Raw genomic sequence first — 288,358 nt, 5'->3', positions numbered from 1 at the left:
GTGTTGGTCGAGATTCTGAGGGTGTTGTAGTGTAGTTCCTATATCCCTAATAGGCTCTGCGCATTGGAATAATATACACTATACACTATAGTTTTGACATAGGACTGAGGTCAGTATGTCTCTATCGAGTACATTAAACGTAATTACTTGTGTGTGCCAGCTAACTCAGAGGTCACTAGAAACTTTCTCAAATGAACAAGAAGGGATTCGTTTCTGACAACCGCATAAACATGACAACTTTGTTTCCCTTAGAATCGGAACAATATCTTTAGAGTCGTGAAAACAATAGATAACCGTTTCACTCTGTCAGTTGTGCATGCTTCGTTTCTACAGAGTTGCACAGAAATATAGAGACGGGCCTTTGAATAAAAAGGGTTTATTGAACAGTCTTATTTCTCATGCAAGAGATATGAACTGCTACAATCGTAAGACAGAATGCGAAGTATAAAATGTACAGCGTTAGCAGTAAGATAAAATAATACTGTAAAAGCATGTCTTTTAGCTATGACATATATTCATTAAAATACATACATAAATAAAACAGGCCAAAATACTCAACTGGTGCTTCTAAAATAATCCTACCCCAGTATACCTAACCTAAGTGTAGTACGAGGGAAGAAGTAGGTGCTGTCTTAGGCTGGTTTAGTTATGCCAAGCTTTGCTAAAAGTTTCTCTAGGTTCCAATCAACTCCATACCTTAGAATGAGAGAGGTTGGTATCTCTTTCGTGGGACTCGATCTCTAACACCCCGCAAGTGGAGTCAGAAGCACTGGAGCTGGATTCTCTGTGAGGAAGATGGCAGCCACTGGTCAGTGTATCAGTTGGGGACTTGACTTACTTCGGGACTTGCTGTGGTGAGCCGCGTCGTGCAAGTAGGTAGTCAGACTGCACCGTGCCTTGCCATAGCAAGTGAAGGCATATTTATACCTTGAAGGTGTTTAGGAATGCCAGTATTGACTTAAAAGTCGTGCATCAGAACATCATGAATGAACCCCTAAAGAATAGATGTTCATGCATAATAAATGAGTTATTGGAGAAATCAATATCCAAGCAAGGGGAAGTCCTAAAGGCTTAAGAGTCTGGTTTTCCAAGAACTTTTTGTGACGAAGAGGATCGGATGTAGTTGACCATGCCTGTATTTGGTTAGCATGAGCAATGCCAAATAAGGGCTGGCTTTCTATGCCTAAATAAAGGCAATGTGAATCATACCAATATAAGGGCATGAATCAGGAAATCTAGATACGATATTTAAATCGACACACAACAGTATTTCTGTGGACAATGGCGATTCCTCCTCCTATGCTGTTGGTGCGGTCCCTGCGGGTGATCTTGTAGCCGTCAGGGTTGGCTATGGCAATGTCGGGTGCCAAGGAGGTGTTCATCCAGGTCTCCGTCAGGAAGGCGACGTCTGGGGAGGTGGAGTTGAGTAGGTGCCAGAGTTCGATTGCTTGTTTGCAGGCGGAGCGGGTGTTGAGAAGAAGGCATCGGAGTCTGTTGCCACCTACCCCGGTGGGCGTGGTGGTGGTTTGGAGGCTGGTGTAACAGCAGTTCCAGTAGGAAAAGGGTCCTTGGGTGAGCTTTGGGGTGGCCCGGACGGAGGTGTGGGATCGGCCAGCATTGAGTGCATGGAGGGTGCAGGTGTCATGGCGGTGTCGGTCGTCGTGACGTTCACGGGGCCAGGGGGTCTGGTGCTGGGTGCGGTCCAGGCGCAGACATGCGCAGATTGGCTTGCCTATGGCGCGGCCGCCATAAGAAAGGAAGGTGGGAGGGAGGAGCAGTTGGGAGGCGGGAGCGGAACAAATGGGCGAACGGGGGTGGGCAGTAGGGGAATGCAGCAGCAGGAAAGGAAGGCGGGACGGCAGGAACATAATACAAGGGTACAAGGCACAAAACGGGTGGGGATACAGAATGCAGAAAAGGGCACAGAGTACAGTACAGAAGACAAAACGGTACACAAGGAATAAAACGGCTGACAGAAGTAAAAAACAGGCAGATGGCAAAGGGACAGAGCAAGCAGACAGATACTCATGGATCACCACTGGGCTGCCAGGGATGAGGCGCAGGTGGCAGCCTGCGAGTGGAGGAGGGCCTCAACTTGCGGCAGCAGCGATTCGGCAGTAGTGACAAGGACACACCGGTGGTGCTGTGCGGCGTGGTTAGCGACCTGCCTGGGACAGGATCAAGGGCCGCTGTCAGTGATAGTTATGCTTCTTTCTCTACATTGTTTTATCTGTCTAAGTGTGCTGCATTACCCAGCACACTTACAAAGAGGTAACATATTACACCAACTAAAGAATGTTCTCCATGTTCTGCCTCCCCTACCAAGCTGTAGCATTTTGAGGAAATACCAAATTTAAGAATGTTGCTAAATTTGGAAATGCACCTAAAACCATGGGTATACGAGTATGGGCACACAGGCTGCACTCATGCAATGTCTTTGCTGTACACAGTTACTTTCACTGCCGCCTGATATTGTGATACTCAAGATGTACCATGTCACACAAGGCCGAACCACGTGATCTTGCGAGGCGTATCATATCAGACTTAATGATGATATTGTAATTCCATCGCCTAGTATGATGGAAGGAAAACCCAATCCCCACATAACTCTATCACATTGTTTTGTATATGTTGTAGTACCAGAGACATATTGACTAGAGACGGCGTTCAACAGCCATGTCTTGCCTTATTTTTATGATGGGCCACATTATTAGTATGTCCTTGTAAGTGGCATGTAAAGTGTCATACAACATGTAATATCTTTATTTGATAACTTATTTCCTTGACATATTCTCAAACATTAGGGTTCTTATCTTGAGTTCAATGTGAAGATCGGGTATTTATCTTCTGGAGAAGTTGTCTGAAATATATAATTTTTACATCTTTGAAGTAAACATCTCTTTGTGTATCATTATAACACATATAGTTTTCTTTTACCTCTATGTAGCAAAATAAAATGCAGAAGAAAAAAAACACATCTCTGCTGCGAGGTAGACTCTGTTTCAGAAAATTTCAAACTTCGCTAAAGGGTTTGGCCACAAGGACGAGCAGCAGATGGCGGCAGGAACATGGGCCCAGTTTGGCAATCAACAGCAGCTGGGGACGTCAACGGGAGATCCATCCCTCATGGCAGCTCGAAGAAGAGCAAGAAAAAAAGGACTTCAGCATCCAGGACAAGGATACTGGCACCAATGCAACACAAGAAGAATCTCAACCTTAGCATGTATATGCTGATCACGAAGCAGCCACGCTCCATGGAACTGTTGTGCAAAAAAGTGGACAGGAGCAATAGATTCCAAATGCAAACAATTAAGTTCCTACACGGGTGTCAGGAGGCACTTTATAAAATAACACAACATATCTGGTGCTATATATTGACTCTCCCTCCCCCTTTCCTCTTACTTGTATCCTGGTGTGTGTGTGTGCAAAAACACAAATTTCAAGAAATCTTTTAAAAATGTTACAAAAAATATATATTTGTTTAATCAATTATATGTGCAGTTAATCTACGTTTAGGAGAGAGTTTGTTTAGGTCTTGTGTCTATTCATGTGTAAAAAGGGGACTTGGGGTTAATGTTTATTTGATATTTGATATTTGAGGGGGTATTTCTAAAGCGCAGCGTTCGCTCCGGAGGGAGCATCATGGCGCTCAGAAACCTAAAGTTCCAGTATTGAAGTCTGACGGAGGCTAGATGGCACTTTTGGTCCAGTCATCGGGGAGGTTAAAAATCCAAGTTTTAAGGAGCTTTCTGAAGGGTTTCTCGTGGGTCTGTTGTCTCAGGTATTTGGGCATATTATTCCAGGCTTTAATGGCCAAGAAGCTTAAAGTTTTTCCACCTTTCGTCTTCAAGTTGTACCTGGCGGGGGACATGAGGTTGTCTTGAGCAGAACGGAGGGAGCGAGTGGGGATGTAGTGGGGGAAACGTCTGGTTAAATATTTGGGACCGATAGCAGTGAACGCCCGAAAGGCGATGATGAGTATTTTGAAAAGTATTCTTTTATGAAGCGGGAGCCAATGCAGGGATCTAAGGGCTGCGGAGGCAGATGATTTACGGGGTAGTTTTAGAACCAGACGGGCAGCAGTGTGAAGAACGCTTTGAAGTTTGGTCAGAGTAGACTTATTTGTCCCTGCTAGGAGGCCGTTACAATAATCTAGGCGTGAGATTATGAGGGCTACTGTTACTGTTTTTCTGGCGTCAAGTGGAAGGAAGTCGAAAAACTTTCTTAGAGATTTTATTATACCGAAGCATCTGCCGGCAACGTTCCTGGCGTGCTGGTCGAATGATAGGTCTGAATCGAATAGTACGCCAAGGTTTCTAGCTGTTGTTACGGTCTGGGGAGGGGCAACAGAGTTATCTGGCCACCAGAGGGCTGGGCAGAAGGAGGTGTTCTTTCCGATGGGGAGGATCTCTGTTTTGCTAGAGTTACATCTAAGATGGTTGGTGTCCATCCAATGGAAGACCGCTGTTAGACAGTTTTTAAGATTGAGCTCAGTTTTGGTTGAGTTGTCCTCTAGGGGGACAATCAGCTGCGTATCAACGGCATACGAGGTTACCGGTATGCCGAATGATTCAATCAGGGATAGGAGAGGGATGAGGTAAATATTAAAGAGAAGGGGACTCAGGATGGAGCCTTGGGTCACTCCAGAGGGGACCTTTTTCTCTTTGGATTGAAAGGGGCCGAGAGCGACAGTTTGGAACCTGTCGGTGAGGAATGACTTAATCCATGAAAGGGCAGTATCTGAGATCCCTATGTCCTTCAATCTATTGATCAAGATTGCGTGGGATATGGTATCGAACGCTGCTGTGAGGTCGAGAAGGATAAGAATGGCCTTCTTCCTCTGATCTTGCAGCATTTTTATTGTGTCTGATAATTCAATCAGGGCAGTTTCGGTTGAGTGTTTGGGACGAAAACCTGATTGTTGCGGGTGAAGTATATTGTGAGCTTCCAGGTAGATTTTGAGTTCTTTGTAGACCAACTGTTCGGTTATTTTTCCCAAAGCCGGGAGAAGAGTGATAGGGCGGAGATTGGTCAGGTCTACCGGGGATTTATTAGCCTTCTTCATGAGAGGTTTGACTACGCCCATTTTCCATAGTTGGGGGACCAATCCGGAACTAAGTGACGAATTGACTATGTCATTGATGATAGGGTTCACCACGTCAATAAGATGTTGGAGGATCTTGGGAGGGCAGGGGTCAGAGGGGGAACCTGACTTACATAAAAGGATAGCTTCTCTAGTTTGAGCTGGAGTGACAGGGGTGAAGTTTTTGAGTCCACCAGCTGAGGACACTGGTTGGTCCTGAAAGGAAGGCCTTAGAGAAATATGTGGAGGGGGGAAGTTCTTTTGGATGGAGGCGATTTTTTCGTCAAAGTAGTCTGATATTTTGTCGCAAAAGTCTTGTGATGGGGGATTTCCGGTTGAAGTGCTTTGGGCTGGGTAAATGATTTAACTATTGAGAACAGTGTTTTTTGTTTCTGACTAGCTTTATTGATGGCATTGACGTAAAAGATCTTCTTAGCCGATTTAATGTTGGAAAGATAGTTTTTCCTTTGTTGGATAAAGGAGAGGCGGTCGTCATTTTCGTATGTTCTGCGCCATTTACGCTCAGCTTTCCTGCAAAGTAGGTGAGCGGTGGCGAGGGCAGGGGTAAACCAAGGGGCGTTGGATTTTGTTGTTTTTTGAGTTCTACAGGGGCGATTTGTTGGGTTCCGGTTTTTGATTTCCTGCGAGATCCGATTCTGGAAGAGGTTTGCGTCTAGTTCGATGTTACCGGATAAAACGGGGGACTCGGATCGCAGAATGGGGTTAAGGGTAAGGTTTTCTTGGACTGTTTTCCAGTTGACGGAATTGACTCTATGAGGATGAGTTCTATTGATGGTTTGAGGGTGTGCATTGGTAATATGGAATGGGATCAGACTGTGATCTGTCCATATCTGGGGGAGAGGGGGTGAGGTGATGAGTGAAGGGAAGTTGGAGCAAATACCGTCGAGGGTATGTCCTAGTAGATGAGTCGGTAAAGTGACACTTTGTTGAAGATTGAAGATTTCAAGGGTCTGTAAGAAGCTATTAGTTTGTGGGTCAGATGAGGACTCAAGGTGTAAATTGAAGTCCCCAAGAAGAGTAAAATGTGGGTAACGGAGTAAAAAGTGTCCCAGAGAGTCGGTCAGGGAGTCTAGGAATTTAGAGGCGTTTCCAGGGGGCCGGTAGATCAAATCACCTGAGAAAGAGGAGGATTGGCTGAGTTTGATAGAGAAACCCAAGCCTTCTGTGTTAGTTAAGGGGTCTAAATTGAACGTGTGACAGGTGAAGGTCTTTTTCAGTATAATTGCGACACCACCCCCTCTTCCTTTCAGTCTATTTTGTCTAAAAAAGGAGTAACCCTGGGGTAGGGTATTGGCTATGTCTGGATTGCTGTCTTCCGTTAGCCAGGTTTCAGTGATTAGAAGACAGTCAAGATCAGAGTCTAGGATGAGGTCGTGGATGTCTTGGCTATGCTTGCACATAGACCGGGCGTTAATCAAACCTCCTTTAAAGGGCGGCAAGGGATCTTTGGGAAGGGATAGGGGGGTGGGGGAGTGGACTGGGTTAAAAGTGAAGGACCAACGGCAGTTCTTGCAGCTAACCGAGCCGGAGACATTGGGCAAGTCAAATTTGCACGAGCAGTAGTTGTTACCCCGCAGTGTGTGGAGGGTGCTAGGCAGGTACCTGATGTGCGTGGAGGAATGGACAGAGTTTCCTGCACCTGTCGCCTGTTTATGATGACATGTGTCATTGATAGGCAAAATAGGTTAAGTTTTAGATTAGGTATGGTTGTTTTTATTATAGGTAGTTTAGATTAGATAATGGTAGTAAGGTATTTTGTGTAAGAATATTGTATTTGTAAGAAAGTTTTCATATTCATGTTATTTATGTTTTTTTATGCCTTTCAATTTGAATATGAATGTTTTACAAGTAACTTTAAGTGCTTGCGATAAGAAAGTTATTGCTATGAAATGTTGCTGTGTCACAAATGACTTCACTAATGCACATCATCTGTAGTTTGGTTTTAAATGTTAACACATATTCAGACATACAACACGTGTAGTTTTGGGATATCATGTAGCAACACAGCCTGATTCATCTTGTTATTCTTGACGTGTGTGTGACCAATTGAGAAAATTACTTATGTTTTCATTATGAGGTAAGTACTTAACAACATAGGTATGGCACCGCTGCACTGTGTGTAGGATAAACATACCTCACACATTAGTATTTGAGCTGTTGATCAGTTTTGCAGTTTGGAACAACTATCTACATGTCAATCTAAATTAAGTAAATTATTGATTTATTCTGAAGTGCTTTAGGGCTCAAATGTGTATTATGTGCGTTCCACTAAATTGTATCCATGTATACAGAAACATAAATTCTAGTTATGTGTATCCTTTTATCAACAATGTTCTCACCAGTGAGAACTTAATGACACATTGTGCTATCTAAATTTCTCCACTATAGATCAAGTCCCATATTTTTACGTTCTTTACACAACACAATGCAGCAGGATTGTTCCTGTGCAGCAAGGGACACACCTTCCTACCCAAAATCATTCCTTAAAGGCATTCTCCTCTTTCTAAGAGTGGCGCAGTATGCTGCATACTTAGAAAGAGGAAACGACAAGGAGAAATATATATGTTTATCCTCGTTGGACATCTGATGGGGGGAGAATAGATTTGTGATCCATTCCCAGGTCTAACAGTGTTTGTAAATATGGAAATCACTCTGAATAAATGGATGGATGGCCAGGAATCCCCACGCTCCACAAATGTAATGCCACCGACATGCAGAGTAAGGCAAGGCAGCTACTTGCTTTGTGTTGCATTGCATTTCTGTAGATTTCGAAGCCGCATAGGGTGGTTATGCTTGTCTTGGTAAATTTCATCCTAGTTTTTGAGTTGCCATGTGCTCCTTTGCGTGGTGCACTGGCAAAGTGTTTTATTCAGCGATTTAGGCTGCTCACATATGTTAGGACTATGATTAAGACATGTGTGTCCAGGAGTAGAAGATGCAGAGTGTGTTATGCAGCTTACACAAAGTTATGGCTGTTGGCCATCATAGTAGCACATGAGCATCACCACAGATTGTTATAGACATTTGGCATGTGTGTAAATATTCAACAGTATCTTAAGGTTGAGCTGAAAAAATATAGTAGGTCACATTGATATGACATATGTTTTTCATTGACTATTGATTCTCTGACATAGAAGAAGTTAACCCTAGACATGAAATATTACTAAAATCTAGTGTGTTCTTTGGGAGTCATGGGTATATTTACAGACAGATGCCTGTAAGCTTTAGTGAGGCATTAATACTTCTTATGAGGGACAGATATTTTACACATTTTAGTCCTAACAACATACATGCACACTTTAGTGATCTTTGAAACATATATTATTTTATTCAAAACACAAATACATTCTTTATGTCGGTTCCATTACACACTGTACATCAGTACCTTTATTAGAACTGGGTTCAAAGGAATATTGATAGAGTATTTACATAATACAAGGAAAAATGCTCAGACATACAGCTCAGCCTATGACAAGTGTTTTCCAAAATTGCCATTGGGAACAAAGGTTGGTTTTGGCAAAAAGCACAGATGACGATGATCAACTACATGTCACTAATAAAGCACTGACGTTAATTGCAATGAACATGCCATGATGTAAAACACAGGAAATTTCACGTGTTCACATAAAAATTACAACTTATTACCTGCTAAAACGTTATTGGTGTGTGTTTTTTTAATTGTTTTTAATGTTAGCATTTTAATCGTATCTATGCACTTTAAATTGGTGGACGATGAGGGGCTATAATTATTACTTAAAAGGCTCAGAAACAGGTTTTGGCCATGTTCAGTGGCAAATCTGCTATATAAAGTTAAGGGTGCCATCTTGGTCAGTGCTCTAGTGTTTCATCCGGCCCGGCTATTTAATGTGCACCAGGACGAGGACGCACTGCTAGCACACTGCTGGCGACCAAAGGCAAACCCGTCTGAGCCAACCGCGCACGGCCAGAACCAAGGGCCAGGACCTTTGCTCATGCCAATAGAGAGAGGGAAAAACTACACAGCAGATGAACTTCACTCTCTAAATAATGCAATACACAAGGTCTGCCTGCACACAATTGAGCCAAGCAATGCCCACCAGAACTGTGGGGAATGTAAATTCATTGTGAAGAAATCAAAATCATGTAATATTAAGCGTAAGACAGAGGAAATCTAAACAACCAAAAGTGCCAAATGTACCTACTCAATTGTAGGTCACTATCTAAACATTGCCTTGAGCTGTTTTCCTTCCTATAGGAGAAGGAACCAGTGGCCATGTTCCTCACAGAAACCTGGCTTGGAATGGATTCCATGTGTGAAATTGCTGTGAACCTCCCGCAGGTGTGACCGTGAAGGAAAAATAGTAGGGGGTGTGGGTAGCGATCATTTACAAATAAGAACTAAAAGGGAAATTTGATATTCTTTCTAACCCTGGATGTGAATGTTTGCAGTTCTCAATAGAACAATCTTCAACCTTCACACTTTCTGGTTTATTAATATCCCACCCAACTGGCTCGGCCACCCAATTCATGCAAGCCTTCCCTGATATGGTGGCAGAACACAGTCTTCCTAAAGCTAATTTTACAGTATTAAGAGACTTAAATTTACATCTAAACAATCAAAACGGTGTAACTGCGAACAACCTTTTACTAGACCTTGTGGCAATACAATTGATACGAGTCACAGTCCCCACCCATGAGTTAGATCACCTATTATACCTTATATTTACAAATATACAGGGAATGACTACAGATTACCCTATATATATTTACTGGCCTGAGCATAGGATTATGCTTTTTCAACTCTGTACAATAGAGAGTAAAGTCACCACACCTCACCAAACCAGACTGAGACGGTGCTAGTCAAAGTTGGGCACAGCAGCTTAGGAAAGCATACTTATCAACCCCATGCCCAAAACGGCAGGGATATTGCTGATAGGTACGCTAGAGTTGAGGCGTGGATGCAAAACACCCTGGACTATCTAGTCCCTTTGACACAGCAGAAGGCCAGGCATTCTGGAGTTCAAGCCCAATAGTTCTCAACAGAACACGTAAAAAAAGAATCACAAAAAATGGACAGCGTATGGATAAAAAAAATAGTATGAAACATGTAAAAATGTCATTACGCAGTCAGGAAAGCCAGAGTTAGAAATGTCTCCACCAAGATTGATAGTGTCTCAAATGTATCTAAAGAAGTTTTCAATCCGGTAAACAGCCTGATGAAATTGGCCAAAAACAATCTGGTCCAGAGGTTCCATACAACATGCTTTATGACTTTTTCCTTGAAAAGGTTAACAACATCCTCCTCATGCTAGTAGAGGGTTGTAGTAATTCAGCCTTTACAGATGCTGCATGAAAGCAAAGCAGGGAAGGAAAATCTAACAGCCTTTCCGGTTAGTAATCTCCAGGGCACAGAAGAAATTTTAAAAACTGTTAAATCCGTCTCCCCAGAAGATCCAACCCCCGTGATATAATGCTAAAAGGGGTAAAGTAATGCTATCTGCTTGGACTGACATGTTCAACCACTCATTACAGTCTGGGTGGCCTCTCCTGCATGGAAACATTCAATTGTCAAGCCTTTGCTGAAAAAACCCTCTGCTGACCCACTAAAATGTAAAAATTACAGACCTATCTCCCTCTTGCCAGTACCTAGTAAACTCCTGGTGAAGTTTGTATATAAGAGTCTCTCCTCTTTACTTAATTCAATCACAGACTGGCAGTAGACCAGGAAGAATTACAGAATTGATCATATTGCAGCCACGGAAGAACTTAGAGCCGTCCTTGATCAAGGTGACTATACAGTTTTAATTCTACTAGATCTCAACGCTGCTTTTGATACAGATTCACATCCCTTTCTGTTTCAAAGCCTGGAAGAAGCAGGTATCCCTTGGATAGTGCTAAAATGGCTTGCCTCCTTTCTTGAAAATAGAACTTTTAAAGTGTGTGAAGATGCAGACCTGCCCATAACACACCCCCTTAAATGGGTGGTTCTCCCGGGCTTATCACTAAGTCATCACCATGTTCACTCAATTGCCTAGATTGTGAAGACTTGTGGCTTCTTAATCATATCTTATGCAGGTGACACTCAAATTGTCATCTCCCTGTCCCCACACACAAAAAGGATCTCCAATCAACTCAACAACTGCTTAAAGCTTGTAGTATACTGGATGTCCGCAAGCAGTCTGAAATTAAATGGAGACAAGTCGGAAGTCCTAGTGGTAGAGTTTATTTGCCCAGATTTTCTCAGCACCCTGCCCAACCTTGAACCTGAGGTCAAGCGTTTGGGCCTTTGGATCAACAGCAAGCTTTCTATAGAGGTACAGGCCAAGAAATTTGCATCAAATTGTTTTGGCCTACTTAGGGCACTGAGAAAACTCTTAAGATGGCTGCCTGAACCCTCACGTAGAGTAGTTGTACAAGGTCTAGTAATATCAAGACTGGATTATAGTACATCTCTCTACCCGGGGAAGTCTAAAATCTGTCATAAAAAGAATCCATGTGATCCAAAATGCTGCACCCCAGATTCTCCTAAAAATCCCTAAACATCAATCAGTCACAACAGCCTTGTCGACCTTGCACTGGCTTCCTGTGTTCAAAAGAATTCAGTTCAAGGCACTCTGGGGCATATTATCAAGGAACGGCGTTAAAATTATTGACGCTTTAGCGGCATGAAACTGCCGCTAAAGCAGCGATAATGGGCTTGATAATACGCATTTGAGAATTCCAGTAGAAGCCCATGTTCTATATGCCCCTTTGTTCTGTTCATCGAGCCATGTACACGAGGGGTCTTGGCTGATACAAAGACTGGTAGGACCCTTCAATCCTACAAGATCTCTTTGTTCTACAAACCAGCAATTGTTTGAAATCACCAAGAATAAAAAGTCTGGGGTGGGTGACTTTCCTTGCTACTAAACTCTAGAATGCTGTTCCACTGGGAATAAGAAACACCAAGTCTGAATTAAGATTTAGAAAAGTTTTGAAGACTGCCCTGTTTAGCTAAACTTTGCAAGACTGCTCTTTCAGTGAATATGTAAACTCAAGTGTATGTTACCAAATTAATGTCCCTGCGATGGGAGGCCCTTCTGGGTAGCCATACACTTTAGAAAGCTACACGAATAGACTAAAATAGAATAGAATAAATGACGTTTTCCTGCCCTTTCCCATTTACGCAGTGCATCATGTTGTATTGGCCATCAAAGGGGATGGAGGACAGGTTGCACAAAATTTTAAAAATGGATTGCTTGAAATAGGAGAATGGATGGCTACAAACTGCCTCAAGCTCAACTCAGAAAAAACTGAGGTAGTTATTTTTGGACCTCTTCTACCAGCTTGGCCATCAAGCTGGTGGCCAACAGCCTTCGGTATACCTCCCAGTCCAACAGCCAAAGTCAGGAACTTGGGAGTTATTTTCGACGATGGACTCAACTTCATGGACCATGCAAATAAAGTTGCAACCACGGCCCATTACAAACTCAGAATGATCAGAAAAATGTGCCCCTTTCTTCCGGAGGCAGCGACTAAAACACTGGTCAGCTCCCTAGTTTTGTCGTCCCTCGACTACTGTAACGGTCTGTTCCTAAATGCCCAGGTCAGGGTCACAAGGAAGTTACAGTCAATACAGAACGCTGCAGCACGTCTGCTCTCTGGGACGCCCAAATTTGAGGCCATATCCGAAATCATAAAGGACTGCCATTGGCTGACGATTCAAAATAGAATAAAGTTCAAATCCTTATGTATAGTCTATAAGGCACTCAACAATCAAGGACTTAACTTTCTCAAGGATCAATTGAAACCCTATACACCCTGTAGACAGCTTCATTCCTCTACCTCAAACCAACTAGTGATCCAAAACAGTGTCTTGGGGTGATCGCCGCTTTTTAGTGGCAGCACCCAAACTATGGAATACTCTCCCTCAAAACATCAGGACGAGCCTTTCACTTTTTCAGTTCCGCAAACTTTTAAAGACATGGCTGTTTGACCAATAAGACTATCTATTCTTTCACTAGTTTTTCACACTGACTTCAAGTATGCGAATTGCTAGCGCCGAGACGCCTGCGGGTATTCGTTGCGCTCTATAAATGTCAAAAATAAATAAATAAATAAATTGTCTTGCTGCATTGCATTGCATGAAAAAATGATAAACATGACCCTTAATATGGTAAGACTCACCCTGTATGTCTTGTTGAGCATCTAAGTCGGCACTGTCCTGGCCCTGGACTCCAGCAACCAACTCAAATGGAATGAATGATGCCACCTGCTCCTCCAATCGGTTCTACTCCTCCTGGACATCGGTCCTACTCTAGTCCTCATTGCAGCCTTTTGGTTTCTGGACAGTTTTTCATTTGTCCCACATATGGAGTTATGGCGATGCTTTTTGCACTCCACAACAGTCCTTCTGGTTTGTGTCACACAGCTGATCTTGTCCACTCCTGTTAGCGATTAACCATCCTTCTTTGCTAATGGCAAGTTTGAGCCGACAAATAATAAATGCTCATTGAGCCTTACCTCAACTATAAGTATTTCACTTTCTACCTCAGTGAAGTTTGACTTCCTCTTCCGTTTGCAAAATGAGACTGGGACTTCTTGGGAATTGGTAGACTTATGGCTTCCTGTGTGCCTTCCAGGGTGCAAAATGTTGTGAAGTGCTCCAGAGATGTGGGTCGCACAGTGTCACTTATAAAACCTTTCTGCGACTCTTTGCACTCCTGCATGACACAATGCTGACTTGTGGCACGTAAAGATGTCTTATGGCATACAATTCATCTTTGCCTCATGTAGGATGTAGTTGTGTTAAGACGCATTGTGCCAAAAACAACTTCTTTGCATCATGTATGGTAAATACGGTGCCTCCATGACGTAGGCACAAGGCATTCTCATACAACGATGTGCAATGCAGAATTACGTGAGACATTATAAAAAGATGAGGCCAGATTCAGAGAGATAAATGCAAGGTCCTACCAAATGCTTTAAGTGGGCCGGGTCTCACCGGCAGTTTTTTAAAGGGGGCCTCGATCGGGCTCTGTTTTGTGCCCTGACACAGGCGGCTCATTTTTTTCCGGACTGCAGTGACAGCAGGCACATCGATGTGCGCGTGCTCACACTGCTCACTTTTCACTACTGGAGACGTTATGGCATGACATATCATGCCAGGTGGGCGTCCTAAGGGAAGGGAAATCCTTTAAAGAGAGCCACTTTCTCTCTGGATTTCCCTTCTCTTTTTGAAACACAGGAGCAGCAACATTGTCCTGGTGTCACCAGGGATGTAAGTGGAAGCTTTTTCATTATTACATACAAGCCATAGTTGCTGCTTATTTATATTATGCAACTAACACCATTGAAATAGCCAATAGTCCTGCCTTGTTGTAGGTATGTTACTTGTTGTATCAAAGCTGGATGCAATGACAGAAACAGCAAAATACAAGTCCGGCAGCACACAGTATGCTAAACACGGGTTTTTAGCTTAGGTGTTTTAAACCACGCCCTTAACTACAGTGCCACGCCCCTTTGTGAGACTCCCCAGTTTTTTCATCCCACTTAAAGCCCTGGTCCTGCCTCTTCTGACATAAAGAATGAGCGTGGCTGTCTGCGCACTCTGGGGCTTATTTACAAGCTAACCGGCGGCGCAAGGGGCTTGTAATTAAGCCCCTCTGTGTCCCTTACAACTTCACAGGAAATTGGGTGTATTAGCACAGTCCTTCCTTGCTGGACAGACAAAATCAGCAACACACCGAGCAGAGATGCTGCTGGAAGCACTAGAATCGTTCTGCAGTATGCACTAGCTTTTATCATCAGATGCTTTTATGGCTACGATTTTCAGGTACCGCCCCAAAAATGATCAGGAATGAAAAGACAGTCAACTGCAGTATTTCTTCTCAAACACATACTTAATATGGTTTACAAGTAATTTATATACTGGCTTATATTCGAAGCCTTTGTTCTGCAGCCCTGTGGAAACCTATGTGAAAATGATCCCTTAGAAAGTCTTGGCATTTTAGCCAACAAATGTGTGGCCGATCACTTGTTCAATAGAAGTTTACAAATGCCTAGGGCTCTTGGCTAAAAGCCATTACTAGGATTAAGGTGAAAAACCTGCCATGTCCCATCTGTGAATTGTGGTTGTAGCAGTGGGGGCTGGGGGTACAGCCAGTAAAACAATGGGGCTTTATATTAAAAGGTGTAACATGATCCCAGCTGTCCATGAAAAGAATATTGGAAGTCATCTTACAGTTTCCATACCTCTTCAAGGCACTCAGCATGAACTTTGTCCTTTGCATGGCCTCAGAACTCCAGATTGACGTGAAATATTTTGCTGCGCAGTTATATTAGAGTAATGAACGGGACATACAATGAAGACAGTAGTGGGACCATGACAAGGCCATCAACGAATGAATGCCACTTTGTAAAACTTACTATGTTATGAGCTTTGGGGAGAAAAAACCTTCTCGCCATTGATATGACGTGTAGCAGTGGCTTATCAGTTACACACACCACAGAGCTGTCCATTAGGCCCAGCGAGGTTCTGTGCAAAACTATAATCTAGTTTCCATTTGCATGTGGAAGACGTTAGCCCTAAAAATGTTGAAGGCTTGTACAGCCCTTCACCAATGTAAATAGTGCGTTCTTTTTTGTATTAAGAGCTCAAAGAACACATGTGGTTTCAATTTTGAAATGCATTCCTGCTTAGGAAACGAGAACACACCCTGTAGTATTCAAGTCTTACAAAAATCCATGTATCTGATCTGTGTTACAGGGTCATATATCACTGTATCCAGTGCTTAGTTTGTAAAAGAATACGTGCTGGATCCCGAAGTTTTCCTCAGAAGGCCGTGGCTGGTGCGATGGAAGGTCGAGGTGCTGAATACTAAGCTGCATAGTTTTGATTCCACCTCATGTCTCTTTAATGCACCATCAGACACTCGCTGCCTCTTTATGTCGCTCTTGTATTTTTTTCATCCCTGACGTCTCCTATTGTCACTGTTGTTTCCTGTTTTGCTCTTCATACTTCAACCCTCCTTGTCTTTTTCTTTCTCTTACTGTGGTCAAAGTCTGTTGAGGAAACATAGGTGCCAGTCCCAAAATATGAGTGTCAGTGGGCCCCACCTGCAACCACCACTGGCTCAAATTAAGCACTGACTGTATCTTAGAAATAGCCATGATTTATTTTTACCCCTAGCTTCTATTTTGTTTTCATATCACCCTTGGGTAAAGTCCTACACTGCACAGACAAATGAAATATTTCTTATGATTGCTCACTTCATGAATGTCAACGCAATTGTAATTGCATTTAAATAGCACTGACTTCCCCTAAAGAGACGTTGCAGCGCTTTTTGGTGAGTAGCACTATTCTCTGGAACCAAAAGTGTATTAAAGGTGGGTTAGTATAGGGAAATATAAATTGTTATTTGGAGCAGTGAACATGCGAGTTTGTTAGTTGGATTGAATAGGATTGTCACGCTGTTGATGCTGTTCTAGAACCTCTGCTGCCTGCTAACAATTTTAGGAGCATTTTGCTCGTTTTTAAAATTTTGTTCGTTTTTAACATTAATTGTATTTTTGTGACATATTGTATGCTGGGATAACCTACAATTGTGCCCCACGCTCCCCCTATGTTTGTACTGCTCAGAAATTGATAAGACCCGACAGGACTCACCATTTAGAGTAAACTCGGCGCCGCCTCACTCCCGACCGCCATTTTGGGTGTGGGCTCAGAAGCGCTTCAGGGGCTAGCGCTCTAGTGTTTGCAAATACCTTTTTGCCACACACTATTAAAAGATCAGTATGCTAACGCGCAGCGCTCGTGCGCAGCGTCGCGCCGGAGGAGCGCCAGAGGAAAGCCCATCTGTGCCCGTCCGGGCCTCGGACGGGCTCAGGGCTAATACCGCTGCAGGTTGCATGTACTCCAAGGACGAGCTATTGGCCATAGGTAAGAGGATAGAGGGAACATCTCAAAATGCCCTACCACAGCCCCCTGTATTGTTGGATTGTGGGCTGATCAATAGCAGATCCCTGGTGAAACATCACCAGGAAGTATTTGAGCTACTAAATGATATGGACCTAGATGCCCTATTCATTACGGAGACGTGGACCAGTGTGGACACCTCTGTAGAGTTGGGTTTTTCGTGCCCGGAAGGGTATAAGCTATTCCATAAACCTAGGCCAGTAGGATGAGGTGGGGGGCTTGGAGTGATTCATAAAGACAAGTGGGACTTTTCCACCCTGAAGATCGATGAGGTGGCAGGGGTGGAACTACTGGGGTTCTCTTTGCAAGTACCTAAAGGTAGGATCATGACTGGATTGGTATGTTATAGACCACCCAGTGCGGATACACAATACCAGGCACTGTTTGACATCATTGCTGCTCTTGCCCTGACCCACTCCAGACTGCTGATTCTGGGAGATTTTAACCTATGGGACAATGGGTCCCTGGGAAGTCATCTGAGGGATCTGAAGGACATATGTGGAAACTGGGGTTTGGATCAGCTGGTACTGAAACCAACTCACTCAGGGGGACACATTCTTGATATGGTCTTCGCCAAAAAGACTGAGACTAAGATGATTGAAATCTTACCTCAGTGCTGGACCGACCACTCCTTAATCCACTTCCAGATCTCCTTACCCATGGAGGGCAATGGAAGTGAGTGCCCGGTGACTTATAGGAAGGGACGGACTTGGTCCAAATTACCAAAGGATAAAACAAAGCCTACTTTTACTGGCAACATTTCCTATGATCCGGTGGAATCGGTTGACGTGAACTATCACAAGTATTGTGATCACATCATAAATACCCTGGATAGATTTGCCCCTTTGACAAATATAAAGAATAAAAGGAAACCATCAGCCCCCTGGTTTAATGAGGAGCTGAAATCCCTACGTAATGCACGCCGGGAGGCAGAAAGGAAATGGCGTAGAGGCTATTTAGAGCCGGATAAAATATCACTTAAAGTGGAACAGGCAAAATATAAAGGAGCCATTGCCAAAGCTAAGGCACTCTTCTATGCCACTACTATTCTTCAGTCCCCTAACAGCACTAAAACCCTTTTTAATATCATAAGGGATCTCTCGCATCCCACCTGTATGGGTAATAAGGTGGTTGCAACTCAAGAACTATGCGATGAGATTGCGATCTATTTTGAGGAAAAGATTGCCAAAATTGTGGGGAGGCTGAAGGAGGAAAGGACCAGCTGTAAAGATGTAGTGGCGCAGACAGAAGAAGAGGAATCGCCACCAATATTGTCATCATTGGAAGACTTCACCCCTCTTACAGAGGAGCTCTTTTATAGTCTGGCCCACAATGTGGCATCAGGGTCGCCTCTAGACCCCCTCCCGCACAGGATCTGGAAGGAATATGGGCCAGAGTTGTTTCCTTGGATGCATCGGATTTGTCGCCAATCCCTCGAGGAAGGCATAGTGCCGGAAGCATGGAAGCAGGCAATGGTTACCCCCCTGCTTAAAAAGCCTTCGTTGGACCCTACTATTCCGGCGCACTTTAGGCCTATATCCCTCCTGCCCTACCCGATAAAAATAGTGGAAAAGGTGGTCAGTAAGTCCCTGTCAGGATATCTGGAAGACAATGGCTTATTGGACAGGGACCAATTCGGCTTCCGCCCAGGCCACGGAACAGAAACTGCATTGGCAACCATGCTGGATACCCTTCGAATGCGAGCCGACAATGGCAATTCCTCAGTCCTGGTGCTGTTGGATATGTCGGCCGCATTCGATACGGTTAGCCATGCGGTTCTGTTAAGTAGATTGGAAAAACTGGGCGTGAAGGGCAAGGCCCTGAGGTGGATACAATCTTACCTAACAGACAGACAACAGGTGGTGACCTTAGCACCCTTCTCATCTTCCAAGTCCAAGGTCTGTCATGGAGTTCCTCAGGGCTCCTCGATCAGCCCTATTCTTTTTAATCTTTATTTGCAGCCTCTGATCCCCATGATCAAATCCTATGGAATTGATTTAATAAACTATGCCGATGACACCCAATTGGTGTTCTCCCTAGAAGGAAAACAGGCAGTGACCATGGAGACCTTTCAGGACTGCATGAGTAGGGTCTCCAGGTGGCTGAAAATAAACTCCCTCCAATTTAACGAAGGGAAGACGGAGGTGGTTTATTGTTCGTCAGCCAAACTGAGTCACCAACCTTCTTGCGAGATCAGGCTTGCGCCGGGAGCTGATTCTTGCATCCCAGTGAAGACCGTGCGTAACTTAGGGGTACTGTTTGATGCGGATCTCCAAATGACCTCCCAGACCAATAAAACCATCAGTGTCTGTTTTGGATTGTTGAAAGCACTCAGACAGATTTTGCCCCTTTTGCCTGATGAGTCTAGACCGCTAGTGGTCAGGAGTGTGATCCTGGCCAGACTGGACTATTGTAACTCTCTATATCTAGGGGCCCCCTTATACATATTACAGGGGCTCCAGAGGGTCCAGTCTATAGCGGCTAAGCTGGCTCTCAATAGACCTTGTAGCTCTTCCACTACGTTGGCGCTTAGAGATTTACATTGGCTGCCAATCGGGAGCAGAATCGCTTTTAAGTCCCTATGTATTGTGTATAGAGCCCTGCACAACATGGGACCTATTCCCTTACAGGAAAGGCTCACCTGGTATAAGCCTACAAGGTCCCTGCGCTCCTCCAGCCTGGGTCTGGCAGCAACTACCAGGATTAGGAGATCAAGGATGGGAGGCAGAGCTTTCTGCACTTCTGCATCTAGGCTGTGGAATGAGCTCCCCCAGAATATCAGGCAAATGGACACCTTGCTGGGGTTCAGAAAGAGCCTGAAAACATGGCTGTTCGTCAAAGTTTGATTTTTACTTGAGTCCATCTAACAGTCCAGGCGGTTTGTCTTTGTATGACATGACAGCCAGTGTATTGTTTGTTTCCATCTGACTATTTCCTGTTGGCGCCAGGATACCCGTAGGGTGACAGTTGCGCGTTACAAATAATAAATACAATACAATACAATACAATAAAGGAGGGATAGAAGAGGATAGATTCTAGGAAGTGTTATTTGGGATATCATAGTAATAAAATGAGGTTTTGGATGAGTCAAAGGAGGGATGGAGGAGGGAAGAGTCTAGAAAGGGTTAATTTGGGAGGTCATAGTAGTACAATAAGGTTTGGGATGAGTCAGAGAGTGAAGGGAGAGGATATATAGAAAGAAGTATACGATGAAACTGAGTAGAGGATTGGAGAGAGTTGATGTTTTTAGCTTTCGCCTGCACAGAACTTGCGCCGTGCTTGTGAAATCTCTTGCATTTAATATATCTTAAAAGGGGGCTCTTATCTGTTCCCATGGCCAAATTAAAGTGTTCATTCGCGTTTGTGTGACTCTTTTTTTTAACTTCCCCTGGCTGCACACATTTATGATACTTCTACTTCTACACGTCTCGTTGGCGGCCATCTTTGCTTGGGGGGTAGCTTGCACGCTCTAGTCCTCTCTCTAGGAGGCGAGCAGTGCATAAATTATAGCCATGCTTACGCGCAGCGGTGACGCGCTGCGGGGACGCCGGATTGACGCCGGAGTTATGCCAGAGTTCAGCCCGTCTGCGCCCGTCCGCGCTGAGGACGGGCTGGACCTGGTTTCTGCACCCTTGCTATCTGGTAAGACAATTAGGCGCTATGCTCCATCTGCGCTTCTGGCTCTTAGACCTCCCGCATGCCCTTGTTTACATTGTTTCACACCGCTAGGGCTATTACAGTCTCACTGCTGTATGGCTTGTTTTTCCTCCTTCCACCCTTGTGTCTCCTGCCCTATTAGTCTCTGTCCTTCCTCCCCAATGCCCACCATCTCGTACAAAAATGGGTTTCTATTAAATGTGCGTTCGCTAATTAAACATAACCTAGCCTTCCATGACTTTGTTGATGAAAGACAGCCGGACTGGGTCTTCATTACAGAGACCTGGGCTACTGACTCCTCCGGTCATGACCTTCTTCTAGCCATCCCAGAGGGCTATTCTCTACATAGGCTCGATAGACCTAAACGTAGAGGAGGAGGTATTGCCATTCTTTTTAAATCCTCCTTTCAATGTACGGTTAACCCACTTTCCTCGCCTCAAGATCGTTTTGAAGCCTTATACTTTTGTATTACATGTGCTCCATCGGTCTCTTTTACGGGGATATTGATCTACAGGCCGCCTGGTCACAGAGCTAATTTTGCCTCGGACATACTGAGAATTCTCGAACCTTACTTTGGAAAGCCCTGTCTTACCATTTTGGGCGACCTCAATTTCCATCTTGATGAGGCCAATTCTAAGGACACTTTATCATTAGTCGAATCTCTCGGAGCATGTGATCTTGCTCAGCTTGTTACTAGTTCCACTCATACGGCAGGTCACATCCTCGACAGGGTATTTTCTAATGATCTGAGACTTTCCAGCGGATCACCTCTGCCGTTGGTCTGGACAGATCATCTTGCAGTTCCTCTTCATCCAGCCTTTTCCACTTCATATTCCACTAAGAAGGGGACTACCCCTTTCGTTTCTAGAAGAAATCTTAGAAACCTCACGGATGTGACCCTTGCCCCTTTTGTTCCTTCACCCGAGGCTCTCTTCCCAAAAGACGCGGACAAAGCAGCCCAAGATCTGAAGGATTCTATCACCAATGCAGTAGAAAAACTTGTCCCAGTATCCCTGCGATATGTAGCCTGACGCAAACCATCAGCACCATGGTTTTCGGACCATCTTAGATTATTAAGACAGGGTTGCAGAAGCAGTGAGAGGAGATGGAGGAAATCTTGGGATCCTATGGACCGGGAGGATCATAAGTCTGCTCTACGGGAGTATAAGCAGAAAGTGATAATGGAGAAGCAGGAATATTTTTCCAATCTTACTAGCTCACTCACTTCCTCTAGGGAGCTTTTTAAAATTGCGGACTCGCTATGCTCCCTTCAACTCCCAGATCCCGTAGTCAGATCTCAACGTCTCTGTGATGACATTGCAGACTTTTTTCACAATTTTATTTTTGATATTCATACTTCTTTAGAAGTACAACGTCTCTCCCTGGGCGAAAATATTCCTTCAGGCATAAGCTCTCTTGAGTAATTGGATATAGCCCCTTCTAGCCTTCTTTCGGATTTTCCATCTGATTTGAGCCATCTAACGCTACCCTGTTCTGAGGAAGACCATGGCCCTTTCCTCACTGTATTCCCTTCTATGGATCTTAGTACATCTTTGGAGCTTTTGTCCAGCCTGAAATCTGGTTCTCCATTAGATCCATGTCCGGCCAAATGCTTGGGGAAAGTGGCTTCCGCCATTAACATCCTGGTGAACCCCCTGCTGAATACATCTTTGTCGACAGGGGAGGTGCCTCAGGCTTGGAAGCGAGCCATGATCCTTCCGCTGCTCAAAAAACCCACCTTGGACCCCTTGATACATGCCAACTACAGGCCAATCTCCCTTCTCCCTGCTCTGGCTAAAGTGGCCGAGCGTTATGTGCACGGGATAATTTCCAGTTTCATCGAAGGAAACGACCTGTTGCACACTTCGCAGTCCGGCTTCCGTGCAAATTTTAGCACGGAGTCGGCTCTGCTGGAGGTCACTGATGCCATCAGGGAAGTACTCGATCTGGGGGGAAAGGCCGTGTTGGTCATGCTTGACCTGTCGGCGGCTTTCGACACCGTTCCTCATGATGCCCTCCTTGTAAGACTCTGGGAGTGTGGCCTGCGTGGAACGGTGTGGAACTGGCTAAAATCATTTCTGGCCGACCGCCGACAGACGATCTGGGCGCCTCCTTTTTCCGCTGACATGGCTCCGCTAGAGGTGGGAGTCCCGCAGGGTTCCATTCTCAGCCCTATGCTGTTTAACATCTTTATGGCCCCTCTGGCGGAAGTCGCGGAATCCTTTGGCGCCCAGATCGTGTCCTATGCCGATGACACCCAACTCCTGTTCACATGTGACAGGGGTGGGTCGTTTGATGGCACACAGATCAGGGACTGCCTGGGTGCGGTGTTTGAGTGGTTTAGAGGTCATGGCTTAAAATGCAACTCTGATAAGTCAGAGTTGCTCTTTTTCGGTTGCGCACCGGAACAAGACTGGAAATCCTGGTGGCCGCAGGATATGTTTCCTCCTGACAAGGTCGCTGTCCAGGCCAAGAATTTGGGAGTGATAGTAGATTGTGACCTATCCTTTGGACCCCACATCTCGTCCACTGTTGGGAAATGCTTCGGCATCTTACGGATGCTGAGGAAATTTCTTCCTCTACTATCACTCAACCACAGGAAGACAGTTGTTCAGGCACTAATCGGGTCGCGTTTGGACTACGCAAACGCGCTGTTTTTGGGTCTACCGAAATACCTTGTGACCCGTTTGCAAGTGGTCCAAAATTCGGCAGCCCGCGCCATCTTTGGACTCCCGAGGAGAGCTGGTGCCACTGCCTTATTGAACACCCTTCATTGGCTGCCTATCTCCAAGCGAGTCCTTTTTAAATGCCTGACGGTGGCCTTTAAGGCCCTACATGGTATTGGCCCCAAATACCTTGGGAAACGTTTTTCTCGGTATGTGCCAGGCAGGACTCTCAGGTCATCGGGTCTGTCTTTACTGACTGTCCCTGCAATCCGTCGTGTACGCTTGGGAGGTCGATCTTTTCGTTATTTGACTCCCAAGGCTTGGAATGAACTGCCACTGTCCCTGAGATCGGCCCCCTGTCTTCTTGCTTTTAGAAAGGACTTGAAGACATGGCTTTTTAGGAATTAGTCCTTTTATCTCTTTTTCTGTTGTGTGGTTGCTTTTCATGCTGTTCCTTTCTTTGCCAAAGCGCCGGGATGCTCCTCTGGAGTTGCCGTGCGCTATAAAAGAAATAAAGTAACATAACATAATATAACATCTCTGTCTCTGGAAGGATTGAATCTTCTTCTCGACAGGATGAAATCCTCCTCTCCATTGGACCCATTGCCTCTTAAAAAGCTAAAAGAGTGTAGGAGTAGTCTCCTTCCCTCCTTGCTTGAGGTGATGAATAAGGCGATTGCCCAAGGCTCTTTTCCATCGGTATGGAAGAAGGCCATCGTGAAACCGCTCCTTAAGAAGCCTTCACTTGACCCCGGCCTCCTGAAAAATTTTAGACCCATTTCCCTGCTCCCTGCACCTGCAAAAATTCTAGAAGCACATTTGAATCGCCATTTATCTTCTTTCCTTGAGGCCTCTGAGTATCTAGACATCACCCAACATGGATTTCGAAAACATCATAACACAGAATCTGCTCTCACCTTTGTAGTCGATAACATCCGACGCAAAGTTGATGCTGGACAAACTACTGTTCTAGTGTTATTGGACCTCACGGCCGCATTTGACACCTTGTCTCCTGCCATTTTAACATCTCGGCTTAGGGAGGCAGGTGTCACTGGTTCGGCCCTGAGCCTCCTCAACTCCTTTCTCCTTGATAGGGAACAGAGAGTGATGCTCGGCAACCACCTCTCCCCAGCGAAGTCTTTGCAATGTGGGGTGCCACAGGGGTCGGCATTAAGTCCGACCCTGTTTAACATCTACGTGGCCCCCCTTGCTAGGCTTGTAAGATCGCAGGGGATGGAGGTGGTATCATACGCCGATGACACCCAGATTATGGTGTCACTCACTCAGTCCTCTGTCATAACATCTGCCTCTAGCTTCAGGTCCTGTATGCTACATGTTGCAGACTGGATGGTTATCAACTCCCTGAAGCTAAATGGCGACAAGACTGAGGTCTTGGTCTTTGGGAAGGACCAAGATGTCTGATCGAGTGAGTGGTGGCCTTCCTCTCTCGGCATCTGCCCCACTCCCTCTCAATCTGCCAGAAATCTGGGTGTGGTGTTTGATACTTCACTCTCGATGTCTCTTCAGGTGAATCGGACTGTTGCAACCTGTTGGGGTGTGATCAGGACGCTCAATAGAATTCGCAGCTATTTGTCTCTTCAAGCACGTAAGCAGATTGCAGTCGCCCTTGTTGGTTCCAGGTTAGATTATTGCAACTCTCTCTACATGGAGTCCAACAAGGGCCTTATACATCGGCTGCAAATCGTGCAGAATGCTGCTGCACGTTTTGTCCTAGACCTTTCTAGGTCTTCTTCTGCTACTACCGCGAGGAGAGACCTCCACTGGCTGCCTATTCAGCACAGAATTTACTTTAAAATTCTGTGTTTGACCTACAGAGCTCTCGAGGATGGACCTAAAGGCGCTATCAGCTCCCTGCTTACCCGCTACCATCCTACAAGGTGTCTTCGCTCTTCGGGACTATTCCAGCTTGTTGTCCCTCGTTTCAAGCTCACCAGATGGGGAGCCAGGGCCTTCTCTGTCGTTGCCCCCCAGCTCTGGAACATCTTGCCTATGGAGATCAAGACCCTACCCTCTCTAGTGTTGTTTAAAAAGGCCTTAAAAACGTGGTGTTTTTCAAGAGCCTACACAGGCTGAACCGCAGGGTTTTTGCTATGAGCTGGTTCTGGAATTAGGCGCCTTGACGCCCATTGGGCTAAGTTTGCGCACGATAAGACCCCTTTATTATTATTATTATTATTACTAAAGCTGTTCACACTGTTTAAGCCCCATTGACTGTCAAGATAAGATCTCTTCCCATGTAAAAGGCAGACAGCTTCTAACAGTATGCTGGAATGCTTGCTTTGTGATACTTGGTGTGCAAAGCAGCTGCTTTAGCCTTAGAATATTTGTGGCATTTCCTATTCATGCCTCAGTACCTTTTTTTGACTTTGTAGACATTATCGGATTGATTTTTTCAACTTAATCTATTTGGTCATTACGTCCATATTCTAAATGTTGTAATAAACATTGCGCTTTAAAAATAAAGTTAATATACAAGAGCCATGCTATATTTGACTACTAAACAGGCAGCCACAAGTGCAGTTACCTTGCAGACAACAGGGTCATGATTTGATTGGTGCAGCAGGTGCAGTAACACGGGGCCCAAAAGTTGTCAGAACTCCTTTAAACATATAATATTACAAGATATATATATTTGTTTTTAAAGTTTATTTACCATTTTCATGAGTACCAAGCACAAAATACAATTTGCCTAGGGCGATATGTATACGGAACACCTTGATTCTAACATCATTCACATTGTGCAATTTACATATTTACTCCATCTAAATGTAGCATATATCAATACATTGTGTGGAAACTGTGGCTCAATTTACCCAGGTGGGAACAATCCCAGCAGGGAGCTGCAATGATGAGGCTGACTCATCCTCCGATAAATTGCTTTTTATAAGGTTCCATATGTCTTTGGGCCTTGACATCATTGGTAAGATGGTAGCAAACAGCTCACAATTTGTGTTGCAATAGATAAGGCTATTAAGCCAGGCTTTTGTTGAGGGGTGAATTTATTGCCCCAGTGTAGCGCTATCTCGTCTTTGGCTAGTAATAAGGCAATGGAAACAAATCTGCGCAACCGTTTAGGGAAGTTCTGCACGTATCCCAACAGAGCTACCTCAGGCATGGGGTTAATGTCAAGGTGTGTCATACGTGACAGGATTGTGTAGACAGCCCCTCCAAGACCCCCAATATTCACACAATTCCAGATCATGTGAGCGAAGTCTACCCATTATGCTCCACACTTAGGGCATGAGTGTGAGCCCAGGGATCTATGGAGTTGAGTTTTGCCGAGGACATGTATGCCCTCTATAGGGATTTAAAGTGAATTAGTTTATGTCTACTGTTCAAGGAGACTTCTTTGGTCTGGTTACAGCAAAAGGCCCAGTGGGCATCTTCTATAGGGTTCCCCAGGTCTCGTTCCAAGGTCTCACGTATCTTGGTGTCTCTGCTGTGGATTAATGTCATGGAGGATTTGTATAATTTAGAGATGAGGTGATCCCCCTTTTTGTTTGTGATCAGTAGGGTCAGTGGTCTGGGGGTAATCAGTGATCCGTGCTCTGAGTGCACTGCGGAGCCTGCTGAATATGCGATGGTGCATAAAGGATGCCTCACTAAACCTTCCTTCCTCAGAGCTGGAAAAAACATGTCCACCAGGAAATAAATCCCCAATTATGTCTAACGACTATGTACTGAGTGTACGCTGTACTAGCTTTTCTTCTGTAATGGGCAGCCATGGGTTATTGACTACCGATAAGGCTGAGGAGTATAATGTCTGATTTCCAGTCACTCGTGCTAGTTTCTTCCAGGCCCAGCTGGTAGTTGACACATTCTGTATATCACGGGGATCCCTGGGAAATCCCTTTGGTAATATCATTCTCAGTGGGGCAGGAAGCACTAGGTCAGCCTCAAGTTTGGAGTAAGGTATTCATGCGCCAGGGTGGTACCAGGAGTGCACAAAACTGCATTGCGCAACCAAATAGTAAATCTGGAAATTGGGGACCCCCAGCCCTCCCCTCTCATATGGCAGTGTCAACGTGTTCGAGATAACCGTAGCTCTGCCGCCAACCCAAGCCAATCTGATCAAATGGGATTGAAAATTAAAGAAACAGTTGGGCAGTGGAATGGGGATGTTTTGAAACAAGTATAAGAATTTGGGGAGCATAACCATTATTCTGCTTCGAGTAGCACGGCTGCTCCCGGAACCTCCGGGGCTATCCTATGAATGACAGCAAAAAGCGTACAGAGGTTCAGGGCCGTTGACCTGTGTAGGACTAAGCCCGACTGAGTGGGTGAAGTAATCCTATCCAGCAGCCGAGACAGTCTCAGCGCTATAACTTTGGCCAGAATCTTGTAGTCAAGATTTAACAGGGACAGTGGCCTTAACAACCCACAAAGGAGCGGGTCTTTTCTGGGCTTGGGGAGCAAGATGATCACAGCTTCCAGCAGCGTGGGAGGGAGTTCTCGCCATTCAAGAGCCTCATTTTACAACTCAAGAAGGCAGGGAGCTAATATTGTTTTGTAGGCCTTATAGAAATTCCCTGTGAAGCAGTCAAGACCTGGAGCAGTCAAGCCATTTATGGCATCAATGGCACTGATGATTTCCTCAGTGGAGAAAGGCTCTGCCAAAAACTGCTGCATTACTTTATCAAGCCATACATGTGCAATTTCTTCTAGGTATGTAGTGTGGTCTTCATCTCTATGCATCACCCGCGTCAAGTACAGATTAGAATAGTAATATTACTATATTTGTCTATCAAAAGACAGTAACAAATGCAGGTATCTTGCAGTTAAAAGGAACTTGATTTGAAGGGTGCGGAGGTACAGTGGCACCAGGGACAAAAGCTCTAGGGACCCAATCAAACCCAGATCATTGCAAAAATTAAAAACTAAACAGGCAGTCACAAGTGCAGTTACCTTGCAGAAAACAGGGTCATGATCTCAATGGTGCAGCAGGTGCAGTGGTATCGATTCATGACTAAAAACTGCAAGGACCCCACTAAACACCTAAAATTGCTATATTTTAATACTAAACAGGTGGCCAAAAGTGCAGTTACCTTGCAGACAACAGGGTCAATATTTGAATGGTAAAGCAGGGTAGTGGCTCTGGATACAAAAGTTGCAAGAACTCCTCTAAACATCTATTATTGCTGTACTTTACCACAATACAGGAATTTACATTGCAGTTAAAAGGGACTTGATGTAACTTGTGCATCAGTTACAGTGACACAGGGGCCTAAAGTTTTTTGTTTATTAGTTTCAGTCAAAGCAATGACATCAAAGATCCAAGTTCTATAACAATGGAACAACAGTAAACTAACCCTTCCCTAACCCCTCAACCCCCCCTCACCCCTTAGGCAGAAGAATCCGAGGTCAGGTGCATTGACAAATTACATGTGATTCAACAGCTACACATATGCAAAAATAATAACAATGACTGCATTATACAAATTCCCCCCAATAGGGTTACTATTATAAGCAACCGATGAAAACCCATGAGGCGGCAGCATTAATAGCCATGCACCCAGGATGGCAAGTAAGATCAAATCGGGAGCAGGTCTGTGAAAACATAGGGGTAGAACATTGCTTATATACTTACATACTTGTTGGCCTGGTCAACAAGTGTGCTGTGAGCGGGGCCCAGAAGTCTTTTGGGCAAGAAGTATCAGGTAACTCCTCCTCCTATGTCAATAATTGAGTTTTACAATACAACAACTCACGCAGCCATTTCTTTATTGTTGGAGTGTGTTTCGCACCCCAACATTGCGCCACAGCAACTCTGCGTCTGTTACAGGGCTTGAGCCGCTTTATATAGCCGATGATAGATAGGTATCATCGGTCAGGTGCTGGCAGCTCATTATAGCTTACTGCGCTGCGTGGTGAGCGTGCTTTGTTTTAAAGTTCCCGTTTTTCATCTTTGTTCGTTTTTTGTTTTCTTGCCCCTGATTTTAATTGGAGGTGTTTTCTGGGCTCTCCCCTTACCTGCACATTAATTGTGGAACACCGCTGCTCGAGCGGACCCGGTTCCGGGGTGGTCGGGGGTCTCCCGAGTCTGTCAAACGGGCGCCATCTTGGGAAGGGCATTGACGCTCTTGGAGCGCCATCTTGAGTGTCCTGGTGGTGCGCTTTGCCCCTCACCTGGAGGCACTACTTAAGGCGGTCCTCCTAGTGTTGTACCTTGATAGGTATCATCGGTCAGGTGCTGGCAGCTCATTATAGCTTACTGCGCTGCGTGGTGAGCGTGCTTTGTTTTAAAGTTCCCGTTTTTCATCTTTGTTCGTTTTTTGTTTTCTTGCCCCTGATTTTAATTGGAGGTGTTTTCTGGGCTCTCCCCTTACCTGCACATTAATTGTGGAACACCGCTGCTCGAGCGGACCCGGTTCCGGGGTGGTCGGGGGTCTCCCGAGTCTGTCAAACGGGCGCCATCTTGGGAAGGGCATTGACGCTCTTTGAGCGCCATCTTGAGTGTCCTGGTGGTGCGCTTTGCCCCTCACCTGGAGGCACTACTTAAACCAGTCCTCTGAGCGTAGCGGGATCGCGTAGCGGGTCGGCCTTCGCTTTGCCTGAGTCTTGCCAGAGTCCTGCCCGTCTGCGTCCGTCAGCGTCTCGGAGGCGGCGGAGCGGCGGAAGGGCCTGGTGGTATACTCTGTCCTTGGGTAAGATGATTTATTATTCTGCTAGGGAACTTTGCGTTTTGCAAAAATGTTCCTGTGCATGCCGATCTGTGTTCCCGGGCCGTTACAGGGGTAAACGGTTTTGCCCTGGTTGCGGCTGGGCGCCTAACTATGCCCCCGTCGCTTCACGAGGGTGAGGTGAGGATCGTGTGAGACATCTTTGTCTACTGCTCAATACTAGATTGGTAGGTAAGCATGCCCTGGAGATCTTTGATCTCCTTGTGAGAGAAAAACCACTTTGCCTTCTGCTGACCGAAACCTGGTTGGGGGAGTTGTCTAATCCGGATATTATGGCGGCGATTCCCCCGGATTATAATATCTTCCGGCAAGATAGAGCTAAAGGCAGGGGAGGTGGGGTGGCGGTGGTAGTGAATAAGTCAGCTTCTTGCTCTATTCTCCCTCTTAACGCCATTGCAGGATCTGAATCCCTTGCATTCACCATTAGATTGACCCCGCAACAAGCCTTGAAAGGGCTGTTGGTGTATAGACCCCCTGGCCCAGTGGGATCTTTTTTCGACGACCTCCAGGTTGCCACTGCTGGACTGGCCTTGAGTGCGCAGCACTGCCTTCTGGCTGGAGACTTTAATTTTCATATGGATGTCGCCGACGACTTGGACGCCAACAAACTGTTGGACATTACGGCTCCTCTGGGCCTTGTCCCTTTCCTCACAGGTCCCTCTTGTCGACATCGAGCTTCTTCCGGTGCTCTGGACTGACCATAGGCTGGCCAGATTTTCTGTTTTGGCCAGCGAGAAACTCCCTTGCAGTGTGCCCAGACAGCATGGCCCTGCTCGGAGGGCCCTGCACAGAGTCACGCCTGAGATGTTAGCCCAGGTTGCTGTGGACCATCCAAGCCCTCTTTTAGGCGATTTAGAGCAGGACGTTGAGTCCTTGCAGGGGTGGTTGACGGAGAGGCTGAATGATCTGGCCCCCGCAATGGCCCCGAGGGATACGGTTAAGAGGGTTTCGGCCCCGTGGTTCACTGAGGCATTGTGGACCACTCGCCGCCAGTGTAAGGTGGCGGAGAGGGCATGGCGCCTCCACTATGATCTGGAGGCCAGATTGGCTTATAGGTCTATGGTTAAAGCCTACCATTGTGATATTCTCCGTGAGAAAAAGGATTATTTGGCCAGGAGGATTGAGGCCGCCTCTAACTCATGTAAGGAGATCTTTACTGTAGTGAGGGAGTTCATGGCCCCCAGATCCAATTTGCCCCAAGGGGTTCCATCTGAGTTGTGGGTCTGTGATCTGGCCAGATTCTTCACGGATAAGATCAAGTCCATCCAGGACTCTCTCACAGTGGGCTCGGCCGAGGTGTGTGCTAGTTTGGTGGCGGGACCGGCGCGGTTGTCCACGCAGGCTGTGGTTCTCGCAGAGTTCCCGTCTATTTCCATCAATGCCTCCCTAGCGCTTCTGGCCAATCTTAAATCGGGTTCGCCTTTAGATTCCTGTCCGGCCAAATTTTTGGCTAAGATGGCGACCGTGGTCAACCCTTTGGTCAACCCACTTGTGAATTTGTCTTTGAGGGAGGGGAAGGTCCCGTCGCCCTGGAAAAGGGCTATGGTGATCCCCCTCCTCAAGAAGTCTGGGTTAGACCCAGAGGTTTTGGCCAACTACAGGCCGATTTCCCTCCTCCCGGCGTTGGCTAAGATCATGGAGAAGCATGTGCATGGCGTCCTTTCCAGCTTTCTTGAATCCAGTGATCTGCTTCACCCTTCACAGTCCGGCTTCCGCCCTAATTTAAGTACGGAGACAGCACTGATGGAGGTGTCAGAGATCATTAGGGAGACACTGGATTCTGGAGGCAGGGCCATGCTTGTCATGCTTGATTTGTCGGCGGCCTTTGACACCGTCCCCCATGAGGTGCTCCTCGCCAGACTTCACGACATCGGTCTGAGGGGGACGGTGTTCAACTGGTTTACATCTTTTCTTGAGGGCCGCCGACAAACGGTCTGGGCCTCTCCGAGCTCCGCCGAGATGCCGCCATTGGGAGTCGGTGTTCCGCAGGGCTCTGTGTTGAGCCCGACTCTCTTTAACATCTTTATGACACCTTTGGCGGCACTGGTGGAGTCTTCTGGGGCCCAGATCGTGTCCTACGCTGATGACACGCAGTTGCTCTTCACGTGTGGGAAAGATCAGGCCTTCGATGGTGAGAATATCCGGGGCTGCCTGGAGTTGGTCTTCAGCTGGTTTCAGCCGAACAGCCTCAAGGCCAATTCCAACAAATCGGAGGTGTTGTTCTTTGGCTGCTCCCTTGACCCCGATTGGCGGGCCTGGTGGCCCTCAGATATGTGTCCCCCTGCCCTGGCATCGTTGGTGGCAAAAAACCTGGGAGTAAAGATGGATAACAGCTTGACGCTGGTATCACATGTTCGTGGCCTGACGGGCACCTGCTTTGGGATACTCAAGATGCTCCGGAAGTTCTTGCCTTTGCTCACAGAAGAGCATAGAAAGATTACTGTGCAAGCCTTAGTTGGCTCCAGACTGGACTATGCGAACGTCCTGTATATTGGTCTTCCGGATTATCTAGTTCAGCGGCTGCAGGTTGTGCAAAATTCCGCGGCCCGCGCCATTTTTGGCCTTCATAGGCGAGTAAGAGCCTCCGGTTTGGTGCAGTCGCTTCATTGGCTGCCCATCCGGAAGCGGATCATGTTTAAAGTTCTGACCTTGGCGCATAAAGTGCTCTTTGGCGCGGGAGCAAAGTACCTACAACGCAGGCTTGCCTTCTGGAGTAGTGCGGCTCACTGGTTAGAGGCTGCAGGGCTGAGAGCAGAAGTCAGCCCGGGACCAGGGTTCAATTCCCGACGCGGCAGGGTTGTGGACCTTGGTCAGCGGACTCGATAATTCTCGCTTCGGTGCTTACTCTAATCAGGGGTTCCACTCGGCAACTCTGGGCATTAGCTTGCCTAATCTCCACAACGGCCCCACCAATTCCGGGGATGCCTGGCTCCACCTTGGGGACTCCCAGCAAGGGACCATCCCACAGGGAAAGCCAGGACGGGTTCCCCAGAGTTATACAGCGCCGGGACGCCCCGTTGCTGGGGCAGCTGTGCGCTTTACAAGTATACTACGTTTACATTTACATTCTACCGTCCGGCCAGATCTCTGCGATCAGAATCTTTGTTCTTGGCTGTGGTTCTTCGAATAAGGAAGCACGCACTGGGGGGCGCTCGCTTAGTTTGAGGGCCCCTCAGTTGTGGAACACCCTGCCTCTGGCCTTACGGTCCTCCTCTAATCTGCTCCGGTTTAGGAAGAGCCTGAAGACCTGGCTTTTTAACCTTTAGGATCTCTTTTTTCTTTTTCTTGTCTGTTGTTCGCTGTATGGTGTTATGTTTTTTATTTTGAGCTGCCTCGATAAAGCGCCGGGACACTCCTCTGGAGTAGCCGTGCGCTATAGAAATAAATATATAACATAACATAACATAACATAACATATAGCTCAACAGACAGATCTCGGGTACGCACTGCACGGGTTCCAATATTATATCAGTAAGTAGTTTAGTCAAGTCAGACCAAAAGGCAAATACACTGCCATGCCACATGCAAAAAATGTGCGTCTGTCATTCCACACCGCACACAGTTAGCAGTGTCACGCAAACCATATCTATGTAACTGTGCAGGGGTATAATATAGTTGGTGTAAAAATTTAAAATGAATTATTCCGAGGTTGCAATTAGCTGTGAGGCGACCTGTAAGGGTGCAACACGCCATCCATACCTCTGGAGTAAGGACGGCCCCCAGAGCTGGTTACCATAGGACACAGGAGGGATGGTCACTCAGTTCCCTTTCTCGCAAGGACGCATTATAGAGTTTAGTTATGAGTCTGTGACGCTCTTCTCCCGCTAGCATCACCTGCAATGCCCGTAGAGTAGTAGGTTCCGCAGGGTAGTCCAGATATACCTTCTTAACAGCTTGTCGCACTCGGACATAGGTAAAGCCAAACATAAAGCCACGATCTGTGCCCTTCTGTGCCTTTTGCAAGATTTTAAAATGACCACTTGTATACAGATCCCCCAGTCGCAAGATACCCACTTTGGCCAGTTCATTGCGAGCCTGCCTCTCACGTGCCGCAGAGATATCAGGATGCGATAACAATGGCAATGATGGAGCATATAGGTAGGGTAGCTGAGCTTGTTCCACCAGCATACGCCAGGCCCACCCTGTACATTGGACAGGGTTTATTTCAGTCCGCAGGCCACCAGTGCCCCGACAGAGTTGCCGCCTACAATGGCATCGGGAGGATCGCATCGGATTCTACCGCCACATGCGGCTGAAATCTCTGCGGAAATCGCCAATAATGTGCAAATTGCACCTGTGCACAGGGGTAATACAATCTGAAATCTGGGGCCTCAAACCCTCCCCGTTCAAATAGCTGCACCAAAAGATCCCACCTACACCTGGGCCTCTTACCGCCCCAAACAAATGTTAACAATGAGGATTGAAGAGTTTTGAATAGCGCTTTATTCAATTTAATAGGCATATTGACAAAGAAATAAAGCAGTTTAGGTAAGAAGGCCATCTTAACAACTGGTAATCTGTCCACCAAGGAGAGGGGCAGGCGTGCCCATCGCTCGGCCTGGTCAGTAATACACGTGACGGTGCAGCCATAGTTCTCCAAGATCACGATCTCTGGATCCCTGTGTATCCCTAAACCTAAATATTTCACGGGGTCTGACGTCCAGTTGAGCAGATATTCCAATTCAACCTCCTTAGTGTGCACTGTCAGCGGAAACACCACCGACTTCGACCAATTGATTCAGAGACCCGAAAACTGTTCGAATTTGATATATTCCCGGATCAGTTCCGGTAAATATACCTCCATCCATGTCATCCATGTCATCCGCATATAGAGAGACGATCAGCGATCTTTGTCGGAATCGCCGGGCAGCCGCCCCATGCAGTTGCCAAAATTTACAGGCTAGGGTTCAAGTGCGAGCGAAAAGAGCATAGGTGATAGCGGGTACCCCTGCTGTGTGCCGCTCTTAATGGGGATTGGAGACAACACCCAGCCATTCACTCGCACTCGGGCTTCTGGTTTTTCGTACAGCACCTTAACCCATTTAAAAAAAAATTGAGGGAAGCCCATCCTCGATAAAAGTGAACATGCATGGCCATTGCAAGGAATTAAAAGCTTTTGCTGTATGAAGCAGCACCACAACCGCTTGGATGTCGGGGTCAAAATAATGCAGAGTGGAAAAGATGGTGCGGAGATTGTGTGTCGTAGAACGCGTAGTAACAAACCCAGACTGGTCGGGCAACACCAAGAGGGGAACTAGTGGTTGCAGCCTAGTGGCGATCATTTTTGCAAGAATCTTTGCATTGATGTTAATAATCGAGAGAGGCCTATAGGAGTCACATTGAGTCGGAGATTAATCCGGCTTCAAGAGTGTCACCAGCAGAGCCTCCTTCAGAGACGGTGGCAGCTCCCCCATTTCATATGCTTCTGCATATACTTCTAGTAAGTGAGGAGCAAGTTCCGATGCGTATGCCTTATAGAATTCGCTAGGTAGGCCACCCATACCGGCTGCCTTACAAGTTGGTAGCGACATTTGGGCCATTTTAACATCCTCTTCGTCAAATGGTTGTACCACATATTCTCGGTGGGAGTTAGAGAGCCAACCTAATGCAACATCATCTAGATATTCACCAGGTGACAAAGCACTTTTTCTTCAGGCGACAAAGCACTTTTAGCTGCGTACAGTCTGGTGTAAAATTGCTCAATTGCAGCACTGATCTCTGGAGTGGAGTAATGAGCAACCCCATCTACGTCACGCATTTCCGTTATGTGTCCCTGAGTGCACGGTGCTGCCAGTTTTTGTGCTAGGGAGTGACTTGCATGGCCTCCCTCACCATAATAGCTGTCTGTCTTCTGGTGAGAGCAATGAAGCAGCTCCTGGTCAACTGTGTTCCGTTACAAGGGGAAGGATTGGTCTCCTACTCTCTTTCAAGTGCTGAAACATCAATGCCAACGTTTTAATGCGGCGCCGGATATCACGCAGCACTACCGACTGTGCCCCAATACAAGCCCCACTGATTGTGACTTTAAAAGCCTCCCAAAACACTCCCGCGCTGTCTACAAAGCCTTTATTCTCCCTAAAAAATTTCCTGATTACCTCAGCTATTGTCTGTTTAAATACTAGGTCTGGTAATTCAGTGGATCTGCATATCAAGAACTACCGGAGAGTGGTCCAACAGTGTACGCGCCTCGTGCTTAACCTCCCTGACCTACAGACAAACCTCCTCCAAAACCAGACAGAAATCTATACGGGACTACGAGCCATGAACCGATGAGACAAATGTGCTTTCCTGACCCGCAGGGTTTCGAAGTTGCCATATATCATGCAGATTTTCAGCATCACAAAGTCCCAGCAACACCTCCAAGACTTGTTTAGGTCTCACCTCGCTACTTCCAGTTCTATCCAGGGTTAAATGAAGGCAAATGTTAAAATCGCCACCCCAAATGAGCACGGTTGGGGGAAATGTAGAGATTCTGTGCCAAACATCTGAATAGAACGAGGGGTCATCTATGTTTGGAGCATACACATTCACCAACAATACAGCCAAGCCTCCCAAATGTCCCTACTCATCCCTTTCCATTTTAATAACAGAAAATGGGACACCCTTTTTTATAAGAATTAGCACCCCTCTAGAGTAGGAAGAGTAGGAGGACGCAACTTTGGTAGCCGCCTATCGCGCTCCCACCTTTTTGACCGACTCAGTGGTGAGATGAGTTTCTTGTAGTAAAGCCACATGCACTCCCATACGATCCAAATATGCACACACTGATTGTATCTTTTTCGGTGTGTTGAGACCCCGCACGTCCCAGGTGAGGAACCTAATATTATTATTCATGTTGACATGCCATCGTCAATAGTAAAGTATCGTCGATATCCTGGTGTTCGATTGATGAACCCAAGTATTTACGGACCACAGCGTACTTAAAAAGAGCACAATGCAATTCTGCCTCATCTTCCACCCAAAAAACCCCGCCCCTCCTCCCTCCAACCACTTCATCGTCCCCAACTCGCCAAAGCCATCCCATTACCCCAGAACCCAATCCCAACTCACAACAGAGAGTTAATATTGCAAACCGGGTACACCCATCAGGGGCTTCTGAGATTCAGGCCTCCTGACTAGAGGGAGGTGGCTGAGCAAATCAATCACTGTGCCTGAACACAAGTCAATACCCATCACAATATAGACATATAGAGGTAATTGTATATATAATGACTTGGACCAGCCACCTGAAATGAAAAAAGGAGGTTATGCATGGCAATAGCAAATACAGAATGATGACGATAAGGAATATTTCTTCCCATCTGGAAATAACATTCAGCAGTAGGCAAATAACCGTCCCCCTAGTCAACCCTGATCCTCAAACGCTGCTTGCGATTCTCGCCGTCATCTCTTTAGTTGTTTAGCATGCTCCATTGCTGTCTAAGTATTCGTGAAAATCTTGTAGTCGCTGTCAGAGCCAATCCTCAAGCAAGCAGGATAAAGCATGGTGTACGGGACTCTTTCAGTTTGTAAAAACTTCGTTACAGCTACGGACTCTCTGCGCGCCGCCTGTACCGCCTCAGTAAAGTCTGGAAAAAAAGGAGAGCGTGTTTCCTGATGCTCGATCGTCCCCTTAACTCTGGCCATGCGTAAAATGGCGTCCCGGTCCCTGTAATTAAGCACTCGAGCAATGATTGGTCAAGGCGGGGCGCCAGGGACCGGTCGAGCCGCAGGAGACCTGTGAGCACGCTCAATAATAAACATTGGTGACAATTGTTCAGTGCCAAATATATCTGTGGTCAATGTCTCAATAAACGTTTCCATTCTCCCCACATTTGTAGACTCCGGCAGCCCTGTGACTCGGATGTTGTTCCACCGAGAACGTGCCTCCAAATACTCATTTTTTGCCTGTATAAGAGAGAAGACTTTTTCCATGTTCAAAGTTTTCCCTGCAAAATCACTCAACTCATCTTCTGTGGCAGATACTCTTTGCTCAACTTCCCCCATATGAGCATTTTGTTTCTCAAGCTGGGACAACATATGGTCTAAACGTTGGTTAACAGCTGCCATCGTACCCTCTATAGATTGAAGACTGCGCTGCATGGCAAGAAGAGTGGTTTCCAATGTGGGTTTCCCTATCTTGTGGGCATAAGCTTACGAGTCCGATGCCGCCTTCTGTGAGGGCTTGGACGTTTTACATGCCTCAAACATGAGGCAAGGTTGCGACTTATCAGTCCGACCCATAATGGTAGCAGGAAGAAGCACTCCAACACACAGGGTGAGGACAAATGCCCCACAGGTAGGAGTCCGCAAGTATACTTTAGAAGGAGCCACATGTCGCCCGGTCAAATAATAACGGGCCCTCCACTTCGCTTAGAAACAGAGGTTAAAGAGTTATGAGCCACTCAGGACAGGAAGTTATTGCGCAAGCATACTCAGCAGCTAGAGCAATAGAATGCACCACATCACCCCAGAGCGCCCAGCCTCCAAGCCAGCGTCAAGAGCACGTGGGCCTGGAGCCCACAAGGCCTGGCAATGTCAAAAACGTGAGGGCAAAGGCACAAATCCCAGAAGTCTTGGCCTGAATCACCAGTTCAAGATCACATGGGAGTTTGTCATGCATCCAAAACAGTGCAACAGATTATGCCCAGATAGCGTGTCAGATTGTCATAGGGTAGGTAACAAAACTGTAGTTCCACTGTGCAACCGAGCCCCCCGCAGCTGAGGAAGTCGGGCAATGAGCACGATGCGCGTTTGCCAGCAATTACTAGTTCCCAGCCCGCGCATTAAGCAGACAAATGCTGCAGACCTCCATTGCGCGACAGTCAGCACCAAAGCAGCAGGTACGTCGCTCTCAAGAAACACCATATCCAGCCAGCGGTCCAACCTGCGCACCACAGTGCCCAGCAACAGCACCCAGGCCGCAGCCCACGTCTGGCCCACACCCGCCTCCGCAAGCACGGGACCAGCGCAGACCGCGTCACCACTCACCGCCACCCGCACTGGGGGCACAGGCACCATCCTCCGCTGCTTTTCTGCCTCATGGGCACTCGATGACAAAGGGCCTACAGCACACCCTCTGCTGCTGGAGCCCCGAACAATACAGCGCTCACTGCCAGCCCTGGGATCAGCGATCCGCTGCGCACACTCACAATGTCACTGGCAACGAACATGCCGTGGCTGACACAGGAGGAGTCCATGGGGGCCCCCGCACTCAGGTCCTCGCGAATGACGCTGAATGACGCCGAAGGGTGATTGCTGAGGTGGAGCAGGATTTCGCCGCAGCAGATTAAAAGTCCAAGTAGATTCCACCAATCAATGCAGGGAGGTCTAGGCTACTGAAATTACCTCTTCATGTCACCGGATGGCTGGTATTACAGGCAGATACTAGGAGGATTGTAGCTGAGCCAGGCAGAGTCTCACACTGGTGCAACCATCTTACCGTGCTCCCTCTAGCACCCCACTGGGGCTTAAAGTTGTCACAATTCCACTAAACACCAAATACTGCTATATTTTACTACTAAACAGGCAGTCACAAGTGCAGTTACCTTACATGCAATGATACATGATTTGAGTAAGTGGTGCAGCAGGTGCAGTGGCACCATAGCCAAAAGTTCTCATAACTCCAAATATTGCTATATTTTACTACTAAACAGGCACAAATGCAGCTATATTGCCGGGACTAGAAGCATGATTTGAACGGTGCAGCAATGCAGTGGCAACCGGCCCAACATTTGTAGGAACTCCTCAAAACACATAATATTGCTAATACATCAATTAATTCTATAATTTCCCTCTTTCATTTCATTTTTCTAAATGTTACTATTACTTACCCCGTTATACCACTAGTAACAGCATAATACATTGCCTTTTTGTACATAAACACGTCATAACACTTATACAGACTTTCTGAAACTTATATTGTACACAGAGTATTGAATCAGGGTATTGACCAAATCTTCTGCAATTCAGTGGCTACCTTCTTTCAAGACAAGGTTAAGTCTGTTTTTAACCTCTTTTCCTCTAACTCCCCTAACCCATTGATTGATCAAAATGGTCCTCAATCTAAAAGTAATGAATGCAAGGTACTTCTAACTGCTTTCTCTGAACATTCTCAGGTGCGAATCAAAACTATCCTTCTGCAAACAAAGTCAGGATCCCCATTGGATCTAAGCAAACCTAAAATCACTCATTTAGCAGCAGACAACATTTCAGGTCACCTAACGGAAATTTTTAATCTAATGATTAAGTCAGGAAAATTTCCCAGTGTCTGGAAGACAGCTTGCATCCTTCCTTTGCATAAACAGCTAACTTAGAACCCACAAATCCTGGTAATTTTCGTCCTATTTCCAGACTGCCCCTTCCTACCAAAATAATCGAAAAAGCCATCAACTCTCAGTTAACAGCTTTCATTGAGGACTAGAGCTACCTAGAACCCTGCCAATTTGGATTCAGGAATCATCACAGTTCGAATTGGCTTTGATAAGTGTCTCGGAACAGATCAAACTCACGCTGGACGAGGGCAGCAGTGCAGTGCTGGTCTTGTTAGACCAACCCAGCAACATTTGACACTGTAATCCATGGAATCCTTCTGAATAGGCTGAAGGACATTGGGATAAAAGACAAATCCCTTGCTTTTTAAAAATCATTTCTGACAGACATAATTCAGTTTGTCACAGCTGATGATTTTAAATACCTCTCCTTCTCTCTCCCTTGTGGTGTCCCCCAGGGCTCGTCTCTTAGCCCAACCCTTTTTAACATTTAGGTGGCCCTATTGGCCAAACTTATTAGATCTTTTGGGTTGTCCACAGTTACTTACACAGAAGGTTTCAGTATTCTCCAATCTTACAGAGCCAGCAAAGCTTTTTCACAGCTGTATGCAGGAGACTGGAAAATGGATGGCCCAACGTTGCTTAAAATTTAATTCAGGCAAGACTGAGGTATTGCTCTTTTGAAAGGATCCCTCTTTTTAGTTCCAAGATTGGTGGCCACCTGAACTTGGCCAACTTCCATTGCAAGTCACAAAAGTAAAAAACCTTGGAGTTATCTTTGATAATAAACTGACCTTCGAAGGGCACAAAAATTAAATCACACCTGCTTCCTTTTTTACCATGAAACTTCTAAGAAAAATCTTCCCCCTTATTCCGAAAGATCTGCAAAAAATGGTAATTTGGCTGCTGGTACTTTCAAAAATAGACTACGCAAATGCTCTTTTTGCAAATATTAGAAAGAAAAGTCCCAACAAGCAACAGATCCTACACAATTCAGCTGCTCACCTTCTACTTGGCATACCCAAAAGAGAATCAGTTTCAGCTGCCTATCTGCTTCTCCACTGGTTACCCATTGAGAAGTGTACACCGTTTAAGGCCCTGTGTATTGCGTTCAGGGCTCTTCATGGGGAATGACCTTCATTTTTTAAGCTTAGTTTTCGTTGGTACATCCCGCCAAGATCCCTCTGCTCAGAATCAGCATTTAATATCATTGTCCCTAGAGCAAAAAGAGCACAGTGGGGGAGGAGAGGCTTCATAGGCAGCACTTCCGGTCTCTGGAACATCATCCCCTTACTCTTAAAAAAGGAAACAGACCTCCTCTCTTTCAGGAAAAAACTGAAAACTAGACTATTTACACTAGAAGGAGTTTTCTTAGCCTAGGCCAGCCGCTTTGCCTCGGCCAGCCCTGTTTGCATGCGTGCGTGCCTAGACACCCTCGGGTAGTAGTGCGGATTTCTAATAAATTTCTATTTCATTTAATTTCATTTCACAACTACTCAGCAAGCTACAACTTACAACAGCTTATTATTAATCACCTAGGCGAAACCTAATGGATTTACCAAGCTTGTTTTTAATTTACAGTGGGAGGAAAAGTGTTATTCATGGTCGAATACTTAAAATCATTACATGTAAATCATCAATGCGGAGCAATTTCCTATGTACCATTTAAGAAAGAATTTATAATTGGAAATTGGAAAAATAGTGCAATTTGTAAAATAGCAGGTTAAAACCAAACAGCATTTAAAATTCCTTATGTTAAAAAACTTTGTAAAGTCCAACTCTTCAGTTCGTATGCCCTTGGTACTCTGGATGACCATCACAGAGCTATTTGTGTACAAAAAGTGCAAAGTGCTTATGACTAATGGCCAAACCGTTGTCTGCTTGCTGGTTTGTAAGCAACTTTTAAATTGCTACGGAAGGATGGACATGGGTATAACTCATCACAGACCTGCAACCGGCGGATTAATTAATGTCTGACAGATTCCCTAGCAAAAGTCTATGTTGAGTGGAGAGGTGCCTATCCAGTGCTTTTCTGTGCTCCTGTTCTTGCCCTGCTGATACATCGAGGAGAGGTAATCGAATAGCATCAGTGAACTTAGTGTACCCAGCATAGAGCGTGTTTGTGGTGAGTTAGTGGAGAAACACAGATCCAACACTTCTCTGCAATGTCTAATGCAACTGGCCCGACATAAAGAAGCTAAAAGGCGTTGTCGATCGCTGGCGAGTTTGGGATAGCAGCACAGCAGGTGGAACCAAGTTTCACTGCGATAGTTGCATAGTTGATAAGATGTTGCCTTGTTATGCCGCTCCCAAGCTGGGTTACAGTCAGCGATTGGCAGGGCAAGAAGTCTTATGTAAGTGATTATCCTTCATGTCGAAGCTAAGAGGGCTTGCTGAAGATACGATTGAGTCTTCCCCAAGATAAAGGAGGCATCCAGTGCTGCGAAGATAGTTCACTAGCGGAGTCTTTCAATGTCCAGTTTGAACGAGGTTTTCATAACCTGCCCCTTCACTGCTTTTTTTCCAAGCTAAAAATGCTATGACCTGATTGTGCAGGTTGGCTGTCTAGATGTACAGATTGTCATGTCCTTTAGGCTAGTCATGTCATGTATATCCCTATTACATACATTTGTCCCATCCACATATGAATAACGATTCTAAGCAGGTGACCTTTTTCCTAGTAGTCTCTTCAATACCAGGCTCTTAGAATTCTATTATAATCCTGTACCTGACATACATAAACATGTCCCCAGGCAAGGCAGAATTATTGTGTGTAAGTGTCACCACTTTGTTTATCCTTGGCCAACAGCCAGCTGTGCATAATCGCATTTGTTTAGAAAATCATTGGTGATTGTTTTCAAAATATTTATGATTGATTTCAAAACATGTATGATTGTTTTAAAAACCCATAGATTCTAAAAATCCCTGGTGTAACCACTTTAGTATAAAAGACCCTCACTCCCCCCTACAAATTAGAGGAGAATTCCTTCCAAGCTGAGACGGGGTCCTGAATGCTGCATCTTCGACACGCAGCGGTCTCACATCCCTTGTGGGCTGTCATCCTCAAAGCAGAGACGGGGTCCTTCATTCTTAACCATCAGGTGAGGGGGCTGGTTCTTCCCTAGGGGTTTCTTGGCTGCCCGTAAATACAGATACACATAGCTATATGCATACACACCTATACATCCAGGTTAGGCTAGGTACATTTAGGCAAAACTCTTAGGGCGCGCATTTTAGGAATATGCAAGTGCTACTATTTTTATTTGAACTGCTTATCAAGCACTTTGGTAGAATTGTATCTACTATATACTATATTGGTACTAGCAATCTCTTTCTTATGCTTCTGTCTCGTGATTGTCGCAGCACATATGTTTTACACTAGGCTGTTCCTGGACCAATAAATATTTATTGAAACGTCCTAATCGCCATCCTGTGTATTTTCTGAGAGAAAGCAAGCACAAGTGTCTGAACAAAACGTACTGTACTGTTTTTTCCACAATCCCTGAGTAATCAGAATTGTCATGTTCAGTGGTTGCCAGAGACTACCCACACCACTATAAGATACAGGGAGGTGGTAGTGGCACTGTGGAGTTAGCTGGTCTAATGGCTGACATATCCTGTGGGGGTGTCCGGAAGTTGTTGGGACTCCAAGCCCTCAGTTTGGGACATCCAAAACGCGCAGGCCCTGGGTGACTCCTGAGAACTACATGACAAGATAGCTAATTCCCACTATGAGTGCCATGGGGACACCTCCTCTTTAAAGGTTGTTTAAAGTTGCTCTTTGAGAGTCGACTCCAGGACCCACAGATGCACCTTGCCCAGCCTTGGAGTTATTACACTGGCACCTTCAATTGCTTTGCCCAGATAGGCCATGTAGATTGAAAACAAAAGGCACCAACACACAGCCTTACTTCAGACCGTTGTTATTTGGCACTTTGGTGGTTGCTATAGTTGAACTTGTTTTAATCTGGACCAAAGTCCCCTGGTAGAGAGATATTATGGCCTTGAGAAGCAACAGAACAGTGGAGGTTGCTTGCATCATGGGTCTCAGTGTGACAAGAATCCGGATTGAAAGAAAGAAAGAATTATGATGTCAGATGCCCAGGCTTCCAGCTCAGCCAATAAAATCTGAGCATAGGCTTTTGCTTCTAAATCTAATAAAGCTATGAGCCCTTAGTTTGCGGGGTTTGAGCGATCTCCCTTTTTACGGATTGGGAAGAGAATTGATCCTTTTCATGAAGACGGTATTTTTGTAGTGGCAAAGGTGTAATTAAACTGTGTAGTAAGGAGCCCAGCCCAGAAGACGCGTGCCGATTTGTATATTGTGGCCAGGATCCTATTTGGTCCCAGCGCCCCGTTGTTACTCATTTTGTTAATGGAGTATGTTACTTAAGTGACCCACACCCATTCCGCCACGCCATTCCACTTAGCCAGGGCAGAGTTGATATGCTTCCAGAGGTGTAAATGGCTCTTCTCTTTTAGGAGGGCAAAGATTTACAACCATTATGCTTTGTTTTTTATTGTTCTTAGGTGCTATACTGACCGTTTGTAGGCAGCTTTGAGTGCTGAAATCTTTTGGCCTTGGTGGTGTTTGCCCCCTCTACCCCTGGCCTTCACGCCCTTAGGAGACTGCACTTGCCGGCACGTAGCTCTTTGGATGTGGCGAGAGGGGGAGATGTTAAAGCGGGGGTGTACCTTCGCATAGAGATCCCAGGTCCTCCACCCAGTACCTGTTGAAGTTCTGCGACCAGATTCACACAGTGCCCTGCGGTAATGAGTGTCTCAAGTGATGAGAGTGCTAACTCTTTTTTTTCAATCCACACGGACAGGTTTCCACCAAGATTAGCGGACTATTTAATTCTGGAAAGGACCTTTCCCCGTTCTTCCCCGGTGGGTTCCCCAAGTGACAGTAATTGCAGTGAGGCTTTAGAGACTAATTGCAGGACTGCACGCAGGGGTCTATGATCACTCTCATCCCTGTTGTCTACTTCAACATTGCAAAACCTGGAGGACAGTGATATAGTCAATGGTGGATGTATTCCAAAAAGTTGGAAGCGGTAGCCATTGTGGGTTGTGGGCTTCTTTTAGGGATAGCTCAGTAACTAATCTGTGACTGTCAAGGAGACTCTGCAGTAATGCAGCCTCTGTGAGAGGCCTGGAGTGAATGTGTGTCGTGCCCAGGATCCTGATGTTAAAGTCCCCAATAATTATGATACAGTGAGAAATGAATTTGTTTAGTAGATCTTCAATTCAATTATAGATACGAGGGAATTTAGAGCCTGCTTTTTCATTTGCGGAGCGGTGTTGACATAGCAGTTGCATAACAGAAGTTGGAAGGGCTGGAATGTGCTTTTTAGCCCTTGATGAGGAGCGCTTAAAGGATGGGCAAGTTGGTGTGGATTTCAGTGGCCTCTATTATTCAAGCATGCTTGAATAGATGGAGAGACCTTAAGATAGCCGGCCGAAGATGTTGCACTTCATTGCTGGGTTGTGAAATTCATAGTTTCCTGTAAGCGGCACTGTTTCGGTAGCCAAAGTCTCCTGAAGGCATAAAATATCACTGTTATACAGATAATCAAGGGCTAAATCAGCCTTGGTGAGTTTCTTAAGGCCTGCCCCATTCCAGAAAATTATTGTTAAATGTAGGCTGAGGCCTGTCTCTCTGATCTGTTTACCTTATGTCCTAAAGTTGAAGATCATAGGGATGCTGTCGTGGGCGGCAACTCGCTGATGGATTCCAAAGTCTTAAAAGTGTCTACAATGTGGTCACAGGGAAACACAGCCTGTTGGTCATTTATACAAGTTATTCTAAAGGCATTAAAAGGCTTGAACTTGGCTGGGTTTCTACAATCATGGTTGTTCCTGGATGTTCCTTTTATAACAGAGTGAGCTCCCTTCCTCGATGAAGGGGCATTAAGTACACATGGATATTTCTCAGGTTAAGGGGATTTGACATCTATCCCCCATTCTGCCAACAGGTTTGCTACCTTTAGCATGTCAGCCTGAAGAGGTTGTTGGCACAGGTCTATCAGAATTGACTCGCCATGGGTGTCACCAGGTAGGCTCAAGAACCTACATCAATTGAGGTTGTCTGATCGAATGTTAGCCAGAGATGGTATGTGCTTGAGTAGATGGAGTATATTGCCCTTATTTAAAATGTTATGTTGCCCTTTGATGTGATATATAGGAGTTAGCACTATCTCCAGGGCACTTAACCCCGACTTTCTAATTGTTGATTCCATGGTGTGGGCTCTACTTGCCCAAAAGGTGCTCTGTGAGGCGGAGGTGACTAGGAGGGGAGAAGACCGTTACTTTGGCTCCAGGGACCGATGGTAAGCACTCAGGCTTTCCGTGTGTGTAGTAATACATTGATTCAAGGAGCCAGGTGACCTGGAAACTACGTATTTTAATTTTTTAATTTTTGTATTATCTTTTTCAAATCAAGAAGAAGGCATAGTCACATAAGTGCAATGTCAGTATCTCCTCAAGCACATTTAAATACATTACAGATCACAATCATATATACTTTTTACACATTCAGATATCAGTTCCATATCTCAATGGACAGAAATAAGAAAGTGTATATCTGTGTTACATATTCAGTTGTTATAGTCACTTGGGTGCAAGTGTTTCCCTCATGTTACCACATTATTTGAGCTCTATATCTCAAATGTGTAGAGAGATTGCAGTTTGTCTCTTGGTAGGACATTGTTGAACCAATGGCATGGACAGTTCATTCATTTCGTCCCTCCGGGTGTGTCACCTTGCCTACTGATTGTGTCTGGATGGGCAATCAGGTAAGCATGCACGGGGTCCCATATGTCTTTTAGCCTAGAGGATATGGGGAGTAACACCGCATAAATCAGTGTTTGTTCTTGCCAAAATAGGAGGTCTTGTAACCACTCTTTAAATTTAGGTGCCTGCTCTCTGCTCCATCTACAAGCCACTCTGTGTTTGGCCAACAGCAACCCCAATACCACGTGTCATCTGTATGCAGGAGGGACCTCCTCCATGTATCCTAAAATCTGTCATCTGCCCGAGGGCCTCGAATATCTGATTCCAGTAATTTGTGATAGGGGCACATTCCCAAACAACATATAGATAATCTGCCTTCTCTTACCCACACCAATCACAGGCGTCATTGTCCCACAATTGAAATTTATGCATTTTAACTGGTGTGTAGTATAGTCTATGAAGATACTTAAAATGTATAATGTGTAGCCGGCTGCTGCCCGAAACACAACCAATCTGCTGACAGCAATAGACCCATTATTTATTGCTAAGGGATACACACAGTTCGTTCTCCCAATGTAGCCGGGATCTCATCATGTCGCTGTGTATTGCTGCTTGCGTGTTGTAATAGATGAAGGATATCACATGTGTAGGGTTGGTGCTCTGTAGTAAGAGGTGTAACTGAAGCAGCATAGATGGTTCATTGGGAAAGTCAGAAGTGGCTGCCCTCGCACTTTGATGTCGTCTGACATACATAAAGATATCCATCGGTGTGGGGAAGATATTCTGGAAGAATTGTTTCTTCATGTGGAAGACCCCTTCTATATAGAGATCTTTCCATTTCCCCATTTTAACCCTGTTTAGTAATTGGCAACACCTTAGTTCCTGGGTCACCTCTAGATCGGGATGGTTAGCCAGTGGAAGTGACGGTGAATACAGTATTGATATGATTAATCTTTTCGCAATTTTCTGTCATGCTGTCATGGTGCATGCCACCATAGTAGGGTTAGGATCTCTCTCCCGGGTGTGCATTGCTATGAATCCCGACAATAGTGTCAGCTCCATATAGCATTGCTCTACTGCTAGATGTGGCATGTATGGGGGAGGTGTGAACCAGGATGTCGCAAAGTTTGCTTGCGCACAAAGGTAATATTGTTCTAAGTCAGGTGCCTTGAATATGCCCTGTGTGAAGGGTAATGTCAATGTCTTCGAATTCAATTGAGGTTGTTCCCCCCCCCCCTCCCCAAGGCCAGCCTTATCTATTGGTTATTTCAAAGTTTTAAAGACATTATGACCTGGGTTAACATAAATGTTAATAAATAAGCAGAGTAGTTTAGGAGGAATGACCATTTCTCTAGGGACAGGGGCAAGGCGATCCATCTGGTAATTACCTCCATCAAATGTTCAAGCGTTCGCCCGTAATTAGCCCGGAGCAGTTCCGCTTTATCTCTATAGATAGTTATACCTAAGTATTTTACCTCATCATGGCTCCATACAATGGGATAATCTAGTGTGTAAGGCTGGGCAGTGGAGGTAAACAGAAATAACTGGGATTTCTCCAAATTGATTTTGACTCTGACAGGTCCCCAAAAGCAATGAATTCTGGTAGTATGGGATTAAGGCTAATTTGTGGTTCCCGAACATGTAGTGTAACGTCATCTGCGTATAGTGATATCAAGATGTGCCTGGTAGGGTAGCGGAGAGCCCATTCATGATGGTGTTGACGGAGCTTGGCCATCAGCGGCTCGATGGCCAATGCATATAACAGGGGAGAAAGCAGGCACCTCTGTTATGTGCCTCTCGTAATAGGGAAGGAGGTTGAGCTCACACCATTTACCAATACTTTCACTTGTGGTTGTTGGTATAAGAATTGAATCCAAGACATATTTTTAATAATTCTGATAGGAGTGCGTCCAATTTTAATCCATCAATTCCAAATGACACCAACTGGCCTGTATTACCCCTGTTGATTGATATTGAGGAAGTCCATGAAGGTATAATAAATAGCAAGGGGGGCAAGGCCCCGGGCCCTGATGGGGTGCCATTGACCTATATAAGAATGAAATGGAGTTGTGGTCCCCAATTTTAACCAGAATTTTCAATGTAGCTGTTGATGATTCTTTTCCGATGTCTTGGGGTCACTCGATAATTATACCTATACATAAGAAAGGGTGCAAGTCTAAACCGAGGAACTATCGCCCTATATCCCTTTTGGACTCTTCCATTAAGATAATGAGTAGGATTTTGCTTAAACGACTTGAAAGTTGGGTCCTCTCAGAAGTCCAATATGGCTTTAGGAATGGCCAAGGCACTCTGGAACAATGAGTAAACCTAGACCTATTGATTAGTAAATATACCCTAGCGAAAGAAGACAACTTATACCTTTGTTTCACGGACCTCAGCAGCGCTTTTGACTTGGTCGACCATTCCATCTTGTGGCCACTTTTAATAGAAATGGGTGCACCTAAGGAGATTGTTTTCTTTTTAGCAAGATTATATGAGAAACTCTCCAGTAAAGTGTGGTACGGACTATCAGGAGAATGCACCCTACTTTTTAATGTCAAACGCGGCATCCGTCAGGGATGTGTGCTGCCCCCATTATTATTTTGCCTATTTATTAATAGCGTAGACTCAGCACTGAGGTTAATCCAGGCTGATGCCCCTATGATTTATGAGAAAACCGTACCAATTCTATTATACGCTGATGATGCGGTTTTACTCTCCCGTACTCCTATTGGTTTACAGCGCCTTATTAACAATTTTAAACTATTTATTGATAAAAGGAAGCTCCTTATAAATAAAACAAACACATTTATCATGGCATGTGGTAAGGACCCCAACCTGTCCAGGCCTTTTTACATTGATGATTCTAGGGTACAAGTGATCAACTCGTTCTGTTATTTGGGAGTGACTTTTTCAGGGAACGGAATTGGGTTCATGAACATGCCAATGTCAGGTCGAAAATGTCGAGAAATGCCAATGGCATATTTAGATTCGCAGCTAAATTAGGAACTCGTAGACCAAAGGATATGGTGGATATTTACAAGGCCAGGTGTGTGACAGCAGCCTTATATGGGGCAGGTCTCTGGGGCTATTATACAAAAAATTCCCTATTAACTGAAGAGAACTTGTACCTTAAACGTTTATTATGTGCCCCGTCCACTGCCTCAACAGAATTAATACACAACGAGGTGGGTCTAGAATATATCTCAGATTTAGCGGCTATGCGCCCCCTCCTCCTCTGGAAATCCATATGGAGTAAGGAAGAGACTGCGTTCACACAAACCTTAATTCGAGACTGCTTACGGTTAGATAGTTGCAACAAAATACCATGGATTAAGTATGTTTGTTACTGGTTTACCTGCTTATTTAATTTTGATATTTGTTTGGACCCATGCCTCACAGATTCTTTATAAAAATCAGAGATTAAAACAGCTTTTCTGGAGGCGAAAAAGGTATCTCGTTCCTGTGTAACTGAGAAACAACCAACAGTGATATTTTATCGGCAACTGTAACTTATAAAGGGTTTCCAACCGTTCCAACTTTTGTAACTATTGCTTCCCATAGATATGTATTGACACGCCTAAGACTAGGAATAGCCCATCATTTGGTAGCTTTTCCTAATATGAAACAGAGTACCACCACTCCTTGCCCATGTGATGGAGCTTCCCAGCAAAGTTGCTTCCATATCTTACTCTTTTGTAAATTCTATTTGAATTTTAGGATTTTTTATTTAAAACCCATCTTTTTAAAGTACAATTTTAGATCCGCGCAGGATGCCATGAACCTGCTCATTGGAATGGAGGACCCGGGACTGTGTTTCCACCTAGCATTTTTTTTATTAAAGGCCATCAATACTAGGAAATCAATTGTTATTAACTAGTGACTGTACTTTAAAGGGTATAATGGATTGTGTACTATTTTTGTATTTTGCACATTGCACTTTATGTCGATTCATGTTGGCTTTGCCACTGGAATTTCAGTTAAACTTATGAAGGGCTATCTTTTGCTCCAACTGTATAATGAATTCGTACCCATTGCATTTTTGTCTCCTGTATTTTGCACTTTATGATGTTTATAGCTGGATTTTGCTGCTGGAACATTTGTTAAACCCTTGAAAGGTTGCCTGTTTTTACTTATTGTATAATGAATTTGTGTAAGTTGTTTTTTATGGATGTTTTGTATGGAGGTAGTTACTGAAATTGTTGATATTTTCCTCCTTGTACCTTTTTAACTACTGTTATGCTGTATGACTGATATACTCAACCGAATAAAGCTTTTAAATGTGATGAATCCAAGACTGAAACCCTTCTGGTACTCCCATTCTCTGTAGTATCCCAAAGAAATAGTCCAACTCCACTGAATCGAATGCCCTGGACGCATCTAAAAACACTGCGACTGCCGCTAGCTCTGGATCAATATCTTGCATTATCATAAAAAAAGGGTTTGAATGTTATGCAAGGTGGCTTGGCCCGGCACAAATCCAGCTTGTTCTGGTAGTACTAGTGTACCCATGAGAAGGCTTAGCCAGTTGGATAGTATTTTGGCAAAAAAATTACGTTGCAATTGATCATGAAAGGGGGCTATAGAATGTCGATTCTCATAGATTTATTGCATAGGAAATCGTGATTTTATGGCAAGACAGGAGGCTAGCATTATGCATATTTCCTTTTATTCACCAATTCCGGAACACTTTAAAGAACTTTTGACTAGAACTTTAACACCAAATTATTAAATAGAACACTAATGTCCCTTAAGATCCTGACATCTGCTATCTTCTTCCTCTTTTCTTTGCTGCTTCTGGAGCAGATAAGTACTTTTTGTTTAATGGTAGGATTTATGGTTAATTAAGTATGAATGATTACATCATTTTGAATGATAATCCAATTTATGGACAAGATCTTTGATTGATGCGAGTGTTTAGTTATTCCGTTTTTAAATAGTTGTTCTTTACGTTTTACCTATGGTAAATAGTAGTTTAGGATTAAATATTCTAGCGTATAACTTTTTCAGCAGCTAAGAAAAGTTTTTTATTGGTTTTAATTGATTTTGAGTTAAAACGGGCTTTCTGTAGTTGAAAAATGAATTGGTTGTTTTTTTAAATAAGAAGTCGCCACTTACCGTTGTGAGCACGCGACTTGATTGAAGGCTCAAGAGTGAGATCCCCGTGCAGAGCATCACTCATCATTAGGTGGAAGTCAGACTCGCTATGGAGAGCCATCCCACTGCTCCCAGGATGAGGTGAGGCGGAGGGACAGCAGCGGTAGCTAGCGCACAGGTCCCTGGGTCATTTGCCCGAAACTTTAAGCGGACTGGAGGCCACAACTGCCTGTGTGCACGACATAAGAGGGGGAACCCTACATCCACAAACACCCCAAGAGGAGAGCAGGGCCGGCGCTCACCCCATGCCAGCTAGTCAACAAGGTAGGCCGTCCCAGCGCTGCCATAAGAAGGCGAAGGCACGGGCCCCCAAGCTGTGGGGCACTCAATCGAAAACCCGGCTGTGCCCCAAATCCTACATCAGCGCGTCTCACGAGGGGCCCCTACGTTCACAGCAACCAGACCACAGGCAGCTGCAGGCCCCAATTCAGGTGTGCAGTCAGCCACGTGAGAGTGGGGCAGCGGCAGAGGGCCACATACTGGTCCCTCTTCTGGGTAGCAGGAGCAGCGTAACATGACAAGTCTCCCAAGGACCTCTGTAGACGGCCACGAAGATTCGCTGCAGGCCACCGGATACCATTGCAGGGGGTGCTGTCAGAGGGGGCTGGAGAAGGTGGTGAGAATTCAGGGGGAACCAGTAGGTTCTTTAACGGAGGCGAGTGCATCAGGGACAAGGCCTCCTGGACTACAATATCACCGGCATCAACTGAGGAGGGGGGGACCACCAGTGGTGTGACCTCACGCGGTCTGAAATAGAACGGTGGGAAAGGACACTGGTAAATTGGGGGCTACTGCCACCCCCACCCCACAGGAGCCAGGAGACTACAGGGCACTACTAATAACCACGCCCCAGGCTTAAAGAGTTGCACACTCGCCCCCTCCGTTAAGGCCACGAGGAGAGGGCCCCTCCGGGGGCCTCAGCAATTAGCGGGAGTGAAGCCTGGCCGGGCGTTGCCACACCATGGCCGGCACGAGAAAGAAAGGGGAGCGCACTCTTACGGACATGCTCCTTAAGGGCCCCAACAAGGAAGACAGAGGACCTCCCTCTCCCAGCACGACAAAGCAGCAGCAGCCAGAACGTGAGGACGAGGGAGCGCCAATAACCCGGTCGTTCCGGGAAACCCTATTCAACTCTCTACGCGAGGACTCCCACACGCTAAAACAAGAGGTGGCGGGAGAAGTAAGAGAGATACGCCGCGATGTGGATGGGCTGGGTAAGCAGGTGGCATCTCTTGAGGATGCCGACCACCCCAGAAGTGAAGAAGTTAACCAGCTCCAACAAGAAATTATTTGCCTTATAGATCAGCAATTGGAATTACAAGCACAAGCTGAGGACTTAGAGAATAGGTCAAGACACAACAACATTCGGGTCCGAGGTGTTCCATTGAAAGCAGAGGGAGCAGACGTCACCCAGTATTTGCAGGGCCTGTTTCGGGAAATACTCAGTGAACTCTCTGACTTTGAAATTCGTATCGAGCGCGCACATAGAGTAGGCTTGCTGCGGCACGCTCCGGCTCCCCCCGGACATCCTGGCCTTCCTGACGGACTTTCCACTAAAGGAGAGGATACTCCAAGAAGCACGATTGAAGCAACCTCTTCAATAACAGTGGTGTTATTCCAGGACTTGTCGGCATTCACACTTCAAAGACGGAATCGTCACTGCGTTTCTGAAGGACAAGGGGATACCCTGCTCTTGGGGGCACCCCTTCCGCCTGATTTTCAAATGGAATGGTGTGCTGCAACAGTTGCGATCTCTTCAAGAGACCTGTGCCCTGTTGGGTTTCCTATTTCTCAAGAAAACAGAATGCCAGTACTGCTCTCTGATTATACACATTCAAATGCACAATGACTAAAACAATTGTAGCATTACCACACAATAAGTTGCGACTGTGTTAATCTTTTTATGTTCGACAATTTTCAATTATTCCAAAACAGTATTTTTTCAAAAGAATTTTTCAAATTACGTAAAGGAGAGGGAATATTTAAAATCTATGGACCATTTGGACGTGCAAAAGAATTTTATTTTTAAAGAGAAGTGTCTTTAGAAGTGTTGGGACTGCAAACAAACCTCACATTCATCATCAGTCATTGAATCCTTACAACTAGCCTATACAATCATCTCTTACTGAGGGGAAGTGTGATTTAAGAAATAAAGGAAAAGAAAAACGTGAATGACCTCACCAGGGTTCAGACAAACCACTTATTAATCAATGCGGTGGGGTACTATTTTAATTTTTAACTTTGTTTAATTGTAATGTAAACATCAAATCTCAGGCCATCAACCCTTTCTATAATCTCAATCTTTTACAATACTATTGTCACAAGATTGACCTGGAACGAGGAAAGAAGGTCGACGCGTTTCGAAGCCCCTGAATAATGGGGGTTCTCTTCAGGACCTTGAGGGATCAGTCCTTATCTTCTTAACAATCCTGCATCACTCTGGGTTCAAAATGCACTGTGCTAGTTGTCCAGACGCGTTTCGAAGCCCCTGAATAATGGGGGTTCTCTTCAGGACCTTGAGGGATCAGCTCTGCAAAAGAATAAAATGACAATTCTTACCAACCTAACTCCTGAGTGCAACCTTCAAATCTAAAACAAAATCAGTTTCCTCAGCACAATGACCTTATCTTCTTAACAATCCTGCATCACTCTGGGTTCAAAATGCACTGTGCTAGTTGTCCAGTCAATGTGTATAATCAGAGAGCAGTACTGGCATTCTGTTTTGTTGAGAATTATTATCCGGCGCGGCCTTACTGTGCTTTAGCCAAACCCTTATTGTTTCCTGTTGGGTTTCCAGCACGACGAGATGGACACTTCTCCAAGCAGCTCCCAAAAGCCATCGAGAGACGGGGCAACGCGTCGGTCACAGGCGTCCACTTCTCACAGCATTGAAGCCAGGTGAAGACACTATGTCACAGGAAAGGGCCTCGGCAAGACAAGAGACACCTCTCCTACGGTATAATTTGATAACGCGAGGGGGGCGCTTCTGCTCTCATCTACAGCTGTCTGGGGAGGGGGGAACGGGGAGCCAGGAGTGCAGGGCTGCACGCTCAACCAGGTAAATTCACCCCAGGCATGCGAGATGAATGCACAGGCTTGGGAGTATGGTAACTTGTTGGGGCACTTCAGGTGGGGTTAGGGTGGGGGGAGGCAGGGCATGGATTGGGAGTCTGGTAAATGTCGGGGTTAGGGAGGGGGTGGATGCAGGGGAGTTGGGGGGTCAGGGAGGGGTGGGGGGGAGGAAACCGATGTGCCTAGGGGAGCCGTAGGCTTTGATATAACATCACACAAGGGTCACCCCTTGTGGAACATGCTAACCTCAGGTGTGCGAATAAAATGAACGGGACCACTCTGAAGGTTATAACCCTAAACATAAAGGGGCTCAATTGCCCTATCAAAAGGCGTGCCGTTCTCTCATACTTGGAGAACTCAGACACCTCTTTCTGTCTATTACAGGCAACACACCTTCTCTCCAAAGATTGGCACCAGATGACATCCAGAGCATTCCCTCAGCAATTATATTCCTCTACCACAGATTGGAAAGCGGGGGTCACCATACTCTTTGCAAAACACTTTCAAGGCCTGGTGGGAGACATGGGGGGTGTGGGGGAAATCAAGGGAAGGCTGCTAGCACATAATATTCAAGTGGGTGGTATCTCCATGATTATTGGGTCCTTTTATGTCCCCAATTCAGGTCAGGAGGATTCATGACAACCCTAATATAGTCTGCATCTCCTTCGGGGGAGAACCTCACCCAATCAGCTTACACACAGACAACATTCTGGCAGCTCTGGACAAACCCGAACAATCAGTGCCGGCCTTCTTAATGGAAATGGCAGCTTTTGGGAGGGTGTTGGGATTCAAAATAAATGAGGGTAAGTCCATGCTCTTTCCTCTGGGCCGCAACGCTCAGGCTACACATGATGTACTTCCGGCCTATGGGGGCCTGGAAATACGGGACTCGATCTCATATTTGGGGATCGTCCTAACCTCCTCCACAGAGCAGACAGTTGCCCTAAACTACTCGAATATCGCCTCCCAGATACAGGGGGACTTGCGGAAATCGCAGAAACAGCCCCTCTCCCTCCTCAGGCGCATTGCGGCCGCAAAGGTGTCTGTCATACCCAAAATTCTTAACATATTTCAAACTATCCTGATTTTCCCACCTCAAGACTCCATTAAAAGACTCCAGGAGGCGGTGTACCACTTTATCTGGGATGGGAAATTACGTAGAATGCGCAGAGACGTCTCTCATCGACCCCCAGACGAGGGCGGCTTGGGGATCCCAAACCTGCAGCAATACTTCCTGGCTGCGCAACTGAGATACTTGGTGGAGTGGACCCGGCCTGAGTCGGCGAAACGATGGCTCTTTCAAGACAGGGTAATGGCACAAACATCGCTCTGGAAAATACCCTTCCTGAAGCGCACAGACAGGCCAGCCTACCTCCAGAAATCTCCTCTTACTGTACTGCGGGTGTGGGATGCAGTAGCAATTAAGCGGGGGCTTACCACTTTCCCCTTGCCGCTCACACCTTTGTTGGATAATCCCGAATTCGCTCCAGGGCTAGAACAGGGAGCATTCCCACAGTGGCGGAGCTTGAACTGCAGATCCTCGGGTCACCTGTTCGATCTCAACGGGTTTCTCCCACTATCCGATCTAGCGCTGTTATACAACATTAAGGCCCCTCAGCGGTACCAATATTTTCAACTCCAACACTGGCTGACTCAGCCGGAGATAGGCCCCCTGGTCGGTAGGAAACTGACAGCTTTTGAAAAGTGGCTAATTACCAAAGAATCGGACTGAAAGCTTATCACAGAGTTATAAAGGATGATTGCCCAGCCCTCCGATTAGCGTCGCTTGGCTGGTCGGAAGCCGTGGGAGGGTGAGTTGGGGAGGTCCCTCACAGACAAAGAGTGGAAGGCTATATACTATAGGGCCAACCACACAGCCAGGAACAACGCCGGCAGGGAATCAGCAGTAAAAGTCGCGACGTACTGGTACCTGACTCCAGTAAGGTGAAACAAGGGCAACCCGAATCGAAGTCCAACATGCTGGAGGGGATGTGATGCAGAGGGCTCACTGACTCACATATTGTGGGAGTGTAGGTAGGTGAACGAGTAGTAGACAACAATTCTTAATAATATTGACAAGCATTTTGACACCGTAATCCCCCGTTTCCTACCTACACACTTTTAGGACTGCCCAATGCAATTACATTTCCACTGAAATCAATCAGAGGGAGACAAATGGGCTTGGCAATGAATGCTGCAGTTCAACACATTTTTTCACTCTGGCGCACACAAACCCGACTAACCCACATGGGCTGGCTGCACAAACTTTGGTACACACTGGGGATGGAACACATTCAAGCCACTTTAACACAGACCAAGACATCCTTCAACACTGTCTGGCAACCTATTTCATCGCTTTTATCCACGGAATTTAACAAAATCACCTGTCCAAAGTATCATCGCCTCCTGCGCCTAACTGATGCATCGTCCCCACCAGTGGCTTCGGACACTTAGACACCACTTGGTTCCTACCCTCGATGACCAGTGAAGGCATGTTATGGCAAAACGGTTGGGGAGGGGGGAGTCCAGGGGGTAGGGGTTATTTTTGGTTCTTTATTGGGCATTGTGGGGATGAGTGGCGTTCACGGGACTGGCCCTCCGGCCTTGATAGCATACGCGGACACTCGGCTATCCGAAGGACCTTTGCTGCATTGCGATGCCTGCAGGGAGTTGGATTGGAATCAGGGCTTATTTTCCTATGTATTGACAGGAGGGCAATCGTGAATTGTATTGTATCTAGGCCTTGGCAGTAAATTCCGTTCCGTTCGCGGAATTTGCGTAATTTGTGTTATTTCGCGTTCCTCAGAGAATGCGAAATTGCTCAAAATTCTAAGTTCCGCAGCTTTGGGAAATTTTTTGCTTGTTCGCATTTTCAAAGTGTGTGTTCGCGAGATATTTCCCCCCGAGCACGCAAACAGTGATTGCGAACAGGAAAAAAGCATTGCAAACAAGCAATTCCGCGTGTTCGCGGAATTTCTGCGTGTTCGCGGAGATTTTGTACCGTTTCGCGGAGATTTGCGTAACGCAATTCCGCAAATTCTGCCCACCCCTAAGCATCTGCTCCACTACCACAAAACAATGAAACAGAATTAAACAAAAAAAAGAATGAATGTTCGTGTCAACGTTAAGGATGGGCAGGCATTCCCTGCATATTTTTAAGACATAGATGAATATTCTCTTAGACTTGGAAAATTTTATGTCACAATTGATTATGGAAAGCCGGCTATAGAACTCACATTTATTAGCTGGCTTTCCCGGTTTGAGCAATGAGATTATGGCAGCTTGCCGCATAGTAGCGAGAGGGTGCCTGTCTCCTTGGCCTCCTCATACACTTTAAAAAAAATTAAACTAAGGGGTCTATTAGGATGGTGGGCAGATCACCACCATCCGTGTGTTGGTGGCGATCCGCCCGCCATTCTAGTCCGCCCGCCTAACATTTACCCCTGCCATATTACAATGGCGGTGGGGACCCAGGCAGACGGAATGACCGTCCACCAGTTTCCTGCTGTTAGACAATCCGCCCGATTATCTACCGGGCGGAAAAGGCACGCAATATGGTGGCGGTGCCTTGCAGGCACCACCATCCATATTATGATGATGCCGGACTCATACCTTTCCATGGCGGAGACTCTGCCATGGAAAGGTAATCGGTCTTTTCTTTAGGGGCTTGTTGTGGGACCCCAGAGGCTTAGGTGATGGGTGGTTGCACTTGGGGGGTACCCTTGGTACCCCTCGACATTTGCATGCACAAGTTAGCAGGCCTCGCACGGTGCCTTTCACGTTGTGCATGCAAACGCACAACATGCCTGTTTAACATTGTGGCGGGTACTGAATACAGCACCCGCCCCCACAATGTTAAATATACAGGATGCGACCGCCATGGAGGCAGTCGCATCCTAATAGGCACAGCGGGACTGCTGCACCTCTTGCGGTTGGTCCCGTTGACCGTTACTGTCCGCCATCGTAATAGACACCTAAGTGTCCCACATACGTCTTATTAAAGTCAACCGTAGGCAATTGCATGATCACTGTCCGTATCTCATCTTCTACAATCTCAGTTGAGAGGAAGTCTCTCTGTGCTTCCTCCAGCCAGCCCAAAGCAACCTGTTCTAGATATGACGACAATGTGATTGGGTGCTGTCTCTTTGTGGTGTAAAGTGAGGAGTAATAAGTCATAAATGTTTGGAGAATATCACACGTATTCTAAGTGTCGCTCCCCCTGGTGTCTGGATTTCCATTATGTAATTAGAAACGCGAGGTGTGCAGATTTGGTCCGCTAGCGCCTTACCCGGCCTTTCCCTCTCCCCATATCTGTGGGCTTTGAGATATTTGCACCAAAATAAACATTCCCAGTCTGCTGTGTCTCGGTATTCAGATACTTAATCTCTGAGTGCAATCTGTTCCTCTGTGGTCTGGGAGCGGCTGAGTTCCTGCTCCATTTGTTTAATTTCCACTTCTAAGTGATTAAGAATTGACCGTAGATCTCTCAACATTCCGCCACCCTTAGCAATACAAATCCCTCTTATGGTGACTTTAAAAGCCTTCCATACCGTTGCTATATGGTCCACTGTACCAATATTGCGTTGAAAGTATTTGTGTGCTTCTTGACCTATTTCTGCTTGGGACACAGCATTTAATAACACTGTTGGGTTTAAGCACAGAGCGTATGGGGGACGCATGCCACCGACGGCGTGAATCTCATCTCATCTCCACTGGGAATGATCTGAGTAGGTGCATGCAAGATGTTCGACCAGTGTAAGCCATGGGCCCATCCCCTTGGAAACCACTCAGTAATCTTGGCGTGACCATGTAGCATGGCATAGTGCGTTCCCTCCTTCCATCCTGGGTGCAGATGTCTCCAGGTGTCTAAGGTGCAATTCTCTGTAAAAATGTCTCAAACTTGCTGTTGGGTATTGGTGTATTGATATGGCTGGGGATGTGATCCATCCAGTGCCGGCTCGAGTACCGTGTTAAAGCCAGCGGGTCTTGCAGTGGTCCCATAGATCTGTATGGTGTATTCTTTTTTAACAGGAATGCTGTGCCTCTAGAATATGTGGAATATTATGCAAAACCTCTATGTTCCGCCCACCAAGCAGCAAACCTCTGAGGCCCTTTGGGATTGAGGTGGGTTTCCTGTAGCATTGCTATGTGGGTATCATGACTGTCTAGGTAGGCCAGGATTTGTCTGCATTTACGTGGATTTCCCAGTCCCCGCACGTGCCAGGTCATAAAGACTATCTCAAATTCTTTTGGTTCTGTCATCAGAGCGATAAGGGTAAGCAAACTATTGGGTTGTGGAGGTAGCCAGCCGCCTTCCGGCATGCATGTCCTAGTGATTGCAATGTGTTTCTGTCTCCATTGTGCGCTATGTACTAGATCAAACCTAATCTCTTGCCCCCCTTCCCACAACGACAACCCAAATTTGATGAGGTCATTATACCCACCCTCTTGAACCTGAATATTAATTAACAACTGCCCAGACAGAAAATTGTGTACGCTTGTCTTCGTCATGAATAATCAGCACAGTTCCTTCAAGCAGTAAACAGGTAGAAAGAGAAACAAAAAGGAGGTGAAGAAGAAAGAGAAGATGTTAAGTGGTTACCTCCCAAAAGGGATATAAATAGAGTGACGAGGGATCACGTTTAGGCTCAACACCAGAGGGCACACCAACCCATTTTCTCCTCACCCAGAGATTAGGATAGAGAGAGAGGGGTGTCCGGGAAAATTAAAATAATGAGCTCAATAGGCTGCAAGGGCATTTACAGGGCAAGCAATAGTCAAATCTTACATAACTTCAACAGTGTTATCATCAAGTAAAATGCTAGTCCTGGTGCCTCAGGTACATCGCTGATTGCTCGGCTCTCCATTATGCTCATGACCAGTTCAACAGGAGGCTAGTTGTTCGTTCTCTGACAGTGTGGATGGTGAGCAGTCATCTCAGCCATCTCTCTCTCGATTGGCTTGGTTCCTCTTATTCGTTTGAGGAAGTACTCCATTTGTTGCGGGTTAGTGAATAATTGCTACTTCCCCTGATGGGTGTCCCGGATGCGTGCCGGGTACATCATTGTATAGCCTGTTGTAGTTTCTTTCTAACTGGTACAAACTTCCTCCTGGCTTCTTGAACTGTAAGTGTGAAATCGGGGTAAAGTGCAATAGTATGCCCATCAAATGCGCACTGCTGCCAGGCTCTAGCTAATTGAAGGGCAGTATTTCGGTCTCTGTAATGGAGCAACATGGCAATGATGGGCCTGGATTGAGCTCCCAGGGGCGATATGCCCTCACCACTACCAACTGTGCGGAGAAAGCTTCAGCTCCAAAGGTGGTGCATAACATGCGCTCAACAAAGTCTTCCACTCTGATAGTGTTGACGCTTTCTGGCACACATTAAATGTGTATGTTGTTTCGCTTCGAGCTCCTCATACTTAGCAGCAATGATTTTTAACAGATGATCAATTTGTGTCAATTGTGTGTTCCTGGCCTCTGAAGTATCTTCCAGGTCAGAAATTCTCTGTTCCACTTCCCCAATACGGGTGTCATGCTTCTCAAGTTTTTCGGTCATAAAGTCTATTCAATTACACATTCAGTCCATCTTGGCTTCTATTGAGGTGAGGCTGTGCGTCATGGTGGTAGTAAGTGATTTGAGGTAATCAGCTGCTGTTGGACTTTGCCCTTTTTGCAGGGTCATCCCTGAACTTTTTGCCTTCCTCCTATATTTTTTCTGACCTGCTGTTGGCTATTTTATGACCCTGGGCACTTTACCACTGCTGATAAGTGCTAAAGTGCATATGCTCTCCTTACTGTAAATGAATGTATTAATTGGTGATTCCAAGATTGACTATTTGGTTTACTTGTCAGACCCTAGTACAGTTCACTGAGTGTGCCCAGGGCATGTAAATCCAAATGCTGCTGGTGGGCTTGCAGCACTGGTTGTGCCACCCACAGAAGCGGCCTGGTAAAATGTGTCTAAGGTCTGCCATTGCAGAGCCTGCGTGCAGTCTGGTACTGTCATGCTGACTGGGCAAGTGCACCCACTTGCCAGTCACTAAACCTTCCCTTTTCTTCATATTAGTCACTCCTATGGTAGGCCCATGGGCACGGTGCATTGTAATTATAAGGTAGGACAAGACCTGATGTGTGTGGCATGTCCTAATAGTGAATTACAGACATTTTCGTTTTTCACTATTGCAAAGCTACCTGTTCTCCATAGGCCAGAACGGGCTGCTAGGTTATTACATGTTTATAATCCTAGCAGACTCAGAGAACATGGTAGAAATTTGAGTTTAGTATGCCTGGATATTTTAGTAAAGTTTATTTTAATATTCTGTGTTTGCAAATACCACTTTTAGAAAATAGGTATTTGCTTGCCTAACCATTTGAGCCTGCCTCTGCGAGGTTGTGTGTTCCTTTGTCTGGAGTTTGAGTGACAGGGCAGGGGGATTCCAGGAGACCGAATGAGTCAGCCCAGTGGTGAACAGAGAGATCTGCATCTAGATGGGAGGGAGGAGTTGCACATGGGACCTGAATAGGACTGTGCCCGCCCCCACAGTGCTGGCTTCACCCCCTGTGGTGCGCCTGATGTCTCTACCCTGCACACTGAAGAAAGAGAAGGAAGACTGTCAACAAAGTGCTCCAGGGCTGTACTTGCCTTCCACAATGCTGGCTCCACCTCCTGTGGGGTGTCTGATGTTCCTGCCCCGCACTGTGAAAGGAAAGGAGAAGTCTGGTAAACAGAGAGCTTCAGAACTGGTTTAGACTGAGCACAGGCCCCTCTCCCCTCAGAGAACAAAGGATTTTGGGGTATAAATATTGGGACCCTGATCCTAAGAAATTAGGTCACTTCTGGACTTACAAGACGAAACCTCTGCTGAGGAGATGAACCTGAAGAAACTGAGGAGAGACTATTCCCATGCTGAAGGGCTGCTTGGGGAATTGGCCTGCAGTGGTTGCCTGACTGTCAAAGAGAGGAGAAAGAATTTTGTGGACTTTACTTTCAACTTGTGCGAAGATCTCCAAGGACTTGGAAGAGAGCATGCCCCCTGACCGAAGTCCCAGGACCAGTGGACTTCACCAACCGTTGTGAATTGCTGCTGGAATCGCTGTTTCAGTGGCTACAGAGGCAGGGAGCTGTGACTGACTCTCACGACCCGCCCGGTGTCCTGTAGGCACCGCATCAAGCAATGTCCGCCTCGAACAACGCAAGCTCTGCGCTCACCGACTCCGTCCTGACGCTGTCACTGAGCTGTAGCCTGCACCGTGACCGACTCGTACTGGTCTGACCGAAAAGGTCCCTGCTGCTGACTCTGAGTCCTGTGACCGCACCCGAGTTGGGCACCGCCTCGCAAGCTTCGCGATACACCACCCGACTCGCACCTGTGTCCCGACTGATCGATGCCAGCTCCCGAATTCCGGCTCTGTCACCACACCGCAAGCTGCAAGCACCGCATTGAAGCACCGTCTTGCCCTGCAACGCAAGCCTTGGATTCACCAACTCTGTCAACAGGCTGCTGCCTACACCACATCGAGGGACAACGCATCCTGCAACGCTTCCTTTCTGCACCACGATAATCACCGGAACCGGCTCGCACATCCGTGCCGGCTGCCCCAAGTAATAGGTACTGTGACTGAGTCTGTCGACATTCGAGTGGGCCCGTACCGACGCGGTCCTCTGGATTTACTAGACTCTGTGTTATTTTCAACAACGCTGTAGCCCGTCCGGGCTACCGACTCGCACAGAACCTTGATTTAAGCCTTTTTACAAGAACTCTTGAAATCTAATAGTACGGTGGATTCTTTTTATCGTTTATTGGTCTTGTGGTAACTCTATATAAAATATATTTACTTTTGCTATAAAACCTTGTGTGGTGTCCATTTGTAGTGTTGTCACTGGGTTACTCTATGTGGCCACAAATGCTAAACTTACAACGCCTCTGAAATTAAGCCTTGCTGCTCATGCCAATCTACCAAGGGGTTGAGCAGGGGTTATTTTAGGAGTGTAATCCCCTTATCCTGACTAGTGGAGAGAGTCCCTATTTGTCACAAGTACCTACCTGTGACATTCGAGTGGGCCCGTACCGACGCGGTCCTCTGGATGTACTAGACTCTGTGTTATTTTCAACAACGCTGTAGCCCGTCCGGGCTACCGACTCGCACAGAACCTTGATTTAAGCCTTTTTACAAGAACTCTTGAAATCTAATAGTACGGTGGATTCTTTTTATCGTTTATTGGTCTTGTGGTAACTCTATATAAAATATATTTACTTTTGCTATAAAACCTTGTGTGGTGTCCATTTGTAGTGTTGTCACTGGGTTACTCTATGTGGCCACAAATGCTAAACTTACAACGCCTCTGAAATTAAGCCTTGCTGCTCATGCCAATCTACCAAGGGGTTGAGCAGGGGTTATTTTAGGAGTGTAATCCCCTTATCCTGACTAGTGGAGAGAGTCCCTATTTGTCACAAGTACCTACCTGTGCCAACTCGAGACCCCCAATTCTAACAGCTACAGATTGCGAGGTCTCAGTGGTTTGGTCGGCCGCCTGTTGTTCACTGTCTCCTTGAGTCTGGTGCATTTTCCGGGGCTCAAACTGCAGTTTGGCTTGTTTTTTCTCCGTTCTGTCCATCTTTTTCCAGCTGTTGTTTCTATGTGCACTTTTGCCACTATACTTGGTGACAGCCCGTAGGCTACTTGCACTGCTGTGTCTTATCTGATTGTGCCTATTGTCTCAGTGGCTGGGATTTGGTATCAGTATCAGAGGCATAGCATGTCAGCTGCTTTGCCGACCTTCAGTGTGGGATCAGGGTATGAGCCTCCCTCATGGCTGCAGTTTGCGGAGCATGTTTGTGTCTCCATCCACATTGGCTGACCAATATCAATCAATCAATCATTTGTAGAGCGTACTACTCACCCGTGAGGGTCACAATACACTGTGGGTTTGGGGGGGAGGCAGCTACTGGTCGAACAGCCAGGACTTGAGATATCTTCTGAAGGTCAGCAGTTCCTGGATCTGACGCAGGTGGGCAGGGAGGGTGTTCCATGTCTTTGCTGCAAGGTGGGGGAATGATCTGCTGCCAGTGGTCATTCGTCAGATGCGTGGGACGGTGGCGAGGGCGAGGGAGGCAGAGCGAAGCTGGCAGTTCGGGGTGTAGAAGGACAGTCGTTTGTTGAGGTATGCAGGTCCGATGTTGTGGAGTGCTTTGTGAGCGTGGGTAAGGAGTTTGAAGGTGATCCTCTTGTTGACCGGGAGCCAGTGCAGATCTCTTATGTGGGTGGTGATGTGGCTGTAGTGAGGGAGTTTGAGGATGAGGTGTGTGGAGGCATTCTGTATGCGTTGGAGTCTCTTCTGGAGCGTGGTTGTGGTTCCTGCATAAAGGGCTTTGCCGTAGTCCAGGTTGCTGCTGACAAGTGCTTGGGTGACCGTTCTTCTGGTTTCAGTGGGGATCCATCTGTAGATCTTGCAGAGCATTCGAAGGGTGTTGAAGCAGGAGGAGGAAACAGTGTTGACTTGCTGGGTCATAGAGAGAGTTGAGTCTAGGATGAAACACAGATTGCGTGCGTGGTTTGTGGGTGTCGGGCGCTCCCAGCTTGATCGGCCACCAGGAGTCATCCCATGCTGAGGGGTTGGCACTGAGGATGAGGACCTCCATTTTTTCTGAGTTCAGTTTCAGTCGGCTGGTCTTTATACAAACTCCCATGGCTTCCATTCCCTCCTGGAAGTGGAATTTGGCAATGTCCAGGTCTTCGGTGAGGGAGAGGATCAGTTATGTGTCATCGGCGTATGAGATGATGTTGAGGTGGTGCGCCTGGACGATGTTGGCGAGCTGTGCCATGTAGATGTTGAATAGGGTCGGGCTGAAGGATGATCCTTGGGGTGCGCCGCAGGTGGTCGTGGTGGCTTCGGATCAGAATGGGGGAGGCAGACTCTCTGGGTTCTGCCGGTGAGGAAGGAGGTGATTCAGACCAGGGTTTTGCCTTGGATCTCTGCGTCATGGAGGCATGTGCGCAGGGTGTGGTGGCAGACGGTGCCGAAGGCGGCCGAGAGGTCTAGGAGGATGAAGGCCGCGGTTTCGCCCTTGTCCAGTATGGTCCTAATGTCGTCAGTGGCGGCGATGAGGATGGTCTCGGTGCTGTGGTTTCTGCGGAAGCCGGATTGGGAGGAGTCCAGGACATTGTTCTCCTCCAGGAAGTGGGTCAGTTGTCTGTTGGCGGTCTTCTCAATGATTTTTGCCTGGAACGGGAACAGGGAGATGGGTCAGAAGTTCTTGAGGTCCTTTGGGTCCACCTTAGGTTTCTTGAGGAGAGCGTTCATCTTAGCGTGTTTCCAGCTTTCTGGGAAGGTGGCGGTCTCAAAGGAGCTGTTGATGATCTTTCGGGGATGGGGTGCGATGATGGAGCTGGCCTTGTTGAAGATGTGGTGGGGGCAGGGGTTAGAAGGTGAGCCAGAGTGGATGGTGTTCATGATTTTGATGGTGTCTTCGTCATTGATGTTGTTCCAGGAGAGCAGGAGGTCGGTGCATTTGGTGAGTGTTGGGTTGGGGTGTTGGCGTCTGTTGGCGTCTGTCGTCGGCGCCTGAGTGTCAAAGCTGTTGTGGTCCAATTGATATTTTTTGTTAATTTCATGCTTTTTTTTAATGTATTTTTTATTTATATTTATTTATTTTTATTTTATATTTTCCTCCAATGTTTCAATAGTGAAGCACTTATACAATTGTTCTGATCATATTATGCATTATGATACATAAAATAAAATAAAATAAAACAGAGACCCATAAGCATATAATCACATAACGTAGAGGTAGACCTGTATACATGTTGAGTATGAATAATATATATGTATACATTTTAACAATAAATAATATCTACATTTTTTTGGCAAACATATAGGAATATCTATATAATTTCTAACATAATGATTATATATCTGTACAAAAAAATACACACATCTAATTTCATTCATATAATTAGATTATATATGTTTATTCACACAAGCATCTGCTGTACATCTGTGCTTTGAGTTTCGTGGTCATGTAGGAAAGTGCCAAGTCTTGAGTAGTATTCTGAAGATAAGATAGTTATCCGTAAACCTTTTGTTTGCGGTAATAAATTCCAAAGTTTGGCTGCCTGTACTGAGAAAAATGTACAACCCGTGTTTTTTTCTTGCATGCTGGGGCTTTGAGGTGGGGTGCCAATCTGGAGTAAAGGTTCCTTTGTGTATGTATTTGGTGATTGTATTCCTGATGAAAAGTGGTCCTGTTCTTTGTATTGCTTTGTGGGTGGATAAACACAGCTTGAAGGTGGATCTTCTGGCAACTGGTAACCAATGTATGGCCTTCAAGGCAGGGGAGATGTGGGCTTGTGACTTTACATGTAGAAGAAGTCTGGCAGCACAGTTTTGAATTCATTGTAGCTTTTTCAAAGTTGATAAAGGTGATCTGTGGTAGAGGCCATTGGTGTAATCAACTTTAAAATAGAGTTAGTGGCATATTAACTTGGGCATTCATTGATAGATTGGAGTCCATAGAAATTCCAAGGTTTCTTACTGCTTTAGGAGGTGGTCCCATATTGTCAGACCAGGTGCAGAGCGGGTCATAATTTTTCAAATTGCCACTTGTGAGTATTTCAGTTTTGGATGCATTCAATTTGACATGGCTCTATTTCATACACTGTTTAACGGTTCTGAGTCAGCTAAAGACCTTTGAGGATCTCATCTCTTTGGGGGTGGCCAGTTTAAGAAGTATTTGTGTGTCAGCTGTGTAGCTATAGCATGTGAGCTGAAATTCATTGATCATTGCTAGTAATGACTTTATGTAGATGTTGAAACACACAGGTGAGATGATAGACCATTGAGGGACCCCTGCTTTTGTGAAGTACTGTTTGATACGAAAGGGAAAGTATGGATGATGTTGCTTCCATTTTGAAGATATGATGTGATCCATTTGAGAGCAGTTGTCTCTATGACAGCTTTATGAAGTCTTTGGATTAGAGTGTCTTGATGAACTGTGTCAAAGGCAGCTAAACGGTCGAAGAAAAATAGTGCAGCAACCCTGTTCTGGCCTTCTGTGTTGCTGCTGTCATCCCAGATGGCGATGAGAACAGTTTTTGTGCCTCTTCCTGGACGGAATCCTATTTGGAATTCAGAATGTATGGAGTTTGGTTGAAATCAAAGTGAAAGCAGGTGGAGACAGCTATCTACGATAAACCGTTAGACGCATAGAGGTGGAGTTACTCTGTGTTTTCCAGTAATGGCTCTCAATGTGGGAGGAGGTGGCTAGGAGGTCACAGCCATGTTGGCTGCTTTGAATTCTCTGTTTTCACAACTTGAGCTACTACTTTGCTGTTTGGGCAAAGCATTTTTTGTGCATTGGTAAAACACTGTTCATTAACACCGTGCAATTTTGACTGTTCCATAAAGAATGTTCAAAAAATGTATGGCGTCTTCACAGGTAATGTCGGCTCACCTACTGGGGCGTAGCCAGGAGTAAAGCAAACAGGGGATGGGCTGTCGAGCACAGGGCCATAAGATTTTTGATGTAATTTCTGATAATGCTATAATTTGGGTGCCTAACGTAACTTCTTTGTTGTAAATGAACAAGATACTGTCAGTTAGTGAGCCCATATTGACAGGGATAAAGAGATTTAGTGGATGGTGGTTTTCATTCATTATTTCCCCAATGACGATATAAAATGTCAAACAAACCCAGTCTCGTCGCCTGCTACTTATTTAACAATTCGATCACATGACCGAAGTTAAATTTGTAATTTTCTTATTTCGTTCTCCTTCTCTGTTCTTAAAGCAATTACTTTATTGTCATTTACTTTAATGTCTGCCTTCTTTTTTCCCAACATTCAATGACTCTATATAATGAAAATAAAAAACAATGCAAGTTAATAATAAACAATATTATAAAAAGTATTTGTAGGAAGGTCGCTACCATAAATAAATCACGGAGCCGCAGGTAAGTTGTAACTCTGGGTTTATTACTCGGAGCGCGGGGCAGCGCGCTTTCACTAGGTCCGGCTCGGCGCCTATCGAAATGGCCGCCTTCCGGTTCCTGTTTGTCCCCTTCCGGTTCCGGCCCTCGCGGTAGAAAGGCTAGACCGTCACTACATATCTCCCTCCTTTAAAACATCAAACAATTCAATATAAATGGCACATATAGTCTTACTGGATATTCATGGCAAAGTTCTCAAACTTCTTGGGTATTCTCACTATGCGTCCTGCTCGCGTTCTCACGCCTTCTGCTTCCTTGCCGCCTCTCGGGGACCTCGGGACAGTGTGTTGCTCACGCCTGTCGCTCATCTCACACCCTGTTCATCCTGTCTCTCTTTGTTCCTTTCCTCCTCTTGTCCTTTCACTGTCAAATCGCCTCCAGTTGTTCCTTCCTCTCCGGCTTCACAATCTCCGCTCTCTGTATCCTTGACTTGCTCTTCCTTCCTTCCAACTTGCTCTTGTACCCTTCTACTGACTTCACTTCTCTGTGCTCTCTCTTCAAGTCCAGTCTCACCTTCTGTTTCCCATTTTAGGATTTTGTTGCACTTCGCCATTCTGTCTTGCGACCACACTTTGCCATCGCTCAACAACGCAGACCTGGTATACGGTTCCAGGACTTGAAGGGGTGGTGTGAATTTGCTTTCTCCCTTCCTCTTTAATGTGGCTACTTTCACCCTCACCCAGTCTCCATTTTCCAGAGACACTGCGTGCACATTACGTCTCTTGCTGTAATGCTCTGTATATGTCTCTTGTGCTCTCTCTAGATTTCTCTTCACAATCGCAGGGGACCATTTGCTCTGCACTACCATCTGTCTCCACGCAATGTTGTCCTTTGTAAACGGCTCTCTTCCCCTCAAAATCTTGAACGGACTGTAGCCTGTACTTCCCGGTGTGATGCGGTATGCCCACAGCATCTTGGGTAGTTCCTTCTCCCAATCCTGCCCATCACTTATGGCCGCTTGGATTGTCCCCATTATGACACGGTTGAACCGTTCGGCCAGTCCATTTCCTGCTGGATGGTACATGGGAGTGTGTTTAACCTCAATCCCATCCTCGTCGCCATTGTAGGAAGGTCACTACCATAAATAAATCACGGAGCCGCAGGTAAGTTGTAACTCTGGGTTTATTACTCGGAGCGCCGGGGCAGCGCGCTTGCACTAGGTCCAGCTCGGCGCCTATCAAAATGGCCGCCTTCCAGTTCCTGTTTGTCCCCTTCCGGTTCCGGCCCTCGCGGTAGAAAGGCTAGACCGTCACTACAGTATTACGACTACGAATTTCTGGTCATCAATAAGAACTTGCTTGCCAAGATTGCATATGATTAATACAAGCCTGTTTGACCAAGCATAGGGACTCCTCAAATCAGTTACATAACTGCAAAGCTGAATATTTGATTAATTACATTGAATGTTGTACTTGACTTCCTCAACAAAGAGGCGTGTTCATTAGAAATCAATCACCTTACAAAAGTCCTTTTCAATCGGTATCAATTTTTAAGCGCATTGACTTCATTCTGCATTGCCAGCTGGCAAAAGAAGAAAGATAAACGACATATACACTGCGCTGTGTGGATGATACATTTCAGCCCTGATTAGGCTTGTTGAAAACGGTAATCAATAATGTTGTATCGAAATGACAGACTCATTAATTGCAGTTAAAAGTCAGAGTTCACATGTGCTTCGTGAGTATGGCTTTTATATGCCTTGTTGCAATAGGAAAAGTGCATTCTGCTTTTCATCCCATCCCATTAAAGAAAGAGATCGTCTGAAATGCAAACTAAGCGAGAAAGGCTGGCAGGCTGAATGCAAACCGAAGTTAATATTTCACTGCTAAGAGTCTCCAGCTAATTCCCACAGCATCTGCATTTCATTGTGTCTGCAGCATAAGAGTTTACAGCCAGAATGACACCGAGCCACAGATACACACACATATCATCAGGCGCTCGTTTTTTCCTCCAACATTAGGATTAATGTTATTCGCCTGTAAGGTACAAACAAAAATTAAGTCCTCCGATTGCCTTAGGCATGGCAAGTCGATCTTCAGCCAAAATCCCGATGCCCGCTTGTATTCATGAGCCGATATGTTAAATAATGCGCCCGAAATGAGTTGGTGGGATCAATCCATTTGCCAAGGGATAATTGCACACTCCTTAAAACCTTTAGTGGCAGATTTGCGAAGTTTTGACGCAACGCAGCACAGCAACTGCTGCGTTGCTTCAAACAGTGAGAGAAAGGCTGCCCTGTATCTACTAAGATATGGCGCTGTTAAGTTATGGCACTGTTTTTCTCTCGCCAGCGCTGCACACGCTTGGCTGCCATTCACCAATGCACACACTCTTTCACCATGGTGCAAATGTGTGTGCATTATGTCAATTTTGGGGTTTGTACAAAAACTGTGCTTTAACTCTGTACCCACTATGTATGTGTGTTCTACAAGGCAACACACATGCAAAGCTGGCAAAAATGTGGATATGGGTAAAAACCCATTGGTGGAATGCCCATTTACCACCCATGGTACAAGTAGTGACAAATCAAGCATAAAGCTACCTGGCGTAACTCTAGACTTCTTTCTTACACAAATCATGATTTACCCCAGTGCAAAGTGTTAGTAAATTTAGGCCTGATATGCAATTCTTGTTGCTAATCACAACATGTGGCTCATGGATTGAATGTGCTGTCCTATCAAAAGAACAAAAAATATGACAAACTCCCTCCCTCCTTCCTTCGGTGGCCAGACACACACAAGTGTTTTGGCCATCCAGTTCTTACAATCTCAGCCACAGGCGGAGGGTGGTGGAGCAGTGGCAATGAGACCTGCCTGCTCTGGGTCTGTCATAAACCCCTGTTTACGCCATCCATGTCATCGGGGAGACACGTAAGTGCATCTCAGAGCTTGCCACGTAGGTGGAGGTCCCTAGTAAGCCTGGCCCTAAAGCCCAAGGCATAGTAGGACAACAGTCCCCACATGTCTCCACCCAGGGGCCATGGGTGCCTCCTTGAATTACCATAACCTGGGCGTGCAGGGTAATTTGAATTCACTCTGGCCTACCCCTTAAGAAGGGCGCCTGCCACTAGGCCCACCAGTTAATCACAGGGTGTCTCTGGTCAGCAGCAGCGGTGGTAGCTCTACATCTATGCTAGTGTCAGTCATAGCCCTCTCAGGGCCTGCATAACTCCTACAGAATTAGCAAATCCGTCTATTTTGTATTCCACAATTTAGTTTTGCAGTTTTTATACAGTGTGAACTTGGCCCGAGGGCAAAAGAGCGCTTTACATGACCACCAGATTATATTAGATAATGTCAGATTCTTTTTGTTTTGTTTTTAGGCACAGGAAAATTAAGTGATTGCCCTAAATTACAGGATGCTGAGTTGTTGCCGGGACTCACACCTCATTCCCCAGTTCCAAAGATAGCCACTCTGGCATTTAGGACACATGTTCTCCAATGGACCATGGCTCAGAGGTGACAGGACAAAGACGTGGCTTCTGTGCCAGTCTAAATGCACCTCAGTGTGCACTACAGATGAACTCAGGCACAAGGAAACAGCTGAGGTGCCTGTTCCACATGTTAAAAAATCCCCCTTTACTCAGATTGTGGCAATAAATAACTTGTAAGGAAGGGGAATTGACACAAACCTCTCCTACTGGCACAGGAGAATGTCAGATAATACCACTGCCCTGGGGAGAGTCAGAGGTTCTCATGCTATGAGTATGTTTGTGGGTTTTAAATAAAAATACCCCACCGCACAATAACCTTTAAAATAAAAATATTAATAGGAACTAGAGACTAGTACAGGCCATATTTTGTGCCATGTTAATTGGATCTTGACATAGAGTAGCGACTCGACCCTGAATGGACATCTCAGCGTTCTGATAGGCAGGCAACGATAGAGGCAACTAGTTAGAACAGCCACATTTTAAGATGTTTTTTTAAAACCATAAACACTGTGACATGTACGAATAAACAGAGGGGGCTTATTCCAGTGGGGCAGGACGGGGTAGGAAAATGCACGTCCACCATATTTTGATGTACAAATGCGCTGAAGAAGTAGCAGAAGTTGAATTTTAGATCTTAGGTTCCTATCAGAAAGGTATAGAATATGTCTTTCCTGAAGATATTTTGGACCTCAGCCTGACGGAGATTTGTAGATCAGGCAAAGGAGTTTAAACAATGCTTTCTTTATAATGGGGAGCCAATAGAGGGCTCTAAGCATGGAGCTGATGGTGCCGGTGGAGGCAAGTTGTTGACCATGCAGGCGGCACAGTTGTGAACTATCTGCATTTTTAGCTACAAGGGATTAACTTGAAGCGAGTAACAGGGCATTGCCATAATCCAACCGGCTGATAATTAATGCTTGGATAAGTGTCTTTTAAGGACTCAAAGGAAGGCACTGAAAGATTTTCCTAAGAAATCATATGGTGCCAAAGCAAGTGCCGCAGGTGGAAGTGATCTGGTCTTTCATAGAGAGAGTGTCGTCCAGAAGTGTACCCAGATTCCTGGCTGTCCTACTGGGCACAGGGGCAGGGCCAAGTTCAGCCAGCCACCAGTCATTCGAGCAAAAGAGCTAGACTTTACAAAAACAGAAGAATCTCTGTTTTGCCCCATTCAATTGAAGACAATTGTGGGACATCCAGAGGGCAATTTTCCTCATGCATGCAACAAATCGCTGTTTGATGTTCTCAATGTCATGCCCAAAAGAGATAAAAAATTGGTTGTCGTGTGAATAGGAAAGTATTTTAAACCCCCAGGACTTAACCAACTGAGATAGGGGGGCCACATAGATGTTAAAAAGCGTGGGCCTCAAGGAGGAGCAGTGAGGGACCCCTTCGTCCAAAAGATGGTTTTAGAGTGATGAGTCCAATAGAGACAGTCTGAAACCTGTCTTTAAAAATGTTTCTAAACCAGTCAAGGGCAAGGCCCTGGATACCTATCTGATGGAGAAGTTGTATCAGAATGGAATGAGAGACGGTATCAAACGTGGCTGACAGGTCAAGCAGAACCCACATGGTGTGATTTCCAGTGTCAAAGGACAGCCTCATAGTATCTGCTACTGCAAGAAGGGCAGTCTCCATACTGCAGGAAGGTCTGAAGCCTGTTTGAGAGGCATCCAACAAACTACATGTTTCCAGATAAGAGGCATCCTGTTTGTTGATGTAGGTTTCTAGAACTTTGCCTAACAGAAGGAGGAGAGATATCGGGCGATAGTTAGCTGGATTGCTCAGCTCTGCATTAGTTTTTTTAAAGATTGGTTTAACACGTGCTGCCTCCCAAAGCCGTGGGATAGCAACTAGGGTCAGAGACTGGTTGCACAAGGATGTGATAACTGGTGCAGGAAGGGAGGAGAGAGTGGCAATGATATGAAGGAGGCAAAAATCAGATAGCGTTCCAGAGTTTGCTCTAGCCAGCAAGTCAAGCGTCTGAGATTGAGAGATAGGCTAAAATCTTTCCAATAATACTGGAACAATATTTTGAGGCAATTCAATGGTGTGTAGGTGAGCTAAAGAATGGGGGTGAGTTTCTGAAAAGTTTCAGTGCTCCGTCCATCATCTCAGTGTGTGTTTGCTTTGTTCGCCCTAAGTTGGCAGGGTATGCCCAGACTTGGGTCCTTTGCTCACTTTGCCACTGGATTCACGCTAGCCTGGCTGATGAGGACTGTTAGCCCAAAAACCGGTCACAGGATGCATGTTTCTAGTCCAGGGAAGACATTGCTTGGCAGTTCAGGCTGGACTGTTCCCATAAGGCACAGGGTCAAGACTGATTTGCATATAGCTGTGTCTGAACAGGGGTGGCGAAGTGAGCTAAAGAACGATGATGGATTCAAACCAGATCTGTGACTGGGGGTAAGTGTCTGAAAAGTTTCAGCGGTCCGTACATCATCTCCGTGTCTTTGATTTGTTCACCCTAAGTTGGCAGCGTATGTCCAGATGTGGGTCCCTTGCTCACTTTGCTACTGGGTTCAAGCTAGACTGGCTGATGAGGGCTGTTAGCCTGAAACTGGTCCCAAGAAGATTGTTTCCGGTCTAGGGAAGACATGGATTGGCAGTAGGGCTGGACTGTTCCCATGAGGCACAGGGTCAAGACTGATTTGCACAGCTGTCTGAACTGGGGTGGCAAAGTGAGCTAAAGAATGATGATGGGTTCAAACCACATCTGTGACTGGGGGTGAGTGTCTGAAAAGTTTCAGCGCTCCTTCCATCATCTCGGTGTGTTTGCTTTGTTCGCCCTAAGTTGGGCAGGGTATGCCCAGACGTGGGTCCCTTGCTCACTTTGCCACTGGATTCAAGGTAGCCTGTCTGATGAGGGCTGTTAGCCTGTAATTGGTCCCAGGATGCTTCTTTCCAGTCCAGGGAAGACATGGCTTGGCAGTTCAGGCTGGACTGTTCCCATGAGTCACAGGGTCAAGACTGATTTGCATATAGCCGTGTCTGAACTGGGGTGGTGAAGTGAGCTAAAGAACGATGGCAAATTCAACCCAGATCTGTGACTGGGGGTGAGTGTCTGAAAAGTGTCAGCACTCCGTCCATCATCTCTATGTGTGTGTTAGGGTTTGTGCACAGCAGAGAGCATGTCCCCTCTCATTGCACTAGTGGTTTCTGTAATAGCTCTCTTTAAACATACTATTGAAAGCCTTTCTTGTTATCGCAGCCCCTCCTTAAGACTTATGTGTATGTTGCTCAATGTATTCACAAGTTTGGACATTGCTGTCTTGTTTGTACATTGGACCTTGCTTTTACCAAGGCTTATTTAGAACACTCCTCCCTAGGCCATGTGCTACTTCAACTCATTAGCATAGTAACTGAAGCTCTGCACACCTGCTCGTGAGAACCACACCCAGTTCTTCGAACCACACCCAGCTCTTCGAACCACACCCAGCCCTGTCTATAAAAGGCAGCCCCTGAGCCTCACCCAGTGCTTGTGCTCATCTACCTCCCACTTACCTGAGAACAGATCCTTCGGCGCTGGCACTCCTGCTCTCTCCAGACCTTCATTGGCATCAACGGGTGCAGCTGCTGGCTCTTCCTTCTTCCGGTTTCCAGCTCCTTCTTGCCTCAGCCCCTCTTCTGTCCACTGCAATCGACCTGCAAAGAGAAAGAGGACAAGGTTAGACTGATCAGTATCCCTTTTCAGTAACAAGTAAGTGCAAAACTTTTTATTACCTGAAAGAACTTTGTCAGCGATTTCTGGATTCATGTAAAGACAATTTGTAACAAGATATCTCCCATGAACTTTGTTGTTCAAACCCCTTTGTTACAAGACTACTTTGTGGAACTTTGTGAAATAAACATTGTTTTACATGGAACTTTTTTAAGAATCGAACATAAGAAACCATTGACAGCAAGGCAAACAGCAAATTAAGGACTTGCACAAATTACCTGCTGTATTTTGATGTAAAAGTACAGTATTTGTTTTGTAAGAAGTCTGGAAATGTGTGAAAAGTGAGTTTGCTATTAAGAATTTAGGCTTTAGTTATATTAAGGTGAATGTTAGATGTTGGTAATTCTGATAATGATATTCGTTTGATTTTACAGAAGTTTTACAGTAATAGAAAACACATCCCAGAACAGTAACACATTCCAAACCTGGAAGCTAAAGACCAGGATCCAAGAGGTACTTTTAGAAGAGAATTTCTAAATAGATTAAGGGTTAGTCAGGAACTCTTTTAGGGATAGGTTGCACTTATCTTTTCTTTGTTCATGTTTCATTAGGCACCAGGTTCTACAAGAAGTCAGAGAGGGCCGCAGATTTTAGCAGCACTTCTACAGTGGAAACGCAAGAATGGTGTTGTCTCTCTTTTTTTATTTTATCCACTTCCCCCCTTCCCTTGAGCTTCTGGTTCTTAGTGCACAGTTTAAAACTAGTATGCTGGAACAAGCAGTTTCAGGGTGGGGTCGGACTGTCTTCAACCTCCATCAGAACTGAACAGAAACTCATGTGAGCTGGGCTTTGACAGTGTGAGCTAAGGAATCAGTCATAGAATAAAAACTTTAGTAGATGTCTATTTTGGTTTGAAAGTGGGTAGCAAAAGTGTCACAAAGTAATTGTAAGGCAGGAATGACCAAGGAGGAGGCTTGGGGTTTGGCAAAGTCATTTAGGATTTAAAAAAATTCCTTTGAGGATTTACCTGCTTGCTCCAGCTTGTCAACAATAAAATGCATATGTGCTGATCTTATTTTATAGTGGTAAGTATGTAGTGGTGATTTGTATATTTGTTTATCCGTGTTTGTTTTTTAGTCCTCCGTTTGTGTTCTAATCATTTATAACTTGCTTTGCCGATTTTCAATTCGGCGGTGTACCATGCAGCATTAGGTCTACATAATTTGACGTGAAGTTGCATATGAAGGGCAACAATGTCAAGGGCATGTGCGAAAGTGTCATGATGAAACTGAGTTAGAGCCGAGTTCATGTCCTATGAGTTATCTAAAATAGGGGCAAGGAAATCGGAGTGAAATGATTCCAAAGTAATTGATTTCCTTGGTCTTGATGTAAAGAGATTCTCAACTGTAGGTTTAGCAGTAGTAGTCAGAGTGAGAATCTGATAACGTACCAAAGAATGATAAGTTCAGGTTAAAGGTAGTTGGGTGTCAACTTGAAGAGACCTGAAGGTGGCAAACATGAGGTCTAATGTGTGCCCAGCTAAATGAGTAGGACTGAGCTCAGTCAGGTGGAAGCCTAGCATGTCAAGATTGGACACCAAAGTAAGTATGTCAGGGCCAGTGGCTATGTCAGCGTGCTAGTTAAAGTCTCCGATTAAAAGAAGATTATGTGTAGATAGTACATAAGGTGCTTGTCGTTCTGCAAATTTTTGAATAAACTCTTTTTTAGGGCCAGAAGGACTGCAGACTAGGGCACCTTTACAGATCTCTCTTTGAGGAGTTTCTGTTTTGAAAATGACTATTTCTGCCCAGTCTGTAAGTAGGGAATCAAGGATGTGTACCTTAAGAGAATCCCGGAAGACACGCTACACCTCTTCCTGGTTTGGATTACCTATGCAGCCTTATCAGTTTATAATTATTAGGATATGCAATTGGAATACAAAGTACTGCTGAAGAATGTAGCCAGGCCTCTGTGATAAAACACAGATCTGGCTGTGCAGATGTAAGTAAATCCCACATTTCAATGGTATGCTTGGGAATATATCTAGCATTGAAGTAGAGGCCTTTAAGTGTGGGAGAAATGGACCGTAGCTTGGTTCGTGAATCGGGTCAATTGAGGTAGAAGCTGTGAAAGCAATGGGCTGAATGTTGCCTGACAGAGAGCTTTCCTCATTTCCATTTCTTTGAAAAATGGGACAGGAGAACCTAAATACATAGCAGGGAACACCATTTTGGCCAGGAGGCCTGAGTTTTGTTTTTAGACCATTACTATTGTAATGTTTAAAAGATGAAAAAGCCACCATTGGCAATGCAGATTGTGAGTTCCTGGTGGCTGGTGACGTTTGGGTGCGACTGGCGCACATTAGCTCACCTTTGGTGCACCTTTAGTGTGCTGGCGGCTCACCCGCTGTGCATCGGTGCCAGGATTATGCTTTATGTCGATGGTGAGATGAGCAACTAGACTGCTGCTGTCCAGAAAATGATGGCTGTTGTGGTGAAGGCACATCAAAACAATTCTCAAAACCTACTTTGAGCTCCCTCCTCTCAATTGACAAAGCCGCTTTCGACCGGGGAGCTCAGTAAAAAATGCAAAGTGCGGGAGGTGAGTAAGGGGAATCGTGGTATGCAGCAGCTCAAGGCAAGGGTGCCATAGAGATTAATTATGGTGAACAGCCTTTACGACGCGGCTGTTACACCGCCGTGCCGTTACAACGCGGTCTTTTCAACGCAAGTCGTTACCACGACTTGCGCTGGAGGGCGCTGCAGGACAAGGAATTTTTTAATTTACTATCCAACACCTTCCCTACTGTACGTAGGCTGGTGTTGGAATAGTAAATTAAAAAATTCCTAAGTCCGCACCCCCTCCAACGCAAGTCGTGGTAACGACCTGCGTTGAAAAAACCGCGGTGTAACGGCACGCGTTGTAACAGTACGCGTCGTAATGCCGTACATCCATTAATTATACCAGTGAGCCATTTCTCATGATGAGTGTAATGTTCTTGAATCATCAAGAAGAATTGCAGGCATATCCCGGCGGGCTCCAGTTCAAGTGATCTTCCTGCACACAGTAATAAAAATAAAATCCATATAGATTTAAACAAATAAACACACGTTGTATTTCTGGGTGAAGAAGAATAAATACTCATGCATATATACTTTGAGGCTTATTTATGAGCGTTTGCGTCACTTTTGCCCTGCACTTTTGTGACACACCAGCAGCGTAAAAAATGCCCCATATTGCGTCATATTTACAAAGTGATGCATCTAGGTAGACGAGTCACTTTGTAAACCCCTGCGCCACATTATACCTGTGCCAGGTATAATGTATGCAGGGTGGGCGTTTTGACACAAGTAAGCCTCCTAGAAGTGACGCAGTGAAATCTATGAGATTTCACTACCCCACTTCTAGTACACAAAGGTGTCAATATCTGACGCCTGCCTCACAGCAGGTATAAGACTGACGCAGGCACATTTGAAATGGAACTTGCCTATGAGTAATGACCCATTGCTAGAGTTGAGTCACTTTTGTGACACACTCCAGCAATGCATCATTTTTGCTCCTACAGATACGTCAGATATACTGGTATATCTGTAACTCCTTGCGACGTGATGCGTCATACTCTAAATATGATGCATCATTGGTGTCGCAAGGAGGGCGCAATGAAAAGTGACACATCGCTGTTTTCACGCAGCGATGCGTCACTTTTCATAAATGAGGCCCTTAGTACATTGCATGTTTTGGCTAACGGTATCTAATGTACTTATCTTTTACATTTTTCCAAGGGGTTTGCAACAATTAATGCTACACAACAACATAATCCATGCACGTCTCCTTAAATAGAGACATTTATTTACTTTCTAAATGGTCATATTGAGATCTGTGTGCCTGCATAAAGAGTATCCATGAGGACAGACAACATATTGCTTTCTTCCAATGCAGTAACCTCTGAAATAAATTGAATATGATTGGCTGTTGCCTTCTTCACAAATCACCCTTAAACTTCCAATTGGACTTTCATTAAACATTGATCTGGAGGTGCCAGAATTGTGGCTTGGTGCACTAATCTGTGTACTGCAGGTTGAGCAGCGTTCCTTCTGTACTACTGACTGGATGTATATTAAGGCACAGCAGGGCATTTTATTATTGAGTAGAACAGCATATGGTGTAAATCTCCAAGATCACATGAAGAGCTTTCTGAGTTTTTCTTGCAGTAGACATATTGACATGCAAACAGTTACAATTAAAAGCTAGGTTGACTGCACATTTCATGTACTAAACCTAACCCAATGAGCAGACGATAACTGCAAGATTTATAATGTACCCCTGCCTGTTTAGGCCAGTTCTGTACCCTAGCCTTCTTTGAGCTCTCTCCGTTTTCTGTTGCCCAGTCTGAATATTGCATGCGTTGTAAGTGCACAACTCGCGTGTCCAAACCCACAGTATTAGATGGGAGACAAAGTGCTTGACAGTGAAGGTAATCTTGTACTTCTTGTTAAGAATCTCAAAACCTGGTATGACTTATTGCTGTAGGTGTGACTCACAAGAGGCCACCCGGTATACGTTTGTACATTGCATTGCACTTTAATGTATTGGAACCAGCATCAAACCCTAATTAGCAAACCTAGGGGTCGATTAGGATGGCGGACGGACAAAGCCTATCCGCCATCCTGTTGTGGCAAGGGACCGTCCGCCATAATGGCGGAGGTCCCGTGCATCGAATTAGGATGCACCCGCCACAGTGGCGGGTGCATCCTGCATTTTTAACATTGCGGCAGGCGGTGGTGAAAGCACCGCCCGCCGCAATGCTAAAAACGCATGTTGTGTGTTTCAAAGCACAACATGACAGGCACCGCGCGGTGCCTGCCATGTTGTACTTTGAAACACAGTGGGGTATCATAGGTACCCCCATGTGCACCCCCCACCTTCACCGTGGGGGTCCGCAGCAGGCCCCCAAAGCAAAGACCGTATGCCTTTTCCGTGGCGATTCCCCAAAGCCCATCCTAATATGGCTGGCGGTGTCTGATAGACACCGCCACCATATTAGACCTTCCCAGCCATCCTAATGTGGCGGGGGGTCATTTGCGTGAGGATGGCGGACGGATTGCCTCCGACGGGCAGGTGGTGGCTACTGCCAGCCCGGCGGGGGCAATCCGTCCGCCATCCTAATCGACCCCATAGTTTGTTTCTTTGAGGATATTATGTTTCATTAAAATATCTCAGATTATTAATTGTTATTGTACTGCAATTTCACAAATTAACCATAATGTTACTTTTTCATCTCAAATAGATGCACTTTATGATACCGAAGCAAGCCCACCAAAGAGTAATTCACTAGTAATGGAGAGTGTAGAAAGGTTTGATAGGTAGGCAGGGACTCCAAATCTGGCTCCCTTCTCATTAAAGGCCAGCAAGAAATCGAAAATAATGGCTGATTCTATGTTTTTTGGGGCACTAGGAACATCTGACTTTTTTATGAGGCCTTCACTAGAGGCAAGAGGAATATGTAGAAAGATATACTAAAATTTGCAGTAAAGCTTTTGAAATTCATAATTTATATAGGTGAAAATGTAAACAAATATGGGGCAAAATGTAAATTCCATGTTTTCACTTGTGACTTTCCTCCTCGGAATAGGCTGTTATGCTTCGAAACGCGTCAGGAATGGTGAATTTTACTCTGGACTGTGTAAGCTGTGTTAATAAACTTGTCGCAAAAGCCACCCTGCAGCAGGCTTGTTCTCGCCTCAGGACAACTTTGTTTTTGGATGGAGATATATATATATATATATATTACCTACTGGCGATAGCCAGTAGGTATATGTAGTTAGGATTGTTTTCCATCGGGAAATCGCAATATTCTATTGGGAATAACTTTTGCGCCGGTTGAGGAATCTTCCTGAAATTTTCCTTAACTTTGCCTCGCGGCGCTCCGCTCCTTCCCTGAAAGATTGGGGGGGAATCGTCAAGCGGGGGCCGAGATTAAAGGGGGGTCCCAAAACGTGTTTTCCCCATGTTAATTTCCATAGGGCGGTTGGACTCACTTTTAGCCCGAACGGCTGAATGGTTTTCCACCAAACTTGGCAAAATTGTAGGGACTGGTAGCCGGATGTGCCTTTGCTATGTCTCAAGATATGTGCTCCAGTGGTTTTTACGAAAATTAACTTTTATATTGGGCTACATTGGGCTATATATATGTTAGAGCCCAAATGTAGCCCAATGTAGCCCAATGTAGCCCAATGTAGCCCAAAGATGGCCACCAGAAACAAAAACAAACAAATGTAGCCCAAATATCAGCCAGATGTAGCCCAACTATAGCCCAATGACAGAATGTCCCAGAGTGTTCTAAAGAACAACTAGAGCGCTAACAGTCTTACTTATGACAAAAGTATGGCACACCTGAAGTCATCTTGATTGGAATAAAGTGTTAACACTTAAAACATTTAATTTGCAAAGGAACAAAATGAGGGGGTTCATTTTGCCATAGAAATTATGATTAGTGCTGAAGAAAGAAAAATTAGGGCGCATTTTGAGTGACTTCTCAAATCCTCTTATATTTCATTAAAAAAATTCTGAAAAGCAGTCTCCCAAGATGGTCACCAGAGACAAAAGAGCCCAAATGTAGCCCAAATATCAGCCAGATGTAGCCCAACTATAGCCCAATGACAGAATGTCCCAGAGTGTTCTAAAGAACAACTAGAACGCTAACAGTCTTACTTATGACAAAAGTATGGCAGACCTGAAGTCATCTTGATTGGAATAAAGTGGTAACACTTAATACATTTAATTTGAAAAGGAACAAAATGAGGGGTTTCATTTTGCCATAGAAATTTTATATATATATATATATTCACTGAAAAAACCATAGGTTACACACCAGTTATAGTTAGGAATTAGCATTTAAAAAACCTTTGAAATTCACTGAAAAAAACATAGGTTTCACACCAGTTATAGTTAGCTGGAAATTTTACTCGCATAAAACCATTGAAATTCCCATGTTATAGTTAGTTGGACTCACTATAACTTGCACGTCTGCAATGCACTGCTGATGACGTCACATATTACATCACTCATGCATATATTTAAATATTTAAACATTACTCGCTAATATATGTATTCACTAAGATACACTTAATAAGCCAGTTAACCAATCAATTTTTTTTTTTTTAAAACACTGAAAAAACCATAGGTTTCAGGCCTTATATAGTTAGGAATTAGCATTTAAAAAACCTTTGAAATTCACTGAAAAAACCATAGGTTTCAGGCCTTATTTAGTTAGGAATCAGCAATTAAAAAACCTTTGAAATTCACTGAAAAAACAATAGGTTTCAGGCCTTATATAGTTAGGAATTAGCATTTAAAAAAACCTGTGAAATTCACTCAAAAAACTATAAGTTTTAGTGGTGTTGTAGTTAGCTGGACATTTTACTCATACAAAACCAATGAAATTGCTCCTATATAGTTAGTTGTACTAACTATATTTCGCGCACCCGCAATCCACTGCTGATGATGTCACATATTAGATCATTCATGACATGGTCAGTGACATCACTGATGACATCTCAAATGACATCACTGATGACATCACTGATGACATCATCCACGTGACAATCACATACACCTTTTCATACACTATTACAATTTTTCATCACTGTTTGTAAAATACAGAGTATCATATTTAAATCCATTGTCACAGCAATACAAGTATCTAAAAATCCACTCAGTGATTCATAGATGTATACACACATCTAATCACTTACCTATGGATTCACTCATACATGCTGTCAATGAACAATAGAACACTATCAAAAATACTTATACATCTATATCGACATTAAACAACAGCACGCATCCTATTCACATATGAAGTCATCCTACTCACTTATGCAAACAATGGATCATACTTACATATTTACTTTGCAAAACACTTATACAAACACCACTTCTTCTATTCATTTAGATAGTAAGTCATACTTAGTGAATTATAAAATCATTATTACAAGTATACAGTTATCCATACAGTCACTCACACAATCATTGTGTATTATGTATACTTATTTATATACAAATACTGACACATACACTGCCTTTTATTTTTCTAGTTTGTTGGACCTGTACCTTTGAGAAATATATTTGCTCATCACCACACCCATAAAGAGATTCCGTCACCCAAACTGTTAGAACATGTAGTTTTAACTTCATATATCTACTGAATCAACTATTCACACATCTTTGGACAGTCACACACCCCCCACCGAACCACACACACTTTCACACTCCCATACAAATACTCAGTTAACTAATCAATAACTAATATAGACTTTCACATAGCTAGTAACCAACTGTAGAATCAGTTTACACAACAACTGACAAAGTGATACAGATATTCACACAGTTAAGTCACTATCCACTATATTTAGTGAGACATTATAAATTGGTCAAGTAAACAGTCAATTACACTGCTACTAAATCCTCCATCCAAATATTTATTTATATATATCCACTCATTCTTCAATGTAAATTGCTATATATATAATGCATATTTAAATAACGAAGCAAACCACATTCACTGGATGATGTCATCAGTGATGTCATCAGTGATGTCATTTGAGATGTCATCAGTGATGTCACTGACCATGTCATGAGTGATCTAATATGTGACATCATCATCAGTGGATTGCGGGTGCGCGAAATATAGTTAGTACAACTAACTATATAGGAGCAATTTCATTGGTTTTGTATGAGTAAAATGTCCAGCTAACTACAACACCACTAAAACTTATAGTTTTTTGAGTGAATTTCACAGGTTTTTTTAAATGCTAATTCCTAACTATATAAGGCCTGAAACCTATGGTTTTTTCAGTGAATATATATATATATATATATATATATATATATATATATATATATGTTACATCAATGCGCTCCAGCGCTTCAGAAAAGGCTTACCACCACATTCTCCAGCCGAATGGCTGATACTTGGCTCCCGAGCAGTTGTGCAGCCTTCCCCAGCATAAACAACTTGAGTCCGACGCGTTTCGGGGCCAAAACCGCCCCTTCATCATGGACATTGCATAGAGGCACACCACTCTTCTCCGCCGGCAGAGACTGGGGAGAGATGACGTCGTTTTTCCCAACAGCGCGACATTCTCAGAAAATATGCAACCGTGCAGCTTATCTTTCACTTCCTACTATAGGATTGTAATGAAGGATTAATTGTATGCATGGAGGCACACAACCTACTTAAGGCTTTTCATGTTTAACTCACCTGCAAAACTACAGTAACCAGCAAGCCTGGGGACGAATTGTTGTACACCACGCCCACTAAGGGAGGACTTTTTCAAATAAACCGCATTTGGAACAACAGGTGAGAGTGGTGTGCCTCTATGTAATGTCCATGATGAAGGGGTGGTTTTGGCCCCGAAAAGCGTCGGACTCAAGTTGTTTATGCTGGGGAAGGCTGCACAACTGCTCGGGAGCCAAGTATCAGCCATTCGGCTGGAGAATGTGGTGGTGAGCCATTTCTGAAGCGCTGGAGCGCATTGGTGTAACATGTGACAGACGGTCGGCTCGGATTGTGGAAAAGAGCTCCACTTTGAAAAGGCGTGCAGTGATGCCACGCCGGCAGAGACTGGGGAGAGATGACGTCATTTTTCCCAACAGCGCGACATTCTCAGAAAATATGCAACCGTGCAGCTTATCTTCCACTTCCTACTATAGGATTGTAATGAAGGATTAATTGTATACATGAAGGCACACAACCTACTTAAGGCTTTTCATGTTTAACTCACCTGCAAAACTACAGTAACCAGCAAGCCTGGGGACGAATTGTTGTAAACCACGCCCACTAAGGGAGGACTTTTTAAAAAAAAAAAACGCATTTGGAACAACAGGTGAGAGTGGTGTGCCTCTATGTGATGTCCATGATGAAGGGGCGGTTTTGGCCCCGAAACGTGTCGGACTCAAGTTGTTTATGCTGGGGAAGGCTGCACAACTGCTCGGGAGTCAAGTATCAGCCATTCGGCTGGAGAATGTGGTGGTGAGCCTTTTCTGAAGCGCTGGAGAGCATTGGTGTAACATGTGACAGACGGTCGGCTCGGATCGTGGAAAAGAGCTCCACTTTGAAAAGGCGTGCAGTGATGCCACGCCGGCAGAGACTGGGGAGAGATGACATTGTTTTTCCCAACAGAGCGACATTCTCAGAAAATATGCAACCGTGCAGCTTATCTTTCACTTCCTACTATAGGATTGTAATGAAGGATTAATTGTATACATGGAGGCACACAACCTACTTAAGGCTTTTCATGTTTAACTCACCTGCAAAACTACAGTAACCAGCAAGCCTGGGGAAGAATTGTTGTAAACCACGCCCACTAAGGGAGGACTTTTTCAAATAAACCGCATTTGGAACAACAGGTGAGAGTGGTGTGCCTCTATGTAATGTCCATGATGAAGGGGCGGTTTTGGCCCCGAAACGCATCGGACTCAAGTTGTTTATGCTGGGGAAGGCTGCACAACTGCTCGGGAGCCAAGTATCAGCCAATCGGCTGGAGAATGTGGTGGTGAGCCTTTTCTGAAGCGCTGGAGCGCATTTGTGTAACATGTGACAGACGGTCTGCTCGGATCGTGGAAAAGAGCTCGACTTTGAAAAGGCGTGCAGTGATGCCACGCCGGCAGAGACTGGGGAGAGATGACGTCGTTTTTCCCAACAGCGCGACATTCTCAGAAAATATGCAACCGTGCAGCTTATCTTCCACTTCCTACTATAAGATTGTAATGAAGGATTAATTGTATACATGGAGGCACACAACCTACTTAAGGCTTTTCATGTTTAACTCACCTGCAAAACTACAGTAACCAGCAAGCCTGGGGACGAATTGTTGTAAACCACGCCCACTAAGGGAGGACTTTTTCAAATAAACCGCATTTGGAACAACAGGTGAGAGTGGTGTGCCTCTATGTAATATCCATGATGAAGGGGCGGTTTTGGCCCCGAAACGCGTCGGACTCAAGTTGTTTATGCTGGGGAAGGCTGCACAACTGCTCGGGAGCCAAGTATCAGCCATTCGGCTGGAGAATGTGGTGGTGAGCCTTTTCTGAAGCGCTGGAGCGCATTGGTGTAACATGTGACAGACGGTCGGCTCGGATCGTGGAAAAGAGCTCCACTTTGAAAAGGCGTGCAGTGATGCCACGCCGGCAGAGACTGGGGAGAGATGACGTCGTTTTTCCCAACAGCGCGACATTCTCAGAAAATATGCAACCGTGCAGCTTATCTTCCACTTCCTACTATAGGATTGTAATGAAGGATTAATTGTATACATGGAGGCACACAACCTACTTAAGACTTTTCATGTTTAACTCACCTGCAAAACTACAGTAACCAGCAAGCCTGGGGACGAATTGTTGTAAACCACGCCCACTAAGGGATGACTTTTTCAAATAAACCGCATTTGGAACAACAGGTGAGAGTGGTGTGCAGCCATGTAATGTCCATGATGAAGGGGCGGTTGTGGCCCCGAAATGCGTCGGATTCAAGTTGTTTATGCTGGGGAAGGCTGCACAACTGCTCGGGAGCCAAGTATCATCCATTTGGCTGGAGAATGTGGTGGTGAGTCTTTTCTGAAGCGCTGGAGCGCATTGGTGTAACATGTGATAGACGGTCGGCTCGGATCGTGGAAAAGAGCTCCACTTTGAAAAGGTGTGCAGTGATGCCACGCCGGTAGAGACTGGGGAGAGATGACGTCGTTTTTCCCAACAGCGCGACATTCTCAGAAAATAGGCAACCGTGCAGCTTATCTTCCACTTCCTACTATAGGATTGTAATGAAGGATTAATTGTATACATGGAGGCACACAACCTACTTAAGGCTTTTCATGTTTAACTCACCTACAAAACTACAGTAACCAGCAAGCCTGGGGAAGAATTGTTGTAAACCACGCCCACTAAGGGAGGACTTTTTCAAATAAACCGCATTTGGAACAACAGGTGAGAGTGGTGTGCCTCTATGTAATGTCCATGATGAAGGGGCGGTTTTGGCCCCGAAACGCATCGGACTCAAGTTGTTTATGCTGGGGAAGGCTGCACAACTGCTCGGGAGCCAAGTATCAGCCAATCGGCTGGAGAATGTGGTGGTGAGCCTTTTCTGAAGCGCTGGAGCGCATTTGTGTAACATGTGACAGACGGTCTGCTCGGATCGTGGAAAAGAGCTCGACTTTGAAAAGGCGTGCAGTGATGCCACGCCGGCAGAGACTGGGGAGAGATGACGTCGTTTTTCCCAACAGCGCGACATTCTCAGAAAATATGCAACCGTGCAGCTTATCTTCCACTTCCTACTATAAGATTGTAATGAAGGATTAATTGTATACATGGAGGCACACAACCTACTTAAGGCTTTTCATGTTTAACTCACCTGCAAAACTACAGTAACCAGCAAGCCTGGGGACGAATTGTTGTAAACCACGCCCACTAAGGGAGGACTTTTTCAAATAAACCGCATTTGGAACAACAGGTGAGAGTGGTGTGCCTCTATGTAATATCCATGATGAAGGGGCGGTTTTGGCCCCGAAACGCGTCGGACTCAAGTTGTTTATGCTGGGGAAGGCTGCACAACTGCTCGGGAGCCAAGTATCAGCCATTCGGCTGGAGAATGTGGTGGTGAGCCTTTTCTGAAGCGCTGGAGCGCATTGGTGTAACATGTGACAGACGGTCGGCTCGGATCGTGGAAAAGAGCTCCACTTTGAAAAGGCGTGCAGTGATGCCACGCCGGCAGAGACTGGGGAGAGATGACGTCGTTTTTCCCAACAGCGCGACATTCTCAGAAAATATGCAACCGTGCAGCTTATCTTCCACTTCCTACTATAGAATTGTAATGAAGGATTAATTGTATACATGGAGGCGCACAACCTACTTAAGACTTTTCATGTTTAACTCACCTGCAAAACTACAGTAACCAGCAAGCCTGGGGACGAATTGTTGTAAACCACGCCCACTAAGGGATGACTTTTTCAAATAAACCGCATTTGGAACAACAGGTGAGAGTGGTGTGCCGCCATGTAATGTCCATGATGAAGGGGCGGTTGTGGCCCCGAAACGCGTCGGATTCAAGTTGTTTATGCTGGGGAAGGCTGCACAACTGCTCGGGAGCCAAGTATCATCCATTTGGCTGGAGAATGTGGTGGTGAGTCTTTTCTGAAGCGCTGGAGCGCATTGGTGTAACATGTGATAGACGGTCGGCTCGGATCGTGGAAAAGAGCTCCACTTTGAAAAGGTGTGCAGTGATGCCACGCCGGTAGAGACTGGGGAGAGATGACGTCGTTTTTCCCAACAGCGCGACATTCTCAGAAAATAGGCAACCGTGCAGCTTATCTTCCACTTCCTACTATAGGATTGTAATGAAGGATTAATTGTATACATGGAGGCACACAACCTACTTAAGGCTTTTCATGTTTAACTCACCTACAAAACTACAGTAACCAGCAAGCCTGGGGACGAATTGTTGTAAACCACGCCCACTAAGGGAAGACTTTTTCAAATAAACCGCTTTTGGAACAACAGGTGAGAGTGGTGTGCCTCTATGTAATGTCCATGATGAAGGGGCGGTTTTGGCCCCGAAACGCATCGGACTCAAGTTGTTTATGCTGGGGAAGGCTGCACAACTGCTCGGGAGCCAAGTATCAGCCATTCGGCTGGAGAATGTGGTGGTGAGCCTTTTCTGAAGCGTTGGAGCGCATTGGTGTAACATGTGACAGACGGTCTGCTCGGATCGTAGAAAAGAGCTCCACTTTGAAAAGGCGTGCAGTGATGCCACGCCGGCAGAGACTGGGGAGAGATGACGTCGTTTTTCCCAACAGCGCGACATTCTCAGAAAATATGCAACCGTGCAGCTTATCTTCCACTTCCGACTAAAAGATTGTAATGAAGGATTAATTGTATACATGGAGGCACACAACCTACTTAAGGCTTTTCATGTTTAACTCACCTGCAAAACTACACTAACCAGCAAGCCTGGGGATGAATTGTTGTAAACCACGCCCACTAAGGGAGGACTTTTTCAATTAAACCGCATTTGGAACAACAGGTGAGAGTGGTGTGCCTCTATGTAATATCCTTGATGAAGGGGCGGTTTTGGCCCCGAAACGCGTCGGACTCAAGTTGTTTATGCTGGGGAAGGCTGCACAACTGCTCGGGAGCCAAGTATCAGCCATTTGGCTGGAGAATGTGGTGGTGAGCCTTTTCTGAAGCGCTGGAGCGCATTGGTGTAACATGTGACAGACGGTCGGCTCGGATCGTGGAAAAGAGCTCCACTTTGAAAAGGCGTGCAGTGATGCCACGCCGGCAGAGACTGGGGAGAGATGACGTTGTTTTTCCCAACAGCGCGACATTCTCAGAAAATATGCAACCGTGCAGCTTATCTTCCACTTCCTACTATAGGATTGTAATGAAGGATTAATTGTATCCATGGAGGCACACAACCGCCTTAAGACTTTTCATGTTTAACTCACCTGCAAAACTACAGTAACCAGCAAGCCTGGGAAGGAATTGTTGTAAACCACGCCCACTAAGGGATGACTTTTTCAAATAAACCGCATTTGGAACAACAGGTGAGAGTGGTGTGCCGCCATGTAATGTCCATGATGAAGGGGCGGTTGTGGCCCCGAAACGCGTCGGACTCAAGTTGTTTATGCTGGGGAAGGCTGCACAACTGCTCGGGAGCCAAGTATCATCCATTTGGCTGGAGAATGTGGTGGTGAGCCTTTTCTGAAGCGCTGGATCGCATTGGTGTAACATGTGATAGACGGTCGGCTCGGATCGTGGAAAAGAGCTCCACTTTGAAAAGGTGTGCAGTGATGCCACGCCGGCAGAGACTGGGGAGAGATGACGTTGTTTTTCCCAACAGCGCGACATTCTCAGAAAATAGGCAACCGTGCAGCTTATCTTCCACTTCCTACTATAGGATTGTAATGAAGGATTATTTGTATACATGGAGGCACACAACCTACTTAAGGCTTTTCATGTTTAACTCACCTGCAAAACTACAGTAACCAGCAAGCCTGGGGAAGAATTGTTGTAAACCACGCCCACTAAGGGAGGACTTTTTCAAATAAACCGCATTTGGAACAACAGGTGAGAGTGGTGTGCCTCTATGTAATGTCCATGATGAAGGGGTGGTTTTGGCCCCGAAACGCTTCGGACTCAAGTTGTTTATGCTGGGGAAGGCTGCACAACTGCTCAGGAGCAAAGTATCAGCCATACGGCTGGAGAATGTGGTGGTGAGCCTTTTCTGAAGCCCTGGAGCGCATTGGTGTAATATATATATATATATTCACTGAAAAAACCATAGGTTAGAGACCATATATAGTTAGCTGGACATTTTATTGACATAAAACCAATGAAATTCCTTATATAGTTAGTTGCACTAACTATATATCGCGCACCCGCAATCCACTGCTGATGATGTCACATATTACATAATTCATGACATGGTCAGTGACATCACTGATGACATCACTGATGACATCTCAAATGACATCACTGATGACATCACTGATGACATCTCAAATGACATCACTGATGACATCATCTAGTGTCTGTGTGTTTTTGTAAAGTTTAAATATGTTTTACATATTGAAGAATGAGTGGATGTATGGAAGACTGAGTGTGTGTGTGGCTGGCTGGGAGGTGTGTGACTCTGTGCATATCAATGTGTACTTGTATCAGTGATTGTATAAGAGAGTAAGTATGTGTTAGTATATGTGTGAAAAGTATGGTGTTCTGTGTTTAACTGTATAGATGAGGAAATCGAAGTGTGATTGATTCTTCACAGGACTCACTAGGTGTATGAGTGCATATGATAGTGTTGTAATAATGAGTGACTGTATGTATGAGTGATTGTATGGGTGAATGAGTGAATGTGTGTGTAGACATAGGAATCAGTGAGTGCGTATGTAGTAACTGGTATTGGTGTGTCATGATGTCATCAGTGATGTCATTTGAGATGTCATCAGTGATGTCATTTGAGATGTCATCAGTGATGTCATCAGTGATGTCACTGAAGTATGGTGTTCTGTGTTTAACTGTATAGATGAGGAAATGGAAGTGTGATTGATTCTTTACAGGACTGACTAGGTGTGTGAGTAACTCCATGGATGAGTGGCAGTGTGTGAGTGTCTGCATAGGTGTATGAGTGCATATGATAGTGTTGTAATAATGAGTGACTATATGTATGAGTGATTGTATGGGTGAATGAGTGAATGTGTGTGTAGACGTAGGAATCAGTGAGTGCGTATGTAGTAACTGGTATTGGTGTGTCATGATGTCATCAGTGATGTCATTTGAGATGTCATCAGTGATGTCATCAGGGATGTCATTTGAGATGTCATCAGTGATGTCATCAGTGATGTCACTGACCATGTCATGAATGATGTAATATGTGACATCATCAGCAGTGGATTGCGGGTGCGCGATATATAGTTAGTGCAACTAACTATATATGGAATTTCATTGGTTTTATGTCAATAAAATGTCCAGCTAACTATATATGGTCTCTAACCTATGGTTTTTTCAGTGAGTTTTCAAGGTTTTGTAAATGCAAATTCCTAACTATATATGGTCTATAACCTATGGTTTTTTCAGTGAATTTCATTGGTTTTTTAAAAGCTAATATCTATAGCTGTAAAATATATTCTTTATTACGTGACGTATCACGTAGCCACGTGAGACGCCTCATGATGCGTCGCATAACCGTGACGTATCGGCTCTGCAGCGCAAACAAAACCCGTAACGTAAGCGTGCCAGAGCACGCTTACAGATATATATATATTTTTTTAACCTTAATTAGACAAAATCCACACGTGCACATATCTTGAGGCCTTGCAAAGGCACATCAAACAAACAGTCCCTACAATTTTGCCAAAATTTTGCTGGAAATCTATTCCCTTAATTTTTTTTTTACTGTTTCTCTTGGTTTTCCCCTTGTTACGCTTACCGGGACGCTACCCGGTACGCGAACCGGACGCTCCAAAAACACAAGATGGCGGACTCCCGTTAAGCTGCCGGTTAGCTGCCCGGTTCGCGTACCGGGAAGCGCCTCTACCGCGAAAAATCGCGGGGGACTTTAATATCCCCCTCATCAATCCTAGGGGGTCAGGAGGGGTTTACCTTGCCCCCTTTCCTTCATTTCCCCCTTCTTTTTTCACCACATCTTGTCTCTCGAACCTACCGAGAGACAAGATGGCGGCCGCTCCGGACTGTTTACAATGTTGACAGCTACGCTGCCGGTTAGCTGCCCGGTTAGCTGCCCGGTGAGCTGCCCGGTGAGCTGCCCGGTTCGCGTACCGGGACGCGCCGCTACGGCGTAAAATCGCAAAAAAAAAATTTTTTTTACTTTTTTGCCCCGCGGGGCACTTTAATATCCCCCTCATCAATCCTAGGGGGTCAGGAGTGGTCTACCTTGCCCCCTTTCCTTCATTTCCCCCTTCGTTTTTCACCACATCTTGTCTCTCGATCGTACCGAGAGACAAGATGGCGGCCGCTCCGGACTGTTTAGAATGTTGACAGACACCGGAGAGCCAATCAGCTTCGCTTCGCGAAGTTCCGTTACGCGTCAGGTACGCGAACCGGGGCGCTAACCGGAGCGCTGTCACAGATATATATATTTTTTTAAACGTTAATTTCTCAAAATCCACTGGAGCACATATATTGAGACATAGCAAAGGCACGTCGGGCAAACCATATCTACAATTTTGCCAAGTTTCATGTAAATCTATTCAGCCGTTCGAGCTAAAAGTGAATCCAACCGCCCTATGGAAAAATTAATGGGAAAAACGCGTTTTGGGACCCCCCTTTTTTCTCGGCCCCCCCTTGACGAAACCCCCCCCAAATTTTCAGGGGCTGCTCAGAAACAAAATGTGCCATTAGACATAGAATGTTCAGAAATCCCATAGAGAAAAAATCCTAACTATATATACCCACTGGCTATCCCCAGTAGGTAATATACTCATATAAACATATATAATCTGCATATCTATATAAATATAAATGCATGCATACATATACATATATGCATACATATGCATGTTATTTACATGAAAGTTTTAAAAACACTAATAAAAGCAAAGCTAAAAAGCCAGCTCATTACAAACAGAATGGCTTTAACTTAAACGAGGGCGAGATCTATTGCATTTTCAATGCTTGTTTACTTTGGTTCTATCAAGAAGGCATTCAGATGTGTCACACATTTGCCATAAATTCTGAATGTTAGCACTCTAGTTGCTCATTAGATCACTGTAGTAAAGCTAGTGCTCACCAGGGAAGTCTGCTGCTAATCATGGTTTGCAGCCATTTTCCCGCATTTTTTATCCCGCAGACTTTCAGTCCGCATACCATTATCCCGCAAGGTCATTGACCTCGCATACCATTATCCCGCATTTTTTCAAAACGCATGTGCATTTATCGTGCATGCCTTTACAAAGAATTACGTTTTAAAGGCATGTATGGTAAATGCATTTGCGTTGTGAAAACCACGATGACGAGAGAGGTAAGTGGGTTTGTGTTAATTTTTTCGTGGGTTAGTGATTGTGTAGTGTAGTGTAGTGTTGTGTAGTGTAGTGTTGTGTTAGTGTAGTGTAGAGTTGTGGTGGTTGTTTAGTGTAGGGTCATGCTGGGGGTAGTGTTTTAGGGTTTAGGGTTGTGTTGTAGTGTTTGCGTAGTGTAGGGTCATGCTGGGGGTAGTGTTTTAGGGTTTAGGGTAGTGTTGTAGTGTTTGCGTAGTGTAGGGTCATGCTGGGGGTAGTGTTTTAGGGTTTAGGGTTGTGTTGTAGTGTTTGCGTAGTGTAGGATCATGCTGGGGCTAGTGTTTTAGGGTTTAGGGTTGTGTTGTAGTGTTTGCGTAGTGTAGGGTCATGCTGGGCGTAGTGTTTTAGGGTTTAGGATAGTGTTGTAGTGTTTGCGTAGTGTAGGGTCATGCTGGGGGTAGTGTTTTAGGGTTTTGGGTAGTGTTGTAGTGTTTGCGTAGTGTAGGGTCATGCTGGGGTGTAGTATTTTAGGGTTTAGGGTAGTGTTGTAGTGTTTGCGTAGTGTAGGGTCATGCTGGGGTAGTGTTTTGGGGTTTTGGGTAGTGTTGTAGTGTTTGCGTAGTGTAGGGTCATGCTGGGGGTAGTGTTTTAGGGTTTTGGGTAGTGTTGTAGTGTTTGCGTAGTGTAGGGTCATGCTGGGGTGTAGTGTTTTAGGGTTTTGGGTAGTGTTGTAGTGTTTGCGTAGTGTAGGGTCATGCTGGGGTGTAGTGTTTTAGGGTTTTGGGTAGTGTTGTAGTGTTTGCGTAGTGTAGGGTCATGCTGGGGGTAGTGTTTTAGGGTTTTGGGTAGTGTTGTAGTGTTTGCGTAGTGTAGGGTCATGCTGGGGGTAGTGTTTTAGGGTTTTGGGTAGTGTTGTAGTGTTTGCGTAGTGTAGGGTCATGCTGGGGGGTAGTGTTTTAGGGTTTTGGGTAGTGTTGTAGTGTTTGCGTAGTGTAGGGTCATGCTGGGGGTAGTGTTTTAGGGTTTTGGGTAGTGTTGTAGTGTTTGCGTAGTGTAGGGTCATGCTGGGGGTAGTGTTTTAGGGTTTAGGGTAGTGTTGTAGTGTTTACGTAGTGTAGGGTCATGCTGGGGGTAGTGTTTTAGGGTTTAGGGTAGTGTTGTAGTGTTTGCGTAGTGTAGGGTCATGCTGGGGGTAGTGTTTTAGGGTTTAGGGTAGTGTTGTAGTGTTTGCGTAGTGTAGGGTCATGCTGGGGGTAGTGTTTTAGGGTTTAGGGTAGTGTTGTAGTGTTTGCGTAGTGTAGGGTCATGCTGGGGGTAGTGTTTTAGGGTTTAGGGTAGTGTTGTAGTGTTTGCGTAGTGTAGGGTCATGCTGGGGTGTAGTGTTTTAGGGTTTTGGGTAGTGTTGTAGTGTTTGCGTAGTGTAGGGTCATGCTGGGGGTAGTGTTTTAGGGTTTAGGGTAGTGTTGTAGTGTTTGCGTAGTGTAGGGTCATGCTGGGGGTAGTGTTTTAGGGTTTAGGGTTGTGTTGTAGTGTTTGCGTAGTGTAGGGTCATGCTGGGGGTAGTGTTTTAGGGTTTAGGGTTGTGTTGTAGTGTTTGTGTAGTGTAGGGTCATGCTGGGGGTAGTGTTTTAGGGTTTAGGGTAGTGTTGTAGTGTTTGCGTAGTGTAGGGTCATGCTGGGGTGTAGTGTTTTAGGGTTTTGGGTAGTGTTGTAGTGTTTGCATAGTGTAGGGTCATGCTGGGGGTAGTGTTTTAGGGTTAAGGGTAGTGTTGTAGTGTTTGTGTAGTCTAGGGTCATGCTGGGGGTAGTGTTTTAGGGTTTAGGGTAGTGTTGTACTGTTTGTGTAGTGTAGGGTCATGCTGGGGGTAGTGTTTTAGGGTTTAGGGTAGTTTAGTTGTTTAGTGTATGCTAAAGGCATATTCGTTCTAAAAGTTTTCGTTATTTTAATTTGCGGCCTAATAGTACATGCGGGATTTTTTTTGCGGACTGATCGTATGCGGGATTTCGTCATATATTCGCTAATCATACTTTCTATGGCAAAATGAACCCCCTCATTTTGTTCCTTTTTAAATTAAATGTTTTAAGAGTTACCACTTTATTCCAATCAAGATGGCTTCAGGTGTGCCATACCTTTGTAATAAGTAGGACTGTTAGCACTCTAGTTGTTCTTTAGAACACTCGTGGACATTCTGTCAGTTGGGCTACATCTGGCTGATATTTGGGCTCCATTTGTTTTTTTTTGTCTCTGGTGGCCATCTTTGGGCTACATTGGGCTACATTGGGCTACATTGGGCTACATTTGGGCTCCAACATATATATAGCCCAATGTAGCCCAATATATATTTTTCAAAGTAAATTTTCGTAAAAACCACTGGAGCCTATATCTTGAGACATAGCAAAGGCACATCGGGCTACCAGTCCCTACAATTTTGCCAAGTTTGGTGTAAATCCATTCAGCCGTTCAGGCTAAAAGTGAGGCCAACCGCCCTATGGAAAATTGCATGGGAAAAACACGTTTTGGGACCCCCCTTTTTTCTCGGCCCCCCCTTGACGAAACCCCCCCAAATTTTCAGGGGCTGCTCAGAAACACAATGTTCCATTTTCCTGAAAATTTCAGCCAATTCTGTCCTCAAACGCCAAAGTTATTCGACATAGAATTTTCAAAAATCCCATAGGAAAAAAATCCTAACTATATATACCTACTGGCTATCGCCAGTAGGTAATATATATATATATATATATATATATATATATATATATATTCACTGAAAAAACCATAGGTTATAGACCATATATAGTTAGGAATTAGCATTTACAAAACCTTGAAAATTCACTGAAAAAACCATAGGTTATAGACCATATATAGTTAGGAATTAGCATTTAAAAAACCTTATTTTACTCACACAAAACCATTGAAATTCCATATATAGTTAGTTGCACTAACTATATATCGCGCACCTGCAATCCACTGCTGATCATGTCACGTATTACATCATTCATGACATGGTCAGTGACATCACTGATGACATCACTGATGACATCTCAAATGACATCACTGATGACATCACTGATGACAACATCCAGTGACTGTATGTTTCTGTAAAGTTAAAATATGTCTTACATATTGAAGAATGAGTGGATGTATAAGTGTCTGGATGAAGGATTTAGTAGGTGCGTGACTGACTGTATGAGTGAGTGATTAAATGTGTCTCACTGAATGCATGGGTTAGTGACTAAACTGTCTTAATTTGTGCATCATTATGTCTGTTGTTCTGTAAACTGCTGCATGTGTTGATCATTAGCTATACGAGAGGCTATATGTGTTATTAATTGGTTGCCCAAGTATTTCTATGGGAGATTGAGTTTGTGTGGGGGTGGCTGGAAGGTGTGTGACTCTATGCATAGATGTGTGAACAGTTTATTCACTAGGTGTATGAGTTCAAGAGTGCATGTGGAAACAGCTACATGGGCAGTTGACTGTGTGCATGAGTGTATTGATGAGTGAATGGATATCTCAATGCTACATGTCATAGTAAGTACATATGTAAAACACAGTACATGTGAGAGTTGGCATATATAAATAACTGTGCATGAGAGCCACCGAATGAGTGAGTGGTTGTATCGATCATTGTGAACTTGTATCAGGGATTGTATAAGAGAGTAAATATGTGTTAGTATATGTTTCAATAAGTAAGGTGTGTTTAACTGTATAGTTGAAGAAATGGAGATGAGATTGTTTCTTTGCATGACTGACTGGGTGTGTGAGTAACTCCATGGATGAGTGGCAGTGTGTGAGTGTCTGTATACACTGAGTGTATCTAAGGTTATATTAGAGTCTGAAGAGGTTTATCGTATTAGCACAAGAATGATGTCAAATGAGATGTCATCAGTGATGTCATCAGTGATGTCATTTGAGATGTCATCAGTGATGTCATCAGTGATGTCACTGACCATGTCATGAATGATGTAATATGTGACATGATCAGCAGTGGATTGCAGGTGCGCGATATATAGTTAGTGCAACTAACTATATATGGAATTTCAATGGTTTTGTGTGAGTAAAATAAGGTTTTTTAAATGCTAATTCCTAACTATATATGGTCTATAACCTATGGTTTTTTCAGTGAATTTTCAAGGTTTTGTAAATGCTAATTCCTAACTATATATGGTCTATAACCTATGGTTTTTTCAGTGAATTTCAATGGTTTTTTAATAGCAAATATCATAAGCTGTCGAATGTCAAGTACGTGGTAAGTGAAAACATTTTCGTGTTTATGCACACTGATCTGCTTTGAATGGTGCCCCCCCCCCTCATTTCTATTAGGAGTACTCTCTCTTTGCAGATAGTGAAAGGTAGTTAACGCAGGTCTTTGCCCCCATTGTAATCCGTCGTGCCTGCTTCTCTCTCCATTTGATTGATTGTTATCCAAGTATTTACTGTTTTAGAATTAGTTCTCTTTGGTTCATTCTCTATTTACAAACAAACACAGAGTCGCAATACTCTGTTTAGTCTTTGCAGATAACGAAAAATCGTGTAAAAAAAAAAGAAAAGGAATCGAGCAAAATCAGTAGGCCACTAATGGGATCTCTTTTTGACCTCGCTAAAATAGAAACATTAGGAACAACCCCTCATGACAAATACAAAACTAGTGAGATGAACTGAACTCCACACAATGATGGCTGCAAAACAGCTCGGCTCCGCCACCCACCCCGCCCAAAATAACGATAAAGAACGGCTGCCATGATTGGTTGCGGAATGACCACGACGGAGCTACGAAATGGTGCTGCTCTCATGCTAACCCCAGCTTCAGTCTGAAACATCCAGAAACACTGTAGACTACCAATTCGATCAGTTCCGGTAGCGCCCCAATGTAACCCGGTAGAGAAGAACTAGCTCTCCCCTCTTTGACTGATGGTTCTTGTTGCCTGTCCCTTCTGTTGTCATTTAACAGAACTATTTAGCCTGCTGAAAGGGGTTGTGTTCCGACCGCTGGTTGGTGGAGACATTTTGACTATATTCTGTACCTGCGTTGTCGCGTAATGCGTCATATGACGCGCCACGTTAGCGCATCCGGAAGTCATCCGGGGCGCGCAGCGCGTAACGTAAGCATAACAAGTCATGTGACTTGTTAATAAAACTTTTCATTGGTTCATTTTACTTTTCTTATTGTAATGATGAAAGGCTTGGTCATATGACCTAAAAATTACGCTTTTCATTACTTCCGAACATTATTTTTTCTTAAATATATGTTATAATGTTCCAGGCTAATGTACTTTCCCGGAAATTTTACAACTGTCCTGCAAGTAAAATATATTCTTTTTTCGAGAAAAAGAGCGTTTCTTCGTCCCATGACGGAGCCGTTGAGCAAAAGAGGGTCGACCTGCTGTCTTAGTCGCCGATACGCCTGAATATGAGATTCTTATCGATCACTTTATGTTGCAGGAATAGAAAACACAACAGCCCTTGACCATTTATCTTTACTGCGTTCCTTCGTATTATACCTTTTACCCTTCATGTAATTGGTCTGCTTTATTTCACTTGCCTTTTAATGATTCTAAAACAGTCACTATTATTAAAAACTTTACCAATGTATATACTACTACCATGTTTTCTTTTAAAAACCTTTATTGTGAAAATTTCATTATACAAATACGAGCCTATAACCACGTGGGCCTGCCACAGAGCAAACTGTAATCGTATATGATGAATAGACATTTACACTGTAGAGGAACGTAACGGGCGGGCCATTAGGTTGCAAGAACTAAGGTGTCTAACAGTTACGGAATCGGTGGACGTACATTTTATAATTAAAATACGACAGGGCCAGTTACAATAAAATTATCTAGATATACATTTGCGGGCAAGTACCATGGGTGACGTTAATTCGAACTTTCAACAGTACAGTAATCAATAACACATCAGAACTTAATATCAATAGGGATGTCGAAATATTCAATCAATTCTCGTCCCCGCCCGCCATGTGCTTCAAAACTGCATACGTATCTCGTGATTTCAAGGTTCTGCAACCAGTACACAACAAGGAGTTACGAGTCCCATTTATTCCGGCGCCATTTTGGGCGAGGACGGGCAGGTCCAGGATATAGTCAAAATGTCTCTACCAACCATCGACTATGATGATGTTCATATGCTGTATTTATTAGAGTAACACTCATCTGTCCACATGAAATTAATTTGCCACAATCTAAACATGTCATTTTAATCTTTCCAAAGTTCTTCTAAATATTTGGGACCGTTTCCCTTGCCTCTGAAGCTCTCAGTGCCACTTCTTTGATGAATGTACTAGCAGGTCAGGAGTTCTCCTCCAAATCTCTCTTTTATGCAGCACTATAATTAATTGGTGCCACCTCTCCATATGACGATGCATGGTATAGTTACCACAACTATATTTTTTTTCGGTTCCTCTGGAGAGTTCATCGTGGCAGATGAAGCGTGTAACGTACCGGGCATTTACCTTTTTTTGCATGTACAGGAAAGGAAAAAAAAATCGAGCGTCCGAGTTCTAAGGTGTCCCAGGGCCATTTTGGTGGACCAGGCCCAAATCCAAAGAACAGCCATCTCACAGGCTAATGGGGCGACCCACGCCGAGTTTCAGCATTGTAGGATGACCACACAAGTACAGCAACTTGCTAGACATCACCTCGGTGCCATCCGGATCTCGGCGCCCCACTGCAGATGAAGTGCCTCTCAACTATGAAACCACCACGGTGACATCCGGATCTTGGCGCGTTGTGCTGCCTTCGGCCTATTCGCACATCGGTCCGCTACTGACGCCATCTCACAGGCTAATGGGGCGACCCACACCGAGTTTCAGCATTGTAGGATGACCACACCAGTACAGCAACTTGCTAGACATCACCTCGGTGCCATCCGGATCTCGGCGCCCCACTGCAGATGAAGTGCCTCTCAACTATGAAACCACCACGGTGACATCCGGATCTTGGCGCGTTGTGCTGCCTTCGGCCTATTCGCACATCGGTCCGCTACTGACGCCATCTCACAGGCTAATGGGGCGACCCACGCCGAGTTTCAGCATTGTAGGATGACCACACCAACTTGCTAGACATCACCTCAGTGCCATCCGAATCTTGGCATCTCAACGCCTAGTGGTATCTTCCATACAAAAAATATTGTTACGCTGCCTTTGGCCCCATTCGCACATCAGTCCGCAACTTAGACATCACCTCGGTGCCATCCGGATCTTGGCATCTCAGCGCCTTGTGGTGTCAGTCAGAAAATATTGTTGCGCTGCCTTTGGCCCCATTCGCACATCGGTCCGCTACTGACGCCATCTCACAGGCCAACGGGGCGCCCCACGCCGACTTTCAACATTGTAGGATGGCCACAGAAGTGCGACAACTTACTAGACACCACCTCGGTGCCATCCGGATCTTGGCGCGTTGTGCTGCCTTCGGCCTATTCGCACATCGGTCCGCTACTGACGCAAACTCACAGGCCAACGGGGCGCCCCACGCCGACTTTCAGCATTGTAGGATGGCCACACCAGTGCTGCAACTTGCTGGACACCACCTCGGTGCCATCCGGATCTTGGCGCGTTGTATTGCCTTCGGCCTATTCGCACATCGGTCCGCTACTGACGCCGCCTCACGTGCCAACGTATTTTCTCCGCATTTTATACCCTATGCTGCATAACAGGTCATGTGACTTGTTTATAAAACTTTTCATTGGTTCATTTTACTTTTGGTTTCCGAATGATGGAAGGCTTGATCATATGACCTAAAAACAACACTTTTCATTGGATGAAAACTTTTTTTTTCCCCCAAACGATGAAAGCCCCACCTTGTTTCTGGATGTTTCAGACTAAACTGGCGTCAGCATGAGAGCACCACCATCTCGTAGCTCCGTCGTGGTCATTCCGCGAGCAATCATGGCAGCCGCTCCCCACCAGAAGCCTGCAGGAGTCGGGGCCCCCAAAACTTTTGATGAATTCTCAAGGCGGAGGGGACGCTTTCGAGAATGGGGTCCAAGACCTAGCAGACAAGCGTCCGATTTCCAAGGTGTCCCAGGGGCATTTCAGTGGACCACGCCCAAAAAGGAAAGAGCCTGCCGCCATTTTGAGAGTCCTGTGGCAGCCGCCTATCGCTGCACCGCAAGAGTGGGCGCAACTCAGCTGAATGGCGGATTTTGACACAGTGGACCAAAAGCGGACGGAATGGCAACTGAAACGGTAAAGGGGCGCCCCACTAAAACAGATGAGACTCCACCTGGAGAGGCCCGTTCACGCCGCCTCCCCCGGGGCGCTCCACGCCGTTATTCGGAGCAGCATTGTAGGATACCAAAACCAGTGCGGCAACTTACTGGACATCACCTTGGTGCCATCGTTCTGCTGCCTTGGAACTATTCGCACAACAGTTTGCTACTGATGACCCACCCCCCGCGACGCCCCACGCCGTTATTTGCTGGGTGGCAACTTACTAGACATCACTTTCGTGTCATCTAGATTTCGGCACGTTCTGCTGCCTTGGAACTATTCGCACAACAGTTTGCTACTGATGACCCACCCCCCGCGACGCCCCACGCCGGAAATCTGGACGTTGTGCTGCGTTGGGACTATTCGCACAGCCGACCGCTACTTCGTTGTTTTTCCCTAAAAATGTTTATATGTTATTACTATTTTTGTTTTCTTGTATATATTTATAAATTATTAAAGTTTTATAATCTTACTACTTTGTCGGAGTGCTATATATTTTTAATGTGACACATAATTGTAAAAACTTTGATGTACAAAGAGTCATCCCTGGAATCTTCCGCTTCACGCTCGGTCCCCTCCCCAATCACAATACAGGATGGTTTTCAGATAATAGCAACGCTTCTGCTGTGACGGATCTCATCGAGTGTGGGCCTTGATCTACTATAACTCCTTTGAAGAGGGGTGATTCTTTACAGCTGTGGCCATAAACTACATCTGCAGGGCTAGCTGATAGCCTAGGACCGGCCTGGACAATCGGACACAGAGGAAAAGGAGTGTCAGAGGGTGCGGTAGTGAATAGGGCGAAAGGGAGGGGTCGGGCGGGCACAGGGTGTGATTCTCAGGGAAGAGCAGCGCAGATGGGGGGAGGTTTATTACCCATGCATAAGACAGAGAGCGGGGGTGACCACTGCCTGGGTGAGATGCTTGCGAGGGTGGGGAGCCATGCTAAGGATCGACAGCGTGCACAGAGTGGGTCTGGTCAAGGCATCTAAAATGGCTGCCGTGCACGACAAAAGTGTGGCATTTGAAAAAAGACAAGATGGCGCACACAATGTTTTTCAACAATTCCTGATTTCCTTCGAATCGAACGTTAACAGACGTTGGGGCATATTACCAAAGTTAAGCGATATTTATCCCTAACGATGCATTGCAAAGATTTTTTTACCGTCAGAAATTATCGCAGATAAACCTTGCTATTATCAAGGTTTATCGCAAATACGATAAAAAACGAGCGCAATGCATTAATATCGCTGAAAACTCCGCGATATTCATGCATTACCGAGCTAATGCTCTTAGCCATGTTATCCACCTCCCATTGGATAACATGGCTAAGAACTGCTCAGGGCAGCTGTTACTTTTTGGAGATATTCGCGCTTATCTCGAATATTTCCAAAAGTTGATAATAGGAGATAGCGATGTTAGCGACTGTTTCCAGTCGCTAACATCTTGGCATGCCCACTTTGCATGTCATTAGTGATAAATATCACTCACATGCAAAGTGGGACCCAAGATGGTCGCTATCTCCTACTAGCCGTCGCTAACTGGTGTTAGCAACAGCTAGGTAATACACATATAATTTTATCTCCGCGAAGCGGAGCGCTGTTACAGATATATATCTTGTTTTTGAACGTTAATTTCTCAAAATGCACTGAAGCACATATATTGAGACATAGCAAAGGCACATCGGGCTACCAGTCCCTAATATTTTACCAAGTTTCGTGCAAATCCATTCAGCCGTTCGATTATTATTATTATTTTTTTTTTTTGCCCCGCGGGGCCCTTTTAAAACCTCCACATCAAACCTAGGGGGTCAGCGAGGATCTACTATGCCCCCTTATGGTCATTTGCCCCTTCGCTTTGGCCTCCTCTTGTCTCTCGATCCTACCGAGAGACAAGATGGCGGCCGCTACGTACTGTTTGGAATGTTTACAGACACCGGAGAGCCAATCAGCTTCGCTTCGCAAAGCTCCGTAACGCGAAAAGTACGCGAAGCGGTGCGCTGGTACAGATATATATCTTTTTTTGAACGTTAATTTCTCAAAATCCACTGAAGCACATATATTGAGACCTAGCAAAGGCACATCGGGCTACCAGTCCCTACAATTTTGCCAAGTTTCGTGCAAATCCATTCAGCCGTTCGATTATTATTATTATTTTTTTTTTTTGCCCCGCGGGGCCCTTTTAAAACCTCCACATCAAACCTAGGGGGTCAGCGAGGATCTACTATGCCCCCTTATAGTTATTTCCCCCTTTGTTTTGACCTCCTCTTGTCTCTCGATCCTACCGAGAGACAAGATGGCGGCCGCTACGGACTGTTTGGAATGTTGACAGACGCCGGAGAACCAATCAGCTTCGCTTCACAAAGCTCCGTTGCGCGAAAAGTCCGCGAACCAGAGCGCTGCCCGGTCCGCTGTTACAGATATATATCTTTTTTAAACGTTAATTTCTCAAAATCCACTGGAGCACATATATTGAGACCTACAAAAGGCACATCGGGCTACCAGTCCCTACAATTTTGCCAAGTTTCGTGCAAATCCATTCAGCCGTTCGGGCTAAAAGTGAGGCCAACCGCCCTATGGAAAACTCAATGTTAAAAACACGTTTTGGGACCCCCCTTTTTTCTCGGCCCCCACTGGACGAACCCCCCCCAAATTTTCAAGGGCTGCTCAGAAACAAAATGTGCCATTTTCCTGAAAATTTCAGCCAATTCTGTCCTCAAACGCCAAAGTTATTAGACATAGAATTTTCAAAAAACCCATAGAGAAAAAATCCTAACTATATATACCTACTGGCGACCGCCAGTAGGTAATATATATCCAAACAAAACAGCTTTTCTTTCCCAGCCCACGCGGCACTCTTCTCCGGTGTGTAACTCCTGCGGTCAAAAGCCAAGACCTCTCACAATTTTGCAGTACTCCCCGGTCTCCCAGGAAAATGGGCCGCACTCGATTCAGGTTGAAAAATGATTATTTTTTATTCTTTTCCTTTCAGGAGCATCATTTTGCACATATAGACCCAGACGCACGATATCCTACGCGTTTCGGCATTACAAATGCCTTGTTCAAAGTAATGCGCTGTGGTTTGAATGTTTGTATTTAACCTTTACAACCACATGATTTAAATGACATCATTTCCTCTACCTGCCCACTGCCGCTGGGCTTTCTGCTATGTGTCGTTCCATGATTAGAAAGTGTTCACATTTGTTTAAACAGAAAAAATTCGACATGAAAATATATTTCAAAACTTGGGAGTGTTTAACAAAAACAGTTTTGCTATACATATCTTTATGTTAGTGTCTTTGAATCTCCAAATGACATGGTAACTTATTTCTTGCATTAAATTCAACATTTTGACACGGACAGTTCTACACGAATATTTCATTGTGGTGCAAAATTGCCATTTTTGAAGGCACAAGTCAGATCTATTTTATATACAAACCCTTTTCCCAATTTTTAGTATCCTAAATTTGAATTCCTGCCTCCATTTGTCTTTTCCGGCATATTTAAAGGGGTATGTTTGTCTGCTACAATTCCTAGAATGTTCCTGATTTGACTTGAAACAACCTAGCTTCCTGACAATCCGTGCTTGCGTCAATAGGAGACCATTATGCTGCTTTACTTTTTCATATTGCAATCCGCTTGCCACTGTTGATTTTCTTTGCCTTGAGATTATTGATTTTTTGTGTGTGTATTTAATTTTGCATGTTGAAAAAACGTTATTGTTCAAAGATGGATGTATAATTCCTCTGATTGATTCAAGCCGAAAGGGGTCATGCTTCTTTCATTGATGATATGTCACGATTCCTTTTAGTAGAGAATGTTCTCCCTGTCTCCCCCTCTCACATTCTGGTGGATCATTTCCACTCCATAGAATTTGAGGGTTGTCCAGTCACTTTGATGTGCCACTTCCATGTGCTTAGCGATGGCATTGCTTTTGTCCTTGTTCTTAGTTGCACGCACATGTTCAAGGATCCTTTTCTTGAGTTCACATGTGGTGCTCCCGACATATCTTAATGTGCATGGGCACTCAATAAAGTAGACCACATATTTGCTTTTGCAAGTGATAAGCTCACGGATTATCCAGGGTTTTCTATTTGCCATTTGAACTTCTTGAGTTGGTTTGGCTATTTGACACACCTTGCAATTAAAACACTTCACAAAGCCTTTCTTTTGAAGCCACCCCTCCTTGGGATTGGTTGTGCCAAAGTGGCTATGAATTAATTGATCCTTCAAATTGCGAGCTCTGCGGTAAGTTACCGTTGGATTGTGTCCCACAATTTTTGACAATGTGTTGTCCAATTTTAGAATTTTCCAGTTTTTTCGCAGTATAGACATTATGGTCTTTGACTCTAGTGTATAGTCCATAATTAGTCTGATTTCTCCCTCAGATTTTGGGTCTTCAGTTGTTTTTGGTGTTTCATTTACATTCAAACACTCTTCTTGTGTTTTTTCATTGGCCCGGGTCCAACCTTTCATGATGATATTTTTGTTGTAATTTCTCTTTTGGAATCTCTTTTTGGCATTCTTGCTATGTTTTTCCCATTCCGTTTGTTCACTGCAGATTCTTCGAATTTGAAGAAACTCTCCGTATGGTATGCTGGTTTTGAGGGATGTTTGGTGGAAACTTGAGGCCTGTAATGTTGCGTTTGTTGCCGTGCTTTTTCTGTGAAGGGTAGTTTGTAGCTTGTTGTCACTTATGTAAATCTCAATGTCCAGGAATGTTATCCTTTGGTTGCTCATTTCAAATGTGAATTTCAGATTTCTCAAGCTCACATTGAGAATTTCAAAATATTCCTGGAATTCTTCCCTGGTCCCATTCCTTATGATTAGCAAATCATCAATGAATCTGGTCCAGCTTATCATCTTCTTCACAAATTTTAGATGTTTTTTGTCCCAGGCCACTTCATGTTCCCACCATCCCATAGTAGGCACGCGTAGTTTGGACTAAGGGAAAAGCCCATTCCAGTGCCGCTTTTTTGCCTAAAGATTTCTTCTCCAAAGAGGAATATGTTCTCTGTCAAACAGATTCTCATCATGTCATCAAGCATTTGATTGTGTTCTTTCAAATGATTAATGCGTTCACGCAGGAAGTAATTATTGTTTTTCAGCCCTGCATCATTTTCAATTGTCGTATAGAGTGAGATCAAACTGCCAAAAATGTTTTTGGGAGCAAACGTCTATCTACTTCTGTTTACTTTCTTCTACCCCATGTTCAGGCAACACCCTCATCTAGCAAAAATACTGAAGGCGCCGATTAACTAATGGCTTGCATTGTCCTCGCATCACACAAAGTAAGGCAAGACCTTAACTGGGATTAACAAAGCCATGCAAAGCTACTTTGAATGGCTCTGCAACATTTTGTAAATCCAAAGCATGTAGGGCAGTGCATTTTTCTGCCTTGCATTACCTTGCAGTAGAGAGGTGTTCCATTGGTGGAGTATGGGAGGTCCCACGCATCCACACATGGTGTTTGACACAATCCCATATTTACAAAGGTCTGTAAACATTGAATTGCACCAAAATGATGTGCCTTCCAGACCTTGGAATAAAGAGGGGAAATATCTTTATTTCTGCGTGTTACTTCCAATTTGTATGCATGCTGCATTCAGCAGCACACATAAAAAGAAGAAAATATGTTTCAGGATTGTTTTTGTGCAGGAAGCTGAAATACTTTGCAATAGACTGGGTACTTAGTAATATCAGAGATGGGAATAGAACATTTGCTCTTTGACACCTTACGTCCAGATACACCTATGGATACCTGTGAGCCTGGAAGGCTGTATAAGAATGAGGGCTTCTCAGTGTTGCTCGATGATAATGGTAAGAACCAAAATCGAATTTTAATGATAAAATCTGAATGTGTAAAAATCTGACTGAAAGAGAAAATTCTTACAGATGACCAAATTCAATGTGGTTACATTATTTTATATATGCATATACTTATTTATACAGATTTGCATTATGGTACTACCCTTGACATGTTGTGATCTTGGTTATTCATGCTTTGAATAATTGTCCTCAGTGGTACGGATATGCAGTAAGATTAGCAGAGGATACATTTTAAACAGTCAATTCTGACCTTAGTTGACTACCGATCAAGAGCTGTAAGACAGTATGACAATTTAAGCCATGTGGGCATGGTAGAAAAGTCTATAGGACAAGGGGAGGCATTTTGATATTGTATAGTTTGTTGGAAGAGATGAACTAATATGATTTAATTGAACATGCTTTCTTTATATGCCACATTTTATGTGTCCATACGGAAGTGTAATATTCAACACAGTTAATATGCCCACCTGGGTATGAGTGTTGAATAACTGAATATATGTGGACATTTCACTATGTGAATTTCAGGCGGTGGCATTAAACAATGTGACTTGACATATAATATTGCAATCTGTATAAACTCAAATAACTGTGCCAGCCGGATGACTGATATTTGGGTAATTTATTTTACTGTGTTAATGTGTGTTAATATGAATTCTAATGCAATAATTGAAAGTGGTTAACAAGATTAAATAAACTGTTTTTTAATAATGGGGGTAATTTACATATGATCACTTATTTTGTCTGGAGATATTTAGCATTTTCTCACTGTTTATGGTTTGATGGGGTGATTATCCTCATTCTGCCCTCCCCCTCAAGGGTGAGGGTGCAGTAAGCTTTTGGGCCCTTTCCTTTTGCTGGCGCTAGGGTCAACCACACAAGTGGGGTAGGGTTTTTATCAGGAAAGGTTTGGGAACACTAAGCAGAAGCTCCCACAGGGATCTTGTTTTCAGTAACATGGAAACATTTGGACTGTTGTGTTGTGTTTTGGGCCCTTTCCTGTTGCATGTGATATGTCCACCCACGCAAGTGGGGTAGTGTTTTTATTGGGAATGCTGAGTGGAAGAACATTTTTAGATCCCGGCAGACCCGTATATTTCCCTCACAGAGCTGTGCAGAATATGTATGTTTTTTGCAAAAGTTTGAGGTTTGGAAGGATGTCATGGAACAAAAACATGACATCTATACAAGGGACAACACTGTGGATCTTGGACAACCTCAGTGTCTAATTTTCAGAAACCTCTGGGTTTGGTAGGTTTCTCTTGGTGGCTGTTGAACCCAGGCCAAAAACCACAGGTACCCAAATTGCAAAAAAAAGGGTCAGATTTGAGGTCAAAATCTGACCTGTCCATGTTGCATTTTGAGGCCTTTCCTCTAGCTGATGCCATGCCCACCCACAAAAGTGGGGTAGTGTTTTTATCAGTTGACATGTGAGAATGCTGGTTGGTATGAAATGTGTGGATCCGCATAAATACTGTTACTTTCCCTCAGAGAAATGTGTGTTTTAGTCAAAGTTTGGGGTTTGCAAGGGCTCCTGGGTAAAAACACCTTGTATGCTCCATGCCAGTCTCACCACTCTGGACCCCGAGGTGCCTAGTTATCAGAAATGGCTGGGTTTGGTAGGTTTCCCTGCTTACCAGTTGACCTTATGAATGTCCAGCTATATTGTAATTGTAAATGTATAGCACTACTAACCCTGACAAGGCATCTAAGTGCTTTTTGGCAAGTAGCACGCAACTCTGGAAACCAAAAAGGATTAGTGGTGTATTAGTATAGGGAAATATATGTTATTTTGAGGGGCGGACATGTGCGTCTGGTGGTTGTATTCAATAGGATAATGGAGGGATAGAAGAGGGAAAAGTCTAGAAAGTGTTATTTGGATATCACAGTAGTAAAATGAGGCTTGGGATGAGTGAAAGGAGAGATGGAGGATGGAAGAGTCTCCAGAAAGGGATGAGGGAAATCACAATGGCAAAATGACGTTTGGGATACATGAGGGAAGAATTTAGAAAGGGTTGCTTGGGAGACCATAGTAGTAAAATTAGGTTTCGGGTGAGCCATGGAAGGATAGTGGGGGAAGAGTCTATAAAGATTTATTTTGGAGATCATAGTGTTGCTGTACTTGAAGATAATGTATTCTTCTAATATATTTATGTAATTTTTTATGTTATCTTTTCCTCAATATTTCAATAGAGACACATTTGGAGATAAATAGTTATGATATTATTTGCATATTGTGATTGATGAATAAAATAGGGCCCTATAGACATCTAATCAAATAACTTATATATGAAATTATGCGATGACCCAAAAACATGTTAACCATAGAATATTATATATGTGTATTTATCTATCTAGCTATCTATATATATATATACATATATATTATATACATGACTCTGAGCGCGTTATGTGAACAAGCTCCCTAGTGTCATTTTTTCATTTATTAAATCGCCATTCTGCAACTCACTTGAGGCTTGATTGATTTCTGGGCCGGATTGTCGCTGCACTTTGTGGGGCTATTTGAGGTCTGAAACCTTGTGTACTCCGCCGACCATTGACGGAGCAGGGGCTGTTTTCTTCATATATATATATATATATATATATATATATATATATATATATATATATATATATATATATATATATATATATATATATATATATATATATATATATATATATATATATATATATATTTTACTAAAATGCAATAGATACATTTCTTAAACAGACTTCAGGAATACCTATATATTTTGAAACCACAGTTATTATACATTTTTGTATAAAGAACTACATATATATAGATACACACATATAATCACATTATAAATGTTTACAAACACAGGGACATGCTGTACATTAAGTTTCAGTATACTGGGTATGTAGGAAAAAAGGTAACTCTTGAGTCTAGTCTTCGGAAGGTAAGATAGTTATTTGTGGATCTTGTGTTTGGGGCTAATGAATTCCATCATTTGGCTGCTTGCACGGAGAAATATGTACCATCAATGTTATTTTTCTTGTATGGTGAGGTTTTGAAGCGAGGTGCCAATTTACTGCGGAGGTTCCTTTGTTAACTGTATTTGGTGATTTTATTATTAATAAAAAGCTGTCCTGTTCCATGTATTGCTTTGTGGGTGATACATAGTAACTTGAATGTGGATCTTCTGACAACCGGAAGACAAGGTAAGGCCATCAATGCAGGGGAGATGTGGACTTGTGGCTTCATATGTAGGAGTAGTCTGGCAGCAGAATTTGAAATCCATTGTAGTTGTTTTCATAGCTGATAAAGATGAACCATGGTAGAGGCCAGTGGCTTAATCAAGTTTGGACAGTACAAAAGAAATAGTAACATGGACCTTGTGTGGAAATCCCATCTCGGGGAAGATGCATCATCTAGTTTTCATGGCAATGAAGCTTGATCCTGCTAATTTGTCCACTTGGGCATTCATTGATGACTTGGAGTCCATGATATATCCAAGGTTTCTTACTTTCTTAGATACTTTAGGAGTTGTTTCCAGATTGTCAGGTCAGGTGCAGAGTGGGTCATACTTTTTTCAGTCCCTATATGTGAGTATTTCAGTTTTGGAAGCATTCAGTTTGGGATGGTTCCATGTCATTCACTCATCAACAGCTAAGAGGGAACTGATGATTTGTGAGTTTTCAATGTCTTTGAGGGTTTCCAGTTTAAGGAGTATTTGTGTGTCACCTGCATAGTTATAACATGTGAGCTGAAATGAATTGATCATTGCTGGCAAAGACTTCATGTAGATGATGAAAAGCATGGTTGAAATGATAGAGTCTTGACGGGCCCCTGATTTAGCGTAGTATGGTTTGGATGAGAATGGGGGAAAATGGATGCCATTTGTCCAGTTTCAAAGGTAGGATGTGATCCAGTTGAGAGCAGTCTCTTGCTTTTTAAATCAAATTAATAGCTGTTTGTGAAGTATTTACTATCGGTCTGAAAAAAAGGTTTATTGCGTCAATCAAGTGAACTCAGACTAGCTTCTGAATAATCTTCTACAATACAGATTTGACTCCAAATAGCCCAATGACCAAAGACGATTTCCATTGACATGAAATTGTTAATCACTGATCCACTCCTGCCACTATCTAAGGTAGGATTAGACACTAGGCCAATCATCATTTTTCAAAGAAGGGACCTTCAGTTTTTCATAGGAAGACAGTACTATGTTGCCAGAAACCACCACCAAAACACCCCATGCCACTAAATTTCTGCCGGCACCACAAATGTTCTTGCCCTTGAAAGTGGGGGGTCATGGTTAGCAATGTTTGAATCGTGATTCGAGAGTGTAGTAAAACAAGCTCCCACCAAATCCTAGGTTTGCCGACCCAGGATATAACAGAGGATTGTATAAAATAACACAGGTGCTATTGTATGTGTACTTTCCATTGACTTGATTTGTTTTAGACAGGTCAGAAAGGGTCACTTACCATTTCTCTTTGAAAGTGAAAGACAGAGTGCACTTCATTGTACCCAGTCTCAAATAGAACCTGGAATAACAATGCAGCAACACATATATTTCAAATTCAAGGGGCTCATATGCATAAGTAAACACCAACACAATTAAAGCTCTGGCTCTAAGCAAGGCATTTTAATAAATCAGCAGCTGAGAAGAACTGTCATTTTTAAGGTGGTAGAAGGCCTGGCAGAAATAACTACTATACAGGATTCCCTTTCAGATACGCTGATGGTACTTGACGTGTGCGGAATTTTAACCATACAGGTATATGTAAACATTTTATACAGGTTAGGTCCCATGGTTGCCAGGAATAATGTTGTTCAGTGATGAGGCTTTCTGATTCGCCAGATATGAATCAATGGAAAATGGGGGTGGAAGAGACTGTGTACACAACTACATGATAAGGGTCAATTGCCATCAACAAAATGCTCCTGACGTGTTACTGGTTTACTGCATCGCAAGGATGGGCTGTGCATTCTTGTTTGTTGGAAATCTTCAATAAAAAGAGATATAAAAAAGATTGAATTTATTGGTTGACAGGAATTAAATATTTCCCAATACATGGCCTTCAACTTTGAACAATTAATTAAAACAGCAGCACTTTGGTATATCTAGTTTTGGAAAGATATGCTCCAAACAGTGCAAGTGGTATATCTGGAGAAAACACATCATGAACTCAAAGACTCTTTTCAGAGCCACCTTTACTTTATAAATGAATATTTTGCAAAGTTTTGGAACATTGGATCGTCTACTGTTCCAAGCTGAAACCTCAGTTTACTGCATGGTTTTCCTGTTGCTCCACTTATGGATTCATGAACAACTTGTGGATTTTACAAATGCAACAAAAGTAGTGGGTTTGCCACTAGTCCTATTAGCAGCAGTAATTAGGCACACAGCCTGTTCTCCAGCCAGGCCCTGCCCCCTACATTCTGTGGGTACGACTCCCCCCATGTACATGATCTTCGGCACACCCTCTCCCCAAATCCCATGTGGGGGGGGGGGGGCAAAGAGAGCACACAAGTTTACATTTGTTTGCCATTTTAATTTTTCCTGCAGGATTTGCAAATCCAACTGCTGGATCCACAGATCCCAGCATGGAGCTTCTGTGAGTATTTGTGGATGGAGAAATAAATGTAAAATAAAGAAAGAGGGTCTGGCCTTAGACTGGACCCTGTTGCCAACATGTGTTGCTCGGGATTTGCACAGATGGGGTGTGTTTGTTCCTGGAGGTTTGGGGACCGATTCTGCAGGCAACCCTCAATATCCACAGCTTTGTACAAGACCAGTAGATTTTGCTCACTAATGGGTGCTGGGAGTCAGGTGCTGCGCCTAACTCAACTGCACACAGCTAAAGGCCTTTGTAGTGGGGGCTGGATGCCTGCAAATAGTTGGGCTCAGGTCCTTGCAGAGGCCAGGTTGTGGGACCATCTCCCACAGTGCAAAGTAAAGTTATGGTTGTCTTTGTTATAACACCTTGATATATGTTGCAAAAGTACGAATTATGATTTGAATGGCTGTTGTGCAATTTACGGATTCTGATCCTAACCATAACTTGTGAATACATTGTATCCATAACTGCACCTTAACTGTAGTTTTTTAATTGGGTTTTTGAGGCTAGGGTGTTATAACAAAGACAACCACAACACCACATTGACCCTTTTTCCAGGGATTAGGTTTTCCCAGTCCTGAGTGGGGGAACACTGTAAGTACCCCCCTCCCAAGAATACAAGTTTTTAATCACAAAAATGCTTTTTTATGGATTCATTAACCCTGATAGATGCAGGTCACCTGCCTTTGTGATCCACTGTCCACAGTCTTTGTGAAGGGATGGGAAAGGGACCCAATATGTGCCCACAAATGTCATAGGCCTCATTTCTGCTCCCAGGCCCGGGACTATTGGTCCCATTTTATATTTGTTGAAGCTGCAGCCTCAATAACTCAAATGTGGACTTTGAAACTCATGGATCATGTTGAGTCCCTTTCAGTAATCTGTATTTCCGATACTAAGACTTAGAAGAGTGAGCATCATTCAGGAGTTCCAATTTTGCCATCTTAGAAAATAGTCTGTGGACTTCCAACGGGGACCTTTTTATATTAGAAAACTAAAATTTGAATTCATAAAAATAAAACCTATGTGTGAACTGCCATGACCCCCACTAAATTGCCTTCTCTGCAAGGCGTGAGCCGCCACTTTCACACCACATCCACCTGAGCAGCAAGATCACTGAAGGTTCTGTAGAAGATGGTGCAGGAGTGGCAGTCACAATATGTCTCAGGAGGCACTGTGGCCTGAAACATTTCTATGCTTCATATAGGAGAGTCAAGTCTTGTCACACACTTTGTCCGCTTTCTTCTGCCTTCTTGTAGCCATGCACAGTCTCGCTAGATCAGGTGACGCTTTGGAGACATCGGGTAGTAGGGGCCATCTTGGCTGTGGCTTCTCTATAAAAGGGTGCCTCACCCGTTTCTTGCTGACACTTATTGAAGATTCCTGCCTGCAGTAGGATGTTTTCATGTGGCCTTGTAATTTCTTGCTGTGACCTGTGGATCAAGTGTCTTAACCGGTGCACGCACAGCTCAGGTTTGAGTGGTAAGAGGAGAATCTTCATTTGTTCTGAACATTCGGTCCTTCTCTGGGACTGGAGAAAGAGAGGCAGAACTCCTATTTCTGGAAACCAACCTTTGTACTACACAGTGAGCTAAAGACATCGCTTTAGAGAGAGGAGAGAGACTAATTTTGAAATCTTGGGGACTAACCTTTGCATTAACAGTGAATTAAAGTCGGTCACAGCACTACAGCACGCGAGCCTACCTGCACGCCGGACCATCCACCAGCCTGCCTGTTAGCGTCCAGGGACCCAGGTGACTCCTCTGCCTCACAGAACGGGGACCCAGTGCCTCCTCCACCGCGCCTGCTGCCTGCTGTCTCCTCCCCCCGCTGCAGCCCTCCACCACCGGGCCTGCAGCCGAGCAGGGGGAGTAGAGACTTCAACTCCCAGCAGCCTCCGCGACGCGAGCGGAAGTCGCGTAGAGGCTTGGCGCCCGGAGGCGCTGCTTAAGGGGCCGGCTTTCCCGCGTCGCGGGACCGCGCGCGGGGCCGTGCCCGGGGCTAAGCCCGGGCAAAGGGCGGGCCCTCTGCGGCCCTCAGAGGCCTGAGGAGACTGGGCTGGGCACTACCCCCTGGCCAATTTCGCAGTGACCACCAAGGTAATACGTTGTGTGATTTAATACATATTGCAAATGGCTCCAACTGCTTCTAAACCCACCACTAAGAACATGGTTAAAAAAACGCCTATTAATACACGTTCGGTTGCAAGGACCACCGCTCAAACTAAAACACCGTTACCAACGCTAACTGCTATTGATCGCATGCTTCAACAGACAATCGTAGTGGTAGCAAATGCCATCGAAAACACTGAGAGACGACTGTCTCTACCACCTAGCGCATGTCTAATTCACCGCACACCACAACCTGTTGACAGCACTGTATATAACATTAACATGACAGCATTATCAAACGACTCCATTCTGATGCAATCTTACACAGGCCTTCCAGGAACTGTGCCCCCACCCACAGAAGACATTCCCACACCCCCCACAATATCCCAAGATAGGGACAGTCGTCTGTCCCTAACCCCTAATCTACAGATCAATGTTACATCACCCGAGGAACTGGGCCCTAGTATTGCGCCTAGCGCATCATTACTTAACTGCGATAACGCAGACACTATGCATACAATAGATCTAGTCAATAATAGCAGCGATAATAGTACAACCAACCGGGGCACTGCCCATTGTAGAACCAGACGCACTCATATTAGGAAACTACAGGTCCCCTTTAGGGGATGTATGAAACATAAGGGCAAAAGAAAGAAGATCATTTTACCAACACCCCCCACAGAACAATCTAATGGAAGTGTACAGCCGGTGCCAAATCCAGGACCTGCAGTTAATATGGAGCCCATATTGGTCCAAATTATGGATGCTATGAAGCTCCTCATTGCTCCCCTAAACGACAAACTCGAGCAAATAGGTAAAAAGGTGGAAAATCTGGAAAAACTGGGCCTAGCTAAATTAGATATCCTTGAACACCTAGGCCCACAAATTACACAAACTACCCAACCCATCCCAAATGTACCGACCGTGAATAAGGCCAATACGACTGGCCATATTGTATTTAAACCACAGGCTCCACCTGTGAGAAATACGAATCCCCCAGCACCTACCGGTAAAACCACAAATTTACAAAGTGGCGTCACCAACGGCCCATCTTCATCCACCTCTCACAGAGTAAATGGGGAGGTGCCCAAGGACTATACCCCAGTAAGCAGGAACCCACCGGCGCGTAGCTACTATAATAATATTATCCCCGCCGTGATCAATCTCCCACCAGAAAGCAGGCCTTTGGTAGCAATTCTTGCCAATGTACCAAAACTCAAACCCTCCCAATTCGAAAACAGCGAAACCCTCAAAAACAAAATTTTACACTGGCTTGTCCATAATTGTGGTTTCCCCTTAAGTGGTGCAGGCCAGATTATTTCAACTCAAAGGGTAGGGTGGGTGGGCCCTAGTAAAAAGGAAATAAACGGGGATTGTGTAATTATAAATTACAAAACCACTGAATGGGCACGAGACTCCATCTTGAACGCGCCCATCCCTTCTGACAATGACTACAACACAACCCTGTTTCCTTTGGATTACTTTTATAGAAATCTGGTGGGGTTTAAGACTCCGGTGCAGAATTTTAAACATCCTAGAGCAACTAATACACCTTACCCACCTGCACAGCAGGCACCTGTACAATTAGCTGGGTATCCTTCGTACCCTTCGACCCCTCATGTTTTTAGCAATCAGCATGTTCCACAACCACCTATGGAATTGTACAGAATGCCTAACCCCAACTACCTCAATTACCACAATACAATCGGGTCTGGAAATAACATCTTTGGTCAATTCGCTGTTCCAACATCAAACAGATTCCAGGTGTTCAACTCCCTCGATGAAAACGACTGACTCCCGGATACACTTGTTGGAGAAAGCGAAAGTGAATCTCATATAGACACTTCTGCCCTAAGTTCAAACAATCTAACCATGACAGTCAACACCACTTGCACCTGCCCGGTTGAAATCCCTCCTGCAAATGAACCTCCCATAGAGAACCCTATAATCAGCCCTAATGAACTGTCTATGATAGTTAACAGCACCTGTACTGTTGTAAACCACCTAGGCGACCAAATACCACCGCCAGCCACAACAGAAATTATTCCACCTCATGTATCCAGGGAAAGTTCATTGAGGGTTATCACGTGGAACATAGCGGGCCTAGCTTCCAAGGTAAATACACCCGCATGGGATGACTTCCTTAAACAAGGCTATGACATCATATGCCTACAAGAAACCTGGGACAGAGCTGAAGTATATGTCGAGGGATATACCTCCTTCAACGTGCTGGCTGTGGCTTCGCAGGCTGGCCGAGCCAAGGGGGGGTTAGTGACCCTGCTATCCACAACATTGACCGAGTTCTGGGTCAGTAACCATGCAGTTTTGGGAGACTATGCTTCTGTTTTGCGTGTGGCCCATAATGGACATAAAGACTTAATAATAGTGAACTTTTACAACAACATCGCCGGCCACAGACAGGGGTTGTTTATCTCTGATATCGAGCAGGCCATCGATGCAATGTTATTAAGCTCCTCTAAACCAGCTGTAATCCTATGGGCCGGAGATTTTAACATCAAAACGTGCACTTACGCACTTAAAGGGGCTTGTGGTCATAGGGAGGAATATTCAGGAAGGGAAACTACATGTGTTTTCAATCATTTTCCGCACAACATCCTAGGTAGTGCCTTGAATAACCTACTGGCTAAATATGATCTGGAACTTCTTGAATGTAATATGAATGCAAACAATGTCAGATGTCCAACATTCCATGGAAGGAATAGCCAATCCTTTATAGACCACATCATCGTATCCGGCTCTGCAACATACATAAATGTTTGGGTAATTGAACAAACGGTCAGTTACCACAACAGTGTATCTGTCGAATTATTGGGCTGGGGGTCAAAAAGGAACTCCTATGGTCAACCTATTCAGAACATCTCCGTAGGAAGGCCAAATGGGATGAGGGTGAAATGGACAAAAGTTGACCCTGCCAAAATTGTCACCAATGTAATTACTAACTGCTATGGAGAAGTGGAGTACTGTCTATCCCCAACACCATGCCCAGAAACTTTGCTGTCTAAATTTCTAATCATTACACAAACCGTCGAGAAATCATTGACACGCAAATCACGGGAGCCAAGAAAAGTTAAGACAGTGTGGTTTGATGATAATTGTGCCCAGTCACTAAAAAGGCTAAAAATTTCGCTAGATGCCAAACCGAGAGACCCCTGTAAGATAAGGGAAGAGCGTTACAATTACAAAATCGCACTAGCCACTCGGAAGAGAGAACTACAGGACGAGGCATGGGCTAAATTAGATCAGGCTGCGGAAACAAAAGACCACAAACTCTTCTGGGACACTGTAAACAGCCCGTTCTTAAAGAACGACAACATTCCCGAACTTACTTCGCATGTCAGCTGTCAAGACTGGATTATACACTTCACTGGGATTTTTAACTCTGATTGTTCCTTTGATTGTACTTTGGCCTCAGATCCTAATGTTCTAACTGTAATGCCAATCAATTTTAAATGGGAGAAATTATTGTTTTCAGTATCTTTAAATGAGGTGCGGGATGCGATAGAGAAAAGCAAGGGGGGGAAAGCCCCGGGCCCAGATGGGGTCCCTGTGGACTTTTTTAAATCCAAGATTGATTTATGGGCCCCTATTTTAACACGCTATTTCAATGCTGCTATTGAGGACGAACTACCTACCTCATGGGGTCAATCTACATTGGTGCCACTTTTCAAAAAAGGTTCAAGGGCCGAAGCACGTAATTACCGCCCAATTTCCCTTTTGGACTCGTCACTAAAAATACTGAGTCGCGTGCTTCTGGGAAGATTAGAGTCCTGGGTCGAGGACAATAATGTCCTGTCACCAATTCAGTACGGGTTCCGTAGGGGCATAGGAACCATGGAGCAGTGTGTGAACCTTGAGCTTATCATCGGCAAGTACACAAAAGCAAAGGAAGGGAATTTGTTCATGTGCTTTGCCGATCTAAGCTCAGCATTCGATCTAGTGGAACACACACTGCTCTGGTCAACATTACTTGCTATGGGCGCACCCCCCGAAATCATTCATTTGCTGGCCAGAATGTATAGCAGCTTATCAAGTAAAGTTAGATTCGGACCAAACGGAGAATGCACCCCCTTTTTTAAAATAGGTAGAGGGATTAGGCAAGGGTGTGTTCTCGCACCCTTGCTGTTCTCCCTTTTTATAAACCAGGTCGATCAGTCCCTACAAGAGTCTTTTGCTGATGCCCCTATGATAAATGGTAAACAAATACCCGTCCTCTTATACGCGGACGACGCGGTCCTGATTTCCAGGACCGCGAACGGTCTCCAAAAGCTAATCGACAAATTTAATGTTTTTATTAAGGGCAGAAAACTTAAAATTAATAAGGGCAAGACTATGACTATGACCTGTGGGAAGAAATTAAAGAAAAGTAAGCCATTCTTCCTTGATGGGGATAAACTTGAGTCTGTGCAACATTTCTGTTACTTAGGCATTACTTTCTCAGGGGATGGGAGATGGGTAAACGAGCAATCCTGTATAGGCATGAAGATGATTAGAAATACAAACTGCATCTTCAGATTCGCTTCCAAACTAGGGGGGCGTAGAATAAGGGAGATGATTTCTATTTATAACTCCAGGTGCATGTCCTCTGCTCTATACGGAGCAGGGATATGGGGATATAACTCGCAGATCGCCCTCTCCATTCAGCAGGAAGAAAACAAGTACCTTAAACGCTTATTATGTCTTCCTGCTTCAGCCTCCAACGAAATCATTCATAGGGAGCTGGGCATACACCAAGCCACAGACTTGATTGCACTACGCCCCCTCTCCCTCTGGCGATCCATTTGGGCCAAAGATGAAACCAAGTTTACCCAGGAAATAATTTTAGACTGCATTAAATTGGACCAGCACTTAAAAATCCCTTGGCTAAAACACATTTTTCACTGGTATAATTCCCTTTTTGGTCAAGATATTTTTAAAGACACCCCAACAGAATCAGTTTTAACGAAGCGTGACCTTAAATCCATCTACATGGATCATGCAAAAGGGATTAGAATGAAGGGGTACGCTACACAAAGTACTTTTAAATTGTACCTGGAATATAATTTAAGCACAGGATTCCCATCATACCTTACATTTGTCAGTATTAACTCCCATCGCTTCGTTCTGGCACGCCTGAGGCTGGGTATAGTCCACCATCTGGTGGCCTTCCCTACTGTAAAGAAGCCGGGGTCTTGCCCGTGCCCATGCGATGGGAAATCGAAACAGAGTATCTGCCACTTTTTACTACTTTGTAACTTTTATACTGGTTTTAGAAAGTTTTACCTAAAGCAACTATTTTTAGAATACAGTACGTGTGACATAAGAGCTGCAATGCAACTGTTGTTTGACCTGTCGTCCCCAAATGTGTGTTACCGTGTAGCCACCTATGTTCTTAAATGCATCGGGCACAGGAAATCAATCATTATATGATCTCCGTTGGGAAAGACACCTATTGACCAACTGTGAGCTACTGCCAAACCTTTTGCATTTCTCTTATACATGAACTTTGGTTATTATTATGTTTTTAGATCCGGGTATCGATTGTTCCCTCGGTTCTGTACCTCTCTGGACTTATACTTTTTAAACTTGTTGTACATAATTGCTGCTAAAATACGTAAGAGATTTTATAGACATTGCACTTTAGTTACCCTTGCATATTTTTGCACATACTATTGCACTTTATGCCCAGCTTAGGCCTCTCTTCGACTTGTACTACCTCACTTGGCATGTTTTGCACTAGACTTTAAAATTGCTGCTAAATACAACGTTCAATTTTTGCATATTTTGCACATACTATTGCACTTTATGCCCAGCATAGGCCTTTTGTCTAGTACCATCTTACTTGCATGCTTTGCATCAAACGTTTAAAACGGCTGCTACATATAAGTGATTATTCTACGGTATATTAATGTGATATGCTTTGCACTAATTTGCTAAATTGCTGCTAAATACTATGTCCAATTTTTGCATTTTGCACATATTACTGCACTTTACGTCCAGCATAGGCTTCTTGTTTAGTACTATCCCACTTGGCATGCCTTGCACCTTACGTTTAAATTGACGCTACATTTAGTGATTATTTTCTATTTTAGGTTTTTAACTTGATTGGCTGAATTAATGTAATTGTTTTAGCAAGTTTCATCATTCTTTAATCTTTTATAAAAGTGACTTCTATTGTATCCATGAATGTTGCTATATGGTTGTACTTGTACAAACCGAATAAAGCATTTTGAGACTGAGACATAGCTGTAGAGAGAAAAAGAGAGAGAGAGAGAGAGAGAGAGAGAGAGAGAGAGAGAGAGAGAGAGAGAGAGACTAATCTTGAACTCAGGTTAGTATCCTGCGCACCTACATACAAGCACAAGCCAGAAGGGCTCCCTCCGCTAAGGCGGAGGAACGTCCCCCTACTGCTTTTTTGCAGGGAAACACAGGGAAAATAGAATGTTAATATCTCGTGTTATTACTATTTTAATTTCTACTACTTCTGCCCACAGCATCGCGTGAGGGGGCGGGAGCAGGAGAGGAGTGGTAGCACCCTCCTAAAGCGGGCAATGACTGCTTGTACGGACTTCTCAGGTCGCCCATAACAGTCTTGAGCACTTCGCATGTTTGCCAAGCAGGCTGCATTACAGCCTACGTAGAAAACATTCCCAGGCCTCCAGTCAGCATCTGAGTGCCGAAACACGGAGCTCAGACCAATTACAACTTGGCTGTGGTTGGCTGACTGGGAGCCTGGGTGTGCTTCCTGTGGCCAAGTGTGGGAGGACTATGGAGGATAGACGTGGCTAGGAAGCGACAGAACTGTATGTTTTTATTTATTTTTTCTATAGCCGCTTCCCCGCATTCTCCCTCCCTCCCGCACTCTCCCCCTTACACCCACATCCTAACCCGCTCCCACTCTGCACCCCTACCTCCGGCCACCGCTGGCAATAGCCTTAGACTTTTCTTGAACAGTGAGAGAATGAGTACTATCAAGTATTTAAGGAGACTACTTGGCTTAAGGCTGTTCAGTGACAGAACTGGTGAGCCTCTTCCTAAAGCCAAACCAATAATTTGAACTGAAGAGCACAACTGAGTGACAAGCACTTGAGAGAAGCAGGTCCATGATTTTGTTCGTTTTAAAGTTTAAATTTGGACTGGAAACTTGTAATTTGCTGTGTTAATGTGCGTTTTCTTGCCTCTGCAGGGTCTCCGCTCAGGTGCTGTTCCTGCGTCCCTTCTCATATCCAATCACCTCTTTCCTGCGAGTCTATCACCTCCTCTAGTTGTTGGTTGATCACAGAACGTCATCCTTTAAAATCAAGATTCTAAATAATTCAGTAAGAAACGTGTCCCCTTGCGGACAGGTGCAGTCGCTCACTACACCTGCCTGCGAATGGACCTCTCTACCCTCTTCAAAGTACTGGTGGCCGCACTGTGAAACATGAATGAGCTTGTAAACAGCACCTCTGTATTTTCTTGAATGTGCTGCTTCCGGCCCAAACGCGGATTCGCAGCTGCCCTGAGGGCAGCACACTAATTTTGATAGAGTGCACTGTCTTTGTTTGCACCTGGTGCACCTGTTTATCTATAAAACGGGCCGAAGTCTGCAGTATCTATTGCAAGACTATGAACTTGGCACATCTGGCAATGACAGCAGGACGTACTCTATAGTTTTGGACTTAAAGTTGACTTTCAATATTGTCTAAATGAAGGAACATGCAGGTGTCTTCATTGGCTGAGAGTTCAGATAACCTACCAGTGCATCAAAGTGTACCTATGCCATAGCAGTATCAGGCACACCAAGCATTTTGTGAGGAGCAGCAGACCTGAGCAAATCACTATGTCTGTACTAAAGAATGTGCTAAAGAATAGTTGAGTCACCTGCCAACAGGTTCCTGGAATTACCTGTGAGAGGACAAGGGAGATCTCTGCACTAGTGAAACCACGGAGGGTGAAAGAACATCAAAGGTCTGTATTGTGTGGGAATTTTTCTCACATCCTTCTGGAGAATTGAAACGAAATGGATATGGTTGCATTTCAAGCTATGCACAAATATTGAATGTTGTCTGTTTTTTGCAATGCACGTGGTGATATTTTCGGTTTGTCTAAATTCGTGGTAACTTGCCTAAATTCTATTTAATACAATAATGTTGTAATGCATGAAATCTCAGCATTGGGTGTGTTGTCCCCCAGTTTGCATCATTATTTACTTAGTGGTGTCAAAATGTGCATAGATGGTCAGGTTGGTTCTGATCAGCCATGCAGTATTTTGGAGGATAAGGATGGTGCTAGACTTTCCCCTTCTGTTGCAATCCCAGTGGGTGCAACTGCAGAAATGGTTGACCTAGATAGACCATGTTTTTTGCGCCAAGCAACAGATGTGCAATTGACTTAGATTCTGCAGACCCCAAATGGAGTAGCATTTGCAAAGCTATGCTCTAATAGACTGCTAAAAATGATGATGAATGTTAAATAATTTTTCAATCGTCGTCTTTGATGAGGCCTTACTAGTGAAAGTGAGTGAATGTGAGGTTCCAAATCTCTTTTGGCAACACAGCTTTTACCCTTTTTACCTTTGCATCGCCAAGGTAGTTTAAATCACCGAATTGTTTTAAAAAAAGATATTTCTTTTATTTTTTGTGTGTAATGTTCAATTTGATGCCTGAGGTGCTATAGGTGTGTCCACGTGCGGTTCCCTTGCTCACTCTGCCATTGGTTCCAACCAGCACCTCACTGATAAAGCCCAAAAGTCTAACATCAGTTCGAGTTTGCTTCTCTTCCAATTCAGAGGGAACGTGCTCTGGCAGTTCAGGCTAATTTAATATTTGTGGAACAGACCTAAAAGTTGATATGACTATAATTGCTCCAGATCTGCAGTAGCACAATGAGCAAAAAAATCAATTGTCTGCAGCCCTGATCAATTGTCTGTGTCTGTGATCTTTGCTAGAAATCCACCCATCTGCTCAGTGTTATAAGTCCTTTCAGATCAGTGGCTATGAATGGCCAGTATTTAAGGAATAGATTATTGACTTATTGTTTGGGCCCCTTAGTCTCACATGATGAGTGCCAACAAGCCTGAAACTGGTCTGGGGCTGTATGTGCATATCCTCACGATGATTAGCTGCGCTCTACAAATTCAAATTGATATTTGTTCTTGTTGAGAGGTGATACAGCCTGGCAGTTCGGGCAGGACTGTTCATATTGTACTAGGACCAAAACCGGTTTACATGTGGTTGCTCCCCATCTGGAGGTGATCAGTGACCAAAACAACAATGGGCTTAAATGAGCCTTGAGTGATTGCTAATGACTAAGAATTTTATAAACATTTGTCAGGCTTCAGTTGTTGACGCTGACCCGCTGAGGGTCTGTCATTTCCATGTATAAAGGATTTGAATACTGGACAAGAGAAATAAGGGGAGAATGGCGAAAGAAACACACAGGAGTGGCTTCTTGGGTTGGCACGACATCTGAAAGGGGCTGGGGTATGCTACTGGGCTGATTCACTGAAAATGTCTTCGATAATATGTAGGAGTAAGTTTTAGATAAGTGTAGTAAATATGAGAAAGTACGTTTACTGAATATAAAAGGTAATAATCGTACAGTGAAGAGTTCTTAAGATGGGTAAGTATGCCTTATCCTAATCCTTGGGGAAGGAGGCGGTAGTAAGAAAAGATGTTGACCAGGATGCTAGAGCTGATCTCCTGGAAACCTAAGACTAAGGGACTTTCCAAACAGCAGCAGATGCATGAAAAGTTAAACAACACCCAAACATACTGGGACAGACAGCCCGCAAAGAAAAGTTATCTGAGAAAGGACCTGCACGAAAAGTGAACTGGCAAAGGGGAAAGAAGAATGGGGAACGTAAGTTTAGGAGGATGGATCTAAGCTGGATTCAGAGCCAATTTAACCAATAGTTGTTGCCAAGGAATGAAGCATTTCAGGTAATTATGTGCTCCACCACTATTGACACTGACCAAGGAAGATCCCAGTCATACAGTAGTTAGCGTTCTAGTTTTTCCAAAACCCCACTGCCTTCTCTTCCATATTTTCCAGGCCCTTCCTTGTCTGAAGTAAGTTATTCTATAGTTGACGCAGGATCTGAAGCAGCAATAATGTGACTGCTTATGGAGGGTGCAAACAGGTCACACCTTGAATGAATGTCTTTGTGTTCTCTTTACTAATCGCTCTTCTGCGGAAATCCTGATAGAGTTCCACCTATCAAATGTTGCTGCTTTACTGTGCTGCCTTAAACACAATGGGCAAAAGCGATGTGCTGAAATGCATCTTTGGGCAATTATCAATAGCCGAAAATTTGGAAAGTATTCCACAAAATAACTTTTACTTGAGTGGTATCAGTCCTGTCAGATCTGGAACCCAGAAAGGCATAATATCTGGTGTAGAGGGTATTGCATGTCAGTTGAACCTCTTAATCTCACATGAAAGGAACATCTATAAGCAGCACACATGTTAGGCTCTCAGGTGATCAGTCAGTCTCATGTTGACCAATACCTTCCAAAATCTTGTATAGGCAAAACAGTCAATCACCTATTAGGACGATACTTCTATACCTATTTGAATAGGACATTTGTAGTAGGTTGATCTGTTTCTCTTAGCATCCGGCGTACTAAAGGCAGAATCAGTCACATGTCAGTGATCCTCTTAGCATCCAATTGGCCTGAGGCAAAGTGAGGCATATGTCAGACAGACGAATCGAGGACAAGGTGATCTAGCATACATATAATTTCATGATGGGCCAGATCTTGTGGAACGGGAGAAGGTCTGATATGCAGCCAGCCACTAACCTAGCTGGTGTCAATGGATGAATGGTCATGAGCAAAGCAACCAATCCTGCTAACTGTTATCTCAAACAGCTCAGTAGGGCGTGGGTGCAGTCAGTCACCACTTTTCATTATTGATGATGTTAAGATTGCATCTGTCCTGTATCAAACCAATATCTGTGGAGCTGGAGATTGTGAGTGGTGTACATTTACTACCATATCCGGATAATGGCCTTGGGCAGCTTTTAGAGCTATGGTACACTCAGTTTCTTGTTAAACCAGTACGTTTTGAGTCGAGTCAGTCAAAGGTCAGATCGGTACTTCTGTTACCCCCAGGGGCTTGTTCCAATGTTCATGACTCACACACATACATTCATAATAATATGTGTAGGCATATCTCTTTAGATTCAGAATCAGAATTACCTCTAGCATAATTATGCACAAACATTCTCACCTTCCTGCTTTATTTTCTTCTTTTTCGTCTATTTCTCTTTATTCTTCTTCTTATTATTCGTGTTCTTTTTGTGGTTTTGCTCAGCGCTGACTTGCTAACTCCATCTGTTTTAAAGCGCATTGATTAGCTGCAAATATTCAGCAGCACAGGGAGTAGCAGCACCTTCTATAAACTATATGGGTTTACTTTAGAGCGCAATCCAACAATGTTACAGCAAAGCGATATAGATGAAAAACGTAGAATATGAGTGTATAATGAAGCCTAGCATACATGAGGGGGGCTGCCTGTGCAGCTTAAATCCGATGTTCTTAGAAGTGCTTACAGGCGCTCTCCCTGTGCACTAATTGGCACGGTAATCATGTCTCAGGAGTGAGGTGTTGCCAGCCACCATGCTATTGGAAGGGACGCCTTGCCCCGGTTGCCATGGGATGATTCTATTTCGGGTTCACAGGCCGCTTTTCTCCCATTCACTTTCCAATAATATCCGATCTACACCCACCACTCAGACAATCGCAGCGCAGTTGCCATGCTGATTAGGGCACAGCAGCGCGCCACCGCTAAACACTGCTTAACAACCAGATCTCTGGTTTTCAGTGCATAGCGTGTTGGCTTAGAGGAAGCATTTCCCATAGCAACAAGGAGGGCTGTTGTAGGGCAGAACCATTCACCTTCCACGAGCATCTTCCCCGCTCCCAACATTCCCTAGTAACCAATCAATATGCAAGCTGGAGGAAACACACACTGATACAGTAGCACGTGTGACTTTGAGGTGCGTTCTTATTTGTATTGCGTGTTCGCGCAGAAAGGTTTTTAAACCAGGTTGCACGTTTGAAAGCAACTCGACAGTTCTTACAAATACTAGAGTATATCCTGGAAAAATGTGTTTAATAAAAAAGTCATCTTAGATAAAACAAAAAACAAAAATGATGTACCAAATTGTTTTAATCACTTGGTTCTCTAGAACTTTATCCAATCCCTGCTTCATTTTTTTTATCCTCGGCTTCCTTTGAGGGGTCGGCTAGCTTTGGTGAGTGATTAAGAATCCATGTGGTTGATAGTCATAGACGATTCCCTCACTTTGAGTATCATCATGAATGAAATACAAATATTAAATACGTAAACAAACATTTAGGGCCTCATTCACGATTAATGGGTGACTCTATGACATGCATAACTAACGCACATTTACACTTTTACTCTTTTTCGACAATTCTGAGAATCTGGTGAGGGTAAATGCAAGGAAATTACCAGTTGTCAACTATGTATATGTCAGCTGACGGACGGCAACATGGACAATCCAGAAATGATCAGAAACAGAATTTTTACATATAGATTTTTTTCTCCCTTGCCCTCTTGTGCGTCTCAAAGCAGTTCCTTTCCTAGCTCGCCGCTTTTTTCATGCATTTGGAATGTCTGCAGCTCAGAACTATAACGTCTGCAGGTTAATGCATGAACTGCAAAGAGCACATGTCGGGAACAGTGAGCTGCGATCGCCTCTTTCGGTTTCCGAGCTGTGCTGCCTGCGGTTACTGCAGTAACTTGGAGACATTTCTAGTTACATCAATGCACGTAACACAATGTAATTACATAAAAAAATTGCCCAACTGCCAACTGAGCCAGGACCACTGTTCTTGACAGGGCCACAGAAGAACTTTAGGATGAGATTTGGTAAAAAAAATGCTAAATTACATTTCATTGAAAAAGCCAGCATAGTTGAAATTACATTAAATATCCTAAAGTTTATTAGATTTGGCTACTCTTAATTTTAAACCAGTACGGCCTAATTTGTCCCTCTTTCTCTTGCCTCTTTCCTAGTTTGCCTATCATTCAGTGGCTCTATTAGTTATGCAAGTTGCGTTATTTACTTTGGCTAAGTCTCTCAAGTGTATTATTTTATATTGGTATTGCAACAGTGGAGTCTAGGGCAGTGGCACAATGTGTTCCATCTTTCCTCTCCATTCAACGAGTTTATGAAGCAATTCAAGTGTAGCGGGCTGATCCTATTTCATGCAAATTGAAGGCGCCTTCCTTTGATTGGCTGGCGTAATGCTGTGAATAAAGTAGCCAATTTGAAATGGCGACTTCCCTTATAAATTAAAACAGCAGTCACTCACAAGGTGTAATAGTCCTGTACAAAAGTGTCTGAAACTCTATGCCTGTAATGAAAAATAATGATTTTCCTATCTATCTTAAAGGGAAGTCTTAATTGTATTAAAGACACTGAGGCGAATAATAAGTTACCTCTTTCCTTACTTAACTAAATGACAGCCACAGCCCACACTTCCAAAACAATAGTCAACAGGGCCGTAACAACAGTTTGCAAATAGCAAGACATGTTTCCTGCTGACACAGATCACACCAATTGTAAGCGTACTTCCTTCCTTCAATAATGTTGCGGATCTTCCATTTGCAAAACTTGCATTTCCCCCCCCACTTAATTTGCTGTTGGGGGAACTGCCATGTTTCCACTAGTGGACCCTACACTGTCTTTGCTAGTCGAACCTTATACACACCGCCTGTCAGATATTGGTCAAAGTATCTCAAACCACCACCCTTATTTGGGTTGGCCGTTCCGGTGTACATTTTTCCTCTTCTGGGCCTCAAGGAAAACCCTGGAGGTCCTGAACTGTAAACCTAAGAAATGAATGACATCCCCAGGCCAGGGAGAAAACTCCCTGCGTATCTAGCACATTTCATTTTTGGATTTTCAAAAAACAAGCCCCTGCTTTGTGACACCCGCTCAGTAAAGTTTCAGTGCCTTCAGAAATCTACCCTGCTTGCCTGAAATCTCTAAGGGGCATATTTATGTTGGACTTGCGCCACGTTTATGCCGCTGTTGCGTCACGCAACGGCGGCGTAAACGTGGCGCATCCCTGCGACCCATTTACAACGTGACACATCTAGGCAGATGCGTCACGTTGTAAAGCCCTGCGCCCCATGTGGGCGTTCCGGCGCAGGGTGGGCATTCCGGGGCAGGTGCGCCTCGCAAAAGTGCCTGCGTGAAATCTGCAAGATTTCACGCAGGCACTTGTGCGGCGCTGCTATGTCAATTCCTTACGCCTGCTTGAAGCAGGCGCAAGGACTGACGCAGCGCGTTAAGTATAGGGCACACCGAGCATTGCTGGAGTTGCGTCGCGCTTGCGATGCGACTCCAGCGATGCGCCACCCTTACGTCACGAGATGCGTCACGCATCTTCCTACCCATGCGCCATGGTGCGCCGCATTGTAAATGCGGCGTATCCGCCGTGACGCAAGGGTAGTTTTGCGTGACGCATTTCTTCTGGCACATCCCTGCTGATTTGCAGAGATGCGCCAGAACTCAAAAATATGCCCCGAGGTATGTCAGTTGCTCCTCCGCCAGGGCAACAGAGGACATGCCTTCATTGCCCCTTCAGAATGGTGACCTGGATGTCATACTCTAAGTCCTGGGAGGAAGTGACACTATCAGTAAAAGCAGAAATAAGAACAGAATATGGAATTTCGGCACTATGAAACCAAATCTTAAATAGATGACCAAAGGTAATGCAGAGCAAAGCATTCTCAAATGTGTTTATTTACTCCTGCTGATGAGTGGAGACCGCTATAGTATGCTTAGCACAAGGGGAAAGAAATATTGCTGACAGCAATGATAGAGCAAATATACTGCTAAAATACATTGCATCCATACAAAGGAATCCTCATCGAAGTATTACATTATCTGTAAATGAAGATTTCACATTCATGGATAGGATATCATAAGTTTGAGAAAAAAACAAAGGCTAATATAATACAATATACAATATTTCTTTATTACTACTTAACCAGCAGCAATATTTACATATAACCATTGTGGCATAAGAAGATGGCATGAAATGCACTTTGAGTATGCATACAAAGGAATTCTGCCTTCTTTGTTTCACAAGGTTGCATGATGGTAACCAACTAAGCTGGCCAGGAGATCAGGAGTACTTTGGACGATCATATGCCAAACTGAATGTCATTGTTTGCAGCAGTTGCAAATAAACTAGAGAAAGTACACCAGCAAAGGCTATAAACAGGTGGACTAGTATAATCCTACCAGTCTTAACTTTATGATTATATGCACAGGATATTGGAAACCTAAATGTTACTTCAAGGCACAGAGGCTAACATTATGCTAGTACAACACCCTACAATTTCCACAAAAGCACTATGTTTGTGTCTAAAGTAGAAAGACTTGAAGATAGGTGAATGGGGTCATCCAACCCATTCTTGTAAGAAGCTGTCTAATAGAAAGGCTTTCAAATCTGTTGCATTACGCGGAGTGAAGAAATATGCATATTCATTCTGTCAGAGTTGCTAAAGGAATTACACTGAAATGGATTCAGAAGAAATTCAACAGCTGAGAAGCGGGTCTGAGTAGTTCCATTCTCTGTCCAAAAAACTGATGGCACTGGATTACATACAAGAAAGGATTGTTCAGGAATGCCTGTTAGAAAAAGGATAAAGAGAGGGATTGGTACGTTCGGCAAGGAAAAAAAACCTCTTGGAATGAAGCATCTAGCCATTGCCCACAGGAAGGTAGCAAAGAAGACAAAGCATGGTGGTACAGTTAAACACATCTTTTGAGGTCCTGAGCCTTGTTTCAAAGCCAATAAGATAAAATGATACTTTCAGGATGAACTACATTAGGTCTGTCCTCTCCACTGGACTGCAACCAATCAGGTAACTAGTGGAGATGACTGGCCTTTAAAAATGTATAGTATGGTAGGTTTTACTTAGTGAACATGATAGCAAATAAATGTCTACCACAACTAAAGGTGAGTAAAGGTGATCAAAATCACCTGTAATACACCAGTGAAATCAGCATTACCAATCTGATCCAGGGACAAATGCATCTCACATGAATTTTTCATCGGAAGTTTAAAGCATTGACATGAGCCAGGAATACAGGAAACACTCCAGGCTCCGAATACTAGATGCTTCTGGAAAACATGTCATAGAACTCTCCTATGTGACCTGACAGAAGAAGTGGGAAGAAGGGTCTTACACCCCTTGCAACTCATGGCAAAGGACATTAAAGTTAATCTTGCCTTCTCCCTTTCTAGGTGGTACCACGTCCTATATCACACTCTTGGAAAGTAAGGAACACCTAATTCTAAAAAAGGTAGAGTTGTTGTGGGATTAGATAGAGATAAACGCTTGCTATCAGCAAGATGGTTGGTAGGAGTTGTGGGCTGGATTCTTTGAGATACAGGATGGCACAGTATCACAGAGAGGCATAATATGAATCATTTTCAAGACAGGAAACAGAAGACACTAGCAGACAACAGAAGAGGGTTCTGATAACAGGTAAATACTATAGGAATACCCGATGTAGCTTAGCTGGTGCGAGGTGAAGCACCACTGTAAAAACCCCAGGCAACCGTGGAACCTTAGCAAGTATGAGGTGAAGCATAACTGAAACTAACCCCCAGGCAAACCTGAAACCTTGCATGGAATTCGAAGACAAGTTGTGCTCCACTCCACTGGAAAAAGAACTGTCGCTACCCAATAAAAAACGGAAATCTGTTGTAGGGATTCTGCTGAGAAACTGAACTATGTCTAGGATCACGGGACGTCAGCATGTAGGGACTCAGTCGCCATACCACATCGGTACCTATGGAGCCAAATCCAGACTAACTCATAGTGCTTTACATTCCCTCCTCACCTTCCAGAGAGACAGGTAACTTAGCACCCCAGAGCACAACACACTGTACTCTCTCAGGAGTCGTGTTAACAGGCCATCGCCTTTCGTTCTCTCACACACACACACATCCACAATAAAGAGAAAGAAACACGAGGAAAGCTTACAATATTTATTGAAACTAACATGCTCTATCATGAAAAAACTGTGCTGCAATTAGGAGACATATGCAAGTCAATAATGTGATTAACACAATTAATAAACTTTGCACAATGACAAGCTCTGTCATAACGAATGTCTAAGCAGCCTAAGCCTATCCTTACCTTGTAAATACAATATTATACTAAAGATCTTTGGGATTAGTGACAGCCCCCTTACCTGAGAGTCATAATCAGTTGGTCTACATCTGATGCTCATAACTTGTTCGTCTCAGGACCTTTTCTCTGAAGGCCTCAATTCACTCAGTTTTTAGAACGACAAATCTCAGCTTATATGATAATATTTGCTCTGCTGCCAAAATAGCAGCTGAATCTCTCTATTATGTCTAGGTGTTAGTGTCCAACCACAAAAAAAAATAGGACACTATGTGCATCATATTTCAAAAGTAATAGTGTGGCACAAAACAAGCATGTTACTGTATAATGTGTGCAAAGCAACAGCGGTCTATTATGTTTGTAGTTAGGCTAATACAAGGAAAAAATACAGTGGGCCCTTTAGAGGATTTACGACAATCCAAAGCCAGGTCAAAAACTTGTTTCTACTCCATTGAGCCAGATTACAGAGGATTACAGGAGCAAGGTAAAACAAAAGTTGACAATTCTAAAACCCCAAATCCACGCAAAAATAAATACAGAAGTCAGTACAAGAAAGTTGTTGAAGGGAAACCAGGGGCACTGGCAGAGTGGAAAACTACAAAGGTGTAGGAATGGGAATACGGGTGCAAACTATAATGTCATGTGAGGAATTCAAAACAGCCAGTGTTTTCAGACATGGTTTCTGCATCCACTAATCATTTATAGGGGTGTGCCTTCTCTGTCCTGGAAGTCAACTTTCACTCCTCTGGAGGCTGGGGCAGGGTATTTCAGACCCTACTCTGGAAGCTGATATCATCAATGACTGTAGTTTCCATGGCCCTATTCTTCACCTCTTTCATGCAGCATGTTTCCTAACTTTCTTAAGGTTCGGGCTGAGGGATGATCCTTGGGGCCCACCGCAGGTGATCTTGGTGGCTTTGGATTGGAATGGAGGGAGGCAGACTCTCTGTAAGTACACACTTCCATGTCTCCACCTCCTCAAGTCAGGGAGTGGAGATATCTAAGACAACTAATAGAAACTTTTCGTTTGAAGGTGGAGATCTCCCTATAGGACACTCTAGGGAAAACTAATAATGTGTTGTAATTCTTTAAAAAAAAAAAATAATATATATATATATATATATATATATATATATATATATATATATATATATATATTGCGCTCATCACAATCCAAATGTCACAGGAAAGAGAAGACAGCACTCGAGGGGTACCATTCGTCACACAGTAGTTTATTAACTACAAGCTCGCCACAGACGCGTTTCAGCACTTGGCCTTCGTCAGTGTGTGTGTTTACACACGTATAACCGGTTCATTTGATATAGGTTACAAAGTACAAAGGTAACACCTCTCAGTCGACATCGACAGAGGACTTCAAATCTCCCAACAAGCGCCATCTTGTAATGGTTAACTATGTACATGGTATCAAAAATGCTCATGATGAGTATTCTCAACAAACTCATACCTTGAATAGGTGAATATGCGCGCATGGGAGATATGTAATATATTTCAAGTGATGTATTATACACTGTCAAGTCAGGGAGTGGAGATATCTAAGACAACTAATAGAAACTTTTCATTTGAAGGTGGAGATCTCCCTATAGGACACTCTAGGGAAAACTAATAATGTGTTGTAATTCTTTAAAAAAAAAATAATATATATATATATATATATATATATATATATATTCACTGAAAAAACCATAGGTTATAGACCATATATAGTTAGGAATTAGCATTTAAAAAACCTTATTTTACTCACACAAAACCATTGAAATTCCATATATAGTTAGTTGCACTAACTATATATTGCGCACCCGCAATCCACTGCTGATGATGTCACATATTACATCATTCATGACATGGTCAGTGACATCACTGATGACATCACTGATGACATCTCAAATGACATCACTGATGACATCTCACTTGACATCAATGATCACATCACTGATGATATCATTCATGTGACAATACAATGCATCTCCTCACATTTTAATATAACCTCTGTTTCACCCAGTGTTAAAAACAGAGTATAATTTTTGAAACCATTGACACACCAATACTAGTTACTACATACGTACTCACTGATTCCTACGTCTACACACACATTCACTCATTCACCCATACAATCATTCATACATACAATCACTCATGTTTACAACACAATCATATGCACTCATACACCTATACAGACACTCACACTCTGCCACTCATCCATGGAGTTACTCACACACCTAGTCAGTCCTGTAAAGAATCAATCACACTTCCATTTTCTACTCTATACAGTTAAACATAGAGCACCTTACGTTTTCAACCATATACTAACACATACTTACTCTCTTATACAATCATTGATACAAGTACACATTGATCTGTACAGAGTCACACACCTCCCATCCAGCCACACACACACTCAGTCTCCCATGCAAATACTTGGGCAATCAATCAATAACCCATATAGTTACTCATATAGCTACTGATCAACACATGCAGCAGTTTACAGAACAACAGACATAATGATGCACAAATTAAGACAGTTTAGTCACTAACCCATGCACTCAGTGAGACACATTTAATCACTCACTCATACATTCAGTCATGCACCTACTAAATCCTTCGTCCAGACACTTATACATCCACTCATTCTTCAATATGTAAGACATATTTTAACTTTACAGAAACATAGTCACTGGATGTTGTCATCAGTGATGTCATCAGTGATGTCATTTGAGATGTCATCAGTGATGTCATCAGTGATGTCACTGACCATGTCATGAATGATGTAATATGTGACATCATCAGCAGTGGATTGCGGGTGCGCAATATATAGTTAGTGCAACTAACTATATATGGAATTTCAATGGTTTTGTGTGAGTAAAATAAGGTTTTTTAAATGCTAATTCCTAACTATATATGGTCTATAACCTATGGTTTTTTCAGTGAATTTTCAAGGTTTTGTAAATGCTAATTCCTAACTATATATGGTCTATAACCTATGGTTTTTTCAGTGAATTTCAATGGTTTTTTAATAGCAAATATCATAAGCTGTCGAATGTCAAGTACGTGGTAAGAATTTTTTTTTTCGTGTTTATGCACACTGATCTGCTTTGATTGCTGCCCCCCACCCCTCATTTCTATTAGGAGTACTCTCTCTTTGCAGATAGTGAAGGGTAGTTAACGCAGCCCTTTCCCCCTTTGTAATCCGTCGTGCCTGCTTCTCTCTCCATTTGATTGATTGTTCTCTTTGGTTCATTCTCTATTTACAAACAAGCACAGAGTCGCAATACTCTGTTTAGTCTTTGCAGATAGCGAAAAATCGTGTAAAAAAACAAAAGGAATCGAGCAAAATCAGTAGGCCACTAATGGGATCTCTTTTGACCTCGCTAAAATAGAAACATTAGGAACAACCTGTTGAAAATAGCAATGCGTATGTATATAAGCGGCGTTCATTTGTGTTCACAGTACCCCTTGTTGATTGTTTCAATCGAGCATTGAATTGTTCGAAGTTAATTCTCTTAACGATCTTCTCTACCTGCAAACGAGGAAGAATAGGAATATTCTATCTCCCTTTGCAGATAGTGAAGGGTAGGTAACGCAAGCCTTTAACACGTCGTACCTATTTCATTCCTCATTGATTGATTGATTGTCCGAACATTGACTGTTTGGGAATTAGTTCTTTTTGGAGGTATTCCCTGTTTGCAAATAAACGTAGGAAAATCTTTGCAAGTAGTGAAAGGGTACGTAATGCGGACCGTTCTCCCCCGTTGTAATCTGTCATGCCTATCTACTCCCCACTGATTGATGCACCTTTTTCACCCGGACCATTTACTAGAGATACGTCATCTGGCCCGACCAGAGAGCACCCCTAGTGAAAAGGACATATGCAATAATAACGAAGTGATCACTGTATCCTGTTAACAGAAACTTTACCATGAAACAACCTGGAAAGAAAAAAATAGGAAAACGAAAATCAGTAGGCCACTGATGAACATGAACTTTTATTAAACAACGAACAAAGAAACGATAACATAACGTAATGATAAAACCTATTAATGTCCTAGAAACAAGAAAACGTTAAAATATGCCAGTGGTGAGAGACCAGAAAAACAGTAAGAGAAACCAAATCACCCCTCGCTGTCCCACCGCCTGCCACGCCAAAAAAATCGATAGACTAGGGAAAATGCAAGTCAGTAGAACATCCACCCCCACTCTGGAAACTTCCAAGGTGGGGCAGGGTTCCGGCTACGCCCAGCCGGGAGCAGCCCATATAAGGCAGGTCCTGCTGCCACGCCTCGGCCAGGAGATCCTAACGTAGGGTGTAGCCGGAGGAGAGGCCGAGACCAGCGGGACCCGGCCAGGGGATTGCCTTTACAACGCTGAACAGTTGCAGGGGGGGGGAATGTCTCCTCGACCCTCCCCTCTCTCTCCCAGTCCGGCCGCGGTGGCCCTTGAGAGTTGCAGGTAGTCCCGCCACATGCTCTTCCGGTCCGACCACCAACGGTCGGGGGGCCGAGGCCGACGGGATCCGGCTGCAGCCGATAAACCAAGAAACCCGTTCATGGGGCCAGAGCCAGGGGCGTCCGGCCGACATCCACCGGAAGCCCGGCCCGAAGACGGACGGGACACTTCTTTCTTTTATAATGGCTGCGACAACACTGGAGGGGGATGTCTTGCACATGCCTCCGACCCCCCCCTCGTCCTCATCGCCTGGTCCGGCCATAACAAATCTCAAGCGAGACGCCGTGGGGTGCACTGGGAGGGAGAGACGGTGCGAACAGGCCTCTCCCGCCTCCCCAGGTGGAGGCTTCCCAGTTGCACCCTCAGCGCTCCAGGCGGTGGCATCCTAACAACTACAGTGCTGCACAGTTTCGGAACGACCTAGATAACGGTTCTTCCACTGTGGCCATGCTGCAACGTCTCGCCCGGCAGGGTGGAGCCCGTCCGCTCATGTGACCCCGCGATCGCCGGTAGCTGCCGAACTCTCAAAATGGCGGTCGACCTGGCAAGAGCGGGCCCAACATAAAGAAATGGCCCGGTCACTGGTTGACTCCACCACCGTAGTCCTCCACGACCTTGAAGATTCTAGAGGAGCCGCGGGAGTCTCCGACCCCCGATGGGGAATGACTGCCATGATCGCCCGTGGAGTGACGAAACTGTATCCGCGGGACGTCGGCGCTCCCATGCTGGCGCCAGCCTCACTTTGAATTACTACAATCCTGCAGACCTTACTTCCGGTGAAAGCACAGTGTGACCCGGTAGGAAAAATTATTGCACCCCCTCCCCTTTTTGACTGATAGTTCAAACCACCGATCCTTTCCTTTGCCCTTTTAACGGAACTTTGGACTGCCTCCCCCTCTTTTACATTTTCTAGAGAAAACAAAACATTAACCACTACATTAGCATAGCAGTTGACACCAGAACTGTTTTCAAATTGAAAACCAACAACATCTTCAACAGAATCCTTTTTGTTTCTGCTGTGACCCTGCTACAGCACAGGCATTGTCCCCAGCAGTAATTCTGCAATGCCGGTAAGAATAGCTGTGGTGCCTACTGGACTCACTCACCCCCGCGGCGCCCCACGCCGTTTTTTGCTGGGCGGCAACTTACTAGACATCACTTTCGTGCCATCTAGATTTCAGCGCGTTCTGCTGCCTTGGAACTATTCGCACAACAGACCGCTACTGACAAGAATATTTCATTATTGGTGCTGTCAATTTCAATAAATCTATTGGATAATTAAAAAGAAATTGCCACGGTCTCTTCGTTGTTTAAATGTTTTTACTGTTTTTGTTTTGTTGTATATATTTATATGTTATTAAAGTTTTATATTCCTACTACTTTGTTGGAGTGCTATATATTTTTAATGTGACACATAATTGTAAAAACTTTGATGTACAAAGAGTCATTCCTGGAATCTTCCGCTTCAGGCTCGGTCCCCTCCCCAATCACAATACAGGATGGTTTTCAGATAGTAGGAACGCGTGTGCTGTGACGGATCACATCGGGTGTGGGCCTTGATCTACTATAACTCCTTTGAAGAGGGGTGATTCTTTACAGCTGGGGCCATAAACTACATCTGCAGGGCTAGCTGATAGCCTAGGACCGGCCTGGACATTCGGACACAGAGGAAGAGGAGTGTCAGAGGGTGCGGTAGTGAATAGGGCGAAAGGGAGGTGTCGGGCGGGCACAGAGTGTGATTCTCAGGGAAGAGCAGCGCAGATGGGGGAAGGTTTATTGCCCATGCATAAGACAGAGAGCGGTGGTGACCAGTGCCTGGGGGAGATGCTTACGAGGGTGAGGAGCCATGCTACGAATCGACAGCGTGCAGAGAGTGGGTCTGGTCAAGACATCTAAAATGGCTGCCGTGCACGACAAAAGTGTGGCATTTCAAAAAAGGCAAGATGGCGCAGACAATGTTTTTCAACACTTCCTCATTTCCTTCGAATCGAACGTTAACAGACGTTGGGGCATATTACCAAAGTTAAGCGATATTTATCGCTAACGATGCTTACCAACCAATTTTTTACCACTAAGCATCGTCAGAAATTATCGAAGATAAACCTTACTATTATCAAGGTTTATCGCAAATGGGATAATAAACGGCCGCAATGCATGAATATCGCTAAAAAGTCAGCGATATTCATGCATTACCGAGCTAATACTCTTAGCCATGTTATCCACCTCCCATTGGATAACATGGCTAAGAACTGCTCAGGGCAGGTGTTACTTTTTGGAGATATTCGCGCTTAGCGCGAATATCTCCAAAAGTTGGTAATAGGAGATAGATATCTTGCATGTTGTAATGCAAGTTATTGTGGTATATGGAACTCATACCATAATCTCTCAGGAAAGCAGAAACTGATCCTTTTGGGACCGCCTAAAAAGGCCTAGGGGGTGAGGAGTACTCTACTTTGCCCCCTTTTCACGTTCCGAACTATTTTATTTTACTCTCTTCTGTAATTACACAAAATACCAGCGATAAGATGCATCGGAGACACACAGTGAGAGAAAGGAGGCCGGAGATGAAGAAGACATGTCAAATACACATTGGAGATAATATAGTGGCAGAAGGGAAGTAAATATGAGTAAACTTACCATGTAACATAAAAATGTTGCACTCTATACTATAAGTCTCATTTTATACTACAATCACTTCGCTACAACCTCATAAATTAAAAATAAAAATAAATAATGTCTCAAACAATTTTTGATTTCTAAATATAAATTTATTCTTCAGAATTTTCTAAATTTGAAACAACTAGTAACATGTCCTCATCAGTAATTTCCTCTTCAATCATCTCATCTGGAATCTCCTCATTAAAAGTCTGCAATGATGATTCTTGTAACTCTATGGTCTCCAAACACTCGATAAATTCGCCATCAAGAGATTGATCAAAAAAATCATTCAAGTCATCTCCTCCTTCTGACAATATTTCATTATTGGTGCTGTCCATTTCAATCAATGTAGTGGAATCATTCAAGTCATCTCCTCGTGACAATATTTCATTATTGGTGCTCTCAATTTCAATCAATGTAGTGGAATCATTCAAGTCATCTCCTCCTTGTGACAATATTTCATTATTGGTGCTGTCCATTTCAATCAATCTAATGGAATCATACAAGCCATCTCCTCCTTGTGACAATATTTCATTATTGGTGCTCTCAATTTCAATCAATGTAGTGGAATCATTCAAGTCATCTCCTTGTGACAATATTTCATTCTTGGTGCTGTCCATTTCAATCAATCTAATGGAATCATACAAGTCATGTCCTCCTTGTGACAATATTTCATTATTGGTGCTCTCAATTTCAATCAATGTAGTGGACAATTCAAAAGAAATTGCCACGGTCTCTTCATTGTGAGCCATTTTATTTTGAAATTGCTTGCTGTAAATTGCAGAAAAAAATAATCACTTTCATTTATCGTTTTTAGTAATACATAATATAAAACTAACTTCATCAAGTATTTAGTATAACAGAAGGACTGCAAATAAATAACAGAAAACATTTTTCAAATTATCTTCAAGTGTACAACATAGTTCCCCTTACAAATTAACAACTCACCTTTTTAAAAGTAGCAGAAGTGTTAGTACTGTGTAAATCAAACACCAGAAATTCACCACCAAAAATTCCTCACAAATGTACCTCAGACAGTAGTATCACAAAATGGCTGTGGTTTCCTCTCATTTGACATATATACATAACCAATTAACTTTCATCACACACAAATACAAAACCAAAGTAACATTTTAATTGGTTCTAAATTTCAACACTTTCAAATGTGTTTTCCCCATGCAATTTTCCATAGGACATTTACATACGTCTACAGCCTGAATGGCTGAACGGAATTACACCAAACTTGGCAAAATGGTACATCAAACCTAAGAGGTCAGGAATGATCTACTATGCCCCCTTATGGTCATTTCCCCCTTCGCTTTGGCCTCCTCTTGTCTCTCAATCCTACCGAGGGACAAGATGGCGGCCGCTACGGACTGTTTGGAATGTTGACAGACGCCGGAGAACCAATCAGCTTCGCAAAGCTCCGTAACGCGAAAAGTACGCGAAGCGGAGCGCTGTTACAGATATATATCTTTTTTTCAACGTTAATTTCTCAAAATCCACTGGAGCACATATATTGAGACCTAGCAAAGGCACATCGGGCTACCAGTCCCTAATATTTTGCCAAGTTTCGTGCAAATCCATTCAGCCGTTCGATTATTATTATTTTGTTTTTTTTTTGCCCCGCGGGGCCCTTTTAAAACCTCCACATCAAACCTAGGGGGTCAGCGAGGATCTACTATGCCCCCTTATAGTTATTTCCCCCTTTGTTTTGACCTCCTCTTGTCTCTCGATCCTACCGAGAGACAAGATGGCGGCCGCTACGGACTGTTTGGAATGTTGACAGACGCCGGAGAACCAATCAGCTTCGCTTCACAAAGCTCCGTTGCGCGAAAAGTCCGCGAACCAGAGCGCTAACCGGTCCGCTGTTACAGATATATATCTTTTTTTAAACGTTAATTTCTCAAAATCCACTGGAGCACATATATTGAGACCTACAAAAGGCACATCGGGCTACCAGTCCCTACAATTTTGCCAAGTTTCGTGCAAATCCATTCAGCCGTTCGGGCTAAAAGTGAGGCCAACCGCCCTATGGAAAACTCAATGTTAAAAACACGTTTTGGGACCCCCCTTTTTTCTCGGCCCCCACTGGACGAACCCCCCCCAAATTTTCAAGGGCTGCTCAGAAACAAAATGTGCCATTTTCCTGAAAATTTCAGCCGATTCCGTCCACAAACGCCAAAGTTATTAGACATAGAATTTTCAAAAAACCCATAGAGAAAAAATCCTAACTATATATACCTACTGGCGACCGCCAGTAGGTAATATATATATATATATATATATATATATATACATTCACTGAAAAAAACAAAGGTTACAGGGACATTATAGTTAGGCTCAGATTTCACTCATACACAATTATAGAAATTCAGCAATTATAGTTACATGAGTGAACTATAAATGATGCCCTGCAATGCACTGCTTCTGACCTCACATATTACATCACTGATGACCTGGGCAGTGACATCACTGATGACATCTCAATGACATCACTGATGACATCACTGATAACATCATCCAGTGATTGTGAGTGTTTTCTAAACATTTCTGAGGGCTAAACACATATACTAAGGTATAACAAAAGTTGAATTAGTTGTGTGCTACAAATGAGTGATTTAATTAAAAAAAACAAATTAAGTTAGTGTCTGTGTAACTGTCTCTCCGTGTGTGTGAGTGTTCATTGTTTCAGGGATTCTGGAGTCACAGAACTATGCTTGGGATCATGGAATCTTAGTAGGCAGGGACTGAGTCATCCTACCATCTGAGTAACCACGAGCCTGAGGACCGACTAGCTATAATGTCTCACTTGCCCTCCTACCCACTCACAAAGGAACATGTGATTAAATACCGCAAAACACAACCATCCTGACCCTCTCAGGAATCACGGTTGCAGGACACACCTTTTTGCTCTCACTCTCGTATCAGTCCAGAATAAGATTTGACAGAGAGACGATAAAAGTTTAAAATGTTTAGTTTACCTATTGTGCTCTAGTATGCAGTATCCGTGCCACAACAAGTTGAAAAATGCCTAACAAATACTGTTAGCATAGCAAGTAGTCCGTAAATCATAAAAGTTGCTGTCATTATATATGTCAGGTTAGCTTAAAATCCCTCTCCATCAATAGAAGCAAAATGATTATATATTAGAAGATCTCTGCGTCTCATCGGCAGACCATGTACCCAGTATATCAGTGTAAGATCTACATCTTAGGTGCTGTCACACTCCCTTCTCTGGGAAGATCCCTCTCCAAGTGTGTGTTACCCAACCATGTATACCTATATGACCAATGTACATGTTCCCAAACACAAGCTGCATCTGCATGTTTTGTCTAGGTGCTAGGGCCTGACCAGAACATAATAACAAGGGGCATTGTTGTTTGACCATGTCTGCAGTGTTCAGACAAAATCCCAGGAAAGAACAGAATGCAAAAACAGCAGCATGCTCTGTGTGAAAGTTGTAGTGTGGCACAAAGCAAAAGTCATTCTTGTAGTAACGTGCGCAAAGCGGAAGACAGTCTGCCACGGGCTCATGCCAACATAGGAAAAACAGGGTGAATAAGTGAATGTGGCAGCAGCTTTATAGGTGAGTAAGTGGCTGTGTAAATCTCTACATGGGTGAGTGTGTGTATAAGTAGTGTATGGATGAGTGAGTGGTTATGTGAGTATCTGTATAGATGAGTAAGTGGTTGTATGAGTTCTTTTATGGGTGAGCAAGTGGCTGTGTCTGAGACTGTATGAGTAAGTGAGTGGCTGTATGGGTGAGTGAGTGGTCATGGAAATGGCTGTAAATGGTGAATGAAAGGGTGCATGAGTGGTTGTTTGGGTGAGTGAGCGGGTGTGTAAGTGGCTGTAAATGGTGAATGAGAGAGTGCATGAGTGGCTTTATGGATGAGCGAGAAGGTGCATGAATGTCTCTATGGGTGGGTGTGAGGGTACATGAGTGGATGTATGCATGTATGAATGGGTGTATAAGTGGGTGTATAGGTGAGTAAGTGTGTATGTGAATGGCTGTATGGGTGAGTGAGTGGGTGTGTAAGCACCTGTATGGGTGAGCAAGTGAGTGTGAGAGGCTCTATGGGAGCTTATGTGGTTGTCTCAGTGACTGCTTAGGTTACTGAGCACATGTGTTAGTATCTGTATGAGTAAGAGAGTGGGCGTGTGAGTATCTGTGGGGGTAAGTGACTGGTTGTGTGTCAGTCTGTACGAGTGAGAGAGTGGGTGTGTGTGTCTGTATGCATGAGTGAGTGGGTGCATGAGTATTGTTATGGGTTTGTGAATGGGTATGTGAGTGGTTGTGTGGGTGTTTGCGATATTGCATGGGGGTGTGAGTGGGTAAGTGATTGGTTCTGTGAATGATATCATCAGTGATGTTATTTGAGATGTCATCAGTGATGTCACTGACCATGTCATGAATGATGAAATATGTGAGGTCGTAAGCAGTGCATTGCTTGGGTGTAAGTTATAGTGAGCGCAGGTGACTATAGCTGCTGAATTTCAATGGTCTTGTATGAGTGAAATCTGAGCCTATGTATATATATATGGAAAAAGATTTGAGGAGCATTATTCGACGAAACTGGCATTTTATCCAGGATGATCATGTGATAGGTGATCTAATGCCCTTAAACCCGCCCATAACCTTCCGAAAATCCAAAAGTATGGGTAACTCCTTGGCCAGTAATAGCAAGGAGAGTCTTAAGAAGGAAAGTTGTCTGCCCTCAAGAAAGGGGTTTTATAAATGTTTAACCTGTCGAGCGTGCCAGTTTGGTGCAAATACAAAAACATATAGGACAGCATTCTCTGATAATATGAGAGAAATTAAACAACATCTTACATGCAAAACAGAATACTGTGTGTATGCCCTGGAATGTGAATGCCACTTGAAATATATTGGCAGCACCAAACTGGCGGTACATAAACTAATTTTACAGCATTTAAGGGCAATTATAAATAACTATCCTGTTGCCAGACATTTCCAAACAGTGCACAACAGTGACCCCCGTTTTCTTAGCTATTATGCCATAGAGTCGATCCCCCTGACAAAGAGAGGAGGAGATAGGGAAGACAGTTTTCGGAGATTGGAGACTAGCTATATATTAGAATTCAACTCAAAGTGGCCGGGTGGTCTCAACATTACAGAGGACCTTCACACATTTTTATGAAAAAAAGAGGGGAAACCAATAATATTCTTTGTTGTAGGTCCCTTTGCAGGTTGGTCTTATATAATGTGTTCATTATGGGTCGTTTTTATCTGTGTGTCTTTTTATTGATTGTTTTAACTCTGTCGTTGGGTGATACCTGTTTTTATTTGGTTTTATATAATCTGATTAATGCTTATGTATATCCTTGAGGTGACAATAGGATACTCCATAATATAACATTACAAACATGTAAAGTTTGTATAACTTACGAGAAATCTGTTTAGAAAGTATCTTCTTCTTTGTCTATATTACTTAGGTACTAGTCACTTTAATGTTTGCACTGTATAGGCACGAGTCACTTTAATGTTTGAGCACTAAGGCATAAGTCACTTTATATTCATAGTACTGTAGCGCAACTGCACTTTATCTAAGGAAGTATTAATTGAATGGAACTCTCAATGAGTGTTTTGTTGGATGGAACCAATAATAGGTGTAGCTACAATGAACTGTGGTAATCATACAATAACAAATAGCAAGTGATGGTTGAATACCCACTATGAATTTGGCTAATAGTTTAGTTTGAAATATATATATATATATATATAAAATAGAAGAAAGCTATGATTTCCACGGAGATTATAATAGTTACAAAGTGACCTCAATAGGAACACATTTTTAATAACAATGAATATATATTTTTTGGTTGTTTACATTATAATTTTTTCATCGTTTGTGGTGTGCACTTAGTAAAATGTATTTATGGATGGCATCAATCTGGTTTAAAAGAATATAATTTAAAGCATTTATGCAGTAACCTTTTGTTTAACAGATTACAATTAATATAACAGAATATATGCAAAGGGGTGGTAGGAATATTTTGTATGCATTTATGCAGTCATTCAAAGTAAATTTCAACCGTGCATTCAAAAAAGTCTGTTAACATTATGTTTGTGTATAGACACAGCAGTATTTCTTCTATGTATAACCAGCAATGTGATGCACGAGCACTTTAAATATGGGTCAACAGGAGCGCATGGTCAGGTGATCAAGGCCGCTTGGACGGCCGAAACGCGTCCTGACATCGTAAGGAAATAAAATAATGCTTTGCACAAAAGTTGGTCTGCGCCCGTAATTTCGTGCTGTAAAGCGGCTGTAAAGGTTGCGAACTGCTGCTGATACAAATATATATATATATATATATATATATATATATATATATATATATATATATATATATATATATATATATATATATATATATATATTGCAATGAACGAAGTACCAGTCGCGCTCTCAGACCATAACACAAGTACCAAAATCCAGGTTTCATTAAAAGGGGTTTATTAACTTTATGTGACGCGTTTCATCCTCAAGGGGCTTGTTGACACAACGATGCCACAATGAGTAAAGTCTTTACATACACTCCGTCAAAAACCATGTACATAGAAAGCGGACTACAGTCCACCATTTGCGAAAATACAGGCACCATTTTGGAAAGTGCAATTAACAAAATCTTTGTAGGTACATATTTAGACCTCCCTACTTAGTTGCCCATATGTTCTCGCAATGTTGCATCATGAGTGTGGGACCTAGTCTGCTTTACTTAGGCGAACTGTCAATGTTAGTTTCTGTGTAGTCTAAATGCCGCGCATGGAGCATTGTGGTATTGGTAGTGCATAGTTTCCCTCTGTTCGAGATAGTCTGTGGGCTGTCAGTATCGATGACTGTTTAGACTATGTACCATGCATGGTGCTTAGTGGTACTTGTAGTGCACAGTGTCTCTACTCGTACACTTGCCTCTGCACCATAGTGGTATGTAAGTCATCTACCTGTTTGATAACCCTGTAGTGGGATGGTGCCGGCTACGGTGCTTGATCCACTTGTGTGTGCGGTTTTATAGTGCAAGAGACAATGGGATTCTATTGCATGTGCTCTGCGGTGAGTAATGGAATAAAGGCGAGTGAGGGACTACTAGACAATTCCTGGCGCATGGTGAGCGGCATATCGATTGGGTGCATCTGATTAAGAGTAGTGCAATCTCCTATGTCATGTAAGGTTAGTATGTGTGTGCATTTACCCTAGTGATTCATCCCCTGTCACCCAAAAAAAGACACAATGATGTGATAATAAAATGAAATAAATTGTTAAAGATTGAGTGAGAGCTTATCTGTCACTGGGATGCAGCTGAAGAAAAGGTTAGGGATCCTTTTGTCACGGGTCTGAGACATAGTCCCTGCCTTTCCTCCTGTGGAAGATAAAATAATTACAACGCAGTGTAAGATATTTACAGTGAGTAAAATAGCAGTGACCAAACATATATTCAAGGTTAGCACAAGTCACAGATCTACAGATTGCTATGATCTACCCCCCATGAAGGTGCACAGCCATTTCCTCGTCAACATTTTGTCAGTTCGGCTGATGGGTCCCCATCCCTATGATATGTCTTGATTCCCTTTGTCTGAGTTTCAGGGATGGTTTCCCCCTCTCCTATTTGCTGTTACCTGTTCTATTGTTCTATATTGTTATGGTCTGAGAGCGCGACTGGTACTTCGTTCATTGCAAAATAATTAAACACCGGCTCACTCCACCGGCATCGCGCCACCCATCGAAGGGCTACAATCTCCGGAAGGAGTAATTCAAGTGTGATGTATATATACATGTAAAAATATGTATATATCACAAAAAAACAAAGGTTAAACGTCAGGTATAATTTATTAAACTTTCTTTTGGTTTGGTATAAAAACCCAAATTATGCTCCACAAACAAAAGAAATTCTACAGTTATAGTAATCACTTATTATTTTTACCCCACTTACAGACTTATTTGTAACGTATTTCTGCCAAACACACCTTACACTGAACAACCATAACACATTCATAACTTAGACTTATCTGTTGAAATTATCATTTCTGCACTGGCTTTCATATTACGGTAAGTCATATAACTCTCAATTATACTTTCAATTAATATTACTTGCACACTTCCATACACAGACTTGTCACCTCACTCGCCACACTACATTAACTATAACTCACCCCTTCTCCATGCACTACCCATAACCTTGGATATTACCTAAGATATAGGCTGTGAATTTATTGCAGTAAATAAAACACATATGGCATTCGAAATTATGTTATTAGCCAGAATATAGTGCACAGTAGCGTGGCGAGTTATAGTTAATGTAGTGTGGTGAGTGAGGTGACAAGACTGTGTACGGAAGTGCCCGAGTGATATTAATAGAAAAGTGGTGCCTAAGTATAAATGTGAGTAAACTGGATTGACATCCTGTAAATATTGCACAGTGTATTTGCGTATACTTTAGTGGTGTAGAGTGTACTGATAACCTTGGAGTGTTGCACAGTTTAGTGGGCTATATTGGAATATAATGTACTGAAATTGCATACAGGGGAGTGGCATATAATGGAGTGTGGTACAGTGGACGTTATAACTGAAAAAGCGTACACTGGAGTGGGGTATACTGGAATGCTATAGAGTGGATGGGTAAAGTTTAGTGGTGTACAGTGGGCTTGCGTAAAGTGGATTCTGGTGTATTGTTGTAAAGTCAAAATGCGTACATGGAGTGGCGTATATTGGAGTGCCACATAGTGCCTCCAGTACTGCACTATCAACTGAGCCATACTGGAATAGCATGTAGTGAAATAGCTTAAATTGGAGTAGGGTACAGTGAAATGGTGTTGAGTTATTTGCACTGCAGTTTAAGGGCGTCCAGTAATGTGGCATACACAAAAGTGCAATACAATACAGTGATGGACAGCATAATAGCATAGAGTTTAGTTGTATACATTGCAATGGTGTGCAGTCCAGTTGGGTCGAGTAGAGTGGCGTAAAGAGTGGAGTAATGTACAGTGGATGAACATAGAATGTAGTGGCATATACTGTAGTGTTTTTAAAGTGGAGTAGCATACTGTAAATTCAGTGCAGTACAGTGAGTAAAGTAAACAGTGAAGTGGCAAGAAGTGGGGTGTGTAAATTTCAAGAAATGTAGTATTAAAGTGGAGAGATGGAAACGTTTTTCACCAAAATATATTCTATAATATGTAAATATTTTGGGTGACCCAAAAGGTGGTAAAATTCAATGCATGTTGCATAATTTATTTAAATGTGTGTATCGTGAAATCCAGCATTCGGTGTTGGTGAAGACTTGGCTTGATTAGATATTATGGTGCACAGATGCTTTACAATTTATAATTTAATTAAAGGTTGTGAGATCAGTTTGCGCATTATGTTTGCAAAATATGGGTATATTTTGCTTTACTACCATGGTACATAGTGATGCCAAGGGCCAGATGTACGACCATTTTTTGCGGTTGCAAACAGGGAATTGACCCGTTTGTGACTGCAAAATAGGTCTGTGCAATGTAAAACGCTATTTTGCAAATCTACCAACTCACAAAATAGGGTTTTATTAGGAAGGGGCATGCCAAGTGTGCCCCTTCCTAACAGCGAGTCACACTTCTACCGTAATTGCGTTTGCAAAACGCTCGCAGTTTACCCCCTATTTCAAAAAAGTGGCAAGCCACTCACAAACGTGAAGAGGACCTCTTCCCCTTTGTGAATGCAGCAAAAATATTTTTTAAGAGCAGGCTGTGGTCCAACGGACACCTGCCTACTCTTAAAAAGTGAAACAGAAATGTAAATTTTTTTTTTTTTAATGCATTCCGTTTTCCTTTAAGAAAAATGAGTTGCATTAAAAAAAATACTGCTTTATTTAAAAAGCAGTCACAGACATGGTGGTCTGCTGACCCAGCAGGCCACCATCCCTGTGAGTGCTGGCCATTCCCAATCGGATTGCAAATTGCGGCCTACCTCATGAATATTAATGAGGCAGGTCATTTGTGACCTGATTGAGAACCGCAACCAGAGTCTGAGACACTCCTACATTCCATTTGGCACTAAATCCTGTCTACTAATGTTAGCAGAAAGGGTCTTGCTTCAGAGAGCATGGGCGATTGCATGGGGATGCACATGTACCACCATGTAATGCCCCCTTGACACAAAGTAAGGCAGAGCAGCATTTCGTGCAAACCAAGGCAAATACCAATTTGCATATGTTTGTTAATCCTCAAAAGATTTAGTATTGGGTGTGTGTTAAAAAAGAAACGCTAACCCGACACTAAACCTGTGTGAATCTAGCCCTTGGTTTGCAAAATATAGTGCCTTGTAGTGTTTTTCGAAATGTTTAAACATTTTTGGGGTAACTCTGTAGTACTGCGGTACTCTGTAAATTGTTTTAAAAAATATATCTTAACGTATAAATATTTTTCCCTACCTTTTACCGCCATGATGCTGTGTTACTTAGTTATTGGAAAAATACCAAACCTAATACTTACCTACATTACAAGACATAACGCAGAACACAGGGAAACTTGAAGTGAAAACAACATGGCTGCATAACTTTTGCAAAGACAGTCATTCAGCCAATCAGCTGATGACTTGTCATCCCTATGTACCTCAGAAGTACACTGGTACTACAGTGGCCACAAATATAGCAAAAAAAAACATTATTAAAACATATGAAAAATACTTATCCCTACTTACCTGCTGTACCCCAAAGAATCATCTGCACGCGATAATATATAATCCTTCTAAATTCCGTCAAACTCCGACTGATTTTTTTGTGCTACGCTAAATACAATAGTCAATGGAAAAACGCATTGGATTTGAAGCACGTTTTGGGACGCCCCACCCATTTTCTTCATGAAACCCACAAAGGTTTCAGGCCTCTGATAATCAAAAAGGGGCACTAGGTCTGCAAAGGTTTACGAACATTCATCTAACGGGTGCAACGATATTAAGGGACAAAAATCGCAAGATTACCTATCTCTGGTCATCCTAATTATGATTACAAAGTGGCTACCGCCACTCTGTAATAAATAAATATATATATATTAGAGCTATGCATTTATGCTGGTATTCATTTCTTCAAGTCCGCGGTTGCTCTGCCTCAGTTCCAATCCAGGACTATTTAACCATATGACTGACACCACTTGGAAATATACATCATTTTCACGAGTGTTACTGACATCATTTTGATTAGATTTATCTACCTCAATTTCTTATCTATTTTTGCACTTGGCATTTTCACATCAGTTGCCGCTTACACAGTACTTCCCAGTAGTAATACGACATATAGTCTGTGTCACTTTTTTGCACTATTCTAGCACTTGCACTTTTTTTAGCCATCCTCCCTACATTGTTCACTAAACAATTTAAATTAAATGGCTTCTGTATATATGCGTAGTGATGACACTCCTTCTTTTCTTTGAAGCCACTTGGCCTTATTCTTTTACACTTTATTGTTCTGCTTCTATTATGAATGCTGAGGAGGACATTTATGACTGTTATATATACAACTATATGTATTCAGTTTTCTGCGTAATTACAATTATATTTTTGACAGAAGCTAGCTGTTTTTTATATCTATTGTATGTGTAGGAGTGGCTATCATTGTTCATGCACTATTTAAGACACGCCTCTATGTAGACGCGTCATGTGTTCAAGACCAGGGTGTCCCGGTCGAAACGCGTCATGCTAAGGAGGTCGTGGTGAAAATAAACAGCACCTGATTTTTCACGAGCCTACTTGTGGCCTGTACCTATTTTTTCCCTTCAAGCCCTGAGGGGACATTGGATGATTGCTGCAGGATCTGGATGCTTATATATATATATATATATATATATATATATATATATATATATATATATAAATATATATATATATATATATATATATATATATATATATATATATATATTCAATCAGAACAGGTAGCCTATGCGAAGCACTGCCACACGAAGTTTTTCAATAAGCACGTTTATTTGAATCCATTTCACTTGCTCGATCCCCAGCAGATTTCAGAGTCTCCTTCGAACATAAAAGCCTGACGCGTTTCAGGGATGACCCTTTCCTCAGAGGCAATGTTCGTGAAGGTCAGTCAAACAGATTTCTGATAGTGTCTACTCAAATAGCTCTCACCTGCCTCTATGGGCGTGTCTCAGGCGCACTGCACCCTGGGCTTTGTAGTGCACTATCCTTTGACCCACAGTGGGGCTGCTTCTTCAACCTTGCAATTTGAACCAATATTCTCCCAGTGGAGCGAGGAGAGCACTGGAACCTGTTAGGAAGCGCACTTGTAGCAGTGAAAACGTGTCCAAGGCAGCACCACCTGTATTGGAGCTGCGCCTGCCTTCGTTCCATGATTGCAAGCTCCTACCAAAAGCCTGCATGGACCCTCATTTCAAGGTGGGACTTGCTTCTCGACTGGGCAACAGCCGAAAATTATTCAATCAGAACAGGTAGCCTATGCGAAGCACTGCCACACAAAGTTTTTCAATAAGCACGTTTATTTGAATCCATTTCACTTGCTCGATCCCCAGCAGATTTCAGAGTCTCCTTCGAACATAAAAGCCTGACGCGTTTCAGGGATGACCCTTTCCTCAGAGGCAATGTTCGTGAAGGTCAGTCAAACAGATTTCTGATAGTGTCTACTCAAATAGCTCTCACCTGCCTCTATGGGCGTGTCTCAGGCGCACTGCATCCTGGGCTTTGTAGTGCACTATCCTTTGACCCACAGTGGGGCTGCTTCTTCAACCTTGCAATTTGAACCAATATTCTCCCAGTGGAGCGAGGAGAGCACTGGAACCTGTTAGGAAGCGCACTTGTAGCAGTGAAAACGTGTCCAAGGCAGCACCACCTGTATTGGCGCTGCGCCTGCCTTCGTTCCATGATTGCAAGCTCCTACCAAAAGCCTGCATGGACCCTCATTCAAGGTGAACTAGCTTCTCGACTGGGCAACAGCCGAAAATTATTCAATCAGAACAGGTAGCCTATGCGAAGCACTGCCACACGAAGTTTTTCAATAAGCACGTTTATTTGAATCCATTTCACTTGCTCGATCCCCAGCAGATTTCAGAGTCTCCTTCGAACAGAAAAGCCTGACGCGTTTCAGGGATGACCCTTTCCTCAGAGGCAATGTTCGTGAAGGTCAGTCAAACAGATTTCTGATAGTGTCTACTCAAATAGCTCTCACCTGCCTCTATGGGCATGTCTCAGGCGCACTGCATCCTGGGCTTTGTAGTGCACTATCCTTTGACCCACAGTGGGGCTGCTTCTTCAACCTTGCAATTTGAACCAATATTCTCCCAGTGGAGCGAGGAGAGCACTGGAACCTGTTAGGAAGCGCACTTGTAGCAGTGAAAACGTGTCCAAGGCAGCACCACCTGTATTGGCGCTGTGCCTGCCTTCGTTCCATGATTGCAAGCTCCTACCAAAAGCCTGCATGGACCCTCATTCAAGGTGGGACTAGCTTCTCGACTGGGCAACAGGCGAAAATTATTCAATCAGAACAGGTAGCCTATTCGAAGCACTGCCACACGAAGTTTTTCAATAAGCACGTTTATTTGAATCCATTTCACTTGCTCGATCCCCAGCAGATTTCAGAGTCTCCTTCGAACATAAAAGCCTGACGCATTTCAGGGATGACCCTTTCCTCAGAGGCAATGTTCGTGAAGGTCAGTCAAACAGATTTCTGATAGTGTCTACTCAAATAGCTCTTACCTGCCTCTATGGGCGTGTCTCAGGCGCACTGCATCCTGGGCTTTCTAGTGCACTATCCTTTGACCCACAGTGGGGCTGCTTCTTCAACCTTGCAATTTGAACCAATATTCTCCCAGTGGAGCGAGGAGAGCACTAGAACCTGTTAGGAAGCGCACTTGTAGCAGTGAAAACGTGTCCAAGGCAGCACCACCTGTATTGGCGCTGCGCCTGCCTTCGTTCCATGATTGCAAGCTCCTACCAAAAGCCTGCATTGACCCTCATTCAAGGTGGGACTTGCTTCTCGACTGGGCAACAGCCGAAAATTATTCAATCAGAACAGGTAGCCTATGCGAAGCACTGCCACACAAAGTTTTTCAATAAGCACGTTTATTTGAATCCATTTCACTTGCTCGATCCCCAGCAGATTTCAGAGTCTCCTTCGAACATAAAAGCCTGACGCGTTTCAGGGATGACCCTTTCCTCAGAGACAATGTTCGTGAAGGTCAGTCAAACAGATTTCTGATAGTGTCTACTCAAATAGCTCTCACCTGCCTCTATGGGCGTGTCTCAGGCGCACTGCATCCTGGGCTTTGTAGTGCACTATCCTTTGACCCACAGTGGGGCTGCTTCTTCAACCTTGCAATTTGAACCAATATTCTCCCAGTGGAGCGAGGAGAGCACTGGAACCTGTTAGGAAGAGCACTTGTAGCAGTGAAAACGTGTCCAAGGCAGCACCACCTGTATTGGCGCTGCTCCTGCCTTCGTTCCATGATTGCAAGCTCCTACCAAAAGCCTGCATGGACCCTCATTCAAGGTGGGACTTGCTTCTCGACTGGGCAACAGCCGAAAATTATTCAATCAGAACAGGTAGCCTATGCGAAGCACTGCCACACGAAGTTTTTCAATAAGCACGTTTATTTGAATCCATTTCACTTGCTCGATCCCCAGCAGATTTCAGAGTCTCCTTCGAACATAAAAGCCTGACGCGTTTCAGGGATGACCCTTTCCTCAGAGGCAATGTTCGTGAAGGTCAGTCAAACAGATTTCTGATAGTGTCTACTCAAATAGCTCTCACCTGCCTCTATGGGCGTGTCTCAGGCGCACTGCACCCTGGGCTTTGTAGTGCACTATCCTTTGACCCACAGTGGGGCTGCTTCTTCAACCTTGCAATTTGAACCAATATTCTCCCAGTGGAGCGAGGAGAGCACTGGAACCTGTTAGGAAGCGCACTTGTAGCAGTGAAAACGTGTCCAAGGCAGCACCACCTGTATTGGAGCTGCGCCTGCCTTCGTTCCATGATTGCAAGCTCCTACCAAAAGCCTGCATGGACCCTCATTTCAAGGTGGGACTTGCTTCTCGACTGGGCAACAGCCGAAAATTATTCAATCAGAACAGGTAGCCTATGCGAAGCACTGCCACACAAAGTTTTTCAATAAGCACGTTTATTTGAATCCATTTCACTTGCTCGATCCCCAGCAGATTTCAGAGTCTCCTTCGAACATAAAAGCCTGACGCGTTTCAGGGATGACCCTTTCCTAAGAGGCAATGTTCGTGAAGGTCAGTCAAACAGATTTCTGATAGTGTCTACTCAAATAGCTCTCACCTGCCTCTATGGGCGTGTCTCAGGCGCACTGCATCCTGGGCTTTGTAGTGCACTATCCTTTGACCCACAGTGGGGCTGCTTCTTCAACCTTGCAATTTGAACCAATATTCTCCCAGTGGAGCGAGGAGAGCACTGGAACCTGTTAGGAAGCGCACTTGTAGCAGTGAAAACGTGTCCAAGGCAGCACCACCTGTATTGGCGCTGCGCCTGCCTTCGTTCCATGATTGCAAGCTCCTACCAAAAGCCTGCATGGACCCTCATTCAAGGTGGGACTTGCTTCTCGACTGGGCAACAGCCGAAAATTATTCAATCAGAACAGGTAGCCTATGCGAAGCACTGCCACACGAAGTTTTTCAATAAGCACGTTTATTTGAATCCATTTCACTTGCTCGATCCCCAGCAGATTTCAGAGTCTCCTTCGAACAGAAAAGCCTGACGCGTTTCAGGGATGACCCTTTCCTCAGAGGCAATGTTCGTGAAGGTCAGTCAAACAGATTTCTGATAGTGTCTACTCAAATAGCTCTCACCTGCCTCTATGGGCATGTCTCAGGCGCACTGCATCCTGGGCTTTGTAGTGCACTATCCTTTGACCCACAGTGGGGCTGCTTCTTCAACCTTGCAATTTGAACCAATATTCTCCCAGTGGAGTGAGGAGAGCACTGGAACCTGTTAGGAAGCGCACTTGTAGCAGTGAAAACGTGTCCAAGGCAGCACCACCTGTATTGGCGCTGCGCCTGCCTTCGTTCCATGATTGCAAGCTCCTACCAAAAGCCTGCATGGACCCTCATTCAAGGTGGGACTAGCTTCTCGACTGGGCAACAGCCGAAAATTATTCAATCAGAACAGGTAGCCTATTCGAAGCACTGCCACACGAAGTTTTTCAATAAGCACGTTTATTTGAATCCATTTCACTTGCTCGATCCCCAGCAGATTTCAGAGTCTCCTTCGAACATAAAAGCCTGACGCGTTTCAGGGATGACCCTTTCCTCAGAGGCAATGTTCGTGAAGGTCAGTCAAACAGATTTCTCATAGTGTCTACTCAAATAGCTCTTACCTGCCTCTATGGGCGTGTCTCAGGCGCACTGCATCCTGGGCTTTGTAGTGCACTATCCTTTGACCCACAGTGGGGCTGCTTCTTCAACCTTGCAATTTGAACCAATATTCTCCCAGTGGAGCGAGGAGAGCACTGGAACCTGTTAGGAAGCGCACTTGTAGCAGTGAAAACGTGTCCAAGGCAGCACCACCTGTATTGGCGCTGCGCCTGCCTTCGTTCCATGATTGCAAGCTCCTACCAAAAGCCTGCATTGACCCTCATTCAAGGTGGGACTTGCTTCTCGACTGGGCAACAGCCGAAAATTATTCAATCAGAACAGGTAGCCTATGCGAAGCACTGCCACACAAAGTATTTCAATAAGCACGTTTATTTGAATCCATTTCACTTGCTCGATCCCCAGCAGATTTCAGAGTCTCCTTCGAACATAAAAGCCTGACGCGTTTCAGGGATGACCCTTTCCTCAGAGGCAATGTTCGTGAAGGTCAGTCAAACAGATTTCTGATAGTGTCTACTCAAAAAGCTCTCACCTGCCTCTATGGGCGTGTCTCAGGCGCACTGCACCCTGGGCTTTGTAGTGCACTATCCTTTGACCCACAGTGGGGCTGCTTCTTCAACCTTGCAATTTGAACCAATATTCTCCCAGTGGAGCGAGGAGAGCACTGGAACCTGTTAGGAAGCGCACTTGTAGCAGTGAAAACGTGTCCAAGGCAGCACCACCTGTATTGGAGCTGCGCCTGCCTTCGTTCCATGATTGCAAGCTCCTACCAAAAGCCTGCATGGACCCTCATTTCAAGGTGGGACTTGCTTCTCGACTGGGCAACAGCCGAAAATTATTCAATCAGAACAGGTAGCCTATGCGAAGCACTGCCACACAAAGTTTTTCAATAAGCACGTTTATTTGAATCCATTTCACTTGCTCGATCCCCAGCAGATTTCAGAGTCTCCTTCGAACATAAAAGCCTGACGCGTTTCAGGGATGACCCTTTCTTCAGAGGCAATGTTCGTGAAGGTCAGTCAAACAGATTTCTGATAGTGTCTACTCAAATAGCTCTCACCTGCCTCTATGGGCGTGTCTCAGGCGCACTGCATCCTGGGCTTTGTAGTGCACTATCCTTTGACCCACAGTGGGGCTGCTTCTTCAACCTTGCAATTTGAACCAATATTCTCCCAGTGGAGCGAGGAGAGCACTGGAACCTGTTAGGAAGCGCACTTGTAGCAGTGAAAACGTGTCCAAGGCAGCACCACCTGTATTGGCGCTGCGCCTGCCTTCGTTCCATGATTGCAAGCTCCTACCAAAAGCCTGCATGGACCCTCATTCAAGGTGAACTTGCTTCTCGACTGGGCAACAGCCAAAAATTATTCAATCAGAACAGGTAGCCTATGCGAAGCACTGCCACACGAAGTTTTTCAATAAGCACGTTTATTTGAATCCATTTTACTTGCTCGATCCCCAGCAGATTTCAGAGTCTCCTTCGAACAGAAAAGCCTGACGCGTTTCAGGGATGACCCTTTCCTCAGAGGCAATGTTCGTGAAGGTCAGTCAAACAGATTTCTGATAGTGTCTACTCAAATAGCTCTCACCTGCCTCTATGGGCATGTCTCAGGCGCACTGCATCCTGGGCTTTGTAGTGCACTATCCTTTGACCCACAGTGGGGCTGCTTCTTCAACCTTGCAATTTGAACCAATATTCTCCCAGTGGAGCGAGGAGAGCACTGGAACCTGTTAGGAAGCGCACTTGTAGCAGTGAAAACGTGTCCAAGGCAGCACCACCTGTATTGGCGCTGCGCCTGCCTTCGTTCCATGATTGCAAGCTCCTACCAAAAGCCTGCATGGACCCTCATTCAAGGTGGTACTAGCTTCTCGACTGGGCAACAGCCGAAAATTATTCAATCAGAACAGGTAGCCTATTCGAAGCACTGCCACACGAAGTTTTTCAATAAGCACGTTTATTTGAATCCATTTCACTTGCTCGATCCCCAGCAGATTTCAGAGTCTCCTTCGAACATAAAAGCCTAACGCGTTTCAGGGATGACCCTTTCCTCAGAGGCAATGTTCGTGAAGGTCAGTCAAACAGATTTCTGATAGTGTCTACTCAAATAGCTCTTACCTGCCTCTATGGGCGTGTCTCAGGCGCACTGCATCCTGGGCTTTCTAGTGCACTATCCTTTGACCCACAGTGGGGCTGCTTCTTCAACCTTGCAATTTGAACCAATATTCTCCCAGTGGAGCGAGGAGAGCACTGGAACCTGTTAGGAAGCGCACTTGTAGCAGTGAAAACGTGTCCAAGGCAGCACCACCTGTATTGGCGCTGCGCCTGCCTTCGTTCCATGATTGCAAGCTCCTACCAAAAGCCTGCATTGACCCTCATTCAAGGTGGGACTTGCTTCTCGACTGGGCAACAGCCGAAAATTATTCAATCAGAACAGGTAGCCTATGCGAAGCACTGCCACACAAAGTTTTTCAATAAGCACGTTTATTTGAATCCATTTCACTTGCTCGATCCCCAGCAGATTTCAGAGTCTCCTTCGAACATAAAAGCCTGACGCGTTTCAGGGATGACCCTTTCCTCAGAGGCAATGTTCGTGAAGGTCAGTCAAACAGATTTCTGATAGTGTCTACTCAAATAGCTCTTACCTGCCTCTATGGGCGTGTCTCAGGCGCACTGCATCCTGGGCTTTCTAGTGCACTATCCTTTGACCCACAGTGGGGCTGCTTCTTCAACCTTGCAATTTGAACCAATATTCTCCCAGTGGAGCGAGGAGAGCACTGGAACCTGTTAGGAAGCGCACTTGTAGCAGTGAAAACGTGTCCAAGGCAGCACCACCTGTATTGGCGCTGCGCCTGCCTTCGTTCCATGATTGCAAGCTCCTACCAAAAGCCTGCATTGACCCTCATTCAAGGTGGGACTTGCTTCTCGACTGGGCAACAGCCGAAAATTATTCAATCAGAACAGGTAGCCTATGCGAAGCACTGCCACACAAAGTTTTTCAATAAGCACGTTTATTTGAATCCATTTCACTTGCTCCATCCCCAGCAGATTTCAGAGTCTCCTTCGAACATAAAAGCCTGACGCGTTTCAGGGATGACCCTTTCCTCAGAGACAATGTTCGTGAAGGTCAGTCAAACAGATTTCTGATAGTGTCTACTCAAATAGCTCTCACCTGCCTCTATGGGCGTGTCTCAGGCGCACTGCATCCTGGGCTTTGTAGTGCACTATCCTTTGACCCACAGTGGGGCTGCTTCTTCAACCTTGCAATTTGAACCAATATTCTCCCAGTGGAGCGAGGAGAGCACTGGAACCTGTTAGGAAGAGCACTTGTAGCAGTGAAAACGTGTCCAAGGCAGCACCACCTGTATTGGCGCTGCTCCTGCCTTCGTTCCATGATTGCAAGCTCCTACCAAAAGCCTGCATGGACCCTCATTCAAGGTGGGACTTGCTTCTCGACTGGGCAACAGCCGAAAATTATTCAATCAGAACAGGTAGCCTATGCGAAGCACTGCCACACGAAGTTTTTCAATAAGCACGTTTATTTGAATCCATTTCACTTGCTCGATCCCCAGCAGATTTCAGAGTCTCCTTCGAACATAAAAGCCTGACGCGTTTCAGGGATGACCCTTTCCTCAGAGGCAATGTTCGTGAAGGTCAGTCAAACAGATTTCTGATAGTGTCTACTCAAATAGCTCTCACCTGCCTCTATGGGCGTGTCTCAGGCGCACTGCACCCTGGGCTTTGTAGTGCACTATCCTTTGACCCACAGTGGGGCTGCTTCTTCAACCTTGCAATTTGAACCAATATTCTCCCAGTGGAGCGAGGAGAGCACTGGAACCTGTTAGGAAGCGCACTTGTAGCAGTGAAAACGTGTCCAAGGCAGCACCACCTGTATTGGAGCTGCGCCTGCCTTCGTTCCATGATTGCAAGCTCCTACCAAAAGCCTGCATGGACCCTCATTTCAAGGTGGGACTTGCTTCTCGACTGGGCAACAGCCGAAAATTATTCAATCAGAACAGGTAGCCTATGCGAAGCACTGCCACACAAAGTTTTTCAATAAGCACGTTTATTTGAATCCATTTCACTTGCTCGATCCCCAGCAGATTTCAGAGTCTCCTTCGAACATAAAAGCCTGACGCGTTTCAGGGATGACCCTTTCCTAAGAGGCAATGTTCGTGAAGGTCAGTCAAACAGATTTCTGATAGTGTCTACTCAAATAGCTCTCACCTGCCTCTATGGGCGTGTCTCAGGCGCACTGCATCCTGGGCTTTGTAGTGCACTATCCTTTGACCCACAGTGGGGCTGCTTCTTCAACCTTGCAATTTGAACCAATATTCTCCCAGTGGAGCGAGGAGAGCACTGGAACCTGTTAGGAAGCGCACTTGTAGCAGTGAAAACGTGTCCAAGGCAGCACCACCTGTATTGGCGCTGCGCCTGCCTTCGTTCCATGATTGCAAGCTCCTACCAAAAGCCTGCATGGACCCTCATTCAAGGTGGGACTTGCTTCTCGACTGGGCAACAGCCGAAAATTATTCAATCAGAACAGGTAGCCTATGCGAAGCACTGCCACACGAAGTTTTTCAATAAGCACGTTTATTTGAATCCATTTCACTTGCTCGATCCCCAGCAGATTTCAGAGTCTCCTTCGAACAGAAAAGCCTGACGCGTTTCAGGGATGACCCTTTCCTCAGAGGCAATGTTCGTGAAGGTCAGTCAAACAGATTTCTGATAGTGTCTACTCAAATAGCTCTCACCTGCCTCTATGGGCATGTCTCAGGCGCACTGCATCCTGGGCTTTGTAGTGCACTATCCTTTGACCCACAGTGGGGCTGCTTCTTCAACCTTGCAATTTGAACCAATATTCTCCCAGTGGAGTGAGGAGAGCACTGGAACCTGTTAGGAAGCGCACTTGTAGCAGTGAAAACGTGTCCAAGGCAGCACCACCTGTATTGGCGCTGCGCCTGCCTTCGTTCCATGATTGCAAGCTCCTACCAAAAGCCTGCATGGACCCTCATTCAAGGTGGGACTTGCTTCTCGACTGGGCAACAGCCGAAAATTATTCAATCAGAACAGGTAGCCTATGCGAAGCACTGCCACACGAAGTTTTTCAATAAGCACGTTTATTTGAATCCATTTCACTTGCTCGATCCCCAGCAGATTTCAGAGTCTCCTTCGAACAGAAAAGCCTGACGCGTTTCAGGGATGACCCTTTCCTCAGAGGCAATGTTCGTGAAGGTCAGTCAAACAGATTTCTGATAGTGTCTACTCAAATAGCTCTCACCTGCCTCTATGGGCATGTCTCAGGCGCACTGCATCCTGGGCTTTGTAGTGCACTATCCTTTGACCCACAGTGGGGCTGCTTCTTCAACCTTGCAATTTGAACCAATATTCTCCCAGTGGAGTGAGGAGAGCACTGGAACCTGTTAGGAAGCGCACTTGTAGCAGTGAAAACGTGTCCAAGGCAGCACCACCTGTATTGGCGCTGCGCCTGCCTTCGTTCCATGATTGCAAGCTCCTACCAAAAGCCTGCATGGACCCTCATTCAAGGTGGGACTAGCTTCTCGACTGGGCAACAGCCGAAAATTATTCAATCAGAACAGGTAGCCTATTCGAAGCACTGCCACACGAAGTTTTTCAATAAGCACGTTTATTTGAATCCATTTCACTTGCTCGATCCCCAGCAGATTTCAGAGTCTCCTTCGAACATAAAAGCCTGACGCGTTTCAGGGATGACCCTTTCCTCAGAGGCAATGTTCGTGAAGGTCAGTCAAACAGATTTCTCATAGTGTCTACTCAAATAGCTCTTACCTGCCTCTATGGGCGTGTCTCAGGCGCACTGCATCCTGGGCTTTGTAGTGCACTATCCTTTGACCCACAGTGGGGCTGCTTCTTCAACCTTGCAATTTGAACCAATATTCTCCCAGTGGAGCGAGAAGAGCACTGGAACCTGTTAGGAAGCGCACTTGTAGCAGTGAAAACGTGTCCAAGGCAGCACCACCTGTATTGGCGCTGCGCCTGCCTTCGTTCCATGATTGCAAGCTCCTACCAAAAGCCTGCATTGACCCTCATTCAAGGTGGGACTTGCTTCTCGACTGGGCAACAGCCGAAAATTATTCAATCAGAACAGGTAGCCTATGCGAAGCACTGCCACACAAAGTATTTCAATAAGCACGTTTATTTGAATCCATTTCACTTGCTCGATCCCCAGCAGATTTCAGAGTCTCCTTCGAACATAAAAGCCTGACGCGTTTCAGGGATGACCCTTTCCTCAGAGGCAATGTTCGTGAAGGTCAGTCAAACAGATTTCTGATAGTGTCTACTCAAAAAGCTCTCACCTGCCTCTATGGGCGTGTCTCAGGCGCACTGCACCCTGGGCTTTGTAGTGCACTATCCTTTGACCCACAGTGGGGCTGCTTCTTCAACCTTGCAATTTGAACCAATATTCTCCCAGTGGAGCGAGGAGAGCACTGGAACCTGTTAGGAAGCGCACTTGTAGCAGTGAAAACGTGTCCAAGGCAGCACCACCTGTATTGGAGCTGCGCCTGCCTTCGTTCCATGATTGCAAGCTCCTACCAAAAGCCTGCATGGACCCTCATTTCAAGGTGGGACTTGCTTCTCGACTGGGCAACAGCCGAAAATTATTCAATCAGAACAGGTAGCCTATGCGAAGCACTGCCACACAAAGTTTTTCAATAAGCACGTTTATTTGAATCCATTTCACTTGCTCGATCCCCAGCAGATTTCAGAGTCTCCTTCGAACATAAAAGCCTGACGCGTTTCAGGGATGACCCTTTCTTCAGAGGCAATGTTCGTGAAGGTCAGTCAAACAGATTTCTGATAGTGTCTACTCAAATAGCTCTCACCTGCCTCTATGGGCGTGTCTCAGGCGCACTGCATCCTGGGCTTTGTAGTGCACTATCCTTTGACCCACAGTGGGGCTGCTTCTTCAACCTTGCAATTTGAACCAATATTCTCCCAGTGGAGCGAGGAGAGCACTGGAACCTGTTAGGAAGCGCACTTGTAGCAGTGAAAACGTGTCCAAGGCAGCACCACCTGTATTGGCGCTGCGCCTGCCTTCGTTCCATGATTGCAAGCTCCTACCAAAAGCCTGCATGGACCCTCATTCAAGGTGAACTTGCTTCTCGACTGGGCAACAGCCGAAAATTATTCAATCAGAACAGGTAGCCTATGCGAAGCACTGCCACACGAAGTTTTTCAATAAGCACGTTTATTTGAATCCATTTCACTTGCTCGATCCCCAGCAGATTTCAGAGTCTCCTTCGAACAGAAAAGCCTGACGCGTTTCAGGGATGACCCTTTCCTCAGAGGCAATGTTCGTGAAGGTCAGTCAAACAGATTTCTGATAGTGTCTACTCAAATAGCTCTCACCTGCCTCTATGGGCATGTCTCAGGCGCACTGCATCCTGGGCTTTGTAGTGCACTATCCTTTGACCCACAGTGGGGCTGCTTCTTCAACCTTGCAATTTGAACCAATATTCTCCCAGTGGAGCGAGGAGAGCACTGGAACCTGTTAGGAAGCGCACTTGTAGCAGTGAAAACGTGTCCAAGGCAGCACCACCTGTATTGGCGCTGCGCCTGCCTTCGTTCCATGATTGCAAGCTCCTACCAAAAGCCTGCATGGACCCTCATTCAAGGTGGTACTAGCTTCTCGACTGGGCAACAGCCGAAAATTATTCAATCAGAACAGGTAGCCTATTCGAAGCACTGCCACACGAAGTTTTTCAATAAGCACGTTTATTTGAATCCATTTCACTTGCTCGATCCCCAGCAGATTTCAGAGTCTCCTTCGAACATAAAAGCCTAACGCGTTTCAGGGATGACCCTTTCCTCAGAGGCAATGTTCGTGAAGGTCAGTCAAACAGATTTCTGATAGTGTCTACTCAAATAGCTCTTACCTGCCTCTATGGGCGTGTCTCAGGCGCACTGCATCCTGGGCTTTCTAGTGCACTATCCTTTGACCCACAGTGGGGCTGCTTCTTCAACCTTGCAATTTGAACCAATATTCTCCCAGTGGAGCGAGGAGAGCACTGGAACCTGTTAGGAAGCGCACTTGTAGCAGTGAAAACGTGTCCAAGGCAGCACCACCTGTATTGGCGCTGCGCCTGCCTTCGTTCCATGATTGCAAGCTCCTACCAAAAGCCTGCATGGACCCTCATTCAAGGTGGGACTTGCTTCTCGACTGGGCAACAGCCGAAAATTATTCAATCAGAACAGGTAGCCTATGCGAAGCACTGCCACACGAAGTTTTTCAATAAGCACGTTTATTTGAATCCATTTCACTTGCTCGATCCCCAGCAGATTTCAGAGTCTCCTTCGAACAGAAAAGCCTGACGCGTTTCAGGGATGACCCTTTCCTCAGAGGCAATGTTCGTGAAGGTCAGTCAAACAGATTTCTGATAGTGTCTACTCAAATAGCTCTCACCTGCCTCTATGGGCATGTCTCAGGCGCACTGCATCCTGGGCTTTGTAGTGCACTATCCTTTGACCCACAGTGGGGCTGCTTCTTCAACCTTGCAATTTGAACCAATATTCTCCCAGTGGAGTGAGGAGAGCACTGGAACCTGTTAGGAAGCGCACTTGTAGCAGTGAAAACGTGTCCAAGGCAGCACCACCTGTATTGGCGCTGCGCCTGCCTTCGTTCCATGATTGCAAGCTCCTACCAAAAGCCTGCATGGACCCTCATTCAAGGTGGGACTAGCTTCTCGACTGGGCAACAGCCGAAAATTATTCAATCAGAACAGGTAGCCTATTCGAAGCACTGCCACACGAAGTTTTTCAATAAGCACGTTTATTTGAATCCATTTCACTTGCTCGATCCCCAGAAGATTTCAGAGTCTCCTTCGAACATAAAAGCCTGACGCGTTTCAGGGATGACCCTTTCCTCAGAGGCAATGTTCGTGAAGGTCAGTCAAACAGATTTCTCATAGTGTCTACTCAAATAGCTCTTACCTGCCTCTATGGGCGTGTCTCAGGCGCACTGCATCCTGGGCTTTGTAGTGCACTATCCTTTGACCCACAGTGGGGCTGCTTCTTCAACCTTGCAATTTGAACCAATATTCTCCCAGTGGAGCGAGGAGAGCACTGGAACCTGTTAGGAAGCGCACTTGTAGCAGTGAAAACGTGTCCAAGGCAGCACCACCTGTATTGGCGCTGCGCCTGCCTTCGTTCCATGATTGCAAGCTCCTACCAAAAGCCTGCATTGACCCTCATTCAAGGTGGGACTTGCTTCTCGACTGGGCAACAGCCGAAAATTATTCAATCAGAACAGGTAGCCTATGCGAAGCACTGCCACACAAAGTATTTCAATAAGCACGTTTATTTGAATCCATTTCACTTGCTCGATCCCCAGCAGATTTCAGAGTCTCCTTCGAACATAAAAGCCTGACGCGTTTCAGGGATGACCCTTTCCTCAGAGGCAATGTTCGTGAAGGTCAGTCAAACAGATTTCTGATAGTGTCTACTCAAAAAGCTCTCACCTGCCTCTATGGGCGTGTCTCAGGCGCACTGCACCCTGGGCTTTGTAGTGCACTATCCTTTGACCCACAGTGGGGCTGCTTCTTCAACCTTGCAATTTGAACCAATATTCTCCCAGTGGAGCGAGGAGAGCACTGGAACCTGTTAGGAAGCGCACTTGTAGCAGTGAAAACGTGTCCAAGGCAGCACCACCTGTATTGGAGCTGCGCCTGCCTTCGTTCCATGATTGCAAGCTCCTACCAAAAGCCTGCATGGACCCTCATTTCAAGGTGGGACTTGCTTCTCGACTGGGCAACAGCCGAAAATTATTCAATCAGAACAGGTAGCCTATGCGAAGCACTGCCACACAAAGTTTTTCAATAAGCACGTTTATTTGAATCCATTTCACTTGCTCGATCCCCAGCAGATTTCAGAGTCTCCTTCGAACATAAAAGCCTGACGCGTTTCAGGGATGACCCTTTCTTCAGAGGCAATGTTCGTGAAGGTCAGTCAAACAGATTTCTGATAGTGTCTACTCAAATAGCTCTCACCTGCCTCTATGGGCGTGTCTCAGGCGCACTGCATCCTGGGCTTTGTAGTGCACTATCCTTTGACCCACAGTGGGGCTGCTTCTTCAACCTTGCAATTTGAACCAATATTCTCCCAGTGGAGCGAGGAGAGCACTGGAACCTGTTAGGAAGCGCACTTGTAGCAGTGAAAACGTGTCCAAGGCAGCACCACCTGTATTGGCGCTGCGCCTGCCTTCGTTCCATGATTGCAAGCTCCTACCAAAAGCCTGCATGGACCCTCATTCAAGGTGAACTTGCTTCTCGACTGGGCAACAGCCGAAAATTATTCAATCAGAACAGGTAGCCTATGCGAAGCACTGCCACACGAAGTTTTTCAATAAGCACGTTTATTTGAATCCATTTCACTTGCTCGATCCCCAGCAGATTTCAGAGTCTCCTTCGAACAGAAAAGCCTGACGCGTTTCAGGGATGACCCTTTCCTCAGAGGCAATGTTCGTGAAGGTCAGTCAAACAGATTTCTGATAGTGTCTACTCAAATAGCTCTCACCTGCCTCTATGGGCATGTCTCAGGCGCACTGCATCCTGGGCTTTGTAGTGCACTATCCTTTGACCCACAGTGGGGCTGCTTCTTCAACCTTGCAATTTGAACCAATATTCTCCCAGTGGAGCGAGGAGAGCACTGGAACCTGTTAGGAAGCGCACTTGTAGCAGTGAAAACGTGTCCAAGGCAGCACCACCTGTATTGGCGCTGCGCCTGCCTTCGTTCCATGATTGCAAGCTCCTACCAAAAGCCTGCATGGACCCTCATTCAAGGACTAACGATAGGACTCCTGAGGCGGAAAGCCGGGAGCGAGAAAAACGCTGTCTTTTTTAAAAACTTTTAAAATTGTTGTGATACTATGCTCTGATCACCCCCCCCACCTACCTGCACTTTGTGACCTTTTGAACAGCGCTTCACGCTGCAACGACTCTCTTCCTGGGTAGCCATTCTCGAGGGCGCGGCGCCTGATTGAAACACGCCCCCTCGGTTGGCCACGCCCCCCGCTGATCATATAAATAGAGCGCGCCAACACTAGGCGTCGCACTAACGATAGGACTCCTGAGGCGGAAAGCCGGGAGCGAGAAAAACGCTGTCTTTTTTAAAAACTTTTAAAATTGTTGTGATACTATGCTCTGATCACCCCCCCCACCTACCTGCACTTTGTGACCTTTTGAACAGCGCTTCACGCTGCAACGACTCTCTTCCTGGGTAGCCATTCTCGAGGGCGCGGCGCCTGATTGAAACACGCCCCCTCGGTTGGCCACGCCCCCCGCTGATCATATAAATAGAGCGCGCCAACACTAGGCGTCGCACTAACGATAGGACTCCTGAGGCGGAAAGCCGGGAGCGAGAAAAACGCTGTCTTTTTTAAAAACTTTTAAAATTGTTGTGATACTATGCTCTGATCACCCCCCCCACCTACCTGCACTTTGTGACCTTTTGAACAGCGCTTCACGCTGCAACGACTCTCTTCCTGGGTAGCCATTCTCGAGGGCGCGGCGCCTGATTGAAACACGCCCCCTCGGTTGGCCACGCCCCCCTACTTCCCGTCCAGCAGCTATAAATCATGTGTCTTGGTAGGAAGCGCAGCGGACGAGCGCAGCGGGCGCGTCGATTGCGCGCCGAAGGCGCGCCTAAGGCAAGCCCGTCTGCGCCCGTCCGCGACCGGCCGGGACTAGGGGTGCCTCACTCTACCCCACTTATCACCTTCACCCCGGACCTACTATGCACCTACCAGGGCTCCTGGCCCATCTCGGCTACAACAAGCTCTCGCATTGCTGCTCTTGGCATAGCTCCCCTCACTCCCCCTCCCCTTCTTACTCCCACTGCTGATATTCCCCCCACGAGGTGTGGGTCTGTTTCTCCGCAAATCCTTAATAATCTTACTGCCTTTTACCTTAACACTAGATCTGCTGTTGCCCATGCACACGAACTTTCGGTTCTGCTGGACCTCCATGCTCCCGACCTTCTCTTTTTAACTGAGACTTGGTTCTGCGACGACTCCCTCCCGGCTCTCCTGTCCACCTTACCGGCCTCCTACTATGCCCTCAGGGCGGATCGTTCTTCTGGTAGAGCCGGGGGTGGCGTGGCGGTCATCGCACGTACCACTCTCCCTTTTCAAATTTTACCCTTACCGACCATCGCTACTACGGAATTCCTGGTGATTCGCACAGTCTTCACTTCCCCCCCTCTTACCTGCTTCCTCACTTACCGTCCCCCTCAGTCCCCTTTACAGTTTCTCCCCGACTTTTTGGAGGTCCTGGCCACCATTACAGTCAACAATTCTTCCATCTTGCTTCTTGGCGATTTTAATTTCTGGCCCTCTGATCCCGCCGAATGCTCATCATCTAAGGAATTCTCCGATACCCTTCACTCCCTCAACTTTACCTCTCATGTTCACTCCCCCACCCACATTAAAGGTCATCGGCTCGACCAGATCTGGTCTCTGAACTGCCCTGTGGAATCACTCTCTATTTCTCCCTGCTCGTGGTCTGACCACCACCTGATTTCTTTTCATCTTTCCAGTTTCCCCCCAGCTAAGCCCCTCCGGCCCAAGAATACCTGGGTTCGATCATGGAGCCGTGTCAGCCTCGAGCATCTCTCCTCTCTCCTCACTGGCTCTCTTCCTTCTCTTCAGGGCCTCACCACTACCTCCCAGGTTGATGCCGTAAATCAGTGGCTTTCTCATAGCTGCAACTCTGTTGCCCCGCTCAAGCGCATTACTTCCAAACGCGACAAAGACGCTAATCGGTGGTTTAACAACGAGCTTAAAACCACCAAACTAATAGTCCGCCGCGCGGAGCGGGCCTGGAGGAGAAATTACTGCCCCACTCTGAAACTGGAATACATCAACATCCTGAGCCAGTATAAAAAAGCCATCTTGGAGGCTAAAACATCTTACTTCTCCTCCAAAATCTTAGCAGCAGAGAACCAGTCCAAAGAGATCTTTACCATTGTCCATAACTTGGCTTTCTCGGACAGAACTACTCTAAAACCAGCCCCGTCCGAAGATCTCTGCTCCTCTCTTAATCACTATTTCATTCAAAAAATTGCCACTATCAAGGCTAACATCTCCCCACCGTCCCCATCTTTTGTTGATCCTCAATGTCCTCCCGCCAAGGGCACACTGACCTCCTTTCCCCCTTTTACTAGGGAAAGTCTGACTTCTTTGGTGCCTTTGGTCAAATCTGGTTCCCCACTCGACCCCTGCCCTGCCCACATCCTCCGTCACGTCTTTATTTCTTGTCCAGATCCTCCCCTCCACCTTCTCAACAGCTCCCTCTCACAAGGCATAGTTCCGAACTCCTTGAAATCCGCGGTCATTGTCCCTATCTTAAAGAAACCTGGGGCAGATCCCTCTGTCCCGGCCAATTTCCGCCCCATCTCCCTTCTGCCATTTCTGGCTAAGGTGCTCGAGCGCCATGTAACCTGCGCTCTGAGCTCCTTTGTGGAGAAGCACGGAGCTCTTGCCCCCCGCCAAGCCGGTTTCCGCCCCGCACACTCTACGGAGTCCGTTGTCATGTCGGTCTTAGACACCCTCAGGGAGGGTATGGACACCGATCAGCACCAGGCCCTCGTGCTCCTCGATCTCTCAGCCGCCTTTGATACGGTAGATCACAACATCTTACTCTCCCGTATCGGGGCGGCGGGGATCGGGGGGAGTGCCCTGGTCTGGTTGTCCTCCTTCCTGAGCGACCGCACCCAGGCAGTTCGCCTGGGTGACTTCACAGCGGACACCCGGAAAGTTCAGTGCGGGGTCCCCCAAGGTTCCTCTCTCTCTCCCCTCCTGTTTAATCTGTACATTGCCCCACTGATTTTCTCTCTTCAACAGATGGAGGTCGCCGTATTTAATTATGCGGATGACCTCCAGCTGGTCTTCAATCTTTCCTCTCCCTCGGCTGTCCTCAATTTTCAAACTGTCATGCTTCACATCAGGGACTGGATGAACCACAACCACCTTAAACTCAACCCTGATAAAACAGAGTTGGTGTTGACGGGTGGCTCGTCCAGTCCCTGGTCCCCTCTTTTTTGGCCCCCTTCTTTTGGTTCTTCTCCTGTTCCCTCCTCTTCAGTTAAAACCTTGGGTATAAAACTTAATTCTCAACTCACCCTACACTCCCAGGTTAGTTCTGTGGTGTCTTCCTCTTTCCTTTCACTGCGTACTATACGTAGGGTGTCCCGCTTCTTCACTTTTTCTGCCCTCAAACTTATTATCCTGGCCATGGTGGTGTCCCGCCTGGACTACGGGAACGCCCTATATGCTGGGATCCCTGCCTACAGCCTACGCCGCCTACAGCAAATACAAAACCAAGCGGCCCGCCTGGCCTTCAATCTCCCCAAGTTCCACCACTCTACCCCACTCCTGAAATCTCTTCATTGGCTCCCCGTGCGAGCTAGAATTCAATTCAAGCTCGCATCCATCACCTTCCTGGCTCGATCAGGTCTGGCGCCGGCCTTCATCTCCTCTGAGATTGTCTCTTATGCCCCCACCAGGGCCCTACGCTCCTCCTCCCAGTCCCTCCTTTCTATCCCACGTTTCCGGAGAAAGAAGTGGGGTGGTTCCAAATTTGCTTTCCTTGCCCCCACCCTCTGGAACTCTCTCCCCCTTGACCTTCGCTCCATCCCCCTCTACTCACAATTCCGTAAATGCCTTAAAACCCATTTATTCACCAAATCCTTTGAATAACTGTTCCCTTCTCCTTCCTTCCCTTTAAACCTCAGTCCCCGTTAGCTATAGCGCCAAGAAACCGCTGGTATACGTCGCGCTTTACAAGAACTTTTAAACTCAAACTTTTTTAAACTCAAACTCAAGGTGGTACTAGCTTCTCGACTGGGCAACAGCCGAAAATTATTCAATCAGAACAGGTAGCCTATTCGAAGCACTGCCACACGAAGTTTTTCAATAAGCACGTTTATTTGAATCCATTTCACTTGCTCGATCCCCAGCAGATTTCAGAGTCTCCTTCGAACATAAAAGCCTAACGCGTTTCAGGGATGACCCTTTCCTCAGAGGCAATGTTCGTGAAGGTCAGTCAAACAGATTTCTGATAGTGTCTACTCAAATAGCTCTTACCTGCCTCTATGGGCGTGTCTCAGGCGCACTGCATCCTGGGCTTTCTAGTGCACTATCCTTTGACCCACAGTGGGGCTGCTTCTTCAACCTTGCAATTTGAACCAATATTCTCCCAGTGGAGCGAGGAGAGCACTGGAACCTGTTAGGAAGCGCACTTGTAGCAGTGAAAACGTGTCCAAGGCAGCACCACCTGTATTGGCGCTGCGCCTGCCTTCGTTCCATGATTGCAAGCTCCTACCAAAAGCCTGCATTGACCCTCATTCAAGGTGGGACTTGCTTCTCGACTGGGCAACAGCCGAAAATTATTCAATTAGAACAGGTAGCCTATGCGAAGCACTGCCACACAAAGTTTTTCAATAAGCACGTTTATTTGAATCCATTTCACTTGCTCGATCCCCAGCAGATTTCAGAGTCTCCTTCGAACATAAAAGCCTGACGCGTTTCAGGGATGACCCTTTCCTCAGAGGCAATGTTCGTGAAGGTCAGTCAAACAGATTTCTGATAGTGTCTACTCAAATAGCTCTCACCTGCCTCTATGGGCGTGTCTCAGGCGCACTGCATCCTGGGCTTTGTAGTGCACTATCCTTTGACCCACAGTGGGGCTGCTTCTTCAACCTTGCAATTTGAACCAATATTGTCCCAGTGGAGCGAGGAGAGCACTGGAACCTGTTAGGAAGAGCACTTGTAGCAGTGAAAACGTGTCCAAGGCAGCACCACCTGTATTGGCGCTGCTCCTGCCTTCGTTCCATGATTGCAAGCTCCTACCAAAAGCCTGCATGGACCCTCATTCAAGGTGGGACTTGCTTCTCGACTGGGCAACAGCCGAAAATTATTCAATCAGAACAGGTAGCCTATGCGAAGCACTGCCACACAAAGTTTTTCAATAAGCACGTTTATTTGAATCCATTTCACTTGCTCGATCCCCAGCAGATTTCAGAGTCTCCTTCGAACATAAAAGCCTGACGCGTTTCAGGGATGACCCTTTCCTCAGAGGCAATGTTCGTGAAGGTCAGTCAAACAGATTTCTGATAGTGTCTACTCAAATAGCTCTCACCTGCCTCTATGGGCGTGTCTCAGGCGCACTGCATCCTGGGCTTTGTAGTGCACTATCCTTTGACCCACAGTGGGGCTGCTTCTTCAACCTTGCAATTTGAACCAATATTCTCCCAGTGGAGCGAGGAGAGCACTGGAACCTGTTAGGAAGCGCACTTGTAGCAGTGAAAACGTGTCCAAGGCAGCACCACCTGTATTGGCGCTGCGCCTGCCTTCGTTCCATGATTGCAAGCTCCTACCAAAAGCCTGCATGGACCCTCATTCAAGGTGGGACTTGCTTCTCGACTGGGCAACAGCCGAAAATTATTCAATCAGAACAGGTAGCCTATGCGAAGCACTGCCACACGAAGTTTGTCAATAAGCACGTTTATTTGAATCCATTTCACTTGCTCGATCCCCAGCAGATTTCAGAGTCTCCTTCGAACAGAAAAGCCTGACGCGTTTCAGGGATGACCCTTTCCTCAGAGGCAATGTTTGTGAAGGTCAGTCAAACAGATTTCTGATAGTGTCTACTCAAATAGCTCTCACCTGCCTCTATGGGCATGTCTCAGGCGCACTGCATCCTGGGCTTTGTAGTGCACTATCCTTTGACCCACAGTGGGGCTGCTTCTTCAACCTTGCAATTTGAACCAATATTCTCCCAGTGGAGCGAGGAGAGCACTGGAACCTGTTAGGAAGCGCACTTGTAGCAGTGAAAACGTGTCCAAGGCAGCACCACCTGTATTGGCGCTGCGCCTGCCTTCGTTCCATGATTGCAAGCTCCTACCAAAAGCCTGCATGGACCCTCATTCAAGGTGGGACTAGCTTCTCGACTGGGCAACAGCCGAAAATTATTCAATCAGAACAGGTAGCCTATTCGAAGCACTGCCACACGAAGTTTTTCAATAAGCACGTTTATTTGAATCCATTTCACTTGCTCGATCCCCAGCAGATTTCAGAGTCTCCTTCGAACATAAAAGCCTGACGCGTTTCAGGGATGACCCTTTCCTCAGAGGCAATGTTCGTGAAGGTCAGTCAAACAGATTTCTGATAGTGTCTACTCAAATAGCTCTTACCTGCCTCTATGGGCGTGTCTCAGGCGCACTGCATCCTGGGCTTTGTAGTGCACTATCCTTTGACCCACAGTGGGGCTGCTTCTTCAACCTTGCAATTTGAACCAATATTCTCCCAGTGGAGCGAGGAGAGCACTGGAACCTGTTAGGAAGCGCACTTGTAGCAGTGAAAACGTGTCCAAGGCAGCACCACCTGTATTGGCGCTGCGCCTGCCTTCGTTCCATGATTGCAAGCTCCTACCAAAAGCCTGCATTGACCCTCATTCAAGGTGGGACTTGCTTCTCGACTGGGCAACAGCCGAAAATTATTCAATCAGAACAGGTAGCCTATGCGAAGCACTGCCACACAAAGTTTTTCAATAAGCACGTTTATTTGAATCCATTTCACTTGCTCGATCCCCAGCAGATTTCAGAGTCTCCTTCGAACATAAAAGCCTGACGCGTTTCAGGGATGACCCTTTCCTCAGAGGCAATGTTCGTGAAGGTCAGTCAAACAGATTTCTGATAGTGTCTACTCAAATAGCTCTCACCTGCCTCTATGGGCGTGTCTCAGGCGCACTGCATCCTGGGCTTTGTAGTGCACTATCCTTTGACCCACAGTGGGGCTGCTTCTTCAACCTTGCAATTTGAACCAATATTCTCCCAGTGGAGCGAGGAGAGCACTGGAACCTGTTAGGAAGCGCACTTGTAGCAGGGAAAACGTGTCCAAGGCAGCACCACCTGTATTGGCGCTGCGCCTGCCTTCGTTCCATGATTGCAAGCTCCTACCAAAAGCCTGCATGGACCCTCATTCAAGGTGGGACTTGCTTCTCGACTGGGCAACAGCCGAAAATTATTCAATCAGAACAGGTAGCCTATGCGAAGCACTGCCACAAGAAGTTTTTCAATAAGCACGTTTATTTGAATCCATTTCACTTGCTCGAGCCCCAGCAGATTTCAGAGTCTCCTTCGAACATAAAAGCCTGACGCGTTTCAGGGATGACCCTTTCCTCAGAGGCAATGTTCGTGAAGGTCAGTCAAACAGATTTCTGATAGTGTCTACTCAAATAGCTCTCACCTGCCTCTATGGGCGTGTCTCAGGCGCACTGCATCCTGGGCTTTGTAGTGCACTATCCTTTGACCCACAGTGGGGCTGCTTCTTCAACCTTGCAATTTGAACCAATATTCTCCCAGTGGAGCGAGGAGAGCACTGGAACCTGTTAGGAAGCGCACTTGTAGCAGTGAAAACATGTCCAAGGCAGCACCACCTGTATTGGCGCTGCGCCTGCCTTCGTTCCATGATTGCAAGCTCCTACCAAAAGCCTGCATGGACCCTCATTCAAGGTGGGACTTGCTTCTCGACTGGGCAACAGCCGAAAATTATTCAATCAGAACAGGTAGCCTATGCGAAGCACTGCCACACGAAGTTTTTCAATAAGCACGTTTATTTGAATCCATTTCACTTGCTCGATCCCCAGCAGATTTCAGAGTCTCCTTCGAACATAAAAGCCTGACACGTTTCAGGGATGACCCTTTCCTCAGAGGCAATGTTCGTGAAGGTCAGTCAAACGGATTTCTGATAGTGTCTACTCAAATAGCTCTGACCTGCCTCTATGGGCGTGTCTCAGGCGCACTGCATCCTGGGCTTTGTAGTGCACTGTCCTTTGACCCACAGTGGGGCTGCTTCTTCAACCTTGCAATTTGAACCAATATTCTCCCAGTGGAGCGAGGAGAGCACTGGAACCTGTTAGGAAGCGCACTTGTAGCAGTGAAAACGTGTCCAAGGCAGCACCACCTGTATTGGCGCTGCGCCTGCCTTCGTTCCATGATTGCAAGCTCCTACCAAAAGCCTGCATGTACCCTCATTCAAGGTGGGACTTGCTTCTCGACTGGGCAACAGCCGAAAATTATTCAATCAGAACAAGTAGCCTATGCGAAGCACTGCCACACGAAGTTTTTCAATAAGCACGTTTATTTGAATCCATTTCACTTGCTCGATCCCCAGCAGATTTCAGAGTCTCCTTCGAACATAAAAGCCTGACGCGTTTCAGGGATGACCCTTTCCTCAGAGGCAATGTTCGTGAAGGTCAGTCAAACAGATTTCTGATAGTGTCTACTCAAATAGCTCTCACCTGCCTCTATGGGCGTGTCTCAGGCGCACTGCATCCTGGGCTTTGTAGTGCACTATCCTTTGACCCACGGTGGGGCTGCTTCTTCAACCTTGCAATTTGAACCAATATTCTCCCAGTGGAGCGAGGAGAGCACTGGAACCTGTTAGGAAGAGCACTTGTAGCAGTGAAAACGTGTCCAAGGCAGCACCACCTGTATTGGCGCTGCTCCTGCCTTCGTTCCATGATTGCAAGCTCCTACCAAAAGCCTGCATGGACCCTCATTCAAGGTGGGACTTGCTTCTCGACTGGGCAACAGCCGAAAATTATTCAATCAGAACAGGTAGCCTATGCGAAGCACTGCCACACAAAGTTTTTCAATAAGCACGTTTATTTGAATCCATTTCACTTGCTCGATCCCCAGCAGATTTCAGAGTCTCCTTCGAACATAAAAGCCTGACGCGTTTCAGGGATGACCCTTTCCTCAGAGGCAATGTTCGTGAAGGTCAGTCAAACAGATTTCTGATAGTGTCTACTCAAATAGCTCTCACCTGCCTCTATGGGCGTGTCTCAGGCGCACTGCATCCTGGGCTTTGTAGTGCACTATCCTTTGACCCACAGTGGGGCTGCTTCTTCAACCTTGCAATTTGAACCAATATTCTCCCAGTGGAGCGAGGAGAGCACTGGAACCTGTTAGGAAGCGCACTTGTAGCAGTGAAAACGTGTCCAAGGCAGCACCACCTGTATTGGCGCTGCGCCTGCCTTCGTTCCATGATTGCAAGCTCCTACCAAAAGCCTGCATGGACCCTCATTCAAGGTGGGACTTGCTTCTCGACTGGGCAACAGCCGAAAATTATTCAATCAGAACAGGTAGCCTATGCGAAGCACTGCCACACGAAGTTTTTCAATAAGCACGTTTATTTGAATCCATTTCACTTGCTCGATCCCCAGCAGATTTCAGAGTCTCCTTCGAACAGAAAAGCCTGACGCGTTTCAGGGATGACCCTTTCCTCAGAGGCAATGTTCGTGAAGGTCAGTCAAACAGATTTCTGATAGTGTCTACTCAAATAGCTCTCACCTGCCTCTATGGGCATGTCTCAGGCGCACTGCATCCTGGGCTTTGTAGTGCACTATCCTTTGACCCACAGTGGGGCTGCTTCTTCAACCTTGCAATTTGAACCAATATTCTCCCAGTGGAGCGAGGAGAGCACTGGAACCTGTTAGGAAGCGCACTTGTAGCAGTGAAAACGTGTCCAAGGCAGCACCACCTGTATTGGCGCTGCGCCTGCCTTCGTTCCATGATTGCAAGCTCCTACCAAAAGCCTGCATTGACCCTCATTCAAGGTGGGACTTGCTTCTCGACTGGGCAACAGCCGAAAATTATTCAATCAGAACAGGTAGCCTATGCGAAGCACTGCCACACAAAGTATTTCAATAAGCACGTTTATTTGAATCCATTTCACTTGCTCGATCCCCAGCAGATTTCAGAGTCTCCTTCGAACATAAAAGCCTGACGCGTTTCAGGGATGACCCTTTCCTCAGAGGCAATGTTCGTGAAGGTCAGTCAAACAGATTTCTGATAGTGTCTACTCAAAAAGCTCTCACCTGCCTCTATGGGCGTGTCTCAGGGGCACTGCACCCTGGGCTTTGTAGTGCACTATCCTTTGACCCACAGTGGGGCTGCTTCTTCAACCTTGCAATTTGAACCAATATTCTCCCAGTGGAGCGAGGAGAGCACTGGAACCTGTTAGGAAGCGCACTTGTAGCAGTGAAAACGTGTCCAAGGCAGCACCACCTGTATTGGAGCTGCGCCTGCCTTCGTTCCATGATTGCAAGCTCCTACCAAAAGCCTGCATGGACCCTCATTTCAAGGTGGGACTTGCTTCTCGACTGGGCAACAGCCGAAAATTATTCAATCAGAACAGGTAGCCTATGCGAAGCACTGCCACACAAAGTTTTTCAATAAGCACGTTTATTTGAATCCATTTCACTTGCTCGATCCCCAGCAGATTTCAGAGTCTCCTTCGAACATAAAAGCCTGACGCGTTTCAGGGATGACCCTTTCTTCAGAGGCAATGTTCGTGAAGGTCAGTCAAACAGATTTCTGATAGTGTCTACTCAAATAGCTCTCACCTGCCTCTATGGGCGTGTCTCAGGCGCACTGCATCCTGGGCTTTGTAGTGCACTATCCTTTGACCCACAGTGGGGCTGCTTCTTCAACCTTGCAATTTGAACCAATATTCTCCCAGTGGAGCGAGGAGAGCACTGGAACCTGTTAGGAAGCGCACTTGTAGCAGTGAAAACGTGTCCAAGGCAGCACCACCTGTATTGGCGCTGCGCCTGCCTTCGTTCCATGATTGCAAGCTCCTACCAAAAGCCTGCATGGACCCTCATTCAAGGTGAACTTGCTTCTCGACTGGGCAACAGCCGAAAATTATTCAATCAGAACAGGTAGCCTATGCGAAGCACTGCCACACGAAGTTTTTCAATAAGCACGTTTATTTGAATCCATTTCACTTGCTCGATCCCCAGCAGATTTCAGAGTCTCCTTCGAACAGAAAAGCCTGACGCGTTTCAGGGATGACCCTTTCCTCAGAGGCAATGTTCGTGAAGGTCAGTCAAACAGATTTCTGATAGTGTCTACTCAAATAGCTCTCACCTGCCTCTATGGGCATGTCTCAGGCGCACTGCATCCTGGGCTTTGTAGTGCACTATCCTTTGACCCACAGTGGGGCTGCTTCTTCAACCTTGCAATTTGAACCAATATTCTCCCAGTGGAGCGAGGAGAGCACTGGAACCTGTTAGGAAGCGCACTTGTAGCAGTGAAAACGTGTCCAAGGCAGCACCACCTGTATTGGCGCTGCGCCTGCCTTCGTTCCATGATTGCAAGCTCCTACCAAAAGCCTGCATGGACCCTCATTCAAGGTGGTACTAGCTTCTCGACTGGGCAACAGCCGAAAATTATTCAATCAGAACAGGTAGCCTATTCGAAGCACTGCCACACGAAGTTTTTCAATAAGCACGTTTATTTGAATCCATTTCACTTGCTCGATCCCCAGCAGATTTCAGAGTCTCCTTCGAACATAAAAGCCTAACGCGTTTCAGGGATGACCCTTTCCTCAGAGGCAATGTTCGTGAAGGTCAGTCAAACAGATTTCTGATAGTGTCTACTCAAATAGCTCTTACCTGCCTCTATGGGCGTGTCTCAGGCGCACTGCATCCTGGGCTTTCTAGTGCACTATCCTTTGACCCACAGTGGGGCTGCTTCTTCAACCTTGCAATTTGAACCAATATTCTCCCAGTGGAGCGAGGAGAGCACTGGAACCTGTTAGGAAGCGCACTTGTAGCAGTGAAAACGTGTCCAAGGCAGCACCACCTGTATTGGCGCTGCGCCTGCCTTCGTTCCATGATTGCAAGCTCCTACCAAAAGCCTGCATTGACCCTCATTCAAGGTGGGACTTGCTTCTCGACTGGGCAACAGCCGAAAATTATTCAATTAGAACAGGTAGCCTATGCGAAGCACTGCCACACAAAGTTTTTCAATAAGCACGTTTATTTGAATCCATTTCACTTGCTCGATCCCCAGCAGATTTCAGAGTCTCCTTCGAACATAAAAGCCTGACGCGTTTCAGGGATGACCCTTTCCTCAGAGGCAATGTTCGTGAAGGTCAGTCAAACAGATTTCTGATAGTGTCTACTCAAATAGCTCTCACCTGCCTCTATGGGCGTGTCTCAGGCGCACTGCATCCTGGGCTTTGTAGTGCACTATCCTTTGACCCACAGTGGGGCTGCTTCTTCAACCTTGCAATTTAAACCAATATTGTCCCAGTGGAGCGAGGAGAGCACTGGAACCTGTTAGGAAGAGCACTTGTAGCAGTGAAAACGTGTCCAAGGCAGCACCACCTGTATTGGCGCTGCTCCTGCCTTCGTTCCATGATTGCAAGCTCCTACCAAAAGCCTGCATGGACCCTCATTCAAGGTGGGACTTGCTTCTCGACTGGGCAACAGCCGAAAATTATTCAATCAGAACAGGTAGCCTATGCGAAGCACTGCCACACAAAGTTTTTCAATAAGCACGTTTATTTGAATCCATTTCACTTGCTCGATCCCCAGCAGATTTCAGAGTCTCCTTCGAACATAAAAGCCTGACGCGTTTCAGGGATGACCCTTTCCTCAGAGGCAATGTTCGTGAAGGTCAGTCAAACAGATTTCTGATAGTGTCTACTCAAATAGCTCTCACCTGCCTCTATGGGCGTGTCTCAGGCGCACTGCATCCTGGGCTTTGTAGTGCACTATCCTTTGACCCACAGTGGGGCTGCTTCTTCAACCTTGCAATTTGAACCAATATTCTCCCAGTGGAGCGAGGAGAGCACTGGAACCTGTTAGGAAGCGCACTTGTAGCAGTGAAAACGTGTCCAAGGCAGCACCACCTGTATTGGCGCTGCGCCTGCCTTCGTTCCATGATTGCAAGCTCCTACCAAAAGCCTGCATGGACCCTCATTCAAGGTGGGACTTGCTTCTCGACTGGGCAACAGCCGAAAATTATTCAATCAGAACAGGTAGCCTATGCGAAGCACTGCCACACGAAGTTTGTCAATAAGCACGTTTATTTGAATCCATTTCACTTGCTCGATCCCCAGCAGATTTCAGAGTCTCCTTCGAACAGAAAAGCCTGACGCGTTTCAGGGATGACCCTTTCCTCAGAGGCAATGTTTGTGAAGGTCAGTCAAACAGATTTCTGATAGTGTCTACTCAAATAGCTCTCACCTGCCTCTATGGGCATGTCTCAGGCGCACTGCATCCTGGGCTTTGTAGTGCACTATCCTTTGACCCACAGTGGGGCTGCTTCTTCAACCTTGCAATTTGAACCAATATTCTCCCAGTGGAGCGAGGAGAGCACTGGAACCTGTTAGGAAGCGCACTTGTAGCAGTGAAAACGTGTCCAAGGCAGCACCACCTGTATTGGCGCTGCGCCTGCCTTCGTTCCATGATTGCAAGCTCCTACCAAAAGCCTGCATGGACCCTCATTCAAGGTGGGACTAGCTTCTCGACTGGGCAACAGCCGAAAATTATTCAATCAGAACAGGTAGCCTATTCGAAGCACTGCCACACGAAGTTTTTCAATAAGCACGTTTATTTGAATCCATTTCACTTGCTCGATCCCCAGCAGATTTCAGAGTCTCCTTCGAACATAAAAGCCTGACGCGTTTCAGGGATGACCCTTTCCTCAGAGGCAATGTTCGTGAAGGTCAGTCAAACAGATTTCTGATAGTGTCTACTCAAATAGCTCTTACCTGCCTCTATGGGCGTGTCTCAGGCGCACTGCATCCTGGGCTTTGTAGTGCACTATCCTTTGACCCACAGTGGGGCTGCTTCTTCAACCTTGCAATTTGAACCAATATTCTCCCAGTGGAGCGAGGAGAGCACTGGAACCTGTTAGGAAGCGCACTTGTAGCAGTGAAAACGTGTCCAAGGCAGCACCACCTGTATTGGCGCTGCGCCTGCCTTCGTTCCATGATTGCAAGCTCCTACCAAAAGCCTGCATTGACCCTCATTCAAGGTGGGACTTGCTTCTCGACTGGGCAACAGCCGAAAATTATTCAATCAGAACAGGTAGCCTATGCGAAGCACTGCCACACAAAGTTTTTCAATAAGCACGTTTATTTGAATCCATTTCACTTGCTCGATCCCCAGCAGATTTCAGAGTCTCCTTCGAACATAAAAGCCTGACGCGTTTCAGGGATGACCCTTTCCTCAGAGGCAATGTTCGTGAAGGTCAGTCAAACAGATTTCTGATAGTGTCTACTCAAATAGCTCTCACCTGCCTCTATGGGCGTGTCTCAGGCGCACTGCATCCTGGGCTTTGTAGTGCACTATCCTTTGACCCACAGTGGGGCTGCTTCTTCAACCTTGCAATTTGAACCAATATTCTCCCAGTGGAGCGAGGAGAGCACTGGAACCTGTTAGGAAGCGCACTTGTAGCAGGGAAAACGTGTCCAAGGCAGCACCACCTGTATTGGCGCTGCGCCTGCCTTCGTTCCATGATTGCAAGCTCCTACCAAAAGCCTGCATGGACCCTCATTCAAGGTGGGACTTGCTTCTCGACTGGGCAACAGCCGAAAATTATTCAATCAGAACAGGTAGCCTATGCGAAGCACTGCCACAAGAAGTTTTTCAATAAGCACGTTTATTTGAATCCATTTCACTTGCTCGAGCCCCAGCAGATTTCAGAGTCTCCTTCGAACATAAAAGCCTGACGCGTTTCAGGGATGACCCTTTCCTCAGAGGCAATGTTCGTGAAGGTCAGTCAAACAGATTTCTGATAGTGTCTACTCAAATAGCTCTCACCTGCCTCTATGGGCGTGTCTCAGGCGCACTGCATCCTGGGCTTTGTAGTGCACTATCCTTTGACCCACAGTGGGGCTGCTTCTTCAACCTTGCAATTTGAACCAATATTCTCCCAGTGGAGCGAGGAGAGCACTGGAACCTGTTAGGAAGCGCACTTGTAGCAGTGAAAACATGTCCAAGGCAGCACCACCTGTATTGGCGCTGCGCCTGCCTTCGTTCCATGATTGCAAGCTCCTACCAAAAGCCTGCATGGACCCTCATTCAAGGTGGGACTTGCTTCTCGACTGGGCAACAGCCGAAAATTATTCAATCAGAACAGGTAGCCTATGCGAAGCACTGCCACACGAAGTTTTTCAATAAGCACGTTTATTTGAATCCATTTCACTTGCTCGATCCCCAGCAGATTTCAGAGTCTCCTTCGAACATAAAAGCCTGACATGTTTCAGGGATGACCCTTTCCTCAGAGGCAATGTTCGTGAAGGTCAGTCAAACGGATTTCTGATAGTGTCTACTCAAATAGCTCTGACCTGCCTCTATGGGCGTGTCTCAGGCGCACTGCATCCTGGGCTTTGTAGTGCACTGTCCTTTGACCCACAGTGGGGCTGCTTCTTCAACCTTGCAATTTGAACCAATATTCTCCCAGTGGAGCGAGGAGAGCACTGGAACCTGTTAGGAAGCGCACTTGTAGCAGTGAAAACGTGTCCAAGGCAGCACCACCTGTATTGGCGCTGCGCCTGCCTTCGTTCCATGATTGCAAGCTCCTACCAAAAGCCTGCATGTACCCTCATTCAAGGTGGGACTTGCTTCTCGACTGGGCAACAGCCGAAAATTATTCAATCAGAACAAGTAGCCTATGCGAAGCACTGCCACACGAAGTTTTTCAATAAGCACGTTTATTTGAATCCATTTCACTTGCTCGATCCCCAGCAGATTTCAGAGTCTCCTTCGAACATAAAAGCCTGACGCGTTTCAGGGATGACCCTTTCCTCAGAGGCAATGTTCGTGAAGGTCAGTCAAACAGATTTCTGATAGTGTCTACTCAAATAGCTCTCACCTGCCTCTATGGGCGTGTCTCAGGCGCACTGCATCCTGGGCTTTGTAGTGCACTATCCTTTGACCCACGGTGGGGCTGCTTCTTCAACCTTGCAATTTGAACCAATATTCTCCCAGTGGAGCGAGGAGAGCACTGGAACCTGTTAGGAAGAGCACTTGTAGCAGTGAAAACGTGTCCAAGGCAGCACCACCTGTATTGGCGCTGCTCCTGCCTTCGTTCCATGATTGCAAGCTCCTACCAAAAGCCTGCATGGACCCTCATTCAAGGTGGGACTTGCTTCTCGACTGGGCAACAGCCGAAAATGATTCAATCAGAACAGGTAGCCTATGCGAAGCACTGCCACACGAAGTTTTTCAATAAGCACGTTTATTTGAATCCATTTCACTTGCTCGATCCCCAGCAGATTTCAGAGTCTCCTTCGAACATAAAAGCCTGACGCGTTTCAGGGATGACCCTTTCCTCAGAGGCAATGTTCGTGAAGGTCAGTCAAACAGATTTCTGATAGTGTCTACTCAAATAGCTCTCACCTGCCTCTATGGGCGTGTCTCAGGCGCACTGCATCCTGGGCTTTGTAGTGCACGATCCTTTGACCCACAGTGGGGCTGCTTCTTCAACCTTGCAATTTGAACCAATATTCTCCCAGTTGAGCGAGGAGAGCACTGGAACCTGTTAGGAAGTGCACTTGTAGCAGTGAAAACGTGTCCAAGGCAGCACCACCTGTATTGGCGCTGCGCCTGCCTTCGTTCCATGATTGCAAGCTCCTACCAAAAGCCTGCATGGACCCTCATTCAAGGTGGGACTTGCTTCTCGACTTGGCAACAGCCGAAAATTATTCAATCAGAACAGGTAGCCTATGCGAAGCACTGCCACACGAAGTTTTTCAATAAGCACGTTTATTTGAATCCATTTCACTTGCTCGATCCCCAGCAGATTTCAGAGTCTCCTTCGAACATAAAAGCCTGACACCTTTCAGGGATGACCCTTTCCTCAGAGGCAATGTTCGTGAAGGTCAGTCAAACAGATTTCTGATAGTGTCTACTCAAATAGCACTCACCTGCCTCTATGGGCGTGTCTCAGGCGCACTGCATCCTGGGCTTTGTAGTGCACTATCCTTTGACCCACAGTGGGGCTGCTTCTTCAACCTTGCAATTTGAACCAATATTCTCCCAGTGGAGCGAGGAGAGCACTGGAACCTGTTAGGAAGCGCACTTGTAGCAGTGAAAACGTGTCCAAGGCAGCACCACCTGTATTGGCGCTGCGCCTGCCTTCGTTCCATGATTGCAAGGTTCCAGTGCTCTCCTCGCCCAGTCGAGAAGCAAGTCCCACCTTGAATGAGGGTCCATGCAGGCTTTTGGTAGGAGCTTGCAATCATGGAACGAAGGCAGGCGCAGCGCCAATACAGGTGGTGCTGCCTTGGACACGTTCTCACTGCTACAAGTGCGCTTCCTAACAGGTTCCAGTGCTCTCCTCGCTCCACTGGGAAAATATTGGTTCAAATTGCAAGGTTGAAGAAGCAGCCCCACTGTGGGTCAAAGGATAGTGCACTACAAAGCCCAGGATGCAGTGCGCCTGAGACACGCCCATAGAGGCAGGTGAGAGCTATTTGAGTAGACACTATCAGAAATCTGTTTGACTGACCTTCAAGAACATTGCCTCTGAGGAAAGGGTCATCCCTGAAACGCGTCAGGCTTTTATGTTCGAAGGAGACTCTGAAATCTGCTGGGGATCGAGCAAGTGAAATGGATTCAAATAAACGTGCTTATTGAAAAACTTCGTGTGGCAGTGCTTCGCATAGGCTACCTGTTCTGATTGAATAATTTTCGGCTGTTGCCCAGTCGAGAAGCAAGTCCCACCTTGAATGAGGGTCCATGCAGGCTTTTGGTAGGAGCTTGCAATCATGGAACGAAGGCAGGCGCAGCGCCAATACAGGTGGTGCTGCCTTGGACACGTTTTCACTGCTACAAGTGCGCTTCCTAACAGGTTCCAGTGCTCTCCTCGCTCCACTGGGAGAATATTGGTTCAAATTGCAAGGTTGAAGAAGCAGCCCCACTGTGGGTCAAAGGATAGTGCACTACAAAGCCCAGGATGCAGTGCGCCTGAGACACGCCCATAGAGGCAGGTGAGAGCTATTTGAGTAGACACTATCAGAAATCTGTTTGACTGACCTTCACGAACATTGCCTCCGAGGAAAGGGTCATCCCTGAAATGCGTCAGGCTTTTATGTTCGAAGGAGACTCTGAAATCTGCTGGGGATCGAGCAAGTGAAATGGATTCAAATAAACGTGCTTATTGAAAAACTTTGTGTGGCAGTGCTTCGCATAGGCTACCTGTTCTGATTGAATATATATATATATATATATATATATATATATATATATATATATATATATGCGAGAGTTTATCCAAGTTTGGAACTGGATGACTGATTCCTCATCTCCATGCCATATTACCAGAATATCATCGATATACCGCTTCCATAGTCTAATAGTCTGATGGAAGGGGTTATCGATTGAAAGTATGTGCTCTTGCTCAAAAATATGGACGTAGAGGTTCACCAAACTTGGCGCAAAAACGCTGCCCATACTTGTCACAGAGACCTGGAGGTATATGGTATCTCGAACCTGTAGAAATTTTCCTTCATGGCCAACTGGGCTAGCGTCATAATGAAGTGGACTGGCGTGATTGAATCCAGGGGACTCTCATTCACAATAGTAGAGATGGTATCAAGCGTTGCATCTTCAGGGATGGATGTATAAAGAGATTCGACGTCGAAAGAGACCAGCAGGTCTCTTTCGCAGTCAAACTCTATCGTAGGTAGAAGGCGTAACACGTCCTTTGTATCTTGTAGATACGTGGGCATTTGTTTGACAAGTGGTCTCAAAAAATATTCCATAAAGGCTCCAACAGTGAGCCTATACCCGAGATAATCGGTCTGCCCGGAGGAGGTCCCTGGGTCTTTTGGACCATTGCTAAGGTGTAAAAATACGGCATCACCGGATGTGTTGTTTGGAGAAAAGCTGATTCATGCGCGGTTATCCAACCTTCGTTGTGCGCCTCCTCAACTGCTATTGCAATGATCTTACTTAGTCTTTCTGTTGGATCCTCTTTGAGTGGACGATAAGCCTTCCTCTCATTGAGCTGTCGTAGGCATTCTGAACGGTAGACTTCAGTATCTTGGATCACAGTAGCATCGCCTTTATCGGCGGGCTTAATTGTGATAACTGGATCTCCAGTCAAAGCTCTAAGAGCCAGTTGTTCTTTATGTGGAAGATTACTGTAATGTCTTTTCTTGTTGGAACACATAATGGTGATTTCTTCCTGGACGGCTCTTTCAAATGCTAACACCTGTTGTGGTACACTATGTAGAGGTGGATTAAAAGTAGAGCGATTTCCAAGTCCAGTGTTGCTAGTATCTACTATTGATTCAGCTTGGTCTTTGTCCTTAACCACATTAGTGCTAAGGCAATTTCCCCTGAGTGCTGTTACTCCAGATTTCCCATTGTTCATGACGAGCTCAGCTCGTCATGAGCACACGAGCAGTGTACTGCATGACGAGCTGAGCTCGTCATGAGCATGGAAGGGGTTAAAGAAATGATAGAGGCGAACCTTCCCAAAATATTGCGCCACTGAATTATGACCTGAATTGATTAAGAGCAATAAGGTATGTTTTTTGAGTGAAATTAGAATGCGGTGTAGAATTATAGACTACAAATAAAGGTAATGCATTACAAATGATTTTTTTTTTAAATATCGAATTAAATCAGCACGGCAAGTCAGGCTACCAAAATTATGATTGTGGATGTTGTTAAAGAAATTTTATTACATCTCCTCAATAGTAGGACTTTTACACATCTACAGATCACCTAATCATATTGTGAAGCTCTACGTGCTTTCGAACTACAGGACCGTCGAACCTGAAGTCATCCTGTAGTCCGTAGCTTGGTGGTGACGTTGCACTGTAAGCGGAAGCGCTAAAGGGATCGACAAGATGGTGCCTCGGGACCTCCCATACACCAAGGTGGAGCCCCAGGCACCAACGGACAGGTGAGAGACACTGTGTAGACTCTCTATGTAAAATACGCAGTGCAAGTGTGAATGCGCATTGCGGTTCTGTAAAATGAGTCTTCCTTCCTCTGGTGTGTCTGTGATTCTGGGGGCAGAATGACACTTAAACAACAGTGTGGTCTTCCAAATGTAGAATGATGACCCTCCTAGCTGACTCCTGGCTAGTACGCTGCAAAACCGGTCTCTCATAATAGGAGTGTTCATGTCAGACACTAAGAGACAGGTGTTGTTTTTGAAAATGGGCTTATGACTGTAGCTTGGTAATTAGCGTACATACAGTAATGCCGAGGAGCTATCGCTCAGTATAAACTCAAGCCTATTCTGATGTATTTATAGGTGGTTTTATGAGACCTTTAAACATTATAGCTCCAACAGTGTGTTTAAAGATATCCATTGACTCAAGCCTAATATGATTTTGGTATACACCACAAGAGACTCGGCAGGTTGCCTTCTACACAAGTGACATCAGGTTTTTTATAAAATACAGAGGTTGCAACAGTTAGCCACTCTGATCACTAAGTTCACTACAACGAATCTAGTAGTGTACATAGGAGTATTTAATGTCAGTAGTAACAACCTGTTACAGAACTTTTGTAGACAGACTTATATGAAAGGCATTTGTTGTAATTAAAGAAAGCCCATGCCAGGTATATATCACACGCTGGTTTTAATGAAGCTTAGTTCCAAGTTCAGGTTCAAGTAAATAAGTTAGGATGATAACAAATACCCAACCAGGAGCAGCCTCCTTGCTGCTCAGCCTGCATCCACCAACTGCCAGTCCACACATCTCCAGACCCCCAGGCATCCCATGACATCACACACATCCAACATTCCAAATATCATCAAGTATACAAGCACTCACTCTGGGTGAGCAGTAGGGAAGAGACAAGTAAGTTATAACATATCCCCCTTCCTTGGGGAAAGTAAACACAGAAATGATGCACAAGAGTATGAACATCATTAAATACATTACATAAGAAGTGATGGAAACAACTCACAATATGCGTGCATAAAATTGAAAAGATGTAGATAAATGAAAAATATCATTAAATATAAGACACCAGAAATAATGAAATTATTACACGAATACATGCATGAAAATTATGGAATTGACCACATACAAAAACAAAACACTAAAAGAGATTAACCCCATTCCCCAATAAACACACTAATGGAGATTAACCCCATCCCCCTCCCTTAGGGAAACAAAACACACCTCACCAAACATGCAGCACTGGGGCATTCACCACCCCACAAACTCCCCATCGTAGGGCACTATCCACCCTAAAAACAAGCACTGGGGTACTCACCACCCCACAAACTCACCCCGATAGGGCTCTCACCACCCTAAAATAACAACACCAGGGCACTGACCACCTCAGAAACTCACCACCGTAAGGCATTCTAAAAACACTGGGGTAATAACTACCCCAGAACCCACCACCGTAGGGCACTAACCATCCTAAAAATAACAATAACCAGGGTACTAACCACCCCACAAACACCACCGTAGGGCACTAACCAATGGCGGCATGCATTACACGCCGCACCGGGTGGCTCTCAGCACGCCGGTGCTGGAAAACGTGTATAAGCAGCAATGACAAAACGTCACAGAAGACTGACTGAATAGGCGCGTGAAACGGTGAGTAGTCCGTGTACTCTTTGAATTTTTTTAATGTTTGCGCACCCGTTAAATTTGAAAGTATGCACTGTCATCCACCATAAAACTCTTTTTTTTTAAAATAAAATCAAACTAAACTCGCAGGGAACAACAAATTGGAGCAGTTGTACCAAACGTAACATGAGTTGTGCTCCATCATCTGCGCTCCGCTTATAACTGCCAACACCTCCATCTGTCTCGCAGAGACCAAAATCAAACCGCACGTCCTTCCTCAAAGTGCGATGAAACCCGGGATACGTGCCAATCCCTGCCCCTCTCTCTCACTCGTAATGCCAATGAACACAGAGTCGGATGGTCGAAGTTTCTACTTTGTCAAAGCACAGCTGACACCATAAATCTGTTACCACCGACCGGACAAGGCAGTAGAGGTTTCAGACAGACTGACCTTGTATTACTTACTGCTTGTAATAGCTTAAATCCGGTGTAGATGTTTAAACGCCTTGGGCTGCAGGCTGTCACAATTGTAAATAACACTGGTGGGGTTTGAGCAATGCGTTTCTTTTCTTTAAAAGTAGGCTCCTTTAACACAGTCTCACTTCACAGCTGTGGGTTCTTTTCCGTAGTTGCAGGTCCTTTTTTCTCAGTAGGTTCCTTATTTCTTTCTGTTTTCTCTGCCCACTGTAGATTCTTTTCAGGTTCTCCAATCGTCGCCAAAAATGTTGTAATTAAAGGAAGTCCATGCCAGATATATATCACACGCTGGTTTTAATGAAGCTTAGTTCCAAGTTCAGGTTCAAGTAAATAAGTTAGGATGATAACAAATACCCCACCAGGAGCAGCCTCCCTGCTGCTCAGCCTGCATCCACCAACTGCCAGTCCACACATCTCCAGACCCCCAGGCATCCCATGAGATCACACACATCCAACATTCCAAACATCAACAAGTACACAAGCACTCACTCTGGCTGAGCAGTAGGGAAGAGACAAGTAAGTTATAACAGAATTCTTTGTACTAGATTTTATGTAGTTCATATGCTTGGTCACAGGATGAGGCCACGTGCTTGGGCTGTTTTTGTTTGGGTTTGAGAACGAGAGTAACGGTATATTTGCATTCTATCTCTTACTTTGAAGAGTTTGATCCCCCCTGAAAATGTATCTACCTTATTTACAGGGCGGGGTCTCACACACCTGAGTATTTACTGGGTGAAGTGGGGCTGATACCTCATATAGGACAGGTGAGTGGACATGTTACCTTGTTTTTGAGGTATTTCATTTTATTTCAACAAACAAACCGTTGAGATGATTGTATAATTTAAATTGAGCAAGTACTTTTATGATTACCATGTTTTTTATAATTTATGTTATATGTGTGCAAATTCTATCTTTTAGGTATGACAATCACTCTGCCTATATGCCGGTAATATGACAAGCACATAATTACACTGGTTTATTTGTATATTTTCACGTATGCAGTAGCTTAATGTCAAAAAAGTCCTGAAGAAAGACTGGGCTAAAGGCCCGTGAAGGCTGAAACTAGTCGATCACTTCCTTATAAGCAGCAACATATTTGGTCGATGTCATATCTGCAATTATTTTATACGGTTTGTGAGAGTTGTTAGAATAAAAGGTTTTTGTCTCACATCTCCTATTTAGATCACCACGTTATTTGCACTGCACTCTATTCTTTTCCATCACATAACTAAGGAGATATCCTTCAGATACATCAGTAGATTCAGTAACATTACAGGTTACTGTAGTCTCCTTCGTCTGTGTTTTTTCACACAAAGGTCACATGGACCGATGCAAAATTCACACCACATCATCTCTTGTTGTGCTAAAGAGATTGAATGGTGAGTAAAGAAGGATATCCAAATGATGACACTGGCCTCCTTGTGTGGCAGTTGATGGAAATCTGACTGATTCGCAATGGTCCTAGAGTACGGTTTACGTTAGTTTTGTCTCTTTTTCTTTTATCCTTTTCTCAACGGTTTGTAGAATGACCTCCAGATTTTGATGTATTGAATCGATTACATATACACAGGGTAGCAGAGCTGTCTCTCACCGTTCAAATGCCATAGACGGTGTACAGACATCGTCTTATCTGGTAACCAACAGAAGTGTATATTTAACAGCATGGCGTTCCCTAAAGCACATAGATGGCGCAGGCTGAAGTTTTGTTCATCAATCAATCAATCAATCAATCAATCAATCAAGCATTTATAAAGCACGCTACATACACGTAAGGGTTCCAAAGCGCTGGGGGAGGGGAGGGCTGCAGCTAGTGGTTGAAGAGCCAGGTATTGAGTAGTCTCCTGAAGGTCTGAGGGTCTTCAGTCTGCCGAAGGTGGAGAGGGAGGGAGTTCCATGTCTTGGCGACGCAGTAGGAGAAGGACCTGCCTCCGGAGGTGGGCCTGTGAATGCGTGGGACGGCGGCCAGGGAGAGGTCGGCGGAGCGGAGTCTCCTGTTGTGTGCATAGAAAGACAGTTGGTTGTTGAGGTATGCCAGGCCGCTGTTGTGAAGGGCCTTGTGTGCGTGGGTGAGGAGCTTGAAGGTGATTCTTTTGTCGACGGGGAGCCAGTGTAGGTTTCTCAGGTCGGGGGTGATGTGGTCTCGGCGGGGGATGTCGAGGATTAGGCGTGCAGAGGCGTTCTGGATTCTTTGGAGTCTACTGAGGAGTTTGGCAGGGGCTCCGGCGTAGAGTGCGTTGCCGCAGTCGAGCCTGATGCTGATGAGGGCGTGTGTGACGGTCTTTTGTGTGTCGGTAGGGATCCATCTGTAGATCTTGCGGAGCATGCAGAGGGTGTAGAAGCAGGTTGAGGAGACAGCGTTGATCTGATTGGTCATGGAGAGTTTCGAGTCGAGGATGACTCCCAGGTTGCGTGCGTGGTCGGAAGGTGTAGGGGCGGTGCCCAGGGAGGTGGACCACCAGGAGTCGTCCCAGGCTTAGGGGTTGGGTCCGAGGATGAGGATCTCTGTCTTGTCTATGTTGAGTTTGAGCTGGCTTTCTTCCATCCAGTCAGCGACCGCCTTCATGCCTCGGTGGAGGTTGGCTTTGGCGGTGCAGGGTTCGTTGGTGAGGGAGAGGATCAGCTGGGTGTCGGCATAGGAAATAATGTTGAGGTCGTGGAGTCTGGCGATGCGTGCGAGCGGGGCCATGTAGACGTTGAAGAGCGTCAGGCTGAGGGATGATCCTTGTGGGACACCGCAGATAGTCTTGGTGACTCAGGAGCGGAACGGGGGGAGGCGCACTATTTGGGTTCTGTCGGATAGGAAGGAGGTGATCCAGTCCAGGGCCTTGTCACGGATCCCTGCGTCGAAGAGGTGTGTGCGCAGTGTGTGATGGCAGACGTTGTCGAAGGCCGTGGAGAGGTCGAGGAGGATGAGGGCCGCCGTCTCCCCGTTGTCGAGCAGGAGTCTAATGTCTTCTGTGGCGGCGATAAGGGCGGTCTCGGTGCAGTGGTTCTTGCGGAAGCCTGACTGGGAGGGGTCAAGGATGTTGTCTTCCAGGTAGCGTGTGAGCTGGGTGTTGACGATCTTTTCGATGACCTTAGCTGGGAACGGAAGAAGGGAGATGGGCCGGATGTTCTTAAGGTCGCTCGGGACCGCCTTGGGTTTCTTTAGTAGGGCGTTGATCTCGGCATGTTTCCAGCTCTCAGGGAAGGTCGCGGTCTTGAAAGAGAGGTTGATGATGTTGCATAGGTGGGATGCGGCGGAGCTGTCGGCCTTGTTGATGATGTGGTGGGGGAGAGGGTCGGACGGGGCGCCTGAGTGGATGGAGCTCATTGTTTTGCTGGTGTCTTCTGTGGTTTCGCTAGTCCAGACGGTGAGGTGGTCGTGGTTGGAAGGTATCAGGGGGCTAGGGTGGTGAGGTTGGCGGGGTCCGTCTGTGGATTGAAGCTGTCGTGAATGTCTGTAATCTTGCGGTGTAAGAAGGCAGCGAGGGCGTCGCACAGGGCTTGTGATGGGAGTATGTCGTTGGTGCAGGAGCTGGGGTTTGAGAGTTCCTTTACGACGTTGAAGAGCTCCTTGCTATTGTGTGCGTTGTTGTCTAGGCGGTTCTTGAAGGCGGCTTTCTTGGTCGTCCTGATGAGGTGGTGGTAGCTGCGGATGGCGTCTTTGAGGGCAGCGTGGCTGTCGGGTGTTTCCTCCTTGTGCCAGGTGTTTTCCAGTCTCCGGCAGGTGCATTTGGAGGCTAGGAGCTCTGGGGTGAACCAGCTGGCTCTTTGACTGGTATCTCTGGAGGCGAGTTGTCTTGTTGGGGCTAAGGCATTGGCGCAGTCTTCCATCCAGAGTCTGAGGGTGCGGGCCCCTTCCTCGGGGTCGGTGGGGTTGGTCGGGGCGTTGAGTGCGAGGTGTGTTTGCAGTAGTTCCTTGGTGATTTTGCTCCGGTGGCGTCCAGGGATCTATAGGGTGCGGTGGTGTGAGACGGGTTTCTGGAAGGTGAAGTGGACGCATCGATGGTCCGGAGGTGTGGCTGAGGAAAACGTGGGGACTGGAGGAGAAGATAGCATTGAGCGTGTGTCCGGCGATGTGGGTAGGTGTCAGGACGATCTGCGTCAGTCCGAGGGAGGTGAGGTTGTCGATCAGGGTGGTGGTGTTGCTGTCATTGTTGTTTTTCAGGTGTTAGTTCAAGTCGCCGAGGAGGATGGAGTCGGTGGAGGTCAGTGCGTGTGCGCTGATGATGTTGGCGATGGAGTTGCAGAATTGGGGGCAGGGTCCTGGTGGTCGGTAGACGAGGGTGCCTCTCAGGGTGGTCCTGGGGTCCGTGTTGATCTGGAAGTGCATGTGTTTGGCGGTGCTGAGGGTGTCGGCGGTGTTTGTGGAGACCCTGATGGTATCCTTTTGGATGATGGCGATTCCTCCGCTGACGCCATTGGTGTGGTCCCTGTGGGTGATCTTGTATCCGTCGGGGATGGCCACTGCGATGTCTGGGGCGGAGGTTTCGTTCATCCAGGTCTCGGTCAGGAAGGCGATGTCAGGCGATGTGGAGTCGAGCAGGTCCCAGAGCTCGACTGCGTGTTTGCGTGCGGAGCGGGTGTTGAGCAGGATGCATCGGTGCTGATTGGGTTCCGTAGTGGCGAGTGTCTCGGCGACCACGATGCAGGAGAAGCTGCAGTTCCGGCAGGTGAAGGGGCCATGGGTGCGCTTTGGGGCGGCCTTGTGGCAGCTGGAGGGTCGTCCGGGGTTGAGTGCGATGAGGGTGTTGGCGTCATACCGGATGCGGGCTGCCTGGATGCTGCGTGGTCCAGGGGTCGTGGTGCTGGGTGTGGTCCAGGCACGGATGGGCGCAGATGGGCTTGCATTAGGCATGCCTTCGGCGTGCCAGCGGTGCATCCGCTGCGTGGCCTCGCAGTGGCCGCCATAAAAGTGCGAGTGTGGTGGGCATTACAGCTGGGAGGCGGGGGGAGCCGGAGGAGGTCGGCGAATCAGGAGCGGGGGGTGGGGCCACGGGGGAGTCAGCTGCGGGAAAGAGAGCGGGGCGCGAGGGAGAGGGCGGGGAACAGAGGCGGAGAGCGAGGCAAGGGCGGTGAAAATGGGCACAGTGACCGGGGCTACAACGGGATGAGCAGGCAGAGGCGGGAGAGCCGCTGGAACTGGCAGGCGGCAGCGGTGGGTCACAGAAGGTCTCAACAGGAGGCAATCGGCGGCGGCGAGCTGTAGAATTCCCAATGATGCTCCTATACAGCTGAGCAATCCCTCATATGAACATAGATGGTGCTTGCAGGAAGAGGCTCGCTGCTCAGGGCGGAAAGTTAACACTAACATTGACCCAGATTAGCTCCCACTCTTTCTTTATATTTGAGTCCTGACGACAGCCCTGGGACTTTACAAATTAAGCACTGTCAGTGGCAACTCAAGGTCTGTATGTCTCTGACTTACCTTTCACTACCAGTGTCAAATGGATGCTGTGCCACGCTAACTGTCCCACATGACTTCCAATGTGAGAAACCCACAGGATTGAAGTGACAGCTGTGAGTGGTAAGCAGTCCCTTGGAGTGTAGTGCAAGTTTCTGTTTTTCCCTGGCGTGACAGGCAGCTAAAATGATTACATTTGTCATTAGAGCCAAATCACTTTCTACAGCTCGAGCCAGCGGACACGGGGGGCTGGTGACAGTCTTCTGGGCGCGTCACCCTCCTCATTCCTTCTACGTACGCCATTTCCAGGAACCGGGCCCTCAGACAAGCCCACTTGCTGGCCTCGAAACGTGTGGGTTTGTGCAAGACAGAGAAACAAATGTTTCCCGTGAAGTGGCCGAGTCACGTCGCCGAGGGAAATATGAAATGTGCTGGATTCAGCAGGGGATTTTGGGGTGAGAGTTATTTACTAAGGGGAGAAGAGCTGACATTTATGAATCCAACAATGATTAAGTTGTAGGTGGAATGCTGCTTCGAGTGGTTGCAGTCGTTGCCAGCAAAACAGACGGGTGGGTTCGCGCAGGGGGAGGGAAGTGGGACAGTCACGCTAATATATATAAAATAAAAAACTTGCCTTCCTCCGCGACCGCATCCAGCGCTGCCGCCTCAGCTCCTGCTGTTCCTCCTGGTGCGTTATAGGCAGCCTCCCTCATCCTCCTCCCCTAAGTCAATCACAACACTGCAATGGCAGCGTTGTGATTGGTGAGGCACAGCTGAGAGCGCCCTAGCCGGGCCATTTTCTCTATGTAGGCTGCATGCACCAGCCTAATTAGAGAAAAAGGGGGAGTGTGCATGACTGCTTTGTTCAGCCCTGGGGCCGACCAAACAGTCAATACCCACAACAGTGGGTAAACTGCTCCCCCCCTGCTCTCGAGCAGGACCGCCTAACCCCCCGCCCCCAACTAGGCACGCAAGGCACTTCTGCTTTCTCGCAGTGCGAGAAGCAGAAACATAAATGGCGGTTTTACCATTTATGTTCCTGCCTTCTCGCAGTGCGAGAAAGCAGTGGGACGATGCTCCCATGCCCCAATGGGGGAGCCACCACTGATATATATTATATATAAACTGTGCAAGCCTGGCGCATTGCTCCAAAATGAAAAGGGGTCCCGGAAGAACGGTGCTTGCTACTGGTCACACATGAACTCCAATCCCACTCAAAGAATGGGTCCGACACCACTCGGTTGCTGAACTTAAATTTATTTGCAATATGGGCTGGAGACGGAGTCTGAATGTCTTTGTGAAACGCTGGGCAGACGCGTTTTACCTCGCGGATTTCCTCAGTGCCCGCTTCACTCTTGAAAGGTCTCGTATCTGGAGGCATTTATATAGATCTTCCCTCATTGGATGGTAATACGTGCCCCTCCTTCATGGCTCACATTTGCGCCATACCTGCTGAATTCATGACGGGATTTGAAACTCCCGCAGTAAGCGCCGATACAGTGAGCTACTTGCTTAAACACCTAGTGGTGTCCCAGTCATTGCTGGCCACGGAAAGCACTTTTCACCCGGGAGAGCAAAACAGAAGGCAGATGGCAAACCCAACTTCAGCAACCTTCACCCAGGAAATCTGCTACTTTTCTCCCCATATGGCACCAAATCCAGTAAGTAAGTTGTACCATCGGGGGAGGCGACGCGCTGTATTTTATACAAAACCAAACTGTGCAAGCCTGGCGCGTTGTTCCAAAATGAAAAGGGGTCCCAGAAAAACAGTGCTTGCTACCGGTCACACATGAACTCCAATCCCACTAAAGAATGGGTCCGACACAACTCGGTTGCTGAACTTGAATTTATTTGCAATATAGGCTGGAGACAGAGTCTGAAAGTCTTCGTGAAATGCTGGGCAGCCACTTTTCAGCCTCGCGGTTATGTATGTGTGTATATATATATATATACCCATACATACACACACACACACACACACACACACAAAGACACATAATCTACTGGCGGATGCTAGTAGTTAGTTATAGTTAGGACCATGTTTCCAAAGGAAAAGCTTTCTTTGTTTTGTCAATAACTTTGGTGCCACTTGACGAATCTTTACAACATTTTCACAACTTTTCCTTTTTTCAGTTCAGCTGCTGTATTGAAACTTTCAGGGTGATTCACGAAACGGGGGTATGAAAAAAGGGGAGTCCTAAAACACAATTTCCCCGTGCATTTTTGATTTTGAACATGACTACAGCCCGAACCTCAGAATGGAATTACACCAATTCTGGCAGAAAGCTAGATGTTGGTCCAGAAAGCATGCTTTTTGTGATTTGGAGTAAATCCACTCAGTATTTTTAGAGATGTTTAAGTTTAAAAAACAATAGATGTCTGGTAACTGGAACCAAGCAGTGGACTTGTGGATCCTATTGAAATTTGATTGGATGCCAACACTTCAACTAGGAAGTGTTGACAGCCATCTTGGGATAAACAGCACTCCTGAGGCGGAAGCCGGGAGATATCGAAGCGGATATTTTAAAGTACTTGTGATAATTTGACTGCACTTTCCCACTCCCGCCCCCCCTTCTGGGCACTTGTATTTTTAACTTTGGTGGTTTCTGGCAGGCCCGCGCAGCTGATTGTATAGTGCAGCGTTGCCACTATCTTCATCGCCTCCATTCAGCTGAGGCCGCTGGCCACCCCCCCCTTCAACTGGCCACGCCCCCCGCCGTAGCCTTCAAAACGCGCTGAATGCAAGCGCGAAACTAGAGATCAACAGCACTCCTGAGGCGGAAGCCGGGAGATAGCGAAGTGGATATTTTAAAGTACTTGTGATAATTTGACTGCACTTTCCCACTCCCCCCCCCCTCCTGGGCACTTGTATTTTTAACTTTGGTGGTTTCTGGCAGGCCCGCGCAGCTGATTGTATAGCTGCAGCGGTGCCACTATCTTCATCGCCGCCATTCAGCTGAGGCCGCTGGCCACGCCCCCCTTCAACTGGCCACGCCCCCCGCCGTAGCCTTCAAAACGCGCTGAATGCGAGCGTAAAACTAGAGATAAACAGCACTCCTGAGCCGGAAGCCGGGAGATAGCGAAGCGGATATTTTAAAGTACTTGTGATAATTTGACTGCACTTTCCCACTCCCCCCCCCTCCTGGGCACTTGTATTTTTAACTTTGGTGGTTTCTAGAAGGCCCGCGCAGCTGATTGTATAGCTTCAGCGGTGCCACTATCTTCATCGCCGCCATTCAGCTGAGGCCGCTGGCCATGCCCCCCTTCAACTAGCCACGCCCCTCCCTTACCTCCCACTCTACTTATAATGTGCTTCCCCCGTACGCGCAGCGGACGAGCGCAGCGGGCGCGCCTAAGGCAAGCCCGTCTGCGCCCGTCCACGCCCTTCCGGGCCCAGGGGCCATACCCCCTGGCCAAACGGCACCCCCACGAATATATTATGATGCTGATCAAATTTGGGCTCTTAATTCTATTTCTGACCATCCTACAGCCACTTTCAATCTGTTAGATCAATTTCCACAATGCTGCCCCCACTGCTCCTTTCATCTGGATAATCCACAACGATGCCGTAGTCTAGCCCTACGAACAGAAACCCCTTCTCCCTCAAACTACATTTTCCTTAGCTTGAATTGCCGCTCCGTACCCAAACGCATCTCCTCACGGATGAATCTCCTGACGCACTTTTTATTACAGAGACGTGGCTCCGTGACAGGTCCGGACCAGATATAGTAGAAGCCCTTCCAGCTCAATATGCGATTGTAAGGCATGATCGCCCCAAGAAAACTGGTGGAGGTATTGCAATAATATTTAAAAATATTTATCAATGCCATCTAGATCCCGCCCCATTAAACGGCTGCGAGGCAGCGTTTTTTAAGATTACTCTCCATCCTAAAATCACCCTTTCAGGCTTACTGGTGTATTGCCCGCCAGGTCTTAGCAATGCCTGGCAACCACAACTCTCTGAAATCATAGCCCCGACTGTATCTATATCGAGCACTCATCGGTGATCTGAACGTACATCTTGAAGATCAGAATGACAATTTGGCCTGCAATCTTATCGCAGACCTTGCTTCCATGAATCTTAATCTATCCAATAAGGGCTCCACTCATAAAGGCGGTCACCTTTTAGACCCAATCTTCTCAAATTGTATCCATGTAAAGTGTTCCATGGCTGTGCCACTCATCTGGTCCGACCATTTTTTAATTAAATTCACTGTCACTAATTATGTAAACACACCTATTCACAAACCAGCTACCTATTCTCACAAAAGGGATTGGAAAAAGTTCAATCCTGATGTTTTTAATGCTATCCTATCTGATCTTAAGCCAGAGAACCTATGTACGTCTAATGATATGGATGTGATGGCCAGTTCTGTAAACGATTGGCTCTTGGAAGCCTTAAACATCTGTCTCCCTTCTACCCGCAAAAAAGGGATTACTCACAAAACACCTGCCCCGTGGTACAATGAGTCGCTTCGCTTGCACAAATCAAAATGTAAGAAATTAGAACGTTTATGGAGGAGAGATTATTCTCCTACGTCTAGTGCCGCCTATAAAACTGAGCTGAAATGCTACCACAAGGCGTGTGTTACAACCAGAGCCATCTACGTCAATAAATCCATAAATGAAGCAATAAATAAATCAAAAACCTTGTTCACGGTGGTGAAGGAGCTTGCTGGTTCTCAGCCCACAGCTACACTTCCCCAATTATCCAATGCAAAATGCGATAAGCTTGCCCAATACTTCACTTCTAAAATCATGAGTATACATCAGGATATCCTTGCTCAAATCAAAACACCTGTTTCCCCCACCTCCCCTCAGACTAAGAATGTGCCCACCAACTCTTCTGGGTCACCTCTGCCTCTACTGCTGTCATGGCCTGACCTCTGCTCGGAAACTCTTTCAGAAACACTGAGCAAAATTAAATCAGGTTCCCCGTTGGACCCACTGCCCGTCCCTATTCTGCGTTCTTTGAACTTTTCACATCTATCCACTATTTGTAAGATGCTAAACCACTCACTCGATACTGCCACTGTTCCAAGTTGTTGGAAACATGCCATGGTCACCCCGTTACTAAAGAAACCACAGGCGGATCCAAAAATATCCGCCAACTATCGTCCCATCTCTTTATTACCGGCATTCTCGAAAGTGTTGGAACGACACATTCACTTACATCTTTCCAAATTTGTGACAGACAATAATCTGTTACATCCTTCACAATCGGGATTTCGCCCTGGGTTCTCTACGGAGACGACCCTGTTGGGCGTCACAGACAATTTGCGTCTGCTTTTGGATCGAGGAGAAACAGTTGCGCTGATCTTGCTCGATCTCAGCGCAGCTTTTGATACTGTGTTACACAGTATCCTTCTCAAATCCCTTGCTACCATTGGCATTGGCAACAAAGCATTGGACTGGCTTGCATCTTTTTTGTCTGACCGCACTTTTCAAATTTTCTCTAAATCATCATCCTCTAAGAGTCACTCCTCCCCCCATGGGGTACCCCAATGGTCTATTCTCAGCCCTCTGCTTTTTAATTTGTATGTCACACCTTTAGCTTATGTTGCACAATGTTCGGGACTAAATCTCTTTTCATACGCCGATGATTCACAAATTGTTTTCTCACTCTCCCAAATTGATCCCATGGCCCCCTCCCCTTTGCAAACTGGACTCAGCAAGATAGCCGAATGGATGAATAACAACCTACTTAAGTTAAACGGCGGGAAGACGGAGGTCCTGATTCTTGGCAACAAACCCGATCTCTGGAACCTCACTCATTGGCCCATTTCCATGGGTCCCCTTCCAACTCCATCTGAACAAGTACGCAACTTGGGAGTTACTATCGACAGAGGTCTTACCATGAAAGATCAGGTCAACAGAGTCACAGCCATCTGTTTTACCATCCTACGATGGCTGCGTAAAATCTTCTGGATGATCCCCATAAACACCCAGAGATCTGTAGTGAACGCCTTGGTGACCTCCAGATTGGATTACGGAAACGTGCTCTATCTGGGGTCTCCAAAGGCCGTCATACATCGCCTTCAGCTAGTCCAAAATGCTGCAGCTCGGCTCCTCTGTGGTGGTCGTAAACGTGACCACATCACAGAACGCCTGAGAGAACTACATTGGCTTCGTGTTGAAAACCGGATCAAATTTAAAGCGCTGTGCTTTATGCACAAGATCAAAGCCGGATCAGCACCCCTCTACCTTCAAGCCCTTGTCAGTCCTTACCATCCAGCTCGCTCCCTTCGTTCCTCCTCTCACCATCTTTTCAATGTACCCAGGTTCAAACTTACCAGAATGGCAGGTAGTTCCTTTTCGAACATAGGACCCAGACTGTGGAATTCACTTCCACTGTCCCTACGGATGGAAAATACTCACACGCTATTTCGCAGAGCAGTAAAGACCTGGCTCTTTGACCTTTAATTCTTCTGTCTCATGTTGTTGGTCTGTCTCTTAGCGCCGGGAAACCCTTACGGGTAGCTGTCGCGCTCAACAAAATCAATTAATAAATAATAAATAAATTGGGACTCAGATTGATGACGAGTCCCCCAAAAATTTAAAAAACAAGCATTGGCATAGCCAATAGGTCTCGCCTTTGGAACCTTATAAGTGTTTAGCCATGCAACAGTTGATGGTGTTGCACCAAGGCTACTGCGCTGCATAACTAAACACTTATAAGGTCCCAAAGGACTTCAGGACATGAGCATTATAAAGAATTCCTATTGACTCAAGCAAGTTCAAGGGTACTGAAGGGAAAGCAGCTATGGCATCTGATTCCTGGACTAGACGGAGGAAGTTTGCCCTATTAGTTGTGTTCTCAACAATTTAGATTTGTTGAGTTTCAAATGTAATCACACAGCCTTTCATGAGGTTTTCGCTGATGCCTGCACATACCAATGAATCATTTAAAAGCAGAAAGCCGGGCCGCCGCAGAGGGATGACTTCGATAACTGACAACTAACCGGAAATGCGTCACTCTGCGGCTAACGGTTCAACACAAATAAAACAACACGAAGCTCCTTCTTCTTCCTCGTCGGCCTCCTCCTCTTCCATGGTGGGGCTGCGAGCCTGACAGCGGAGCAGGCGTGTCTCGACAGCGGTAAGAGCATTGACTGCAGCCAGCGGCGAGGCAGCGCCATGTGTGCTGCAGAGGCGGGGACAGGGAGAGGGAGATGCTCCCACCGGCTGAAAGGGAGTGAGTACTGGGAATTAAAAGAGAAAGGAGGAGAGTTGTAGCCGATAGTGGAAAAAAGGGAACGATGGTGAGAGACGGAGATAGGCAGCGAGATCGAAAACAGGAGGACAGAATAGAAAGTGAACGGCTACGAAAAACCCAGAGAGTGGGAAGGAGGAAGACAGAAGGACATAGGCAGGAAGCAAAGATAAGGGGAAGTCAAAAAGAACAAACCCGTGCGCCTCGCGCTCCAAGTAAAAAAAAAAAAGTTTGCCGAGAGGCAGCAAGGGGAGGGGAGACAAGAGGGGGCCTGTGCCTGTTTCCCTTGCGGGAGCAAGCAGGAACCATCTATTCATTACAAACAGATGGTTTGAAAGCTCGCTCCTGCAAAGGAATCGCCAAACGTGCACGCGTTCCCATTCAAAGCAATGCAATGCGTGCACATTTGTGACTGCAAAATAGAATCAATTTCTAAAGGTCTTTTTCCCATGCAGCGCATGCGCACTGCATAGGCGAGACCTCATAAAGACAAAGGGGCAGGAATACCATAACTACCCCCCCAGATATGGTGGGGGATCCCAGAGGGAACCCCGGGGAATAAAATCATATTTTTTATTCAATGTTGTTGCCAATTTGCAGGTGTACCTGCAGATCTGAGGCAAAATTGATTAAAGAGACACACAAGCTGCCTCATGTCTTTTATAGTAAGCCCCCGGGTGGGTAAAACCCAGAGGACAGTGTATTTTAGTTATGCGAGGTGCCACCTCAATGGGGCAAACAATATTAAAATGATGCAGGGGGTCTGCACAGCCCATGCAGGCCCCAGGGACCTCTACCTCCTCAGGGCTATTTCTACAATTGGTGAGGTGGAGGCCCATATGGCCTACCCCACAGCCTTCGGGCCCACCATCTCCCCAGGGCAATGATCTATAGAAGTGCTTGTGAACCCACAGGCCCCACCCACAGCCCTGAAGGTGGTGTTCACTGATGCTGCGGGGTCTGTGTGCCCCCCTGCAGCCATGGGCACTGCCACCTCCCCAGGGCAATGAATTATAGAAATGCGGGGACGGCATGCCCCCTGAGGCATTAGTGACCACCACCTCCCCGGAGTTATGAATTATAGTAATGATGAGGCCTGCCACCTCCCCGGGGCAACTACCATAGAAATGCGGGGGGCATGCATGGCCCCACCACAGCCCTAGGGACTGCCACCTCCTTGGGGCACACATAATATATTAATATATATTATAATGGAGGGGGTACGTTGCAGACCCCGGGGGACCACCACCTCCCCAAGGCTAAAGTCAAGTTTGGAGGAGGGCCACGCGCTCCCCTCCTGAAGCCATAGATGGCCCTGTGGACTGACATCCCCCCGGGCCGGCTCCTGCTATATCCAGGGGGCCCACCTCTAGGACATTGCTGTTTGCTAACTGTGCTACACTTTGATCAAGCGAGAGCATTGTGTTCTTGCTTGCTCAAAGTGGAGCACAATAGCTCTGACAGAGAGGGAGCTGCCTGTTAGCAGCTCCTTCTGTGTCAAAGCAATGTCAGCTCCCACAGGTGGTGGGGGCATTCAGGCTCGATCCGCCATCCCCAACAGAGTGGGTGTCCTGGGTGGGACCAAAGCACCCACAAGTGATGCTGGGCCCCAGGGAATGGGATCACTGAGGCCGAAATTGGCCGAGGGAAAGGGAGCCACGCAGCCCCCACCCCAAATACATTAAAAATAAAAAAATAAAAAAATAAAAAAATGGCAAGTCACCGTAGGCCAGCCCCCTTTCTTCGCCACTCTAAACGCGCCACCTGGCACACTGTTGGTTTGGGGATGAAGTCCCTTTGAATGCTGATGGTCCAGGGTGGCCAACAAGCCCCGTTTGTTACCTCCCGTAAGTTTCAAACCTTCTGATTGCTGAAAGGACTTTTGAGGCCATGCCCCCTTTCTCCACCACTCTGCAAACGTGCCTCCTGTCACACTGCTGGGTGAGGGTCGAAGTCCTCTTGGGAGCTGAGTGTTCTTAGGAGCCAAGAAACCCTCCTGTTACCTCTAGTAAGTGTGACACAGCGGGATTCCTGAGAAGTGGTGGGTGACCCCGTCCCCTTGCTCCACAACTCTACATACATGACTACTAGTTAAAAAACCATAGAAATTCACTGAAAAAAACAAAGGTTACAGGAATATTATAGTTAGACATTTGACTTGCACAAAACCAGAGAATTTCAGCAGTTGTAGTTAGCTGAGCTGACTATAACTTATAGCCCCGCAATGCACTGCGTATGACCTCACACATTACATCACTCATGACGTGGTCAGTAACATCACTCATGACATCACTGATGATATCTCAAATGACATCCCTGATGATCTCAAATGACATCATGGATGACATCATCCACACTCACACACCTAGTCACTGAGTCGTAGAGCACTCACACATGGGCTCACCCATACAGCCACTAACGCAACCACTAACTCACATATATAGCCACTGATGCACCTACTCACTGACCAATACAGACACTGACACATTACACACCCTTTCATATATCCGTACAGCCATTCTCACACTCTATCAGTCACCTATTCAAATACTCACATACCTACTCACTCACCCACCCATAGAGTCACTCACACATACACTCACCCATACAGTTACTCGAACATCCCCCCTTATCTCATTGATATACTAACACATCTACTCACTCATCTATACAGTCTCTGGGACAAGTACACACTCTCCCATACAACCTCTCTCACATTCACTTACTCACCAATATAACCACTCACACTCACACACCCACTCACTTACCCATATAACTATTCACACATCCACTCACTCACTCATACACCCACTTACATCCATTCGTGCTGTTGTACAGTCACTTATATAATCTGTCACTCATCCTTACAGACATTTGTGTACATGCTCAATCACACATTCAGTCACTCATGCGCTCTCTCATTCAACATTTAAAGCCACTGACACACCTGTACCCTCACCCATACAGCCACTCATTCATCCTCCCATTCACCATTACAGCCCCTTACTCACCAACTCCTTCCCCCATACAGAGGCTTACATAGCCACTCACTCATGCATCCACTAACATACCCACTTGCCCACCCACACAAAAACTCACACACCCACTCACTCTTGTATACAGTCTCTCACATTCCACTCACTCTTGTATACACCACTTACACACCCACTCACTCTCCTATATAGGAATACCGACAGCCACTTATCTCAGTATATATTTTGAACACTCAATACCTTTTAGAAAACACTCACAATCACTAGATTATGTCATCAGTGATGTATTCAGTGATGTCATCAGTGATGTCATTTGAAATGTCATCAATTATGTCATGAGTGATGTAATATATGAGGTCATAAGCTGTGCATTGCGAGGGCGTAAGTTACAGTTAGCTCAGCTAACTATAACTGCTGAGTTTCTCTGGTTTTGCGTGAGTCAAATGTCCATCTAACTATAACTTCCCTGTAATCTTAGTTTATACAGTGACTGTATGTGTGTGTGTGTGTGTGTGTGTGTGTATATATATATATATATATATATATATATGTGCTGAAACTCCACATTACCACCTCCAATCCCCCAGGACCGGTGAAGCAGGAGACAGACCACGTACTTTTCAGGTAACTGATTTTAATTGCAGGTCTTAGTGATACAACCAACCATGACGCGGTTCGGGCTATGCAGCCCTTGTTCACATGTTCTATATATATATATATATATATATATATATATATATATTACCTACTGGCAGTCGCCAGTAGGTAGTTATAGTTAGGACCTATTTTCCATAGGAAATCTGAAACATTCTATTTGGAATAACTTTGGCGCCGGTCGATGAATCGTCAGAAAATGTTTAAAACTTATGGCCAGCTCCGTTCCGCACCTATCCTGAAAGTCTTGGGGTGATTCGTCAAGCGGGGACCGAGGAAAAAGGGGGTTCCAAAACGTGTTTTCCCAATGCAATTTTCCATGGGAACCTTTCATCGCAGCTACAGCCCGAACTGCTGAATAGAATTACACCAAATTTGGCAAAGAGGTAGTCCTTGGTTCACACTGGTGCCTTTTGGTTAAATGGTGTAAATCTGTTCAGTAGTTTTATAGATATTAAAGGAACAAATACATATATATCTGGGAGGAGCCTAACCACACATCTCATCGTGAGATCTGATTGGCTGTCAGCACTTCATCCAAGAATTGTTGGCAGCCATCTGGGGACCAATATACATGATAGCACCTCATTAAAAAGCATTGCAGTTAATAGAAGGTTTTAAGACTTTAGTTACATTATAAATCATGTGTTAATGGTACCATACTCATTTTAGGAATTATGGTGTTTTCTAAGGTGATTTTGCCATGTGAAAAAGCATTCTGCGGGGATATCATGAATCATGTTTGAGAGAAAACTATTTTCTCATGCTTTTCCCACAGAGGTTTGGAAGGTGATCTATAAGCTAAACTGAGAGCATATTTTCTGTAAATTCACATTATCTTTCTCAGTCATGTGAGAATGAAGTCTGACATTCTCAGTAAAACATGTACATCCAACAAGGGCAGAGACTGTCAGTTGATGCCATTGTGTTCTACTGCAGCTTCCTAGAGTGTTCTAAAGAACACCTAGAGTGCTAACAGACTTACATATGACAAAAGTATAGCACACCTGAAGCTATCTTGATTTGAATAAAGTGGTAAGTCTTAAAACATTTAATTTAAAAAGAAACAAAATGATGGTGTTCATTTTGCCATAGAAAGTATGATTAGTGCTGCAGAAAGAAAAATTAGGGCACATTTTGTGTGACTTCTCAAATCCTCTTCTATTTCATTAAAAGAAATTCTGACATGCAGACTGAAACTTGTACTTTCAATACCAGCAGCAGACTTCCCTGGTGAGCAGTAGCTTTACTACAGTGATCCAATGATCAACTAGAGTGCTAACATTCAGAATTGATGGCAAATGTGTGACACATCTGAATGCCTTCTTGATGGAACCAAAGTAAAACACTGAAAGTGTTTCCTACTAAGGAGACTGTAGTAAATGAGGAAATGAGGAAACTTCATAACACATAAGTCTCCCAAGATGGCCGCCAGAGACAAAAGAGCTCAGATGTAGCACAAATATCAACCAGATGTGGCACAAATATAGCCCAATGACAGAATGTCCCAAAGTGTTCTAAAGAACAACTAGAGCGCTAACAGTCTGACTTATGACAAAAGTATAGAACACCTGAAGCCATCTTGATTGGAATAAAGTGGTAACACTTAAAACATCTAATTTAAAAAGGAGCACACTGAGGGGGTTCATTTTGCCATAGAAAGTATGATTAGTGCTGCAGAAAGGAAAATTAGGGCACATTTTGAGTGACTTCTCAAATCCTCTTCTATTTCATAAAATAAAATCTGACATGCAGACTGAAGCATGTACTTTCAATACCAGCAGCAGACTTCCTTGGTGAGCAGTAGCTTTACTATAGTGATCTAATGAGCAACTAGAGTGCTAACATTAGGAATTTATGGCAAATGTGTGACACATCTGAATGCCTTCTTGATGGTACCAAAGTAAAACACTGAAAGTATTTCCTACTGAGGAGACTGTAGTAAATGAGGAAATTAGGAAACTTCATAACAAATAAGTCTCCCAAGATGGTCGCCAGAGAAAAAAGAGCCCAAATGTAGCACAAATATCACCCAGATGTAGCCCAAGTATAGCCTAATGACAAAATGTCCCAGAGTGTTCTAAAGAACAACTAGAGTGCTAACAGTCTTACTTATGACAAAAGTATGGAACACCTGAACCCATCTTGATTGGAATAAAGTGGTAACACTTAAAACAATTTACAAAGGAACAAAACGAGGGGCTTCATTTTGCCATGGAAATTATGATTAGTGCTGCAGAAAAAAAATTAGGGCACATTTTGTCTTCTCAAATTCTCTTCTATTTCATTAAAAAATTCTAACATGCAGACTGAAACATGCACTTTGAATACCAACAGCAGACTTCCCTGGTGAGCAGTAGCTTTACTACAGTGATCTAATGAGCAACTAGAGGGTTAACATTCAGAATTTATGGTAAATGTGTGACACATCTGAATGCCGTCTTGATGGAACCAAAGTAAACAAGCACTGAAAATGCAAAAGGGCTCACCCTCGTTTAAGTTAAAGCAATTCTGTTTGTAATTAGGTGGCTTTTTAGCTTTTCTTTTATTAGTTTTTTTCAAACTTTGATGTATAACATGCATATGTATGCATATATGTATATGTATATGTATGCATTCATTTATATTTGTATTTATATAGATATGCAGATTATTTATATGTTTATATATGTATGTCTATATATCTACACATACATATATAAATGCATATATATATATATATATATGTGTGCATATGTGTGCGTATAGAGAGAGGTAGAGAGGCTAGAGGTGTAGAGGTAGAGGTGTAGAGGTAGAGTGGTAGAGGTAGAGTGGTTGAGGTAGAGAGGTAGAGGTAGAGAGGTGAAGAGTTAGAGAGTAGTAGAGAGAGAGGTAGAGAGTAGAGAGTGAGTAATAGAGAGAAGAGAGTAGAGAGTGTGTAGAAGAGAGCAGTAGAGAGTAGTAGAGAGAGTAGCAGAGAGTGAATAGTAGAGAGTCGTAGAGTGAGTAGTAGAGAGTGAGTAGTAGAAAGTGAGTAGTAGAGAGTAGTAGAAAGTGAGTAGTAGAGAGAGTAGTAGAGAGTGAGTAGTAGAGAGAATAGTAGAGAGTAGTAGAGAGTGAGTAGTAGAGACTGAGCAGTAAAGAGTAGAAGAGAGTTAGTAGTATAGAGTGTGTAGTAGAGAGAGAGTAGTAGAGAGTAGCAGAGTAGTAGAGAGTGAGTAGTAGAGAGTGAGTAGTAGAAAGTAGTGGAGTAGTAGAGAGAGAGTAGTAGAGAGCAAGTAGTAGAGAGTGTGCATTAGAGAGTGAGTAGTAGAGAGTAGTAGATAGTGAGTAGTAGAGAGAGTAGTAGAGAGTAGTAGAGTAGTAGAGAGTGAGTATTAGAGAGTAGTAGAGAGCAAGTAGTAGAGAGTGGGTAGTGGAGAGTGGGTAGTAGAGAGTAGTAGAAAGTGAGTAATAGAGAGTGAATAGTAGAGAGTGAATAGTAGAGAGTGAGTAGTAGAGAGAGTAGTAGAGAGTGAGTAGTAGAGAGTAGTAGAGTGAGTTGTAGAGAGTGGGTAGTAGAGAGATAGTAGAGAGTAGGAGAGTAGTAGAGAGTGAATAGTAGAGTAGTAGCGAGTGAGTAGAAGAGAGCAGTAGAGAGTAGTAGAGAGAGTAGCAGAGAGTGAATAGTAGAGAGTCGTAGAGTGAGTAGTAGAGAGTGAGTAGTAGAAAGTCAGTAGTAGAGTGTAGTGGAAAGTGAGTAGTAGAGAGAATAGTAGAGAGTAGTAGAGAGTGAGTAGTAGAGACTGAGCAGTAAAGAGTAGAAGAGAGTTAGTAGTATAGAGTGTGTAGTAGAGAGAGAGTAGTAGAGAGTAGTAGAGAGTGAGTAGTAGAGAGTGAGTAGTAGAAAGTAGTGGAGTAGTAGAGAGTGAGTAGTAGAGAGTAGTAGATAGTGAGTAGTAGAGAGAGTAGTAGAGAGTAGTAGAGTAGTAGAGAGTGAGTATTAGAGAGTAGTAGAGAGCAAGTAGTAGAGAGTGGGTAGTGGAGAGTGGGTAGTAGAGAGTAGTAGAAAGTGAGTAATAGAGAGTGAATAGTAGAGAGTGAATAGTAGAGAGTGAGTAGTAGAGAGTAGTAGATAGTGAGTAGTAGAGAGAGTAGTAGAGAGTGAGTAGTAGAGAGAATAGTAGAGAGTAGTAGAGAGTGAGTAGTAGAGACTGAGCAGTAAAGAGTAGAAGAGAGTTAGTAGTATAGAGTGTGTAGTAGAGAGAGAGTAGTAGAGAGTAGTAGAGTAGTAGAGAGTGAGTAGTAGAGAGTGAGTAGTAGAAAGTAGTGGAGTAGTAGAGAGAGAGTAGTAGAGAGCAAGTAGTAGAGAGTGTGCATTAGAGAGTGAGTAGTAGAGAGTAGGAGATAGTGAGTAGTAGAGAGAGTAGTAGAGAGTAGTAGAGTAGTAGAGAGTGAGTATTAGAGAGTAGTAGAGAGCAAGTAGTAGAGAGTGGGTAGTGGAGAGTGGGTAGTAGAGAGTAGTAGAAAGTGAGTAATAGAGAGTGAATAGTAGAGAGTGAATAGTAGAGAGTGAGTAGTAGAGAGAGTAGTAGAGAGTGAGTAGTAGAGAGTAGTAGAGTGAGTTGTAGAGAGTGGGTAGTAGAGAGATAGTAGAGAGTAGGAGAGTAGTAGAGAGTGAATAGTAGAGTAGTAGCGAGTGAGTAGAAGAGAGCAGTAGAGAGTAGTAGAGAGAGTAGCAGAGAGTGAATAGTAGAGAGTCGTAGAGTGAGTAGTAGAGAGTGAGTAGTAGAAAGTCAGTAGTAGAGTATAGTAGAAAGTGAGTAGTAGAGAGAATAGTAGAGAGTAGTAGAGAGTGAGTAGTAGAGACTGAGCAGTAAAGAGTAGAAGAGAGTTAGTAGTATAGAGTGTGTAGTAGAGAGAGAGTAGTAGAGAGTAGTAGAGAGTGAGTAGTAGAGAGTGAGTAGTAGAAAGTAGTGGAGTAGTAGAGAGAGAGTAGTAGAGAGCAAGTAGTAGAGAGTGTGCATTAGAGAGTGAGTAGTAGAGAGTAGTAGATAGTGAGTAGTAGAGAGAGTAGTAGAGAGTGAGTAGTAGAGAGAATAGTAGAGAGTAGTAGAGAGTGAGTAGTAGAGACTGAGCAGTAAAGAGTAGAAGAGAGTTAGAAATATAGAGTGTGTAGTATAGAGAGAGTAGTAGAGAGTAGTAGAGTAGTAGAGAGTGAGTAGTAGAAAGTAGTGGAGTAGTAGAGAGAGAGTAGTAGAGAGCAAGTAGTAGAGAGTGTGCATTAGAGAGTGAGTAGTAGAGAGTAGTAGATAGTGAGTAGTAGAGAGAGTAGTAGAGTAGTAGAGAGTGAGTATTAGAGAGTAGTAGAGAGCAAGTAGTAGAGAGTGGGTAGTGGAGAGTGGGTAGTAGAGAGTAGTAGAAAGTGAGTAATAGAGAGTGAATAGTAGAGAGTGAATAGTAGAGAGTGAGTAGTAGAGAGAGAGTAGTAGAGAGTGAGTAGTAGAGAGTAGTAGAGTGAGTTGTAGAGAGTGGGTAGTAGAGAGATAGTAGAGAGTAGGAGAGTAGTAGAGAGTGAATAGTAGAGTAGTGGCGAGTGAGTAGAAGAGAGCAGTAGAGAGTAGTAGAGAGAGTAGCAGAGAGTGAATAGTAGAGAGTCGTAGAGTGAGTAGTAGAGACTGAGTAGTAGAAAGTCAGTAGTAGAGTGTAGTAGAAAGTGAGTAGTAGAGAGAATAGTAGAGAGTAGTAGAGAGTGAGTAGTAGAGACTGAGCAGTAAAGAGTAGAAGAGAGTTAGTAGTATAGAGTGTGTAGTAGAGAGAGAGTAGTAGAGAGTAGTAGAGAGTGAGTAGTAGAGAGTGAGTAGTAGAAAGTAGTGGAGTAGTAGAGAGAGAGTAGTAGAGAGCAAGTAGTAGAGAGTGTGCATTAGAGAGTGAGTAGTAGAGAGTAGTAGATAGTGAGTAGTAGAGAGAGTAGTAGAGAGTGGGTAGTGGAGAGTGGGTAGTAGAGAGTATTAGAAAGTGAGTAATAGAGAGTGAATAGTAGAGAGTGAATAGTAGAGAGTGAGTAGTAGAGAGAGAGTAGTAGAGAGTGAGTAGTAGAGAGTAGTAGAGTGAGTTGTAGAGAGTGGGTAGTAGAGAGATAGTAGAGAGTAGGAGAGTAGTAGAGAGTGAATAGTAGAGTAGTAGCGAGTGTGTGGTAGAGAGTAGTAGAGTGAGAGTAGAGAGTAGTAGAGAGTGAGTAGTAGAAAGTAGTAGAGAGTGAGTAGTAGAGTGAATAGTAGAGAGTAGTAGAGAGTGAGTAGTAGAGAGTAAGTAGAAGAGAGTAGAAAAGAGTGAGTAGTAGAGAGTGAGTACTTGAGAGAGAGAGTTAGAGAGTAGTAGAGTAGTAGAGAGTCAGTAGTAGAGAATGAGTAGTGGAGTGTAGTGGAGTAATAGAGAGTAAGTAGTAGAGAGTAGTAAAGAGTGAGTAGCAGAGTGAGTAGTAGAGAGTAGTAGAGAGCGAGTAGTAGAGAGCAAGGAGTAGAGTGTGTAGTAGGGAGTGAGTAGTAGAGAGTAGTAGAGTGAGTAGTAAAGAGAGTAGTAGAGAGTAGTAGAGTAGTAGAGAGTGAGTAGTAGAGTGAGTAGTAGAGAGCAAGTAGTAGAGAGTGAGTAGTGGGGAGTGAGTAGTAGAGAGTAGTAGAGAGCGAGTAGTAGAGTGAGAGTAGTAGAGAGTAGTAGAGAGTGAGTAATAGAGTAGTAGAGAGTGAGTGATAGAGAGTAGTAGAGAGTAGTAGAGTGAGTAGTAGAGAGTAGTAGAGAGTGCGTAGTAGAGAGGGAGTAGTAGAGAGTAGTAGAGTAGTAGAGAGTGAGTAGTAGAGAGTGAGTAGTAGAGAGTAGAAGAGAGCGAGTAGTAGAGAGTGAGTACTGGAGAGTGAGTAGTAGAGAGTAGTAGGGAGCGAGTAGTAGAGAGTGAGTAGTAGAGAGTGAGTAGTAGAGAGTGAGTAGTAGAGAGTGAATAGTAGAGAGAGAGTAGTAGAGAGTGAGTAGTAGAGAGTAGTAGAGTGAGTAGTAGAGAGAGAGTAGTAGAGAGAGAGTAGTAGAGAGTGATAAGTAGAGAGTAGTAGAGTGAGTAGTAGAGAGTGAATAGTAGAGAGAGAGTAGTAGAGAGTGAGTAGTAGAGAGTTGTAGAGTGAATAGTAGAGAGTGAATAGTAGAGAGAGAGTAGTAGAGAGAGAGTAGTAGAGTGAGTAGTAGAGAGTGAGTAATAGAGAGTGAATAGTAGAGAGTCGTAGTAAAGAGTCGTAGAGAGTAGTAGAGATTGAGTAGTAGAGAGAGTGGTAGAGAGTGAGTAGTAGAGCGAGAGTGGTAGAGAGTGAGTAGTAGAGAGTGAAAAGTAGAGAGTGAGTAGTACAGAGTAGTAGAGAGTAAGTATTAAAGTAGTAGAGAGTGAGTGGTAGAGAGTAGTAGAGTGAGAAGTAGAGAGTAGTAACGAGTGAGTAGTAGAGAGAGTAGTAGAGAGTGAGTAGTAGAGAGTAGTAGAGTAGTAGAGAGTGAGTAGTAGAGAGTAGAAGAGAGTGAGTAGTAGAGTGAGTAGTGGAGAGTGAGTAGTTGAGAGTAGTAGAGAGCAAGTAGTAGAGAGAGGGTAGTATAGAGTAGTAGAGTGAGTAGTAGAGAGTATTAGAGAGTGAGTACTAGAGAGTGAATAGTAGAGAGCAGTAGTAGAGAGTAGTAGAGAGTGAGTAGTAATGAGAGAGTGGTAGAGAGTGAGTAGTAGAGAGTGAATAGTAGAGAGTAGTAGAGAGTGAGTAGTAGAGAGATAGTAGTAGAGGGTAGTAGTAGAGAGTAGCAGAGAGTGAGTAGTAGATAGTAGTAGAGAAGTAGAGAATGAGTAGTAGAGAGTGAGTAGTAGAGAGTAGTAGAGAGTGAGTAGTAGAGAGTAGTAGAGAGTGAGTAGTAGAGAGTGAGTAGTAGAGAGAGCGTAGTAGAGAGTAGTAGAGAGTGAGTAGTAAAGTAGTAGAAAGTAGTCAGTCAGTGTCAGTCAGTGTCGGTCAGTCAGTCAGTGTCAGTCAGTGTCAGTCAATAAGTGTCAGTCAGTGTTGGTCTGTCAGTGTCAGCCAAACAGTGTCAGTCAATCAGTGTCAATCAGTGTCAGTCAGTCAGTGTCCGTTAATCAGTGTCAGTCAGTGTCAATCAGTCAGTGTCAGTCAGTCAGTGTCAGTCAGTCAGTGTCAGCTACAGCAGGTCCGCTGACCTGGTTCTCTGGCTATAGAGCAGCTCTGCTGATCTGGTTCTCTGGCACTACAACAGCTCTGCTGACCTGGTTATCTGGCTCAAAAGCAGCTTTGCTGACCTGGTTTCTCTGGCTCTGGAGCAGCTCTGCTGACCTTGTTCTCTGGCTCTAAAGCAACTCTGCTGACCTGGTTCTCTCCCTCTAAAGCAGCTCTGCTAACCTGGTTTGCTGCCTCTAGAGCAGCTCTGCTGACCTGGTTCTCTGGCTCCACAACGGCTCTGCTGACTTGGTTCTCTGGCTCTAAAGCATCTTTGCTGACCTGGATTCTCTGGCTCTACAGCAGCTCTGCTGACCTGGTTCTCAGCCTCTAGAGCAGGTCGCTCTGCTGACCTGGCTCTCTGCTCTAGAGCAGCTCTGCTGACCTAGGTCCCTGGTTCTAGAGCAGCTCTGCTGACCTGCTTCTTGGGATCTAAAGCAGCTCTGCTGACCTTGTTCTCTGGCTCTACAACAGCTCTGCTGACCTGGTTCTCAGGCTCTAAAGCGGCCCTGCTGACCTGGTTTCTCTGGCTTTACAGTAGCTCTGCTGACCTAGTTCTATGGTTCTAAAGCAGCTCTGCTGACCTGGTTCTCTGGCTCTACAGCAGCTCTGCTGACCTGGGTCTCTGGCTCTACAATGTCTCTGCTGACCTGGTTCTCTGGCTCTAAAGCAGCTCTGCTGGCCTGTTCTATGGCTCTAAAGCAGCTCTGTCCACTCCTACAATCATCCTGACAGAAGCATGTCCTTATCTAATCTCTCTGCTGCCACATAAGTGCTTATAAACGTATCCTGCTATCAACTACTAACACTCTAGGTACCCAGTCACTGTCTATGCACTAGCAGAATGACTCAAGCATTGAGACAAGCAGTGGTACAGTCAAATGTGCACAATGTATGCGGTCCCTTAACTCCTTGCAGACTACTGAGTCAGTCCTGCAAAAATCCAGGTAATAGCCATGCTTGTTTAGAATCACACTGTGAGTCTGTGTCCACTCCTACAATCATCCCAACAGAAGCATGTTCTTATCTAATCACTCTGCTGAAACATAAGCGCTTATAAACTTATTGTGCTGTCAGCTACTAGCACTCTAGGAACCCAGTCACTGTCTATGCACTTGCAGAATGACTCAGACATTGAGACAAGCAGTGGTACAGTCAAATGTGCACAATATATGCGGTCCCTTAATCCCTTGCAGACTACGAAGTCAGTCCTGCAAAAGTCCAGGTAATAATCATGTTTGTCTGGAATCACACTGTGAGTCTGTGTCCACTCCTACAATCATCCTGACAGAAGTTTGTCCTTATCTAATCACTCTGCTGAAACATAAGTCCTTATAAACGTATCCTGCTGTCAAGTACTTGCACTCTAGGAACCTATTCACTGTCTATGCACTTGCAGAATAAATCAGGCATTGAGACAAGCAGTGTTACAGTCAAATGTGCAATGTCGGCGGTCCCTTAAACCCTTGCAGACTACTGAGTCAGTCCTGTAAAAGTCCAGGTAATAGTCATGCTTGTCTGGAATCATACTGTGAGTCTGTGTCCACTCCTACATTCATCCTGACAGAAGCATGTCAAGTCAAATAAGTCTTTATTTCGACATCATGTCAGAAAAGACAACATATTAAAAAGAATAAAAACAACAACAATACCTTAATGATACAGTAGCACAGGTAGTTCATTAACAATTGAACAAAGATAAAGGGGGCATTCACAGTAATACTACTAGTTAATTCCATCTTCCGTTTATTCCCTTCTTATCAATTAAATAAAAAAGAAAAAATATGTTTAAGATCATAAATAAATATTTCCTAAAACCTTATTTACAATTCATTAAACATTGTAAAAAGTCATAAATAAAAACATTTAGTCGATTCGAGCAATTAACTGGGTTTTAGTTTTTCTCTGTGAATTGCCCAAATCCAGTTAAGAAATTTTGACACAGCAATTATTAGGCTTTCAGAACAGTCCGTTTTAAAGATCCTTAATGCTTCTGTTCCTTTTTTGATGCCCACCTGCGTACAGATTGGCCTTAGCCATCTGTACCGCGGAAGTTTGTAGACAGGGCATATAAACAAAATATGAGCTAGGCTTTCCGGTTGGGTGGTACAGAAAGGACACATAACACCCCCACCGGTTGACCATTTCCCAGTAAAAGTATTAATTGGGAGGGTGCCCACCCTGTACTGGTGGTACCGTTTCCGGTCCTCCGAGATTGTAATGAAGTCCCAGTATGGTTCGTATGCCGGTAGATGTTTAAGCTCCAAGAAAACACTTTGAATTGAGGGGACAGTACATCTTTGGAAATTTCGAGACGTCGCCATAGACCAATAAAGCTCCTTTAATATCTTGCGTGATAGGAAAACGTTTTGAATAGGATTATCCCATAGTTCGCCCAGACCCAAGGCTTTATATATCACCTTGGTTTCTCTAAACCAATTTATTCTGTTGGCTGTATCCAGTCCCCTGGCTTCAAGGAGTGCTTGAGCATATTGGGTGAGTTCCGGGGTAACCCAAATCCTCCGTCAATAGGCTACTGGTCTAAATCGTGCTACGTCCTCTATTCTCTGACAACCGAGATCCAAGTAGAGGGGAACAAGCGGGGTGGATGGAGGAAGCCTCGTTATTCCCCTCATAAACTTGTTCTGGGAAATGGACAAGTCAGAGATGTTACAAGACCCCTATGGTTCAGCCCCATACAATACGGAAGCCCGTATTTTAGTATCGTATATTTTTAGCGCTGGGGCTATGGGTTGAGTGGCCGAGGAACGCAGTTCTCTTAGGAGTACTCCCGCCAACTGTGCGTGTCTGGTAACGATCCCAACGTGATTCCCAAGTATGTAAAGGAATGTGTCTGCTCAAGTGACTCCCCATTCATTATAGCTCTTCCTTTCACGGACTTGTGCCTATGCATTACCATAAATTTAGTTTTTGACACATTTATAGTAAGGCCATAGTCAGCACAAAATGTCTTAAAACGCCCGATGGCTCTCTGGAGCCCTTGTTGGGTCTTGGAAATTAAAAGAGTGTCATCTGCGAACATCAACGGAGGTATCGACTCTCCACTGAGCTTTGGTGCATCTGTGGGAAAGTCCTTATAGTAGTCGATAACCCTGTTGATGTACAAAGAAAACAATGTTGGAGCCAAGACACATCCTTGTCTTACACCTCTCAGGGTTAGAAACCTATCTGTGACTTGACCTTGTTGGCACCATCGAACCTGTGCAAAATTATTGTCGTGGCGTTTAATAAAGAATTTGAGGAGTTCCGGAGGCATACCTTGTTCCTGGAAGACTTGCCACATCTTCTTACGCGGCACTAAGTCAAAGGCCGATTTTAAATCGACGAAGGCCGCGTATAGCATACCACCTCCTAGAACTACCCACCTCCAGTAAATGGCAATGAATCTAAAAACCTGATCCACCGTGCTTGTATGTGCACGAAACCCAGCTTGTAGAGGTGACAAAATATCAGTGTTGTCTATCCAATTCTGGATCCTAGACAACACGAGCCTGGCAACCACCTTCTGAATGCAGTCTATGAGGCTGTTAGGCCTATAGTTAGCGGGGTCGGAGCAGTCCCCTTTCTTGAAAATAGGGATTATTTTGGCTCCCTTCCAGGTTTCCGGAATTGGGGAGCCTTTAGCAATGGCATTAACAAGGGACATTATGTATGCTGCCCATACCTCTTTCCCGTGGATAAAAAGATGTGCTGGTATGGTATCAAGCCCTGGTGCTCTACCTTTTGGGATAAGTTTTAGGACATGTTCTACTTCTTTTAAGCTAAATTGAAGTAGCGTAGAAATTACAATAGTGGGGGGGACATTGAATATTGTCCCGAACTCTGAGGCCGGGCATGCAAACTGCTTCTTAAAATGCAACAACCACATTTCTGGAGAAACATTATTTTGTGGTTGGGCTCTAGGACCTCCCTTGCACCATTTTACCAGGTCCCAGAATCCTACCATGTTTCTAGTTTTACTAGCGTCATATAGTTCTTGCCAATATTTTTCGTCCCAAGATTTTTTCGCTTTCCACTGTACAAGTTTATAATTACACCTTGCAACTTGGATTAATTCCCTATCTTCCTTTCTTACAGCCATTGCAAGTAGTTTGTATGCATCCCTGCAACTCTTGCCATACCAGGAGGCTGCCTTTTTTCTGGTCCTTTGTCTTGGTCTACACACTTTCTTTATAAAAAAAAAATTAAGACTATTAAAAAATGTTAAATGAATTGGAACAATCTTGGACAGTAGATCCTGATTGGATGTACATTCCTGAATCTCAGTGGATGCCCTTTCGACTAGTTCCCCCATTTATGTAATATGTTCCTGCTTCAGTAGACATTCTGCCCATTTCATCCTCCGTGTATCATTTGTAATAAGTAAATCAATGGTTGTTTGGCTAGGGTCATCCTGCTTTTCTCCATACAAATCAAGGGTAAGACTTAAAGGGTTATGGTCACTCTCCACTCTTTTAATGATGGCCATATCTTGGATTGATGTCCAAAACTCTAAGTTAACAAATATGTAATCTATTCTACTGGTGCGTATCCCATTGTCAAAGGTTGGTGCTCCCTCTTTGTCTACCCTGGTCCTACCATTTACGGCTCGTAGTCCCTGCTCCAAGCATAAAGCTTTGAGCTGCAGTGCAGCCTGGGTCCAGCGTTTGAAAGGGGGGCTGGTCAATTGCGGGATATCCCATGTCTGATCTTCCTCCTTAGCTAAGTTAATATCACTTTCATCCAGGGACTCGAAACAACAATTGAAATCTCCCGCAATAAGCAAATTTGCTTTGCCATTAAAGTTATCCAAATGGGAACCCAGTTTAAGGACTATCTCTAAAGGTTTGCCTCCCGGTTTGCCTCTTGCATAAACATTAAAAATGTACAAATCTCTAGTTTTTGGGCATTGTAACCTAACAATGAGAATATCATTACAACCCGAGTCTATCTGGGTGACTCTGTACCTATCATTCTGTTTGACACAAATTGTTAAACCCCCCATCGGCCTGCCTCTTGAAGTTGGAATTGCTGGTATAAAAAAGTTTGTATATCCCTGTCTGAACTGGAGAACCGTCTGCCAGGTTTCCTGAAATATTACAACTGTGTATGTGTCTATAAATGCTAGCCAGTCTAGGGACGTCAGTTTAAACTTAAGTCCTGCAATGTTCCAGGATACCAGTAAATGTACTGGTATGGAGTAATAGGTACTCTCGGTAGCCTGCAGGTCATTACCTGGGGAGATGTTACAAGGCATTTCTTCTTTGGTCCCTATTAGGACACCGGGAGCGTCCCACTGGTCATTGCCAATTTGTTCCGACCTATAATCCCCACCCGGCTCCAAGTCCCGGATGTAAGTAGATTGGTCTAACTTTGGTGGAGAAATATTACCATTTCCCCTACTCCTTTCGATGACACACGCTAGTTTCATTTGATCCCCATCACCTGCTTCCTTAGGGGTCTCTGGTGTTTTTATCTGGTTGGATACATGACACTTACTAGATAATCCTTTGATGAGTCAGTCCACCCCTTCTAAGCCAGATAACATAGAAAAATGATTAGACATTGGGTTGATAAAACCAGGTCCTGCTACATTTCTTCGAAATGAATTCCTATATCTTTGTGGGTTAGCCAACACTGATGGGGGGGGTAAAATAACTTAAATCATGTGAGGATATCCTCCCCCCGCCACTTCCCAAATACCAATCTCTGATGTGAGCCATAACCCTGCCGTCCCTAAAATTAATAATGATAACGTCCCCTGAGATATCTTTCGGTCTTTGCCCCACACAACCCAATCTTCTTACATTCAAGATCTCTCCATCAATATGGGCCGGTAATGGTCGATTGGATCTGAGCCAATAGACTACCTAATTTTGAAGTTCCAGGTAGCTTTTGGTTTTCCCAGGAACTAATTCTGGGACCCCGTGAGGACTGTAACTTATGGTGCTGCTTCAGGTGGCAGATCGATTTGTTGCAAATCGCCATTTACAGGCCTAGCCGCTTTTATAGGTTTGCAATCTAGTGTACTAACTTGCCCTCCCTCTCTTCCTACTTTAGCCCTTGTGGGTGCACTATCTAGTTCCAATGGGGCCATATTGTTTGTTTGGGAACAGATAGTAATAGTATCCCCATTGATTTGTGGGTCAGTTGTTTTATCCCCTATCAGTGAGACTTGTGGAGTCGGGTTCATGTTGGTGACTACCAAACCCTTAAGTAGGTTGGAATTTGTAGTCATTTCTTCCTTGATTGACCCCAATTGATCGTTCATTCATTTTAGTCTCTCCACTAGTGGTAAAATAAGGGATTTCACCAGCTGTTCAATGTTTCTCATTGTTTCGGATTGAAGGTTGAGAGATATTGGTGGGCAATGAGGGGATGTTTCCTTAGCTTCTTTATTTTGGTTTAGGACCTTCGTTGGGCTTGTGGCTATTTTGGTAGTTTTGGCCCGCCTACCCATTTGACAATTCCCCTTGCGCTTCCTTTTATTTACCTGCCCTGGCCTTAGTGGGTTATCCACATTCTTCTTCGGGGCAGGCTTGGGACAGTAAACCCCCTTAAAACTAGTTGTTATTGGGGGTTCTACGATAAAATAATCGTTGTCAGACTCCCTGCTAATATCTATGGAAGTACTCTTGTCTTGTAATTGTATAGGGATACCGATTTTGCCATTTACATCCCTTTCCATACATGTTTTTGTGGGGGAGATGACATGTTGGATTGTACCCAGAGACGAATGTTTATTGTGCTGAAATTCCGATGATATATGTCGCTCGGTAATGGCGATTTCCCGTTCCAATACATTAGCTGCCCTGGTATTAAACTGGTTTAGGGTCCCCTCAACAGACCCTCCCACCGAAGATTTCCTGCGTGTACTTGGGTATTGCTTCATTCCCATTCGTGTAAGTTTGAGAATGACTATCCAACAGCTGAAATACTAACACAGTCGGGGATAAGAGTCAACTAGTTTTTATATAGCGACATCAGGCAGTTCAATATATGAGAGTCACGGTTAATATGTTAGTGTCTTACTTCATACGTCCCAATGTTCCACGGTCCGGGGTCAGAGGGGTGGCCCTGCCCTGCCTCCTCCTGCCCAGGACGGCCACAGACGGCCCGCCCTTTGCCCCAGAAGCATGTCCTTATCTAATCACTCTGCTGAAACATAAGCGCTTATAAACTTATCCTGCTGTCAACTACTAGCACTCTAGGAACCTTGTCACTGTCTATGCACTTGCAGAATTACTCAGACATTGAGACAATACCTAAGCACTTATAAATTAACTGAGCACTCTGTTTGCATCACTGTCATCCTTCTAGTAACTAGAGATGTTCTTATAAAATGACCTAGGCAGCAACACAAGTTCACATACAATATTCTGTGCACAATCCCTACAAACCTCTAAGCAGATACATACTACTGGTACACTCCACTGAATACTGGAGTAGCACTCATGCAGCCTAGGATACCTCCTACCAGTTTCATGCAGTTCGTCAATCAGCCATCCAGCACTATGTTCTAATTGTATCACTCTGCCAATACCTAAGCACTTATGGGGCAGATTTGCAAGCCCCCTGTGCCACCAGTAAATCACTTTTTGTAACGTAGTGATGGCGCTGGGGACTCCTCCATATCTACAAGGAGAGGAAAAGCCACCCTGTGTGGCTTTTCCTCCTCTTGAAAATACGACCCATTCAAACGCCGCACTTTGCGTTGAAGGGGCGTTCTATGGGTGTTGCTGTGTCTGTTCCCACACAACACCCATGGAATAACACATCTCAAGACTTACAAGAAGGTGCAAATCTGTAGATACGTGTGAATGGTGTGCCACCCTAGAGGTGGTGTAGCGAGGCACAACAAGGAGAAATATCTTCATTTCTCCTCGTTTTTTTTCCTCTTTCAATGCATGCTGTATTCCACAGCAAACATTGAAGGAGGAAAATGCCTTTAGTGATTGTTTTTGTGCAGGAAGTAGTCACTTCCTGCACAAAAACAATTTCCCCATGACACAGATAGCCTTTCACCGTGGTGCAAGGGTGCCTGCATCACTGCATGGCTTCAGTTTGTGTGCTAGTGCAGAGAGAGGACAGAATTGAGACATATTCATGTAAATATGTCACATCCCTGTGCTTCAGAAGTGCTTCAGCACAGTGCAGCTAAAGCGCTTGCAGTGTCACGCTGCAGCACTTCCTCATAGATCTACCCCTATAAATTCACCATACAGTACTAATGCATATTTTTCAGTCAATCATGCGATAAACACATACATTCAACCAAACTTTCAGACATTACCATGCAATTATAGTTCTTTTTTTAAACTAGATAAGGTAGTTCTGAACTTTTTTTTTCCTTCTGTTTTTTGTTTTCTATTTTTTTGTAGTTTCTTTTAACTATTTTGTACTTTTTTGGTGTTTTTTAAAAATTGAACAAAAAGGGAACCAAGTAAACAGTTAGCTTTTGGAATTCAACATCATTCCAAAAGCAAAAAAATACAAAATAAATGCATTTGTGGTTCCGTTGAGATGCACAAATAGCGTCCACTGACTGTTTACCATAACAGATGATGGTCTTGCACTGTCCTACTGCAGAAAAGCAAGTTCTGGGCGAATGTCTACTGGTGGTGCTGAAGTGGACGCTCCGGAGGTGCTAGCAATGCCTGGTGGTGGATTTTTGTCTGGAATGCCTTTCCACCCCATGTTGGGATTTACAGATGGCAATTGAGCATTTATGCTGGGGTGTATGGAGGCTTATAACAGTGGGGGAAGTCATCAAATGGGACGCGACTGGAGTCGTTCGCCACCACTTCATTGCCCAGGAGCTTACATTTGTATCGACAGGATGGACAAGATAAAGGACCTTCAGGTGCCATCTTGGTCTTGGTCATTGTTGCATCTTGCGTAATAGCTGTGCATGCCGGCCCCGTGTTTATCCTCAAGTTATATAAATCCCTACTAGATTAGGATAACATAGAAGTTGCTAAGGGTAGACATGAAGACGTACCTCCAGGGTTCCTGGCTCCTGGCGACATCAGGGCGCGGACGGGCGCAGACGGGCTTTGCTTTTGCGCACCCGCTGCGCGTGCGTCCACTGCGCCTCGCGTAGCACATCTGCTTTTATCGAGGGGGCAGGAGCCGCTTAAACGCCCGCCTCCCTCAAACCGGCTGTTCTCCCTCCACACAAACGGTCTATTACCGTGGTGGACCGGGGAGTGACAGCCCAAGATCGGGAACATACAAGTGGCGCAGAAAATAACGGGGTATATGCAAGATACGTTGTTTAAAAGCAGAAAGCAGTCGGGCATTAATCAAAAGTTTAAAATATCTAAAAACAGGTTCTAGTACAAGCTACCAGCCACAGCTCTGACTGCGCGTCATCCTTTGAATGAATTATTCAGAAATAAACTAGCAACTGTGTTTGGATGCCATCAGTACAGGTGCAGCATCAAACCGCTTCTGAAACATTTATGCTTAGTGAAAAAGATCTGAAACAGATTAGAGAAAATTGAGTTTGATTTGTGTTATCGGTAAGTGACCTCCGTTTCGCCCATGCTGTAATTGATTAAGCAGGGGTATTCCTTTGGAAAAATACAATGGAACTCATGTAGGGCTTATTTCTGTCCGGCAACAGTTACGCTAAATATTTAAAGGTTGAGAGAGTGCAGGATCGACGCCCCCACCAGGCCGGCCTGGAGGCCGTCACTCAGAGATCTTCCTGCTGCTTTTGATGAACTGCGAATCTCTCGTTTGAATATCAATGAGTGAAGTCAACTGTCCCTTAATGTATACACAGTGCCACAGACCGTCCCAGGGTTTTGAATTAAATACTTCAGCACAAATCTCTTTAAAGCTCGCCTTAATGAGAAATTATGCTAAGGCTCTTTCGCACTTTGGTTTTCTCCCCTGTTGAAATACAAAATCAATTATGTCTGCTCTGCTGTGAACAATGACACACAGTACCTGGCTTTCTAAATGGATAGCACCCCAGTGGCCTGCTGGGAGGCTGTGATGCATTGTTTTGCCCCCTCTCTGTGGGCTGTTTGAGGACCAGTCAGATGTCAATGGATGTAAATGGGGCCTGGCTCAATGGGGATCCCTTGTTTACGTTCCATTATTCTTCAAGATAGATGCATTTAAAAGGCCATAACACAAATCCTTTCGTCCAAACAGAACCTAAAACAGAGCCTTGATGCTTAGCTCTATTGTCTGCGTGTGCCATTGTCACGCACTATCTCTTAATGAATTCGGCTTTATTCTGTGGCCTCAAATTAACAAAAAAGTACGTTTTTCCATTTCGTGTTTCTCCCGGGAAATCCAATTTGCTGAATTGGGCAACAATGAAGCAAAATAGTCACGATTGTTTTTTTTAAAGATCATTTTATGTGTCTTACTTCATCAGGGATATATAAATGCATGGTTTTCTGAGAAGTCTGTAAATGGTGATTCTAAACCAGACTTGGTATACTGTCGAGCTTTTGCTAGTAATGGGAATTGGATATGTTAAATGGCTATTTCGCGGTTGCTGGAGTTTACCGTAATTCTCTCTTAATTTTCTTTCTCCATTTTTCAATGTCAGTAATTGCTCGTACAGTAGTGTTTATTAAAATAAGTTTCTCGAACTAAACTGATAAAGGCGCTGAATTATATATATATATATATATCTGTATATCTATATATATGTATGCATATATATATATATTACCTACTGGCGGTCGCCAGTAGGTATATATAGTTAGGATTTTTTCTCTATGGGATTTTTGAAAATTCTATGTCTAATAACTTTGGAGATTGTGGACGGAATTGGCTGAAATTTTCAGGAAAATGGCACATTTTGTTTCTGAGCAGCCCTTGAAAATTTGGGGGGGGTTCGTCAAGGGGGGGCCGAGAAAAAAGGGGGGTCCCAAAACGTGTTTTTAACATTGAGTTTTCCATAGGGCGGTTGGCCTCACTTTTAGCCCGAACGGCTGAATGGATTTGCACGAAACTTGGCAAAATTGTAGGGACTGGTAGCCCGATGTGCCTTTTGTAGGTCTCAATATATGTGCTACAGTGGATTTTGAGAAATTAACGTTTAAAAAAAGATATAAATCTGTAACAGAGGACCGGGCAGCGCTCCAGGACGCGTACTTTTCGCGCAACGGAGCTTTGTGAAGCGAAGCTGATTGGTTCTCCGGCGTCTGTCAACATTCCCAACAGTCCGTAGCGGCCGCCATCTTGTCTCTCGGTAGGATCGAGAGACAAGAGGAGGCCAAAGCGAAGGGGCAAATGACCATAAGGGGGAATAGTAGATCCTCGCTGACCCCCTAGGTTTGATGTGGAGGTTTTAAAAGGGCCCCGCGGGGCAAAAAAAAAAAATAATAATAATAATCGAACGGCTGAATGGATTTGCACGAAACTTGGTAAAATATTAGGGACTGGTAGCCCGATGTGCCTTTGCTAGGTCTCAATATATGTGCTCTAGTGGATTTTGAGAAATTAACGTTCAAAAAAAGATATATATCTGTAACAGCGCTCCTCTTCACGTAACGGAGGTTTGCGAAGCTGATTGGTCATTCTGTCACTGGGCTATAGTTGGGCTACATCTGGCTGATATTTGGGCTACATTTGTTTTTTTTGTCTCTGGCGGCCATCTTTGGGCTACATTGGGCTACATTGGGCTTCATTGGGCTTCATTGGGCTACATTGGGCTACATTTGGGCTCCAACATATATATAGGCCAATGTAGCCCAATATATATTTTTCAAAGTTAATTTTCGTAAAAACCACTGGAGCATATATCTTGAGACATAGCAAAGGCACATCGGGCTACCAGTCCCTACAATTTTGCCAAGTTTCGTGGAAATCCATTCAGCCGTTCGAGCTAAAAGTGAGTCCAACCGCCCTATGGAAATGAAGGAAATGAATGGGTAATTTGTAATTAGCAAATAGCTCATCGCAAACTAGGAATGGTAAAGAATCGCTATTTATTCCTTAAAGTTCGCTATTTAGGAAATGCAAAAAACTTTGATGATACATATGGCGGTTCATCTCTAACAAGATAAGAAGCATAGGGATAGATTTATGATGACTGGCGCATCACCAGGGATGTGTTAGTCATTCTGTGCCGCTGTTCCGTCACCTATGGTGTGCTGCATTTACAATGCGGCGCATCATGGGGCAAAAACAGCACAGATGCGTGATGTATCTGTGCCGTAAAGGTGGCGCATTGCTGGAGTTGTATCGCAAGTGTGATGAAGCTCCAGCAAGGGTCGGGGGTGCCCCTGTCGCAGGGTTTCTGTTCTCACACAGAACTGTGGACAGAGGATTGGAACCTCGGCGAATTAGGGTGTCCCAAAACTCACCTTAGTAATCAAAAACCCCTTAGCAAGCTAGGTACAGTGTCACATTGGATATAACAAACTCTCAATGTTTAGACAATCCAGAATATGAACTTATAGTACCTCAGGATACGTGGAACTCATGAACTGTCGGTCGTTATATATTTCTTAGAAACCAGAACATGGAGTTAAGAAGAACACATGTGTATTTGAAATGTTTATTTACTAATGCCGTCTTCTCAGGCGTAGTATCTTAGATAATACAAGTACACATATTATCAGTAGCAAAATTACCAGCATAGTTACTAGTACATAAAAAGCGAATGGTGACAGTATGTTAACATGCTGTAAATGAATAAGAGTTATCAACACTTATAAGCAGCCACGGGCCGTGGAGGGAGTTACGGTGGGGCAGGGAGGCGGGGAGGGGGAGGGGCAGGGTGGAGAGGGCTCCACCCTGCCCCTCCCCCTCCCCGCCTCCCTGCCCCATCGTAACTCCCTCCACGGCCCGCGGCTGCTTATATCTCACCCTCCCTAATACACATATTATATTATTTGCTAAGAAGGTCTCTTTGTGTTGGTTTAGGGCGTGCGAATACTTTAGTGTCTTAGATTTGAAGGAATCACATCAGCATACACCAGCTCTCTCTTCATGTGAACCGCATCAAGTGTTGTGTATGTGTGTTCGGCAAAGCAATATAAAACCCGCCTCATGCCCAGAATTGGCAGAAGCTGCACTTATGTTATGAGTATGAAGTCGTGGAGATCAGACCTCATAACAATTCTGTATCGTGTTGTTCTTGAAACTTCAGCACTCGCTGTACAGATATAGTTTAACAAGTAAAGCAGATAGTAGAGCAATAACATATTATTCTCATGTAAATCACGATGAACTATTAGGTTGAAAGCTAAAGCAACAACTAAGTGTCGTGTGCAGAAGTTGCAAAAAAGGAAAAATGGCGTTTAAACCGGTAATGAGCCCATGCTAACTTAACACGGTGTAAAGATATCCAGGACCTAGATGACACCTCCCCATGATCCGGAAACGAACTGAATAAGATAATAGAAGTGCCATCTCATGAGAGCAGATTGCAACTTTATATGTGGACGGTCCGCAAGGTAAAATATTAAAAACTAGGAAAATTTAATGCTAAAGAAAAATAAAACAGCCAAGTACTTTATCGAGTCTTAAGCCAATAGGCAAGCTAAATAATAAAAACTTGACAAATAAGTCAATGAATTGTCAATGAAATGCTAGTACTCAGCATATCAAAAATGAAAAAGGTCTATGACATAACTGTGTATGCAAAATAAGCTGCAACAGCCTCCAATAGGAAGTCACCGTCTTCATCCGAAAAGAGTTCAGCCATCCAATTTAAAAGCGGAAAAGAACATACGTGCTCTCCCAGCACCGGATCCTCTATCACCATCAGAGGACAGCTCAGTGGGTTTTCAAGAAAGCTCTGTTCCAAGAAAGACTGTGTTGCCGCCAGTAAATTCCAGGGACCAATTAGTCCATGCATCAATGCCACAGCCATAATCCTTTCGCCAGGACAAACCAACTCGTGAGTAATGATAGGAGTCATCAGCTGATTAAAGTCGACGTCAGGAGAAACCGGTCCGCAGAGACACAAATCAATGGCCCAATCGAAATCACAGGTCAGGCAGTGAAATACAGGCTGGACATAGGTGAAGTAGGAGAATCGAAAAGATAATCCATATGCCGTGCTTAATATCGCCAACGGCATTGTGCCATAATATTCTAGCATGCGATTGCGGAACAGTGTCAGCAGCTGCAGGGCGGGAGGTTGCATAGGAGGGACATCCATATTTAAAAATGTAAAAAAGCACAAGAGCGTCCGCTGGTAATGCAAGTAAAAATGGCAATCCACGAAGCAGAGTGGAAAAAATAGAATGAAAGAAAGCAGGGATGACTCCAAAGATTTTCTCAAATGAAGTCACGAGACCACTGGTAACAACTTTAAAAAAGTGCGCCAGGGCCTTTGTGGAGGATGCGTTAAAGATAGTCCGAACCATGTCGCTGAAATGCAAAGGCGAATCAGTATTTAAAAGGGTCTGCACCTCTGTACGGGTGTTCGCTATGTGAAGCACGAAAGTTTCACGGGCCGAACTCAAGGCCACCTCTCTCTGAGACAAAAGAGCTCTTATTCTTGCCATGCCGTTGAAATCTGCTCCCAAGGTTGGTATTTGTGGCGAGATTGAAAACTCCCTATGTTCATGTGTGGGAGGAAATAGAACATTTCTGCAGCAAATAACCCGTTCACTTACTGTTACGATAAAAGGAATACTTTTAATTAACCCAGAACAATCTTCATTATTGAGCATCAAATAACTACCATTTTCCAACAACTTGAACGTGGGGATGATAGCAGGAACTGGCGTGCCTTGCAACACGCAAGCCATATTTGGTCGGTGTTTGTTGCATGAACCGTGTAACTGTATGTGCCTACACATTAGTGAATGATCTGGCGTCTCAGTGCATTCCTCTCCATTCAGATAAACTTCTTGATCATCTTTGAAACATCTGTATGTGTATGGAAGCGACCAGACCTCATGAAGAAAAGCACTACCTAAAGGTTCATAACGACCTATTGGTATATATTTCATACAATTTGAAAACTTATATAAAGCAAAAGGCAGCGTTATTAAACCGTGGATAAGGCACGTTGCCAAAAAACCCGCAATCCTCTGCTGATGATGTCACTGAGCATGTCATGAATGATGTAATATGTGACATCATCAGCAGTGGATTACGGGTAATAGTATCTCTAGTTTACTCCCCTATAGCTGTCTTTCTTTTAACATAAGTGTCTGTTTCCTTCCCTTATACTTACTGTTTTTGGTTCGCTTCCGGTTCGCGTACCGGCGAGCGAACTGGGAAGCGAACTAAGAGAAATAGAGGTTGGCACAGTTCCAAATATTGTACCAATTTTTTAATAACGGGGAGGTAGTTCTGAAAAGAACTTTTTTTTATTGTTTTTGTTGTTTTATATTTTTTTTATTATTTTTCTGAATTTTTTTTTACTTTTTTTGAATTTTTCTGAACAGTTTTATATTTTTTTGGGTTTTTCTTGGAGGGGGCAATGAAAACGATTAATTGTAAAGGGCTCAACAGGAGCAACAAAACAAAAAAAAAGTATTTATTATTTTGGGCGTTTCGTACAAACTTGCATATGATAGTCAATAGCTCTGTTGATCAGAGTGATGCTTCTTTCTCCGTAGCAAATGAATCCATCGCAATGTACGCAGGCGTGTTTTACTTCACCAAATCTCATTTGTATATTTGGCACTATCTCCCTGCCCTCTGGTCCCGTTACTTCCGGTACAACAGATCTTCTGGCCATAATAGGGAGATTATCTAGGTCGTTCCGAAACTGTGCAGCACTGTAGTTGTTAGGATGCCACCTAGTCATATGGCGATGCATTGTGTAGTTTCCGAAACTGTATTTTTTCTCGGTCCCTCTGGACAGTCTATCTTGACATATAAGGCAAGTTACGTATCTTGCATTTACTTTTTTCTGACCTTTGGGAATTTTAAAAAATTGCCAAATGAAGTTTTCTTTCCGGTGAGACGTCCTGGGCTCCTCAGGCAAAAACTGCCTCTCTTCGTGCTCGTCGTCCTGTTCCTCTTCTTCCTCTTCTTGTTGAATTATAACTTGAGCAGGTGGTCCACTCTTCCTTGGATGTGGTGGAGGTGGTGGGGAAGCACCAGCTGAAGCTACTAAAGAAGCCATTGCTCAGTGATCACAAAGGGTCTTTCTCTCACAATGATGAAAGTCAGAGTGAGGAAAGAAGGAGGGATTTTCATCATTTGGGAAAAACAAGAGTTCTCAACCAATGAAAAGTGTTCATTTTAGATTATATGACCTAGTCTTACATCATTAGGAAACCAAAAGTGAAATGAACCAATGAAAAGTGTTATTACCAAGTCACATGACCTGCTGTGTTTACGTTAAGCGCTTTGCAGGGCCTCCCGGTTTGCTTCCAGAAACCTGCGCTTTGCGACTCGCTTCGCGTACCAGTTCGCTAACGTAGCACGTCATATGACGTATCACGCGACAACGTGAAACGTCATGCGGACGGGAGGCGTCACGATGTTGTTTTCTAACGCGGCAGTTGCGGTAAAGAAACGTTTACCGGCTCGCGGTCTATTTCGCGGCATCAAGGTCAGCTAACGGGAAGCTTCCCGATTCGCGAAGCGGGAACGAAGAAAAAAAAATATTAAAAAAAAAAATTATTCATAAACATATAAAATATATTTTTGGATTTAAAGAAGAATACATTTTACAGCTACAGATATTAGCTGTTAAAAAACCAATGAAATTCACTGAAAAAACCATAGGTTATAGACCATATATAGTTAGGAATTAGCATTTACAAAACCTTGAAAATTCACTGAAAAAACCATAGGTTATAGACCATATATAGTTAGGAATTAGCATTTACAAAACCTTATTTTACTCACACAAAACCATTGAAATTCCATATATAGTTAGTTGCACTAACTATATATCGCGCACCCGCAATCCACTGCTGATGATGTCACATATTACATCATTCATGACATGGTCAGTGACATCACTGATGACATCACTGATGACATCTCAAATGACATCACTGATGACATCACTGATGACATCTGATTTGACATCAATGACCACATCACTGATGATATCATTCATGTGACAATACAATGCATCTCCTCACATTTTAATATAACCTCTGTTTCACCCAGTGTTAAATACAGAGTATAATTTTTGAAACCATTGACACACCAATACTAGTTACTACATACGCACTCACTGATTCCTACATCTACACACACATTCACTCATTCACCCATACAATCATTCATACATACAATCACTCATCTTTACAACACTATCATATGCACTCATACACCTATACAGACACTCACACTCTGCCACTCATCCATGGAGTTACTCACACACCTAGTCAGTCCTGTAAAGAATCAATCACACTTCCATTTTCTTGTCTATACAGTTAAACATAGAGCACCTTACATTTTCAAACATATACTAACACATACTTACTTTCTTATACAATCATTGATACAAGTACACATTGATCTGCAGAGAGTCACACACCTCCCAGCCAGCCACACACACACTCAGTCTCCCATACAAATACTTGGACAATCAATCAATAACCCATATAGTTAATCACATAGCTACTGATCAACACATGCAGCAGTTTACAGAACAACAGACATAATGATGCACAAATTAAGACAGTTTAGTCACTAACCCATGCACTCAGTGAGACACATTTAATCACTCACTCATACATTCAGTCATGCACCTACTAAATCCTTCGTCCAGACACTTATACATCTACTCATTCTTCAATATGTAAAACATATTTAAACTTTACAGAAACACACAGTCACTGGATGATGTCATCAGTGATGTCATCAGTGATGTCATTTGAGATGTCATCAGTGATGTCATCAGTGATGTCACTGACCATGTCATGAATGATGTAATATGTGACATCATCAGCAGTGGATTGCGGGTGCGCGATATATAGTTAGTGCAACTAACTATATATGGAATTTCAATGGTTTTGTGTGAGTAAAATAAGGTTTTGTAAATGCTAATTCCTAACTATATATGGTCTATAACCTATGGTTTTTTCAGTGAATTTTCAAGGTTTTGTAAATGCTAATTCCTAACTATATATGGTCTATAACCTATGGTTTTTTCAGTGAATATATATATATATATATGCATATATATATATATATATATATATATATATATATTTATATATATATATATATATATATATATATATATCCATCCACTCCGGTTCCATTTGCCGATACCGCAGCGCTCAACACGGGTGCGGCGCCCTGCGGCTGAACCACGCTGCTCACAATTCTCACACTATTCCTCCAGCAGGGGAAACAATTGGGCCGCACTCCACAGGTCGTGTTTTGCAATTTTTCTTTTTATTTTCTTTTACATTCTCTTCAAGTTCAAAGGCAGCTGCTTACGATCGTGAGCAAGGTATTGAGTAATACCGAAACGCGTAGAACTTGAAGAGAATGTAAAAGAAAATAAAAAGAAAAATTGCAAAACACGACCTGTGGAGTGCGACCCAATTGTTTCCCCTGCTGGAGGAATAGTGTGAGAAATATATATATATATATGCATATATATATAGATATACAGATATATATATATATATATTCACTGAAAAAACCATAGGTTTTACACCAGTTATAGTTAGCTGGAAATTTTACTCGCATAAAACCATTGAAATTCCCACGTTATAGTTAGTTGGACTCACTATAACTTGCGCGTGCAATGCACTGCTGATGACGTCACATATTACATCACTCATGACATGGTCAGTGACATCACTCATGACATCAGTGATGACACCATCCAGTGAATGTGTGTGTTTCTGAAAAATAAATATGTGTTATATATGTATATGTAAAAGTTGATGGAAGAATAAATGTTTAAATAAGGGTTTACATGGATGGTTTTAAAAAAGAAATTGATTGGTTCACTGGCTTATTTAGTGTATACATATATTAGTGAGTAATGTTTAAATATTTAAATATATGGATTAGTGTTTCACTTTGTGTATAATTGGCTGCATGGGTTGGTGAGTAGCTACATGTGTATGTATATGGGTTATTAGATGTTTTTTTTAATATCAATATGAGTGTCTATATGTTTGGTGGGGGTATTACTTAGAACATAGATGCATGAGTGACTGACTCTCTGTTTGTATGTGTTTTGAAGACAGCATTTGTGCACGACTGTATGGGTGGATGACGGTGTATATGTGTGTGTTACTGACTGAATGACTGTCTCACTAGTGTCTTTATCAGTAACTACATATGTTTTATTGTAGTATATGTGAATATTGATGTATATAAGTGAGTATATGTGAGAGTAAGGGATTGTAAGAGTTCCTGTTTAAATAAGTATGTGTTTCTATAAGTGATTGTTTAAGAGAGTAAGTATGTGTAAGGTTCCTTAGAAGTAAGGTGGTAGTGTGTGTATAGCTGTATATGCAAATAAATGGATGTTCAATAGTTTATTTGCATGTGTGAGTATGTGTGTGAGTAACTTTTGGATGCCTGTCAGTGTGTAACAGAATGTATAGGTGTATCACTACATATGATGAGTCAGTATATGTATGAGTGACTATATAGAACTGTTGGTGAATGAGTGGATGTATATATAGATGGTGGAATTATTGAATTGGTTGTTGTAACTGGTATGGGTATCTCCATTTTGTTTGAAAATTTTAGTTTCAATCTTTGAATATGTGTTTCAAGGGTTACATTACAGTGAAAGGAGGTCTGTCATGCTGTCACAATGATGGTGTCATCAGTGATGTCATGAGTGATGTCACTGACCATGTCATGAGTGATGTAATATGTGACGTCATCAGCAGTGCATTGCACGCGCAAGTTATAGTGAGTACAACTAACTATAACGTGGGAATTTCAATGGTTTTATGCGAGTAAAATTTCCAGCTAACTATAACTGGTGTAAAACCTATGGTTTTTTCAGTGAATTTAATAGGTTTTTTAAATGCTAATTCCTAACTATAACTGGGGTGAAACCTATGGTTTTTTCAGTGAATTTCATAGGTTTTTTAATAGCAAATATCTATAGGTAAGAAAGTAATAATTTTTATAACAAATTTTTAATAGTGTAAATATATATATATTTATTTATATATATTTTTTTATTGTTTGCCCTGGTACGCGCCCCGGAGCGCTCCCGGGGCGCGTACCGGTGAACGCACGGGTAAGCGCAATGTTACGGCGCGCCCCGGGGCGCGTACCGGGGAGCGTCCCGAGAGCGCTATTCCCGCGAACGAAAACAACATCATGACGTTTCACGTAGTCGCGTGATGCATCATATTACGCACTGCGTAAGCGCACCCGGAATCACGCGATCGCATACGATCGCGCAACGTCATGACGCGCTTACACGACGCGCCCCGGGGCGCGTAGCGTAAGCGCATCGGGTCATGTGATCTGAAAATAACACTTTTCATTGGTGCAGATCAGTTTTGGTTTCCAAATGATGAAAGCTTGGATCATGTGACTTGAAAATAACACTTTTCATTGGTCCAGAACACTTTTCTTTTCCAAATGATGAAAGCCCCCTCCTTTTTTCCTTACTGTGACTTTGTCCTTTGACTGAGGAAGACCTGTTTCAAGTTCTATCTCAGAAAATGGCTACAGTAGTATCAGCAGCTGGAGCATCTGGCCCACCACCACCACCACCACCATCTAAAAGACCACCAGAAGATTATATTGGTGGTTTACAGGAAGAGGAGGAGGATGAGGAAGAGGAGGCACAGACAAGGGAGTTCCTGCCAGAAGATAAACAGCCCTACAAACCCAAAGAGCACTTTGTATGGCAGTTCTACAAACTCCCAAGGGGTTTTAAAAAAGTCAACGCAGCAAAGGTGACTTGCTTAATTTGTGGTGATCAGCTATCCAGGGGGAACCCTAACAAAAAGTATTCCTTCGGGAATCATACGATGATTCGCCACATGATGCGTTGGCATCCAAACAACTACTCTAATGCAGAGTTAAGGGACCTCTGCAGTAAACTACCCCCATCATCGGCTCGAGGCTCAACATCAAAACAACCCACTCCATCGGGTTCGGGGGTAAGAGACACATTGGCTACTATCCAACCAAAGTTTAATGATTACAACATTTTATGCAAATATTGTAACAAGTTACTTGCTTATGGTGAGCAAAGCATTGAACTTTTTATGGTTTCTGGTGATAACCATAAGTGTCCAAAAAAAAACTAATTTTTCCTGATTTTTTTTCATGCTCCACTTGAGCCAATTACAATTCCCTGTTTTTTGTTTCTCCCCATAAAAAATACAAAAAAAATATAAAAGTGTTCAGAAAAGCCAAAAAAAGTACAAAATGTTCAAAAAAACATAAAAAAATAAAACAACAAAAAGAAGAAAAAAAACAGTTCTTTTTAGAACTACCTTTACTTTATAAAAATAAACCTATATTTTTAAAGAATCTGTGTCAATCTTTTTTCTGCAGGGTACGCGTACCGGTATGTGCACCGGGGCGCGCACCAGGGAGCGCACCAAAAAAAAAAGAAAAAAAAAATTAATGAAGGAGTTAGCATGAGGGAAGAACACAAAGAGAGTAATGTTAAGAGAAAGAGAGCTAGAGGGAGAAACACAGAGGGATTGTTTACTACATAGTTAAAAACAGACAATGTGTAATAGGGTGAAAATGAGAAAAGTAAAATCACTAAAGGAGCGAAAGAAGGGAAGAGAGAGGAAGAACACTAAACTAGAGATAGTGGGAGAATGTGAGTGGGTGTTGAAAGAAAACAATAGGACAGAAAAAAATTGAGAATGAACGGTAGTGGCGTAACTGGGATAAATGAATAACGGTGAGGGAGGGTAAGAAAAGACCAGTTAGTATAAGTAAAGAGGAGTGAAAGACAGTAAAAAATTGAATTAGGATAAGAGATGGGGAGTGACAAACACAAAGGACAGAGAAAATAAAGGTAGCAGTACCTGAATGGAATATGTGTGTGTATGTGAAGTGTGTGTGTGTGGGGATTTTTTTCTGTGTATGAGGTGTGTGTGTGATGTGTGTGTGTGGTGTATGTCAGAGGTGTGTGTATGTGTTGGGACGGGGATGAGGTGTGTGTGTAGGAGTAAGGTAAATAATTAAGAAAAACAGAATGAGTGAAGAAGCAAAGGAAGAGAACAGAGGGTAAGTGAAGTAAAGAATAGGGACTTAAAGAAGTTGAATATGAGAGGGGAAATAGGGAAATTGGAGTAAACATGGAGAATAAGAATAAGTGAGGGAAGCAGAGTAAAGAAACAGGAGTGAGGTTGATTGAGAAAATATTAGTGAGCTTAAAGCAAAGGGTAATGACAAACTACATTTTTTTAGTCACACTTACCATATAATAAATGTAACTTTAATTACATTTTTTAGTACACTTTATATCTGTGAAAGAGAGCAGAAAAAATAAGTTATAATTAGTAAAATATGTATTTTAAATTAAAAGATTCAAATGAAGAGGTTAAAAATCATAACAGTGTGAAACATAGGAAATGAGAGATAGTAATGGAACCAGAGTAAAAGAAATGGGATAAAGAACGATGAGAGAGGAGCAGTGAAGTTGTTGTAAAAGAAATGATAGAAGGTAGATAAACACAAGTGAACATAACACAAGAAGAGTGAGGCACTGAGGACATAGAAGTAGTGAACGAAAAATAGATAGAAAAGGTCAAAAGTAAGGAGCAAACAAAGATAAGCGAGGGAGAGTGGGTGATTTATAGTGATAGAGTGTGATAATAGTGCTGAGTGAGTAAACAGGAATTACTAAAAGAGCAAAGGAGGAAAATACGGAAAAGGGAAGTAAAGCAGAGAGACTGAAAGCTGAAAAGTTATGCAAGGGAGAGAGGTGATGCAGACAGTTGAAATGAAAATGAGGGGTTGTCAAAGAAGTGGAGTAAGGGAACGGGGGTTACAGAGAGTGAGAGAAAGACATTATAAGTGAGTTAAAAGAGCTGAAAGAGGACGGAAAAAAGAAAGTGAGTGTCAGAGAATGGGAATACAATTTAATTTACACAATCCAAAGTATAGAATAACTTGTACAACATGTTACATAGTTTATTTTTGCTGTTCTCAGAATATATTGAATTTCACTTAAAACAGTAAGTTCAAATTACTCATCATATGACAGCGGGAAAAAAAAACACAATCTAAAAGATTGTGAAAAAAAAACTTAGATACTAACAAATGACAAATGTACACTAATCTTTGATTGACTTACTTTTCCTTGAGGCCAAATAGTATATCATGGAGGTCCTTTTCTCGTTGCAAAGTACTTTGCTGTTCAGTAAAAAATCAATTTCATCGACTTTCTAGAAGAAAAACTCCAAGAACATCTGAAATATTTTCAATATTTTCATATACTCCTTTTTTTCAGTCATGACTCTTTACTCATTCCTGCACCTTTCCATTTGGCCAAATAGTGTCAGATGTATGAGTATATATCAGTACTCCTCCCGTCTTCATAGGCCAATTACCTTTACCTAAATTTTGGCTGTAAAAACACTAGGTATGAATTTATAAAGCCAAAAGGCAAACGTTGTTTGAAAGTCAAATGAGTGTCGTTACATTGGGTCCAACCTTTAGAAGTTTTTAAATAGCATGTGTAATGCCCTGATGTTGTAGAAAGACCGTCATGAAAAATAATAGCTACAGTTGCAAAGGTTCTTCCTGATATCGATAACTGAGAAGCCACGACATTTTTAATAGAAGTTGTCAATTTAGTTCCATCAGGTCTACATCGTTGGAATATTAAAATGACATAGTGACCATAATTTTGTAGAAATAATGTGGACAGCATTGTAGACTTACATTGGGTACACACCATATTGTGATCAGCTGCTTTAACTAGATTATTAAAAGGCACTGATTTGCAGTCTGGTAAAGTCAAATATATAAATCTTTCATTGACTATTCTAGTAGTACTTGATGAAGCACAGTTATCACAGTCATGTTGCCATTGATAAGAAAGGTTAAAAAGATTTTTTATATCCACTCCTTCATCTTCCAATACATCAAACATATACATTAAAAATTCCTGACAATCCTGCTGAATTATCTGTGAAAATTGATTTTGACCTGAACATATGTCTACAAGATTCCTAATTTCTGAAACACTTTCTATTTTTCCTTTATCACTACTACATTTCTCTAACACAGAATTCAATAAACAGCACAATGTTTGTTCCCGATTTTCGACAATCTGTTTTTGTACATTTTGAAGAAAAAACCCAACATTAACTACTACATTAGCATAGCAGTTGACACCAGAACTGTTTTCAAACTGAAATCCAACAACATCCTCAACAGAATCCTTTTTTAGGGCTCGGCCTACGTCACCACGAAGTGGGGCGGAGCTCCGAGCTCCTATTGTTAAAGAAAAAAAAAAAGTTTCTTTAGGGCTCGGGCCAGAAACATTCCTTAGTGCGCGAGCTTTTTTTATGGCATCTGCATAGTTATTCATCTTCGCTGTGCTGTCTTTTTAGTAGCCTTGACGCGATAGGCTATATGTAATTTTCGTCCGCCATTGTTGGCATTTTCTGTGTGGTTACACGCACGGCAGTCCATTAATTTTAATTAGGAGCTGTCAGGGTGCTCCTCCAAATGCAATCCAGATGGTGGGAGCGCGTTCACCATTCAGCATTGCATTGCATGTATCAGGTGCGCGTTCGTCTGCAGCGTGTAATGTCTTTTTGTTAGGCGCGCCCAGGCCCGTGCACGGCACACTCACCCACACCCCGACTCTGTTACATTTTAGTAATGTGCATTAACGTTTCACTGTTGAAGCAGAGACACGCTGCTTTACTGCAGGGGTACTAGAGTACAGGGTACGGTAACGGAAGCAGCTCTGAATAAAGCCAACTTAATACCCAATGTAATATCGGTCAAGTGGAAGTAGATACTGGTTGGGGGATGTGAAAAAGCTGTTGTGCTGAAATAAGTAATAATAAAAGCGTGCAGCGGGTAAACAGCAAGTCATTTAAAATTCTTTTGATGCTGAAACTTTAGTTTGTTCCGGAGGCGCTCAGTGGGAAGGTTAACCGATGACATGATGGCAATTAGCAAAGCTAATTTCCGAGGTGGCAATGTGTGTATTTCTAAATTAGGTGCTCCAGGCACGGGACCTAGGGAAATTGTTCGTGCTGAAGTTTGCAAAAGGCAGAGGGCGAGTCACTGAAACCCATAGGAAAACGTCATCGACTGCCCATTCACGGCAATGATTGTTGCGTGAAGGCAACGTGGACGATAGGTATGTGTGACATTTTCATAATTTTTGAGTAATTTTGAGTGACATTTCAATGACCATGAGTGACACTTTCTCACCAGCAAAATAAATCAATGAAGAAGAGGGAAACATAAAAATACCATAATGTAACCCACTTCAACAATGAGAAAAAGATGATTTTAAAGCTGCTTCAAAGCACCAGATATTGAAGGACAATAATCTAGTGCCCCTTGCAATCAGGTCGTACTGTTAAACTGGGCTGGACGCCCCCTGCTGGAGAGATCGTTGTTGTATTCGGCGCACAGCGACGCCCATGGCGCTATAGTCCGGCAAATTGCATGTAGCGCTAGTCCACTAGCACGGCACACTCACCCACACCCCGACTCTGTTACATTTTAGTAATGTGCATTAACGTTTCACTGTTGAAGCAGAGGCACGCTGCTTTACTGCAGGGATACTAGAGTACAGGGTACGGTAACGGAAGCAGCTCTGAATAAAGCCAACTTAATACCCAATGTAATATCGGTCAAGTGGAACTAGATACTGGTTGGGGGATGTGAAAAAGCTGTTGTGCTGAAATAAGTAATAATAAAAGCGTGCAGCGGTAAACAGCAAGCTATTTAAAATCCTTTTGATGCTGAAACTTTTGTTTGTTCCGGAGGCGCTCAGTGGGAAGGTTAACCGATGACATGATGGCAATTAGCAAAGTTAATTTCCGAGGTGGCAATGTGTGTATTTCTAAATTAGGTGCTCCAGGCACGGGACGTAGGGAGATTGTTCATGCTGAAGTTTGCAAAAGGCAGAGGGCGAGTCACTGAAACCCATAGGAAAACGTCATCGACTGCCCATTCACGGCAATGATTGTTGCGTGAAGGCAACGTGGAGGATAATGTTAATGACGTTTTGCAGGGATTGACAGTTCAAACTTCTTGAAACCCTTTCTCCCCTGTCCCACGGTGTGAACCCCGACGTTCCCCCCAATAGTAGTCACTTACTGCGGCCCCGGCAAAGAGTGTAAAGGTAACGCGGGTCTTGTCCGTCAAGCCTGACTAACTACACGGTCGTCCAGCGGCCACGGCGGTTAGCAGCACAGGGTTACTGTGGTAACAGGGTAATGGCCCCACTGGCACACATGTCATGGCCCCGCCACGGGTGTTTAATCGGTAGAGTCAGTGAGTTTGGTCGACAGCCTGGCATGCGGCACCGCGGTCGGGCCGGGAATTAATTAATTAATGGAGCTAGGCTGGCGGGCGGCTGAGGCCGCAAAGGTAACATTGTACCACTGCCGCCAGCACTCTCAGTGACTCACTTGGCCTGAGCTGGGGAGAACGAGAATTTAACTATTTATGAGCCACACTGCCAGAGCTGCTTGAGGCAAGTCTGGTACAGCAGAGGCAGCATGCTAGCTCCAGTGCGGTAGCCTGGCTGTTTCAGTGGCATTTAAAATGCGTGACAAAGCATTTCAGTGCGATGATGCAGAACACCGCACCGAAATGCGTTAGTGTCACACGTGATGTGTGATACTTGACAGGACTGTGCGATGCCAAGTCAACGGCAGATTGTGCGCTACACAAATGGCAAATCAAAAAATACATAAGAGCAGAGCGCGAGGGCACCAGCTTTTCATGCAAGGTGTCGGGTGGAGGCGGAGTTTTCACTGTACTTATCATCTGCACAGCTGTATCACTCACTGTAATGCGTTTATAGCGTTTTCTATGTAAAGTGCCCATCCGCGATATAGGAAGCTGTCTCTATAGGCTTCGACTAGTAATTGTTTTTAAGATTGTAAATTGATGTTTTTGTTTCGTTTTCTGTCTTCTCCTGCGTAAAGCGCTCAAAAGTCACCCTTTGCTCCACGTAGCGCTGTGCTGAAGAGGGTAGCACAGTATAACGCGTGCCAGGCGCTGCGATGCCAAGTCAACGGCAGATTGTGCGCTACACAAATGGCAATGCAAAAAATACATAAGAGCAGAGCGTGAGGGCACCAGCTTTTCATGCAAGGTGTCGGGTGGAGGCGGAGTTTTCACTGTACTTATCATCTGCACAGCTGTATCACTCACTGTAATGCGTTTATAGTGCAGAGTGACAGTGAGTGCAGAGTGACAGTGAGTGCAGAGTGACAGTGAGTGCAGAGTGACAGTGAGTGCAGAGTGACAATGAGTGACAGTGAGTGTAGAGTGAGTGCAGAGTGACAGTGATTGCAGAGTGACAGTGAGTGCAGAGTGACAGTGAGTGCAGAGTGACAGTGAGTGCAGTGTGACAGTGAGTGCAGAGTGACAGTGAGTGCAGAGTGACAGTGAGTGCAGAGTGACAGTGAGTGCAGCGTGACAGTGAGTGCAGCGTGACAGGGAGTGCAGCGTGACAGTGAGTGCAGCGTGACAGTGTGTGCAGAGTGACAGTGAGTGCAGAGTGACAGTGTGTGCAGAGTGACAGTGAGTGCAGAGTGACAGTGAGTGCAGAGTGACAGTAAGTGCAGAGTGACATTGAGTGCAGAGTGACAGTGAGTGCAGAGTGACAGTGAGTGCAGAGTGTCAGTGAGTGCAGAGTGACAGTGAGTGACAGTGAGTGCAGAGTGGCAGTGAGTGCAGAGTGACAGTGAGTGCAGAGTAACAGTGAGTGCAGAGTGACAGTGAGTGCAGAGTGACATTGAGTGCAGAGTGACAGTGAGTGCAGAGTGACAGTGAGTGCAGCGTGACAGTGAGTGCAGCGTGACAGTGAGTGCAGCGTGACAGTGTGTGCAGAGTGACAGTGTGTGCAGAGTGACAGTGAGTGCAGAGTGACAGTGAGTGCAGAGTGACAGTGAGTGCAGAGTGACAGTGAGTGCTGAGTGACAGTGAGTGTAGAGTGAGTGCAGAGTGACAGTGAGTGCAGAGTGACAGTGAGTGTAGAGTGACAGTGAGTGACAGTGAGTCACACACCACCAGCCATCAGTGCACGCATCAATTGTTAACGCATCCACAATTAACTATTGTAGCAATCGCAGTATGGTACACTTTACTTTTAAACATATTCATCTAAAGCACAGCATGCCACCATTGGTAAAATTACAATCCAACCCACATAATTCCACTACACACCACATGCACACACTCCATAACACATGGCGAAAAGACATTGCCATTTACAATGCCATTAGCTCAAACTCAAATAAATCCGAGCCCGATTGCATTTCTAATGCTTGTTCCTTCTGCTTACAATTACAGTTTCATCTACTTTTTGTCTTTTTGCTACTACCTCCCTGCAATTACTCTCATTTCTTCTTTTTCGGCCTACCACACGTTTTTCAATCAGAGGATATTGAGGCAAATGTGGAGCGTACTCTCTTCTTAACCTATTGTATTCTTTAACACAATCTAGATCTGCACAAATCTTTGTTTCGTCACACTCAATCAAGTACAATCCTGATAAAGTTCTGACTCGTGATAATGCCACATATGCCATACCCTTTTTAAACACAGAACTTCCAATGTTCACCAAAGCGCTATCTACACTTAAACCTTGAGACTTATGAATTGTCACCGCATATGCCAAACAAATAGGAAACTGTTTTCGGCGAACATATAAGTCTTTCACGAGCAAAAATCTAGCTGAACAACGACAAATTTGTTTCATCAATGCCATCAAATCTAATTTTTATAATTTCAATTCCATCTCTATTTTTGTAATTCACAAAACCAACAACATGACCCATTGCTCCATTTACCAGACCTCTTTCAACATTTAAATTCCTTCTCAAAATGACATGACAATTCAAACAAACATTCAGAGTCTTTTCAAAACCAGCAGATTTAGATATAGTCTTCTCCAATGAATCCAATTTTGATCTCAAATTTTCTGACAAAATAATTGTTGCTCCCCTATGCTCTATTTTATCTATAGCTTCCAGTTTCACTATCTCTTCATTTTCTAACTTCAGCATTTTGATGTTGAACATGAAACATTCTTTCAGAGTAGGCATCAAACATATGGCAGATTTCTTCTCGTTAATTTTCTTAAAAATATTCTCTGGAAGAATGTTTTCATTTGGGTACAAATTAGAAATTAACCGTCCATGTAAAGCTTCTTTCCCTTGTTGACTTATTTTTCCTACTCTTACATCTTGTAAAATATTTTTATAATCTTCATCCTTTGCCTGCCGCATATTTTGAAGCAGTTCTGCATATTTGAAGTTTATCCATATATTAATGTTTCCAATGCTTCCTAGGCACTTCCTGGTATCTTCATGTGCGAGCATTTTGAACACAGGTTGTCCTTTCACTGGAGTCAACTGCAGAAGATCTCCAAAAACAATAATATGTTTTCCTCCAAATAAAACATCATAGTCTGTTCTAAGAATTTCTTGCATTCTCAAATGCACAAAAGCAAGCATTATATTTGACACCATGCTTACTTCATCAATGATAAGAAGTTTCATTTTCTTGAGGACTCTCAAAACTTCGGAACACGCATCTCCAGATAGCTTGTGATATTGCAATTTGTTATCATGCTCCACTGGCAGCATCAGTAAACGATGTAAAGTAATCCCTTTAATATTATGTGCTGCCAGCCCAGTTGGAGCGGTAACAACACAAGACAGCGGTGATTCAATCCTTTTCTGCAGATAAGATGCAATTGCTTTAATCAGAAAACTTTTTCCAGTTCCCGCTTCTCCACTCACGTACAGTCGGACAGGCTTAAATGATGTACATGAGCACTCTTTCTTCTCATGACTCAATCCATGTTCAACCTGTTCTGTGACTTCGTCATCTATCAGTTTCTGCTCAAGGTTTAATTGTTACAAAATACAATTCCTCTATGCAAACAAACTCAATATGCTTCCTACACTGATTTAAAACACAGGTAACATCATTGTAAAGAGTCAAATTGACACCTGCGTCTAAGAATGCAGACAGGTATATGCTTCATGAAGCCTAGTCCACTGCACTCTTAGACACAAGCTTCACCACCTACGCTCCCCAGGAAAACCCAAACAAGTACCTTTTTGCCCCATATTTAAAAATTGATGCATGTAGGTAGATGCGTCACTTTTTAAACCTCTGCGCCACCTTATAATCAAAAATGTAAAAACCAATAATTTTCTCCAAAATCGTTTTTGACATCACATTTAGGAAACACAGCACAGATCATATTTACAACCATCTGCCTCACAGCAGGGATAAGACTGAGGCAAAATCTTGCACCTGCCTCACAACAGGAATAAGACTGAGGCAAACGCTTTCACATGAAGCTTCACAATTTTACAAAATACAATTCCTCTATGCAACAAACTCAATATGCTTCCTACACTGAGTTAACACAGGTAACATCATTGTAAAGAGTCAAATGTATTTCTATTAAACATGCACACATTCTTTATTCCTTTTAAAAAATGTAAAAACTATTTATTTTCCCCAAAATCGTTTTTGACATCACATTTACAAAACACAGCACAGGTCCTATGTAGAAGCATTCCATGTCACGACTAAAACTTCACAGTTTTACAAAATACAATTACTCTATGCAGTAAAAACTTTTTACCAAGCATTATCAAAAAGCATGACACAAAGCAACATTAAAAAACCACAATTTGCTTCCAAATCTTCTCCATAGAGTATACAAGTCTCTATGTATATTAAATGAATCATAACTCACCTTTACAAATATTTTAGGAGATTCAGAACAGTGTCAGATACACACACCAATATTTCTTTAGCAGAGCAAAAGGTATGTTCTCCAGGCACTGCAAACCATAAAGGCACCGAAAACCTCTAATTCTACACACATATTGCTCATGGTAACCAATCAAATCTCTTCCCTCTGTATTTTCAAACCAACACCCTTCCCTCCCTCAGTCCTTTCTACCTGTTACCATAGCAACTCCCTCCTCACTGAGCTCCCAGGGTTAAAAGTTTATTCTACAATGTTGCAAATCACCTCATCAAGGATGTTTGACCTGCGAATACACCAGCTTTTCTGGTGCGAGGTTTCTTTAAATGACTTTTTTTAACCATTAAATTACTTCTTACACAGAACACAACCATGCACCCAAACTTTCAGTTTTCAACTATCTCATTCTACCAATCATTGCTTGTGATTCAAGAGCACTGAAACTCCACAGTTTTTTTTGTGCAAACTCCTATTGTTCCAACTGCCATTTCTTTTCCACACTTCATCTGACTGCATCAGAATCTCCTCTCACCATGTATTCTGTCTGGATTATTGGACATAGCTATATCCACTGGGCTCAAAGGTATGCAGCTACCAGAAATTTTCACAACCTTGACTTACCAAATGTGAAGATTAAATGGATTGGGCACAGAGGATTGAAATGTCACCAATTGATACCATTGGTGAAAACCTTTTTGCATTTGCCACACCCTGACCTTTTAATTGTGCACTGTGGAGGAAATGACTTGGGCACTTTGACTGGGGTAGGTCTGGAAATGCTTATAAAGGACACCTTTGATCAATTGATGGCACTTTTTCCTCAAACTGCCTTGGTATATTCCAATATATGCCAAAGGCAGAAATGGAAGTGGTCCAATCAATTTTGTCCACAATTTGAGAAAGCACGGAAACATGTGAATAAATCTGTTTCTGCTTACATGAGAGACTATGGAATGGGTTCAATATACAATAATAACTTGCGTTACAACATGCAAGATATCTACAGGGAAGATGGTGTGCACTTTTCAGATGAGGGGAAGAGAATATTCCTCCTGAATTTAAGACTGTGCATTGGTCCCTACTTGTAGGTACCTAAATCCGCCACAGAACCCAAAAGCCCTTTTCAGGGCTACCCTATCTCTGATCACTCCAAATGATTATCTGTTTTCTAACTTTTTTCACTATTTTTCACCATAGTACGCTCCCCGGTACGCTTCCCGGTGCGCGTACCGGGCGCTTCCCCCGCGAAAAATAAAACCTTTTTTTGTTTTGTTTGCCTATTTCAGCCTCCTAAGACCCCCTCAGAAAACCTAGAGGGTCAAGGAGTGCCTACGATGCCCCCTTATAACCATTCCCAACATTGTTTGTCCTCCATTTTCTGTCTCAAATCTACCGAAACACAAAATGGAGGACTCCCGTAGCGCTGCCGGTACGCGTACCGGGGCGCGCACCGGGAAGCGCTCCCAAAAATGTTAAAAGTTAATTTACATAAAAACCACTGGAGACACTTTCACCAAATATAGAATAGCTCATACTACATACCAATCCCTACCATTTTCCAAAATTCGATAGAATTCCATCGAGCCATTTAGCCTGTAGACCTCTCTAAATACCCTGAGGTAAATTACTTCACAAAAACACATCTGAAGTGTTAGAATTGACAACCAATTAAAATGTTACTTTCATTTTCTACTTTTTTTACCTGACATTTGATTGGTTATGTACATGAATATATATAAAGAAAGAGAGGGAAACACAGCCATTTTGACTACTGCTTCCTGGTGTACATTTCAAAAGGATTTTCACTAATAACTTCAACTTCTTTTTAAAGGTAAGTTGTTATTTTGAAAACTGAAGTATATTGTGCACTTTAAGTTAATATGAAAATCTGTTTCTGATAGTTATATACTATCCCTCTGTAATAGTTATAGAATTAGATAGACTTCTCTGTTATAGTTATGGATGGATTTAGGCTTGTCTTGTATAATTATGAATTTACTTAGGTTTCATCACATACACTTTTTTATATTTCTACTTTCAGCCTGATACTATACACTGCCCAAAGATAACTTCACTGTTAAAAAATCAAAACTACCTGTCTGAACTTAAACCCAACAGTGCCCTATCTCTACTGATATATTTATTTGTTATGCAATTTACAGCAACATAATGGAAGGAGATCAAAATAAATGTAAAATTTCATTCGAACTTGATCTTCAGGACAACCCAGAGGAAGAGAATAACGATTCAGATTTTTTGGATCAGTCTCTTGATGAAGAGTTTCTGAAATATGTGGAAGAAATGGAATCATGTAATCCAAATGAGGACATTCCAGACGACATAATGTTGGAAGTCTTATTACATTTTGAAAAATCAGAGCAATAAATTTATATTTAATAATTCAAAATTATTCCAGACATTATTCTTTTTTATATGTAATCAATGAAATAGTACCAAAATGAATATAATATAATGTGAGACTTATAGTATACTGTGCAACTTTTTTGTTTTACATAGTAATTTTGCTCATAGATACTTCCTTTCTCCCACTATATTATCTCCAAAGTGTATTTGACATCTCTTTTTCATCTCCTGCCTCCATGTTCTTTATGTTTTCCGGACAGACTATGGTATGCATTCCATATACCACAATAACTTCTATAACAACATGCAAATTATCTACAGAGTAAACGGTGTACATTGAATTTAAGACTCTGCATTGGTACCTACATGTTGGTACTTAAATCACCCACACAACACAACAACTCTATTCAGAGATACCCTACCTCTAAGCACTTTAAATTATTATTTTAGTGTTTCACTGAGTTTTCCCCATGTGTGGGGGTGGGGGAGGTGTGTGTGGGGGATGTGCGGGGTGTGTCTGTGAGGTGTGTATGTGTGTGTGTGTGTGTCTGGGGGGATGAGGTGTATATCTGTGTGGGCTATGTAGGTGTGGGTGGGGATGTGGGTGTGTAAAGTGTGTGTGTGGGTGTGGGTGTGTGGGGTGCTTCGGTGTAGGTGGAAGTGTGGGTGTGTGAGGTGTGTTTGGGGTGTGTGTGGGTGTGGGGAGTATGTGTATAGGATGTGTGTGTATGTGTGGGATGTGTGAATGTGTCTGTGAGGTGTGCGTGTGTGTGTGGGGGGAGGTGTGTAGGATGTGTGAGGTGTGTCTGTGAGGTATCTGTGTGTGCGTGTGTGTGTGTTGGGGGGGTGAGGTGTGTGTGTGTGTCTGGGTGTGTGGGATGTGTGGTTGTGGGTGTGGATGTGTAAGGTGTCGGTGTAGGGCTGTGGGGTGTTTGGGTGTGGGTGGAGGTGTGCGTGTGTAAGGTGTGTGTGGGGAGTGTGTGACTGTGGGGGTGTAGGGTTGTGTGCGTGTGGGTGTGTGTGGGACGTACTTGTATGTACCTAAAACAGCCACAGAACCCAAAAGCTCTTTTCAGAGCTACCCTACCTATAATCACTCAAAATGATTATCTTACACTATTATTTTCACTATTTTTCACCAAAGTACGCTCCCCGGTACGCTCCCCGGTGCGCGAACCGGGCGCTCTCCCCGCTCAAAAATCGAAAAAAAAAAATTAAATTTTTTTTTACCTGAGGGACCCTTTTATGGCCCCCACATCAAACCTAGGGGGCCAGGGGGGGTCTACCCTGCCCCCTTTTCATTATTTTCCCTTTTGTTTTTACCACCTCTTGTGTCTCGATCCTACCGACAAACAAGATGGCGGCCGCTGCGGACTGTTTCAAATGTTTACAGACACCCGAGAGCCAATCAGCTTACCGTGCGCAAGTCGCGTGGCGCGCCCGGAGCGCTCCCCGGTACGCGTACCGGGGCGCGGCTCTAGATATATAATTTTTTTTGAACCTAAATTACTCAAAATCCACTGGAGCACATATCTTGAGACATAGCAAAGGCACATCGGGTTACCAGTCCCTACAATTTTGCCAAGTTTGGTGAAAATCCATTCAGCCGTTCGAGCTAAAAGTGCGACAGACCGCCCTATGGAAATTAACATGGGAAAACACGTTTTGGGACCCCCCTTTTATCTCGGCCCCCGCTTGACGAATCCCCCCAATCTTTCAGGGAAGGAGCGGAGCGCCGCGAGGCAAAGTTGCTGAAAAATTCAGGCTGATTCCTCAACCGGCGCCAAAGTTATTCCAAATAGAATGTTGCGATTTCCCTATGGAAATCGATCCTTACTATAACTACCTACTGGCGACCGCCAGTAGGTAATATGTATATATATATATATATCAAACCAAAGAGTTGCCAGTGATCAAGGGTTTTTTACTCGAAACACGATTGGCATGAAAAGACGAAGCGTGACAGGAGCGCGGTGCCTGCAACCGCCTGTGGCAGCTGTGTGTTTAACCCCCCGTGTGTGATGGCTTCAGAGGGGGCAAGTCTTTGGTTTGGTGTAATGCGGCAGGTCCAGCCACGAAGCTGTCCCGCCGCTGTAAATGGCGGATCCTCAAGTCCTGCAAACGCGGGCTGTTATGGAACGAGGGGGACCGGAGCCACAGGGAGATATTGGTTGCACCGCAGTAAGCCTGCCTATCGCTTTTAACTATTTTAGTAGTATTGGTGCAATAATGGTGCTTTGAACATTATGGACTATGCAGAGACCCACTGGGGTATTTAATGGGACCCAAGGATGGCTAATATTGTTGGACTACTACAACCAGAAAGGCGAGGTGCTAACTTCGTAACGCCCACATGGGCGGGGCTTGTTATTTGAATAAAATGGTGTCCTGGAAACGATCTGCTGAATCCATGCACTGTTATCATTCAATTGCCTGCCAGTGATCAAGGGTTTTTTACTCGAAACACGTTTGGCATGAAAAGACGAAGCGTGACAGGAGCGCTGTGCCTGCAACCGCCTGTGGCAGCTGTGTGTTTAACCCCCCGTGTGTGATGGCTTCAGAGGGGGCAACTCTTTGGTTTGGTGTAATGCGGCAGGTCCTGCCGCGAAGCTGTTCCGCCGCTGCAAATGGCGGATCCTCAAGTCCTGGAAACACGGGCTTGTTATGGAACGAGGGGGACCGGAGCCACAGGGAGATATTGGTTGCACTGCAGTAAGCCTGCCTATCGCTTTTAACTATTTTAGTAGTATTTTTGCAATAATGGTGCTTTGAACATTATGGACTATGCAGAGACCCACTGGGGTATTTAATGGGACCCAAGCCTGGCTAATATTGCTGGACTACTACAACCAGAAAGCCGAGGTGCTAACTTCGTAACGCCCACATGGGCGAGGCTTGTTATTTGAATAAAATGGTGTCCTGGAAACGATCTGCTGAATCCATGCACTGTTACCATTGAATTTCCTGCCAGTGATCAAGGGTTTTTTACTCGAAACGCATTTGGCATGAAAAGTGCGAAGCGTGACAGGAGCGCTGTGCCTGCAACCGCCTGTGGCAGCTGTGTGTTTAACCCCCGTGTGTGATGGCTTCAGAGGGGGCAACTCTTTGGTTTGATATATATATATATATATCCATCCTTACTAATATTATAAAGAGAGAGCCCAAACCTTTGAGGCGGGTAATCTCAGTAATCACAGCACCAATCACAACACCTAATACAGCGTTGGAAAGGGCAGTTACAGCAGAAGGACATAGGCTATGCAGACGGATAAAAAAAATTATAAAACAAATTGCAAAAAATCCATACTATACTATCCATATCCATACTAATATTATAAAGAGCGAGCCCAAACCTTTGAGGCGGGTAATCTCAGTAACCACAGCACCAATCACAACACCCAATGCAGCGTTGGAAAAGGCAGTTGCAGCAGAAGGACATAGGCTATGCAGACGGCCACCAAATACATTTAAAAGGTAAAAGAACCGTGCCAGCAAAGTAGTCCCTTGTGGGCGTGTCTGTGTTCTGCTGTGGGCGTTTGCTGGGGGCGTGACAAACGCTGGGGGCGTGTGGTACGTTCCGCCCTTCATGCCATGTCTCATATTGTGTGCTAATCCCACCCTGCTCCCTTTAAATACCCCTGCACCCCATAATCATAACCCACTCTTACTCCTTAAAATACCCCAACACCCTTAAACACAAACCCATCTTAACCCTATATACCCTATTATACCCTGTACCCCAAAACCCAAACATATCCCTAAACCCTAAAAATAACCCTGTACCCCAAAACCCAAACCTAGCCCTGAACCCTAAAAATACCACTGTACCCCAAACCTACCCCAGAACCCTAAAATACCCCTGTACCCCAAAACCCAAACCTAGCCCTGAACCCTTAAAATACACCTGTACCCCAAAACCCAAACCCACCCCTGAACCCTACAAAATACCCCTGTACCACAAAACCAAAACCTAGCCCTGAACCCTAAAAATAACCCTGTACCCCAAAACCCTAACCTATCCCTGAACCCTAAAATACCCCTGTACCCCAAAACCCAAACCTAGCCCTGAACCCTAAAAATACCCCTGTACCCCAAAACCCAAACCCAGCCCTGAACCCTTAAAATACCCCAGTACCCCAAAACCCAAACCTACCCCTGAACCCTAAAAATACCCCTATGCCCCAAAACCCAAACCTAGCCCTGAACCCTAAAAATACCCCTGTACCCCAAAACCCATACCTATCCCTAAACCCTAAAACTACCCCTGTACCCCATAACCCAAAACTATATCTGAACCCTTAAAATACCCAAACACCCCAAAACATATACCTCAGTACCCCAAAACATATACCCCTATACCCATACTTACCTTATCCAAACATAAAAAAAAAATGCTTTTACCATTCATGCATTTACAACGAATTTCGTTGTAAATGTATGCGTAGTAAAAGCATATAAAATGTAATGCCATGTGTTATAATGGCATTGCGGAGTCATGATTCTTTCTAAATGAAAGTATGCGGAGTTATGGTATGCGGAAAGAAAGTTGCGGAATAATGGGTGTTTACCCTCCCCCGGTAAGTACATTGGTGGCACGGCGGCCCACATCTCCAGCAACATACTCATATTTTCTCACCACCCATTTGAAAAATGCACAGGTCTCTCTCATTGATGGCCAGCACCGACATACACTTTTAGACACACCTCCCGCCACAAGTTCTAGAATTGCGAACTTTAGGGCTGGGGAGCTACGTTCGAATCTGGGCATCAGCTCAACATCCTGTGATTCCAGGCAAATCGCTTTGTCTCCCCGTGCCTACCACAAATGAATGTGTTCTTCTGTAATGTAAATTGTGCTCATGGCATGTTGTCGAGTTCGCGCTATATAATATTGCAAGGGAAAATAAAGTAGGGAAACTCGGGTTCACACACTACTGAACGCGTACTCTTAAGTGCATCAGCAGTGCACTGTGATTCGGAGCGTTTCACGGGCCTGTCACAGATAAGAAATGCTATCAAAACGAAATCCTACAAAACAATATACTACTGGCCGGCAGCAATTCATACCCGAACAATGTCGGGACGGGCTGCGTGTATATATATATATATATATATACATATATATATATATATTACCTACTGGCGGTCGCCAGTAGGTATATATAGTTAGGATTTTTTCCCTATGGGATTTTTGAAAATTCTATGTCTAATAACTTTGGCGTTTGTGGACGGAATTGGCTGAAATTTTCTGGAAAATGGAACATTTTGTTTCTGAGCAGCCCCTGAAAATTTGGGGGGGGGTTCGTCCAGGGGGGGCCGAGAAAAAAGGGGGGTCCCAAAACGTGTTTTTAACATTGATTTTTCCATAGGGCGGTTAGCCTCATTTTTAGCCCGAACGGCTGAATGGATTTGCACGAAACTTGGCAAAATTGTAGGGACTGGTAGCCCGATGTGCCTTTTGTAGGTCTCAATATATGTGCTCCAGTGGATTTTGAGAAATTAACGTTTAAAAAAAGATATATATCTGTAACAGCGGACCGGGCAGCTCCCCGGTTCGCGGACCGGGGAGCGTACCAGAACTTCGCGTAGCGAAGCTGATTGGCTTTCCGGTGTCTGTCAACATTCTAAACAGTCCGGAGCGGCCGCCATCTTGTCTCTCGGTAGGATTAAGAGACAAGAGGAGGCCAAAACAAAGGGGGAAATAACCATAAGGGGGCATAGTAGATCCTCCGTGACCCCCTAGGTTTAATGTGGAGGCTTTAAAAGGGCCCCGCGGGGCAAAAAAATAATAATTTTTTTTTTGTTTTTTTTCGTGGGTAGCGCCCGGTCCGCGAACCGGGAAGCGTTCTGGGCAGCGTACTGCAATGAAAAATGAATGAGAGACTTTTCAAATGCAGTATGTTAATTGATTGTTGGTTTTGTTGATTATTTTTTATTTTTTTAACTTTTTTAAGCAATTATTTATTATTGTGATTGTGGTTGAAAATTTAATAGCATTTCTAACATTTAACTAGTTTATTAATTACATATAAAAATGATTAAAGACTCAAACAATTTTTTAATATTACATACAATTTTATTTTTCGGATTGTTTTTCAAAATTTATTAGTACGTCTAGCATTTGACTGTCCGATATGTCCTCTTGTTGAGTGAACATAAGTTCCCACATTTGACCGTCATCATAATGAAGTAAATGATCCACAGATTCTACACATTGAACTAATTCATGGTCCCGTGATTCATCCATGAAATCAGAGTCATCATTGTCCTCAATATCTTTTTCTGTGTTGTTCTCCAGAACAATTTCAAAGGAAACATTCTGCTCACCTTCCATTTTCTTGCTGTAATTTGCATAAAAAATAAATATATCAGTAGAGATAGGGCACTGTTGGGTTTAAGTTCAGACAGGTACTTGTGAGTTTATAACAGAGAAGTAATCTATGGGCACTGTATGGTTTCAGGCGTGAAGTAGTACTATTAAAAAGTGCCTGTGAAGAAGCCTAAGTAAATTCATAATTATACCACAGAAACCTAAATCAATCCATAATTATAATAAAGAAGCCTTTCTCAATGTCTAACTCTTACAGAGGGATAGTATATAACTATCTGAAAATGTTTTCAAATTTATAAAATAATATCTCACCTTCTAAAATCAAGTTTAAGTTGTGGGTGAAAATGATCTTGCAATGTAGTTCAGGAAGTAGTAGTCAAAAATGGCTGTGTTTCTCTCTCTTCCTTTATATATATTCAGGTACATAACCAATCAAATGTCAGGTAAAAAAAGTAGAAAATGAAAGTAACATTTTCATTGGTTGTCAATTCCAACACTTCAGATGTGTTTTGTGAAGTAATTTACCTCAGGGTATTTAGAGAGGTCTACAGGCTAAATGGCTAAATGGAATTCCAATCAAATTTGTGAAAATGGTAGGGATTGGTATGTAGTATGAGCTAATCTATATTTGGTGAAATTGTCTCCAGTGGCTTTTCTGTGAACTACTTTCCCACCTTTTTTGATGGTGCGCTTCCCAGGGAGCGACCCGGTACGCGAACCGTTGAGCGCCCCGGTTCGCGAACCTTAGGCGTTCCGGGAGTCCACCATTTTGTGTTTCGGTCGAATTAAGATACAAGATGGAGGGCAAATAATGTTCAGAATGGGTAGAAGGGGGCACGGTAGAGTTATCTTGACCCCCTAGGTTTTCTGAGGGTGGCTGAGGAGGCTTATATGTGCGAAAAAAAAACATTTTTAAAAAAAAATTCGCGAGGTTAGCTCCCGGTTCGCGTACCGGGTAGCGGCCCCGGTAGCGTACTTTGTTGAAAATTAGTGAAAAATGTTGGAGTTAAATAATAATTGTGAGTGATCAGATGTTGGGTAGCTCTGAGAAGAGCTTTTGGGTTTATGGTACATTTAGGTACTTATAAGTAGGTACCAATGCACATTCTTAAATTCAGAGTGAAAATTCTGTTGCCCTCATCTGAGAAGTGAACTCCATCTCCTCTGTAGATATCTTGCATGTAGTAACGCAAGTTATTGTTGTACAGGGAGCCCATTCCATGGTCTCTCATGTAAGCTGAAACAGATTTGTTTACATGCTTCCTCGACTTCTCAATTTGTGGACAAAATTGGTTTGACCACCTCCATTTCTGTCTTTGGCATATATTTGAATATACCAAGGCAGTCTGAGGAAAAAGTGCCATTAATTGCTCAAAGGTGTCCTTTAAAAGCATTTCCAGACCTACACCAGTCAAAGTGCCCAAGTCATTACCTCCACAGTGCACAATTAACAGGTCAGGTTTTGGCAAATGCATAAAGGTTTTCACCAATGGTATCAATTGGTGACATTTTAATCCTCTGTGGCCAAACCACTTAATTTCCACATCTTGTAAATTGAGGTTAGGTAAATTCCTGCTTTCAACGTACCTTTGAGCCCAGTGAATATAACTATGTCCAACAATCCAGACAGAAAACATGGTGAGAGAAGGTTCTCCTGCAGTCAGATGAAGTGTGGCAATGAAATGGCAGTTGAAAAAATGAGAGTGTAAAATGAAAAAAAAACTGTGGAGTTTCTGTGTTCATGAAGCAGTAACAGTGATTGGTGGATTTTGATTGATGAAAACAGAAAGTTAGGGTGCACGGATGTGTTCTTTGAAAGATGTATTTTGAATGGTCAATAAAAAATCATTAAATGAAAGAATGCACTGGATATGCAGGTGCACTGAGAGTTCAGAGTTCAATTGCAACAAAGTTGTGTGAACTTGCAAACACCAGAAGTCTTCCAAGAGGTGGTTGCTATGCAAAATAGGCAGAAAGGGCAGAGGGGGGAAGGGTTTTCATTTGAAAAAAAGTGAGGGAAGAGTTTTGATTGGGTGACATGAGAAAGCGTGTGAAGAATTACAGCATTTCTGTGCTTTTGATAGCTGCAGACTCTGGAGTGCATACCTTTTGCTCTGCTGAAGACAAATTGGTGTGTTTCTGAGACTGTTTTCAAACTCTAACTGCTAAGGTGAGAAAATATTTCTTTAATTTAGATAGAGAATAGTGTGCTTTAAGGAGAAAATTATGAATTATGTGGCGCAAATTGCTTGTAAATATGCTCCCACATGTGCATGGAAAATTTTGTTTTTGAATGTTTGTGTTACATAGCCATGTTAAAAGTGACCCTACCATGCAGGAAAGCCAATCAAAAAACGCTTTATGTGTCTTAAGGACATTTTAAGTAATTTTCCCATGTGTAGTGTTTTGAAGTTATGATTTGAAAATCGTTTTTGAGGTAAAGGAATGTTGTTAAAAATTATGTGCGCCATATGCCCCCAAATTTCTTTTTTAGGGGTGCAGCAGGGTGTTCTTGAGACACCCCTGCACCTTTGGAAAAAATTCCTAATTTGTGATGAGCAAATTGTTAATCGCAAATTGCACCTTCATTTATATGAGCCTCCTAGCCCATGGAAATGAATGGGTAATTTGCAATTAGCAATTTTCTCATCGCAAATTTGGAATGGTAAAGAATCGCTATTTATTCCTTAAAATTCGCTTTTTTGGAAATGCAAAATAGTTATATGATACATATGGCGGTTGATGTCTAACAAGATAAGAAGCTTATGGATTCATTTATGCTGACTGGCGCAATGAAGTAGACATCACTTACTTCATTGGTAGAGCTTTACATGTATTATCTCCTCTGTATTCTTCATCAAGCGTAACTTTAATCTGCAATCCTGAGTAGGCCTCACCTTAAACAAACCTTTGGATAGGCCACACCTTATTGTCATCCTGGATTAATCATTTAAAATGCTAGGGACAGATTTATGATAGGTGTATGCCTCTTTTCTGCCACTGTGCGTCACTTTTTTGATGCAGCGGCGGTGAAAAAGATTTGCTATGAGGCGACAACATTACAAATTGATGCATTTAGGCAGATATGTCATGGTGTAAAAAAAACGTACCACATGAAACCGATGCAGCAGTGATGCAAAAGATGCACCATGTCGCAAGACAGGCCTCACTTGGGGCCATATGTATCAAGCTAATTAGCATTCGCAAAGATCAAAATTCTACGAATTTTGGCCTTTGCGAATGTTAATTAGACAAATGGTATGTATCAAACAAGTTTGATGCAAAATAAGGAGTAGCAAAATTTGCTATTCCTTATTTTGCAATTGCACTGAAGGATTTGCAAATTTTGTGACTACTTAAATGCAATGTATCAAACAAAAACTATGTAAAAAATGACATTAAGGATTTGGAAACTATTGTGGTAAATTGGTGGTAATTTGTGAAATCTTTTCAAAAAAGCTTTTTTTCAAAAAAACAAAAGGTGCCATATGACGCCAACACATGCCCTTAGGGCATGCATGTGTGCCATATGCCCCCAAATTTCTTTTTCAGGGGTGCAGCAGGGTGTTCTTGAGACACCCCTGCACCCTTGGAAAAATTCCTAATTTGTGATGAGCAAATTGCTAATCGCAAATTAAACCTTCATTCCTATGAGCCTCCTAGCCCATGGAAATGAATGGGTAACTTGCAATTAGCAATTTGCTCATCGCAAATTAGGAATGGTAAAGAATCGCTATTTATTCCTTAAAATTCGCTATTTAGGAAATGCAAAATAGTTTGATGATACATATGGCAGTTCATCTCTAACAAGATAAGAAGCTTAGGGATAGATTTATGATGACTGGCGCATCACCAGGGATGTGCCAGTCATCCTGCGCCGCTGTTCCGCCACCCATGGTGTGCTGCATTTACAATGCGGCGCAGCATGGGGCAAAAACGGCACAGATGTGTGACGCATCTGTGCCGTAAAGGTGGCGCATTGCTGGAGTTGTATCGCAAGTGCGATGCAGCTCCAGCAAGGCTCAGGGGTGCCCCATCTCCACAATGCTGCGTCAAGACCTATGCCAGCTTCAAGCAGGCGCAGGGTTTTGACGCAGCTTTCTCCTATCTGATTGTAAATGCGGCACACCATGGGTGGCAGAGCAGTGGTGCACGTTAACTGGTGCATGCCTGGGGATGTGCTATTTAACATAAATCTGCCCCTTTACATTTAAGTATGTGCAGGGGACACAGAGTCGGTGAGGCTTATCCAAGGTTAAGAAGAGATGAGTCCTGTTCAGTGAAAAATTAGACATAGGCTTCACCTGCTCAGCATCGCTGGACATGGCTAAATAATAGCTGCAAAATGTTAATCTTGTTAAACAATTTTACTATTATAATCTCTGAGATTTGTCTCTTACCTTGCAACATCTCATTGTTGTTATCTTTCTTTAAAGATAAAGACAACCTCAACATGAGCGACAATCTGCAATCAGTTGATTTTGACCTCATCATTGAACTTGTAATTGAAACATCAGTGGATGTTGATCCTTTGGATGATTTAAATCCTGAGGATGAAGAAGAGCGTGATGAGGATGCAGATTTGTCCAAACTATATGATATAGGATGGGAAGCTGACCTGCTTGAGCCTTTGGAAATATAAACATTTATTTTTAAAATTTATAATTAATAAAAAGTAAAAAGGTAAACTGTTTAATTTAAAAATAAAGACACCTTCAAAAACAGGTTATGTGTAGTGTCTTCAATAAAATATTAAAATATGCTCATAAAATTAGATCAGATTCACATATAAAATAGCATAGGTAACATAAATATAAATGTCATTTTTTTTCTGGTATTTCTGTATTGTAAATTTGCCAACGACTAAAAAATCTTCTAATTAAAATGTCAAGTAGTGTGTTAAGTTTTTGATCACTGTTACTGATTTACTGTTTGGTAATAATGGTTAATAACATTTTTTATTATATTTTTCCACAGATTCAACTGCAGATCATTTCAAGATTTCACCATGCCTACAATAGAAAGACAGATAAAGGCTGCAAAACGTCAAAGACAGCAGGTGAAAAAAAAAACGCAGCAGTTCTCTAACAAAAAGATTTCTCAAGCCACGAAGAAAGCACCGGGTAAGAGCTCTAAATATTTCATAAGAAATATTTGTAGTAAAAAAAATATTACTACAGAAAATGTTTCAGTCCATAAAACAAGAAGGAAATCAAATGGAAAGGAAAGGACAATGAAAAATGTTACTGCTAGAGCAAGAGATAAATCTGTGCATGATAGTAGAAGGAAACAACAGTTTAGGGAGATTCGTAAACGAATGTTCCGGAACAGGATAATTGGCAATTTGTTAAAAAATATTAAGAAAGGTCAACAGAAACTAGTTTTTTATAAGAGAAAAAAAAAATTGAGAAAGTTATTGATCAGGCATTTGAAATTAAACGTAAGTTATTTATTTTGATAATCAATAGAATTAGGAAGCTAAACAAGGCAATTTTTGATTTCAAAAGAAATAGTAGATGGAAGAGAATAGTTAATCGTAGTAATTTTTGTGAAGTTTTTTCTGGAGAATGGATGCATAGTTCAAGCTGTGAGGCATTTTTTAATGAGGAGAGTTATTTCCAGGATAATGATTTGGTGCATGCAGTTGACACCAGTGGTCGTGCTTATGAAGTGAAAGATGGTTGTCCAGTTGAAAAAGAAAAACTTGTGACAACAGAGGCAGAAGAGGTGTTAGGTAATGAGGTTTTAGGAAGACGTGGTAAGGGTCCTGTGTACACCTGGAAGTGTAGTAGTATTTGCAGTGTGCGACAGGATTCCATCAATTTGCTTTGTGATTTTGTACGGTCATTTAATAAAAAAAGTTTGAAGCAGAAAATGATGTTGTTGCAAGAATTAGATCCTTGCAGAGTAAGAGAAGTGACAGGTTTGCATGGTCATTCACTGGCTTGTCTTTCCAGGAGAGTATGCCAGAGTGTTTTTCATCATTTCAGGATGCTAGCAGTGCATCATAACAAAGTGAGGAAATTAGTTAGAATGTTGTATTATGCTAAGAGTCCAGCAATTATGCTGAAACAATTATGCGCTGCTCTTTTGCATGGTTCTGAAATAGATGTGAAGAATATATGTGAAGAAATTGAGTTTTGTTACTTTGGAAGTAAAGAGGAGAATGTTGAAATTGAGCAAGAAGAAGAGGGTCATGTGGAAGATAGTGTACAGGTTTCCAGTACAGATAATTTCCAGAGGGAAATTGCGACATTTGAGGTGAAATCAAGTGAGAGGCCTAATTTCACTTGTGTGTGTTGTCGACGCACTTATTATAAGAATCAGACTAAGTTAGTGGATTTATATGCAAAAAGTGAAAGGGAAAATAATAGTGAATGGAAGGATTTTGCAACATACTTGATGGTAGAAAATTGTTTTGATTTGGGATTGGATCAACGTGTGTGTACTTATTGTTGTTGCAAATTAAATCAAAACCAGATGCCTGCTAGAGCAGTTCATAATAATCTGGAATTGGTTGAGATTCCTTCTGAATTGAAGGATTTAAATACTTATGAATCTATTTTGATTCAAAGTATCCATCCCTTTCAGGCTATTGTAAGAATGGAGCCAAAGACAGGGAAATTGCCTCCATCAGATTTACAGAGAGGATTAAAGGGAAGAGTTGTTTATTTGCCTCTAGATTTGAAGAAAAACATTAACACAATTGGAGTAGAAAAAGTGGAAGAGGAACCTCTGGTTATCTTAGTTAATGGGGTTCCGACAAAGAATAAGAAAATATGGCAAGATTTAGTAGATGTTAGGAAAGTCAAAAAGGCAACATTGTATTTGAAAAAAAATAATAAATACTATAAGAATGTATATGTTGCAGAAGAGGAAGTAAGTGAGGAAGAGGATAGCGATTTGTGTGCTGGTCAAATTGAGAAAGTAGAACCCTCTACTAGTGAAGAAATATATGAACATTATAGTGTTCATCCTTTGCATTCCAAGGAAGTCATGGGGAATGCTATTGAGTTGTTTCAAATGAAACAAGCCAAAGGGAGTCCCATTAGTGTTTGGGAGGAAAGTTTGGAAGCTCGGTGTTTCCCACAGCTTTTTCCAACAGGTCAGGGAGGAAGATATGATGAGCGACCTCATCAAATTCCTGCTTCTGAATACCGGACTTTGCGATTGTATGCAGGAGATGCTAGGTTTCGACAATGCATTCCTTATTTGTTTCATCTCCTGTTTGAAAGCGATCTGTCTGGACTGTCATATGCAGTGAACCACATCTTGAAAAGTGGTATACACATGCAAAACATCTCGGCAAGTGACTTTATGGATAAAGTCAATGTCCAAGATAGTATTTTGGATTCTCACCTGATTAATCTCATGGCGTGTCAGCGTGGTACTAATGAGTACTGGTACCGTCGTCATGGTGATTTAAAATGTATGCTGAGGAACTTAGGTACTCCCACATGGTTCCTCACTCTGAGCTGTGCCGAGTATGGCTGGGAAGACTTACTTGAATTTCTACGAGAGGCAAATGCTAACGTAGATAACATCGAATTCAAGACACCCGGAGAACTGTGCTCTTTGGATCCAGTCAATGTATGTAGGTATTTCAATCATAGATTTGAAGCTATGATGTCTTTCATCATGAATAAGAAGAATCCACCTCTTGGAGAGGTGTTGGATTTCTTCTGGAGAAAGGAGTACCAAGCAAGAGGTGCTCCTCATATACATATGTTGCTGTGGATCAAGGATGCACCTAAATTTGGAACGGATCCAGAAGACTCAGTGATGAGTTTCATCCAACAGTATTCTACGTGTGCTGTTCCAAACGCAAAGGAGAAGAAAAGCCTAAGAGAAAAAGTTCTGCGTTTCCAAAGCCATCGATGTGGAAAGTACTGCCGTCGTAAATTCCGAAACAAAGACAAGTTCTACACTAAATGTCGTTTCGGCTTTCCACGACCGGTGATTTCTAAAGGAAGAGTAAACAGTTTGATGTCTTCGCTGCGACACAATGTCATGAAGAAATCACCTAAAAACACTTACAATTTGAAGAGGAACGAAGAGTCCAAGTACATCAACGACTACAACCCGGTGATTTTGTCCATGTGGAATGCTAACATGGATATACAGTTTGTGGCTGATAACTGTATGGCTGTGGCTCGGTATGTGACGTCTTACATCACCAAAAAAGAGAAGACAGAATTGAAGGATATGTGGGAGGACATTTCCCATGAAAAGAGCCTCAGCAAGAAGTTGTACAGTTTCAGTCTGAAGATGTTGTCGCATCGAGAAATCGGAGCGTACGAATGTTCTGACCGGTTGTCTTCAGCAAGTCTCTATGCCAAGTCCAGGAGTATCGTTTGGGCGAGTCTTGGTCTTGCTGCAACGCGTAATCGAGTTCTCAAACCTGTGCGGGAAATTGAGTATTTGGCGGAAAAGGAGCCAAACAGTACCGACATTTTGAAGACAAACATGTTGGATACATATTATCCAAATCGAAGCAGTCACCTCGAGAATGTTTGTCTGTATGAGGTTCTGCAAAATTACATATTCAAGAGGAACATCAAAGAAGATACTGAGAAAGGAGTGTATGCTGTAATAGGAAGTGAGGGATGTCTGGTCAAGCAAAGAAAATGCCACTTGGTAAACCATCGAAAATTGAGTGGTGAATCTCCTGAAAAAAAGGAGTTTTTCTATTTAGCACTTTTGCAACTTTTCAAGCCTTGGCGTGCAGAAGAGGAACTGCTTGGAGATTTCCTCTGTTACGAAGACTCTTTCAATGCCGCCAAGGAGACCATAGAATGTCCTGCTTTTCCCAAATATGTAGAAATGTTGAATGCGGAAATTGAGCAGGAAGCAACGATTGCAGCCGAGATTGCCAGAGACAGTTCTCAGGACAGTCAGAGTTCTGCTTCATTGAGTCAGGATCCACTAGGAGGACCTGTTATCGAAAATGAAGCTGCCACTGCTATGAATGAAGTGGAAAGAGCAATGGCACATGCTCAAGAGGATGCGGTTAACTTAGAAGAGTTGGAAAGACAACTCAACGTTGAGCAGAGGAAAATATATGACGAAGTTACCATGCAAATTGATCATGGATTAAGTCATGATAAGAAAGAGTGCTCATGTACGTCGTTGAAGCCTGTCCGACTGTACGTGAGTGGAGAAGCGGGAACTGGAAAAAGTTTCCTCATTAAAGCAATTTCATGCTATTTGCAGGAAAGGACAGAGTCATCGCTGTCTTGTGTTGTCACTGCTCCAACTGGACTGGCAGCACATAATATTAAAGGGATTACTTTACATCGTTTACTGATGCTGCCAGTGGAGCATGACAACAAATTACAATATCACAAGCTATCTGGAGATGCTTGTTTTGAAGTTTCAAGAATCTTGAGGAAAATGAAACTTCTTATCATTGACGAAGTAAGCATGGTTTCCAATGTCATGCTTGCCTTTGTGCATTTGAGAATGCAAGAAGTTCTCAAAACAGAGTATGATGTGTTATTTGGTGGCAAACACATCATTGTTTTCGGAGATCTTCTGCAGCTGACACCAGTGAAAGGGCAACCTGTGTTCAAAATGCTCACGCATGAAGATACCAGGAAGTGCCTAGGCAGCATTGGCAACGTCAATATATGGTTAAACTTCAATTATGCTGAACTGCATGAAAATATGCGTCAGGCGAAGGATGAAGTTTACAAGACTATTCTACAAGATGTTAGAATTGGAAAAGTGACCGAGCATGGGAAAGAAGCTTTACATGCACGATTACTGTCAAATTTATATCCAGAACAAGATGTTGTGCCTGAGAATATTTTTCAGAAAATTACTGAGAAGAAATCTGGAATATGTTTGATGCCAACTCTTGCAGAATGTGCCAAATTTAACAACAAAATGTTGCATTTAGAAAAGCAAGAGATTGTGAAACTGGAAGCTATTGATAGAGTAGAGCATATGGGATCAACAATTATTTTGTCTGAGAATCTGAAAACAAAATTGGATTCATTAGAGAAGAGTATATCTAAAACTGCAGGTTTTGAAAAGACTCTGAATGTGTGCTTGAACTGCCGTATAATTTTAAGAAGGAATTTACATGTTGAAAGAGGTCTGGTAAATGGATCAATGGGTAATGTTGTTGATTTTGTAAAATACAGAAATAGAGATGGAATTGAATTTTTAAAAATTAAATTTGATGGCATTGAGGAAGTACAGCTAATTGCTCGTTGTTCTGCTAGATTTTTGCTTGTAAAAGACTTATATGTTCGCCGTAAGCAGTTTCCTGTTTGCTTGGCATATGCAGTGACAATCCATAAATCGCAAGGTTTAAGTGTAGACAGTGCATTGGTGAATATTGGCAGTTCTGTGTTCAAGGAGGGTATGGCATATGTGGCATTGTCACGAGTTAGAACTTTATCGGGATTGTACTTGATTGAGTGTGATGTCACAAACATTTGTGCGGATCTAGATTGTGTTAAGGAATACAATAGGTTAAGAAGAGAGTATGTGCCACATTTGCCTCAGTATCCTTTGTTTGAGAAACGTGTGGTAGGCCGGAAACGAAGAAATGAGAACAATACTGGGGAGGTTGTAGCAAAAAGACAAAAAGTCAATGAACCTAAAATTACAAGCAGAAACAAAAAGGATTCTGTTGAAGATGTTGTTGGTTTTCAGTTTGAAAACAGTTCTGGTGTCAACTGCTATGCTAATGTAGTGATTAATGTTTTGTTTTCTCTAAAAAATGTAAAAGAAGAGATTGTGGTCAATTCTGATCAAAGATTTTGCAGTTTGTTAAATTCTGTGTTAGAGAAATGTACCACTGATAGAAGAAACATAGAAAGTGTGTCTGAAATTCGAAATCTGTTAGACAGATGTTCAGGCCAAACACAATTCTCTCAAAATATTCAGCAAGATTGTCAGGAGTTTTTAATGTATATGCTTGATGTATTACATGCTGAAGGTGTAGATGTAGATCAGCTGTTTGGGCTTTCTTATCAATGGCAGCATGACTGCGAGAACTGTATGGTATCAAGTACTACTAGTGTAGACTCAGAAAGATTTATATATTTAACTTTGCCAGACAGTAAATCAGTCTCCTTTAATAAGCTAGTAAAAGCAGCTGATCACAACATGGAGTGTAGCCAATGTAAATCTGAAATGACGTCCACATTATTTATACGAACATATGGCCAGTACGTCATTTTAATGTTCCAACGATGTAGGCCTGATGGAACAAAATTGACAACTTTAATTAAAAATTTTGTAGCTTCGCAGTTGTCAATATCAGGAAGGACTTTTGTAACTGCAGCAATTATATATCATGACGGCCCTTCAATAACATCAGGACATTACACAGCTTATTTAAAGTCTAGAAATGGCTGGTCATTCTGCAATGATCCTGTTTTAATTTTCAAAAACAAATTGCCGTATGACCTTAAAAACTCTTACCTGGTGTTTTTAAAACCAAAATTTTAGGGAAATAATCTCGGGATGTGCTCTGTGGAATTTCAAGAAGTTCTAATGGCTCCTACACTATTTGGCCTTGAGGATAAGTGTAGTTCAGAGACATAACTTCTAACCATAAGACTGGACATCATGGAGAAATAAGTGCACTTTGAATGAGTTCAGAAAAACTGTTTCTTTTTATAAGCTAATTGAAGCAGCCAATCAAAACATGGAGTAGAGGGAATGTAAGTCTGCAATGCTGTCTACTGTTTTACATTGCTTTGTGATTAAAAGTGATGTAGAGAATTAAATAATTGTAGTAGTCATAGAGTTAGTGTAAGTCTGCTTCATAGTAAGCAGTATCAGTGTCATAAGAAATGTAGAACATGACTGAGCAAGAAGGGGAAGATATTACTATTCCAGGATTGTGAAAATGATCTTCAACATTTTAATTCTGAAAGTTGCGGAAATGCGAAAAGACGGGATTGGCTAACAAGAAATCCAAGAGTTATACATGGCTCTGACAAGATTTGGCCTTGTGGAATCTTGTGGTAGAGAGCAAGAAGTCATTTATTGTATGTAACATGTTTTTAAAAACGATGGAGATTTTCTTTCAGAAAGTGGCGGGCTGAAAGTAATAACAGCACAACAGAGTGTAAGCTGTTCATAGGACATCCTTGGACGTCATGGAAAGTAAGTTAACTTTAAGGAGTTCTGAATTTTGATTTCTGATGTTGTATGGGTTTTTTAAACACAATCATTTTGATTGTGTTTTTTTTTCCCCGCTGTTACATGATGAATACCTTCAAGTCACTGTTTTTAGTGAATTTTGATACATTCTGAGAACAGCAAAAATAAACCATTTAACATGTATAATTAATTCTGTACTGTTTGCATTTATGATGTATATGTAGAACTGTGTAGGAGGCATGGAGAAGGTGAGGCTTCTGTAAGTGTCAAAGTTGTTGCATGCAGTGCTGCACTTCTGCGTATTCTTTCATATGCTAGACTACATCTGCACAATGAGATACCTAAGCAAAGGAAACACAAGTGATGTGATTGTGAAATGAGCAAAATAAATTGCATGTATTTCAATTACATCACCTGTGTTTCCTATCATTACGAATCACATTGTGCAGATCAAGTTTAGGTCTGTCCAGGGAAACATAGGAGGTTTGGACTTTGTTGAAGATTGCAGTGGACATGACTCACTTCATTGGTAGACCTTCACATGTATTATGTCCTCTATTCTCTTCAACAACTCGAAATTTCATCTGCAACCCTGAGTAGGCCTCACCTGAAACAAAACTCTGGATAGTAGACATCTTATTGGCATCCTGAAGCAATTATTTAAAATTTTAGTGTCTTGCAACACTTTTCTGAAACAACAGCAATGCAAAATATGCACCATGTTTTAAGATAGGCCTCACTTCATCTGCATCAAGATAGTGTTAGTTTAAAATGTATATCTTTAGGACTGTGTAGCTTCTGTAAGTGTCAAAGTTGTTGAAAAACTGTTTGTCCTTCAATCTTTGCCCTTGTCTTTTGTAATTTTTTAATACATGTTTTTATATTTTTCAAATGTTTGTTCTCTCTTTCACAGATTGAAAGTATAAAAACAAAAAGTGAGTAATTTAACGACAATTATAAGGTAAATATTTTGTACTCTTTTCGTTACATTTCTATCACATTGAATTACTATTAGTTCCACAGCTTCATTTCTTTAATCCTCAGTTTCCTGCCTTTGCTACTTCCCTCATTCCTTTCTCTATTACCTACTTACTCAACTCCTTCCACTCTTTTTCTCAGTCCCTCTCTTCTCATAGTTCCTCACTCTTGTTCACTCACTCCGTCTCTATTACTCTTAGTGTCTTTGACTGATCACTGTATCACTATTTGTTCATAATGCTTTCTCTGTGTAGTTGAAGCACACTAAGTGGCATATTATGAATACAGCCAATACAATTATTGCTCTTTTTATTGGCAGAAAACTGGTGCAAAAGCGGCTTTAGCGGCAGTTTTCTGCCGCAAAAGCAGCTTTAGCGACACATTTCTGCCGATAAAAGCTGCAAAACTTTTATTGCCTATGTTGATAATATGCCCCTATGTTATTTACATTAGGGCTATATTGTCCAGTATAACAATCAAAATTGCTCTCCAAAGACACCAGGCAAAGCAGACGCTCCCTCAAACAGATCACCAAGCGCAATTTACCCTACTTACAGCCTAGCCTGTTCTCTGTCGAGACTTTAGCAATCTTTAGAGCACAAGATAAGATCTTTTCACATGGAAGAGTCAGACGTATTGCAATTCTACTTAAGAAACAAGCATTGGCATAGACAATAGGTCTCGCCTTTGGGACCTTATACGTGTTTAGCCATGCAACAGTTGATGTTGCTGCACCAAGGATATTATGCTGCATAACTAAATACTTAGAAGGTCCCAAAGGCGAGACCTATTGGCTATGCCAATGCTTGTTTTTCTTTCACTTCATTATCTATTTTGTTTTTCACAATTATACCCTCTTCTGTCTTTTCTTCGGTAAATAGATCTATTAAACAGTATCTCTTCTTTACTCCCTATAGCTGTCTTTCTTTTAACATCACTCTCTGTTTACTTTCCTTATACTTACACTTTTTTTTATTTTTTTATTTTTTTTGGTTAGCTCCCGGTCCGCGTACCGGGAAGCTAACCCGGGAGCGAACCAAAAGAAATAGAGCTTGCCAGAGTGCTAAACATTGTATCAATTTTTTTTGAAAGGGAAGGTAGTTCTGACCTCAAGAACTACCGTCCCATCTCGCTCCTCCCGTTCCCGGCCAAAGTCATCGAGAAGACCGTCAACAAACAGCTGGCCGCCTTCCTCGAGACGAATGGATCCCTCGACCCCTCACAGTCCGGCTTCCGAGCGAACCACAGCACGGAGACCGCCCTCATCGCCGCCACCGACGACCTTCGAACTCTGATGGACAACGGAGAAACAGCGGCCCTCATCCTCCTGGACCTCTCCGCGGCTTTCGACACTGTCTGCCACCGCACCCTAGTACAGCGCCTCAGCAACATCGGAATCCAGGAGAAGGCACTGGAATGGATCACCTCCTTCCTCGACGGAAGAACACAAAGAGTCCGCCTACCACCGTACAAGTCAGAGGCCACCAAAGTCATCTGCGGCGTACCCCAAGGATCCTCGCTGAGCCCAACCCTCTTCAACGTCTACATGAGCCCCCTCGCGGCCATCGCACGCCAACACAACCTGAACATCATCTCCTACGCCGACGACGCAACCTGGGCTTCATCCTGGACTCCTCCCTCTCCATGACCAGACAAGTCAACGCCGTCTCCTCGTCATGCTTCAACATCCTGCGCATGCTACGTAAGATCTTCCGGTGGATCCCCACCGAGACGAGGAAGACGGTCACCCAAGCCCTCGTCACCAGCCGACTGGACTACGGCAACGCCCTCTACGCCGGAACCACGGCCAAACTCCAGAAGAGACTCCAGCGGATCCAGAACGCCTCGGCGAGACTCATCCTCGACATCCCCCGACGCAGCCACATCACCGGACACCTGAGAGATCTGCACTGGCTCCCGGTCAACAAGAGAATCACCTTCCGGCTCCTCACCCACGCGCACAAAGCCCTACACGACCAAGGCCCGAGCTACCTCAACAACCGGATCAGCTTCTACACTCCCAAGCGCCTCCTCAGATCAACCAACCACGCCCTCGCCGCCGTCCCCCGCATCCGAAGAGCGACAACAGGAGGAAGATCCTTCTCCTACCTGGCAGCCAAGACCTGGAACTCACTTCCGACCAATCTGCGCCTGACCCAAGACCACCTCTCCTTCAGGAAGAAGCTCAAGACCTGGCTGTTCGAGCAGTAGCGGCACCCCCCCCCCCCTCCCAGCGCCTTGAGACCCTACGGGTGAGTAGTGCGCTCTACAAATGACTTGATTGATTGATTGATTGATTTATATTTTTGTTTTATATTTTTTTTGTATTTTTTGAACATTTTTTGTTTTTTTTGTATTTTTTGAACGATTTTATATTTTTTTTGGTTTTTTTGGGGGGGGGAAACAACAAAAAACAGGCGTTGAAAAGGGCTCAACAGGAGCAAAAAAAAATTACTGGGGGCGGTTAGGGCAATCATGGTGTTCATATGCAAGGTTGAGTGCATTGATGCTCATGTTGCCACAAGCTAATAATGCACGACAGCGCATACATAAATGTATCATATGCCCAAAATTTGGTTGGATATTTGGCACAGTTTCCCGTGCCTCCTCTGGTGTTAAAGAAACCGATGTTGTTGGTCTCGCCACAGGAGTTGGTCTAGGATTGTCCATCATATCCCTTAATTCCGCCCGGCTGTAATTTAGGGGATGTTTCCTCGTCATGTGCCTATGCATGGTGTGATTACCATAACTGTATTTTTTGTCCGTCCCTCTGGACAATTGTTCCTTGCATATGAGGCATGTTGCGTACCTGGCATTGACCTTTTTTTGGCCAGGAGGGATGGAAAAAAACTGCCAGATGAAACTGGCTTTCTTTCTTGAAACCCGGGGCAACTCTTCCAGGAATTGTGGTTGTTCTCCCTCCTCATCCATTTCTTCATCTTCCTCCTCAGTGTTGGTAACCACCTGGGGAGGTGGTCCTCTCTTCCCATGAGGAGGTGGAGGTGGTGGTGGGGGTGCACCAGCTGCAGCAATCAATGAAGCCATTTTCACACAAGCAAAATAGGTCTTCCAAGAAGCAAAATAGGTCTTCCTCTCACAATAATGAAAGTCAGAGTGAGGAAAGAAGGAGTGGTTTTCATCATTTGGAAAAAACAATACTTCTCAACCAATGAAAAGTGTTATTTTTAGGTCACCTGACCTAGCCTTCCATAATTATGAAACTAAAAGTGAAATGAACCAATGAAAAGTTTTATTAACAAGTCACATGACCTCTAACGCTCATGTTACGCGCTGCGGAACGCTCCCCGGTTAGCTTCCGGTTCGCTGCGCTTCGCGCCTCGGTCCGCGCCCCGGGACACTTCCGGGTGCGCTAACGCGATACGTCACAAGACGCATTTCGCGGCAACGCGATACGTCGCGCTTTCGCGCCGCGGATCGCTTCCGGGGAGTTGCGTTTCGCGCCTCGGTCCGCGCCCCGGGGCACTTCCGGGTGCGCTAACGCAGTACGTCATAAGACGCATTACGCGGCAACGCGATACCGTCACTATGTTGATTTCTTACCGGTTCGCGGACCGGATCGCGGAATCAAATTGAGCTAACGGGAAGCTTCCCGGTTCGCGGACCGGGAGCGAAACAAAAAAAATATTTAAAAAAAATTATTAATAAACATATAAAATATATTTTTGGATTTAAAGAAGAATAAATTTTACAGCTATAGATATTAGCTTTTAAAAAACCAATGAAATTCATTAAAAAAACCATAGGTTATAGACCATATATAGTTAGGAATTAGCATTTACAAAACCTTGAAAATTCACTGAAAAAACCATAGGTTATACACCATATATAGTTAGGAATTAGCATTTAAAAAACCTTATTTTACTCACACAAAACCATTGAAATTCCATATATAGTTAGTTGTACTAACTATATATCGCGCACCCGCAATCCACTGCTGATCATGTCACATATTACATCATTCATGACATGGTCAGTGACATCACTGATGACATCACTGATGACATCTCAAATGACATCACTGATGACATCACTGATGACATCTCAAATGACATCACTGATGACATCACTGATGACATCTCAAATGACATCACTGATGACAACATCCAGTGACTGTATTTTTCTGTAAAGTTAAAATATGTCTTACATATTTAAGAATGAGTGGATGTATAAATGTCTGGATGAAGGATTTAGTAGGTGCATGACTGACTGTATGAGTGAGTGATTAAATGTGTCTCACTGAGTGCATGGGTTAGTGACTAAACTGTCTTAATTTGTGCATCATTATGTCTGTTGTTCTGTAAACTGCAGCATGTGTTAATCATTAGCAATATGATTAACTATATGGGTTATTGATTGGTTGCCCAAGTATTTGTATGGGAGACTGAGTGTGTGTGTGGGTGGCTGGGAGGTGTATGACTCTGTGCATAGATGTGTGAGCAGTTGATTCACTAGATGTATGGGTTCAAAAGTGCATGTGGAAACAGCTGTATGGATGGTTGACTGTGTGCATGAGTGTATTGCTGAGTGAATGGATATCTCAGTGCTACATGTCAAAGTAAGTACATATGTAAAACACAGTACATGTGAGAGTTGACATATATAAATAACTGTGCATAAGAGCCAGTGAATGTGTGAGTGGCTGTATGGATCATTGTGAACTTGTATCAGGGATTGTATAAGAGAGTAAATATGTGTTAGTATATGTTTGAATAAGTAAGGTGTGTATAACTGTATAGTTGAGAAAATGGAGGTGTGATTGATTCTTTGCATGACTGACTAGGTGTGTGTGTAACTCTATGGATGAGTGACAGTCTGTGAGTGTCTGTTTACACTTACTGTATCTAAGGTTATATTAGAGTCTGAAGAGCTTCATCGTATTATCACATGAATGATGTCATCAGTGATGTGATCAGTAATGTCAAATGAGATGTCATCAGTGATGTCATCAGTGATGTCATTTGAGATGTCATCAGTGATGTCATCAGTGATGTCATTTGAGATGTCATCAGTGATGTCATCAGTGATGTCACTGACCATGTCATGAATGATGTAATATGTGACATGATCAGCAGTGGATTGCGGGTGCGCGATATATAGTTAGTACAACTAACTATATATGGAATTTCAATGGTTTTGTGTGAGTAAAATAAGGTTTTTTAAATGCTAATTCCTAACTATATATGGTGTATAACCTATGGTTTTTTCAGTGAATATATATATATATATATATATATATATATATATATGTATATATATATATATATATATATATATATATATATATATATATATATATAGTGCTTGGAAGGTGTTCTCACTTCTCACACGTTTTGCCTACCCTTATAGGATAGTTAACATTTATTGAGGGTTACAGATGTACACTTTACCGTACACTAAGATTACTAACAGGTTGGGGAATCAAATCAGTTCTTGCCACCCTTCACTCATTTTGGCCTGGACACCTTTCCACCTGCACCTTCATATTTTCAGGATTCGCAGTTTGTGAAAACCTATTCTTATGTCTGAATGTAGAGTAAACCTACGTCAGTTTTAGGAAAATAAAGAATTCTGGAACTTTCTCAATACATTATTTTGTCATCTTCAAGTACGAAGACACCTAACATGATTCAGTGCTATAATGTTTCTGTTCCCATCAGCTTCATCTAGCACATGGGTACTCACAAACCTTCTCTCAGGGGCCAAATTTACCGTGTGGTTTGTGGCTGAGGGCCGCACAGGTGGGGGCGGGGTCAGTGGGGGAGGGTGCGGGGCTAGAGCAAAAAAAAAACTGTGACCATGAGGTTGAATACAGGTCCTTGCAGCGGACGCCTTCGTCCACTGAGCCACCAGACCCGGCATACACACATCTCTCTCTCTCTCTCACGCCCTCTCTCTCTCACCCTCTCTCTCTTTCCCTGTCTCCCTCTGTCTCACTCACTCTGTCTGTCTCCCTCTCTCTCTCTCTCTCTGTCTCCCTCCCTCCCTCTCTCTCTGTCTTCCTCTCTCTTTCTCCCTCTCCCTCTCTGTCTCCCTCTCTCTGTCTCCCTCTCTCTGTCTTCCTCTCTCTGTCACCCTCGTCCCTCTGTTGCCCTCCTCCCACTGTTGCCCTCCTCCCTCTGTCTCCCTCTGTCTGTCTCCCTCTGTCTGCCACCCTCTGTCTCTCACCCTCTGCTTCCCGCTGTCTTCGTCCCTCTGTCTCCCTCCCTTTGTCTCCCTCTCTCTGTCTCCCTCTCCCTCTGTCTCCCTCTGTCTGTCTCTGTCTCTGTCCCTCTGTCTCCCTCTGTCTTCCTCTGTCTCTCTCCCTCTCTCTGTCTCCCTCTCTCTGTCTCCCCCCTCTGTCTCTCCCTGACTCTCTCCCTCCCTCTGTCTCGCTCCCTCTCCCTGTGTCCCTCTCCCTCTGTCTGTCTCCGTCTGTCTCCCTCCCTCTGTCTCCCTTTGCTGTCTCCCTCTCTCTGTCTCCCTCTCCCTCCCTCTGTCTCCCTCTATCCCCCACCCTCTCTGTCTCCCTCTCTCTGTTTCCCTCTCTCTGTCTGCCTCTCTCTCTGTCAACCTTTGTCTCCCTCCCTCTGTCACCCTCTGTCTCCTTCCCTTTGTCTCCTCTTTCTCCCTCTTCCTCCCTCTTCCTCCCTCTGTCACCCTCTGTCACCTCACCCCCCCACCACGTGTGTGTCAGCCGGGGCTGAGACAGCTTCCAGGGCACACACACAGCCCCACCCGAGTAATTCACAGGTCTTTAAAAGACCATTTACCTCTTCTTAGCGCCCCTGCATCTCCATTCTTACTATCGCTGGAATCCCCGGGCCCCCCTAGAGCAGAATCTCTCAGAGTCGCGCTGCTGCAACCGGCAGTGTTTGCGGACACTCTTTAAAAATAAAACAGGTACAATGTCTGCAAGGTCCGCGGGCAGCCAAGGAAGGCTTGCCGGGTCGCTTGCGGTTCTTGGGCCGTACTATGAGTACCCGTGATCTAGCACTTTAGTGGAGTGACCCAGATAGCCCTTGAATAAAAATGTAATTACATAACAGAACAAAACATAACATGACCAATATTAGGCTTAAATCCCTTCTCCCAAGTGTTGCCTTATGAAAGATGTACAAATCTTGCGAGCTATGCACTCTTTGGTCTTACAGTAAACCTAATGTGCTTATATGTGATGTGGTTCCTAGAGTGTGCACTATAATTATGTAAATCAATAACTTCAGCAGATACACATTACAGACAATAGCAGAAACGATTGCTGCCACTCTTCCAGCTCCACATGACTTTTAACATTTCAGGGTTTACCAAGAGGAACTACACCTGTGTTAACTGTAACATTTCAAGTTTAAATGTATTTTTGCTAAAGTTGTTTACGATTTTTATCTCATGGCAGTGCATATAGAGAAAATTACTTCCCCGCGTTTCCATTACAATCTTGAATTCTTCACTTTGTCAAGATTCAATTTAATGTTCTTTTCAAATCCGGTAATGAGAACATAGGAGCATTTGTCTCTAGTGTGTCAGAATCGATTTTATATTTGAAAAGCGCACAAATACATACAGTTGTCTGGCGCTAGGTTCAAAATGTGAAAAATTAGATGTAGGGAAGTGCCAGGCCTTTAATTTCCTCCAAAAGAATAAATGTTCCGTAGTGATTCTTAAAGAGACGAGGATAGAATTCCCCAGTTTTCAAGTTACTTTACAGCCATGAATCTGGGACTGTGAAAAGGAGGGCCTGTGCAACCCAGGAAAAACAATGGTATAGATACAGAGGACATGTGTTGGTGCGATCATGGTGGCACATTCATAATGCAAGAAAGGAAATACCCTTTAAAAATCATTAAACAGGCAAAAAAGAGGGCGCTTAATACTCCCAGAAGTGCGCTGTTGGAGACCAATCCGAAGAAAAAAGAGGACTGCATCCCTTTTGTAATGACTTACAATCCCCTAGCTACCAGGATTAGGCAGTCAATTCGGAAACATTGGGCCCTGCTTTCCAATAAAGACTTCACAATGCCCCCTCCGAGGGCACCGCCTGTAAAAGAGATAAGAGGAAGCTCGATCCCCAAAGGACATTTTCCATGTGGGACATGTTCAGTTTGCCTCCTAACTAAGAAAGCAACCAGTGTGGTTTTAAGATCAGGAAAAGAGTGTTTTTTGGGACAGTTTAGCAACTGTAATACCACTAATGTGGTGTACAGGTTGCAATGCGAATGTGGGCTAGAATACATAGGCCTCACCACAAGAAAAATAAAAACAAGGATCCAGGAGCACCTAAGTACGATAAGAACTGGTAAACAAACAACAAAACTTGTCCAGCATTGCAACACCACCAAACATAGGTTTACCTGGACAGTGCTTGAGAAAGTGACCGGTGATCCCCAAACTGTAGAAAGAATGCTGATAACAAAGGAGGTGAGATGGATTTTTCAAGAGAAGAGCGAGCAGTTGGGACTCAACGAACTTTTGGAATGGAATAAAGTGCATTAAGAACAGCATTTTCTTAAAACCATCATCAGTTTTCCTAAATCCGATAATAACATCGCCATGTAAATTAATGTAATATCTGTCATACTGTTTTTTTTATTGTATATTATTGGTCTTGGTGTATGTGGACATCTGATATAGTGCTTTCCAAGTAGTGATTATGAACCTGCCTTATTTGACAATAGTGAGCAATAATATAGCAGAGCTTCAGTGTAAATTACCTTTCACATATACCAGTGCCCTGTATAGATCATTGGGACACACTAGGAACACAGTCTAAGATGGCCGCCGTAATCTGCTACATAGAACTTGCAGACTAGTAGTTGCCATTCTGAACATGAGAATGAAATAGAATGATTTTACTAACAGTACTGGACTATTTACCGTGCATTTGTATTTTAATATGCAGGACAGTAATTCATAAGAGTTCCCGGTGATTTGGGGGCACATACGTTTTTTCGAAACTTTTGCGAGACGACACCACTAAACGCTAGGTAGAAACTATATAAAACTATATATTCCGTGCATGTGTTTATGTATCTGGCAAAGTATTAAAACTTATAAACCGACGAATGCGCCCAAATGTGACGTAGCGCGCCCGTGGTTTACATGAATAAGTAACCTCAGTATCCCAATTCAAAATGGTGGCCGCGTCTCATCGCGAGAGTAGACGCGCCACAGATGGGATTCCGGATTTAAAGATGGACCGGCAGATTAACTTGCAATTGGATGGAGGCAACACACAGATCGGTTAGGAGAGGTGGTCCCTTAATGAAACCACGCGACTATGTTTTTGCAATATGATCAAAGTAGCGGAACGCTTTAATAATTCGCCATATTTCAGCAATGTGATTATAGTAGCGGAACGCTTTAATGATTCGACATATATCATCAATGCTCGTGTTTCACGCAATTACGCTATTGCAGCACGAGTATAATAGCGGTACACCATTGCAGCACGAGAATAATAGCGGTATACATTGGCCACTCTATATTGTAACAATGCACATTTTGTAAGCAAACAGATATTGCAACATGAGGAGAGTAGCGGAACGCATTGACAACTCGATATATTCTAATAATGCGAGTACAATAGTGGTACACCATTGCAGCACGAGTAAAATAGCGGTATACATTGGCCACTTTATATTCTAACAATGCACGTTTTGTAAACAAACAGATACTGCAACATGATGAGAATAGAGGAACGCATTGACAAATTGATATACTCTAACAATGCGTGTGCTTTACATGTTTTTTCTACAGTTAGAAAACGACACGAGATCTGGGTCAACCCACTGCAGGGGTTGTACCTAAATTTTAATCTCATCCTTACGGCCGGTAGGAGTCGCCTTGGCTTTGTAGGGGTAAATATGGAGTGATGTGACGTTTTCTGCACATTTGGTGTACTACACTTTGCAATATAAGTCTGTGTGGGCATGTAGCAAAGGAGTTTTAATTTTTGTTTGTTTTTTTGACAGTCATGAAGAATGGTGTGTCCAGCAATTGATGCAGTGGTAAAAAATCATTTGCCCTGAAGAAATTGCCTGAAAAGATATAAGGCAATGAAACATGTTGGCGTGTGGTATGTGGTTATATAATCAATAGCCACTCCCTGCGTTTTAATTGAGAGGCTGCACTAAGAAGGAGAATACAAGTCATATATATGTGCAGATCCTTTCTCGTTGCATTACACTGTTTGTCCGTTTTGTGTGTTGCACTTTCTCTCACTGCACTTTAAATTGCACTTACAGATTGATTTGGACACTTTACTTTAAAGCTTGATGACCGCCAATGATGATAACAGGGCAACACTGGTGAATACCTACCAGGTTTCCCGTTGCTGGTTCGCCCGTGAGGGGTCATCTCGCTTTCTCACATTTTTTTCACTACACACCGTGTTTATTGTCCGTTTCTCGTGACTGTTTTAGAAGGGATGGAGGCCTTTTAACTTGGTATGGCAACATTGTACTCTCTACCCCATGGTTTCTAAATGAAGGGGGGCCATTTGCTAAAATAGTGCAATACGAAGTAGATTGCTTGAAGTATACATAGCCTAATTGGACCTGGTCATTGTTGTTTGCATAACTTTATGAGTGGAGGGCGCCCTGTGTCTTTCCTTTCCCTCTATGCTCCTTATTGTGTACATGGCACATTCATAATGACTTGAATAAAATTCAGTTTCCTCATGGGGGCAATATAGTTATTCAAAGGAAGCAAAACATGTGTGGCCCACATAGTGGCAATTGTGAAGACGGCTTTAGGATATTTGCGCTTGAACTGTATCCAACTGTTTAGTGCCCATACACCATTCTTTGGGTCTGTGCAATCTTCCTCTACCACGATCTTCTGTGCGAGGTTAGAGAGTTTGATTGGGAATACATCCGAGGACAGTTTTTCTTTTCAAAACTGGGGCTCTTTGGTCTACTGGTTTTGTTTGCGGAGAGAGCTTAGCGAAGGTGGCCATTTGAACTCAGTTCCGTTCCGTTCAGTAGTTCTTTATTCGATTATTAAAAAACATCATAAAAGTACACACATATACAAAGTTAAAAAAGAATTAAATTACATCTGAACAACAGTTTGATTGCATATGAAAACAGATAAAAAATATATATTCTTCCGTAATCCAATCATTAACCCTCTCCTCTTGTGTTTCTTAACCTCACTGCAATCTTAATAAAATTCATAATACAACAGAGTGTCCATGGGTCGTTTGCTCTCTGCAAAAAGAATAAAGCAGTTTTAGCATGACAAAACTTCTCTTTTTTCAAAATCTCCACCAAAAATTTACGCCTAGCATACTTAAAAAAAGGGCACAAAAGTACAAAATGAAGGGTGTCCTGCGGAGACCGATTGTCGCAGCCGCAGGCACCCTTCTGCTCAATTGTCAGTGTAAAACCTGACGATCAGCCAGTATGTGAGATAATAAATTGAGCCTAAAACGAGTCATTAAAAACCTATCCTTTGCGTTGTGCATCAAATACAGGTATGGCTCCATGCCCTCAATGTTCTTTATAAAACTGTGTGCAACTACAGTGTGTTTGGTCATCTCCCCTTCTGCTCTACGTGAGGAGAACTGATCAGACAGCATTCTTTTAATTTTCAGTTTATCAAGGGGTGAAATGGTGCTGGGGTTAATGAAAAGGTCCTTCCGGTCAATACCCTCCAAGGTTGCCTTGATATACTTTAACCATGGTATTTGTAAGCCTTTGTCCCTGTGCAGACAGTCTCTCAAAATGTGTCTACTTAGGTCCGCCTCAGGGTTTACCCAGATTTTTAACCAGGCCATGATAGGTCTTAACTTGACCTGGTCCTCTATGAAAGGCCTCCCCAATTCACTATGTACAATTGCAACTGGGGTACTCTGAGGGACTTTTAAAATCCTTCGCATAAATTTGTTTTCCTCCAGTTGCAATTGCTCCACATTAACATAGTCACACACTTCTGAACCATACAAAACTTTTGAACAGCCTATCGAGCTATAAAGATCAATGACCTGTTCTGGGGACCAACGACCTAGCCTTCTGCCAAAATTTGTTATGGCCCCATTTGCCGCTATTAGTTTTGTGCTGCGGTCCTCGGCTAGGGATCTGAATGTTAGTGCTCCATCAAATAACAACTCCAGGTAAGAGAAAGACTGGACCTTTTCTAGTGTGTGGTTCCCTATTTTGTATGAGAACCTCTTACAGGGTTTAGTTCCAGCCAACATCATTAAGGACTTGGTCAGGTTCACCGACAGATCCATGGTAGCCATAAATTTAACAAATCCGTCGATTAGGCATTGCAGACCTCTCGGGGTGCGGGCAAGCAGGACCGCGTCATCCGCGTATAAGAGCACCGGTATGTGGCGTGGACCGATTCTTGGGCAATCTATATTTAAATCGATCAGAGCCTGCTCTAGGTTGTTAATGTAGAGTGATAACAAAAAAGGGGCAAGAATGCAACCCTGTCTCACTCCGCTCGTACAAGGGAATTGTTCTGTGTTCCCTCCCTCCGTGTTGTATCGAACTTTGGCTGTCGTGTCCTGATGCAACTCTCTGAGGATGTTAATCAGACCTGGGTCAATTCCCATATCAATCATCAGGCACCATAGCTTTTTCCTGTTCACATGGTCAAAGGCGGCTGCTAGGTCCATGAACTCCAAATACATTGCTTCATTGCTGGCTTTGGTATATTTTGCAACCAGCAAATAAAGATTTAGGCATTGGTCACTTGTAGACCTCCCTATTCTAAAGCCATACTGGATATCCGTTATTATGTGGTGGTCATCTGTCCATTCCATAAGCCGCTGCAAGATTGCCCGACCCAGGATTTTGGCTGAGACGTCTATCAGGGAGATTGGTCTATAGCATTGCGGATTGTCCCTGTTGCCCTTCTTGAAGATGGGAACAATGACTGCAGTCGACCAGGAGCGAGGTTAACCATACTGGGCAGCCGCATTCAGAACTCTCGTAAGAATGGGAGCCCAGAAATCTACATTGCTCAAATACAGGTCAGGTGGTGAGCCATTGGGGCCTGGAGCTTTGTTACGTGTGAGGCCCTAGATCCCCTGTATTATTTCAGCTATAGAGAACTGAATAGCTGGTCCCTTTTGTTCAGCCCACTCCCTCTCCAGATCTATGTCCTGGTTATGATTATACAATCCCTCAAAATGTGATACCCACTGCTCTGGTAGGATGTTCGTCCCAATCTCAGGGGTGTTGCTATCCTGAAAGTATGGGTTATTTATAATCCTCCAAAATTGGGTCATGTCCTTCTTTCTCCAGCCTCTCTTAGGTCTGCCCATGCTTCATTTTGGAGAGTGCTCTTTCTTTCTTTCTGCGCCTGTTTATATGTCCATCGGCACTGAACTATTCTGAAATTGTCCCTGGGGTTAGATTTTAAACTGGATTTTAATTCTCTCAGGGCTCGCGAACAATTGCTGTTGAACCACCTCGGTTGTATGTATTTCCTCGTAGGGGCTTTTGTCTTCAGTAGGCCATCTACCAGTATGGTCACTGACCTAAATGCCCTGAACAAATTACTCCCCTCTATCGTGAGAGCTAAGCATTCGTCAACCTGTACTTTCCCTTTTACCATTAATTCTTTATAGAATGCTTCACTATCAATTTTTGACCATTTAAGCCGCCTTCCCTGGTCAGTTACCTTCAACTCACAGTCCACCTGGGTGCATGTCTTGGGTCGACACCGCTGTATTCGTTTTAAGGTTAGGGGGTTATGGTCACTAAATGCACTCCAGTCAATCCCCACAATGCTGATCCAATTTTTTGCTTGCCTAGATGCTAGTATATAATCTATATAAGAGGAACATCCTCTCCCTTTAAAAGTTGGGGTAAGGGACCCGTCTGCCTCTAGGTGAACCAAATCAATCGTGTGTTCCAGATCATGGGTTTTGAGGAGATTACTAAGGGCTAATCCCTCTGGGGAATGTTCAAAGTGTGGGCCCTTCTCAATGGGACATCGGGACCAATCTGCATTAAAAGGGAACAGGGTTGGACACAAATGGCAGTTAAAATCACCCATTATTAGTGTAATGGTATCTAAAGCCCCTTTTCTATGGGCTAGTTTCTGATGAAGTCTGTAGTCTAATTCCTTTAGTGTAGAGTTATTTCCTTTTGTGGACCCTACATTATATACGTTGAACAGAGTCAACCTTAGCCCGCAACTAGTAAAACCTAACGCCTGGATGGTGTGTGATGACCAAGATGGACTGGTCCAAATTCCTTCCAGGTTTAGGTCTACGTATAGTGATAAACCTCCAATCGCTCTTCCTGAACTAGCTTTTTGAGCTGGCACAAAAAAGTGTTTGTACCCTGCCATATGTAGGGAGTTACTGTCGACCGCCCAGGTCTCTTGTAGGCTAATTATCTGAAACCCACTAATGTGTTGTCTCCATTCCTTGTTGTTAAATTTTCCTGCCAGGCCCGCAATATTCCACGATAATATCTTTAGCTCCCCCTCCACTAATGGTGCCCCGTCGAGGTTCTTATCTCTCTGACTTTGGGCCCTCAGCCCTTCCTCGATACTTGGGGGAATAAGTTGTGTCCCAGGGCTCTGTATTGGTGGCAAGACTGATACCACCCTCAGCTTCTCTTCCAGAGCACTATGTGTTAGGGGCTAAGTTGATATTCAGCCTCCTGGGGGAACTCCCTATTGAGGCTTGTTAATAAATGAGGTACTTTTCTTACAGGGGGTTGTGGCAAAGAATCCTTTTTAATCCCCCTCAACCCTCTTCCTAACCTGTCCCGAGAGCTAGTTTTACCGCCCTCACTCCTTATTGACTCCACTACATGGTCTGTTAATATTTGTGGTCAATCGTTATCTTCTAGGGACATAAGGGGACCAAATCTGTTTTCCCAATTGCAAACATCTAATTCTTTTACCCGAGCCTCGTTGGCAGGGTAGCTTTGGTCCCCATAGACGTTTTGGCCCATTCCCGGTCTCCCCAGGTTTTGTCTTGGGTCGTAGGGGCCACATTGCATGGGATAAAAATAACCCAGCGGCAATGTTCTTATATTACTTTCTGGTTGAAAGGATCCACTCGTTAATATGTGCTCCACCAATCTGACGTCCCTGAAGTTCACAATTATGCAATTACCCGCCAAGTCTTTACTTTTCCTCCCAATCCAATTCACCCTTCTGACATGCAGGATTTCTCCACTATTGTTCCCTACCAGTGGTCTATTCTTGTTCAGCCAAGCTATCGTCTTGTTTTTAAGTTCGGGGTATGACTCCTTCTGATCTGGCTTCAATTCTGGAACTCCCCCAAGTACCACTACATAGGGGCATGCCTCAGGTGGAAGAATATACTCGGTGGGGAATTAATTAGTCTTGGGTTGGTTTCTTGACTTGGATGTTGTGCCTCTGGTGGTTTTATTATTCAGCGGCTTTTTATTTTGCAATTGTGCTGTTAACCTGCTAGACCCTCTATCTAGAACACTAGTACCTCCGTCCTGGCGGGGTATGATTTTCGTTTGCATCTGAACACCTCCGGGTGTTGGGTCCTGTGTTACACTTTGTGAATTACTGACAGTACAGTCAGAAAGTATGGCAGACTGAAGGACTGGGCTGGTGAACCCCAGCTACCCATAGCACTGGGGTTCACGGGGATTCCCGGTATCTTTCCCCTCTTGTGTAAATCATTTATAATTTTGTCCAATCTGCTGGCTAATGGTTTGGTCTGACTAACTATAAATAGTTCTAAAGATTTTTGTAGATCTAATACCACCTGAGCCATCCAGTTTGGGGGTGCTAGCTGATGGGCCCCTTGGACTTCACAAACCTCTTCTTCTATGTATCTTGTTTGGGGAATAGTTGACCTTAATTTAGTTTTCTTAGTGCCTGGGTTCTTCTGGCATGCTCTCCTTTTCTTACTGGTGGGGGCTTTCTTATCTGGCAAGGGTGTCACCTGGACAGCATCAGTGGGCAACTGTGCACAAGAGATATCCTGGGCGAGTGACTCAGGGCTGGTGCATTGGGCAACAACTATTCTCTCATTGGTATTATCCTGAGGTGTACTAAGAGGGTCAATCAATGGTGTTAACAATAGTCGTCTCTCCATACGCTCTATTTTGTTGGAGACTGCCCCTAGGGCTTTCTGCACCATTTGATCGATCGCGGTAGGTTGTATATTGAGAGGGGGCAAAGAGTTGGGATCCTGAATGATTACTCTTGCTGTGAGGGGGACGTGAGATTTTGCTTTTGCAGCATGGGTAGTTGCTTTGTTAGGCATGCTATGTTACGTCAAACAGGTATCTACCCCAATTTCCAGAATTGAGGCACTCCCCGAAAAGCACTCCAGCCCCCACACATTAACACGTATCCCACGGACCCCCATTTGCCCTCTTCTTTTAGCTTACAGTTTTTGAGGGCCCAGTGTTCAATTCGGTAGTCCTTCTGTTACTCCTTCTTAAGGCACCGATTAATATCACTCCAAACGAGGTGAGGGGGCCAAAACCTAAGGGCCAAAGGGAGTGACCCAGCCTAGCCTCCTCCGGCCTCTGACGGCTTTGGATGGTCCCGCCCTTGTCCCGGGCTTCTCCCGGCGCTGCCCGCGGGTGTCCCGCGGGACGGGAGGCGTTCCGCTCTTTAACAGCGCCTTTGGGCGCAGGCAGTGATGTCCCGGGTGCGCCGCTAGTGTCCGGGGCACCTGGGAGATGTAGTTCCACCTCTACGCGATGTCAGCGCGGCCGTTGCCCTCACGGCGCTGGGTGGCTGTGGGTGTATCAGGGAGCCGTTCCCCTCACGGCGATTCCCCGAGGTGCAGCTTTCAGGAATGTCCCCATTTGAACTCATCCTGGACAATTTGAGGCACACTTTTGTTTGGCCGGCTTAATTTTCTTACTAATACTGCTGCATGTTCACCTGATTATATGAGCCGCACTAGCAGCCTTTTTTTCTCACTCGTTACAACGCAGAACCTAACCTAACAAGGAGCTAGCTTTATTATCTGTGGTGCTCCGTATTAATATGGCACTTAACGAGCATGTTCACCCTGATTTTATGTGCTAGACTAGCGGCTTTGTTTTCTCAAGTGAGTTGCTTTCTTAGAAACTTCATAACGACTATACATGTGACTCCTCACCACTGTTTAAAACCGGTGTTGCGGGAGCAATGGCGGTACACCTTTCTCATACCTTTACCCCGATGTGGTTATTATGTTGGTAGGTTATATACCTTTAAGCCTCATTAACGTAGTATGCTCGGTATTTAGTGCAAGTTTCTTTGTTAAAATAAATACATTAAAAAAAATGTATATATATATATATTTATTTTTTTCTGACTAGTTTATACATGTTCACCCTGATTTTATGTGCTGTATTAGCGGCCTTAGTTTGTCATTCATTACTAAGTGGCACCTTACTTAAAGAGCAGCTTGCTTCATTATTCGAGGTTTTCTGTATTAATATGTCGCCTAACGAGCATGTCCATTCTGATAATATGTGACAAATTAGCGGCTTTGTTTTCTCAAACAGATTGCTTTTTCACTCTTTACGAAGCAGTGCCAAGCTTAATGAGTAGCTGGCTTTATTGTTTTTTGCATTGATGTGCCGCCTATCAAGCGGATGGTTCTTTCCTTGTGACCAGACTCACATACATTTTAAACAAGAACCAAGCTCTAACTCTAACTGCACTAGCGGTTAATGTTTATTTTTTCCACTGTTCTTCATATACCGCTTTTTTCTTTCACCATCAATATGACTTAATTATAGTATGCTCCATACGAGCTTTCATTTGTGGTTTCATCACTAACATTTGCATTTTTCAATTATTCCTTTCACTTGTCACATAACCGGTGTTACACACGGGGGGATATTCTCAAGAACGTGTGATAATTATTGCAAAATTAGCTTAACGCAACTTTCAACATCGCAGTCTATCGCAAGAAAATAAAAATAACACGATGTTAACGTGGAATTCTCAACACTGCGGTACCATGGGATAGTCTCACGATAACACGTCAAATGACCAAGTTAAAATTAACGCGACGTTTAAAAAATGCGAAACGTGAGCGCTAAAAAAGCGACACTGTCCCAAACCGCAATACAAAAATCTGCAATAACCAGCGACAGGCCTGCAATTCCCACGCGTCATGTGGGAAAATGCACCAGAAAAGCAGAGAAAAAAACTGTGAGATGACAATGTACGAGTACAACCTCATATACGTGATGTAGTGCAAATGTCCATTGTCTAGCATCAAATAGGCATCTCCTCACAAACAGTCAAAATGTACATTGTCATGCAGTCTGTATGTAAACTTCGCCAATGCATCAACATACATGGAACACACTGTGAAACTGCATATCCCCTTTACATTGCAGAGGGACAATCAACACCTCCTGCAGAGCAGACCCTACATCACGTCAGTGAAAAAGGAGACGACCCCACGGACAACGACTACAATGAACTCCAACGGTTCATGGACAACCTCTGCACCCCACCTCCAGTACCAGGGCAGCCCAGCACCGTCGAGGTTAGCCCATCCCCTGCACAGACCACACAGCAGGAAGCACCCATCACCACGTCTGGCTACCAGCACCTCACCGAAGAACACATGGCATTCCAATGTCATGTGTTACACCGCCAGAAGGAGCTGGCTGAACAGGTGCGGGTGGGGTTCGACCTCATGGCAGCCAAACTAGATGCCATACGTGGGTGTCTAACTCCCCTCAGGGACCACTTACACTCCCTAACAGACACCCACAGTCCGCACCATGCCCACAAACAAACCATGGCTAGCATCGCTGGAGTCATGACTCGGAGACAACAACAACTGTCTAGTCAGAGTGGCTACAGCTATGTCATCCGTGATTTGGGAAACATAAGGAGGGTCATGGAGAACATGGAGCAGATGCAGGTGCAAAGAATGGCTACCACTGCTGCACACAAGAAAGCTGTAGATGGGATCTTCCATGCCCTGCAAGTCCTCATCCTGGGAGTGATGCCACGAGACTTGCACAGATGAATGCTGCTGCTACTTCTACATCCGCATCTCCAAGTCCTGATGTGTCAGAGTCACACAGTGCTGCAGACCAATCACCACCACCCACATGTGAGGCACATGAAACGCCAGAAGATGAAGACGCAGATGAATCTGACTTAGTGATAAGAAGGAAGCAGTAGCACTCATCCCCGCCATATGGCTTGATGCTGCTTCGTTCTGCCCTCTGCATCATGCCCTGGAATAACACCTTCCACCGTGCCCCGATACACTCTGCAACACTAATCTTGGACCTCAACATGGACCGACATATTTTGTTTGCTCAACAATGACACAGAAATCAGCCTGCGGACTGGACTTTACCCCTTCTGAGTAACTTGTCACTCTCTAAAGGACCCTGGCTGGCCCTCCATGGGGCAACATTGTAAAGTGTTGTCTGCATGGTCCAGTACTGAGACAGCTTCAACACTCCACTGAACGTGAATAATACATATTAATAGACACAGACGTGGGATGTACGTCATTACGACGCACACTTTTACAACGCGTTCCATTACAACGCGGTTGTAACAACGCAAGTCGTTACAACGACTTGCGTTGCGGGGGGCAAATTAAAAAATTTTAATTTACTATTCCAACACCAGTCCCCGTGGATAGTAGGGAAGGTGTTGGGATAGTAAATTAAATGATTTACTATCCTTGAGCGCCCCCCAGCGCAATTCGTTGTAACAACTTTCGTTGTTATGACCGCGTCGTAATGGAACGGCGTTGTAATAGTTGCGTCGTAAATGTCGCATACCCAGATGTGTCATGTCTATAATTAATCATGTATGAAAGCATGGACACATGTAGGGGCAGTGATTTCCCTTTAAGTCCATGTTGCTCATGTTTTGGGTGTATCCCTGCATCATGGTGGTAGATATCTGACCCCAAAAGAAGGCCTGTTGTCAATTGTAGGTCACAAATAACAGCCAATATGTAATGATTAGGGACACGTGAAATGCTGATGAGTGAGATTCTGTACTATCTTTGACACAGAGAAATGGCATTTTGAATACGTGACACCCTAAACAGCCTCTCTGTAAAGAGGTGACACACCCACCATCCACTTTCAAATGATGAGATTGTTAGCACTACATGTTGCACTTACGCTTGTCAAAGTGATGCGCTTGTACAGAGGAGTGAAATGCACTCAGGGAATGTGTGTTGTAATGGATTTATTTGCACATTCTGTGCCTGTGGTCATTTTGTACTGTCCCATGATTGCTAAGGACTGTCACAATGTGACGGGCTCATGTGTAGACATTGTCAATGATGGTGTTCCTACAGGCTATTCCTGCTGCAGCTGCAGTGGTTTGTGGTCCACTTGCCTCATCGTCCTCATCTTCGTCCAGTGCATCTGGCACTTGTATCCATGGGGCAATGGTGCGTACCCATGTGTTGTGCAACACACAACATGCAACGATCATCTTGCACACAATGTCTGGGCTGTACAGGAGCATTCCACCTGTGATGTCTAGGCACCTGAAACGTGACATCAACACGCCAAATGTGTATTCCACAATGCCCCTGGTGCATTTCTGGGCCGCATTGTACTGCCTCTGGGCCTGTGTGTTCAGGGCCCGGAGGGGTGTCATCATCCAAGAGCAGAGTGCATATCCTTGATCACCTGTGACAGTGCAGAGAGACATGAGTCAATAGGTGGTTCTGCATGATGTGTTGGCAGGCTCACAGGTTCATTGGTGTGTGATATGTGTGATTTAGTGGTCCCTGTTTGACATGTACTGCTTGTAGCAAATGAGCAGCATCAATGTGTAATACGTAGCCTCACTGTTGCTCCTCTCTCCCCCGAGCCTATTTACTAGTGTGTGCAGCACGGTTGCATCACTTGCACACCTATGGAACACCATTGTCATGCCTGTCTGCGCATGTCCACAAGCCTGACAACAACACTGTGATGTTGTGCATTGAAGGTTGGAGGCCACGTGTGTGTAGGCCTATGGTAAGGATAGGGCGGACACAGAAGTCGAGTACATGGCTGGCTGAATTCGCAATGCGGTTTAGGATAGATCTTTGGCTTATGCTGCGGTAATAGCAACACACACAACACACAGCATGTATGATCCCGGACTCCTAGTGGGCTTGCGCTCCTTCATTTACCCCTTCAGCTGATTTCGCACTCCGGGGCAATGCTACATTGCATCATAGTCCATTGCGGGACGGGCGGCGCCAA

Source organism: Lissotriton helveticus, chromosome 3_1 (assembly GCF_964261635.1).
Source record: "Lissotriton helveticus chromosome 3_1, aLisHel1.1, whole genome shotgun sequence".
NCBI classification, from domain to species: Eukaryota; Metazoa; Chordata; class Amphibia; order Caudata; family Salamandridae; genus Lissotriton; species Lissotriton helveticus.
This window is presented reverse-complemented; position numbering follows the sequence as displayed.